Source organism: Protopterus annectens, chromosome 3.part1 (assembly GCF_019279795.1).
Source record: "Protopterus annectens isolate FY-2018-M chromosome 3.part1, PAN1.0, whole genome shotgun sequence".
Lineage (NCBI taxonomy): Eukaryota > Metazoa > Chordata > Ceratodontiformes > Protopteridae > Protopterus > Protopterus annectens.
Window position 1 is genome coordinate 1826520638 of NC_056732.1, and position 288358 is coordinate 1826808995.

At 41.1% G+C, this 288358-nt stretch overlaps 1 protein-coding gene across 1 annotated transcript; it reads left to right on the forward strand.

Moving 5' to 3' along the window:
* Window positions 1-84923: 84923 nt before the first annotated feature.
* Window positions 84924-222986, forward strand: LOC122798714 (zinc finger protein OZF-like). Its single transcript, XM_044067810.1, has 4 exons — window positions 84924-85097; window positions 121485-121611; window positions 165743-165865; window positions 218139-222986. Exons 1-4 carry the CDS (start codon window positions 85065-85067, stop codon window positions 219518-219520), a joined length of 1665 nt encoding a protein of 554 aa, XP_043923745.1. The 5' UTR covers window positions 84924-85064; the 3' UTR covers window positions 219521-222986.
* The last annotated feature ends 65372 nt before the right edge of the window (window positions 222987-288358 follow it).

A 288358-nucleotide genomic window follows, 5' to 3' on the forward strand; every position in this document is an offset into this window, starting at 1 on the left:
TTTTTGCAGGATGCAGGGAATCTAGGCTGTGCAGCCTTGGATGGGTCAGTTTACAGATATATCAGGAATACCTGTGACCAAGGCTACCGTTGACTGTAATGCCTTTTCCTGTTTAGAAGTAATGCAGGTCTGCTGTTGGTATGAGAATACATCTGAAAGTGTTACATGATTCTAATGGGAGACAGCTCTGCTGTTATTGGTACACCTAGTCAGGTCCTGCCTAGCGTATGTAATGAGGAGTTCCTTCTGGCTTCCTTTGTAGGTAGTCATTGGTGGACAACAGAACTGCAGAAGAGTATAAGGTGGACGTTTCTGCACTAGTGCCTGTAAATCTATCTGACATGGCTATAAGGTGGACATTTCTGCACTAGTGCCTGTAAATCTATTTCCCATGGTTTACAAAGATATATGTGAATAGTCATAATCTGCACTTGTGGGTATATTTATTTCTGCATGTCCTCCCTGCATTCATGTGGGTTTCCTCTGGGTGCTCTGGTTTCTTCCCACATTCGAAATACATGCATCTGGAACATTTCTCCCCAGGCATCCGCTGAAAATTGGCTTTGTTCCAAGTTGGATTTTCCCTGTTAACAAATATTAAATAAATAAATAAATAAAATGTCCACATTGTAGGATCTATTTCTGACATTACATAAGGTCCCACTCAACCGAAAGGACAGGGCCTTGCACCATTATTTATAGGCAGAAGTTACCCAGCTGTGTGTTCAACACCCACGATGTAAATCAGTTGAACACAGCTCAAATGGTACTCAACATAGGTAACTAAGGGGGCATCCCAATAAAGTGGCCAGTCGAAGTTCAAAAGTGTCTCCCCACATTGCCTATAGAAGCACAGTGTTCATGGTGAGGCACTCAGTGCCAGATGGTGAGCCATGTATTTGCTACCTGTACAATTGCAGTGATTTCTTAATCCACAGGTACATGTCCTGTAGTGTGACATATAGAAAATGTCTGAGTCATCAAAGCTTGTTTTGTCAAAGAAAATTTGTTTGGGACTCACTTGATAAATCAGTATATTTATTCAGAGTCACTATATTTCTGCCTTTAAAATGCAACAACCAAAGAGATGGTTATACTAGTGATGGTTATACTAAAACAGGTGGGTGGTGTAGAGGTCTCCTCTGTGTGAGAAGTATGCGCCATTTGTTATTCATTAAAATGCTTTTTTTAATTTTAGTTTTACTAAGTCTGAATTTTGACAAAATGCTATTTTTGGTCAACTGGTCTTGACAAAATGGTCATTGCAGAAACAATCTTCACTTGAGCTACATCTGTAACATATGTACCATCTGTTAACAACTCTATACGTGCATCCTGTTTACTGTGTCAAATGTAGTATGAGTACAGCTCAGCTGCAGCATGGCTGATACTGAGACACTACAAAGGTCTCTAACACATCTCTAGGCAGGCAAATTTGCCTTTGAAGAGTTGTTGGACACATTACCTGTGATGGGACTGGCAGATGGCAGTGATGATTTGCACCTGGTACTTGAAGAGGTTTGCAGCAATGATAATAGCACCACTGCCTTACATGATATTTGTCCTCAATCTGACATGGGCAGCAAGAATCATATAGATATGTGACACAGGCTGGCCATGCCACCTTACCATGATGGAGAATGGACACACAAGGTGAGAGCATCGCAAGAGTAGTCTTAGACAGTGTTTGCTATGTTGACAGTAGAACGGCTTTCATTTGCTGCATAATAGTAAGAGGGCATATTTTCACAATTACCATTGACAGCTGGGGTGTGACATTCCAGGATGTCTGCTACTGCATGCCATATGGGTCAAATGTATGCATAGAGCTGTGCCATGGTGGAGGAATGACCCAAATGATGTTACGTGCAGCATGGTGCTACACCAGAACATTAACCATCAATGTCACCTGGTAAAAGCCCTATTTGGATTCAGCAGAACTATAGGCCTGGTGCACAGTGCCGAGAGATATGATGTGACACAGATAAACACTGGACTAGTGGATCTCATGGAGTGTGTTTGAAGATGCTAGCTTTCAACTTTCGGATAGACATTGTGTAAGACACAGATGATGTGCAGACACAGTACAGCTCTGTGGAGCTGGTTTTAGGTCACCATGAATGTTATGCATTAGGCCACTGTCTGGTAGACAGCAGTAATAGCTATGCCCTGGGTACAATGACCTCTGTCCCATTCAATGTTGTACATAATTCTTGGGCTGATGTTACCCATAGTGACCACAATGAAGTATATTCACTTCTAAAGTGGTGGGGCTGCCAGACAGCTCTTTTCCCATGTGAGTGCCTTCTTACCTGTTCTCTGCCGCCATGGAAACACATGCACAAGTATGACAGGGATGTCTGATATGTGGTTCCTGTCTACAATCTGCAGTGTTTTTATGATTCTTACTGGCTTTTCTTCTGTGTATGTTAATATTAATGAGTATCTGACAGTTATTATACTAAATGCCCTGTGTGATACACTGTATTCATAACATTTGTGCTACACAGACTATATAATGTTGCAACTTAATTGTGATAGCTGTACATGCTTGTATCTCACTTCCCATTAGCACACTCCTGCTAGGTCGTTGAAGGTCACTACTGTGAGGTATGGTACATTAACATGTGCCACATGGCATGCTGCAGACAAACCTTCCAGATGCTGTAAGTGGTGATGCTTCTGTGGCATCCTATTTAATATATTCTGCTCTGCACTGCATGTAAGACTCTTCTATGTGGTGCATACTGAACATCCAAGGATGTTAAGTATAGTGTTCTAGTAGTATACTTGGAGGGGTATATACTAGCTTTTAAATTGTGGATCTTGGAGTAACCCCATTCTCCGAGGTGTACTAGGTGAAGAGTTATTATGTATGAATAATGGGAAGCTGGGGGGGGGGCACAGCCCCCCAAATCAGGAATACTGAGATGAGATACAGTTTAATTTGGATATAAGGATATGCTTAGTGTTCCACCTGACTTTACAACAGGGCCTTGAAAAACCTCTGGAGGACCACAAGCAAAGTGCTAAGGGAAAATTTAACTAGCAAAACATTTTGGTCTATAACCATTGCTATGCAGCAGTGCACGATGGTTTGCTACATGCACACAATGAAGCACCGCCCGAGATGAGAAAGCACTCACCTGTCCATACATCAAGTTCACTGGCATTTTGTTTTCCAGTGTCTGTGCTCCTGGTGTCAGTCCGCCCTTCCTCCTGCTTTGGACTGTATTGTGTTTCTCCAGCAAGGTCAAACTTTGATGCAAATGGTGAAAGCCTGTTTGTCTTATCAAGAGCTATCACAAATTTTGTGTGTTCATTGTCAGATTTCACAGTTGCTGTGCATGTTACTCATTTTACTAGGCATATGTGAGACACAACATCAGCCTATCAAGCATTAGCTGGGTCAGTGCCTAGACAGCCAAGGTTGGTTGACAGCTCTACAGTACTCACTGTACCTGTATCAGCTCTTCTGCCTTTGAGGGGTCCAGAATGGATCAGGAACAATACAAATGGAAATAGGTTCATAGGTTCATAGGTTCATACTAGGCTATCTGCCCTAGGGCATTTATAAGCCTAGCCAGAGTGTGTGTGGCTTTCACCACTCCTTAGGATGAGAATACTATACCCATTAGTTTGCTGTGCCTCTGTCCAGCAGTGACACAGAGATGATTCCCGGGGTAAACCTACGATCTCCCATCCACTCGTCAAGATTTCTCTTGAACAGAGTCAGTGAGGGGCTCTGCCTCACATGGACTGGGATTCTGTTCCATAGTGTAGGAGTCTCTGGGTGATGAATCTGTCCCTCCAGCACGTCCTATTTATATCCGTGTTGAGGTTTAAGTCTCCTGCTCTCGTGGCTCTGGTGGATTTGGATTTTTTGAGGTGGAGCATGTCCATTAATTCCGGGTTGGACATGGCCTTGTATGTCAGGCACAGATCACCTCTGAGCAGATGGTATGCGACTGAATAGAGCTGGAGTTTCTTCAGTCGGGCATCGTATGACATATGTTTGAGCCTTTATCCTTTTGGTGAGGAACTTTTGGGGTCTTTCCAACTGCTGCAGGTGTCGGGTAAGGTACATTCCGAATGGGGCGTTGTACTCAATCATTGGTCTGATAAGTGAAGAGTACAGGGGTACAATGACCTCTCCTGATCTAGATGTGAATCCCTTCATGATCAGGTGGGCAATGTAGAAGGTCTTTCTAACCACTTTGGCAATGTGAGTGTCAAAAGAGAGGTTACTGTCAACTTGGGTCCCCAGGTCCCTGATAACTTCTTCCGTGTTTAATAGATTACCACCTATGTGGTAATTAGGGGTTTCCTTGTTTTTCCCAAAGGGTATGACTATACATTTTTTGGCATTTAGCTTAAGGCCATAGCTCTGGCACCAGTTATTCATTTCTATGAGACCTCTCTGGAGGATATCTGTGTCTGATGGAGTGTCAATTATGGTGCCCAGTTTGCAGTCATCTGCAAATTTTGTCAGCCACAATCCCCCTATGTTTGCCTGCACTTCAGAAAAATAAATGCCGAACAAGAGGGGGCCCAGGACTGAGCCCTGTGGGACACCGCTCGTGACCGGCTTAGAGTCTGACATGGCACCAGCAACTCTAACCCTGTGTGTTCTGTCCTTGAGCCAGTTTGCAACCCATCTTGTGACATATGGGTTTACATCTAAGCTGGTGAGCTTTTCTATGATGCCCGAGTGGGGTATTGTGTCGAACACTTTTGCTAGGTTAAGGTAGGTTGTGTGAACTGCCTTACCCTCATCAATGGCCTTAGTGACTGTTTCAAAAAAGTCAACCAAGTTCAAGAGGCAGGATCTGCCCTTGACAAAGCCAAATTGGGTAGGATCCAGTGTCTGTAGGTCCCCAATGTCTTTATTTATGAGTTCCATTATGATCCTCTCCATAGCTTTGCAGACAAGGCTCATCAAGCTTATGGGGCGGTAATTTCCAGGGTCCGTAGAAGCACCGCCTTTGTGGAGTGGGACCACAGTTGCCGTCGCCATTCTTTGGAGTGCATATCCTGTAGTAAGGCTAAGATTAAACAGCAGCCTTATGTGGATTTAGTTCCTCATTGAGTTATGTAGCACACAGCCGGGGACACTGTCGGTCCCATTGATGCTGTGTTTTTGCTTTAGAGAGCAGCTCTCACCTGGGCATCTGAGATGTTTGGGAGGCTAGACTCTGGTGGGTTAGATATTTCTCCTTTTGGGGGAGGGAGGGAGAAATTTGCACTGAAACTGTCTGCCAGTATGTTGGCAATGTCTGTGGGTTCAGTGATTTTTTTATCATTTTGGACTAATTCTGAGCATATCTGGGAGTTTCCACTCAGGTTTCTAACATAGCTAAAGAAGGCCTTATGATTGTCTTTTGTGTCATTAGCGATTTTTCTCTCAAAGTTGGCTTTGGATGATTTTATGAGTGATCGTAGTTTTTTGCTAGTATTGATCAGAGATGCCTTCCCTTTTAGGGATTTTGCTCTGTCATGTAGTAGCTTTCTCCTCTTGTTGTAGAGTTTGTTTATGGCTGGGGTCCACCAGACCGGGCGCCTGCCTTTGGTGGAAAGGGTCTTGATTTTATTAGGGATTGCTTGATCCATACATTCCTGGAGGTGCTCGTAGAAGGCATTTGTAAGGGTTTCAGCAGTGTGGGTTGTGGTTTCCACTGGCTCGGGGGCCTTGAAGGATACCACTCCAGTCTTAAGAAGTGTGAAGTTTGCTTTTGAGAAGTTCTTCACTTTAGTCTTTTATGCTGGGGGTGGGGGCGGGATGTGGATCTCCAATGAGATTAATTTATGGTCCGATCTCACCAATGAGGGATATACTTCCGGTGTGGAGCATTTTGTCCCCATGTTTGTGATGATCAGGTCTAGTATATTTTCTCCTCTTGTGGGGATGGTGACTAGTTGTTCCATAGCATTTGAGTTTAGGAACTCCAGGAACCTTTGGGCTAGGGTGTTGGGGCTTGAGTAATGTTCCCAGTCTAAGGTTATAGGTAGTTGAGGCTCAATTACTAACAATTAGGATAGGAGGAGATGAGATAGCAATTGTGCAGTATAACCAATTTACAGGAAAGTACCCAGGAATAGATGGCATTCCTGTGGAAGTTTGGAAGCTAGGAGAAAAAAACTGATAAAGATTTGGAAGGTTTGGTTTAACAGTATTTTAAGAGAAGTACCACCGTTCTGGAATAAACCAGTAGCAGCTGTAATACCTAAAGAGGGTAAGATCCATCAGCTCCAATTTCATACAGGCCCATTTCAGTACTGAACCATGATTATAAAGTGTGCATGTTTATAATTGCTAAAAGAATGGCAAAAGTAATGCCAAAACTGATAGATATGGATCAATGTGGTTGTGTGGAAGGGAGGCAAACACTTAACAGCATTAATAGACCATTGATCTAGAGAGAAGCATAATATAAGAAAATGCCATTGTTGTTGGTGGGTCTTGATGCAAAGAAAGCACTTGACAGAGTAAGCTGGGACTTTCTGAGCAGGGCAATGGAAGCATTTGCATTTCCTGAAAAAAATTATAAAGCTGATTAGGAGAATATGTGAAGGATCAGAGGTAAAAATTAAAGTGAGTGGGGTCTTTCCTTGATAATTTCTGCTTGAGCAGAGGAACCAGGCAGGGGTGTCCTCTTTCCCTTGACTTAATTGTGGTATATTTAGAACCATTGACAAAGAAAATAAGGGACTCATCAACTCAAGGATATAATTGTTATGGTAGTCAACAAAAACTGTGTTTATTTGCAGAAGATATTATTTTGTAACTATCCAAACCCGAAAAAGACATTACAGTGCTGTGGAATATATTGAGACAGTTTCAGATCTTTTCTGGATACAAAATGAATGAAGCTAAAACAAAGGCCATAGAGGTAAATTATGTACCAACACATTAACTGGTTCAGGAATAGCCATATATATGGGGACAGGGTAAAACAAAATATGAGTATGGATTAAAAATTATTCTAGTGAGGCAGCAATGGAATTGTGAGAAGAGAGTAAACGAAAAATAATAAAAAAAATGATAAAATGGATGCTTCTTTACATGGACATGGATAGTAAGATACAAGTAGTTAAAATGTTTTTGGTCTCTTTAGTCTTATGCACAGGTCCTGGATCCTTGGTAATCTGTCAGGGTCGGTAGAAGGATTTTATAACAGCCATAAAGATTTTTCATGGTGTTTGCAGGAGAATTAATTGCATACAAAAATGTGCAAGTCTCTATTAACTGCACTGACAGTGAGGGGTTACCTTCTGTGTGGCAGGTATGAGGGTGCTTTATTTTCCAAATGACACATTACTGTTACCCCATAGTCCTGGCATGATGTGTTTATACATAACATACCGTCTTGAATGATCCTTGGGTCCACTAGAGAGCTTATGATAACTTTAAGTTTGCAGTCATCTGTGAAGCTAATAAGCCAAACACCCATGACATCAGCTTGGACATCAGATAAACAGAAGCCGTCAGAGCAGGCTAAGCACAAAGTCCTGTGGGACTCCAGAAGTAATCAGTCTTTTGGTGGAGACAGTGCCCCTGGACTTGAGTCAGTGGATTTTGTCTGGGCACTAGTTAGATCTATAGCAATTTTTACTTTCAGTTTGATTAGTTTGTCAATATGACTTAGTCTGGAATAGTATCAAAGGCCTTGCCCAGATCAACGTCTGCTGTATGTAGGGTTTTGTCAGGTTGTCAGTGTCTTTGTTTATGAAGTCTATAGTGATATGTTTCACAATCTTTCAGAGAGTTCTAGTCAAGCTTATTAATCTATACTTGCTAGCATTAGTAGTAATTGTTTGTCTTTCCGGATTTTCCCGGTTAGGGGTTGCCACAGCAGAACTCCAGTCCGCTAATGATTGGCAGTCGATTTTTATGGTGTTGAGTTGCCAGCCCGATGCCCAACCTTTAGAGAAGGTGCGCCCATTCACACATGTCTTTCGGAGGCCACTCAATCATGGGGAGGGCATGCAGACTCCACACAGAAGGCATTCCAGCCGAGAATCGAACAGGAGAACCTCTTGCTGTGAGGTAACAACACTACTGCTGTACCACCGAAGATATGCCACCTTTATGAAGGACAACCAGTGCTCTTCATACCACTCAACTCCTTAACGCAAGAAATCTGGACAAAGCCTAAAATAATGGGGGCACAAAGGCCCAAAAGTAGGCACAGATTTTAAATATTGCTCTTGTTCATTTAGAAAGCATTATGAATAACAGGATTTGTGTTAGCATGTATTTTCTGGGGGATATGAAGTCTTAAACTCAAATATATATCATTATTTAGTGACTTCATTCCTCTGTAATTTACCAGTAAACCACAGATTTTATGAGGAACAGACCAAATATTTGAGTTTAAGGGTATGCACACCTATGCAACCAGCTTATTGTACGTTTTTTATTGTTTATATTTTTCCCCTAAGATTTATTTTTCAATAAAATTGTAGAGGTTATAGGTCATATTAAAGATGGGAAAAGTTTAGAAATGATTTATTGTGGTCTTATTTTATAATATCACAAAAACCTGTCATTTTAACAGGGGTGTGTACAATTTTTATATCCACTGTGTATACACACAGACACACACATACACACACACACACACACACACACACACACACACACACACACACACACACACACACACACACACGTGTATTTGTGAATGTGTGACTTTGTATATTTGTGTGTATATACTAGTGTGCTTTTATGCATTATACAAATCATCATAACCCCATATCATCAAAGATGAGATTGTTGGGACAAAACTATTGAAATCCCATTTCCGCGAGCCAGCTGAACAACAAAGATCTTCTCAGAGTAGCTACCCTGTTTTCATGACAGTGAACTTTGTCCTTTTCCCAACTGTAGTGTGATCTTGGAGTTGTTTTACTGGATGGGTTAGGGATGGTGTGGTTTAGGTTTTGTTTCTTTTTGAGTAATTGGTTACTTACCCCGGGAAGATCTTTTTCTGCTGGTTCGTTTAAATGGGATTTCGAAATTCTCATCTCAATGATCTCGTCTTCAATGGTGAGTGTGTGTGTGTGTGTGTGTGTGTGTGTGTGTGTGTGTGTGTGTGTGTGTGTGTGTGTGTGTGTCTATAATGACACTATTCTGCATGAGTAAGGACACCCTACACCCAGCCATCAGCTATACATTCGAGGATCCTGTATCCATTAATTACAGATGTAATGATAGTATTCTACATGTATAATGGACACCCTATACCCATCCGTCAGTTCTACATACAGGGGCCCTGTATCCATTAATTACAAGTGTAATGATACTATTCTACATGTATAAGGACACCGTACACCCAGCTCTCAGCTCTACACAGGGGGACCCTGTACCCATTAATTACAGGTGTAATGACATCATTCAACATGTATTAAGACACATTGCATCAGTTCTACATACTGGGACCCAGTATCTATTAATTGCATGTGTAATGCTAATGGTTCTACATAGATAAGGACTTGCTACACCCAGCTATCAGTTCTACATACAGGGACCCTGTATCCATTAATTACAGGTGTAATGGCACTGTTTTACATGTATAAGGACACCCTACACCCACCGATAAGTTATGCATACAGGGACCCAGTATCCATTAATTACAGATGTAATGAGACTTTTCTACATGTATAAGGACACCGTACACCCAGCCATCAGTTCACCATACAGGGACCTTGTATCCATTAATTACAGGTGTAATCATACTATTCTGCATGTATAAGGAGACCCTACACCCACTATGTTCTGCATATACAGGGACCTAGTATCCATTAATTACAGGTGCAATGAGACGTTTCTACATGTATAAGGACACTGTACACCCAGCCATCAGTTCTCCATACAGGGACCTTGTATCCATTAATTACAGGTGTAATGATACTATTCTGCATGTATAAGGACACACTACACCCACCGATAAGTTCTGCATACAGAGACCCAGTATCCATTAATTACAGGTGTAATGAGACTTTTCTACATGTATAAGGACACCGTACACCCAACCATCAGTTCTGCATACAGGGACCCTGTGTCCATTAATTACAGGAATAATGCCACTATTCTGCATGTATAACCACATACTACACCCACCCATCCATTTTACATACAGGGACCCTTTATCCATTAATTACATGCATAATGACACTACTCTACATGCATAAGGGCACCCTACACCCAGCCATCAGCTCTACATTCATGGACCATGTATCCACTCATTGCACTTGTAATGACACTGTTCTACTGTTCTAAATACATAAGGACATCCTATGCCCATCCGTAAATTCTGGATTACAATACCCTGCATCCAATAAGTTAGAGGAGTGAAGGCCATATTCTTCATGTGTAAGGGCACCCTACACCTAGCCATCAGTTCTACATACAGGTACACTGTGTCCATTAATTACAGGTGCAATGACTATATTCTGCATGTGTAAGGACAGTCTACACCCTGTCATTACAAGTGTAATGAGGCTATTCTACGCGTATAAGGGCACTCTACACCCAGCCATGCCAACCTCTCTTTCTTAACTCTTCTCTTGGGCAGGTGATATTTGTGGTTCCCCCGACTTTCACTGAATTTATTTTTTCACATCTGTTCCAAGTGTGTTGCAAGCCTATAAATAGAGCTCTTACAACTGTATACATAGCTTTATTATGATTTTCTACAGATATCAATCTCCACTGAAAATTCAGTTTCTTGAAGTTTGTTACATTAACCAAAAACTGACTAAATATATAAAAATAGTTGCATAATTTTCAGTTTGTGGTAAGAGAAGACCAAGTCAAATGGTTTGCATGTTAATTACTCTACAATTACTACAGTCATCCTTGGCTTTCTGTTAAGTGTTTTTGATCTTGGATATACTGGGTTAAGCAATGGGTGCCAGAAGAGGTGAAAATGGTCATATTCAACTTGATGAGGTGCTAAGTGCATTGGTTTCTGGCTTAATAATGACTTTCATTTCAGTGACTGAGACATTTAAATGCTGAACTCTAAACCATTTTGTTGATGTTGGAGGAGAGGTCTAGATCCCTAGACAGAGTATTTCTGATGCCATTTAACTTGTTGATGTGCTGTAAATCCATCAGTCATGTGCTGGAATATACCTTGTATGGCAGACCTGGGTCACCTTTTTGTGGTCTGTGGGATGCCAGGTATAGTGATGGGGCTTTGAGTGACTCAATGTAGGACTTGTTGTTTAGGTCTTGTATCCATTTAATAAGGCTTCTCTTTGTATTCTAGGCCTTGAATTCTTCTGGTGAGGTGTCTCTGTGCATTCCAGTTATTGAATGTGTCCAGACAGATGCCAAAGGGGGCATTATACTCCAAAAATGATGTTAGCATACTGCAAGATGGTCTCATAGCAACAAATGACTGGTGTCAAAGTCATGACCTTAAGTTAAACGCCAAAAAAATGTATTATCACACCATTCAGCTAAAACATGGCCCCTACCGATTACCACATCAACGGTAATCCCCTAAGCACACAGCCTGTGTTGAGAGACCTGGGAACTCAGGTTGACAACAATCTCACATTTGACTATCATGTGGTGGCAGTGGTCAGAATAGCCTTTACTTGGTTCATTTCATAAGTAAAGGAATTGCATCCAGAAAAAAAAGGAGATTATTACCTTTCTGTACTCCTCCTTCATTAGGCCAATAATTGAGTATAATGCCCCATTTGGTATGTACCTCTTCAAACACCTGCATCAACTGGAAAGGCCACTGAGGTGTGTCAGGAGACTCCATGGCCTCCAACACCTGTCCTGTGTGGACAGGCTAAATCCCTGTTGCTCTGCTCGGTATCATGTAGTTTGCTCAAAGGTAATTTGTGTCTCACCTATAAGGCAATCTCAGACCCTGCCTTACTAGTGATGCTCCATAAGTGTAACTACTCACGCATTACTGACTTGAAAGGCCTAAATCTAATATGCGCCATCAACAAAACCTGCTGGAGAGACAGGTTGATCTCCCAGAGGCTGCCCTGTCTCTGGAATGACCTTCCCATGCACATCAAATGGAGTACCTCGGTGACTCTTTTCAAGCGCAAGCTTGATGAGTGGATGGGAAACCACAAATTTTTTCCAGAGGTTCCACCTGTGTCCTTCACTGACAGGGGTGACAGGTGCTGACTATGTTTTTTTTTGTGTGGATAAACTCTTGGCTAGGTTTGTAAGGGCCTCAGGGCCATTAGCCTAGTAACCTCCTATGACCCTATGGTGTGTGTGTGTGTGTGTGTGTGTATATATATATATATATATATATATATATATACATTTATATATCTATATATGGGTCTTTGTCAAATAAACGAACGCTTGAAATGTCAACCATCATATGGTCGAGACCATATGATCGACATTTCAAGTGTTCAAAGGTTGACTTTAACAGTGCCGTATGGTGTAGAATGGGAGAATTTCCCTTTTCTGCACTGAAGTGCAGTCTCGGAGTTGGTATATTTAAGTAGGGGGGTGTGGGGGCGCAGGGCTGCTTGCCCCCCTGCTAGCATTGTTAAGGTATGTTTTTCTTTTTTTTTTTTTTTTTTTTATTATATATTCAAACTTTCAAATATCGACCATATGGTCTCAAACATATGGTATTCAACATTTTGACACACACACATGCGCGCACACACTTGTGTGTGTTTTCATATGTATATATATATATATATATATATATATATATATATATATATATATATATATATATATATATATATAGCTCCCACCCCATTGTCCTCTCTAAACTTTCTCAACTAAACCTCTCAACTGCAACTAGCTCCTGGTTCTCCAACTACCTCACTAGCTGACAAAAGTCCGTCAAATGGCTGTCTGCTCTGTTCTCCTTTTTCTCCATAAAATGGGTGTCCCACAAGGCTCAATTTTTGGCCCCTTTCATTGTAACATTTTTACTAACCAACTCAACACATCCTGTCCTCAGTCATCCCTCACACAGTACGTGGATGACCCCACTATCAGCATTATTGCTGACAACCCGTCTGACTTACTCACCCAAAGTAAAACCTCTTTTAACCTCACTGAAACCTAGCTAGCTAACAACCAACTTATCTAGAGGCAAGGTTTACACCACCAGGTGGCTAGCCCTGGCACAGTAGTTCTTCCACATTAAACAGTTACACTTATTCACACCTGTGGCCAGTTTAGAGTGTCCACTTACTGCATGTCTTTGGAATGTAGGAGGAAATGGGAGTACCAGGATGAAATCCACATGAACACTGGGAGGACATGCAGAATGTGTGCAGAAGGCACCCGAGCCGAGAACTGACCTCTTCTTCTTGAGGTGCTAGGGGCCTAAGCAATTCCTAGAACTGTTGTACTTTCTTTCCAGTCATCTTCTAGGTCTTCAGCCTGGTCTCTTTTGACTTTGGAAGCCTTCTATGACCGCTGCTTGCAACTGATTGTGGCTATCAGTGTTTTTTACAGTGGGCTTACAGTTTCACTGGGGATGAATTTGCAATCACTGATTCTACCCCATTGTCCTTTCCTTACTATGAGGAAGTCTACCCGAGTTGCACATTAGCCGCTCTTGTATGTGATCCTGTGACTGTCTCTCTTTCTGAATCATGTGTTGGCTACTATCAAGCCATTTACCAGACAGAAGTCTAGAATGGCCTCTCCTTCTTTATTCTTGTTGCCCCACCCATGTGGACCCAGGCAGTCCTCATATTCTGTTCTATCTGTCCTTAAATGTGCATTCAGGTCAGCCATTATCAACACCAGCTCCTGTTGTGCTGCTTCATAAAGTAATAAATATTTCATATATGTCTATATCTGTCTACATCTGGTATATATGTTATATATGTATATGGTTTTGGCATCTTTTCAGGCTTGCTAGTTGTTGCTGAAGCATCTACCAAGGGGAGAAAACGCTGAGAGAAGAAAAGGAGCCACTTTTGTGATTTTAAGTATTTTTCTTCTGATTTTTTGTTAAGTTTTACTGCTTTGCCGCCTACTTTTTGGCATTTTCTGGCTTGCTAAAGTTTATATCTGTAACAGTAACAGTACTTGGAACACATCTAGAACCTGTTTACTGCATTTCCTGTATTGCACTTAATTTAAAATCAAATTTTTCTCTAAAAACTGCATTTTACCTGATTTTGGCCTAGCACTCAAGTGTGGGGTCATTTGTTGCACTGTTGTGAATATTTTGCTGCTTGTGTATCTCTACTACCTTTAAACTACAACAAAAAGAAAAAAAATATCTTGCTTTTTTTCCCACTTTCTGAAAGTTAAGAAAGTTCAGTTACAGATTTGCTGTTCTGAACTGTTTGGAAGTTTCTAGAAGGCCAGTGCTTGCTTGGGCTAAAGGGAAGTCTCTGTGTTCACCAGTGGGAGTGGTAAACACTGAACAGCCTGCCTGTCCCTGGAGGAGTGGTTACTACCTAGAAGCTGTAGTTTTATTGGCCATTTTGGGTCACTTCTAAACTCCTTGATCTCTCTCTCTTAAAACCCAGCTGCCTCGTGGTTTTAGTGTCTTTTCAGGCTTGCTAGTTGTTGCTGAAGCACCTACCAAGGGGAAAAAACACTGAGAGAAGAAAAGGAGCCACTTTTGTGATTTTAAGTATTTTCTTCTGATTTTTTGTTAAGTTTTACTGCTTTGCTGCCTACTTTCTGGCATTTTCCGGCTTGCTAAAGTTTATATCTGTAACAGTAACAGTACTTGGAACACATCTAGAGCCTGTTTACTGCATTTCCTGTGTTGCACTTAATTTAAAATCGTTTTTTTCTCTAAAAACTGCATTTTACCTGATTTTGGCCTAGCACTCAAGTGTGGGGTCATTTATTGCACTGTTGTGATTATTTTGCTGCTTGTGTATCTCTGCTACCTTTAAACTACAACAAAATTTGAACTGTTAATAGCAGCAGTCTGCATTTAAAGTGGAACAGCCTTACAAGATTTCTGCAAATATATAGAGCTGAGTATATTTTTCTGTATTTTCTGTATTATAGAGCTAAATTGTTGCTTATATATCTGTTGTCTTAGTGTTCTGCAAATATAAAGAGATCAGTATATATTTTTGGGTTTTATAATTTGCACTCTGATTCCTCACATCTCTGTTGAAACTCCTCCCCCCCTCATTGTGGTTTCTGTTGCTTCTGTGTTGTTAACTCAAGGTTCCCTTAATTTGAACTGTTAATAGCAGCAGTCTGCATTTAAAGTGGAACAGCCTTACAAGATTTTTGCAAATATATAGAGCTGAGTATATTTTTCTGTATTATAGAGCTAAATTGTTGCTTATATATCTATTGTCTTAGTGTTCTGCAAATATACAGAGATCAGTATAGTTTTTTGGGTTTTGTAATTTGCACTCTGATTCCTCACATCTCTGTTGAAAGCCCCCCCCCCCCAGTTGTGGTTTCTGTTGCTTCTGTGTTGTTCCCTTAATATGAACTGTTAATAGCAGCAGTCTGCATTTAAAGTGGAACAGCCTTACAAGATTTCTGCAAATATATAGAGCTGAGTATATGTTTTTGTATTATAGAGCTAAATTGTTGCTTATATATCTGTTGTCTTAGTGTTCTGCAAATATACAGAGATCAGTATATATTTTTTGGGTTTTATAATTTGCACTCTGATTCCTCACATCTCTGTTGAAACTTTTTCCCAACCCCCCTCCCTGTTCTGGTAGTAGTTTAAATTTGGTGGTTTTTGCAGTTCCCGCCCCACTGCAGATTTGATCTAGGACACTCTCCCAGTCCCATCTCTTTACCGCATTCTACCAAATAAACCCTTTCTGCACTTGCTTTTAGTCCTTTTTAATTTAATTACATTTTTTCAAACTGTGTGTGGACTAATATTGCTACATACTCAAGTGTGCCAGCTTGCACTGCATGTGAATTGTTTTTAATACTGTTTTTGCTACTTTTCTGAAAAAAAATTGTAAGCCTGTGTCCTACCTTTCCTGTAATTAGTGTTCCAGATACAGATTTGCTGTATCCAGGACTATTTGTAAGCTTCTGAGCCCCCAAACCTTTCTGTGTTGGAGGGAAGCCTTCTAGCTTATCAGTGGGAGTGGTAAGCACTAGGTAACCTGTCTACCACATAAGGAGTGGTTCTGGCCCAGAATTTGTAGTTATTGGCCTTTTGGGTGGTCTTCCATCTCTCTCAACTTTCTGATTTGAAGGCCTGCATTTGCACTTGTTTCTGTCCTGTAACTCCTGGGCCCATCTCATTTGCTCACTCAAAAAAAAAAAAAAAAAAAAAAAATCTGCTTTTACTGTATTTGTGTTTCTTCCTACTTTATTTTGCGTCATCTTAAAAGTACTCAATTGTATTTATTACTGCTTGGTGTAACTCATTCTAAGCCTTTTAGTTTAAGCACTTGGGCTTCAGACCAGTTGTTTTACATTAGGAAGGTTTGTGGTCTGCACTGTGGTGGCAGGACAGGTAACTTACATCCTTCTAAGTTGGGAACTGCTGATTGATGGCTCAGTGTCTGTTATTCTAAAAGTGTATTAATTCTATTTTAAGCACTTGGGCCTCAGGCCAGTTATTTTACATTAAAAGGGTTCATGGTCTGCACTCTTGTGGGAGGAGAGGCTGGACTCTGCCCTTCTAGCTGGGAATTTCTGGTTAAAGGCCTATAGTGCCTGCATATCTAAACTGCTTCTTACTGAAATTGGTACACCTTATTTGCTGTAGCATAGACTAGATCCAGGCCTGCTGAATCTAGCTTTGTTTGCATAACCTGAGCACTAATCCAGGCATTCTTTAAAGTATTCAGTTGTATTTATTACTGCTTGGTAGTAACTTGATTAAAGTGTAGCTATCATTCTAAATCTTTTGGATTAAGCACCTGGGCTTCAGACCAGTTGTTTTACATTAGGAAGGTTTGTGGCCTGCACTGTGGTGGCAGGACAGGTAGCTTACATTGTTCTAAGTTGGGAACTGATGATTAAGGGCTCAGTGTCTGTTATTCTAAAAGTGTATTAATTCTGGTTTAAGCACTTGGGCTTCACGCCAGTTGTTTTACATTAAGAAGGTTTGTGGTCTGCACTGTAGTGGAAGAACAGGTAGATTACATCCTTCTAAGTTGGGAACTGCTGATTGAGGGCTCAGTGTCTGTTATTCTAAAAGTGTATTAATTCTGGTTAAAGCACTTGGGCTTCAGGCCAGTTGTTTTACATTAAGAGGGTTCGTGGTCTGCACTCTTGTGGGAGGAGAGGCTGGACTCTGCCCTTCTGAGCTGGGAATTTCTGGTTAAAGGCTTATAGTGCCTGCATATTTGAACTGTTTCTTACTGAAATTGGTACACCTTGTTTGCTGTAGCATAGACTAGATCCAGGCCTGCTGAATCTAGCTTTATTTGTATGTTGCTTGTTTGTTTGCTTGTTATTTCCCTGAAAAGCTAATTCCACCTAAAACACGTCTTTTCAGTGCTTCTGTGGATCCCTAGTAATATCTGCATTGCTTAATGTACTTATTTCCTTGTTTCACTTGAAAGAAAGTTACTGTTTGTCGTTTTTGCATTTAAGTTACCTGAAACACATTGCATTTAAGTTACCTGGCACTTGCTCACTAAAGCAATTATATGTCAGCACTAAAATATTAAAAGCACTACACCCTCACAAACTCCCCTTGAGTACCTCATTCCCCATTGGCCCTTTTTTTTCAATTATAAAGGAATTCCCAATACTATACTAGCATGTCCAAAGGTCAGTTGTCAATCTCCTCTCTGGTCCAGCTGGTGAATCTGGGAATCTTGAGGCAATGTTACAACTGACTCATGTACACAGACAACCCTCTCCTCCTCTCCAAAAAATTCCAACACATGTGAGAGATGCAACCATATAGCCATACTGGAGGCTAAGCTCTCTCAACTCAGTACTGGCGAAACCAGTCAGGAGGAGAAGGAAACCACACTCACTACAATTCCAGTCTCACATAGACCTACCACGACAGCAAACCAAACACATAAACACACAAAAACATACTCAGAGGCTCTAAATAAAAATCTGCCTAAGCAGCAGAGACCTCCAAAGCAGACACCCAAGCAACCGCTACCCCAAAACAAAACACGTGCAACACATAGCTCACAAAGCCAGTGTGCCGAACAGTCACAGCCCTTAAGGCTAAACAACACACCTGATACACTTGTAATAGGCGACTCTATCGTCAGGCACACTGACGTCCCGCTCACCAGGCTGAACAAGGAGAAGGTCATGGCGAGCTGCCTTTCGGGTGCTAGGATCCGCCACATAACACAAGCACTCAGGTCACTCCAAGGCAAGTACAAATATGACTCAGTCATTGTCTATGCTGGTGTGAATGACCTGAGACATACCTCCCTGGACTACATGAAAAGAGACATAAAGGAGCTCTCTGAGCATGTAGCCCAGGCTGGTATGACCCTGATCTTGAGTAGCATCTTGCCCTCACCAAGAATGATGCCACAGTATAAAGACAAAATGATCAGTTTCAACAATTGGCTAAAGTATTGGTGTCATTTAAAGGGGATCCAATGCCTGTCAGCCTGGGATGACATGCTCGACAAGCCACGATGCTTCACTAGGGATGACTTGCACCTGTCACCCCTGGGCTTTCGGATATTGGCAAAGGCTCTTGCTAACCCCATAGTGCCTTTTTTAGGCAAGGCTCAAAAGACAAATCCACCTCTATAGGTATCACAAGGGATAAGAAACTAAGAGTAATGCTACTCTATGCCAGAAGTCTAAACCTCAAGATGCACACACTCAAAACTCTCCTTAGCATGGAGAAAATCGATCTCTGTGCAGTAACAGAAACCTGGTTCAAGGCTCCAGAGAGCACCCCAGCACTACCAGGTTATACCTCATACCATGCTTTTCGGCCCCAAAACTTGGACCGTACTACAAAAGGAGGGAGAGTATCAATATTCGTCAAAGATACCCACACCTCCAGGTTGGTGGCACAGCATGAAGCATCAGAGACTATCCATGTGCAACTAACAGTGGGTAAAACTTCCTTCCAGTTCATAGTCTGCTACAGACCACCCTCCCAAACCCAGGAACCCCACTCGGCCTTCCTGAGAACACTGAAAAATATGAAGGTCTCTCCAAACACCATTATTTTGGGCGACTTCAACTACCCAAACATAGACTGGGAGCATTACTCTAGCTCCAACACCCTAGCCCAAAGGTTCCTAGAACTTATAAACTCAAATGCTATGGAACAACTTGTTACCACTCCCACAAGAGGGGAAAACATACTGGACCTGATCATCACCAACACGGGGATTCTATGCTTCAGACCAGAAGTGTATCCCTCACTGGTGAGATCAGACCATAAACTAATCTCACTGGATATTCACATCCCAGCTCCACCCCCTGCCCTGAAAACCACAGTGAAAAATTTCTCTAAAGCAAATTTCACACTCCTCAAAACCGAGGTGGAATCCTTCAAAGCCCCCAGGCCTGTGGAAAATACGGCCCAGACCGCAGAATCCTTTATAAACGCATTCTATGAACACCTTCTGGAATGCATGGATCATGCAATCCCAAATAAAACCAAGACCCAATCCTCCAAAGGCAGACGTCCTGTATGGTGGACCCCAGCCATAAACAAACTATGCAATAGAAGGAGGAAGCTACTACATGATAGAGCAAAATCCCAAAAAGGGAAGGCAACTCTGATTAGTATTAGCAAAATAAAATTGTCTAAGGCCAGCTTCGAGAGAAAAATTGCACAGGACACTAAGGATAATCACAAGGCTTTCTTTAGTTATGTTAGGAACCTGGGTGGGAATTCCCAGATATGCTCAGAATTAGTCCAAAATGACAAAAAATATACCAAACCCACAGACATTGCCAACATCCTAGCTGACAGGTTCAGCGCAATCTCCCCCCCCCCCATCAAAAGAGCAAATATTTATCCCAGCAGAGTGCTGCCCCCTGACATCTCAGATGCTCAGGTAAGAGCTGCCCTCTCCAAAGCAAAAAACACAGCATCAGTGGGATCAGACGGTGTCCCGGGCTGCATCCTACATGAACTCCACAAAGAGCTAAACCCAAACATAAAACTACTGTTCAATCTTAGTCTTACTACAGGATATGTACCAAAAGAGTGGTGTGCAGCAACAGTGGTCCCTCTCCACAAAGGTGGTGCCTCAACAGATCCTGGAAACTATCGTCCCATAAGCCTGACTAGCTTAGTCTGCAAAGCTATGGAAAGGATCATCATGGACCTCATAAATAAAGATATTGGGGACCTACAGACACTGGATCCTACCCAGGTCGGCTTTAAGGGCAGATCCTGCCTCTTAAACCTGGTTGATTTCTTTGAAACAGTCACCAAGGCCATTGATGAGGGGAAGGTGGTCCACATGCCTACATGGACCTCGCAAAAGCCTTCGATACAATACCCCATGCTGGTATGACCCTGGGATGACATGCTCGACAAGCCACGTTGCTTCACTAGGGACGGCTTGCACCTGTTGCCCTTAGGCTTTCTTATACTGGCCAAGGCTCTTGCCACCCCCATAGTGCCTTTTTTAGGCAAGGCTCAAAGGACAAACCCACCTCCATAGACAACCCAAGGATAAAAAAACTAAAGGTAATAGGTTCATAGGTTCATAGGTTCATACTAAGCTAACTGCCCTTGCGAGCCATTTTAAGCTTAGCAAATTATCCCTTATGAGACTCAAACCCTGCACCTTGTGTTTGTAAGGCAAACACCTTGACCATTAGGCCACCCTCCCAATGCTACTCAATGCCAGAAGTCTAAACCTCAAGATGCACGCACTCAAGGCTCTCCTCAGTATGGAGAAAATCAATGTCTGTGCAGTAACAGAAACCTGGTTCAAGGCTCCTGAGAGCACCCCAGCACTACCAGGTTATAACTCATACCATGCGTTTCGGACCCAAAACTCGGACTGAAGCACAAAAGGAGGGGGAGTATCTATATTCATCAAAGATACCTACACCTCCAGGTTAGTGGCATTGAACGAAGTATCAGAAACCATCCATGTGCAACTAACAGCGGGCAAAACTGCCTTTCAGTTTGTAGCCTGCTACAGAACACCCTCCCTATTACAGGAACCACACTGGCATTCCTGAGAATACTGGAGAATATGAAGGTCTCTCCAAACACTATTCATTGGGTGACTTCATCTACCCAAACACCCTCGCCCAACGGTTCCTTGAATTTATAAAGTCAAACGCAATGGAACAACTGGTCACCACTCCCACAAGAGGAAACAACATATTGGACCTGGTCATCACCAACATGGGGACTCTATGTTCCACACCAGAGGTAAACCCCTCATTGGTAAGATCAGACCACAAACAAATTTCCCTGGACATCCATATCCCGTCCCCACCCTCAGCCAAGGAAATCACTGTAAAGAATTTCTCAAAAGCCAACTTTGCACTTCTCAAGACTGAGATGGAATCCTTCAAAGCCCCTGGGCCAGAGGATAATACAGCCCAATCCGCAGAATCCTTTACAAATGCATTCTAGGAACACCTGCAGGAATGTATGGATCATGCTATCCCAAATAAAACCAAGACTCACTCCTCCAAAAACAGGAGGACCCCGGCCATAAATAAACTATACAACAGAAGGAGGAATCTACTACATGACAGAGCAAAATCCCAAAAAGGGAAGACATCTCTGATCAGTATTAGCAAGAAACTTCAATCCCTCATAAAATCATCCAAGGCCAGTTTCGAAAGAAAAATTGCCCTATACACTAAAGATAATCACAAGGCCTTCTTTAGTTATGTCAGGAACATGGGTGGAAACTCCCAGATATGCTCTGAATTGTTGCATAACGATACAAAATATACCGAACCTACAGACATAGCCAACATCCTGGCAGACAGATTCAGTGCAAACTTCTACCCCCCTTCCCCCCCAAAGGAGCAAATGCCTATCCCGACTGAATGTAACCTCCCTGACAGCACAGATGCACAGGTGAAAGCTGCCCTCTCCAAAGCAAAAAACACAGCATCTATGGGACCGGACGGTGTCCCAGGCTGTGTCTTACATGAGCTCCAAGAAGAACTGAACCCTCTCATTAAGTCACTATTCAAACTTAGCCTTACTACAGGATATGTACCCAAAGAATGGCGTACAGCTACAGTGGTCCCACTCCACAAAGGTGGTGCCACAATGGACCCCGGAAACTATCGCCCCACAAGCCTGACTAGTCTGGTCTGTAAAGCTATGGAGCATATTATCATGGAACTCAAGACATTGGGAGCCTCCAGACATTGGACCCTACCCAATTCGGCTTTGTTAAGCCTTTGTTAACCTATTAAACCTAGTTGATTTCTTTGAAACGGTTACCAAAGCCATAGATTAGGGCAAGGTACTCCACACAGCCTTCCTGGACCTCACAAAAGCCTTCGACACAATACCCCTCTCGGGCATCATAAATAAGCTTACCTGCTTAAATATCAACCCCTATATCACAAGATGGGTTGCAAACTGGCTCAGAGATAGGACCCACATGGTCAGAATCACAGGTGCCATGTCCGAATCCAAACCAGTTACAAGTGGCGTCCCACAGGGTTCAGTTCTGGGACCTCTGTTGTTCGGTATATACTTCTCTGAGGTTCAGGCTAACACGGGGGGGTTATGGCTGACAAAGTTCACAGATGACTGCAAAATGGGGGCCATAATCGAATCTCCAGCTGACACAAGCATCCTCCAAAAGGGTCTCACAGAGACGGATGCTTGGTGCCAGAGCCACGGCCTCAAGCTAAATGCCAAAAAGTGCATAGTCATCCCCTTTGGGAAAAACAAGGTGCCCACAAATTACCACATAGGTGGTAATCCATTAAGTACAGAAGAAGTAATTAGAGATTTGGGGACCAACGTAGATAGTAATCTCTCCTTTGATAATCACATTGCCAAAGTGGTTAGAAAGACCTTCTATATAGCCCACCTTATCACGAAAGGGTTTGCATCTAGATCAAGAGAGGTCGTTGTGCCCCTCTACTCGTCACTCATCAGGCCCATAATTGAATACAATGCCCCTTTTGGGATGTACCTTACTTGCAGCAACTGGAGAGACCTCAAAAGTACCTCACCAAGAGGATCATGGGCTACAAACAGATGTCCTATGCAGCTCGACTAAAGAAACTCCAACTCTACTCAGTTGCTTACCGCCTACTCAGAGGCGATCTATGCCTGACGTACAAAGCCATGTCAAACCCAGAATTAATGGACATGCTCCACCTCAAAAAATCCAAGTCCCTTAGAGCCACATACTCCAGGGACCTAAACCTCAGCACAAAAATAAATAGGACATGCTGGAGGGGCAGATTCATTTCCCAGAGGCTTCCCTCACTCTGGAATAGAATCTCAATTCATGTTAGACATAGCCCCTTGCTGACCCTCTTCAAGCGAAATCTGGACGCGTGGATGGGAAATCGCAAATTCACCCCTGGGATATCTTCTGTGTCCCTGCTAGACAGAGGCACAGTAAACTAATCTTGTATGTCGAGGGATCAGTTGCTAGTGTCCTCTCCAGATCAACTGGTGAACCTGGGAATATTGAGGCAATGTTACAATTGCCTCATGTACACAGACAATCCTCTCCTTCTCCCACAAAACACAAATACATGCGAGAGATGCAACTATACGGCCAAACTGGAGGCTGAGCTCTCTCAACATAGGACTGGCAAGACCAGACAGGAGGAGAAGGTAACCACACACAATACATACCCAGTCACACATGGTACCATCACAACTTCAAATCATACACATACTCACACAAAGACATACTCGGAGGCTCTGATCAAATATTTACCAAAACAGCAGAGGCCACCAAAGCAGACACCCAAACAACTACCACCTCACGACCCAACACATGCAACACATAGACCACACAGTCAGAGTGTCAAACAGTCACAGCCCTTAAGGCCAAACAAAATGCCAGACACACTTGTCATTGGTGATTCCATAGTCAGACACACTGGCGTCCCGCTCACCAGACTGAGTAAGGAGAAGGTCACAGTAAGCTGCCTGTCGGGCTAGAATCCGCCACATAACGCAAGCACTCAGGTCTCTCAACAGCAGGTACAAGTCGACTCAGTCATTGTCCACGCTGGTGTCAACGACCTGAGGCGTACCTCCTTGGACTACATGAAAGGGACATCGAGGAGCTCACTGATTATGTAGCCCAGACAGGTATGACCCTGACCTTGAGCAGTATCCTACCTTCACCTAGAATGATGCCACAATACAGTGATAAGATGATCAGCTTTAATAATTGGCTTAAATTCTGGTGTCATTCAAAGGGGATCCAATGTCTGCCTGCCTGGGATGACATGCTGGACAAGCCACGCTGCATAAGGGACGGTTTGCACCTGTCACCCCTGGGCTTCGGATATTGGCAAAGGCTCTTGCCACCCCATAGTGCCTTTTTTAGGCAAGGCTCAAATTCTAAACCTACCACCCTAGAACACCAAAAAGGAAAAAACTAAGGGTAATGCTGCTCAATGCCAGAAGTCTCAATCTCAAGATGCACGACTCGAGGCCCTTCTCAATATGGAGAACATCGATGTCTGTGCTGTGACAGAAACCTGGTTCAAGGCTCCTGAGAGCACCCCAGCACTAACAGGTTTCACCTCATATCATGCGTTCCGGCCCCAAAATCCGGACAACACCAAGAAAGGAGGGTGTCCATATTCATAAAGGACACCCACACCTCAAGGTTGGTGGCAACGCACAAAGCATCGGAGACCATCCAGGTGCAATTAACCATAGGCAAGACTGCTCTGCAATTTGTAGCATGTTACAGGCCACCCTCTCAAACTCAGGAACCTCACATGGCCTTCCTGAAAACATTGGAGGGGATAAATGTATCTCCAAACACCATCATACTAGGTGACTTCAACTACCCTAATATAGACTGGGAACACTACTCAAGCCCGAACACTCTAACCCAAAGATTCCTGGAGTTCATAAACTCAAATGCCATGGAACAACTAGTCACCATCCCCACAAGAGGTGAAAACATACTTGATCTCATCATCACGAACATGGGATCAAAATGTTCAACACCGAAGTATACCCCTCACTGGTGAGATCAGATCATAAACTAATCTCGCTGGAGGTCCTCATCCGCCCCCACCTGAAACAAAAAGACCACAGTGAAAAACTTCTCAAAAGCCGATTTCACACTTCTAAAACTAGTGTGGTCTCCTTTAAGGCCCCTGAGCCAGTGGTAAACATTACTCAAACCGCTGAATCACTTACAAATGCCTTCTACCAGCACCTACAGGACTGCATGGATCAGGCAATCCCAAACAAAACTAAGACTCTCTGTACCAAAGGCAAGCGTCCAGTCTGGTGGACCCCAGCCATAAACAAGCTCTACAACAAAGGAGGAAGCTACTACAAGATAGAGCAAAATCCTTGAAAGGTAAGACACCTTTGATCATTATAAGTAAAAAACTAAGAGCTCTCATAAAATCATCCAAGGCAAATTTTGAGAGAAAAATCGCCAAGGACTCTAAAGACAATCATAAGGCCTTCTTTAGCTATGTTAGAAACCTAGGAGGAAACTCCCAGATATGCTCAGAATTAGTTCAAAATGATGTGAAAATTACTGAACCTACACACATTGCTAACATACTGGCTGACAGGTTCAGTGCAAACTTCTCCCCTCCCCCAAAGGAGAGATATCTATTCCAGAGGATTGTAGCCCCAAACATCTCCAACGCCCAGGTGAGAACTGCCCTCACTAAGGCAAAAACACAGCATCCATGGGACGGATGGTGTCCCCGGCTGTGTGCTTCATGAACTCAATGAGGAATTAAACCCACAGTTAGGACAGCTGTTTAATCTTAGCCTCACCTCAGGATACGTACCCAAGGAGTGGCGCGGCAACTGTGGTCCCACTTCATAAGGCGGTGCCTCCACAGACCCTGGAAATTACCGCCCCATTAGCTTGACAAGCCTTATCTGCAAAGCCATGGAGAGGATCATAATGGAACTCATAAATAAAGACATAGGGAACTTGCAGACTTTGGATCCAACCCAGTTTGGCTTTGTCAAAGGCAGATCCTGCCTCTTAAACTTGGTTGACTTTTTCGCGACAGTCACCAAGGCCATTGATGAGGGAAAGGCAGTCCATACAGCCTACCTCGACCTGGCAAAGGCCTTCGACACAATACCCCACTCAGGTATCATCGAAAAACTCATCAGCTTGAATGTAAACCCATACATCACAAGATGGGTTGCAAACTGGCTAAGCGACAGAACCCACAGGGTCAAAGTTGCTGGAGCCATGTCAGACTCAAAGCCTGTCACAAGTGGTGTCCCACAGGGCTCAGTCCTGGGTTCACTCTTGTTCGGCATCTACTTTTCTGAAGTACAAGCAAACACAGGAGGGTTATGGCTGACAAAGTTTGCAGATGACTGCAAACTGGGCGCCATAGTCGAAAACACATTTGACACAGATATCCTCCAGAAGGGCCTCACAGAAATGGATAACTGGTGCCAGAGCCATGGCCTGAAGTTAAATGCCAAAAAATGCATAGTCATACCCTTCGGGAAAAACAAGGTTACCCCTAGCTACCATATAGGTGGCAATCCACTGAGCACAGAAAAAGTCATCAGGGATCTGGGGACCCAAGTTGACAGTAGCCTTTCGTTTGACACTCATGTTGCTAAAGTAGTTAGGAAAACCTTCTATATCACCCACCTGATCATGAAGGGATTCACATCTAGATCAAGGGAGGTCATCGTGCCCCTGTACTCATCACTCATTAGACCTATGATTGAGTACAATGCCCCGTTCAGAATGTATCTGACCAAACACCTGATGCAGCTTGAAAGGCCCCAAAAGTTCCTCACCAAAAGGATAAAGGGTCTCAAAAATATGTCTTATGCTGCCCGACTGAAAGAACTCCAGCTCTATTCAGTCTCATACCGCTTGCTCAGAGGTGAGCTGTGCCTGACATATAAGGCCATGTCAAACCCAGATTTGATGAATATGCTTCACCTCAAAAAATCTAGATCCCTCAGAACCACAAAGGCGGGAGACTTAAACCTTGACACGGTTATAAATAGAACGTGCTGGAGGGACAGATTCATCACCCAGAGACTCCCTATGCTGTGGAACAAAATCCCGGTACATGTGAGGCAGAGCACCTCGCTGGCCTTGTTCAAGAGGAATCTTGACCAATGGATGGGAGATCGCAGATATACCCCAGGGATTACTTCAGTGTCACTGCTTGACAGAGGCACAGAAAAATGATAGGCATAGTTTTTATTCAAACTAAAGGGGCGGCGAAAGCCACATAACTATGGGCTAGGCTTATAAATGCCCTTGGGCAGATAGCCTAGTATGAACCTATAAAAGGGTACCTTCTGTGACCTACTTTACAGAGGCACAGTAGGCTAATCTAATAGGGAGGCGGAAGCCAAATACACTCTGGCTAGGCTTATAAATGCCCTAGGGCAGATAGCTTAGTATCTACCTATGAAGCTATATAACTTTATTAATACATAATGTGTGTGTGTGAGCGACAGAGTGTGTGTGCATGTAAGTGTATCTTTCTCTCTCTCTCTCTCTTGATAGATATATATATATATATATATATATATATATATATATATATATATATATATATATATATATATATATAGATATACTGATACATTCACACACATATAAGTGAGTGTGTATTATAGGGTTAGGGGATAGATTGGGTAAGAGGATAGATTAAGGTGTGTGATTGTGACTGTTTAGGGTTAGGTTAGGAGACAAATTTACTGTGCGTGTGTGTGCACATGCAAATGTGTGATGAAAGTCACGACTATCTTCTGTAGTGGTAGTGTTATGGCAACAGCTTTTTTTTGTTTAAGACACAGGCTAGCATTATGGACAGGGTTATCATGTGTTATTACTGTGGCGCAAGGAGGCTTTGCTGGTTACAGTGGATCCAATAATCTAAAAACTCTTATACATCCATAAACCAAATAGCTCAGATAATATTAGGACCACAGATGTACATCCACTCCCACAAATAAATGCACATGATGGAAGCATAGATTTACAACACAGTGCTTACCCACCTCTGTAGAACAAATTAACTCTCCCAGTTTAACAGTGTGACACACTTTCTGCCTTTAAAAAGGATAACTATTTGGGTATTCATGAATTCATCATGCCTGGCCATTCTTGAAAAGGGAGGACTGGGAAAGCTGAAATGTCCTTGCAGCTCAATTGATTTGTATCTCCTGTGAACCTTTGACATATGACTAAGTCACAGCCTTCTATGGAAGCAGAGTTACTGGGGATAACATGCTTGGTCCTGCTTTCCTGGTGAATGTTGGGTAATAGGAATGGAGCTGCATTATGTGGAAGTGGAGAAGGAGTCTTGTCTGCACTGAAGGCTGAAATATTTTACAATGTGCCAAGAAGACTTGTACTAAAGGTATTTGCATGATATTTTTACAGACAGTGTGTGCACTGGTGAGTGCATTGCAAGACCATAGCATGTTTATATGACTACAACAAAAAAGGTATACAAGTCCAAATAGTGTCATGTACTTTTTCGTTTTCAGGCCATCTTCAGACTTAACCCAGCTGATACATTTAGAGGTTTTGCTTCCTCCAGGGAAAGCAGCTCTTTAAAATAAATGTTTCCTCTCATGCCAACCTTTGTTTCTCAACTATTCTCATAAATAAGTTCAATGAAAGTCAGGGGAACCACAAAGATCAGCTGCCCAAGAGATTTGTGGTTCCCCTGACTTTCACTGAACTTATTTTTTCACATCTGTTCCAACTGTGTTACAAGCCTATAAATAGGGCTCTTATAAATGTATGCATAACTTTATTATCATTTTCTGCAGATGTCAATCTCCACTGAAAATTCAGCTTCTTGAACTTTGTTAAATTAACTAAAACATTGAATAAATATATAAAAATAGTCGCACAATTTTCAGTTTGTGGTAAGAGAAGCCCAAGTCAATTGGTTTGCATGTTAATTATTCTAAAATTGCTACAGTCATCCTTGGCTTTCTGTTAAATGTTTTTGATCTTGTACATACTGGATTAAACAATGGGTGCCAGCAGAGGTGAAAATGGTCATATTCAACTTGATGAGGTGCTAAGTACATTGGTTTCTGGATTGGCATTGACTTTCGTTTCACTGAATGAGAAATTGAAATGCTAACCTGTTAAAATGTCTTTTGCATTTGAATGTATGTATTTATCTGAATGTGTTAACCAGTGTTATCTATTTATGCATTCATTAAAAGTAGTAAAGTCAGATATTGTCTAGGTTCGTCATGTGGACAGACAAGACTTGGCTTAATTGTTTGGGGGGAGGTATGCTGTTTTATGAAATAATGTGTGTCACTTTCTACAGAATTCTGCTTAGTTTTGGGAGTCACAGTCATAAGGGAAGTTGGACAAGAGATTATTGCCCCCTTTTTTATTAAATTAATACTGTTTTTTTTAACAATTGTACTTTTTGTGGTTGGTGACACTGGGATTATAAATGACTGTCACGATTTGCTATCGGTGACTTGAATTTTGAAGTAAGTTTTACAGATAATTGCAATATTCTGCTGGTTAAGCTGTTCTGTAGAGTGTGCAAGCCATCACATTGTAGATGTTTGCTCGAAGAATGAATGGGACTTGTTTAGACTAGACACTTGGACATTCTAGGTAAGTGAACATTTTTATGTTTAGGAGATTATAATTTAGACTGTATGTTATGGATCTCATCTTGCTTTCATTACTGGAGAAATTTAAGTGGCTAGTATGCATTTGATGTACTTGTTTCCATCTTGCATGGTTTATATAGTGTAAAGCTTTGTATTATAGGTTTAATTCTACACAGGTTCCTAGTTTTCCTGCACTCTGAGTGTGCAGTAATTTAGGTGTGTGTTATCTCCATTGCTGGCTATTTTTTTCACTGATGGCGTAGGAGTATTTTTTTCATTGATGGCGTAGGAGTATTTTTTTCACTGATGGCATGGGAGTATTATTTTCACTGATGGCGTGGGAGTATTATTTTCACTGATGGCGTGGGAGTATTATTTTCACTGATGGCGTGGGAGTATTATTGTCCATGCACAAGCCAGCATAAGTGGAATGCCCCACGTATATCTGTGTGTCAGCTGCAAGTAGCTTCCATAGTACACATGTACCCAGCTCACCCCACTGTCAGCCACAGGTACCTCACAGGTCTTATCCCTGCTGTTGGGAATGAGTGCAATATGACCCCCACCTCTGTATGGGAATAGCCACAGAATGCAGCATGCTGAAGAGGTGTCCCATGCAGGTGTGTCCCTAACTGTAAGCAGCATCCTGCCAGCATCCACACCAATTGATTAATAAGGACAGAAACTATTGACATTAACACCTTGCACACCTACCCTATCACCCCTGGGGAATATAGTGGCTTGCAGCCTGGGACTATAGGAGTGACATAATGCACCGGCCTGCTACAGATGGCCTGCGTCACTACCAAATGCTCTACAGTCCTCTGTCAAAGGCCTGTGTCTCACGGGTGGTACTGCGTTTTTTTATTTCTCCAAGTCTTTTGGGTTTCTAATACCATGACAGGAATGGACCCCATTCATAAGTCAGAGTATGATTAAAGTTCATGAAATTAGTGTTGTTTCACTCTTTGATGTTAGCCATAACTGCTCTTCGCAGCACACACAATGTGCCCAGTAATGACTCCTTCTGAAATCCGTACGGTGTTATATAAATGTATGTTATCTCATGGACTCCCAAATAACAACATAACACAGTTCACAGAATACAAATGCAAGGCCATGTTGACAAATCCCAGTAGCATGTCCACCATGCATGAACTGTGGACCAGACCCTAAATACTGCTGGGATGAAGTGATAACTATAGGAATACTTACATAACGTGTGCATAATGTTCAGAAGAGGATAGAATAACAGAGGGGGGGTGTAGAAGCATGGACACCATGGGATGTGTGAAGTCTGAAACTCAGATGTGTGCACATACTATCCCTGCCTGCAAAACACAGAAATGGGTGGCTACAAACCTGCTCATAAACCACAATGTAGAGGAGTAATGACCAAAAATATGAGCCCTGCCTCTGAGTAACCTGTGTGAATCTGTACAGCTGTCAGGTATGGCCAGAGCAGGGTACGGCTATACTGTCACATCGATGGATGTACAAGCATGGGATCCTCAGCCACCACAGTACCAAGGTGCAGAATCATTTACACAGACCCATCAGCAAGTGTCTGCAGCTTCCCCTACATAGTGGCATGATTGTGCAAGAACATGTAGGCTGCAGACCACAATACTGGACACAGCTTCATTCATCTTGTGTTCCCCAGGAAATTACTGCAATCAAATATGTATACCTGTCAGTAGCTGATGACATAAAACATCACAGTGTAAAACAGTACATATGTCTGAATATCTCTGCTAACACCAAAACTATGTAGCAAAAGCAGCACAGACACCGGGAAAAGCTGAAAAGACAAACAACTAGCTGATTGCATGTGGAACAGCTGTGGTAACATTCCCATGGCCAATTGCATAGAAACACACATCTATAACTAGGAACATCATGCGGGTGTTGGCCCTTTTCATTCACTGTGAGTAGGAATTCATGTCAGCATTTGGCAAACAGCATCACAGAGGGTAGTGGGATATACCTCTTACAACATACACTGTGGAGACAGGCCAACAAATAGGATGGGGATGTTCCATACATGAGGACAGAATGTAAGTCTTGCTCTTCTACATTTGAATTAATTTTAGTTGAACAGGGTTTGTGGGAATATGGCTGGTCTACATGATTTAATACCTGTCATGACAGTGTTATGTGGTTGAGGAAACTCTCACCTGTAAGATTATCTACTGACTGGCTAGTGTTTGGAGTCTTACATGTGTTGTGTTACTCACAGATGACATATCTTTAGAAATTCAGTAGCATAGTCTGAGGATTGCAGTCAGTACATGGTGACAGCCATGAGAGTTGCTGACTTCATATCCCTCAGAAGACATATGTCACAACAAACCCTGTTAAACCAGTAAATTTATGAGTCTATCAAAGCAACATGTCAATATTGGCCCTGTGTTTGTGTCTCCACCCACATCTCTGTCAACCTTTATACATATGTCATGCAGTAAGAGGTGCATATGTTCAGTACACCATTATTTATTGACATCATACCTGATAACAAGCCAGTGAGATATCAAACTGCTAGACATGTTATGTATAGTAGGGCTTATATTTGAGGACAAAACCTGGACATTCTGTTGTACTGTGTACAGTAGTGAGGTCTGTGTACTTATGGTGATTGTTGTCAGAGTGTGTATTGCAAATATGTACCTTGGCCTGTGTACAGACTGTGATAGATGTTATTGTTCTTGGTCCTGTTCTATCTGATGTTGCATGCTGCGCCAGTGTATGGTACCCTATTGGCGTATGTTTGTAGGGCCAAAACCACACATGTCCCATACCACAATCAGGCATCGGAATACACTGTGTATTGGCCCAGTATATGTAGAGTTAGTGTGTGAGTGGCACATATGAGGATGGTGTTGATCACACAGTCCATATACTGTAATATTAAGCACGCTTACCATATGTGGCTGTGGCTGTGTTCAGCAATGCAGATTTTTTTAATAGTAAACCTATATATATATATATATATATATATATATATATATATATATATACATATATTTATAGATATCTACATATATATATATATATATATATATCTTTATAGATATCTACATATATATATATATATATATATATATATATGATCTATATTATATACAACGCAATATACATATGTATATAAATACATATATATGAATATATATTATGTACATGCACACCTATATCTACATATGTCTGTGTGTGTGTGTATCTATATATATATATATATATATATATATATATATATATATATATATATGTATGTATATATATATATATATATATATATATATATATATATATATATATATATATAGATATATATATATATATATGTGTGTGTGTATATATATATCCATATCCTTGTTATGTGTAAACATGACTGTTGTATATACCTTCCTAGATGTATCACACCATATTTATCTGATATGTGTATATTTAGATATAACAACATATGGGATTCAACGGTAATATCACTAACAAGTACTACACAATTGTATAAGTCATAGCAGTTGTTCAATGCTATTCAGTATGTGTACTGACAGATATATTGAAAAAAAAAACAACTGTCATCACCACTGTGATGGCTTAGTGGTTAACTGCTGTGGCTATAGTGTACAGGGTCCTGGGTTCAAGACCTGCAAGGGTTGTTAATTTTGTGCTGGGCAGAACAAGGGCTGTTGGATACAGAGTAGTTAAGGCAGTTTTGAGCAGCTTTAATGTACGGTTAAATGTACAGGCACTTACACCGTGTAGGCTTCGCTTACCAGTGCGCAAATGTGCTTAGCATTTATATTGCAGACACCACCATGCCCTCGGACCACCAACATGCATCCATACATGTTTTAGGACATATAAGAGTACACCACCATGTGACCCTTGACCTGTGGACTGTACCAAGCTCTACATCAACTGTAGAGAGTACCCATGTACTGACACAGTTGCATCATGTGTTATGCAATGCAATGATAAAACTGTCTGTAACCAGGTCAGCTGTATGCATACCGGGGGCCCTAGATACTTTCCACTATTAGCAGATGACTGTTGCTGTGCACCAGTGCACACCCTCATGTATGGATATGACATACATGTACCTGAACTGGGTATGTACATGCCCCCCCCACACACACACACAACATACATGTAAATAGCATAGCTGTTGTTGTCCTTTGTGCAAACAGGTGGCTACAGCCATTGCACACATGCACATGGAATGTAGGTCCATGGCTGCTCAATGCTAATAGTACATAAGGTGTGATATCAATGTTGACAGAGGTAACATTCCCTCTGTACCAGTCGCCCATTACACCCATCATATCAAACATCAGTCTATGTGTCATGCATGTCATTACACATGTCAACCAATTGCAATGCCTACAAGCATGCCCAAATGTCAGGATTGTAGGATCTACACACCTGTACATGTAGTGTTGTGCATTCAGATAACATGCGTGTACAGTTGTTGATGTATGCAGGTGATGTGTATCCTAGTACATCATGCAGTTGCAATGCAGCCTCAACATTGCCAACTGCATATGGTGATATGCTGAATGTACAGAAAGATGTACCTCAGGAATGGACAGATGTGTGGAAATAACTAAGTGGTGGGGCATCTTTACAGATGGATGTTTGCTGTGGACAGCTCACAGGTGTGTCACAAGCGGTCCTACAATAATGTGTGCAACCGGTAAGCAATGGTTTTGTTAATTGAAGGACATAACACACAACTTAGATAGCGGTCAGGGTGACAGCAAAGGTAAATCACTTGACACCTGTTAATAGTTAAGATGTCCCCTATGCATATATCAGCCCTGTTGCCACAAGAAGCATCAGTACAGTTTGTAATGTGTGCAATACTGCTGTATGTCTGTCATACATACCATAAGCTAGGCAGGTCTGAGATTCACAGTACTGGCATGTGTGGTTGCGTGTGTCCATATATGTCATGTATGGTGGGGAATACATCTCAATTGTTACTCATTCTCCTGTACGCTAGTGTACACATCTGTACAGACTGCAATGTAGAAAGCAGGACATAGGCAGAGGCGTGTATCTCACACATGTGAGGTATCTGTATGTGCGTGACATAGGTGTATTCAATACTGAATGCCACAGTGTGTGTATGTAGGGCTGTCTGGTCCCTGGGGTGAGGATGTATGTTACCATACTGAACTGATAAGATCCCTCCCCCCCATCCAGGTGATGCATTCTACTATCTGTATTGATGTCCCCTATCTTAGGCCATACTGACTACCAGTACATGTGTATTCACTGTGGTGTGTCATGTAGATGCACAGTACTGTAATGATGATTTTCACATAGGCAGGGGTCCTCACCTCACCAGTAGCAACTGTGTGCGAGTGTGTGTTACTGTGTCAGTGAATCTGTGAGTGTGTGGGTGTGTTACTGTGCCACTGAATACATGTGTGTCAGTACCTGAGTGTGTGGATGCAGTTGTGTGTTGGCATCCTGTCATGGGAACATGTATTACTGATTCCCAATGAAACACTACACTTCCCACTGGCCTCTGCCCTTGTAATCAGCTAGACCACTCTCTTACCTCACCACTCCATGTAACTGTACCTGTGATGTCACCCTTTATGGATGCCACGCCTGTAGCCACAGTAGCTTAATACACAGCTATCATGCTCTTGGATCAGTAGACGTGTTTGGAACGTGGGACATTCTCACTGGTATGTGTCAGCTACATGGTGCATGCTGGTATATTCATGCATTCCTGTGAGTAGTCCACATTGACATATGAGACACTAACTGCAAACACTGACATCCACCGGCACATGCAATTAGACCTGAAGGAGTACAGCAGAACATCATGACCAACATGCAGTTACTGTTGTTACACAAGGCACATACTGTTAACAGTACGAAATGCATTGTACACCTGTAGTACATGGTATTTCTGCTGCCTGTCAACAGTACTCAACAATTGTAAACTACACTTATTTTCCTAGTCTGTTCTCCCTGTGCATCAGACCATATGAGCATGTCCCTGCACCGATGGTGTGGATGTCAGGGATGCGGCACAGGCATCAATATCACAGGGTGATAATGTTTGCCAGTGGCCTAGGCTACACCATTGGATGACATCATGTGTGTGGGTTAGGGCCTTTGATCTAATTGGGCATGTGCGGATGTTATGCATGTGTGTGTTGTGGTGCCCTACATATGTTTCCAGTGTGTGCGTGTATGTATGCACCCAGTTCTGCCATTTGTCTGGCCTACACAGGGGTATTATTGACAGCTACAGACTGTACAGGTGAGGTTTTACAGTTCACGGTGTCCGGCCATGGACATGTGACCTGTGCCTGCCAGGGGTTGCACGGGCACTACCAGGCGGAGGTGCAGATTGGGTACTGTCTGATATCACTTGTCCACTGGAACCGTGTACCTGTTGGGACCATCCCAGGCCATGTGCACATGGCCTGCTGTGTCGTGGTGTGGACAGCACCAGATGCACTGCTGCTGATACCGTCACTATGGGAGTGGACATGTGAGGTAGCTCATACACGTAGACCTGAAACAGGTGATGTAGCAAGCCTACGTCCACGTGCCCAATGCCTCACTCATACTAGATGTTCCAACACAGACAGCTCATGGTCGTGGTTTGTCATGCCATGGTCAAGGACTCTAACCATGTCACCCAACAGTCTATCCAAAGCTTCAGCAATCTGTTGTTGAGCATTTACCATTGCCTGGATGTTGTTGTTTAAAGAATGGACAGCAGTCCTCTGAAGCCTCTGATCTTCTCTGTTGTGCCATTCAGCACGTGCCTGTGCCTCCATTACAGCCTGAAACATGCATCTGGTGACACCAGCTGCTGCGCTCTGTCTTGCAGGAGCATGTTGGCCAGAGGTCCTCCTATGAGCAGCACTGGCCACGTGCCTATATGGGGCACCACCAGTCAGTTGGCTGACACCATGGTGTGCAGGCACACCTTCCATAGCCCCCACACTTTCCTGTTCCAAGCTACCACGCACTAACTGTCCTTCCTCTATGGCCACTGGTGATGGGGTATTTGCAGGCATGGGATCTGTGTGTGGTTATGAGGGGGATATAGCTGGAATGGCAACCAATGGCACAGTTTCAGCCCCTGACAACTCTGACTGTGACTCAATCATACATTCATTGTCACTGCTAGAGTCTGTGGGGACACTAACATCAGATGTACCGCAGGAGGGCAATGCACCTACATCACCTGTGAGGGCAGAGAAGAACTGTACATTACAATCTATACAATAGACACACACACACACACACACACGCGTGTGATATGACATAAGGCATTCAATATGCATGTGATACGTCAGATGGCATGCAGCGCAGACAATAATAGTGTTAGTTATCATACATCCTTAGGTTGCACACAACAGCATGCATGTGTCATAGCAGAAGGCATGCAAATTACACAATCATAGTAGTAGTTAGCATACATCCCTGTGTTACACCATGTAGACTAGCACAGGTTAACAGTACACCTGCCTGATGTGTGGCATGTGACCTTGACAATCACATGTAGTATGACATGTGATCTGCTGACGTGTGCAATGACATGCATACATGTTTAACACAATGGTGTCCTGTCAAATATACAGTGGGGTAATGGTGTTCCAATGCAGTGTTGTCTGTCCGCCCTACAGATATACTGCACATTTAACTGATGTGCATGGCCATTGCAGGGAATCATGAGGCATCTCTATTGCTATACAGTGTGAGTTACAGACACAGTTCATAGCCATGACTGTGTTCAGATACAATACATATATACTGTGGAATGTGACCCACGTCACTGAGGTATATACACACTAAACCATGATGTGGAAGTTGTGACACAGGTCACTGATGGGTATATGGATGACACCCCTGCACATCTGCAACCATATTGCTGCTGCCTGGCAACTATGGCTAGACATGGTGAGGGGTTGGGAGGGTGGCCTAATGGTTAAGGTGTTTGCCTTACAAACACAAGATGCAGGGTTTGAGTCTCACAAGGAATAACTGGCTAAGCTTAAAATGGCTCGCAAGGGCAGTTAGCTTAGTACTAATCTATGAACCTATGAACGTCGATACACCATGTCCCACATGACATCTGTGTACCACACACACGAGAAGCAAGTATGACATTGATGTCCAACACCAGCAAGGGGAATGTACTGTATCTGTGGGCTGATGTAGATACTGTACAGGTGACTGCTGTCATGTTGTGACACCCTCAAGATGTTCAACACATCTTATGTGGTGGATTGATGTTAAGCCTACACAAGATGTGCACAGGCCTGTAGGATGTCTAGTGTTCCACATCTACAATATAACCATTACACAAAGGCCATAGTTGGACCTTGTGTAGCCATTGTATGACAGGGTGTACACACAAGCACATCACGTCTACTGTGTGTGTTGATCCATGTCTCTGGCCATCCTCCATGGCCATGCGTGTACATGTGTTGGCCAAATTATTGTGACAGGCATCTATTTCACATGTCTGTGTTGTCCCATACGGCATACACGCATAGATGGCATATGCTCCACTGACAACAGGGTTTTGCAGACAAAGGGTGGTATGTGGGATATGTTTTCAAGTTAGGTAGGCAGTGCTGCAGCCAGGCCACCAGATGTCATGGACATGTCAAGATAGCACATCACATTGAGTGACATTCATAGCAGGGCTATGATCCACACCAGTGAATCCTGTGAGCTGGCTATACTCCAGCCCACTGTGTAGTACTGTTTGTATTCCCCACATGTGTAGTTCTGATCTGTAGTACATGTCCCTACAGTGAACAGTACCTCCACCATTGTATGCACAGCTGTCCACACATCTGGCAATGACAGTTTGTGAGGATTCATGTCGGTGAGATGATTCACATAGCTTGCAAGTGTTGCACATGGGTAGGCATTGTGATGCATTGCAGGTCCGACCTGTATATTGTGATAGGACCATACATTATGTGTACATGTTGTAAATGGCCACATGGCAGATAGATCTGTGCATTACGATTCCTGATAAATAATAACAGTCTCACCTGCAACGGGCTGTTGTCGCAGCGGAACGCCAGAGGTACCTAAATAGGAGTAACACAGCGTACATGTTGTAAATGGCCACATGGCAGATAGATCTGTGCATTACGATTCCTGATAAATAATAACAGTCTCACCTGCAACGGGCTGTTGTCGCAGCGGAACGCCAGAGGTACCTAAATAGGAGTAACACAGCAGTACGAGCATTATCCATGCCTGTATGATGGCTACATGGTGCAATGGGCATGTTAACACATACACCAGTACATTAGACTATACTATGGTGTATGCATATGTGTGCATACACAGTGTAGCATACTATAGTATGCAGCATGAGTGTATACATGCCTTGCATATGATGTTACATTACATATTGTACAGTGACACATGCAACTATATGGAATATAGTTGTTATAGGTGCAGTACTGACTTACCAGGCAACTCCAGGCTCAGTGGTTGAGAGGACACCCACCTCCACAATATTGCCTAAGGCTTGTGGATGTGGTTCTGCAGGTGTCCCCAGGTTGGCCAGTAGCTCCTCAGTACGTGTGAGTGGGGGCTGGGTTGGTGGTCCACTACCTGTTGCACCTTGTTCCCTGGCGATTGCATTTGCACTCTGTTTCACCCATCTAATGAGGTCTGTTCAGTGTCTGCACACCTGCTGGTATGAGCGGTTGTGGCCACCCACATCATTAACCCTCCTGTGAAGTTCCATCCACAGGGCATCCCGCTGCTGTGCATCCTGTGGCACATGACTGAACAGAATATCATGATTGTCAAGTAGGTATGGGATGAGGGCCTCATCCTCCAAGCGTGTAAAAGGGGATAGCCTTTCACGCGGCATACCTGAAAGACATAATGATGGAGACAGGTCACAGTAACTCACAGAGACATAGAGAGCTACAGCTGATCATACATGCGTATTACATTTATTACGTTTAAATAGTTGTATTTGCAAACCTACATGACACTTATGTGTTAGTGTCACACACATGTGACACTCAATGGTGAGTGGATATTATCACCATATATGTGTGTGTGTCACCTGATTACATTGCTCATACTCCATGTGGATGCTGTCTTGATGTGGGCATGTCTGTTTGCCTGTACTGGTGTTCCTACCTATCAGCACATGGCTGGATGTGTCCACATTAATGCAGTCAACCTTGATGCTGTGTATATGTCACATATAAAGACTTACACTGCCTTAACAGACATGACCTATGACCCTGCAGACTTCCTCACATAAGGTTTTACATGTATGTGTTCTGTCGTATACATCTACACGGCACTGTACAGCAATTCAACATCCTGCCATGTATCACCTGTGTTGCACATGTAATACACATGGGACACTGGCTAGCCAGATAGTATTTGCAGGAATGGATATCAGCTATAGCATGTACAGTCAAAGTCAACTAGTGGGATATATGCCATGGGCCATGTATGAATCTAGGATGAAAAGTTACCTGGCAGTAGCCGACAGGCGGGTCTCTGGGGCCAGGTGGAGCAGTGCCACATTACTGATCCACAGGGTTTATGATACATTTACCATGCGGTCATCACACCATGTCTGAGAGGGGAGCGATGTGCAGCTTTGACAGACAGGAATGCATAGTATGGCAGGACTATGTAAAGTGTATGGGACAAGGATCTGTCCAGCATGTGGAAGGTGGATGTCCATGAAGTATGTGTTTGAGATCAGGATGTGTACGTGTAGCATGTCCAACATCACTGGGTTGGACATGGATTTATTCAGGGTATGCATCATGCTACATAGTGGAGATGAGGAATGGGAAGGCTGGTGTAGGCCATCTGCACATGGCCAATACCCCTTAAAGGAAATATGTGATCTGATATGGGTCACTTGAGTGTTGTGTATGGTTGGACAATGATCTCTAAATTCATGGATGGCACCCTGTCATTAGGGTTGCCACATATGACTACCTGACAGGTGTGATGACATAGCTATCACAGGAAATACAACTGCCCAGCTGCATCCCTTTCACACAAGTGTCCATATGTTGACCGCTGCCTAGGTGGTAGTTCATGGGTACAGGGTTATTAACATAGGGGTGACAATGCAATATGTAGCTGTCAGATTGTGGTCATATGTCACGCACACCTCACCCACAAAACCCCTTCTGTATGTTGTTCACAACACTCCTGAGTCAGCTATTGCTCCTAGGTCATAGTCATTTGCATACTTCAATAGGCAGATGCCTTCTGTTTGTCTGTGAGGTATGGACTACAATGAGGGGGAATACAATTCATTAATCCTGACTTACTGTAGCTGCCACTGGTGTGATGAGCATGTATTATTCAGACACCTTCTGTAGTGTTGGTTCTGCCAGCAGTCCCATTGCAAAACACTCCTGTGACATAGGAATCTACATCTAGTATACCGAGTGTAGGTGTTACACAGTATGGGTGATGATGTCCTATGACGTGGCAAGGTTATGATATGCAGTGTGAAATCAACCATACTGTCATCTACATCTGTACTGCTGACATCAATTATTTGATCAAGGTTCATGGCCTTCCAGACCAGACTCAGCAGGGTAGTAGTGCAGTACTTCCCATTATCAGTGGTGTCTCCCCCTTTGTGGGTTGTGATACCTGTTGGTGTGCACCATTCTGTGTGTAAACAGCCTGACATGGAGCTATGTTTTACATGATGTGTACGTGGAGAGCATCTTGTTTTGCCATATGTGTATGATACAGCCTGTGATGTAGACAGTTCCATGCAGCCTGAGTGCAGCTTGTACCTGCATAGTTGTGGGTACAGGGGCCTTGTGGTGCACATGGATATATGATTGTGTACCTGTTGGGGGAGGGCAGTGTGTTTATGTTATCCAAGACCCTATCTGGATTGCTTATTCATGCTCAGCACTTGTTCAGAACTTGTAAGCACTACATAAGCTAATAATTACTATAGCACTCAATCTTCCTCATTACCTAGAGATAAACAAGTTTTGTACATACTTTTCTCACTTGCTTAGAGTAAAATAGCTCTTGTACTCACTTTCCTCACTTATCTAGGGGAAATTAGTTCTATATTCAGGCATGTCCAAGAGTCAACTGCCAGTGTTCTCACCTGTCTATCTGATGAATCTGGACATCTTGAGGCAATGTACACATTGCCTCATGTACACAGACAAGCCTCTCCACCTACCATCCAACACTACAACATGTGAGAGATGCAATTATCTAGCCAAACTGGAGGTAAAGCTCTCTCCAACCAAGCCTGACCCTGACAGTCATGTGGAGAAGGTAAACATTTGCACCACACCACACTCATCACATAGTCTCACTGAATCTACCCCATCATTAACTGAGAAAACTACTCGTATACCTACTCATTAGCTCAACACTTTCTGGAATTCATAAACACCAATGCCCTGGATCAACATATCCACACACCCACCAGGGGTAACAATATCCTATACCTAGGCATTACCAACATGAGTGACCGGTGCTCCACACATGAAGTCAACTCCACGTTGGTCCGATCCGACCATGAGCTGAACACCGTTGATATCCACACACTGCCCCCAACCCCCATTTAAGGGAACCACAGTATAATATGTCTATAAAGCCAACGTCATGCTTCTTAAGACAGACGTGGTGAATGTCATGACACCCATGCAGATGGACAATACTGTTACAACTGCTGAATCCTACACAAATGCACTCTATAAGCAGTTACACGAGTGCATAGATTGTGCTATCCCAAACAGAACCAAAACGCTATACTCCTAATTAAAGAAACCAATCTTGTGGTCCCCTGCCATATACAAACTGTACTACAGGAGGATGACACTGTTGCAAACGAGAGTACAATCCCATGCATGGAGGAGCTCCCTGGTCAGCCTCAGTAAGAAGGTGAGATCCCTTATAAGATCCTCCAAAGCTAGCTACAAAAGCAAAACCACCACTAATTCCAACAACAACCACAAAGCATTCTATAGCTATGTCACATATCTCAATGTCAACACCCAGATCTGCTCTGAGTTACAGCACAAAGGCACGAACATTACAGAACCAACTGATATTGGCAACATCCTGGCAGATAGGTTCAGTGCTACCTTTCCCCCCTCCCTCTCAAAGCTGCACACTCTAAAGCCAATATCACAGCATCCATGGGACCGGACAACATCCCAGCCTGCATTTTACATGAACTTCAGAATGTATTGGCTCCCCACCTACGCACCATGCTCAATAATGGCCTCACATCAGGCTTAGTGCCCCCTGAATGGTGCACAGCAGCCGTATCTCACTCCATAAAGGTGGCACCACAATAGATCATGGGACCTATTGCCCTATAGGCCTGACTATCCTGGTCTGCAAGGCTATGGAGCACATCATGGATCTCAGTCACAGAGACATTGGGTACCTCCAAACCATTGACCCCTCCCAGTTTGGCATTGTTAAGGGTAAACCATGCCTCCTAAACCTGGTGGACTTCTTAGAGACAGTTACCAAGGCATTAGATTAGGGTAAGGAGGTCCACACAGCCTACCTATATCTCTCAAAGGCTTTCAACACCATTCCTCATTCTGGTATTATCAACATACCCATCCACCTGAACATTAACCCCTACGTCATGTGATGGTTTGCAAAGTGGCTCACGGACAGAACCCACACAGTGGGAGTTGCATACCCTAGGTCCGTCTGTATACCAGTTACAAGTGGCGTCCCCAGGGCTCAGTCCTAGGACCCCTCATGTTCAGTATATTAATTCTCTGACGTACAGACAAGCACAGGAGGGCTTTGGCTGAAAAGGTTTGCAGACGACTGCAAACTAGGGGACATAATTGTTTCCCCAGCTGTTACAGATACCCTCTGAAAGGGTCGCACTGAGATGGATACCTGGTGTCAATATCATGGCCTCAAGCTGAATGCCTAAAAGTGCATAGTCATCCCCTTTGGATATAACTAATTACCCATGGACTACCACATAAGTGCTAGTCCCCTACATACAGAAAAGGTAATAAGGGATCCGGGAACTCCAGTAGATAGCAATCTCTCCTTCGATACCCATAATGACAAGGTGGTTAGAATATCCTTCTACATGGCCCCCCTAATCTCTAATGGGTTGGCATCTAGATCGAAGGAGGCCATTGTGCCTCTCTACTCATGACTTATTAGACCCATTAAAGGATACAACACCCCATTTGGGATATACCTTACAAGACAACTGCAACAGCTTGGAAGACCACAACAGTACCACATCAAGAGGCTTACTGACCTCAAAAAGATGACCAATGCAGCCCAAACTAAGAAACTCCAGCTGTACTCCTTTGCATACTGCATACTCACAGGTGATCTCTGCTGGACATACAAGGCCCATGCCCAACCCAGTATTGCTGAATATGCTCCACCTAAACAGAGGCACCTGAGAGCCACATGCTCTAGGGATATACACCTAACGACAACGATGAATAGGACGTGCTGGACAGATAGATTCAAAACCCGGACACTTCCCATGCTTTGGAACATGATTCCAATGTACATCAGGCAGGGCCCCTCACTAGCACTCTTCAAGGGAAACCTTGACGTGTGGATGGGAGACAAACATGCACCCCGGGGATCACTGCAGTGGCTCTGCTGGACAGAGGCACAGAGAACTAATGGCTCTGCCGTTCAGAGGCACAGGGAACTAACCTATGGGGGTGGCAAAAGCCAACGCACTCTAGCTAGGCTTATAAATACCCTTGGTAAGACAGCCTAGTACCTACCTTTGCACTTATTACATGTCTTATGTGCATGGATAGTTAACTAGCTCTTCCATTTTACTTTGCTATCATGCTGATAAACTGTCCGGTGACTAAAAGACATATGTATCCTGTTATTGTGTATTGTAAATGCCAATAGACATAACTAATGTTTGCCTAACATAACAGTAATGCTATGTAACTTGTAATACATATCTACCTAAGGAGTGGGAGGATGGCAGAATGGTTAAGGTGTTTACCTTGTTGACAGAAGGTGCATGGTTTGATTCTCCCATGGGGGACTTGGCCATGCTTAAAATGGCCCACAAGGGCAAATAGCCTAGTACTAATCTATGAACCTATATTTAGGGCTGGGAGGACGGCCTAAGGGTTGGGAGGATGGCCTAAGGGTTGGGAGGATGGCCTAATGGTTAAGGTGTTTGCCTTACAAACACAAGGTACAGTGTTTGAATCTCACATGGGATAATTGGCTAGGCTTAAAATGGCTCGCAAGAGCAGTTAGCCTAGTACTAATCTATAAACATATAAACCTATAAACTGTACTTGTTATTAATGCCCACCCCTCCAGGCATATCTAAAGGTCAGTTCCCTGTGCTTTATCCTGTTAACCTGGTGAGTTTGGGCATCTTGAGGCAATGTAGCAACTGCCTTATGTACACTGATAACCCTCTCCTCTTACCTCCCAACACTCATATTTGTAAGAGATGCACTTATATATCCAAATTGGAAATCATGCATTCTCCAGCCAAAGCTGGTCAAGAACAGAAGGTCAACACTTGCACCACACCACATGGAACACATAGCCCTCCAGAACACACATCAGCACTGCCTTCACATAAAAACACAAACCACACACCCACCTTTGCAGAGGCTCTCAATAAAACTCTACCCAAACAACAGAGGCCTCCAAGGGAGAAACACACTCAACCACTACAACAGAACACTAATCATGACACACATAACTCTCCTAAACAATGTGCCACTCAACCAAAGCCCCTAAGGAAAAACAGCATACCCAACACACTAGTCACAGGTGATTCGATAGTTAGGCATGCTGATGTCCCACTCACTAGGTTGAATAAGGAGAAAGTAACAGTCAGCTGCCTGTCAGATGGCAGGATCCATTACATAGCACACACACTCAGGTCCCTCAAGAACAGGTACAAATATGACTCTGTTATTGTACATGTGGGTGTGAATGACCTGAGACGTACTTCCCTAAACTACATGACTCTTTACACAAAGGGCAAACGTCCAGTCTGGTGGACCCCAGTCATTAACAAACTTTACAATAAGAGGAGAAAGCTATTACATGATAGAACAAAATCCATAAAAGGGAAGTCACCCCTGATCATTATTAGTAAAAAAATACGAGCACTCATAAAATCAACTAAGGCCAATTTTGAGAGAAAAATTGCCATGGATTCAAAGGACAATCATAAGGCCTTTTTCAGCTATGTTAGGAACCTGGGTGGAAACTCCCAGATATGCTCAGAATTAGTCCAAAATGATACAAAAATCACTGAACTCACAGACATTGCCAACATACTGGCAGACAGGTTCAGTGCAAACTTGACCCATTTCTCACCCCTAAAGGAGAGATAACTATCCCAGCCAGTGTAGCCTCCCGGACATCTCAAATGCAGGTGAAAGCTGCTCTCTCTAAAGCTAAAAACACAGCATCAATGGGACGGATGGTGTCCCGGCTGTGTGCTACATGAGCTAAATGAGGAATTAAACCCGCACATAAGGCAGCTGTTTAATCTCAGCCTTACCACAGGATACGTGCCCAAGGAGTGGCGTCGGCAACTGTGGTCCCACTCCACAAAGGTGGCCTCTACGGATCCTGCTATTTACAGCCCCATAAGCTTAACAAGTCTAGACTGCAAAGCTATGGAGAGGATCATAATGGAGCTCATAAACAAAGATATAGGGGACTTGCAGACATTGGACCCGACCCAGTTTGGCTTTGTCAAGGGAAGATCATGCCTTTTGAACTTGGTCGACTTCTTGAAACAGTCACCAAGGCCATTGATGAGGAAAGGCAGTCCATACAGCCTACCTTGACCTTGCAAAGGCTTTCGACACAATACCCCACTCGGGTATTGTAGAAAAACTTACCAGCTTAAATGTAAACCCATATGTCACAAGATGGGTTGCAAACTGGCTTAAGGACAGAACCCACAGGGTTAGAGTTGCTGGCTGTGTCAGACTCCAAGCCGGTCACAAGTGGTGTCCCACAGGGCTCGGTCCTTGGCCCCTATTGTTTGGCATCTACTTCTCAGAAGTACAGGCCAACATGGGAGGACTTTGGCTGACAAAGTTTGCAGGCGACTGCAAACTGAAGCCATAGTGGAAAGTGCATCGGACACGGATATCCTTCAGAAGGGACTCACGGAAACAGATAGCTGGTGCCAGAACCATGGCCTGAAGTTAAGCCAAAAATGTATAGTCATACCCTTCGGGAAAAACAAGGTAACCCCAAGCTACCATATAGGTGGCAATCCACTAAGCACAGAAGAGGTTATCAGGGACCTGGGGACCCAGGTTGACAGTGGCCTTTCTTTTGACACTCACATTGCTAAAGTGGTTAGAAAGACCTTCTACATTGCCCACCTGATCATGAAGGGATTCACATCCAGATCTAGTGAGGTCATTGTTCCCCTGTACTCTTCACTTATCAGACCAATGATCGAGTACAATGCCCCATTCGGGATGTATCTCACCCGACATCTGCAGCAATTGGAGAGACCCCAAAAGTTCCTCACCAAAAGGATAAAGGGACTCCAAAATCTGTCATATGCTGCCAGACTGAAGAAACTCCAGCTCTATTCAGTGCATACCGTCTGCTCAGAGGTGACATGTGCCTGACATACAAGGCCATGTCCAACCCGGAATTAATGGACATGCTCCACCTCAAAAATCCAAATCCACCAAAACCACTAGAGCAAGCGACTTAAACCTTAGCACGGATATAAATAGGACGTGCTGGAGGGATAGATTTATCACTCAGAGACTCCCTATGCTGTGGAATAAAATCCCGGTCCATGTGAGGCAGAGCACCTCGCTGACTCTGTTCAAGAGAAATCTAGACCTGTGGATGGGAGATCGTAGGTTTACCCCAGGAATCATCTCTGTGTCACTGCTGGACAGAGGCACAACAAACTAATGGGCACAGTATTTTTTCATATAAGGGGTGGCGTAAGCCACAAAAATTTGGGCTAGGCTTATAAATGCCTTAGGGCAGATAGCCTAGTATAAACCTATGAACCTATGAACCTAAGAGACATGGAGGAGCTCTCAGAATATGTAGCCCAGGTGGGTATGACTCTAGCCCTGAGCAGCCTCCTACCATCACCCAGAATTACACCACAGTACAAGCAGAAAATGACTGATTTCAAAAACTGGCTAAGTTTCTGGAGTCATTCTAAGGGGATCCAGTATCTGTCTGCTTGGGATGACATGATTGACATACCTCAATGCTTTGCCAGAGATGGCCTTCATCTGTCACCCCTGGGCTTCTGGATACTGGCCAAGGCTCTTGCCAACCCTATAGTACCTTTTTTAGGTGGTGTTCCAAAGACCAAATTACCACCATAACAGCTACAAATAAATGCAATTTGAGGGTCATGCTGCTCAGTGATAGAAGTCTAAATCTCAAAATGCACTCATTTGAAGCACTCCTTAAAATGGAGAACATTGACATTTGTGCTGTAACAGAGACCTGGTACAAGGCAGCAGAAAGCACCCCTGCACTACTAGGCTATAACTCATTCCATACCTTTCAGCCCCAGAACTTGGACAGAAGCTCCAAAGGGGGTAGTGTTTCCATATTCATAAATGATGTGCACTAACTCCAGACTGGTAGCCCATCGTAATGCATCAGAAATACTTCAGGTGTTGACTCAAAGATGGCCGCCATTCTATAAGCACAGCAGTTCTACATCTCTCCAGATACCAGGAATAAAAATCAACCCTGTGGATATACTATAAGATTTTATACACTAACTGGCAGCAATAACTAATGTACTAGAAGTAAACATTGCTTCTGAGGAAAAAGAATCGGAAAAAAAATATACAGTAACAGCAGGATTGGAACTGATTGTTGGCCTGACTCTGAACAGAGCATCAAACAAAGGATTTATCTAGCTCTCATCTGAAATCTCAGCCTTGGTATAATTCTGTTTTTCGGTGTCTTATAATGTCAAGAGAAGACAAAACTATGGAAATCACAACTACCAAAACCAAATTATCAGCATTGCAGTCTCCGGAAAAAGAAACTTTAATTAAAAGACAGAAAACTTTTAAACAGCAGGAACCTGCAAAAGCAGGAATAACAAACAAACCAGATCAATCGGCCAGCATGGAGGAAATTAAATCGGCACTGTTACCTATTCAAGAAGCCTTAAAAGATTTATCAACTCAAATGCTTACATTTGGTGCCACATGCAGTCAAATTCTGGAAAGGATGGACAAGACAGAAACCAGAATATCCGAAAATGAGGATAAAATAACAATGCTCACTAAAAAAACAGACTCTCATGGTGCAGACATTCAAGCTATGCAAAACAAAATCCTAGACTTGGAAGCAAGGTCCAGACGGAATAATATAATTATTAGAGGAATTCCAGAAACAATTCAATACAATGATCTAAATACTACCATTTTACAAATACTTGAAATACTGTTTCAGGACTCTGACAGTATAAAACAAATTGTTATAGAAAGAGCTCATAGAGCACTCAGAGAATCACAAACTTCAAATGCACCTAGACCAATCTATGCCAAAATATTGAATTACCAAGATGTAAGCAAAATACTTCTAACTATTAAAAAGAATGGTGGATTTATTATGTGGCAAAATAACAGAATATCCATGGCACAGGATTTACCAATACAAATAAGACAAGCCAGGCAAATGCTAGCTCCATACTGTAAGTTTTTAATTGAAAAAAGCATCAAATTCCAAATGAAATTTCCTAATACTTTAATCTTTACAGTTGATGGCACTAAATACTCAGTAAATACAAAAAAAAGAAGCAAGACCTACCTTTCTGAAACTTTTCAAGTCCCTGCCACCTTCGGAAGCTTGATCAGATCATCCAGGCTATTTTCAGCAACAGTCAGACTGGGACTTCACATTTACGATGATCCGAGGCTTTGTAATCCTTTGTTTGTTCTTTTTCTTCACCAGGCCCTTGGAAAATGCTTGTTTACCCTTTTTTTTCGAAGTTCCAGCTCGTCCACGAGGTTTTTCCGAGGTTTTATGGCTCCAACGATCTCAAGCAAGTCACGAAGTAGCAGGAAGTCCTTCAGGGGAGGCAGGGGGACCGACTTCAAGGTAGCACATCCAGAGGTCCGTTCGCGAATTGGTTCCCCCGTCACGAATTCGAAATGAAGAAACCAGGCTCACCAAACAGCAAGGACACTAGGGAATTAGAAGAAACTAGCTGGACTTAAAAACGAAGCTTCCTGGACTTACTTTAATGGTAAATGGCTACAGTTTTGTAAAGGGAAATATACAGCTATTCAGGTAGGAAAAATACTGATGTGAAATGTTCTGGTTAAAATAGAAGAGTATTACATTGTATAATAGTAAAATAGTGTATTTATGTTTCTTTTCTTTTTTTTTCTTGAGCAGGTTTTCCCATTCTCATTTAAAACAATGTATAACTATGCTCTGTTTAATATAGTAACATGGTGTTAATAACATAATAAAAGTTAGACAATAAGGGGTTTTAAGGTGGGGATACATAATAGAATGTGGTCCTGAAATGTTTAATGTGTGTCATTTATCTTTTTTCCTTTTCTTTCTTCTTGTTTTTTTCCTTTCCTTATTGAAAACTGAAGATTATCTTTCTATGTATTTTTGCATGGACATATTTCTTAAGCCAAATGTTTAGTGTATTTACAGTTTATAATGTTAGTTATATTATTTTTCAAGCTTTAGCAGAGTGTTGTTTTCATTTGCCTTTAGATAAAGACAAGTAACTAAATCAGTTAGAACAGTTAAGTAAAAACAGGCTTAATATTGATCTGCAATGTTAAATAAGTGTTTGCTTTCTATGTTAATTAATATTTTATATGACAAGTAAGTTAAAAGGTATTAATGTTACTACTGAATAACAATTTTGTCAGGTATCAGTTAGGCTGGATTCTAATAGAACAATTAGTATATTTGTTTGACTATATAAAATATGTTTAGAGCTGTAGTTAGTTAGCAGTGTTTATTAGGGAATGTTTGGATTAAGCTTTGTAGAATTAGATATAGTTGTTGTAGGTTTTTTGCATGAGGTTTTTGTGTTAATTGGTAGAGATAGAAGAAGTTTAGATATCCAGAAAAGTTCAAAGAATGTGAAAAACCTATGTACATCCTGGTCCAGAGGAATAGTGGATAGGCACTGGGTAGGGATGGGATGTCAGATTTGCTTCCAAACAATTTATATTGTTCTAATATACTTCAATCTAAGGCTGTCTTTTAATATCAGAAGTATAAATATACCTTTGAGAACCTTAATATGTGGATAATAGAATCTTGGAATGCCAAAGGACTCCAGAACATGTGAAAAAGGAAACTGTTTTTACATTTGTTTTTCCAATCAAAAGCAGATTTCATTTTATTGCAAGAAACTCATTTGACTAATGATCAGTGGGATATATTGAAAGATAAGAAATGGATTAGGGAGGTAGTCGCGGCGGAAGAGACGACGAACAGCGCAGGGGTGGCAATTATTGTTAAAAATCAATACCAAGAGAAAATTTTAGATTCCAAAATAGACAAAGAGGGACGGTGGTGTCTAGTGATTCTTATATCCAATTTTTATGGCAAACCGGTGTTACTTATTAATATATACGCCCCATGTACTAATCAACATCATTTTATAACTTCACTTTACTCCATCTTACACCAATATAATAACTGCTATATAATAATGGGAGGTGACTGGAATTCGTATCAAGACCCTAAGTTGGATAAGTCAAGTTCATATAAGATTTTTAATAAACAGGCAGTGATAGCATTACAGGAACTTAAAACCGACTTCAAATTATATGACCCATTTAAACATACAAATACCCAAATGAAGGCAGAGAATTTTACTTTTTACTCAAGCTGTCATAAAATGTGGTCTAGAATTGACTTTTTTCTAATTTCAGACGTATTAATGTCTGCTGACCCATGTGTTTCCATTCAGGCTCAACAGTTGTCGGATCACTCTAAGATTACATTAATGCTAAATAATAGTAACAAGAATAATAGGAGACTTCGAGGGTATAATTGGTCTCTAAACCCATATTTACTGAGCAAAGAAGACATACTAAAAGATGTTAAAGAGATGCTTCAACAATTACTTCATAATCTCCTCAAAAACAGACACCCCGCTGATATTGAATGGGCTACAACTAAAGCGCAAATAAGAGGAATTTTTCTTCAAAAAGCTACTTACCATAAAAAAATGCAAAATAGGGAAGTACAAAAATTGGAAACCAAAATTAGATTACTAGATCAGGAGTTAATGGGGAACTATAATAAACAAACGGAAACAGATTTATTAAAATGTCAAAAAGATCTGTTTTTATTACATAATAGTAAACTGTCATTTTACGAACAGAGAAATTTAGTAAAATATGCAAATCATATACAGACCCCCTCAAAAGCATTAGCACGCATTATTAATCAAACGAAAACAACATTGGTAATCTCTGAAATACATTATAATAATAGAACATATACTAATAAGGAAGACATCATGAATACCTTTGAAACAATATTTAATCAGATCTATGGTGAACAGCAGGTACCTGTACCAAATAAAGTTAGGAAGGATTTCTTACAGAAAATTACATTCCCGAATATAGATAATGAGTTCCATATGGACTTAACTAAACCAATTTCATCTGAGGAGATAACAGAGGTAATTAAGAACCTGAAACCCCATAAAGCTCCAGGCCCGGATGGTTTGACCTCTGAATTCTACAAAACTTTTACGGAGATCTTGAGTAGAATACTTCCACAGATATTCAATTATATAATTCAGAATAAAATTAATGATCCCCACTTCAATGCTTCAAAGACAATTTTGATACCGAAAGAGAATGGTGATTCTAAAAACCCAGACAACTACAGACCCATTTCACTCTTGAATATGGACATGAAAATTATGACATCCATCCTGGCAAATAGACTGAAGAGGGTCATAAATTTAATAATATCAGATGAACAGGCTGGGTTTATAAATGGGAGACAGACCACTGACAATACGTTAACACTGCACACATTAATCTCCTACGCCAAGTATAAAAATCTCAACATGTATGCACTTATAATTGATGCACAAAAGGCATTTGATAGAGTTAATTTGGAATATTTATTTGATATTTTAGTATACTTTAACATGCCTCAAGATTTCATTCTAACATTAAAGAAAATATACAACAACACTTATACAAATTTATTTATTAATAAAGACTGCTCTAAAAGAATACAAATTAAAAATGGTACCTGTCAAGGATGCTCATTGTCTCCTATTTTATTTAATCTATATTTGGAACCATTATTTTTACACATCAAACAAAATATTTATTATAATCCCCCGATAATATATTGTACGAAGATAAATATGGCTGCTTTCGCAGATGATTTAAATATATATTGTACCACACCTGTTTCAGATACTGAGAAAATATTAAAAGCAGTAGAAGACTTTGCGAAAATTTCTAATTATAAACTTAACTTTAAAAAAAAACAAAATATTTCCATTAAAGACGCCTACACCTTTCTCATTGTTACCACTGATAGGTCAGGTAAAGTCTGAGGAAAGAACAAAATATCTGGGCATTGTATTTTCAACTGACAATAGAGACCCTTTTGTGAACAATGTTAAAACAATTTGGGATCAGATAACATCCGACTTAAAAAGATGGAGTAATTTGAAATTACCAATAATGGCAAGAACCGCAATTATCAAAATGAATGTTCTTTCCAGAATATTATACATTTTTAGAGCTACACAACTTAGAATTACGAGGACATTTTTTAAACAACTTCATATAGGACTAGGGAGATTTCTATGGGAACCTAGGAAAACGAGAATAACGTATGAGAAACTGATGACTCCAAAAAGAAGGGGAGGTTTAGACCTACCGGATTTTGAAACCTATTATTTAATAATAAATGCTAACAGACTCTTAAGAGTGATTCACTTTGACAGATCCAGTCTGAACTGGTCACCCAAGTGGTTGGTCCTGACTCATAGACACGTAACTGGAGTGGGAATTAATTGTAAAACATTACCCTTTTTAAATAGAGGAACTCTCAGTAAGTACGATTTGATGGAACATATTAAAGTATATGTAACTTCAATTCAAAATCTCTTTACTTCTCTAAACCTATTACAGCATATGATGACGTTTCAACCATTCCACAAGAACCCAAACTTAATAATTGGTAATCAACTGATAGATTTAAAGAAATTCCCTCTAATAAATGATTTAACCATACTTGATTTATACCCCTTTCTTGGTGTGTCAGTACAAGATATTTTAAAAGAAAAGAATCTTCCTATTTCATATCTAATTATCATGAGGCAACTAAAAGATCTTGCTATAAGTTATTTCAACAACTTTAAAGTTAAAGAAGAAGACCTAAACATATGCCGCATTTTGTGGAAAACCCTGATACAGGACAACAAATATATAACTACCTCATACAAATTGATAAAAGAGATGAAATATAACAAACATATTCTCCTATCTAATTACTGGAAGGAAAAACTAATATTGGTTGATGACAGTAAGATTTTGAAAGCAATTAATTTAACATTAAAGTCAGTATCCCTCCAAAAATTATTATTCACGCAACTGATGATATTTAATAATGCCTATTATACCCGTCTTACTCTTCATAAATTTGACTCAAAGAATTCTCCTAAATGTCTGCACTGTATAGATCAGATGGCTGACCTTTTACACATGTTGTGGAGTTGTAAATGCATTTTTAAACTTTGGAATTCTTTAAAGCTTCAATTACAAAAAATAGGCTACCAACACTCAACACTCTCTTGGGAATTTATGATCCTTCATATTCCCCCAGATAATTTAGACAAATCAAAAAGGATCATACTTATAAATATTTGCTCATTAATGAAACTTTACATAGCATCAAACTGGTTGAACCCAGCCCAGACCTCTTGGGAAAATTTTAAAACGCTAGCAATAAGACATATTCTAGCGCACAAATTGTTAATTAATGACCATAAGAAAAGTATAAACAACACAAAAATATGGGAGCAAATCTTTAATATTGTGTTGGCCTAGAGGTTCCTATCCACTTCTTCTCAGGATACATATTCATAGTATAGATTCAATATTAGATTAGATATATGTTGTATTAATAATACAGATTGATGTCTTTCATGTGGTATTACCTTTTTAATAATTTATGTTAATATACAATGTTTGTGTAACTTTTGGAAGCATTCATGTATATATTGTACATATGTAGTGGTTTTGTATTAGTCTATTTGAAAACAACAAAAAACGGATTATTGAAAAAAAAAAAGAAATATTCCCTCCCCTATGACATTTTGCCTATTTGTTCTAACACTGGAGTAAAAACTAGAAATGGAAAAACAAGGACACTTGTAGCAGATGGAAGATCTTTGTTTCCCCCCTCTTCAAAGTATAAGTAATGAAGTATACAGAATGTATAAGTTTTAAAGTGAGATATGGTGCAAGTGTAAAGTGAGCAAAAGTGTAATTTAGTTGTATGGGACAACAAAAAATAACTTTGGTGCAGCTAACATTGGGTAAGACAGTGATTCAGGTCATACCCTGCTATAGGTCCCCATCCATGTCCCCAAGGATCACACTCCACATTCTTAAGCACCCTGAAGAATGTTAGGGTCCAGACTAACACTCTCACATTGGGCAACTTCAACTACCCCCTCAATTAACTGGGAAAACTACTCATGTACCAATATACTTGCCCAACGTCTCCTGGAATTCATTAATTCCAATGTCCAGGACCAGCTCATTCTTACCCCCACTAGAGGTAACCATAATCTTGACCTGGTCATTACTAACATGGGCGACCATTGCTCTACACCAATATTCAACTCCTCCCTGGTTAGATCTGACCACAAACTAATCACCTTGGAAATCCACATCCCTCCCAATCTCCTCCCACCCCCGCAAAGGTTATCACCATAAAAAACTTCTCCAAAGCTAACTTTGGTCTCCTAAAAACAGAGGTGGCTAACTTCACAGCACCCATGCAAATGGAGAACAGTTGCATGACTGCCGAATCATACACTAATGCCCTGTATGAACACATACACAAATGCATGGATCTCGCCATACCCAATAGAACCAAAACACTTTCCTCCAAAAAATGTAAGTCAATCTGGTGGTCCCCTGCCATAAACAAACTCTAAAAGGAGGAAACTGATGCTGACTAAGGTGAAGTCCCAAGACTGGAAAAAAACTCCCTTATCAGCCTCAACAAAAAGTTGAGATCTCTCATCAAATCCTCTAAAGCTAGCTATGAAGACAGAATTGCAGCAGATAGTAAAGACAACCACAAGGCCTTTTATAGTTATGTAAAAAATTTCCACGGCAATACCTAGATTTGCTCTGAGCTACTACACAATGGTACCAATATACTGGCCGACAGATTCAGTGCCAACTTTACCCCTCTCTCCCCCACCAAAGGAGCAATCACAATACCAGTAGACTGCCAGGCTCCCAGTATTACTGCTGCACAGGTTAAAACAGCACAGTCCAAGGCCAAGAATACAGCTTCTATGGGACCTGCCAATATCCCTAGCTGTGCTCTACATGAACTACAGTGTGAACTGGCACCTCACCTGTGTGCCCTGTTCAATCACAGCCTCACCTCAGGCTTTGTCCCTACCGAATGGCACACTGGTACAGTCATCCCTCCCTACAAGGGAGGAGTGACCACAGACCCTGGGAACTATCGCCCCATTAGCCTGATAAGTGTGATATGAAAAGATATAGAACGCATCATCATGGACCTAATAAACAAGGATATAAGGAATCTCCAAACTCTGGATCCAACACAGTTTGGTTTTGTGAAGGGTAGATCATGCCTGCTCAACTTGGTTAACTTCTTTGAGTCAGTCACCAGAGGTGTGGATGAAGGCAAGGTGGTTCATATAGCCTAAATTGATCTGGCCAAGGCCTTTGATACCATTTCCCACTCAGGAATCATAAAAAACTCACTAAGCTAGGCATCAAACCCCTATATCACTAGGTGGGTTGCAAACTTGCTCACAGATAGAACCACAGTGTGAAAGTAGTGGTTTCCAAGTCATATTGCCGACCAGTCACAAGGGAGTCCCATAGGGTTTGGTCCTGGGTCCTCTCCTATTTGGTATCTACTTCTCTGAAGTACAGGCCAAAATGAAGGGACTCTGGCTGACAGAATTCGCAGATGATTACAATTTGGGAGGTTTTATTAACTCCCCAAGTGATGTTGACATCCTACAGAAAGGCCTCACTGAAACCAACGACTGGTGTCAGAACTATGGCCTTAAGCTCAATGCCAAAAATTGTGTCATCATCCCCTTTGGGAAAAAACCCAGTTCCCATGAATTACCACATCGAGGGTAGTCTACTGAACATAGAAAGCATTATAAGAGATCTGGGAATACAGGTTGACAGCAACCTCTCTTTTGACTACCACATTTCCATTGTGGTCAGAATGTCCTTCTATGTGGTACATCTCATTACTAAGGGTTTTGCATCCAGGAAGAAAGAGGTCATTGTCTCCCTCTACTCTTTCCTCATTAGGCCAATCATTGAGTACAATGCCCCATTTGGCATGTTCCTCACTAGATACCTGCAACAACTGGAGAGACCACAAAAGTACCTCACAAAGAGGATCCTAGGCCTTGTCCTATATGGACAGACTCAAAAAACTCCAACTATTCTCTGTCTCATATCGCCTACTTAGAGGCGATCTCTGCTTATTGTACAAAGCTATGTCTGACCCAGCTCTGTTAGAAATGCTACATCTAAGGAAATCTCAATCCCTCCACACCACACTCTTCAGAGACCTCAACCTCATTACCACAATCAACAGAACAAGCTGGAGGGACAGGTTCATAACCCAGAGACTGCCCATACTATGGAATAGACTGCCCATACATGTCAAACAGAGCATCTCACAAGCCGTCTTCAAGAGAAAACTTGACGAGTGGATGGGAAATAGAAAATTCACCCCGGGGATCACTCCAGTGGCTCTACTCAACAGAGGCACTGGGAACTAAGGTCGGGTGGCACGTTGCCAGGGTAATCCTATGGGCTAGGCTTGTAAAGGCTCCAGGGCTATTAGTCTAGTACACACCTATGAATCTATGAACCTATTTGAATTTACCTTTGTTTACCAGGATAGTTTGACTGGGTTTAGCATGAGACACAGAGAGAAAAGCTTCATATATTGTACAAAAATTAAGACAATCGTGCAAGTTTAAATAAACATTGAAGAATTATATATCATATAAGTTTGTGCATTATATAGATTAAGCCAAAAGAAATCAGGCATTATATACATTACAAGAATTCACATCTAACATATGCATCACACACATACAAGGAGGGGTTCACTATGAAATCTCGAAATAGTGAAATCCCAAATTTCAGTAATTTGAAATTACATAGCCGAAACCTTCAAATCCCGAAAACCCATAATTGCGAAACTCAAAATCCCAAACCTACACTACACACAGAGCACACACATAAACATACACACAACTTCCCCCCACAAGCACACAGACAAACCTAAACCACATATAATCAGGGGGGCAAGCCCACCCTGCACCCCCCATGTGGGGGGCTTCACCCCCACACACCCCTACTTATGTATACTAACTCCGAGATCACACAATCAGACACACAAAGGTAACTCACACCCAGTCCCTCACACACACACATCACAGTCACAACACTGACATACAATAAAGCCCCTAACCAACACACTTACACATACATATACACCCAAACTAACACCTAACTATTCACACACCGGAACACCAGAAGCGCTAATTCAAAATCTCCATACTTTGGGATTTTGAATTTTGCGCTTCTGGTGTTTTGAGATTTCAAGGCTTCGGTGTTCTAATTTCAGGATTTCAGTATTTTGAAATTATGAACAGAACCCACAAGGAGATATATACACAGAGAAACATCTTATGAGAAACAATGAGATTGCCTTATGGGGGTACTTTAGTCTCAGTGTAGGTCTTCGGTGTAGTAAAATCATTTTTTGTGGAAAAAATACTTCTCAGAGGAGAGAAAAATTACATTAGGAAGGTCATAGCAATAACAAAGAAAACAGCTGAGTGAAAGTGGGAGAAAAATATTGTAATGAGAAATTAGAAGTGAGGAATGGAGTACAGCTAGGATTTGTTCTACAGATGAGAAGAAGTGAAATCTATTGGTATAATGGCAGGCAGCTTGGTGAGATGCTGCAGCAGATCCATTTTTCTCACAGGTGATCATTTTTTGAAGGAATTTCCATTTTGGTCTGTGTTTAGTAGTAGAGGGATGGAGTTCCACAGTTTTGAAATTTTATTTGAGTATAGTGGATACAGTTTTATGATATTTTTTTATGACTGGACAGTTGCTTGGCTTGTACTACATTTTGTGTACAGTAGCAAGTTATGATAAAGCTAAGTAGTGGGGTAGTTCTACCCAATTAAGCTCACCGAGTGGTGGATGGTGGTGTGGCCATTTGTGATGGTTTGTGGAAAATCTGACGGTTTTATTATAACACTGTTCTAGCTTTGCCAATGATGTGGCTTGCAGGTTACTGAATATAGGTGAAGCATATAGAGAGGATAGTATGTAAGCAGATATTTAGAAGCTTTGTAACAATTCTTGGAATACATTCATTTGAGTGACCAACCTTTCCTTGATCGGGTATAACACCGAGTTTAAATGTCGAATTTCTCAGCGGCGAATGGTCAGAATGTCGTACAAAGCACCAAATGCAACATTTTCGACTGCTCTACCACCTAAACAAGTGCTACCATGGGTAAAAAAAAGGGGGGTATTTTGCATTTCGCAACAATTGCATTCGCAGTTATGAGAATTTGCTGCACTGCTTTCGAACATTTTCAGATCGGCCATTCACCGGCCGATCAAATGAATGTATACCCAATTTTTTCTATACCTTGTGGCAGTCTAACTCCAGGTTTACAATTGCTACAACAGAAGGGCTATGCCAATATTTAGTTTGCTGAGCACTACTCCACATTTATAAAACTTTTGCACACAAATTCACCTCCACAATTCGCATTACATAGAACAACTCAAAGCACTATTTGATTCAGACTTTCACACAGCATGAGACCCACATGACACCACTTAACATGATTAATCTCAAACATACTGGGTCTGATGTCTTAACATTCAAAAGGATTCACATTTTGCAAATATTCTTCTATGATAAGCATTATTTGAAGTGCCTTTGACTTAGGGCTGTGGTCCTTACAAGCATTATCTGAAGTACCTTTAACTTTGGACTGTGGTCCTTACAAGCATTATTTGAAGTACCTTTGACTTAGGGCTGTGGTCCTTACAAGCATTATCTGAAGTACCTTTAACTTTGGACTGTGGTCCTTACAAGCATTATTTGAAATACCTTTGACTTAGGGCTGTGGTCCTTACAAGTATTATTTGAAGTACCTTAGACTTAGGGCTGTGGTCCTTACAAGCATTATTTGAAGTACCTTAGACTTAGGACTATTATCCTTAAAAGCATTATCTGAAGTACCATATTAAATACCAAACAGAACTTCCAAACTCAAAAGAAATGACAAGCAAAGTAAGATGATCCGTTTAATATAACACACTGAAGTGCTTTTTGTACGTTACATACACGAACTTCATCAGATGAGATCTGATGTTCGTGTATGTAACGTACACAAAGCGCTTCAGTGTATTATATTAAACGGATCATCTTACTTTGATTATCTGAAGTACCTTAGACTGTGGTCTTTACTTCCCAGTATCCTCCTTTAGCATTTAAAATCACCTCTTTTTCACTTACTCTTGTATACATTATTACATCCTTGTTTTCCCATTTACCCTCCTGTCATACATATCTTCTTGCCATTCAGATTCATGTTGGCATCCACTTTGATCATTTGAGAGAAGGTGGCAAGATTTTCCAAATGCACTTCAGTGTCCCCCTCCCCCCTCCTTGGCTAGTGGGAAACTTAAATATTTTTGACAGATACCAGAATTTTCTGAAGCATTTCTGTGTCCACCCTCTTTCGTGCTTAGTGAAGTAATTAAATATGCAGTTAACTCACTGACTGTTCATAGTTCATATGTAAGTACTAGGCTAGCTGCCCTTGCAGGCCATTTTAAGTCTAGCCAATTTTCCCTCAAGGATGAGAATCAAACCCTGTACCTTGTATCTGTGAGGTAAACATTACGCCAACATCCAAGCTGTAAACAGGCAAATTGTTATAAACCTTGCACCCTTGACACATAAATCATCAGCTTTAACCAACTACAGTAACTGCGCTGTTGGATTATATCACCCTAGACGGAACTCAAATCCACAATCCCTGACTTAGGAGGCCAGTGTCTTATCCATTCGGTTACTTTTTTGAGCAACAGTAATCATAGTAGGGTTTAGCCCTTTGATTATTTAAAATACTTTTAATAGTGGTAACATTTGTGCATTTACTGGTTCATTCTGTCCTCACATGTGCTGGTATCAAGGTGAATGTTCATAGGATCATAGGAAGTTACTAGGCTGTTGACCCTGAGGCCCTTATAAGCCCAGCCAAGAGTTTAGCCCATGCATAGACAAATCAGCACCCGATGCCCCTGTCCAACAGGGACATGGGTGGAATCTCAGGGATGTATTTTCTATTTCCCATCCAGTTATCCAGATTGCCCTTAAAAAAGGGTAAAGAGGTACTCTGCTTGACGTGGAGAGGGAGTCTGTTCATTAGATGGGTGAGTCTCTGGGACACAAATCTGTCCTGCCAGCAAGTTCTATTGATGTCACAGACCAGGTTGAGGCCGCGTGTGCGGGTTACTCAAGTGGAGTTTGACTTGCGGATATGCAGCAGTCCCATCAAGGTGGGGTCTGAGATCGCCTTGTATGCCAGACAGAGGTCACCTCTGAAGAGTCTGTATGAAACAGAGTAGAGGTATAGGGCTTTTAGCCTATCTGTGTATGGTAGATTTTTGATGCCCTGGATTCTCCTGGTGAGGAACCTCTGTAATCTGTCCAGCTGCTGCATGTGCTTTGCAAGGTACATGCTGAATGGGGCATCATACTCAGTAATGGGCCTTATAATACAGGGATGTTATAACCTCCTGGTCCCTGGATGAGATACCCTTACGTATGAGGTGGGCCATGTAGAAATCTTTCCATACAATGGAAGCAAAATGGTGGTCAAATGTCAGGCCACTATCAATCTGGGTGCCCAAATCCCTCACAACTGACTGTGAGCTTAGAACATTGTTATTAATGTGATAATTTGTGGGGACATCTCTTTCCCCAAAGGGGATGATGATGCCTTTTTTGTATTCAGCTTGAGGCCATGTTTCTGGTAACAGTCATTTGTTTGGGTGAGACCATCTTGGAGGATGTCCACGTCACTAAGAGAATTGATGACAGCTCCCAACTTGCAGTCATCTGCAAACTTGGTCAGCCATAGCCACTGGTTTTGGCCTGTGCCTCAGAAAAATATATCCCAAATAACAGAGGCCCGAAGACTGAACCCTGGGGTATGCCACTCAATATGGGTCTACTGATTGAGGTGGCTTCCCCTGTTTTGACTATGTGGGATCTATCAGTGAGCCAGTTGACTACCCATGTGATAACATATAGATTGATGCCTAGTTGAGAGAGTTTCTCTATTAAGCCCGAGTGGGGAATAGTATTGAAGGCTTAGGCCAGGTCAAGGTAGGTGGTGTGCACTGTCTTCTCCTCATCCATGGCTTTGGTGACTGTCTCAAAAAAGTCGACTAAATTTAACAGACATGACCTCCCCTTGATGAAGACAAGTTGTGTGGGATCAAGTGTTTGCAGGTTGCCAATGTCCTTGTTAATGAGGTCCATGATAATCCGTTCCATGGCCTTGCAGATCAGGCTAGTTAGACCTATTGGGTTCTATAATTTCCTGGATAAGTGGATGCTCCACCTTTGTGTAAAGGGATGACAGTGGCTGTGCTCCACTCAGCTGGGACAAAAGTGGTACTCAAGCTTTGGTTGACTAGGGTACCTAATGGTGCTCCAAGTTCCTACTTGAGTTCATGTAGAATGCAGCCTGGGAGGTTATGAGGTTCCATGGAGGCTGTATTTTTTGCCTTTGAGAGAGCAGTGATGACCTGATCCCTAGATATAAGGGGGAAGGGGGCAGGTACTGGGAATGTCCTGATTTACTGATGGGGGGACAGAGGGGTGAAATTTTTGCTGAATCTGTCAGCCAGCAAGTTTGCTATATCTACGGCATTTGTATATGTGGTGTCCTTGACCATCAGTTCTGAACAGATCTGGGTGCTACCTTTGAGATTACAGACATATTTGAAGAAGGCCTTATGATTGTCTCTAGTAGATGTGGCCAATTTGGACTTGAAGTTTGCTTTGGAGGTGGCCAACCATAAGACACATACCCATGCACCATACACAGATACCACATGAATACAGGACACAGGAACATCAACTGCCCCACATCCTTTTACTTTTAAAAACTACCTGTAAGGCTACAGCACAATGGAGTAGTGTATACAATGCTAAGTGGGGCATACAATTTACTCAAAAGATGCACTTCATGTGTAAAATGTCATAGTAAGTCAGAGGATCAGTCAAGTATACTTGGACAATTTGCCTACAGCAAAGTAAATAATTTTAAGTGAAAGACCTGATGCAAGACTGGGGACAGTCAGCTAATTTAGTCACTAGAGGAATAGGGAAAAATAGCAGCCAGACCCACATTTATGTATGTATGTATAAAAAGGTGCACACAATTCACTCCGGGGATAACTCCAGTGGCTCTTCTCAACAGAGGCACTAGGAACTAAGGTCGGGTGGCACGATTCCAGTGTAATCCAATGGCTAGGCTTGTAAAGGCCCCAGGGCAATTAGCCTAGTACACGTCTACAAGTGTATGTATGTCTTGTTGTGTGTCTGTACTAGTGACTTCTGGGTGGAGTAATTGTTTATGAACCTTTGCAGGTCTGTTTTGAGGTCAGACATCTAGAAAGCTATAGACCACTGAATAGGAGCACATGATTTAGGTCAGATGCTGTATTGTACACATATTGTAATATACTCTTAAAGGGGCCACAGTCCATACAGATTGCTAGCACAACATGCCATTTTAGTGAATAATGTCTGGGGAACAATTAATAGAATTTGCAATAGGGATTCCAGTAACTTAGTTTGCCTGACAGACTTGAAAATGAAATTTAGCAAAAGTAGTGCAGTTTTTATTCCCATACATCTCAATCCTCTTTCATTTTGCAGAATGTCTGTTTTCAGTCATATTTTTGGTCTGTTCCTTTTAAAATGTATGATTTTCTGGTAAATAACTGTCACCAAATAATGACTGACATTTGAGTTTCAGGCATCACATCCTTCAGAAAATGCAAGCTAATGCAAAACCTGCTTTTCTATCAAGTTATATAAGATCAGTATTTAGAATTTGCCTCTGATGTTGTGCCTTTGTTCCCTATATTTCTTTGCTTTTAAATGATTCCACGATTAAGAGTTTGTGAGTTTAGGGACTTCCAAGATGGCTGCATATTGAATAACAGCTTAACTCTAGCTCTCCCAGTATGATAACAGAAACTCAAGAGAGAAAGCCAGTAGACTTTTGTGTTTATGGATAAATTTAATTAACAGGCTAGTAAGTGTACTGCCTGGATGCCAATACAAAAGAACTACAGAGCACCTGGAAAAAATCAGCTACAAAAATGAGGAAGAAACACTGAATGGAGAAAGTTCTGCAGCTGTTGAACAAAAATCAATGCAACCTACAGACATGACTTCCAGTAACCTACAGGAAGATATAAGACAACTGCATACCGACCTGGTTAAAATAAATGAAACACAGATGGAGTATATCAACAAAAACAACAAAAGGCTGTAAAAATGGAAGAAGCTTTAAACAGATATTCAGATGTGGTGATACAGCTGCAAAAATCAGAGGATGAAATGAAGAAAAGGCTGGCTGAATATGAGACTGCTTGGAAAGAGACGTTTCAAAAATAATATAATTACAGGCAGAGAACACACAGAAAACCTGAGATTTGCAGCTATAACAGAGAAGCTGGAAGGAACAGACTGCATTAATTTTATGAAAGCATAAATAAGCAACTGGACTGGTATTCCACAGCAGGAGATGTTAGCTGAAAGGGCACAGTGTGTGTATGCTACAAACCTGGCTATGAGAAAACAACCTAGGCCTTTAATAATACAGATGCAATCATACAAACCGGAGGAGTTGATTCTGACAAAACCATGGCAGAAGGACAAGATGCTAAAAGTGGGAGACAGCAGAATATTTGTGGAGAATGATTACTTATTGTACAGGAGGCAGAAGAGGAATAAATTCATTCAACTCTTCAGGGAATGTCAAGACACAGGTGTGAGATTCAAACTGCTGTACCCATCTGCCTTCAAGGTATTCTTCCCTGGATGGACAAAATCATTTTTTGATTAAATACATGCTAAGGAGGACATACAAAAGTTTGTCCAACAAAAAGTGATCTGTGAAACAGAAGGAGATTTTGTTTCTTGTTCTTCTGGTAATAAAGACCACAGAGGGACTGAACCTGTGAAATCTTTTCCACTGTTTCAACAGAAAATGTTGGAGAGAAGGAAGGGACCACAAGAGCTGACTAGAAGAATTGAGACTACATTGCAAATGAAGCAAAGACAGGATTTGGGAGATGGAGAGGAAAAGTAATAAAACCAGTAACTTTATGTGGGATTACAGTGCAATAATTATATTTGTGAATATGACAGAACAAGAATATCTGGAAATATTGGGCTTTTTCAGAATTTGTTGGACTTGTAGGGGACTCTAAAGTGTATGCTGTACTTTATGTAATTAATGTTTGGAAAATGCTTTGGGGTGGGGAAGAGAGGGAGAAAGTTAACTGTAAGTAAAGAAAACATTCTTTGCTTAATAGTACTACTTTTGTGGAGTATGGTTTTCTTTGCGTGCTAGAAAGTAAAGTTTTCTCTCAGTTATTTTAAGTGTAACAGGGATTGTAAATAGGTGCTGCTGTTTTATTTATTTATTTTCCTTTTTTCTCCCTTCTCTCTTTCTTCTTGTTCAGTTTTAAGAAATGTAGGCATGGCAATGTAAAAAAAGCCTTGTTAAAAGATCATGGCAAAAGAAAACAATGTGCTTTTCTCATTCTTGCATGGGGGAATGACTGCTTTAAGCACCTTAGACTTATTTTGTAACAAGTTTAAAGAGAAAGCATGTAAATGACAAAGAATATTGAATATTATGAATCTTTTTTCTAGCAAATGAATGTATGCTTAGTAGCAATTCTGTATTTGGCCTTCATATCTCCATGGAGACAATCTGATAAAGTCAAAGTCAAAGTAAACTTTATTGTCATACAGATCAACACAGAGGAAAAAGTGCATGTCACTGCATGGAATTTCGATACTCGGGCTCGTACCACAAGAATTATAGTTTACAGAAGGAAGATTAATAATAATTTAAAAGTACTGAAATAGAAATCAAAACTAAGATACTAAAAATAAACACAATAAAGTATAAAGTGTAAAGTGAGCTATATAGATAACAATGACATATTGCACATAAATGTTTGTTTACCCTTTTAGCAGGTTAGGCTATGGGTTTGTTCTTCAGCAGTCTGATAGCACGTGGGAAAAAGTTGTTATGGAATCTGGATGTCCTGCATCTAATGCTTCTGTAGCGCTTCCTTGTTGGCAGGAGTTTGAACAGTCCATAGGCCGGATGATGTCTATCCCTCAATAGTTTTAGGACTCTGCCATAGCATCTGTTTGAATATATGTCCTGTAGGGACTGAAGGTTGGAGCCAATGGTTTTTGTGGCTTGTTTAATGATCTTATCCAGTGCCTTCCGATTGACATGAGAGCAATTTCCATATCAGAGAATGATGTTGTTTGTCAGTACGCTCTCAATTGTGGCTCTGTAGAAGGTAAGTAGGACCTGTGGGGGAAGGTTAGCTCTACGAAGTCTCCTAAGGAAGTGGAGACATTGTTGGGCTCTCTTTATAAGGTAGGAAGCATTTGTGGCCCAACTGAGGTCTTGCGAGATATGTATCCCTAGGAATTTGGTGCTATTAACTCTCTCCACTGTGGCACCATTTATGGCAATAGAGGTGTGTGGCTTATTTGCCTTCCAAAAATCAATGATGATTTACTTGGTTTTACCAACATTTAGTGCTAAGTTGTTGTCAGTGCACCAATGAACGAGTTGGGTCACCTCATCCCTGTAGGCTCCCTCATCTTCCTTCTTTATAAGGCAGATTACTGTGGTGTCATCTGCAAATTTGATGATTCTGTTTGAATGATGCTTAGCTGTGCAGTCATGTGTTAGAATTGTGAAAATAAGTGGAGTGATTACACAACCTTGTGGGACCCCAGTGTTTAGGGTGATGCTGTTTGACTGATGTTTTCAAGAGAAATTGGTTGCAGTCTGGCAGAGAGTGATTGGCTAGGGAAAAAAAGAATATAAACTGGCTAGGAGATAATGTTCTCTGAAAGCATTCAGGGGATTTCCCAGCTGGGAGAGCTATAAAGGTAAAACAAAAGGAGTTAGCACTTAGTAGAATCACAGGATGCACTATGTGTCTTAGCATGGCTAACCTTTCTTCTAAGTTAAGTCAAGTCTGTGAGTGTGGCTGTCGGTGTGGGACATTTGTTCCTATTAGGAGGATAAAACTTCAGTATTTGAAGATGGACATAGTTTTGTATGTTAGTATTAAATTAATAGATTTAAGGAGGTTTTTATTTTGAGAGCTTTCAATAAAACAAAAGTTTTGTAAGATGTGATATAGGCTTAAATGGATATGGCAACAAACAACTTTTTCCTTTTCATATCTTCAATTATTGTTTTGTAAGTTATTAATTGTATATGTATATATTTTATCATATTCCTGCTTTTCTTTTTTCCCATTTTTTATTTTTCCAGGATAAATAACCATCTTTTTATTTTCTGTTGAAAACAATTCACCATTCTGACAAGTTGACATAAAACTTTTTCATAGTGCTATGATCCTTCTATAAGTACTTAATATCTTTCTTTCATTTTTCATTTGATTCCTTTTCATTATTCTTTTTATACAGTACCTTTTCCTATATCTATATATTCTTCATTATTAGATATTTCCAACCGTATTGTGAAATGATCTGAAAAATCTATTACTGTAGTTTTTTCTTCCATTATACATATTCCCTCTGACATCAACAATTGTCCTGCTTTTGTTTTTATAATACCCCTTCTGTGCATCCATGTTTTTTATTCCATATAGTTTATTTTCCACATTGTATTACTTCCATCATGCTTTAGTATCCTTTCCTCTTTTCTTTTTATTTCCTCTTAATTCATAGTTAAAATCTTCTGTAATTATTATATCCATATTTTATAAACACATAATCCAGTATTTTTCTGAAATACATTCTCCGTTTCCTTACTAGTTGCATATGCATACTGTATATATCAATGATTCTCTACACTTTTTCTTGCCATCTAAAATCTATAATAGTTCTTCTTCCCATTTTATCCAGTATGATATCCAGAATTTTTACTACTCTTCCACAGAAAATTGCTACTCTTGAACACTCTTCTTTCTCTGTGTTCCATATTATTTCCTCAACCCATAATTTTTGCATTTGTAGTCTTTCTCTCTGCATCAAAATCATTGTGTCTTACAAAATAATATGAAATTCACATTTATTACACATTCTAAAATTGATATTCTTCTGGTAATATTTTCATGCTATTGACATTGACAGAAAGAATTCTTAAATTATCATTTTCTCTAATTTTTAGTTTAGGAGTTATCATCCTATACTAATTTCTTGTAAGAACAGCTCCATTCCTTTCCTTTCCTTCTTTCCTTTATAGTAATACTTTAAATTTTCTTTGTCTGTCTTTAACTTTTCTACTGATAGATTTATATCTTCCTCTTGCCATTTTACAACTTCCATCGTTTGAACCACTGACTTCTGGTTCTATCTTTGATTCTTCAGCTTCATTATCTTTTAAGCATCTCCCTAAGGTTTCATGTATTTCTTTCTCATGTTTAGTCTTTCCTTTCTCTTTAATCTGATTTGTAATATTTAACACATTCTCTTTTCCTTCACAATCCATCCATACATGCCCTGTTTGTTTGTTTTTTTAATTTATGACATTCCAATTCACATTTTTTCTTCATGTCGTGTTTTGCCACATATATATTTCTTATCATAACTATTAATTAAATGCTGCTCTTTTCCACAAAAATAATATGTTGTCGGTTGTCCCCAATATTTCACAACTCCCCTGTTGGCATCCACATTTATAACACTTGGAATATATACACATTTTCCATTGCTATTTTCAGAATAACATTACAATTCCATTCCCTTGTAAATAAATCCCTGTTGTCATAAACTTTTGAAATGGCTATTTTTTTACACATATGTTTTAAATAGTCTTTTAAAGTCTCTCTTTCCACTTCCATTCTAAATTGTGTGTATACTTTCTTTTTAGCCTCTCAAAAAATGCTTTTAGTATATATTTATTTCAAGCACTGTCATTCTTTTTTTATACTCACACAAAAACCTCTCAGTAGCTTGTATAGTTTCAAGAAATGTCACAGAATGTTTCTTTGTTAATTACAACAAATGTTCTTACCTCTTGTACTTTTGTCCCCAAAGGTAAAACATATCGTCCCATACCCCATATTTGTTTAATTCCTTTCCCAGTTTGCTCTGTATTCTTACACTAAATCTTCTTTCCATGCTACCTTTTTCCTATCCCTTGCTCTCTCTCATGTAGCTGCTACTGTCTGTGCATACATTTTCTTTTTTCTGCTGTTTCCTTCTGGCCTCTCTTCTTCATCTCTTTTGTTTATTTTCTCCATGACATCCCCTCACAAAAACTTGTGCTCCAGCTCACTCTGATTTATGAAATCTTGTAATATATCATCCTGCAACCTTCCCAATTGGAGGATTGTAACTATACATTTCTCCATGCCTGTCTCCTTGCTTCATTCAAACACCTTCATCTCAACACCTCTTCCAAATCTTTCATCTCCACAGTGCAAACTACAACCAACATTTGTCTCTGCACCTTCCTGCTGCTGCTGTTCCATCTTGTGCACCATCCTCCCACCGCTTCAGCACTAGGAGCGTGATGTGTGCATGTACTTGCATTTATAACAACAACACAAGTACCTATCTTATGAGTAGGGGAAGATCCCTGATGTCTGGCCAGATTTAGGTTCATAGGTAGGTACTGAGCTATCTGCCCGAAGGCATATATTAGCCCATCCATGTTGTGCGGTATTCACCACCCCTTTGGTAAGTTCCATAGGCCCTTGATCTAGCAGCTAGTACCCTTGGCACCTATCTAGTAGAGCTGTTAGTATGATCCCTGGTGTGAACTTTCTGTTACCCATCCACTCGTCAAGGTTCCTCTTGAAGAGTGATAGTGAGGGGCTCTGTCTTATGTAGATCGGGACCTTGTTCCATAGCAAGGGAAGTCTTTGTGAAGGGAATCTATCCCTCCAGCATGTTCTATTCATTGTTGTGCTGAAGTTTATATCCCTAGAGCGTGTAGCTCGAGTAGGTTTGGTTTTGATAAGATGGAGCATGTTCAACAGTTCTGGGTTGGACATGGCACTGTATGTTAGACCGAGATCGCCTCTGAGAAGGCGGTATGCAACAGAGAAAAGCCTTAGTTTTTTCAATCGTGCTGCATAGGGCAACTGTTTGAGGCCAGTAATCCCCTTAGTGAGGTACCTCTGTGGTCTCTCCAGCTGCTGGAGATGCCTAGCCAGGTACATTCCAATTGGTGCATTGTACTCAATAATGGGTCTGATGAGGGAAGAGTAGAGGGGCACCACTACATCCTTAGATCTTGATGCAAACCCATTCGTGATCAGATGGGTTACATAGAAGGATTTTCTAACCACTTTGGCAACATGGTTATGAAAGGAAAGCTGACTATCTACTTGGGTCTCTAGATCCCTTATTACTTCTTCAGATTTCAGGGGGTTACCTCCTATGTGGTAATTTGTGGGTACTCTGTTTTTTCCAAAGGGGATTAATACGGATTATTTAGCATTTAGCTTGAGACCATGGCTTTGACACCATGCATCAGTCTCATTAAGGCCCTTCTGGAGGATATCCATGTCGGCCGGAGACTTTATTATAGCACCCAGTTTGCAGTTGTCTGCAAACTTGGTCAGCCATAGCGCTTCAGTGCTTGCCTGTACTTCTGAGAAGTATATGCCAAACAGGAGGGGCCCCAGGACAGAGCCCTGAGGCACACCACTCATTACTGGTCTGGATTCGGACATAGATCCCGCTACTTTTACTTTGTGGGATCTGTCTGAGAGCCAGTTTGCGATCCATCTTGTGACGTAAGGGTTTATGCCCAGGTTGGTGAGTTTATCAATAATACCCGAATGGGGAATGGTGTCAAATGCTTTAGCAAGGTCAAGGTAAGCAGTGTGTACCTCCTATCCCTTATCTATAGCCTGAGTAACTGTCTCAAAGAAGTCCACCAGGTTCAGGAGGCATGATCTGCCCTTGACAAAGCTGAACTGTGTGGGGTCAAGTGTTTGGAGGTTCCCAATCTCTCCATTTATGAGTTCCATAATGATTCGCTCCATTGCCTTACAGATCAGACTGGTCAGGCTTATTGGTCGGTAGTTCCCAGGGTCGGTTGTGGGCCCACTCTTGTGCAGCAGAACCACTGTTGCTGTGTGCCATTCTATGGGCACATATCCTGTCGAGAGGCTGAGACTGAACAGGGTATTCAGATGTGGGGTTAATTCATTTTGGAGCTCGCTTATGACACAGCCTGGGACACCATCTGGTCCCATGGAGGCAGTGTTTTTATCTTTAGATAGAGCCTTATTAACCAACGTATCAGTAATAATTGGAGTTACACAATCCCCTGGAATAGTAATAGGCGCTGTAGGTGGTGAGGGGGGGGGGGGAATTTGCACTGAACCTGTCAGCCAAAATGTTGGCAATGTCAGTGGGGTCAGTGTATTTTGTTCCATTTTGTACTAGCTCAGAACAGACCTGAGCATTGCCATTGAGGTTTATAACGTAACCATAGAAAGCCTTATGGTTATCCTTGGCAACTTTCTTTTCGAAATTGGCTTTAGTTGACTTGATGAGGGCCCTCAATTTCTTACTAATGCTGATCAGGGAAGATTTTTCTACTTGAGATTTTGCCTTTTTTTGTATAAGCCTCCTCCTTTTATTGTAAAGTTTGCTTATGGCCGGGGTCCACCAGACTGGTTTCTTCTTGCTTGAGGAAGGAGTCTTGGTTTTATTTGGGATAGCACAGTCCATGCAATCCTGAAGATGCATATAGAGTGCCTTGGTGTAGGATTCCACATCCTGGATATCATTATCCTTCTGCAAGGGAATAGTGAAGCTTTCCACTTCTGATGCAAGTAGTTTGAAGTTTGCTTTGGAAAGTTTTTTTACGATGGTTTCTTTGACTGGGGGAGGTGGAGGGGTGAGGATGTCCAGGGTATCAGTTTGTGGTCTGATCTGACCAGAGAGGGAGTGATAATGGGTGTGGTACAATGGGCGCCCATATTTGTGATGACTAAATCCAATATATTGTCCCCTCTAGTGAGAGAACATACCAGTTGTTCAAGGGCATTTGAATTTATAAATTCTATGAACCGCTGGGCATAGGAGTTAGAACTTTGGTAGTTCGCCCAGTCTGTACCAGGGTAGTTGAAATCACCCAAAATTATGGTGTTGGGTAGGACCTTTATATTTTCCAATGCCTCAAGGAATGCTGAGTGAGCATCTTGGGACATGGTGGGCAATCTATAACAGGCTATGACTTGAAATGTGGTTTTTCTTGCTGATAGTTGCACATGGATGATCTCTGGGGCATCATGCTGCGCCACTAACCTGGAGATGTGGGTATCCTTGATGAATATGGATACACCTCCACCCTTTGTACTGCGATCCAGTAACTGAGGCCAGAAGGTATGATATGAATTGTAACCTGGTGGTGCTGGGTGCTCTCTGGAACCTTGAACCTGGTTTCCATCACTGCAGAAACATCGATTTTCTCCATACTGAGGAGTGCCTCGAGTGCGTGCATTTTGAGGTTGAGACTTCTGGCGTTGAGTAGCATTACCCTTAGTTTTTGGTTACCTGTGTTGGTTACGGTGGTTGGTTTGGCCTTTGAGCCTTGCCTAAAAAAGGCACTATGGGGACGACAAGAGCCTTGGCCAGGATTTGAAAGCCTAGGGGTGACAGGTATAAACCATCTCTGGCGAAACAGCGAGGCTTGTCTATCGTGTCATCCCAGGCAGACAGACACTGGATCCCCTTAGAATGGCACCAGAAGCTTAGCCAATTGTTGAAATTGATCATTTTGTCTTTGTATTGTGGTATCATTCTAGGTGAAGGTAGTATGCTACTCAAGGTCAGGGTCATACCAGCTTGGGCTACATGATCAGAAAGCTCCTCAATGTCTCTTTTCATGTAATCCAGGGAGGTACGTCTTAGATCATTCACACCAACATGTACAATGACAGCGTCATACTTGTACTTGTTCTGGAGTGACCTAAGTGCCTGTGTTATGTGGCGGATCCTAGCACCCGGCAGGCAGCTGACAGTAACCTTCTCCTTGTTCAGCCTGGTGAGTGGAACGTCTGTGTGCCTTACTATAGAGTCTCCTATTACTAGCGTGTTGGGTATGGTGTTTTGACTTAGGGGCTGTCGCAAGGAACACTGCTGAGGTGAATTATGTGTTTTCCGGCTTGTGTTTGGAGGTGCAGGTTGCTTGCTTATCTGCTTTGGAGGGCCCTATTTCTTTTTCAGATTGGTACCTAGTGCCTCCGAATATGTTTTTGTGTATTTATGTGTATGTTTTGCCGGTGCTTGTTTTGTAGATCCATGTGTGACTGGTGGTGTGATGTTAGTGTGTCTTTTCTTCTCTTGACTGTCTGTTACAGTCATGGGTTGAGAGCGCTTAGCCTCCAGTCTGGCTGTGTATTTGCATCTCTCACAAGTGTTTGTGTCTAGAGGTAAGAGGAGAGGGTTGTCTGTATACATGAGGCAGTTGTGACATTGCCTCAGGATGCCCAATTCCACAAGGTGAACTGGAGAGTACACCTGAAGCTAACCTCTGGACATGCTTGGAAAAGTAAATTTCACTTGTCTTGCGGACAATTGAGGGTCTTATGCTGTATTATAATAGTGCTGTCTAGGAGATGTGGAAAATAATAGTGCTGTCTAGGAGATTTGGACAAGTGCTGATTTGGGTTATGCAAGTGCTGCAGTTGATCTGAAGCACTTGAGTTGAGGCTTGCCTAGTTCTAAGGGAAAATTTGCAGCACAGACTTTGTGGAGCCAGGAATAGTATACCCCAGCCAACCGGCACTGCCCGACGCTGCTCTGTGCCCTAGACCACGCAAAAAGAGAGTTGCAGGGTTTTAAGAGAGAGAGATCAAGGTGTTTGAAATTGACCCAAAATGGCAGTAACCACTCCTACAGGGACAGGCAGGCTGCTCAGTGTTAACCACTGCCACTGGTGAACACAGAGACTTCCCTTTAGCCCAAGTAAGCACTGGCCTCCAAGAAACATACAAACAGTTCAGAACAGCAACTCTGCAACTGAACTTTTTTTTTAAATTATAGAAAGTGGGAAAATAGCAAGATTTTTTTGTTTTTTTGTTTTTGTTTAAGGATAGCAGAGACACACAAGTAGCAAACTAGTTCGAACAGTGCAATAAATGACCCCAACATGTGTGTGCTAGTTCAGAGGCAGGTAAAATGCAATTTTAAGAAAAAACGATTTTAAATTAAGTGCAACACAAAAAATGCAATAAACAGTCTCTAGGTATGTTCTAAATACTACACAAACAAAACCAAAAAAGCCGTTGAGCAGAATGCAGCACTAATTTCCAGTTCAACATGAAAGTGACACCATCCACGTACTTGAACGCTTTTATTAAACAAAAATCACATGCGTTTTCGTCCCTTACTATAGGACTTCATCAGATAAAATAACCTAAAAACTTTCAGCTTTTATATTATAATTACAATCAATTAACCTATAAAATGCCATCTCTTTATTTCAAATAAACCAGTCAATTTCCTTTCTTGTCTCATTAATATTAAACCCATTCCTAAAAAGGAATTCCAAAAAAGGAAACTCATGTATGTACCATACTATAAAACAAATATAGCAAATTAAATATTAGATTTTCATGTGAATAACTTAACATTATGTTTAAAGATCATTGGGAAAGTTCATTCATTCAAAATATAATCATAAAAATATATACTGAAGAGACTTATGTGCAAAATTCTACAAACACTAAAAAACATTAATAAAAGGCTCCCTCTAGTGTCCAAAACCTATATAACCTATTAGTTCAAACTTTTATTTTCCTTTTCTTAAATATGTTATTCCATATAACCATTATTAATATATAAAATCTAATCCATCAATTATATATATATCTAATAAATATGATTATAAATATTTTATAAATATATAATTTAATATTATTTATTATGCAATAAATATATATAAAAATATGTTTAAAATGAATGAAATTAATAAAATTATTTAAAATTAATGTTGTCATACAAGAAAATACAACCCAGCAAATGTAACTCAAACTTTGTTAGCTTTCACCTTTAAAATAGGTCCAATGAATAAATTCTCATTTAATCCAGGTCTTTTGCATGCATCCAAATAAACCTGCCACCACAATTCCCTGTTTTCTAATATCTCCTCCCACAAACCTCCCCTAACATCCTGTTTTACTTGTTCCAATATAAAAAATAAATATTTTTCTCCTGCACAATTTTTAAAGTGCCTATATAGTGCGTTAGTTTCTTTCCTTTTTCCAATGTCGTATATGTGCTCATATATACGTCTTTTAAATACCCTTTCTGTTTTTCCAATATAGAATGATTGGCAGTTTTGACAAACTGCCAAATAAACTACCCCTTGGGTATTACAATTAAATCTGTCCTTACTTTTTATTAATCTCTTCCTACTTTCAATAAAAATTTCTTCTTTATTCATAATGTAAGGACATTGTGCACATCTCCCACACTTAAAAGTTCCCACTTTCTTATTTTCCACAATTTTGCTATATTTTCCATTTCCTTCTATTTTCTTCCTGATGTTAGGAGAGTTTCTAAAAGTCACCTGGGGTGTATTATTTTTAATCTCTTCCAGATCTGTGATGGCAGCAAATCTCTCCCATTCCCTCTTGAAAATCTGTTTGACATCTTTGTTTAACGTATTAAATTCTATAATTAGTCTTTTTTCATTCTTATTCTCATTTGAATTTTCATTTTTATTAACCGAAACATCATTCTTTACCTCTTTTATTCCTTTTATTGGTTGAAATTTATTCTTTCTACCTAGTTCAACTTCATTTCTTATTGCACTCACAAACTCTACCGGGTAACCTCTCTCTAAAAACATTGTTTCTAATTTATTACATTCTTGTTAAAAATCATTTTCATCACTTGTCATCCTGGAACCTCTCACAAATTGGCCTTTTACAATATTTTTCTTACAATGATTTGGATGAAAACTGTTATAATGCAAATAAGAATTACAGAATGTGTCTTTTCTAAATACTTTAGTTTCAAATTTTCCATTTTTCTTATAAATTTCCACATCCAAATAATTTATAACTTTTGCATTCATTACATAAGTAAACTTTAAATAATTAGTAGTTAAATTTATGTAAGAAAAAAAATTCTTTGAATTTTTCTTCACTTCCTATCCAAAATATCACTATATCATCCAGGAATCTGTGATAAAGTGACCAATATTGTCCAAAGTTGGAATTAATTATATATTTCTCTTCCCACTTACCAAGCACTATATTAGCAAAGGTGGGGGCACAAGCTGCCCCCATTGAGAGCACTGAAATCTGTTTATAATATTCTCCATTGAACATTAAATAATTGTATTTCAAAATGGTGTCCATTAGGGTCACTACAGTTACTTTTTCTTCATGAGACAACTTCCCATCTGCATATACACTTTCTTCAAATAATTCCATACCTTCATCATGCGGTATACTAGAAAAGAGGTCTATAATGTCTATTGTAACAAAGATTATTTCTTCTTTATATATGTTTGTAGTAAGTTCTCTTAAAAAATCCCATGAATCTCTTAAAATAATTTCATTATTCATCCATAGGTGTTTAACTTTGTTGTCTACATATTTAGCTAATGGGGTCATTTTTGCTCCTTCTGCTGAAACTATTGGTCTTAAGGGGGGATTGGTCTGATTCTTATGAATCTTGGGTATGCCAAACATGGTTGCTACCCTTGGCTTCTTTACCTCTAAGTATTTATGAGTTTTAATGTCTATTGCTTTATCCATTAATAAATTTTCTAATACCATATCAATTTTCTTATATGCTACTGCCAACTCATTTTTTGAAGCTATCGAGTATTTTCTTTCGTCTAAAAGTATAGAATACATTTTAGTTTCATACATGGTATTTTCCATAATAACAATCCCTCCCCCTTTATCTGGTTTCATTACTCTTACTTTAGAATTTTCCATTATTTCATTCAAAACCTCCCACTCATCTTTCTTCATATTAGTTCTGTATTTATTCTTACACTTGTCTTTCATTTCTAGTTTCCTAATTTCTTTTTCTAGAACATTCTCAAAATTTTTTATTTGAGGTGCTAAAGGTGGATTGAATGTTGAACTCCTAGTTAATTCACTAGTTTCAATGTTATTTCTTTCCAGACCCATTTTAGAAGCTAAAACAGTTAAGTTTATTTTTCTAATAAATAACTTAATATCTAAAATTGTACCAGTTACATTTCCTTTTTTCACTGGGTTGTATTTCAAACCTTTACTAAAAAGACCAAAATGTTCATTCTTTAAAACAATATTACTAAAATTATAGATTGTGAAACCTTCAAAGATACTCTTGAATTCGTTCTCAAACTTGATAGTCTCTTCAGCATTTGAAATATTAATGGGAACCGGGGTACCACCTAATAATGTCTCCCCCTCCCCCTTCTCCCCCCTCTCATCTGAAAATTTCTTTCTCTATTATAAGGTCCTAAATGTTCTTGATTACTTGCTTCCAGGGGTGGAAATTCTATATCATAATCCTGCTCTACATTTCTTATTTCTCCATTCCCATAATTATTAACCTTTTTATTATTGTTATTATTATTCCTAAAATTTCCTTTCATATTAAAAATTGTAGGTTTTGGGTAACTATTGTTACTTGCATATTCCTTTATGTCCCTATTTAACTTTCCCATTTTACGTTTTATAATGTCTTCACATTTCAAATCTATTTCATTTCTCATTTTAAAATATCTCTCTCTTTCTTGTTTGATACCAAAAATAAGATCTTGTTTAATAATCATGTCCAGCTCATTAATTTCTTGTTCAATTAAACTTAATTTCTTTTCATTTTCCTCAATAATAAGCTGGACAATCTCTAGCCCACATCTATTGAAAGCTTTAACCAAATTTTCATGAAACACAGACCCTACTTGCACATTATTTGGGTATTTATAAACCCTGAGTCCCTTAGGGACTATTTCTTTAATTAAACATTCATTCAGGTATGCATTTTCTATCCTAGGCGTTCTAAATTTCAACATCAATTCATATAATTTGTCAAGCTTTTCAATATATGTATTACCATTGCAATTTAATACATTTTCAGTGTCATTTTCAATGTTGAACAAATAGTCCTTCTTTAACCACTCATTAGTGGTTTTAGGGTTCGAAATAACAGTACCTTTAGTTTCTTGCCGTATTTTGGGTCTAGCCCCTTTCTCCATTATAACATTATGATTATATTCCTGTGCTTCTCCATCGACATCAAAAGCTCTCGGTGTTCTCATGGGGTTAAAATTAGTTGTCTCCATCTCTCCAGGGTCGCCGGCTTCAATGATGTCGCCTATAAGCTCCCTCTTCCGCTTAACGGCTTGCCCGTTAGTCCCTTCATGAAATAAAACATCCGAGTGCACTGTTCCCCGTCCTGGAAGCAAACTCTGGCAAAGGGGCGTAAGCAAGTCGATCAGTTTGGTTAACTGACCTATAAGCTTACGAGCTTGCCCCATCTCTTCCTGTCCTTCCGAACCCATATCAGCGAAGTTACGTAAAGCACACCTGCTCTCCACAAAGTCACTAATAAACGAAAATAGTGTGGCTTTTCAATATAAACCAAACAAACAAAACCAAAAAAGCCGTTGAGCAGAATGCAGCACTAATTTCCAGTTCAACACGAAAGTGACACCATCCACGTACTTGAACGCTTTGGCAGTAACCACTCCTACAGGGACAGGCAGGCTGCTCAGTGTTAACCACTGCCACTGGTGAACACAGAGACTTCCCTTTAGCCCAAGTAAGCACTGGCCTCCAAGAAACAAACAGTTCAGAACAGCAACTCTGCAACTGAACTTTTTTTAAATTATAGAAAGTGGGAAAATAGCAAGATTTTTTATTTTTGTTTAAGGATAGCAGAGACACACAAGTAGCAAACTAGTTCGAACAGTGCAATAAATGACCCCAACATGTGTGTGCTAGGTCAGAGGCAGGTAAAATGCAATTTTAAGAAAAATGATTTTAAATTAAGTGCAACACAAAAAATGCAATAAACAGTCTCTAGGTATGTTCTAAATACTGTTTCTAACACAGATATCAACTTCTGCAAGCAAGAAAATTCCGAAAAGTAGGCGGCAATGCAGTTTTTCTAAGAAATAAATCCGAAGAAAATACTTAAAATCTCAAAAGTGGCTCTTTTCTTCTCTCAGCATTTTCTCCTCTTGGTAGGTGCTTCAGCAACAACTATCAAGCCTGGAAAGATGAAGCCTGGAAAGATGCCAGAACCACGTGGCTGCAGGGTTTTAAGAGAGAGAGATCAAGGAGTTCGGAATTGACCCAAAATGACCAATAAAACTACAGTTTCTAGGCAGTAACCACTCCTACAGGGACAGGCAGGCTGCTCAGTGTTAACCACTGCCACTGGCGAACACAGAGACTTCCCTTTAGCCCAAGCCAGCACTGGCCTCCAAGAAACTTACAAACAGTTCAGAACAGCAACTCTGTAACTGAACTTTTTTTTAAATTATAGAAAGTGGGAATACTTCAAGTTTCCACTGAAAAGAGGCTACTAGCTTAGTTTGACTAATGCAGTCAACAAAGGATAAATAAAATAAATAAAAATAAATATTTCTAATGAGTGTGTATCATCTTACAGCTAGACACACATTGTATTGATGTCTTACTGCTGTGGGAGATATCAGGCTGCTGTACCTGTTAGTTGTACCTACCTTATATTGTACCTCTCACAGGGTACCTTATCATACAGCTGTACCTGCCTTTTACTGTATCCTTCACAGGAGTACCTGATCATACAGCTGTACCTGCCTTTTATTGTATTCTTCACAGGGGTACCTTATCATACAGCTGTACCTGCCATTTATTGTGTCCTCACAGGGTGTCATACAGCTTTACCTGCCTCTTACTATATTCATCACAGAGCTACCTTATCATACAGCTGTACCTGCCTTTTATTGTATCCCTCACAGGAATACCTTATCATACAGCTGTACTTGCCTTTTACTGTATCCTTCACAGGAGTACCTGATCATACAGCTGTACCTGTCTTTTATTGTATCTCTCACAGGGGATTGATTTTTTTACTGCTGTGGGAGATATCAGGCTGCTGTATCTGTCAGTTGTACCTGCCATTTATTGTATCTCTCACAGGGGTACCTTATCACACAGTTGTACCTGCCTTTTATTGTATCCCTCACAGGAATACCTTATCATACAGCTGTACTTGCCTTTTACTGTATCCTTCACAGGAGTACCTGATCATACAGCTGTACCTGTCTTTTATTGTATCCCTCACAGGGGATTGATTTTTTACTGCTGTGGGAGATATCAGGCTGCTGTATCTGTCAGTTGTACCTGCAATTTATTGTATCTCTCACAGGGGTACCTTATCACACAGTTGTACCTGCCTTTTATTGTATCCCTCACAGGAGTATCTGATCATACAGCTGTACCTGCCTTTTATTGTACCTCTCACAGGATACCGCATTATACAGCTGTACATGCCTTTTATTGTATTCCTCACAGGGTACCTTATCATACAGCTGTACCTGCCTTTTACTGTATCGTTCACAGGAGTATCTGATCATACAGCTGTACCTGCCTTTTATTGTATTCCTCACAGGGTCCCTTATCATACACCTGTACCTGCCTTTTATTGTACCTCTCACAGGATACCGCATTATACAGCAGTACATGCCTTTTATTGTATTCTTCACAGGGGTCCCTTATCATACACCTGTACCTGCCTTTTATTGTACCTCTCACAGGATACCGCATTATACAGCAGTACATGCCTTTTATTGTATTCTTCACAGGGTACCTTATCATACACCTGTACCTGCCTTTTATTGTACCTCTCACAGGATACCGCATTATACAGCAGTACATGCCTTTTATTGTATTCTTCACAGGGTACCTTATCATACACCTGTACCTGCCTTTTACTGTAACTCTCATACAGGGAGTATATTTTACAGCTGCATCTGTTTATTATTCTAGCCCTCACACAGTTCCATTATCATAGACTTGCACCTGCCTTTTTTGTAACCCTTACTGGAAGAGTGTATGATGTTCATAGGTAGGTACTAGGCTATTGGCCCAAGGGCCTAAGTAAGCCTAGCCAACAAGGTTCCCTGGCTTACGCCATCCAAGAAAGTTATTTTCGTGTGCCCCTGTCGAGCAGAGCCACAGAAGTGATCCCCAGGGTGTATTTCCTATTTCCCATCCACTCATCAAGATTTTTCTTGAAGAGTGCTAATGAGGAACTTTGCTTGACATAGATGGTTAGCTCGTTCCAGAATATGGGAAGTCTCTGGGACAGGAATCTATCCCTCCAGCATGTTCTGTTTATTGTGGTGACAAGGTTTAGGTCCCTAGAGCGTGTAGCTCAGAGGGATTGGGATTTCTTTAGGTGTAGCATGTCCAACAGCTCTGGGTTTGACATAGCTTTATATGTTAGGCAGAGATCATCCCGGAGTAGGCAATATGCTATGGAGTAAATCTGAAGTTTTTTGAGTCGGTCAGTGTAAGGCATCTGTTTGAGGCCAGTAATCCTCTTTGTGAGGTACTTCTGTGGCCTTTCCAGCTGCTGCAGATGTCTTGTGAGATACATTCCAAAAGGGGCATTGTACTCTATAATGGGTCTAATGAGTGTCGAATAGAGGGGAACAATGACCTCTTTTTTCCTGGATGAGAACCCTTTTGTGATGAGGTGTGCCATGTAGAAGGATTTCCTGACTACTGTGGCGATGTGATTATCAAAGGAGAGACTACTGTCCAGCTGGGTCCCAACGTCTCTTATCAATCACACATTCGGCGTAAAGTAGACTGCCACCTATGTGGTAGTTTATGGGTACAGAGTTTTTACCAAAGGGGATAACAATGCATTTTTTGGCATTGAGCTTGAGGCCATGGCTCTGATACCAGGCATCTGTCTCAGTGAGGCCCTTCTGTAGGATGTCCACATCATTTGGGGACTCGACTATGGCTCCTAGTTTGCAGTCATCTGTGAACTTTGTTAGCCAAAGACCTTCTGTGTTAGCCTGTACTTCAGAAAAGTAGATACCAAACAGGAGAGGTCCCAGGACTGAACCCTGTGGTACTCCACTTGTCACTGTTCTGAAGTCAGATTTGGAGTCTGCAACTTTTACAGTGTGGGTTCTGTCAGTGAGCCAGTTGGCACCCATCTTGTGACATAGGGATTTATACCTAGTTTAGTGAGTTTAGCTATAATTCCAAAATGGGGGATGGTGTCGAAAGCCTGCATCTGCTTTCTTGTTGTATTTTTCACAATGAGAGGTTATATATAGATTTATAGGCAGTTACTATCTATGCAGTCCTGTAGACCATTAAATAGCCTAGCCCAAATTCCCACTTTCCCTAAAACACTGTCTGGTTAAGTGACTTGTTCAAGTCACACAGTAAACAAATTAAGGTAAATTAATCAAACCCTCTATCCAGGAAGCAGCACCTTAACAGCTTAAAGTCTTAATCTTCTGCCTTAAATGCAAGGGGGAATCTGTCATAAAGTTGTTAATATTTTATTGTACCCATTGCAGGGTTAGCTTATTATATAGTTACAACTGCACCTGCCTTTTATAGTATTCCTTACGGTATGAGTACGTGTGTTGGTAGGGTGCATCATATGCCTGTACCTGCCTTTTACTGTAGCCCTCATACGGGGAGTATATTTTACAGCTGCTTCTCTCTATTATTGTTTCCCTTACAGTGTTCCATTAGCATATACCTTGCACCTTCTTTTATTGCATTCCTTACAGTATGAGTACATGTGGAAGTAGGGTGCATCATACGGCTGTATTTGCCTTTTTTTGTAGTCCTCATTTGGGAACTGGTCATACAGCTTTACCTCATTTTTATTATGTTCTCTTGTGGAAGTGTTTTAGGCTTGTACCTACCTTTCATTATGCTCACAGCACAGAGGGTTATGATCAGGTCTTCAGTCGTAACCAGGATGCTACGTGTTATTAACATGAATATCAATGGATTCACCTCCAGAGTGTAGCTCAAGAGGTGAATGTTTGACATTCATGTTGAGAACATGTAACTTCATGGGTAACAATCATAAATACCTGATCATAATTCTTAGCAGTGCATGGAGCTTTAACTGCTCCAATGTAGTAGAAAAGTTAGAAAAAAAAACAGTGTAGTTATAGTAAGTGTTTTACATCTTAGAAAGCATAACACATTAACTGCTGCCACACAGAGAGTGACCACCCAAGAAAAGTGACAATAAGACAGCCAGCACTTCTTTTGTCCATTAAAAAAATGTCTGAACAAAGTGTTTTAAGTTCATTTAATAGATTCCTGGTGCTCAACTGTGGTGGTGGTGCTGTGGTAGCGTTGTTGCCTCACAGTAAGACGTTGTCCTGTTCGATTCTCAGCTAGAGTGTCTTGTGTGTGGAGACATGTGTGAATGGGAGTACCTTCGTTGAAGGTTGTGCGTCAGGGCTGGCAACTCGGTATGTAAAAGTCTACTGCCAATCTATATCAGACCGGAGTTCCGCTGTGGCGACCCCTAACCGGGAAAAGCCGAAAGACACAACAACAACAATAAATTCCTGGTGCTCTTCTGCCGTTACCACTGAACACTGTTGAGAGCAGGACAAGTGTGTGTAGCAATGTGCAGCAATTGTTAAACATATTTTTGACATGAGGAAGTTGCTTAACAAACCTGTCTTTCCCTGATTTTGAAGTGTAATCACAGAGTTCTGTGCACTACAAAAATTCATTACACAGGTATTCATTGCAGGAGAACCATACCTCTCAAAGAGCAAGAAATCTGGATAAAGCTATAAATAAAAGTGGGACAAAGGCCCCAAAATTGGGACAAAGGCCCCAAAATAGGGACAATTTTTAAATATTGCTCTTACAAACATAGAAAGTTGATAGAATAACAGGTTTTGCATTAGCATGAATTTCCTGAAGGATATAAGTCTAAAACTCAAATGTCTGTCATTATTTTCTAACTTCAATCTGTAATGATTTACCACTAATTTGGCAGAAAACCAAACGAATATGAAAAATGGATCAAAAATATGAGGCCAAAATCTTGAGATTCTGTGAAAATCTGTACAGTTGAGAGGTATTAGGGAACCTAGCATACCATTGTGCTTCCCTGTTTTGTACTCCTCTCATTTTATACATGGGGTCAGTCTGTCATACACCTCTGCCTCATCTGTCCCTAAAACAATGACTTCTGTATTTTTTCATGCAGTATGCATATTGGATGAATGACTCCTCGCATTTTAAACTGCATTTAAATTATGCAATACCAAGTCAGACTGAATCTTATATGGCAGCACACATAAAGGGGATTAGAGAACAATAAAAGGAAAGCAGTGCTTGCCTTCCATGTAAGCTACACATACAAAATACGATACTGAATGAAACTGGAAATGTTTGAAACCTGCTTTGGTCTTCACTATATGCAGCAGGAGTTCAGCTGGTAAAATTGTCCCTTGTACAGTGTGGATGCACCAGCCTATCTCATTGAATATTTAAATAAGTTCTCTCCTACTGTACTTTCCTTCTGCTGCATATTATAAATATTAATCACCTCACCAGAGTGCTGTGGGGACACAGTTCAACAAAGGACAGGAAGTGAAGAATATTAAAAGTGCTAAGGAAGTGCTGTTTTTTAATAAGAATGTTATAGAAATGCTGTGATTTGTGTGGCTGTTCATTTTTTCTTGTCTCTCGGTCATTTCATATAGCAGTAACTGGAGCTTCTAAACAGTGCGATCTGTGGTACATGGCACTGAAACAGGCAATCATGAAGCTGGAGGTAAGCACTTCTGAGCCGATGATAAAAACTTTTATTCCTTTGGGCAAATGCCCTGTGTTACTCTAACCCAAATCTGTGAACATCCCCAGAGTTTTTGAGTTGTGTTTATAATCGGTGCAGTTTGGTTGGTAGCTGGGGCAAAAAGAAACTGACATAATGAATTCTTGTGTACAGGGAGCTGCAGACAGAACTGTTTTATGTGAAGTAATTTTTTTCCTAACCACTCAATGTCCTGTTTCTGAGGGCAGATTCTGGATCATGAAAGTAGATGTTACAAAATTACTTCTCTGTGAACGGGTATCTTTCTGATTTGAAGTACATGTCTGTGCTAAGGCAACATTTAAAACTACAGAGTCCTGCCAGCAGTGTTAATAGAAGCTAAGATATGATTTAGTAATCCCTGTTTAATGCATACTAATATTTACTTGTAAGAATGTCCATTTATTTGTACTGTTAACAAAAGCTGTAGGAATGTTCTAGATTTGCTTGCTCAAAGTCATGTACTGAACTTTGAACTTACAGCTTTGTTGTGTGTAGATTTTGTGCTGTAAACAATCTGATAATGAAAATAAGCAGACGCATCCACTGGACTCTGAGATCTATAAAGAATGTTTTCATGATGCCTACATGCATGTTTTTCGCATTTCTGCATTTTTACTTTTTTAATTCTTCCTTAGCAGAATTAAAAAAATATCATTTACATAACTGTGTGTGTGTGTGTGTGTGGGGGGGGGGGGGCATGAAAACAGTATGTTTCTTATGAAGAAAGCAGACTTTCAGTCATCAGTTTATGAAACTGCAACATTATGGATAATGGCCATTGCATTTATTTTGCAGAGGAAAGTGTAATACTAAGCAAGTGAAATATCCATACATTCATTTTCTAAATTTCTATTTATGTTGTAGCAAGCTGAGCTGAACAATCCAAAATTTCTTGCTCCCAATAACAGTGCCCTACTCATCCTGTCGTTCATGTTTCCACTGCTTCTCAGATACTTCAATATTGTAATGTTTGCATAATCCGCTCTGCTGCATTAAAACAGACAAGATGATGTTATAATTTACATGAGAAGTAATGACAGTTGTAGTAATTATGTTGGTTGCCATAGTGAAGATGATGGGTAAGATGAAGCTTGGAACTGATAGCCATGAAGTTTTATCTTCTTATGCTAACTTATTTTCATAAATGCAAGTTATTTTTCATTATCGATGTCAAATTAATGTTATCTGGTTTTAAATATATTGAATATTGGGATATTTTGCAATAAAAATCATTTGATTTAAAGCACACACACACACACACACACACACACACACACACACACACACACACACACACACACACACACACACACACTAACTGTCTGAAATGCCAAGACTTGTCAGCGTGACTCCTGAAATGCTGAGACTGAATGACCAAACATACAGATTTGCATATACTAAATTTAAAATTGCTATTCCTTGGAATATTCCCTTTTTTCTGGGGATTGGTGATTTTGGAGTTGGTATATAAGTTTGAGGTGAATGGGGGGCTTGCCACCACATCAATGGGTGAAAGCAGGCTTGCTTCTTTGCAAATAAAACAACTTTAAATAAGAAAAGCAATGTTCCAACAGTTGCTGTTTCATGTGTTTTTGGTCCTTTTTTGTCATTTCAGGGCTTGGTAATTTGAGTCTTAACAATTCAATAGGGTGCACACACACACACACACACACACACACACACACACACACACACACACACACTACAGATTATGCACAGAAAATAATGCTGAATTTCCATCTGTCAGCAATTTCAGTATTTGTTCGCTACTATTCTTCCCTCATTTCCTAAATCCTGCAGGACATTCATATTTATGTCTTATTTTTTTAAGTTTCTTGATGTTTAATTGCTAGTTGTTTTCTGGCCTGAATTGGTCTGCATTTAAACTTATGGTAGATTACCTTAAATGAATATTGATTGTAATGGATGCTACTTGTTTTTTGCTTTCTTGCTTGAATTGGTCTGAGTTTAAGAAGATTACCTTAAATGAATATTGATTTTAATGGATGGCTACAGTGTGTGCATGTACAGCTGTTGATACCTTCTCTGCATCCATTGCTCTTGCGTATGAATTCTTGTACATTATATACTTTTTGTTCCCTATTAATTTTTTTTTATTTTTAGTGTATTTTGGAACTTCCCTTTCTCCAATAATCCACTGGAAAGGAACTTTACAGCTTGGAGCCTTCCTATCAACTGATATAAGGCATGAATGAGTGAATGAATCAGTTAATCAATATCTCTGAATCATTGGCCTTGTTCATTACTGTTTAAGTATTAAGTATATGACATCTATGTGTCTAAATATTCAATTGTTTGTAAAATGTTTGCTGTTGATGCTTCATTATTTACAACAAATGTTTTCTTGCAATATGAAATGGGGTAAAATTAGGCTTGTCATTCCCAGGTCTCATGTATGACTCTTGTTATTAGTGAGTCTCCTGCTGGAACACAGATAACAGCCATCACATTTTCAGAACCCCCCTCCCTGACAGCTTTAAAAGCTGCTAGTCAGCCAAGAAAAAGTAATTGTGTCAATATGTCCTTGTTCTGCTTGCCTTTGAGTTATTCATACGTAAAATATAAGGGCTTAAAACTACCGTGGGAATGTAAGGTTAGGCTTCTTAAGGTCCTGACAGATCAATAGCCTAGTAAGTACCTATAAATCTATGAACCTAAAGTGTGTAACAGAACAAAGTGTATAGCAGCTTTTATAGCTGTTGGTTGATTAGATGTCCACTATCCTTCTGGCTAATGTTTGTATGGCAGTACAAAGAGTGTGACAGTATTTAAAATGTTCAGACACTTTGTGTTCCTGCACTTTTTTAACTTGTAATACATAGGGACAGCTGAAAATCCACATGTATTACAAATAATTATGACTTGGTCAGATCATAACTGTTTGTTAATGTGTTCTGGAAATACATTCAAGAGGTTTACCTCTTAAGTTTTAATCAAGGTGAAATTCTTGAATCCATTTATCTAACACATTCACAGGTTAGTTATGACCGCTCTCACAGTCATAGTCGTCACATCTGTGGGCTGTTTATGACTTCACATTTTGTATGTTGAACACATCTGGATGAATCTTGTAATTTTATAGACCCTAAAAACAGCCCAAGTTTGCAACTGTTACTATTAAGTTTTTTGATTGATAAATGACTTTAAGTATGTTAAATTCAAAATTTTAATCCCTTAATGGAATAACTTTGCTGATTTTCTCTGTCTTTACTTCAGTATCTTGGATATACAAAAAAGGGGGGTTGACATAATGCTTACGGTGTTTACCTGACATGTTTAAGGTAGTTGGTTACCTGATAGACTCAAGATACAAGGTTTGATTCTCAACTTTGAAAGCAAAATTGGCTGTATGTAAAATGGCCCACGAGGACATTTAGTCTAGTACTTATCCATGAACCAATAAAAAGCTTCAGAAGCTAACAAAACACTACAGGGACAGTGTAAAGGAAATTGAGACTCTGATTCATTTTGTACAAATGAGTGCTTGTGGTATTCTAAATTAGTACATGCTGTTTACACACTCCAAATTAAAATCTGCTGTTCTCTTGCAAAGGGTCTGAAGAAGAGCAACAGAGATGGCCTGTGGTTTTTGGGAGTAGTTTGATGAGTGAACTTTGTGATACTATTTGTGTACTCCCAGGAGGTTATGGGTAGTAAGATATGATACCTTGCTTTCCTCAGTTACTCCAGCAAGAGAGGAGCAGAGGAACAGTGAGTTGCAAGCACTAGGGGAGATAATTAGAGGAACTAAAACTGTAACATCACTACATTGGGAGACGTCACACTTTTTGAATGCTGTGCACTTTTTGAAAACATTAGCGAAACACTGGGTAGATCGAAGAAGGAATGTGAAAGTACAGATGTTTGTTGCAAGTAGTAGTGAAGGACTGTGGAGTAGTACAGGGACTTAGAGAGGTGATAGGAGTTAGTCTGTATGGTGGAAGATCTGTGTGTAACCATGTAGGCTGTTGATAAAAGTGCTGTGGAGGCAGTGCACTGGGGCTTGTATAACAGTAAAGGTTAGTGGCATATGTGGTAAGTGGTAATGTGGTTAGGGGCTTTTAACAGCTTAGCATCGCTACACAGGCAAGGCAGTGTGGCAGACAGTCTATGTAACAGTGCAAATTAAGAATATGAGTGTCAGGGATGTAGTGCCCAGATATTGATACTGTAGGTACAAGTGGTGGGGAGGTAATGGGTCAGATGGTCTGTGTCCCTGTATAAGATCATGGTCCAAAAGGTAGACAGGTAGTGTGATAGTTCCTATGTAATGGTACAAGGTTGTGGTGTAGGGACAGGTAGTTCCTGCATAATGGTACAAGGTTATGATGCAGGGACAGAAATTATGGTAGTTCTGTGTAATGATACAAGATCATGGTGCAGGGAAGGGTAGTGTGGTAGTTCCTGTGTAATGGTACAAGATAGTGGTAAAGGGGCAGGTAGTGTGGTAATTCCTGTGTAATGGAACAAGGTTATGGTGCAGGGGCAGGTAGTGTGATAGTTCCTGTGTAGTGGTTCAAGATTGTAGTGCAGGGACAGGTAGTGTGGCAGTTCCTATGTAATGGTACAAGACTGTGGTACAGGGACAGGTAATGTGGCAGTTCCTGTGTAGTGGTACAAGATTGTGATGCAGGGACAGGTAGTTGCTCTGTAATAATACAATATTGTGTTGCAGGGACAAGTAGTGTGGTAGTTCCTCTGTAATGGTACAATATTGTGGTGCAGGGACAGGTAATATGGTAGTTCCAGTGAAATAGTGCAAGATTGTGGTGCAGGAACAGGTAGTGTGGTAGTTTCTTTGTAATGGTACAAGATTGTGGTGCAGGGACAGGTAGTGTGGTAGTTCCTGTGTAATGGTACAAGATCATGGTGCAGGGAAAGATACTGTGGTAGTTCCTGTGTAATGGTACAAGATCTTGGTGCAGGGAAGGGTAGTGTGGTAGTTCCTGCGTAATGATACAAGATTGTGGTGCAGGGACAAGTAATATGGTAGTTCTTGTGCAATGGTACAAGATTGTGGTGCAGGGACACCTAGTGTGATACTTCCTGTGGAGTGGTACAAGGTTATGGTACAGGGACAGGTAGTGCGGTACTTCTTGTGTAATGGTATAAGATAGTGGTGCAGGGACAGATAGTGTGGTAGTTCCTGTGTAATTTTTACAAGACTGTGGTGCAGGGACAAGTAGTGTGGTAGTTCTTGTGTAATGATACAAGATAGTGGTGCAGGGATGGATAGTGTGGTAGTTCCTATATGATGGCACAAGATAGTGGTGTAGGGATAGACAATGAGGTAGTTCCTGTGTAATTGTACAAGATCATGGTGCATGGACAGGTAGTGTGGTACTACCTGACTAATGGTATAATATAGTGGTGCAGGGACAGATAGTGTGGTAGTTCTTGTGTAATTGTACAAGGTAGTGGTGCAGAGACTGTGTGGCAGTTCATGTATAATGGTACAAGACTGTTGTACAGAGAGAGGTAGTATTGTATTTCCTTTGTAATGGTACAAGGTTGTAGTGCAGGGACAGTCAGTGTGTGCAGATGGTGTGAATGTAGTGAAGAGAATCTGTAAAACAGCACAAGTTAATAGAGCAAGCAGGTGGAGTATAGTAGTGTAAAGCCTCTGTAACAGTACAAGCGACCAGAGCATTTGGTAGAGAGGTAATGTGGTAACAGTTTATGTAACAGTGTACATAGAACTGGTATGGAGTTAATGTAATATGAAAAGCTACATTTTCAGGGTACAGAGAGATGTAGTGTTACAGGGCGTATGGGTACAGAGAAACAGTACAGCATCAGGGTGCAGGTGGTAGTTTATGTAAAGCCAAAACTTGCACTTCAAGTTGATAGTAAAAATGGTTAGTAGTGAATAGTTTGTATAATGGTACATGATCATAATGCAGGTTGTAAGGATGAGCATTGTAGTGTCTGTGTATGTGGTAGTGTAAAGTAGTATGATAGAGGTGGAAGAGATGTAGTAGAATAAGGACCTGTGTACTTGTACAGGTTGTACACTGTAATGTCATACATACATAGTCTATCAGTTCAGGTTAACAATATAGTAGAGGTGTAGTGTTCTAGCACACAGGTAACAGTACAAGGTAATGGTACAGTTGGAAGAGAAATTACATGGTTGAAGGCTGGGGGTAGTGATCTGTGTTTTGGTTGTTAATGTACAGAATCATAAAACAGGTGATAGTAATGTAGTGATGTAGTATAATACCACAGTTTTATGTCTTTATTATTATTTTACATGTGTTGGTAGGGTTGTAACAGTGTAAGATAGTACATGATTGTGATACAGGTGGTAGTGTGGTAGAGACTGTATAACTTTACAGGGGGTAGAAGTGCTGTGTTATACAGTCTGTGTATACGTAGTGGATACTGATACATTTGGCAGCTGTTGCTTTGCAATGAAGGTTGAATATTGTAGTACAGCTGATAAGGAGGTGATATACAGGATGTTTTATATAATGGTACAAGGTCATAGTAATGATGGTACAGACATATTATAGTAGGCCTTTTGTAAAGTTAAAGGTGGTATGAATATACTGAGATGGGACGTGTGTGCTAGTCCAGGATCATGGTACTTGTAGGAAGGCTTTAGTATGGTATGGTACATGATCATAATATGGATGCAGTGGGATGGGGTTCTTTGTAGTGGCACAGGTGGTACATATGTAGTAGGACTGGTTTACTACTACAGAATGTGGCACAGAACCTGTGAAGCAGTACAACTAAGGTAACTACAGGTGTGGTTAGGAGGCAGTGAGTTAGGATAGGAATTAAAATAATAAACATGACTATATTACAGGTGGAAGCAGTATAGTTACAGCCCTGTATAAGAGTACAAGGTAATACTGCAGTTGAAGAAGCAGCATGGTGTAACACTATAGGTACAGTTGTAGAAGAAGTAGCATGGTGTAATACTGTAGGTACAGTTGTAGAAGTAGCATGGTGTAACACTATAGGTACAGTTATAGAAGAAGTATCATGGTGTAACACTGTAGGTACAGTTGTAGAAGAAGCAGCATGGTGTAACACTGTAGTTACAATTGTAGAAGAAGCAGCATAGTGTAACACTGTAGGTGCATCTTGGTGTAACACTGTAGGTACAGTTGTAGAAGAAGCAGCATGGTGTAACACTGTAGGTACAGTTGTAGAAGAAGCAGCATGGTGTAACACTGTAGGTACAGTTGTAGAAGAAGCAGCATAGTGTAACACTGTAGGTACCATTGTAGAAGAAGCAGCATGGTGTAACACGGTAGTTACTGTTGTAGAAGAAGCAGCATGGTGTAACACTGTAGGTACCGTTATAGAAGAATTAGCATGGTGTAACATATAGGTACAGTTATAGAAGAAGTAGCATGGTGTAACACTAGGTACAGTTGAAGAAGCAGCATGGTGCAACACTGTAGGTACAGTTGTAGAAGAAGCAGCATGGTGTAACACTAGGTACAATTGCAGAAGAAGCAGCATGGTGTAGAGAGAGGTAGTATTGTATTTCCTTTGTAATGGTACAAGGTTGTAGTGCAGGGACATTCAGTGTGTGCAGATGGTGTGAATGTAGTGAAGAGAACCTGTAAAACTGCACAAGTTAATAGAGCAAGCAGGTGGAGTATAGTAGTGTAAAGCCTCTGTAACAGTACAAGCGACCAGAGCAGTTGGTAGAGAGGTAATGTGGTAACAGTTTATGTAACAGTGTACATAGAACTGGTATGGAGTTAATGTAATATGAAAAGCTACATTTTCAGGGTACAGAGAGATGTAGTGTTACAGGGCGTATGGGTACAGAGAAACAGTACAGCATCATGGTGCAGGTGGTAGTTTATGTAGTAGGATGTTGCCCTGTGTATGGCTACAGGGAAGTGGTACAGCACCATGGTGCAGGTGGTACTTCATGTAGTAGGATGTTGCCCTGTTTATGGTTACAGGTAGTACACGGATAATGGGGCTTGAAGCCAACACTTGCACTTCAAGTTGATAGTAAAAATGGTTAGTAGTGAATAGTTTGTATAATGGTACATGATCATAATGCAGGTTGTAAAGATGAGCATTGTAGTGTCTGTGTATGTGGTAGTGTAAAGTAGTATGATATAGGTGGAAGAGATGTAGTAGAATAAGGACCTGTGTACTTGTACAGGTTGTACACTGTAATGTCATACATACATAGTCTATCAGTTCAGGTTAACAATATAGTAGAGGTGTAGTGTTCTAGCACACAGGTAACAGTACAAGGTAATGTTACAGTTGGAAGAAATTACATGGTTGAAGGCTGGGGGTAGTGATCTGTGTTTTGGTTGTTAATGTACAGAATCATAAAACAGGTGATAGTAATGTAGTGATGTAGTATAATACCACAGTTTTATGTCTTTATTATTATTTTACATGTGTTGGTAGGGTTGTAACAGTGTAAGAGAGTACATGATTGTGATACAGGTGGTAGTGTGGTAGAGACTGTATAACTTTACAGGGGGTAGAAGTGCTGTGTTATACAGTCTGTGTATACGTAGTGGATAATGATACATTTGGCAGCTGTTGCTTTGCAATGAAGGTTGAATATTGTAGTACAGCTGATAAGGAGGTGATATACAGGATGTTTTATATAATGGTACAAGGTCATAGTAATGATGGTACAGACATATTATAGTAGGCCTTTTGTAAAGTTAAAGGTGGTAGGAATATACTGAGATGGGACTTGTGTGCTAGTCCAGGATCATGGTACTTGTAGGAAGGCTTTAGTATGGTATGGTATATGATCATAATACGGATGCAGTGGGATGGGGTTCTTTGTAGTGGCACAGGTGGTACATATGTAGTAGGACTGGTTTACTACTACAGAATGCGGCACAGAACCTGTGTAGCAGTACAACTAAGGTAACTACAGGTGTGGTGAGGAGGCAGTGAGTTAGGATAGGCATTAAAATAATAAACATGACTATATTACAGGTGGAAGCAGTATAGTTACAGCCCTGTATAAGAGTACAAGGTAATAGTGCAGTTGAAGAAGCAGCATGGTGTAACACTATAGGTACAGTTGTAGAAGAAGTAGCATGGTGTAATACTGTAGGTACAGTTGTAGAAGTAGCATGGTGTAACACTATAGGTACAGTTATAGAAGAAGTATCATGGTGTAACACTGTAGGTACAGTTGTAGAAGAAGCAGCATGGTGTAACACTGTATTTATAATTGTAGAAGAAGCAGGATAGTGTAACACTGTAGGTGCAGCTTGGTGTAACACTTTAGGTACAGTTGTAGAAGAAGCAGCATGGTGTAACACTGTAGGTACAGTTGTAGAAGAAGCAGCATGATGTAACACTGTAGGTACAGTTGTAGAAGAAGCAGCATGGTGTAACACTGTAGGTACCATTGTAGAAGAAGCAGCATGGTGTAACACGGTAGTTACCGTTGTAGAAGAAGCAGCATGGTGTAACACTGTAGGTACCATTATAGAAGAATTAGCATGGTGTAACATATAGGTACAGTTATAGAAGAAGCAGCATGGTGTAACACTAGGTACAGTTATAGAAGAAGCAGCATGGTGCAACACTGTAGGTACAGTTGTAGAAGAAGCAGCATGGTGTAACACTAGGTACAGTTGCAGAAGAAGCAGCATGGTGTAACACTGTAGGTACAGTTGCAGAAGAAGCAGAATGGTGTAACACTGTAGGTACAGTTGTAGAAGAAGTAGCATGGTGTAACACTGTAGGTACAGTTGTAGAAGAAGCAGCATGGTGTAACACTATAGGTACAGTTATAGAAGAAGTAGCATGGTGTAACACTCTAATTACCGTTGTAGAAGAAGCAACATGGTGTAACACTGTAGGTACAGCTGTAGAAGAAGCTGCATGGTGTAACACTGTAGGTACAGTTGTAGAAGAAGCAGCATGGTGTAACACTGTAGGTACAGTTGTAGAAGAAGCAGCATGCTGTAACACTGTAGGTACAGTTGTAGAAGAAGCAGCATGCTATAACACTGTAGGTACAGTTGTAGAAGAAGCAGCATGCTGTAACAGTGTAGGTACAGTTGTAGAAGAAGCAGCATGCTGTAACAGTGTAGGTACAGTTGTAGAAGAAGCAGCATGGTGTAACAGTTTAGCTACAGTTGTAGAAGAAGCAGCATGGTGTAACACTGTAGGTACAGTTGTAGAAGAAGCAGCATGGTGTAACACTGTAGGTACAGTTGTAGAAGAAGTTGCATGATTCATGTGCTATTTGTTGATTTCATGTTCTGCCTTCAACACTGTCATTCCTCAGAATCTGATATCGAAGTTACTTCAACTGGGCATAGACTGTCATTTATGCAATTGGATTCTGAGCTTCCTTACTGAAAGGCCTCAAAAGGTTTGTGTGGGAGACAACAGCTCTGGAAGTGTCATCCTGAACACAGGAGTACCACAAGCCCTCTACTTTTTCACTCTGCTGACACATGACTGCATGGCCACACGTGAAACGAATAGAATCATCAGATTCGCGGATGACACCACTGTTATAGGCCTGGTCAAAGACTGAAAGGAGGAGGCCTACAGGAAAGTGATTGATCAACAATTGTTTTGGTGTGACAGCAACAATCTAACACTGAATGTCAGCAAGACAAAGGAGCTGATTGTTGATTTCAGAAGATCTCGGGTACCACACAAACCTCTAGTGATGAAAGTGATGACTGTGGAAAGGGTCAAGAGTACAAAGCTCTTGAGTGTTCATATCACAGAGAACTTATCCTGGTCAGTCGATGTATCCAGCACAGTCAAAAAAGCTCAGCAATGCTTGCACTTTATAAGGAAACAAGAAGGGAAAATTACCAAGCTCCATACTTCATAGGTTCATAGCTGGGTACTAGGCTATTGGCCCAAGGGCCTACGTAAGCCTAGCCAACAAGGTTCCCTGGCTTACGCCACCCAAGAAAGTTATTTTCCTGTGCCACTGTCGAGCAGAGACACAGAAGTGATCCTCGGGGTGTATTTCCTATTCCCCATCCACTCATCAAGATTTTTCTTGAAGAGTGCTAATGAAGAACTTTGCTTGACATAGATGGGTAGCCTGTTCCAGAGTATGAGAAGTCTCTGGGATAGGAATCTATCCCTCCAGCATGTCCTGTTTATTTTGGTGACAAGGTTTAGGTCCCTAGAGCGTCTAGCTCGGAGGGATTGGGATTTCTTTAGTTGTCAAATGTCCAACAGCTCTGGGTTTGACACAGCTTTATATGATAGGCAGAGATCACCTCAAAGTAGGCGATATGCTATGTAGTAAAGCTGGAGTTTTTTGAGGCGGTCAGTGTAGGGTATTTGTTTGAGTCCAGTAATCCTCTTTGTGAGGTACTTCTGTGGCCTTTCCAGCTGCTGCAGATGTCCTGTGAGGTACATTCCAAAAGGGGCATTGTACTCTATAATGGGTCTAATGAGTGTCAAGTAGAGGGGAACGATGACCTCTTTTTTTCCTGGATGAGAACGCTTTTATGATGAGGTGTGCCATGTAGAAGGACTTCCTGATTACTGTGGCGATGTGACTATCAAAGGAGAGACTACTGTCCATCTGGGTCCCAAGGTCTCTTTTATAGGGGCACCATTGAAAGTGTCCTGATCAACAGCATTGCAGTCTGGTATGGGAGCTGTAACAATCAGCATCGGAAGGGTCTCAAGAGAATTGTAAGTTCAGCAGAAAGAATCATTGGCACCTCCCTTACCCCTCTGGAGGATCTACACAAATGCCGGTGCATTGACAAGGCCATAAAGATTTCCAGTGATCCAACGCATCCTTCCAATGGTCTGTACACTTTCCTGTCCTCAGGCAGGGGATACAGAAGCCTGCATTGTAAGACCACCAGACTAAAAAACAGTTTCTTTCCGCTCTTCATTAGACTGTTGAACTCTTGGGAAAAACAAACTATGACATCTGTTACATAACTAGCCTATCAAGGGGCTTATTTTATGGATGTGCAATTACGAAGTGCAATACTAAGGTAGCTCACCTACACACTGAAGGACTGTAAAGTGCAATATACAAACTGTGCAATATTTCAGTCTATTCATAGATATGCTGCTGTTGTTTCAATTTTACTTTGACAATATTACCGTCATAGTGTTGCTTGTCTTTCTTGTCTCCTGTTCTGGGATGGGTGTGGGTCACTGCTGTCCTACTTTACTTACAGATTGCTACTTATTAAAATTCTACTGTGATATTTTATTAAGTTTTCTCTGTCTATATGTGCAAATGTTTCCTGCATTGAGAATGAAGCATTGTAATTTCGTTCAGCTGCACTGCTGTGTAGTTCTGAATGACAATAAAGTTTTCTTTGACTTGACATGATGTAATACTGTAGGTACAGTTGTAGAAGAAGCAGCATGGTGTAACACTGTAGGTACAGTTGTAGAAGAAGCAGCATGGTGTAACACTGTAGGTACAGTTGTAGAAGAAGTTGCATGATTCATCTGCTATTCGTTGATTTCAGTTCTGCCTTCAACACTGTCATCCCTCAGAATCTGATATCAAAGCTATTTCAACTGGGCATAGACTGCCATTTATGCAATTTGATTCTGAGCTTCCTTACTGAAAGGCCTTAAAAGGTTTGTGTGGGAGACAACAGCTCTGGAAGTGTCATCCTGAACACAGGAGTACCACAAGCCCTCTATTTTTTCACTCTGCTGACACATGACTGCATGGCCACACGTGAAATGAATAGAATCATCAGATTCGCGGATGACACCACTGTTATAGGCCTGGTCAAAGACTGAGAGGAGGAGGCCTACAGGAAAGAGATTGATCAACTACTGGTTTGGTGTGACAGCAACAATCTAGCACTGAATGTCAGCAAGACAAAGGAGCTGATTGTTGATTTCAGAAGATCTCAGGTACCACACAAACCTCTAGTGATGAAAGTGATGACTGCGGAAAGGGTCAAGAGTACAAAGCTCGAGTGTTCATATCACAGAGAACTTATCCTGGTTAGTCAATGTATCCAGCACAGTCAAAAAAGCTCAGCAATACTTGCACTTTATAAGAAAACTTAGGAAGGGAAAATTACCAAGCTCCATACTTCATAGATTCATTGGTAGGTACTAGGCTATCGGCCCAAGGGCCTACGTAAGCCTAGCCAACAAGGTTCCCTGGCTTACACCACCGAAGAAAGTTATTTTCCTGTGCCACTGTCGAGCAGGGACACAGAAGTGATCCCCGGGGTGTATTTCCTATTTCCCATCCACTCATCAAGATTTTTCTTGAAGAGTGCTAATGAAGAACTTTGCTTGACATACATGGGTAGCCTGTTCCAGAGTATGGGAAGTCTCTGGGATAGGAATCTATCCCTCCAGCATGTCCTGTTTATTTTGGTGACAAGGTTTAGGTCCCTAGAGTGTGTAGGTCGGAGGGATTGGGATTTCTTTAGGTGTAGAATGTCCAACAGCTCTGGGTTTGACACAGCTTTATATGTTAGGCAGAGATCACCTCGGAGTAGGTGATATGCTGTGGAGTAAAGCTGGAGTTTTTTGAGGCGGTCAGTGTAGGGCATTTGTTTGAGTCCAGTAATCCTCTTTGTGAGGTACTTCTGTGGCCTTTCCAGCTGCTGCAGATGTCTTGTGAGGTACATTCCCAAAGGGGCGTTATACTCTATAATGGGTCTAATGAGTGTCGAGTAGAGGGAATGATGACCTCTTTTTTCCTGAATGAGAACCCTTTTATGATGAGGTGTGCCACGTAGAAGGACTTTCTGATTACTGTGGCGATGTGACTATCAAAGGAGAGACTACTGTCCACCTGGGTCCCAAGGTCTCTTTTACAGGGGCACCATTGAAAGTGTCCTGATCAACAGCATTGCAGTCTGGTATGGGAGCTGTAACAGTCAGCATCGGAAGGCTCTCAAGAGAATTGTAAGTTCAGCAGAAAGAATCATTGGCACCTCCCTTTCCCTTCTGGAGGATCTACACAAATGCCTGTGCATTGACAAGGCCAAAAAGATTTCCAGCGATCCAATGCATCCTTCCAATGATCTGTACACTCTCCTGTCCTCAGGCAGGAGATGCAGAAGCCTGCATTGTAAGACCACCAGACTAAAAAACAGTTTCTTTCCGCTCTTCATTAGACTGTTGAACTCTTGGGAAAAACAAACTATGACTGGGGTCTGTTACATAACTAGCCTATCAAGGGGCTTATTTTATGGATGTGCAATTACTAAGTGCAATACTAAGGTAGCTCACCTACACACTGAAGGACTGTAAAGTGCAATATACAAGCTGTGCAATAATTCAGTCTATTCATAGATATGCTGCTATTGTTTCAATTTTACTTTGACAATATTACCGTCATAGTGTTGCTTGTCTGCCTTGTCTCCTGTTCTGGGATGGGTGTGGGTCACTGCTGTCCTACTTTACTTACAAATTGCTACTTATTAAAATTCTACTGTGATATTTTATTAAGTTTTCTCTGTCTATATGTTCAAATGTTTCCTGCATTGAGAATGAAGCATTGTAATTTCGCTCAGCTGCACTGCTTGTAGTTCTGAATGACAATGAAGTTTTCTTTGACTTGACTTGACATGATGTAATACTGTAGGTACAATTATAAAAGAAGCAGCATGGTGTAACGCTGTAGTTACAGTTGTAGAAGAAGTAGCATGGTGTAACACTAGGTACAGTTGTAGAAGAAGCAGCATGCTCTAACACTGTAGGTACAGTTGTAGAAGAAGCAGCATGCTCTAACACTGTAGGTACAGTTGTAGAAGAAGCAGCATGCTCTAACACTGTAGGTACAGTTGTAGAAGAAGCAGCATGCTGTAACACTGTAGGTACAGTTGTAGAAGAAGCAGCATGCTGTAACACTGTAGGTACAGTTGTAGAAGAAGCAGCATGGTGTAACACTGTAGGTACAGTTATAGAAGAAGCAGCATGGATTTGGCATCTTTTCAGGCTTGCTAGTTGTTGCTGAAGCACCTACCAAGGGGAGAAAACGCTGAGAGAAGAAAAGGAGCCTCTTTTGTGATTTTAAGTATTTTCTTCTGATTTTTTGTTAAGTTTTGCTGCTTTGCCGCCTACTTTTTGGCATTTTCCGGCTTGCTAAAGTTTATATCTGTAACAGTAACAGTACTTGGAACACCTCTAGAGACTGTTTACTGCATTTCCTGTGTTGCACTTAATTTAAAATCTTTTTTTCTCTAAAAACTGCATTTTACCTGATTTTGGCCTAGCACTCAAGTGTGGGGTCATTTATTGCACTGTTGTGATTATTTTGCTGCCTGTGTATCTCTGCTACCTTTAAACTACAACAAAAAGAAAAAAAAACTCAAAAAATCTTGCTTTTTTCCCACTTTCTGAAAGTTAAGAAAGTTCAGTTACAGATTTGCTGTTCTGAACTGTTTGGAAGTTTCTAGAAGGCCAGTGCTTGCTTGGGCTAAAGGGACGTCTCTGTGTTCACCAGTGGGAGTGGTTAACACTGAACAGCCTGCTTGTCCCTGGAGGAGTGGTTACTACCTAGAAGCTGTAGTTTTATTGGCCATTTTGGGTCAATTCTAAACTCCTTGATCTCTCTCTATTAAAACCCTACAACTCTCTTTTTGCACGGTTTTGCGCACTGAGCAGCATCGGGCAGTGCTGCCTAAACAGGTTTAAACTATTCCAGGCTCCATAAAGTCTGCTCTTCACTTTTTCCCTTAGAATTGTTCAAACTCTCAAAGTAATCACTCTATTCTCTTTCTAAAGCCCTGCACTTGGTCAGCTCTTATAAGGAAACACTAACTAACTAAAGCACTACACCCTCCTTGACTTCTCATAAGTATTAGACTCCTGATTGGTCCTTCCTGATCAAGTGAAAAATCAGTTCCCTTCCCTAATCTGATTAGTAAAAAAACAGTTCCCTATACTAATCTGGTATGTCCAAGGGTCAGTTTTAGGGTTACTCTCCAGTCCAGCTGGTGAATCTGGGAATTTTGAGGCAATGTTACAATTGCCTTATGTACACAGACAACCCTCTCCTCCTTCCAACAAACTCTAATACATGTGAGAGATGGAGTTACACAGCCAAACTGGAGGCAGAGCTCTCTCAACCCAAGACTGGCACAGTCAGTCAGGAGGAAAAGGTAACCACCCACACCACATATCCAGTCTCACACAGACCTATTGCATCTGCATACCCAACACATAAACACACAAAGACATACTCGGAGGCACTAAATAAAAACCTGCCTAAACAGCAAAGACCTCCTAAGCAGATATCCAAGCAACAGCCACTCCTCAACAATACCCACAAATCACATATCTCACAAAATCAGTGTGCCTCACAGTCACGGCCCTTAAGGCCAAACAACACACCAAATACACTTGTTATAGGGGACTCTATTGTCCGGCACACTGACGTCCCGCTCACCAGACTGAACAAGGAGAAGGTCACTGTAAGCTACCTGTTGGGTGCCAGGATCCGCCACATAACACAAGCACTCAGACCACTCCAAAGCATGTACAGGTATGACACCATCATTGTCCATGCTGGTGTGAATGACCTGAGATGTACCTCCCTGGACTACATGAAACAAGACATAGAGGAGCTCTCTGACCATGTAGCCCAGGCTGGTATGACCCTGACCTTGAGTAGCATCTTGCCCTCACCAAGAATGATGCCGCAGTATAAAGACAAAATGTTCAGTTTCAACAATTGGCTAAAGTATTGGTGTCATTCATAGGGGATCCAGTGTCTGTCAGCCTGGGATGACATGCTCGACAAGCCACGTTGCTTCGCTAGGGACGGCTTGCACCTGTCACCCTTAGGCTTTTGTATACTGGCCAAGGCTCTTGCCACCCCCATAGTGCCTTTTTTAGGCAAGTCTCAAAGGACAAACCCACCTCCATAGACAACCCAAAGATAAAAAAACTAAAGGTAATGCTACTCAATGCCAGAAGTCCAAACCACAGGATGCACGCACTCGAGACTTTCCCCAGTATGGAGAAAATTGATGTCTGTGCAGTAACAGAAACCTGGTTCAAGGCTGCTGAGAGCACCCCAGCACTACCAGGTTATAACTCATACCATGCGTTTCGGCCTCAAAACCCGGACCAAAGCACAAATGGAGGGGGAGTATCTACATTCATCAAAGATACCTGCACCTCCAGGTTAGTGGCACTGGACGAAGCATCGGAAACCATCCATGTGCAACTAACAGCAGGCAAAACTGCCTTTCAGATTGTAGCCTGCTACAGAACACCCTCCCTATTACAGGAACACCACTTGGCATTCCTGAGAACACTGGAGAATATGAAGGTCTCTCCAAACACAGTTATTGGGTGACTTCAACTACCCAAACATTGACTGGGAAAACTACTCAAGCCCAAACACCCTCACCCAACGGTTCCTTGAATTTATAAACTCTAACGCAATGGAACAACTGGTCACCACTCCCACAAGAGGGAACAACATATTGGACGTGGTCATCACCAACATGGGGACTCTATGTTCCACACCAGAGGTAAAACCCTCATTGGTAAGATAAGACCACAAACAAATTTCCCTGGACATTCATATCCTGTCCCCACCCCCAGCCAAGGAAATCACTGTAAAGAATTTCTCAAAAGCCAACTTTGCACTTCTCAAGACTGAGGTGGAATCCTTCAAAGCCCCTGGACCAGAGGATAATACAGCCCAATCCGCAGAATGCTTTACAAATGCATTCTATGAGCACCTGCAGATATGCATGGATCATGCTATCCCAAATAAAACCAAGACTCCTCCAAAAACAGGAGACCGGTCTTGTAGACCCCGGCCATAAATAAGCTATACAACAGAAGGAGGAAGCTACTACATGACAGAGCAAAATCCCAAAAAGGGAAGGCATCTCTGATCAGTATTAGCAAGAAACTTCGATCCCTCATAAAATCATCAAAGGCCAGTTTCGAAAGAAAAATTGCCCTAGACACTAAAGATAATCACAAGGCCTTCTTTAGTTATGTCAGGAACATGGGCGGAAACTCCCAGATATGCTCTGAATTGTTGCATAACAGTACAAAATATACCGAACATACAGACATAACCAACATCCTGGCAGACAGATTCAGCGCAAACTTCTCCCCCCCCTTCCCCCCAAAGGAGCAAATGCCTATCCCAACTGAATGTAACCTCCCTGACATCACAGATGCACAGGTGAAAGCTGCCCTCTCCAAAGCAAAAAACACAGCATCTATGGGACCGGACGGTGTCCCAGGCTGTGTCTTACATGAGCTTCAAGAAGAACTGAACCCTCACATTAAGTCACTGTTCAAACTTAGCCTTACTACAGGATATGTACCCAAAGAATGGCGTACAGCTACAGTGGTCCCACTCCACAAAAGTGGTGCCACAACGGACCCCGGAAACTATCGCCCCATAAGCCTGACTAGTCTGGTCTGTAAAGCTATGGAGCGTATTATCATGGAACTCATAAACAAAGACATTGGGAGCCTCCAGACACTGGACCCTACCCAATTTGGCTTTGTTAAGGGCAGATCTTGCCTCTTAAACCTAGTTGATTTCTTTGAAACAGTTACCAAAGCCATAGATGAGGGCAAGGTAGTCCACACAGCCTACGTGGACCTCGCAAAATCCTTCGACACAATACCCCACTTGGGCATTGTAAATAAGCTTACCAGCTTAAATAGCAACCCCTATATCACAAGATGGGTTGCAAACTGGCTCAGAGATAGAACCCACATGGTCAGAATCACAGGTGCCATGTTCGAATCCAAACCAGTTACAAGTGGCGTCCCACAGGGCTCAGTTCTGGGACCTCTCTTGTTCGGTATATACTTCTCTGAGGTTCGGGCTAACACGGGGGGATTATGGCTGACAAAGTTCGCAGATGACTGAAAATTGGGGGCCATAATCGAATCTCCAGCTGACACAAGCATCCTCCAAAAGGGTCTCACAGAGACGGATGCTTGGTGCCAGAGCCACGGACTCAAGCTAAATGCTAAAAAGTGCATAGTCGTCCCCTTTGGGAAAAACAAGGTGCCCACAAATTACCACATAGGTGGTAATCCATTAAGTACGTAAGATGTAATTAGTGATTTGGGGACCAACGTAGATAGTAATCTCTCCTTTGATAGTCACGTTGCCAAAGTGGTTAGAAAGACCTTCTATATAGCCCACCTTATCACGAAAGGGTTCGCATCTAGATCAAGAGATGTCATTGTGCCCATCTACTCATCACTCATCAGGCCCATAATTGAATACAGTGCCCCTGTTGGGATGTACCTTATGTGACACCCGCAGCAAATGGAGAGACTCCAAAAGTACCTTACCAAGAGGATCATGGGCTACAAACAGATGTCCTATGCAGCTCGACTAAAGAAACTCCAGCTCTACTCAGTTGCTTACCGCCTACTCAGAGGTGATCTATGCCTGACGTACAAAGCCATGTCAAACCCAGAATTAATGGACATGCTCCACCTCAAAAAATCCAAGTCTCTTAGAGCTACACGCTCCAGGGACCTAAACCTCAGCACAAAAATAAATAGGACATGCTGGAGGGACAGATTCATTTCCCAGAGGCTCCCCTCACTCTGAAATAGAATCCCAATTCATGTTAGACATAGCCCCTCGATGACCCTCTTTCAAGCGAAATATGGACGCGGGGATGGGAAATCGCAAATTCACCCCTGGGATCTCTCCTGTGTCCCTGCTAGACAGAGGCACAGTTAACTAATCTTAAAAGGGTACCTTCTGTGACCTACTTTACAGAGGCACAGCAGGCTAATCTAATAGGGAGGCGGAAGTCAAATACACTCTGGCTAGGCTTATAAATGCCCTAGGGCAGATAGCCTAGTATCTACCTATGAACCTATGGTGTAACACTGTAGGCACAGTTGTAGAAGAAGTAACATGGTGTAACACTGTAGGTACAGTTGTAGAAGAAGCAGCATGCTGTAACACTGTAGGTACAGTTGTAGAAGAAGCAGCATGCTGTAACACTGTAGGTACAGTTGTAGAAGAAACAGCATGGTGTAACACTGTAGGTACAGTTATAGAAGTAGCAGCATGCTGTAACAATGTAGGTACAGTTGTAGAAGAAGCAGCATGCTCTAACACTGTAGGTACAGTTGTAGAAGAAGCAGCATGCTGTAACACTGTAGGTACAGTTGTAGAAGAAGTAGCATGCTGTAACACTGTAGGTACAGTTGTAGAAGTAGCAGCATGGTGTAACATTGTAGGTACAGTTGTAGAAGAAGTAGCATGCTGTAACACTGTAGGTACAGTTGTAGAAGAAGTAGCATGCTGTAATACTGTAGGCACAGTTGTAGACGTAGCAGCATGAAACACTGTAGGTACAGTTGTAGAAGAAGCAGCATGCTGTAACACTGTAGGTACAGTTGTAGAAGAAGCAGCATGGTGTAACACTGTAGGTACAGTTGTAGAAGTAGCAGCATGCTGTAACACTGTAGGTACAGTTGTAGAAGAAGCAGCATGGTGTAACACTGTAGGTACAGTTGTAGAAGAAGTAGCATGCAGTAACACTGTAGGTTTATTTATTTTATTTATTTATTTTTATTTATTTAACATTTGTTGACCGGGAATGTCCGACTAGGTTCCACAGAGCCTGTTTTCAGCGGAGGCCCGGGGAGAAATGCTCCAGATGCATGTCTTTGGAATGTGGGAGAAACCGAGTACCCAGAAACCCATGAACACAGGGAGAACATGCAAACTCCACACAGAAGGCACCCCAGCCGAGAATCGAACCGGAGAACCTCTTGCTGTGAGGTGACAATGTTAACCACTGTACCACTGTGCCGCCCTACAGTGTACAGTTGTAGAAGAAGTAGCATGCAGTAACACTGTAGGTACAGTTGTAGAAGACGTAGCATGCTGTAACACTGTAGGTACAGTTGTAGAAGAAGCAGCATGGTGTAACACTGTAGGTACAGTTGTAGAAGAAGTAGCATGGTATAACACTGCAGTTACCGTTGTAGAAGCAGCAGCATGCTGTAACACTGTAGGTACAGTTGTAGAAGAAGTAGCATGGTGTAACACTAGGTACAGTTGAAGCAGCATGCTGTAACACTGTAGGTACAGTCGTAGAAGAAGTAGCATTCTGTAACACTGTAGGTACAGTTGTAGAAGAAGCAGCATTGTGTAACACTGTAGGTACAGTTGTAGAAGAATTAGCATGGTGTAACACTGTAGGCACAGTTGTAGAAGAAGCAGCATTGTAGGTACTGATGATAACGAATAATCGATAAGATGGCAGGTGTACTGGTACAGCATAATCGTACTGTTGTTAAGGATTTAGTGTGGTAGGAGCTTTGTAATGGCACAAGGACATTGTGCTGCTGGTAGTCAAATAGTGGGATAGGACTGTGTACCATGGTACAGGAACGTGGAATTTATTATGGTAGAACGTTTTATAATGCTACAGGAACATGGTACAGGTAAATAGGTGTATAGTGAGACGGAGCCCTGTGTACTGGTACAGGATCATCATACTGGTGGTAGGAATATAGTGGGTGGCACCCTGTATACTGGTACAACATCATAGTGATGGTAGGAATCGTAGGAGAATACCTGGCTAACAACCCTAAAGGGACTTTTTAAGCCTAGCCATGCTTCTCAGAATATTGGACATGTTTTGTTACCTTAGGTTTGTATGGAGGGTATATATAATTTGGGCAGCATCTACAAGTTTCATCTCTCTAATACAGACATGGGTGCTGGACTGGGGGTAAATTTATGATTTCCCATCCACTGAACCAAGTTGCACTTAAATAAGTGCAGGGAAGGACTGTCTTTTACATGGACGGGAAGCCTGTTCCAGAGTAAGGCTGCTCTCCGAGGCTCCAGAGACATGGACAAGGGTAAGGTGGTCCACACAGCCTATCTAGACCTTGCCAAGGCCTTTGACACCATCCCCCACCCTGGAATCATAGATAAACTTACTAAGCTGGGCATTAATCCCTACGTCACCCAATGGGTTGCTAATTGGCTTACTGATAGAACCCACACTGTAAAAGTAGCCAACTCCAAATCCAGCTCCATACAAGTGACAAGTGGAGTACCTCAGGGTTCAGTCCTGGGACTGCTCTTGTTTGGCATCTACTTCTCTGAAGTACAGGCCAACACTAAGAGACTCTGGCTAACAAAGTTCGCAGATGATTGCAAACTGGGAGCCATTATTGAATCCCCAAATGATGTGGATACTCTACAAAAGGGCCTTACAGAAACAGATGCTTGGTGCCAGAGCCATGGGCTCAAGCTCAATGCCAAGAAATGTATAGTTATCCCCTTTGGGAAAAAAACATGTATCTGTGAATTACCATATAGGTGGCAGTACACTAAACACCAAAAGTGTGATAAGAGACTTAGGGACACAGGTGGACAATGGTCTCACCTTCGATAACCACATTGCCACAACAGTCAGGAAATCCTTCTGTGTGGCACACCTCATCACTAAGGGCTTTTCATCCAGACAAAAGGAGGTCATTGTCCCACTGTACTCATCCCTCACTAGACCCATTATAGAACACAACGCCCCGTTTGGTATGTACCTCTCAAGACATCTGCAACAACTGAAAAGGCCGCAGAAATACCTCACTAAAAGAATCACAGGCCTAAAGCAGATGCCGTACGCTGACCGCCTTAAAATACTCCAGCTATACTCTGTCGCATATCGTCTACACAGAGGTGATCTCTGCTTAACATACAAGGCCCTGTCAAACCCAGAGCTGTTGGACATGCTACACTTAAAGAAATCCCAATCCCTCAGAGCCACACGCTCCAGGGATCTAAACCTTGTCATCACAATAAACAAAACATGCTGGAGGGATAGGTTCCTGACCCAGAGACTCTGGAATAAATTGCCCATACATGTCAAGCAGAGTGCCTCTTTGGCCCTCTTCAAAAGAAACCTTGACGATTGGATGGGAGAAAGGAAATTCACCCCAGGGATCACATCATTCGCACTGCTAGACAGGGGTCCAGGGAGGTAAATAGTGTGGGAAGAAATAGCCAGGAAATTGTTATGGCTAGGCTTGTATAGGCCCTAGGGCTGATAGCCTACTACCAGCATATGAACCTATGAACCTATGAACATGCCTGTCCCTCTAGCAGGTCTTATTTATGTGGCAGACAGGGTTTAGGTCCCTGGATTGCATGTTTCTGATAACATTTGTTTTGCACATGTGCAACAGGTCTGTTAAGGCTTGATAGTAGGAGGGGCTCATGTACCAGTAAAGGATCATGGTGCGGGTGGATGGGATGTAATGGGATGGGGCCCTATATACTGGTGGAGGATCATGGTACTGATGGTGGGGGTTCATAGGTTGGTACTAGGCTATCAGCCCTAGGGCCTATACAGGCCTAGCCATAACAATTTCCTGGATATTTCTTCCCACAATATTTACTTCTGTGGACCCCTGTCTAGCAGGGAGACTGACATGATCCCCGGGGTGAATTTCCTATCTCCCATCCAATCATCAAGGTTCCTTTTGAAGAGGGCCAATGAGGCACTCTGCTTGACATGTATGGGCAGTCTATTCCAGAGTATGGGGAGTCTCTGGGTCAGGAACCCATCCTCCAGCATGTTTTGTTCATTGTGATGACAAGGTTTTGATCCCTGGCGCGTGTGGCTCTGAGAGATTGGGATTTCTTTAAGTGGAGCATGCCCAACAGCTCAGGGTTTGACATGGCCTCTGAGTAGACGATATGCCACGGAGTATAGCTGGAGTTTTTTTAGACAGTCAGCATATGGCATCTGCTTTAGGCGTGTGATTCTTTTAGTGAAGTATTTCTGTGGCCTTTCCAGCTGTTGTAGATGTCTTGTGAGGTACATACCAAACGGGGCATCATACTTATTTATTTTTATTTATTTTATTTATTTAACATTTGTTAACCGGGAAAGTCCGACTTGGAACAATGCCAATTTTCAGTGGAGGCCCGGGGAGAAAGGCTCCAGATGCATGTCTTTGTAATGTGGGAGGAAACCGGAGCACCCGGAGGAAACCCACACGAATGCAGGGAGGACATGCAGACTCCGCACAGAAGGCACCCCAACCGCGAATCGAACCGGAGAACCTCTTGCTGTGAGGCGACAATGCTACCACTGCACCACTGTGCCCTACTCTATAATGGGTCTAATGAGGGATGAGTACAGTGGGGCAATGACTTCCTTTTTTCTGGATGAAAAGCCCTTACTTTTGAGGTGTGCCATATAGAAGGATTTCCTGACTGTTGTGGCGATGTGGTTATCAGAAGTGAGACCACTGTCCACCTGAGTCCCAAAATCTCTCAACACACTACTTTTGAAGTTTAGTGTACTGCCACCTATGTGGTAATTCATGGGTACATGTTTTTTTCCAAAGGGGATAACTATACATTTCTTGGCATTAAGCTTGAGCCCATGGCTCTGGCACCAGGTATCTGTTTCTGTAAGGCCCTTTTGTAGAATATCCACATCATTTGGGGATTCAATAATGGCTCCCAGTTTACAGTCATCTGTGAACTTTATTAGCCAGAGTCCCTTAGTATTGGCCTGTACTTCAGAGAAGTAGATGCCAAAAAGAATGGTCCTAAGACTGAACCCTGAGGTACTCCACTTGTCACTTGTCTGGAGCTGGATTTGGAGTCTGCTACTTTTACAGTCTGGGTTCTGTCAGTAAGCCAGTTGGCAACCCATCAAGTGATGTAGAGATTTATGCCCAGCTTAGTAAGTTTATCTATGATTCCAGAGTGGGGGATGGTGTCGAAGGCCTTGGCGAGGTCCAGATAGGCTGTGTGGACCGCCTTACCCTTGTCCACAGCTCTGAAGACTGATTCAAAGAAGTCAAAATCAGATTCCGGAGACAAGATCAGCCCTTCACAAACCCAAACTGGGTGGGGTCCAGTGTTTGAAGGTTGTCAGTGCCTTTGTTTATGAGTTTCATGATAATGCATTCCATGCCCTTGCAGATCAGGCTTGTCAGACTGATGGGACAGTAGTTCCCGGGATCCAAGGCAGATTCCCCCTTGTGGAGTGGGATAACTGTAGCTGTGCGCCACTCAGTGGGCACGAAGCCTGAGACGAGGCTATGATTAAACATGACACATAGGTGAGGTGCCAGTTCATTTTGTAGTTCATGTAGTACACAGCCTGGGATGTCATCTGGTCCCATGGATACTGTATTCTTAGCTTTGGAGAGTGTGGTTTCTACCTGTGTGGCCATGATTACCAGAATTTGGCAATCTTTTGGTATTGAGATGGGCCCTTTAGGGGGTGAGAGGGGGATGAAGTTTGCACTAAATCGATCTGCCAGGATATTGGCAATATCCTTGGGATCAGTATATTTAATGCCATTCTGTTGTAGCTCAGAGCAGATCTGAGCATTGCTATTTAGATTCTTGACATAACTATAGAATGCCTTGTGGTTGTCTTTGGAATCTTTGGCAATTTTATTTTCGTAACTTGCTTTTGAGGATTTTATGAGGGATCTCAGCTTCTTACTGAGGCTCCTGGGATTTTGCTCTTTTCTGCAACAATTTCTTCCTTCTGTTGTATAGTTTGTTTATAGCAGGGGACCACCAGATTGGCTTCCTTTTTTTGGGGAAGAGCATCTTGGTTCTATTTGGGATGGCACAATTCATGCACAAGTGGATGTGCTCGTACAGTGCCTTAGTGTAGGATTCTGCAGTCGAACTTTCAGATCCCGTCTGCATGGGTGTCATGAAGTTTGTCACTTCTGACTTCAGTAGCATGAAGTTGGCTTTGGAAAAGTTTTTTAAGGAGGTTTCCTTACTGGGGGGTGGGGGTGGGATGTGGATGTCAAAGGTGATTTGCTTATGGTCAGACCTGACCAATGAGGGGGTGACCACTGGTGTGGAGCATCTATCTCCCATGTTGGTAATGACCATGTCTAGGATATTGGAGCCCCTGGTGGGACAATGGATTAGTTGATCCAGGACATTGGAATTTATGAATTCCAAGAACCGTTGGGAAAAGGAGTTGGTATCCAAGTAGTTTTCCCAGTTAATGGCAGGGTAGTTGATATCACCCAGTATTAGGGTGTTTGGTTGTATCTTAATATTTTCCAGTATGTTTAGAAAGGTATAGTGAGAATCTTGGGGCATGGTGGGGGATCTGTAGCAAGCTACAATTTGGATTGCAGTCTTACTTAGTGTTAGTTGCACCTGGAGAATTTCAGATGCATTGTGTTGGGCAACTAGCCTGGTGGTGTGAATATCCTTGGTGAATATGGACACTCCTCCACCTTTAATGTTTCGGTCTTGGTTTTGTGGCCAAAATGTGTGGTAAGAGCTGTAACCTGGTATTGCAAGGGTGCTCTCTGGAGCCTTGAACCAGGTCTCAGTTACTACACAGATATCAATGTTCTCCATTTTTAGGAGTGCCTTGAAAGAGTGCATTTTGAGGTTTAGACTTCTAGCATTGAGTAGCATTACCTTCAGAGTTTGCATGCTTGTATCTGTTACTGTGGTGGTTTTATCCTTTGAACCTTGCCTAAAAAAGGTACTATTGGGTGGTAAGAGCTTTAGCCAGTAACCTGAATCCCAGGGGTGACAGGTGCAGACCATCTCTGGCAAAGCATCGTGGTTTGTCGATCATGTCTCCACAGGCAGATAGATACTGGATCTCCTTTGAATGACACCAGAAGCTTAGCCAATTGTTGAAGTCAATCTTTTTGTCCTTATACTGTGGTATCATTCTGGGCAAAGGCAGGATGCTACTCAGGGCTAGGGTCATACCTGCCTGGGCCACATGATCCAAGAGCTCTTCCATGTCTCTTTTCATGTAGTCCAGGTAGGTACGTCTCAAGTCTTTCACTCCAGCATGGACAATAACAGAGTCATGTTTGTACTTGTTGTGGAGTGACTTGAGTGCATGCGTTATGTGGCGGATCCTGGCACCTGACAGGCAGCTGACTGTAATTTTCTCTTTGTTCAGCCTGTTGAGTGGGACATCAGTGTGCCTGACTGTAGAGTCACCTATGACTAAAGTGTTGGGCACATTATCTTGCCTTATGGGCTGCTGTTGGGTGGCACACTGGTTTGTGAGCTATGTGTCACTTTGGTTGTGACTGGTGTTTGTTTGCGTTTCAGCTTCGGAGGTCCTTGTTGCTTGGGCAGGTTAATGTTAAGGGCCTCCGCATATGTGGGTTTAGTATTGCTATGTGTGGGTGTTGATGGTGTGGGTTTTGAAGGGCTATGAGTTGCTTGAGGTGTAGTGCAGGTGTTAACCTTCTCCTCTTGACTGTCTAGCACAATCTTGGCCGGAGAGAGCTTTGCTTCCAATTTGGCTATGTAAGTGCATCTCTCGCAGATAGAAGCTTTGTAATGGCTCAGAAACATGGTGCAGGTGGTATACATGCATATATACAAATATTTCAAGCAGAGGCATTATTGCCCTTCTAGCTTGCCAATATACCAAAACACTTGTTCCCATAATAAGAGTCCAGGTGGTTCTTAAAAATATCTAAACTAGTACTTGCTTTAATGTAATTTAGTAGTCTGTTCTATGCATCAGCTACTCTGTCAGAGAACCAATTTGTACATTTCTCATTCCTATAGAATCTTCTACACAGGTTCTCTGATGATTCTCTAGTACTTTTTGATAACCCCAAACATTCCCAGAGGTAGTTGTCCCTAAATGCCTCATATACCTTAATAAAATCTCCTCTTAAATATCTGTGAGACACTGTACAAGTTCAGATATTTTAGTCTTTCGCAATAACTTAAATTTTCACATCCATGAATGCCCTTAGTATATTTCCACTGTACTCTTTCTAGTTTACTCATGATTTTTTTCTTTTAGGGTTTTCATATTGTTATTCCATACTCAAGTTTGGGTCTAAAGTAACTAACAAACAATGACTTAATTATTTTTGATTTGCTAGACTTTATAAATCTTCTTCTACAGCCTATAGCTCTATAGCTATCATTAACCAATTGGTTGACATGATTAGAAAAACTCATAGCTGAATCTACCCATATACCCAGGTCCTTAAATGAGTCTACAGTTTCAAAGCAAACACAAGAATCCAAAACCAGGAATAAGGCAGCAAAAAAGGAACCTCAAAAGAAATAGCGTATACAAAATTTATTAACCGCTTTCGTCAGCAAGACTTCATCAGAATACAGAATAAACTAAAAACAGAATTATATAGCTAAAATCTAATTACAAGCGTCACATGTTCAACAGAGCAATTAGTAAAAACATTCAAAAATTTAAAGAAATAGTATCATTATTACTCTAAATAGAGTGCTGTGTTAAAATTACTTTTGTTAATTTTAAGTTTGCGATATTTTAAGAAACATTTGATGTTAATAGAATCGTTGATCCCAGGATGACAGTCAGATCTTAATTTAATCTGCCAATATGTCTCACGTTGCATGAGATAATTTTAAAATCCCACCTCTCAGGTCCCTATTGCAGACTTCAAGAATGGAAAATAAAACTTCTTGAAGGAGGGCATTTGTCGAATGTTTATACAAAGCATTAGTATTGTCACATTTCTTAATGCCATACAAATGTTCCCTTATCCGAATTTTTAACTGTCTGGTTGTCATACCAATATAAAAAGCGTTGCAGGTGGAACACAATGCAATGTATATCACCTTAGGTGCTACAGTTAACAAAACCAGGAACAATAAGAGTCCTAGCATAAGAAGTAACATTCACATATGGTCCTGTAGAAATAAATCTACACACTCTGTAGATTTATTTCTACAGGACCATATGTGAATGTTACTAGAGACTCTTATTGTTCTGTTTGTTAACTGTAGCACCTAAGGGTGATATACATTGCATTGTGTTCCACCTGCAACGCTTATATTGGTATGACAACAGACAGTTAAAACCGGATAAACATTTGTATGTTAAGAAATGTGACAATACTAATGCTTTGTATAAACATTCGACATGCCCCTCCTTCAAGAAGTTTTTTCCATTCTTGAAGTCTGCAATAGGGACCTGAGATTTAAAATTATCTCATGCAACGTGACATATTGCAGATAAATTAAGATCTGACTGTCATCCTGGATCTATTAACATCAAATGTTTAAAATATCGCAACTTAAAATTAACAAAAGTATTAACACAGCACTCTTTTAGTAATAATGATACTATTTCTTTAAATTTTGAATTTTACTAATTGCTGAACATGTGACGCTTGTAATTAGATTTTAGCTATAATTCTGTTTTAGTTTATTCTGTATTCTGATAGTCTTGCTGACGAAAGCGGTTAATAAATTTTGTATACGCTATTTCTTTTGAGGTTCCTTTTTTGCTGCCTTATCCTGGTTTTGGATTCTTGAGTCTACAGTTTCAGTCACTGTGTGCTGTATTAGATAGTCACCTTTCAGTTTGTCTCCCAAATCTCATATGCTTAGTTTTTGATGTATTTATCAACATATTATTCTCCTGTGTCCAAATGGTCAGTTTAGTCAAGTTATTTTGCAGACATGCATTATCTGCAACACATGTAATCATTTTACCAAGTTTCAGGTCATCTGCATATAGACTGTAGAACACCTCAGATGAAAAGGTAAGGTCTGAAAGGCACAATCTAAACAAGTAAGGGCCTAGGACAGAGCCCTGTGGGACACCCTGACTGTAGCCAGGGATTTCACCTGTCCAGTTGCTGCATGATATCTGCCATGTCTTATTTCTAAGCCATGCAGCTATCCATGTTATCAACAATACATTGATACCTAGTTGTTCTAATTTATTGATCAGTGTTTTGTGTATGACCCTGTCAAAAGCTGAAGTTAAATCTGTACATATACACTCGTACAGGATTATGGAATGGGTGGTAAGAATATAGTATGGTAGGTCCTTTGCAATGACATGTGATCATGGTACTGGTAGAAGGGATTTAGTGTGATGGAGGCATATGTACCAGTACAGGACCATAGTGCACATAGTAGGGAAGCTATACTCTGTTGCATATCGTCTACTCAGAGCTGATCTCTGCTTAACATACAAGGCCATGTCAAACCCAGAGCTGTTGGACATGCTACACTTAAATAAATCCCAGTCTCTCAGAGCTACACGCTCCAGGGATCTAAACCTTGTCATCCAAAACATGCTGGAGGGATAGGTTCCTGACCCAGAGACTCCCCAGACTCTGGAATAGATTGACCATACATGTCAAGTAGAGTGCCTCTTTGGACCTCTTCAAGAGGAACCTTGACGATTGGATGGGAGAAAGGAAATTCACCCCAGGGATCATGTCAGTCGCCCTGCTAGACAGGGGTCCAGGAAAGTAAATAATGTGATTAGAAATAGCCAGGGAATTGTTATGGCTAGGCTTGTATAGGCCCTAGGGCTGATAGCCTAGTACCAACCTATGAACCTATGTAATGGGATGGGGTCCTCTGTACTGGTAATGTCTAAGATATAATGTGGTAGGTCCTTTGTAATGCTATAAGAGCATGGTGCCAGTTGGGATGGGGTTCTGTCTACTGGAACAGGACTGTGTTCCTGATGGTAGAAATGTAGTGGGATAGAGCTGTGTGGACTGGTACAGGACTGTGTTACTGGTAGTACGAATGTAATGGGATATAGAGGTGTGTACTCATACAGGACTGTGTTACTGGTGGTAAGAATGTAGTTGGATAGAGCCATGTGTACTGGTAAAGGACTTTCTTACTGGTGGCATGGATTTAGTGAGATACAGACGTGTATTGGTACAGTACCGTGTTACTGGTAGTATGAATGTAATGGCATAGAGCCGTGTGTACTTGTACAATAATGTGCTATTGGTGGTAGGAATGTAGTGGGATAGAGCCTTGTGTACTGGTACAGTACTATGTTACTGGTAGTACAAATGTGGTGGGATAGAACAGTGAGTACTGGTAAAGGACTGTGTTACTGGTGGTACAGATGTGGTGAGAAAGAGCCATGTGTACTGGTACAGGACTGTGTTACTGGAGGTAAGAATGTGGTGGGATAGAGCCATGCATACTTGTACAGGATCATGCTACTGGAGGTAACGATGTAGTACGGCAGGTCCTTTTGTAATGGTGATGGTGGTAGGACTGTGCTCATATAGGGCTGCTTATTCTGGTACACTGATAGTACTAGTAGTAAGGATTTGTCATTGAAGGGCTTTTAGAATGGTACAGGAACAGAGTGATGGTGGTAGGAATGTAATGGGATGCGTATCTATATACTGATACAAGATCATGGTACCTGGTATGGATTTAGAATGATAGGTTATTAGTAATTCTACCAGATCTTGATGTCGGTGGCTTGGATGTATTGTTGTAGGACCTGTCCCTGTACAGGGCAATGCCACAGGATCATGGTACAGGTGGAAGTGATGATGTGAGATAAGGCCATATGTACTGTTAGTGGATCATGGTGCTAACAGTAGCGATTTAGATTAGTAAGTCCTTTATTATGCTACATGATCATTAGTGCATTGGGGCCCTGGGTACAGGAGGTGGATCAGGGTACAGGTGGTAGGGATGCAGTGGTATGCGGCTATGTGTACTGATACAGGATTTTGTTACTGGAGGTATGCATTTAGTTTGGTAAGACCTTTGTATTGGTTCATTATCATGGTACAGGTGGTTGGGATGTAATGGGATGGGACATGGTGTACTAGTTCAAGACCGTAGTACTTGTGATATGGACGTAGAATGGAAGAAGGCCATGGTACAGGTATTAGGAATGTAGTAGGATAGGGGCCCATTCTGTAATGGTTTAGGATCAAGGTACTGGTGACATGGCATTCATGTTAAAAATCCTTTTTTAATGGTACAGGATCATGGTGCTGGTGGTAGGGATGTATTCAGAAGGAGATGTGTACTGTCAGTGAATCATGGTACAAGTGGTAGGGATATGTAGTGTTGCAAGGCTTGTCTGTGTAACCAGTACAGGTTAACAGCACAAATAGAAGGGATGTATTGGAATGGAATCCTGTATAATTATACGGATTTGTTGTACTGGCAGAATGGATGGAATATGGCATGACCTGTGTAATAGTACAAGATCATGTTACAAGTGGTAGAGATGTAGGAGATGGGCCTATATATGGTACAGGATTATGTTACAAGTGGTATGGATGTATGGGATGGGCCTGTGTACTGGTACAGGATCATGTTACAAGTGGTATGGATGTATGGGATGGGCCTGTGGAATGGTACAAGATCATGTTACATGTGGTAAGAATGTATGGAGTGGGCCTGTGTACTGGTACAGGATCATGTTACAAGTGGTATGGATGTATGCGATGAGCCTGTGTAATGGTACAGGATCATGTTACAAGTGGTATGGATGTATGGGATGGGCCTGTGTAATGGTACAGGATCATGTTACAAGTGGTATGAATGTATGGGATGGGCCTGTGTAATGGTACAGGATCATGTTACAAGTGGTATGGATGTATGGGATGGGCCTGTGTACTGGTACAGGATCATGTTACAAGTGGTATGGATGTATGGGATGGGTCTGTGTAATGCTACAGGTTCATCTCAATACCAAAAGATTGCCAAATTCCGGTAATAATGGCCACACAGGTAAAAAACACACTCTCCAAAGCTAAGAATACAGCACCCATGGGACCAGATGACATCCCAGGCTGTGTACTGCATGAAATACAAAATGAATTGGCACCTCCCCTAAGTGTCATGTTTAGTCATAGCCTCACCTCAGGCTTCGTGCCCACTGAGTGGCACACAGCTACAGTTATCCCACTCCACAAGGGGGGAATCCACCTTGGATCCCAGAAGCTACTGCCCCATCAGTCTGACAAGCCTGATCTGCAAGGCCATGGAATGTATTATCATGGAACTTATAAACAAAGGCATTGGCAACTTTCAAGCACTGGACTCCATGCAGTTTAGGTTCATGAAGGGCCGATTTTGTCTCCTGAACCTGATTGACTTGTTTGAATCAGTCTCCAGAGCTGTGGACAAGAGTAAGGTGGTCCACACAGCCTTTTGGGCTAAATGAGGAGCTCAATTGGAAGGCATTATCTTATTAATGTGTGAGTTAAATTGATTAATTGTATAATTATTTTAAAGTGAGCTGTATATATTGCTTTGATGCTGAAAGTATTTTATTCTCCTTGAAGGCTTTGGCCGAGACGTCAGAGAGTTATTTCAGTTTTAAATAAATTTGCTGGTGGATACTGTGCTCGTTGTTTTTGCTTCTGGTTGCTTCTTGTTGTTCTTTTTTGTGGTCCACACAGCCTATCTGGACCTCACCATGGCCTTCAACACCATCCCCCACTCTGGAATCATGGATAAACTTACTAAGCTGGGCATTAATCCCTACGTCACTCGATGGGTTGCCAACTGACTTTTGACAGAATCCAGACTGTAAAAGTAGCCGACTCCAAATCCATCTCCAGACAAGTGACAAGTGGAGTACCTCAGGGTTCAGTCCTGGGACCGCTCTTGTTTGGCATCTACTTCTCTGAAGTACAGGCCAACACTAAGGGACTCTGAGTAACAAAGTTCGCAGATGACTGCAAACTGGGAGCCATTATTGAATCCCCAAATGATGTGGATATTCTACAAAAGGGCCTTACAGAAACAGATGCTTGGTGCCAGAGCTATGGGCAAAAGCTCAATGCCAAGAAATGTATAAAGAATTGTATAGGTATCCTCTTTGGGAAAAAACATGTACCCATGAATTACCACATAGGTGGCAGTACACTAAACACCGAATGTGTGATAAGAGAATTAGGGACACAGGTGGACAGTGGTCTCACCTTCGATAACCACATCACCACAGCAGTCAGGAAATCCTTCTATGTGGCACACCTCATCACTAAGGACTTTTATCCAGAAAAAAGGAGGTAATTGTCCCACTGTACTCATCCCTCATTAGACCCAGTATAGAATACAACACCCCGTTTGGTATGTACCTCTCAAGACATCTGCAACAACTAGAAAGGCCGCAGAAATACTTTGTATAAAGAATCACAGGCCTAAAGCAGATGCCCTAAGCTGACCGTCTAAAAAAAACTCCACCTATACTCTGTCACATATCGTCTACTCAGAGGCAATCTCAGCTTAACATACAAGGCCATGTCAAACCCAGAGCTGTTGAACATGCTACACTTAAAGAAATCCCAATCTCTCAGAGACACACGCTCCAGAGATCTAAACCTTGTCATCACAATGAACAAAACATGCTGAAGGGATAGGTTCCTGACCCAGAGACTCCCCAGACTCTGGAAAAGACTGCCCATACATGTCAAGCAGAGTGCCTCTTTGGCCCTCTTCAAAAGGAACCTTGATGATTGGATGGGAGATAGGAAATTCACCCCAGGGATCACAGTTGCCCTGCTAGACAGGAGTCCAGGGAAGTAAATACTGTTGGAAGAAATAGCCAGGGAATTGTTATGGCTAGGCTTGTATAGGCCCTAGGTCTGATAGCTTAGTACCAACCTATGAACCTATGTTGCAAGTGGTATGGATGTATGGGATGAGCCTGTGTAATGGTACAGGATCATGTTGCAAGTGGTATGGATGTATGGGATGGGCCTGTGTACTGGTACAGGATTATGTTACAAGTGGTATGGATGTGTGGGATGGGCCTGTATAATGGTACGGGATCATGTTACAAGAGGTATGGATGTATGTGATGAGCCTGTGTAATGGTACAGGATCATGTTACAAGTGGTAGGGATGTATAGGATGGGCCTGTGTAAGCAGTGCAGATTAGTGACAAAGGTGGTAGAAATATGGTGGAATGGTTCTATGTGTACCAGTATAGGATTTAGTTTGGTAGGACATTTTTACTGGTACAGGAACATGGTGCAGGTGGTAGGAGTGTAGTGGGATGATGCCATATATACACTGGCACAGGTGGTATAAGTATACCGTGGTACAGCACCTTTCTAACAGTCCAAATTTATAAAAGTTGGTACAAATGTAGTATCGTAGGGCCTGTGTAACAGTGCAGATTAATAGTAAAGATTGTACTGAAATATTATTGCAGTTGGTTGACATGGTGTGATGGCAGGCTGTATAACACCGCAGGTACAGGTGACAAGGAAGTAATGGTAGGATGGCCTGGTATAATGGTATATAATCATGCTGCAGGTGATAGAGATATTATTACTATCCTATTTGTATATGTTTTCTTGACCAGGTTAATCCTACTAATCTTTTGGCCTGTTTTCAGGGAAGACTTATGGTGACATTAATTCTGACTACAGAAAATTTGGTGAAGACTCCAGAACAATTCCTCTATCTGTCTGTCTATTACCTAGCTAGCTATGTATTAATAATTATTTTGATTAGGATTCGTATTTTTGTTTATTTGGTATTGAAATTGTTCTGGCTTTAAGATACATTGTTTGTATATTTAATGATAATGTGCCTCTGTCTTTTTTTCTTTAAGTACCATGATATCTTATACCTCCACCTGAGTTACCACCAGTTTGGGCAGATGGGACCACAGTATAACATCTCATCAGAAAGACAGCACCTCAGGAGTGCAGTGTCTAGTAATGCTGCACTGCCATAGCAGTATTAGAGATTGAATCCAAGCATATGTGGAAAAGGAACCCTCTGTCTTTTGATATTATTATTAATATTATTGTTATTATTGCAGTTCTTGTTAGTATACAGGTTACTGCTAAAGTTTATTGTGATTAAAATGCCATTGACTGACTAATTCTGTCATAAAATATGTAAATGAACAGAAATATTCACAGTGGCTGCCAACCCACTCCTGAAATTACTAAGTCTTCATTAATCAGTCACTGATAGGAAAAATATAATTATAATTAATTTATGCTGGCATGTAGTGTACCCACTCTAGGTTTTATCATATCCTTTTACATTTGTGCTGAAACACAGTCAGCTCTATTGGCCCAGAGGGATAAAACCCTGACTGTGACATAGGTTCAGTTAACCTGCTGGATCTGGCATAGGGGAGAAGAGGCTGATACGGGGAGATGCTGAGGAGGCAGGCTCTTCCCCATAATTGCTGGTGGTGAGACGAGACAGCAACAGTGATTGGCTGCTGAGTGCATGGGTAATGGTGTGGATGTATCACAACAGAGGTGGGAAGTCCCTTAGCAACATTCCATTACATTGCATTCCATGCCCCCACATAGGTCATGGAAGTCAGCACATCTGAGAGATGATTGGATAAACCACTCCTCCCAATTTGAAGCTGTTGTTGGAAGAGGAATGAATGAGCCAATAAAGTTAACTTAGGAAGAATGATTATAGGACAGTTTTAAAACTCTTGTGTAGCTGTGGGTTACCTCACTGTTACCTCTTGTGGAACATCTGGGTCAAATGGGTGAAATTAGAGGAGCCATTGGGCAGGTCCAATAGGAGTAAAAAATGTGCTGAAACATTTCACATTTATCTATTTGTACAGTGGTATAAAGATTAAACAAAGAAATGTCATGTGTTTCCAGGTGCCAGAAACCTTTGAAGATGTTGCTGTCAAGTTTTCAAGAGAAGAGTGGAAGTTACTGTGTAAAGAGGAGAAAGAACTCCACAGAGATGTGATGGTGCAAAACTATGAGAACATGATATCTGTAGGTAAGGGTCTGTCCAAAGTACTGCCATTATTTTGGGCACTTTTAATACCACAAGATCCTAATCCTTACAATGGCAAATTAGGAGATTTTATTGTAACCTTGTTGTAATTTTTCTGAAAAAAACTAAAGTGCTGTGAAGTTCATTGATGTTGAATTTGGTTAACCAGGTTAGACATACTCTTCTCACGTGCCCTATTCAGGGTTACTTTGATGTTTTTTCAGGTTAACGGTCACACTCACAATCTCAGTTTGCAAGTGTTGCTTTTAAGAATCAAACTCTTGTTCTCCCCTCTGCATGATGCAGAGGGTGAAGCCCTGACTGTGCTCCAAATGACTGCTGTTGAAGAGTACAGGACATGGAAGATGGGAGTTAGTGACCACTGCTGGTTTGCTCATCTTTGGGGTTAGGGGAGTAGTGGGGGGGTGGCTTTGGCTTACCACTTGGGTAGCACCTAGTGTGAGTCCTGGAACCACAAACCTGTAGTTTACACACTGAATGGCCTGGAAAGGTGTGTGTGTGTGTGTGTGTGTGTGTGTGTGTGTGTGTGTGTGTGTGTGTGTGTGTGTGTGTGTGTGTGTGTGTGTGTGTGTGTGTGGCTGTAGTTTTAAAATTAGGGGAAGGTTTAGCTGTGATTCTACGTCATGTGTCTACTTGGCAGCCTGCCAAGTGTGCCCCACATTTCATATGGGGAAAACCGACAGGAAGCTTAAACAATGAATATATGAACGCATTTATAACATTAGGAGGAAAAATAATGTGAATGCTTTGGCTAAACATTGTGACGAGAACCCTACCCATAGCTTTTTATTTAGAGTTATTGATCAAGTCACTGTAGAGTTAAAAGTGGGCCCCCCCACCAACTTTTATTACAGAAATGTGAATTAATTTAACAATTGAGATTGAACTCCTACAACCCTCCTGGTTTGAATGACACTACCTCTTTGGCATGTATTTTAAAATTAAGAAAGTTTGTTATAGTGAGGCAATGGCTGTTTTTCATAGAGATGTTCTTTTTATGATGTATGCTCAGTAACTGTTACAAGAATTTTTTAAGAAACTAACTAGAGTGCTATGTAATTTTAGAAATTGTTTGATCAGCAGCCTGTGGTTATTGAGTCTTTGTTTCGCTGGAGCTCGATTAGTTAATTACTTGTGTACCTGTTGTTTTAAAAGTGAGTAAATGGATTCATTTTATGTTACTGCATTTGTCTGAGGAAGTCTACCGATTGTGTAAGGTAGACAAAAAGCGCTTTACAATGGTTATTAAATTCTGTGGTGTTTTACAGTTTCCAGGAGCCTTCTTTTGTTTTACTTTCCTGAGGCTGAGCAGTATTTGTGAAGTTTTGTGAAGTTCAAGATAGCTTGCAAAGAGAGACGGCTCCAGGGGTAGACTGCTCCATATTACTTGCTAGCTGGTCCACTCCACACCACTCAATACTCACCACTGGAGGAATGAGTGGACCAATTGGGTACTGCTAATACAGCCAGTGGGCAAGGTCCTGCTGAGAAAAAGGGGAGAAATTCAGTATTGTTAGCCATACTATACTGCTTAAAGAGGTAAGAAATCTCACTCTGTGATATTAGATCCAATGTATTTTTACAACTGTGCTTTGGTAAAAAGTTGCCACATCACTTCATTACCAACCTCCATAAGAAACATTAACTTCTACACCAGAAATTAATGATTTACCTTTAGAAGATAAACTGTGAGTATCCATTTGAACAGTCTGGCTTTTCCTGTGTAAGTGATAAGTTTTAAGTTATTTCGGTGGAGCACATGCCTCCCATAGGATACCAGTCTGTGTAAAACATTTTCCTTTTGTGTCTTCCTCATAGATATGAAGCCATTCATTGACACTTGATGTGTGTCTGATTTTTTTTTGCTAAATTTTTGACCTGACCTAGGTCATGTGACCTTCAGATACTGTTCAGTCTTCTTTCAGGAATATTTTTTTTATTTAACATTTGTTTACAGGGAAAGTCCTACTGGGACACTGCCCATTTTCAGTTGAGGCCCAGGCAGAAACGATCCAGACCTTACCTTATCTTTAAGCCCATTGCAGTGCTGATTCTGGGTTGATTTACTTCTTGTTCCTTCCCTGTAGTGTGGCCTACATTGATATGATGAAAGGGTGCATGATCACCCTGCTAGCTGTCCTATCAGCTATCTTCCACAAACAGGTACATGGGGTCTCACTGTTTCCCATGCTATGAAGAACTAGCCACTTGCTACTGTTCTTTTAAACACCAGCCCACCCTCTTTCACTGAAAGTTAATCCCCAAACTTTGGTCATCATCAGCAATAATGTGTTTTATCAGAAAGCACATTCCTAGTTTTTAGTCAGTAACAACACCACCAGGTGACCATAAACTATATTTATTCCAAAATTTAGCCACTTGTCATACATTATTTGCAACTTAAAACATCTTCCCAAATCTGGGTGACTGGTGGGGGCAGATGGATACCCATTCTTTGTTTTGTAAGTTCCTCCCTAAACTATGATCATCTGTGGAGCAGGTGATTACTGACTGTCTATCTTCCTAAGCTTATCTCAAGCCTCCCTAATTTCAGCCCAAATGTGGGTCACCTTCTTTCACCCTAAGATCATATCCATACCTAGATTAACCACGTATAAAGACCCATGCCCTGGTATCCTAATGCCATCACTGAACCTGAGTTGTCAGTCATCTGAGCTTGATATTCCCCATATGTCATCCCAAGTTTATGAATAGTCTCAATCTGTTACTGACGCTGTAGAATACACAGCCATGTCACCTGAGTTCACTTCTGTCACAGGTACGATAAAAGCACCCAGAACCTTTGTCATCTTAAAAAAAATAAGGATGAATAATAATGTGAATGTAAATAAAAGCTCTCTACACTTCTGTCTTCCCCACCACCTACTTTCAGATTATTCATACGTGAAAGACTAGAGTGGAAAATGTAGGTAGTAAAAGGTTACAGAGGATACCTACAGCCATTACCTGACTTCTCTACACAAGGTCATGCTGATATCAATTTAAACAGCAAATTGTATTCCCAATTAAAAAAGGTCATAACTGCTATCAGTCTAAAGCATTGAACTGTCTTAGATTCATTCAGTAAATTCAGTAAATATGAACCCTTCCCTGTTCACCCATAAATATGACATGTTATGTGATGTCATCACAAAATTCTGCAGTACAGAACCTAGAGACCCAGGCCGAGCCAGCAGGTGGTCATGCTATGAGCAGTGCTGTACCCCAGTAAATAAATAAATAACTAGAACTCAGCATTTAGTACCATCAGCCCGGCGTAAGAACATCTTTTGATTGCCAGTTACATTTTTAAGCCAAAATTCTCTACTTTTTGAAATGTATTTGGGTCGTAATATACCATTGAAAAGGCTAATTCTCTGTAGTTACCAATTTGTTAAATAACAGTAAGTAAATCACCATTGTTGTACATCAGTGATATAACCCTTTTCATTGAGGGGAAACCTGTTTGGAGCAGTAACTAAAAGCTGAATATGGGCAGTAACCTTATCAGACAAACTGCCATCATGACTGTATAACCACACATATCTCAGAAGAGTCCCGAAAGGATTGTGCTGTGCATGACCTAACTGTAATCTACTGCTGGTTATTGTTTAACATATAATCACCTATTTGTTTATTATCTGTCATTATCCTGTTAAACTACTACTAAGTATCAAAACTAATTATATATATTATATTGTTTACAATATCATTTTTAGAGTAAAGACAGGTATCGAGCATTTGTTAGCCTCAAATCACCATTAATTATGTTTGGCAGTCAGCAGAGAAGATTAACTATCTGTTTTATGTAGCTGATAGTAATGGGTTTTGTTACTCGTCTGGTCAGGATAAAACAGATGAACTTCTGTGGGCTCTGTTCAAGCAGATTTTTATATACAAACACATCAGGATTGATGCTTAATAACTTTAACTTTGATAAACTTATAAACACACTGACTATCGCATTCATACATGTTCACACTCTGGCTGCACTCTCAAAATGGCACTGAAGTTTGCACGTGCCTCCTGTTGATATGCACGTGCTGTCCGTGGAAATGCTTCTTAAAGGTACAATACACACACTATTCTGCAGGTTTGATTCCTTCCAGCTTCATCTGCCTCATGTGTCACGTGGAGCAATTCACTTAGCCAGACAGTGTTCCTGGTTTACACCTGAAAGGGGACAATTGTGTTCAGTGGCCTTACATGGTTAACAAATGTATAAAATGGTGCATCAATGCTATGTTTTAACTTGTTATGAAAGTTAAATTAACATTTTTGCAACATGAATTACTATAATGAATAAAAAAACATTTATATAAAGTGTTTCAATACTGACCTCATGTAATTCTGAGCCAGAAATCATCCATACTGAAAGTCAATAACTTAAAATGTTTGGAAGGTTATAGATCTGCCATGTTGAGAATAGTTAAAACGCCATATATCCTATAATAACCCCCCTTAAGCAATGCTTTGGCAAACAAACAAACTAACATAAGTAATGCTTCTTTAAATGGCTAAGCATGCATTCATTTCCTGTATACTTGACCATATTACATCACACATACTTAAAGGCAGCCTGAACAAGTAAACATTATAGTCCAACAGGTAAATATTCCATTTCAAGACACCCCATATCAGTTTCTGGTCATGATTATTCAGCTGTTCTCACTCATCCTCCACTTCCACTGAGCTTGAGGGTGCACCAACATAGAAGAAGTAAACTCCATTTGGTTCATCTTACTGACAGTTCCTTAGCCATCACTGACTTTGTATTCATAAGTCCATGCTTAGCCTCCAGTAAAAAGCACAACACTGCCAGCAATGTCAGTCTGTATTTAATTGTCCATCTTCTACACTCCTTGATTGCCTCAAATTGTACTTACTGTTGCATTGTAGGTTCTGAGAAATTGTGATCAAAAAGGATTAGTCATCCTGCTACAGTACAGTGCTTTCCCAGTTACCCAATTTGCCAGAAGTCTTGTACCTTATTATATTCCTGGCTTATCATAATTTGATTTAAGCACTAAGGCAGCCAGTAACCTGTAACCTTTCTTTGTTCTCAATGACTTATTTGTAAAGCCTATTTGGAGCCTCATCTTTCCTTTACCAAAATCCAAGCATTTTACTACTTCCTTGTCTCCAAGCACTGCAATCAGCCTCAAATTCTTTCATCTAGCTTTATCTTCCAGAGAAATGAGCTGCTTGTATCACTAAATATATCTGCCTGTATGACTCAAATACTTTATCGCTTACTTTTTTTTCTTAACCAATAACATGCTATCATATTGGCTATGCAAACAAGCAGCCATCACCTTCACATACTTCCAGACATCTGACATACCCATCTAGCGATCCCTGGTAAGTGTTTTGGATCAGGTAAAATCCATTTCAGTGTAGATCCATGCTATTTTAAATTAAGCCTTAACAACATTTTGGTGCCTAATTGCCACTGTTTTTCAATCAATCTTCAACAGTTTCTTCCTCCAAAATCACATGTTCTTCACTTCTCACCATTTGTTCTACCATGATGGTATGTGGGCATTTTTACTACAAGTCTGCTGTTATATTTGTACTGAATGAACAGCTTCTGAAAAACACATATTTAATCATACAAACTGGGGTAGATAGAAGAGACATCCAATCATGAGAACCATTGCAAGTCTTTTAATTTATATAGCATCTTTAAAGGTAAAGCAATTATTTTTGGTCAGCCAGGAACACCCGTAAGGCAGCTGTACCTGCTTTCAAAGGCAACCTAGATGTGCTACATGACTAGAGTCAAGCTCAAAGTTACATAATATGCAAGAGGGGATTCTGATTCAAACTCAGATCTGCAAGATAGACCATATTAGCTTTCCTACTAAAGCACATCATTCACTATGAACTACTATAAGTGATGTGATGAAAATACAACATTCTAGGAATCATTATTCTTATCATCAACCGCCTTATTCTCATTGTAGAAAGAAATGGATTAAATTCTGAGCACAGCTTCAGCAAAGATGGAAAATCACAGCATAGGCATGTAAAATACTGCAGCACCTTTCAGTAATACTACATGGAGTATCATTAAAGCTGCATTTATGATTGAACTCATGGCAGTAATGCTTAAAGTATTATTACTTACCCAAGGGCTCCCATTCATAGATGCTACCCTCACAGTGAGTTAATGCAAACAATCAGAAACTGGAACTGGCCAACCATGCTAGATAAAAAGGAACAAGAAGATAGTCATTCGGCAACAAAGTCGCCACGGAGAAGAGAGTTATATACATCCAAGTCCGGAGTCACTTTATAAGCTTCAAATTCTGAAATCTCGAATTGCAGAATTTCGAGCCCATAAAGTGGAAAATTCAAATACCCGAAACCACAAAACCGCGAAACCCTAAATCCCGAAACCACAAAACCGTGAAATTCAAACTCCCAATACTTTCAAACACCAGTAAAACACACACACACACACAACTGAACAAGCACACACACCTACCCTTATTATATGCAGGGGGAAAGTCCCCTGCACCCCCCCACACCCCCCTACTTAAATATTCTACCTCCAAGGTCACACTACATACACACAAACACATACACACACATGAAACACCACCACACAAACTACATTCCTCTCGCGCACACACATCACAGGAACAACATACACTAACACACACTACAGCCCCAACCCAACACCCTTAAACATAAACACTTACCTGAATCCGTGAACACAGCGCAACACCAGAACCGCTAATTCAAAATCTCCCGCATTCGAGATTTTGAATTTTGCGCTTCTGAGGTTGCGCTCTTCCGATCCTTCCACTTTATGACCTTGAGATTCTGAAATTCGAGATTTCAGTATTTCAAGCTTATAAAGTGTTCCCCCAAATCCGTATGTACCAGTTTTAGTAATCGTTTATTCCAAAATAACAGTTATAGCAGGCTTTAATTGCAGCTTCATCAGGTTTACAAATGTTCATCAATAATCACAGTTAAATGCATACAAATACCATGTGCTATTCAGTGGTTGGATCCTATTAGTTAGACTCCATTAAGATTCAATAAATAACATAATAGAAAAATCAATATGTAGTACATAGAGTATGTAAAACCTATACTAATTATCAATCAAATCAATCATCTAAAATTATTATTATTATAACAATAGCCTGTTCTGTTCTTTAAAAAACGGTTTCAAACTCAATGCATCTTTCAATCCTGGATGCAGATTAGCTCTTATAATCCACTCATATTCCACACATTTTCTTCTAGTACATATATCGCCATCCCTTCTGCTTGTCAGAATTGACTGAAGTGCCATAAATTTAAAAACACGTTCAAGACTTGTGTCAGATATGTTTGTATAACGCATTAGTATTCATCTGATGTTTTATGCCAGAACGATGTTAGCATATGCACTCTAAACTTTCTGTTTTTCTTCCTAACATAAAATGCTGTGCATACTTGGCATAAAGTTTATATAAATCATGTTAGTAGAATCGCAATCTACTTAACTATTATAGCTATATGACCTGGTGGTAATCAGGTGACTACAATTATTAGTACACAATAGATATCTACAAAACTTGCATTTACCATGGGCACAAGTCCCTTTCCTCTGGCTAGGTCTGTTGTTAAAAACATCCTGTTTCTTGTAGCATAGGACCTGTTTCAAGCTGTGCCCTTTTATTACCAAAAAAACATGGTCATTTTCAGTAATTCCTTTTGGTAGAGATAATAAATGCAAAATATGCAAATGATTTGAAATAATATCTGTTTATATTATGTGTATATCTGTTATGTAATAGTAAAACTTAATTTAGAATCATTATGTTGTCTAGATTGATTATTCACTAGAGAGGAGACGGGCTTAGCTTTTGATGTACATGCGTCTTTGGTCAGTATGCGTTCGTTGTCTAGTAGAGTGTGTTCATATCACCTCTCGGTGAAATCATGCCCTAATCGATCTGGTTGTTCAAACACATAACAATCATTAGTAGTTATGTGCAGTTAAGCAACATCTGTCCCTTGTCAGTATTTTTAAAATGTATGGAGGGTGCATATTTGTTTGATGTAAAAACATATATTTTGCTGGTATCCTTTCTAAATGTACTCATTCAAGTTTACCATTATTTTTAACTTTTTCCCTGATATCTAAAAGCTGATGTTATTTGGGGAACAAGATATTTAAACTTTAAATATTGTATGGAATTGATTAGTCTGCATATCATATAAATCTTGACTATTAGGATCACATAAAATAAAAATGTCATCTGTAAATTTTTTAGTAAAGAAGACATTTTTGAAAAATATTAACACTGTTAAAGATGTAGGTACCTTCCATTGCAGCAAATAACCATATTTGCGTAAGTATTGACTACCAAAGTATGCACTGCACACATTTCCTTTGGAGAACAGATTTGTCTTGAAAAAGAAATACGTTATTGCACAAAACCATCATTAGCAACTCACAAATGGTATTTATATCACCATTAGACAAATGGAAATACCTAGAAAAGAATCCACTAATAAATTCTATACCCATCTCATTAGGTATTACTGTGAAAAGACAGTCCACATTAAGGTCATCAATAGGAAGGAGCTGTAACTACAGTCAGAATGCCACATATATACAGTTGTCTTAGAAAGTCTTGGCTGACTTTTATATAGCTCTTTGAATGGCCTAAACTTGGTGTAAGACATTTTCTAAATGATGTGAAACTGGTTATGTAATTTGCCTTTTAGATGATGCAGTAGGAGTCATGGGGGCAGTTTTTCTTTATGAATTTTAGGAAGACCATCAAAAATTGTTATTACAGGACGAGGCATGTGAAAATTGTCAGTAAAGCCAGTGAAAATTGCCCATAAAGATGTAAACTATACATTTCCTTATCAGTTTTTCTTATGATATTCTGAATAGGTGTATCCATCTCAACATCAGAATGCATATCAAATATGGTATTTAAATACAACTGGGTGGTCTTGGTTTTTATTATTTTATATTATTTTATTGAGTCTTAATTGAGTTTAACCAGTAGTGACCAGCCACTGAATAGCAAGTGGTATTTGTATGTATTTAACTCTGATTATTGATGAATTTTTGTAAAGCTGATGAAGCTTTGATGAAAGCCTACTGTGCTTCTTACTTTGGAATCAATGATTACTACACTGGTATATATGGACTTGGGTATACATGACTTTTCTGTCTGTGGTAATTTGAGCTCTTTTTTGCTTGATTGTGTGTTCCTTTTTGTTTTCTGCTCATCCATCCTTGTCAGCAGTTGAGTGGTCTTTGGTTGTGATGACTGGCACGATGCCAGGGTAATCCTATGGGTTAGGCTTATAAAGGCACCAGGGCCCTTAGCTTAGTACACACCTATGAACCTATGACAGTAGAACTGTACATAGCCATTTTATGACTCAAATAAAAAAAAAAAACATTTTTGCTGACAATCTCTACTCGGTGTTATGTATGTGCTGTTATTAAAATGCACATGTTTAGGTATTTTAATGTTGTTGTTGTTGTGTCTTTCGGCTTTTCCCGGTTAGGGGTCGCCACAGCGGAACTCCGGTCTGCTAATGATTGGCAGTAGATTTGTATGTGCCGAGTTGCCGGCCCTGATGCACAACCTTCAACGAAGGTACACCCATTCACGTATGTCTACACACAGAAGACACTCTAGCTGAGAATCGAACAGGACAACGTCTTACTGTGAGGAGACAACTCTACTGCAGCACCACCACCGCAGTATGTTTAGGTATTTTAATATTGTTAATATTTTTATCTTAATCAGAAGAGAGCTTATTTTTAAGCACTTTAAGTAAATGAAATTTGCCTGAAGGATGTTAAACGTTTGAACCATTGCTTCTTGTGTTTTATCAAACCCAAATGCAAAGTGCTGTAGGATACAAACTGACATCAGGAAGTGTTAGCAACTCAACTGTAAGATATGTCCATATCCTAAGCAGTAGCTCTGTACCATGTGTTTTAACAAGACATAACATAATCAAATAAAAAACTAGGACCAGAGGCTTCCAGGGATTTAAGAAAATACTGTTGCAAACTATGATGAAGCAGCCAGTTAGAATATGGAAGAATGTAAACATTCAATTGACTGTATAGATGGACAGGCATTAGTTTTCCCATGTCTTTCTTAGCACTAAACGAAGGAGATGGTCATCAAAGCCACATGGCCTTTGGCATTAGGGTATTGCAGTCATGAGTGGACTGATAACTCTGAGTGAATAGCGTGGAGCACAGAAGAATTTTAGCAATACATTTTACCCAGCTGCAATTGTGGCGATGTTATGCCTCATCTGCCAGGCAGGCGTCTAATCGCTACTCTTTCCTTCAAGAATGCAAAAAAAAATGTTAATGGTGCATCTCAGCATGAAGAGGGGAGAAATATAAATAAAGAAGAAAATTATCCAGCCTGCCTAGATTCAAAGAAACGTTATTGTCATTTAGGATCACACAAGTGCAGCCTAAACGAAATAACAAAGTCAGCTCACTAGAGAAATTCAGTGCAAATAACGTAGATACAGCGGTATGAAATAACGTAGATACAGCGGTATCAAATAACGTAGATACAGCGGTATCAGAGAATAACATAAGAAAGAAAACAACACGTATGACATGAAAGAGGTGGTTCACATTACATAAACACATTCAATACCCATTATCCATTGATAAATAATAGATACCTACCACCAACCCCCTATACTGTTAAGACAGAGAATAAATAGAGACTAGTGAATAGCAGCTGTTTAGTTACCATATTGCACTTGTTAACTGTAAACGTGACTCAGTATAGCCATCATATTGCATAATAGTAATGCTTAGCTGACATAGGGTAGACCTAACAAGGTTATCTGATGTCCTTTTATTAGACACCTCCTGGACGTACTAACCACGCATTTAACCATTAACCATTGTGCTATCTGTGATGAGATAATCTTGGCACCTGATGACAGCCAGAAAATCAATCTTTGTCTCACTTTACGTTTCAAAATGTTTATTTATTTATTGATGTTTGTCTACCAGGAAAGTCCAACTGGGCACAGGTGCCAATTTTCAGGGGATGCCCAAAGAGAAAAGCTCCAAGGTGACAAATTTAATGCAATCAATATTTACAGTAACACATTTTATTTTGCACTTTCATTGAATACATAGCATCTGGATAATAAAATTTGTATTGATAGTCACAAACATTAATATACAAGCACTTTAATGATAATTTACAGATAGAAGAGTTGTGTATAAAATATGAGTACTTTACGAAACACAATAGAGTGAGATTTTAGAAGGAATAAAGAAGCTGAAGTGTTAATAGAGAAATAGTAATGTAATGGTAATGTGGGTGTACTGATTAGAAGCAGGATACAATAGTTTAAGTACTGCAGTAAAGTGAAGTATTAGAAGGGGATAAGCAGGTTAAATGATTTAGTGCTTTAAAAGGAGGGATAAGAAGGTGGTGAAGGATGGTAGGAGTGTGTGTGTGTGTGTGTGTGTGTGTGTGTGTGTGTGTGTGTGTGTGTGTGTGTGTGTGTGTGTGTGTGTGTATAATATATATATATGTGTATATATATATATATATATATATATATATATATATATATATATATATATATATATACATATATTGAAATGTATGTTTTTAAAATAAAAAATGCACCCTTAGAAAAGTTTAAGGTTAAATAAGTAGTAGTAATACCACAGTATGCACATTTATTAAAAAGAAGACATTCAACTTCCCAAGTGTTGAAACAGTTTCTCAAGACGGTAACCCAACCATCACTGCTATGTTTTAAAAAGTAGCGTGAAGGCAAACTCGAATAAGGCTAAAAGAATTTTCTTCGGTAATAAATAATTTAATAAAAACTCGTAGCACCACAATATAACAATAATTCCAGTGTGTTAAGAAGAAAATTCTTTTAGCCTTATTCGAGTTTGCCTTCACGCTACTTTTTAAAACATAGCAGTGACGGTTGGGTTACCGTCTTGAGAAACTGTTTCAGGAGTTGTCTTCAACTCCTCAAGTGTGCTTGAATAGAAGACAAAGTAAGATCTGACAAATATGCTGTACATTTACCAAAATTACTATTATAACCTCTACAAGTCATTACTCCTGCAGATATTAATACTTTTAGAATAATATTTGTGAAGGTGTCACATTAGTCTTTAAACTAGCTTAAATATTTATGATTTTTTTATACATTTGTTAAACAGGTCATCCCACTAGACACAAGTATCTCTTATCAGGGTGACTGAGGAACACTATCTGGTCAGGTGACTTGCTCAGCTGCATAGATGAGAAATGGAGGTGGAAGGATTAGTACCTTGTATCCTTGATTACAGGAAGTGGCTCGCTAACTGGCGAGAGCCTTAATCCTCTGCAATAACTGTCAGTCAAGTTAAACCTTAGTGATTTAAGTAATAACTGAGAACAAGAGAATTTATCTCTAGCAGTCCATTTCTTAGCAACTTGATAGTTTTCTTTCTTTTTTTTTAATTCTTTTTAATGTAACCAGCCTGACCCCAGTACCCACATCCACAGTGGGTATACCAGCTTTATCTAGTATTCCACCCATACTTACATAGATACTGCTGGGGCCAGTTGTAGATTCTAATGGTATTCTGGTCCTGGTTTAATTTATTTCTGTGCCCTGCCCATTTCCCAGTCCTTCCTTGGGCAACTCCCCTCTTTGAACCATGCCTGACCTAATGGAGAGACCTCAACAAGTGCCCTCCCTTTTGCTCTGTCAGTTGCCTAAGGTGCTAACTGAACCCGGGTTGACTGAGCCATCAGAATAGGTTAGCAACTCAGTACTTAATCAGTATTTAACTAGTGAAGATATCGTAACAGTTATGATAAATGTGGGATACGGGAATGCCACCCATTTTAATGTCCGAATGCAAGTGACCCATGAGAGTTGTACCATAAGTTCTTAAACATGCATTAATGTCTTAAATAATTTATTCCATAGTAGTGTATTAACACTGTAACAGGTCCTCGGTATATAAATTAATATCAGCAGATTCATTTTTGCAAACTAACAAAGTGAAGATGTATGTAAGCTATAACAAATCTGTTAAAGTGGCTGCTGTAAATGCCTTGATTAGTTGTGAATTGAACATAACCAAATTTTGAGCAGGAAATGTGTTTGTGGTTTCCCAAAATCTGTACAGGCTAAAATTTACATTATCCTAACAGAATGTTGTGTCTCGAGGGTATGGCATCTGTAAAGAAAAATGTTCTTTATGTTTCACTGTTTCAGTCATTACATTTGGGTAATCTGCTAGCAGGTTGCCCTCAGTCGGCCTAATTAACAAAGTCTTGGGTCCTGCGTCAGTTGCTGTCCCTTCTTCCATGATGTCAGGTCGTCAGGGGTATAAAACATGCATCCGATGCCATTACGTCAGTCTTTCTTGCCGTCTGGTGTCCGAAGCAGAAGCAGTTCACAAGTGCCGGTCGGCCGACTCCTGAAATTTTTGTTTTCGAGTTTCAGAACCGAAGTCTTCAACTTAAAGCTAAGTACCCTGTTAGGGAAACTTTTTCTTGCTCCTTACCGATGTCAATAAAAGTTAATAATTGCATTACTTGTGGAAAGCAAATACCTCACAAAGATTTTCATTCGTGCTGTATTCCTTGCCTAGGCCCTGACCACGACGTACTTTGCTGTCGGTTTTGTGCTTTATTTAATCAGCGCACTATCCATCATTGGTACATTTTTGCCTCTAAATATTTCGGTTCTCAGTTTAATTATCCAGAAATGTCATTGGTTAGCCATCCGACTACCGGGATTCCGAAAAAACACAAAGATAAAGACAGAGACAGGCTGCCGAGGTCCAAAACTGTCAACGACGCTTCTCCTAAGCCAGTCGCCAGTTCGCCGATACTCAGTGAGACGCTTTTGCAGCCCATGATACCCGCTTCTTCTGATTCGCAGGCCTCTAGTGAGACCCATTCAGAGTCCGGTATGCCGCGAGAGGCTTCACCTTTGGAAACCGTGGATGTCTCTACCTTGGATGGGTCCGGAGCCGCTGTGCAGGCACCGGCTTCTGAAGGTGTATTCAGGCCTACAGACTTGCATATTAAATCGACTCCACCTTCATTACTAAGGCCTAAATCTCAATCTATGTCTAAAACACCAATGCCTAGGCCACATGTTCAGGCCCCTATGCCTAAAAAACAAATGATCAAAATGGCTGAAGATCTAATTACTCTAATTAGGGGTAGTCAACCACCCCCTTCTAAGAGGCCTAGGGCTGAGCTTGTTATGAATCTTCTGATCAGGTTTCTGTTTCTTCTGACTCTTCTAATGACCTTGAATTGTCCATACCTACTTATGAGGATTCTGATGCAGAGGATTCGATTCTCTCTGCTTCCCCTCCTGAGGATTTTTCTTTTGGGGAAATTTTACATACCTTAAGGGAGCATTTCCGCTGGGAAAGTCAGGAATTTTCTGATTCAAAAAATAGGCTTAGGGATTTCCTTCTTCTACCTCAGCATAGGTCCTTGGCTATACCTCCTGTACTAGACATTGTTGATGTTGTGTTTTTGGAATCCAGTATGGCCCCTGATTCCCTTCCTCCGGCTCCTAGTAAACCTTACAGATACTACAGGGTTCCTGAGTCCCACAACTTTCTTTTCAAAAATCCTGTTGCAGATCCAGAAACCATTTCTCAGGGGCCCAAGGGCATTAAGGCTTCTACTGCTAAAAATCCTACCCCTTCTGATAGAGACTCCAGGGCACTGGATAGATGGGTAAGATGGTTTATACTTCTGCAACCTTGGCAATCAGGGCTTTAAACTGTCAGTTTCATATGTTAAAATATCAACAGCATATCATGGGACTGCTTAAACAGAAAATGATGTTGATTCCTGACTGTGTGGAAAATAAAGATTTACAGGATTTATTGCATTCTGCTGAACAAGTTGGAAAACATACTTCACAATGTGGTTTTGATTCTTTAGAGGCCTCCTGCAGGGCTGCTGTTACTGGGTCTGTGCTTAGAAGAAACACAAAAAATGCCAGCAAGATAGTTTCACCGTTTAATATGAGGCGAAAAAAACGGACATGAATGTCCTGCTTCAAATAATGATACTCATACTAGTTTCGGCACCAGCCTTCATCAGTGAGTAAAAAAATGTGTTCAAAATCCAAAAACAGCGTCAGTATACATACTATTGTGAACCAATAGAAAAACAGACATTCTCATCAGGCTCCTGAAACAGATTTAAAGTAACACAGCAGAATATATATGGACACATATTAGTATAAAAATATGCTTAAACCAAATAATCATACCTAATGCCAAATAACCAAGACAAATCAATAAATAATGTTTGCCTGTATAATAGAAAATATTGGTTGATAATGGTATTATATTAGGTATGAAAATAAATGGCATGAATACAATGTATATGGCTACATGGTCAAAAATTGACTGTCATGATAACATGATTTATAAATGGTCATTGAGACCAGGAGGAAATAGGGCTCCAAGATGTGTAATCCAATATCTTTCTTTGTGGCTTAAGATACCTTGCCATCCAGTCTGATTTTGCCTGTTACCCGTAATTTTGTCTATAATAGTAAACATAAACCTAGCACTGGGATGTTTAACCGTATGTAAATATAATGCATTAGATGTTTTGTGATTACGAATATCACTGCGATGTTCCCCGATTCTGATTCGTAATGAGCGTGATGTTTTACCAACGTAAAATGACTTGCATTGGCATGTAGCCAGATAAATAACCCAGCTAGTTGAACAATTGCCAAAAACCCTAATGTCATATACTTTACTTGTATTGGAACTTGTAAATTGTTTTAGCTGATTGACTTGAACACAAGATATACAATGTCCACATCTGAATGTTCCCAATAGCTCATCCCCCATGATGGTAAGTTGTTTATATTTAGCTGCACCACTTTCTCTATGCTTATAGTGGGAAAACAAAGTACCCAACGTTTTGCCACGTCTAAATGAAAATGAGCACTGATTATCCAGGATACCCCTCAGAAAATCATTCGCTAATAAGATGTTCCAATTGTTGTTAACAGCTTGCCTAACTATTTGATGGTTTTTACCTAGGGTGGTAATTAGTCTGATATTTGGGCTATTAAGATTTTCACTCTTGTCCCTGTATTCCAACAATGTATTTCTTTCCTGCTTGTCTGACCAAATCCTAGCAGATTCAATGTCAGAAATACAATAACCCCTGTCCAAAAATCTGGATTTTAAATCAGCTTTGGCAGCTGTATAATCCTCTTGACAAGAATTAATTCTCCGAATTCTCAGATATTGAGATTTAGGGATGTTCCGGATGGTGTGACGTGGATGCATACTCTTGGCATGTAACAAGGTATTAAACTGGGGATATTTTCGATGGATTTTGGTATTGAGTGTATGGTCACTGTTACGATACACAGTGACATCCAAAAACGTTATCATCTCCCTGTGAAATGTAACAGAAAATTCAATCCCCCAAATGTTATTATTGAGATGTTCCAAGAATTCCTGAAGATAGTCAGCATCCGCACGCCACACCATCCAACAATCATCTAAATATCTCCTCCATATGTCTATTTCTACAAGATATATGTTGTGTAGGGGATTGTAAATCAGGCATTCCTCAAGGTAGGCCATAAAAAGATCTCCATAAATGGGGGCAAAAGAAGCCCCCATGGCCGTACCTTGTAGTTGCCAATAGCAATCACCTTGGAAATAGAACACATTTTTGGTCAAGACATGTTCCGTTAAGCAGATAAGCAAAGTGTTAAAACCCGGAGGATAAAGTTCTGCTTTGACCAGCCAATATTCTACAGCGTGAAGCCCAGCCCAATGTGGAATACTGGTATAGAGGGATTTTACATCCAAAGTGCACATTATCCAGTGGGGCTCTAGCTGACTGTCCTGAATAATTTGCAAAAATTGTGTGGTATCCTGGATTCTTGCTCTAACTTGTGGCAACAAGGGTTTTAGAAATTGGGTTAGAAATGCGGACAATGGTTCAGTAAGGGAACCATGGCCAGAGACAATAGGCATACCTGGTGGATGTGTGATAGATTTATGTATTTTCGGAAGTAAATACAAAATTTGTCTATCCGGATCTTTGACCTGTAAATGTTGAACAGTTTTTGACGTGATGATACCCTCCTCCAATGCAGATTGTAAAAATAGATCAATCTCTTTCTTAAATTGCATGGTGGGATCAATCCCCATTTTCATATAGCAATGTCTATCAGATAGTTGCCGTAAACCCTCATTCACATAATAGTCCATATTCAAAATCACTACTGCACCCCCCTTATCTGCTTGGAGAATTGCTATATTCTTGTTACCTCTAAGTTCCGATAGAGCCACCCTTTCTGAAGAGGTGACATTATCCCTACTAGTAGCAGCTTCAAAAAGGGGAAAATGTAAATCTTTTAACACCGCTTGTTGAAAAATGGCTACATTTTTATTCATGGGCGGCTGAAAGGTGGATTTATGGAATGTGAAATCAGTAGATCTTTGAATGTTGGAACTGTCCTGTTCAGAAAAAAACAGTTTAAGATTAAGTCTACGACAAAAATCAATGACATCTAATGAAGTTTGGTATTCATCAGAAAAAAAGCTGGGAACAAAGTTTAACCCTTTATTTAGAACTTGTTCCTGTTCATATGTAAGTACATGGTCTGATAGATTCAAAACATTTTTAAAAACTTGTGTGGTTACTTCAGTAATGCCTGTATAAGTTCCGTCATGGAGTCCGTAGATATGTTTGTTTCTATGTTTCCTCCCCCCTCTGGATTTCCTGGCATGTCTAAAGGGTATTGAGTGTTGGTTTTCTTTTTGAGTGGAGAATTGACAGTATTGGCATATTCACTGTCAGTGTTAGATGACTCCTCCCCTGAGGTACTGGTGTGAAATTGGTCCCTGTTTTTAATATAGATCTGGGCCTTTTTCTGGTCCTGCCCCTATTAACATTAGGGACATTATCCTAAAACCTCACAGTTCTTTGTGCCTGGAAAGGATGTCCCTTTTCATAATCATTGATATCTCGATTAAATTTCTTTATTTTTCTATCTCTAATAGTTTTATCATAAGAAGTCAACTCCTTGGATAACCTATCTAAAAATTCCAAATACTTGGGACTGGGTTCATGCTTCTTGCATTCTTTTGCTAGATCCTTAACTTCTGAAAGACACAAATCAATTGTTCTTTCATAATATGAAGCTAGGATTTTTACAAAAACCATGGAACCCTCTCTAAGTGCTGCATCCCATTCATCAGTAAGCCTCTGTTCAGATCTGCCTACAAGTGGATGCAATTTTATCCGTAGACCTCTTGGTGCCATGTTTTTGTGAAGATAGGCTTTAAATAGCCTTAAATGCCAAATATTGGCTCTCAATCCCTTGAGGCCCTTTTCCAAATTCCGAAAAGATACTTCACAATTATCTATTGGATTAATAACAGGTTGGGTGGGGTTGCTGCTTGGGACTTGATTAAGACCAAAAATGGCCAAATCTTCCCTATCAGCACACAACCCCTCCAAGATTTTATCCAAATCCATCATATCAAAAAAAGTTATTCAAGGAGCCGACTATGAAAATGTCCAATGAGTAATACAAAAAAGGGAAACAGGGGCAGGACCAGAAAGGCCCAAAAATATTATACCAAAAACCCACCAATATTGAGATACTATCAGGGCCAGTTTCAAATCAATAGTCACCCAGTACACAGTATGAGGGTTCAAAAATTATTTGGTTCCTAATGTCTAATATGCAAAGTGTATGTCCAAAGACATAAAAATAAACACAGATATAATATTGATAATATCCACATCTATGCAGAAACATGGTAATATACCTGAATCATATACCGTCATAAGCACATCAGTATAGAGCCAAGAATGGTCCATGCAACCAACATAAATAGTATTGTTAATATAAAATGTGACAATTGGCTAACCTAAACAAATCAATCATCTAACTGGGATATGCACATCAATAATGTCAATAAACTTTTATACAAAGAAGGGATACAAAGAATTGGAACCCTATAAATGAATAGACTTATGAAATATTTATGAGGCAGGAACAATTATTATACGCCCAAGTGTAGATAAACAAAATATAAAGACTAGTCTTCAAGTATAATAAAATATATATGCCCCTAATCAGCCTCCAGCAACAAAAAATAATGTGGATATATATAGTTGCTCAAAATGTATAAAAGACCAACTGAAGAGAGTATTACAAGCCCATCAAGTATATGTGAACAGTGGTGCCCCAAATAGTTATATCACAAGCAAAATAATGCTAGCATACATCATGTTCAAAATCTAAACCAAAAAGAGGTAAATCATGTGGAGACAGCAACTTCTGTTAACATATATTCGCAATTTTCACATATAACAGATTCCAATAAACCTGAAATAGTGTATAAGAACTTCAGAACCTAGAAGCAGCTGTCATAAAATGTACATTAAGACTATAATGATAGTCTTCATCAAATAATCCTAGTACAGATTTAGTTTTTGTACCAAATAGCAGGATAGATAGGTGTATATCATTCCTAGGACATCTGCAAAATGCATATCACGGCTGGATACAAAAATCCAAACTACATGGCAAATCAAATGATGATAAAAAATGCCAATGCCTTTATCAAAAGTATTTCAAGCAAAATGTAGTTCAAAAAGAAATGATTGTATGTAACACTAATCACAATGTAGAAAAATTCTTGAATCAAATCAAATCATAAATCCCGCATTTTTAAGAACCAGGCAACCAAGCAATATGACCCTAACCTAAAGGTAAAATGAGCAAAACATAATGTCAACATATAAAGTATACTTAACATATGTAAAGGGTCCTCATAGCGACAAATAACTGTTGTCGCTTAGTATTCCAAAAGGTTAATAAACAAAGAAAAATGTCCCAAATCCACAAAAAGGAATAAAAAGTTTTTTAACACTTCAAGGTAGTCCTATATGTAAAAAGTCATCCAAATGACAAACTGTGTTAGGTAAGTCCAAGACCATCCGCAGAATAAGTTCAATATACAAAACGATGCCTTCTCAACCTGTCCTCGTGTGAACACATCCACCGAGTACAACAAAGGCCTTGAAGTTAAACCCAAAATGTTATTTCAAAATGGCGAGGCATAAAGTTCACAACTACGATGCACATAGCCCAATCCCAAAATAGGACCGAGAAATAACCAACATATAGTTACAGTTGCCAATTCGTCTTGAAAGTGGACTTGATGCCTATAACCACTTAAAAATGACAGTACCTTGTAAGCGGTTGGGTCAGACCCTTAAATCAGAGAAGCGATATGTCCAAGATGTAATCCAATGCACCATATACCCAAAAGGTGCAATATGGGAATGTCCAAATAGTTTTAAACAAACAAATAGCCTCAATGGATAACTGCACTGCCGTATGCAAACTGGCGTTGATAGGATCCAAAAAAACACAGCCTCAGGGAAGGAGCCCTCTCCCACCGACGGTGAAACGAAACGCCAACAGTGAAGAAAATTAAATTTAATCGAGATATCAATGATTATGAAAAGGGACATCCTTTCCAGGCACAAAGAACTGTGAGGTTTCAGGATAATGTCCCTAATGTTAATAGGGGCAGGACCAGAAAAAGGCCCAGATCTATATTAAAAAACAGGGACCAATTTCACACCAGTACCTCAGGGGAGGAGTCATCTAACACTGACAGTGAATATGCCAATACTGTCAATTCTCCACTCAAAAAGAAAACCAACACTCAATACCCTTTAGACATGGCAGGAAATCCAGAGGGGGGAGGAAACATAGAAACAAACATATCTACGGACTCCATGACGGGACTTATACAGGCATTACTGAAGTAACCACACAAGTTTTTAAAAATGTTTTGAATCTATCAGACCATGTACTTACATATGAACAGGAACAAGTTCTAAATAAAGGGTTAAACTTTGTTCCCAGCTTTTTTTCTGATGAATACCAAACTTCATTAGATGTCATTGATTTTTGTCGTAGACTTAATCTTAAACTGTTTTTTTCTGAACAGGACAGTTCCAACATTCAAAGATCTACTGATTTCACATTCCATAAATCCACCTTTCAGCCGCCCATGAATAAAAATTTAGCCATTTTTCAACAAGCGGTGTTAAAAGATTTACATTTTCCCCTTTTTGAAACTGCTACTAGTAGGGATAATGTCACCTCTTCAGAAAGGGTGGCTCTATCGGAACTTAGAGGTAACAAGAATATAGCAATTCTCCAAGCAGATAAGGGGGGTGCAGTAGTGATTTTGAATATGGACTATTATGTGAATGAGGGTTTACGGCAACTATCTGATAAACATTGCTATATGAAAATGGGGATTGATCCCACCATGCAATTTAAGAAAGAGATTGATCTATTTTTACAATCTGCATTGGAGGAGGGTATCATCGCGTCAAAAACTGTTCAACATTTACAGGTCAAAGATCCGGATAGACAAATTTTGTATTTACTTCCAAAAATACATAAATCTATCACACATCCACCAGGTAGGCCTATTGTCTCTGGCCATGGTTCCCTTACTGAACCATTGTCCGCATTTCTAACCCAATTTCTAAAACCCTTGTTGCCACAAGTTAGAGCAAGAATCCAGGATACCACACAATTTTTGCAAATTATTCAGGACAGTCAGCTAGAGCCCCACTGGATAATGTGCACTTTGGATGTAAAATCCCTCTATACCAGTATTCCACATTGGGCTGGGCTTCAAGCTGTAGAATATTGGCTGGTCAAAGCAGAACTTTATCCTCCGGGTTTTAACACTTTGCTTATCTGCTTAACGGAACATGTCTTGACCAAAAATGTGTTCTATTTCCAAGGTGATTGCTATTGGCAACTACAAGGTACGGCCATGGGGGCTTCTTTTGCCCCCATTTATGCAGATCTTTTTATGGCCTACCTTGAGGAATGCCTGATTTACAATCCCCTACACAACATATATCTTGTAGAAATAGACATATGGAGGAGATATTTAGATGATTGCTGGATGGTGTGGCGTGCGGATGCTGACTATCTTCAGGAATTCTTGGAACATCTCAATAATAACATTTGGGGGATTGAATTTTCTGTTACATTTCACAGGGAGATGATAACGTTTTTGGATGTCACTGTGTATCGTAATAGTGACCATACTCTCAATACCAAAATCCATCGAAAATATCCCCAGTTTAATACCTTGTTACATGCCAAGAGTATGCATCCACGTCACACCATCCGGAACATCCCTAAATCTCAATATCTGAGAATTCGGAGAATTAATTCTTGTCAAGAGGATTATACAGCTGCCAAAGCTGATTTAAAATCCAGATTTTTGGACAGGGGTTATTGTATTTCTGACATTGAATCTGCTAGGATTTGGTCAGACAAGCAGGAAAGAAATACATTGTTGGAATACAGGGACAAGAGTGAAAATCTTAATAGCCCAAATATCAGACTAATTACCACCCTAGGTAAAAACCATCAAATAGTTAGGCAAGCTGTTAACAACAATTGGAACATCTTATTAGCGAATGATTTTCTGAGGGGTATCCTGGATAATCAGTGCTCATTTTCATTTAGACGTGGCAAAACGTTGGGTACTTTGTTTTCCCACTATAAGCATAGAGAAAGTGGTGCAGCTAAATATAAACAACTTACCATCATGGGGATGAGCTATTGGGAACATTCAGATGTGGACATTGTATATCTTGTGTTCAAGTCAATCAGCTAAAACAATTTACAAGTTCCAATACAAGTAAAGTATATGACATTAGGGTTTTTGGCAATTGTTCAACTAGCTGGGTTATTTATCTGGCTACATGCCAATGCAAGTCATTTTACGTTGGTAAAACATCACGCTCATTACGAATCAGAATCGGGGAACATCGCAGTGATATTCGTAATCACAAAACATCTAATGCATTATATTTACATACGGTTAAACATCCCAGTGCTAGGTTTATGTTTACTATTATAGACAAAATTACGGGTAACAGGCAAAATCAGACTGGATGGCAAGGTATCTTAAGCCACAAAGAAAGATATTGGATTACACATCTTGGAGCCCTATTTCCTCCTGGTCTCAATGACCATTTATAAATCATGTTATCATGACAGTCAATTTTTGACCATGTAGCCATATACATTGTATTCATGCCATTTATTTTCATACCTAATATAATACCATTATCAACCAATATTTTCTATTATACAGGCAAACATTATTTATTGATTTGTCTTGGTTATTTGGCATTAGGTATGATTATTTGGTTTAAGCATATTTTTATACTAATATGTGTCCATATATATTCTGCTGTGTTACTTTAAATCTGTTTCAGGAGCCTGATGAGAATGTCTGTTTTTCTATTGGTTCACAATAGTATGTATACTGACGCTGTTTTTGGATTTTGAACACATTTTTTTACTCACTGATGAAGGCTGGTGCCGAAACTAGTATGAGTATCATTATTTGAAGCAGGACATTCATGTCCGTTTTTTTCGCCTCATATTAAACGGTGAAACTATCTTGCTGGCTTTTTTTGTGTTTGTTCCAAGGTTGGTTGGCCGAGCAGTCGTACGAGCGAGGGCTAGTGTTTGATTGATTTGTCTGTGCTTAGAAGGCATGCTTGGCTTAAGGAGCAATCATTGCCTGATCATGTTAAAGCGAAATTGTTGGATGCTCCTTTAAATCAGGACCATCTGTTTGGCAATAAGGCTGAAGAAGTTCTAAAAAAAAATGGAAGATAAAGCTAAATCAATGCAAACTGTTAAAGAGTTTTTACAAGTGCAACCTCCAAGATTTAGTAGGCACTGGCCTACTAAGAATTGGTCTTTTCCAGCTCCTTCCAGATCCTGTCAAGCCAAACCCAGACACACCAAAAGCACCAGGTTTCAGTCCCAGGGGACTCTCAGAACTAAGCAATGGGGGGCCTCCACTTCCAAATCTGGAAATAACAAGACACCCCCCTATGGTAAACAGTCTCAATGACTTCCTTTTAAAATTACCAAGCACTTACCTTTTAGCCGCCCCTTTGGGGGGAAAGATTGCTCTTCATGCAAAAAACTTGGAACTCATAACCCAGGACAAATGGGTTTTAAATATAGTGTCCCAGGGATACAGATTTCATTTCCACATGTTGCCAACACCAAACGGGTGGCCAGACCTGCCCCCAAATCAGTAGGCAGAGGCTGAAAAACAAGTACTTTCCCTATTAAACATGGGGGCTGTTCAACCAGTACCAGAAGAGGAAAAGGGACAATGTTTCTATTCCATGCTTTTTCTGGTACCCAAAAAAGACAAATCATGGCATCCAATTCTGGACCTGTCTACTCTAAACACCTTTCTGGACATTCCAAAATTCAAGATGCTGACTGTTCACCAGTTACTTCCTATGCTAGGCAAAGATGCCTGGTTGGCAACTCTAGATTTAAAAGAAGCATACCTGCACATCCCAATCAGGGAATCTTGCAGAAGATACCTACGCTTCAAAGCAGGCTACTTGCATTATCAGTTCTCTGCACTGCCCTTTGGCTTGTCTACAGCACCCAGGGTATTCACAAAGTGCCTGGCTCCAGATACTGCATTTTGCAGGCAAAGAAATATTCAAATATATCCATACCTGGTCGATTGTCTAATTCAGGATGAAAACCAGGGCATACTTCTAAATCATCTGGCATTTGTAAAAAGAGTTCTAACTTGTCTAGGGTACACCATAAACGAAAAGAAAACACAACTGGTACCCTCTCAACAGATAACATTCCTGGGTGCAAGCTTGAATACAACTGCCCAGATAGCTTTCCACACGCCAGAAAAGCAAATTCATTTGGTAACTTACTTCAAACTAGTGGCCACAAAAACCCTGCTATCTACAAGACAAATACTGCAAGCCTTGGGGTCCATGGCCTCCTGCATTCTTCTAATTCCATTTGCAAGACTGCATATGAGGAAACTACAGTGGTACTTAAAAAGTCTATGGAACCAACATTGTCACAGCCTGGAAACAATAATTCCTATCATACCTTGTCTACGCCTGGAATTCCTATGGTGGGCAGAGGCCTGCCACCAAAACAAGGGACTGCCATTCACACTAACCCCTGCTGCCCAAACCCTAACTACAGATGCATCAGACTATGCATGGGGGGTTCACCTGGCAGGGAAGTGCATTCAGGGCAAATGGAACCCCAAATCAAATGCACCTACATATCAATCAAAAAGAAATGTTAGCTGTACAGAATGCTCTGACAGCCTTCAAGGACTACATTCTTCCAGGACAACTAATGGTAAAGGCGGACAACACCACAGTTATGTGGTTCATAAACATGCAGGGGGGTACACTTTCTTACCCCCTCTGCAGACTAGCCATGGCATTGTGGAACACAGCCTTGAGCATTCAAGTGCACCTACAAGCTCAATTCCTGCCAGGAAAATTGAATACACTGGCAGACGGACTAAGCAGAAATCTCATGAACCCACACAAGTGGAAACTGGGACCATGAATTTTCAACATCTTGACAAGCAAATGGGGGAGCCCAGACATAGATCTATTTGCCCTCCCCCCCAGAACCATCAGTTGGACACGTTTTGCACAAGGACTCCCCACAAAGAACCCTGGAAAGTGGATGCTCTGTCCTTCAGCTGGAAAAATCAGTCTACGCCTTTCCCCCTCTGCCTCTGCTCTCCAAAGTTCTGCTAAAAGTCAAACAGGACAAACCAAGAATTATTTTGATTGCTCCAGACTGGTCACGCCAACACTGGTACCCACTCCTGTGCAGTGTGTCACAAATATCTCCATGGCACCTGCCTCAGACCCCTTCCTTGCTGTCTCAACAGGAGAAACAAATACTGCACCCTCAGCTTCCAACATTGAACCTTGCAGCCTGGCTCATCACTTAAATTCACCCTTATCATCCCTCAGCAAACCTGTGATGGATGTTATCTTGGAGGCGAGAAGGCCTATTACTAGAAAATCTTATGCTGACAAATGGAAAAGATTCTGTGCCTGGAACCAATCTTTAGAGATGAGCACAGCAGCGCCCACTTTACCTCAGATTTTGCAATACTTAACTGAGATGCTCCACAAGGGCCTGTCGTTTTCCTCTATTAAAATCCACGCTTCAGCTATTTCAGCTCACTATAACACAGAACCACCCCTCTTCTCTCATCCCCTGCTCAAGCAGTATCTCAGAGGGGCAAATAACTTGAGACCAGCCAGGAGAGCTCCTACCCCTGCCTGGGACCTTAACTTTGTTTTGGAGAAGCTCACTCTGCCTCCTTTCGAGCCAGCTGCTACTGCAGACTTAAAATTTCTTTCTTGGAAAACAGCCTTCCTTTTAGCAATCACTTCAGCTAGAAGGATATCTGAATTACAGGCCCTTATGGCAGTGGAACCTTTCATCACCTTTCATGCGGACAGGTTATCTCTGAGGACCAATCCATCCTTCATGCCCAAGGTGGTTTCCAGTGTGGTTCTTAATCAGTCCATTCATTTGCCAACCTTCTTTCCCAATCCACAGAATAAAGGGGAATGGATTCTGCATTCCTTGGATGTGCACAGACAACTTAGATTCTACTTGGACAGGACTAAATCTCAAGGAAAATCTGAACAATTGCTGGTAGCTTTTGCTGCAGGGGCAGAGGGGACGGCTATTTCAAAACAAACCATTTCTAAATGGATAGGCCATTGCATTAATTTCTGCTATAAGCACCATGGAAAACCTATCCCCCAGGGGATCAGATCTCACTCCACCAGGGCTGCATCTACTTTTACAGCCTTTCTCAGAGGTGTTCCTACCATGGATATTCTAGAAGCTGCTACTTGGAGTTCTGTACATACTTTCACCAAGCATTATCATTTACCAATTTTCTCTAAATCCAGAGCTGCCTTTGCCACTGCTGTCTTGCAGGCCTTATAGCTGGTCCTAATGCTGTATAAACTCCTCCTCCCAACTATAGCTTTGGGAATCTACCCAAATGTAATGACTGCAACAGTGAAACACGAAGAACCTAGTACAGTTGTGTACACTTACCATCAATGTAGATGTTCAAGTGTATTCACTGTTGCAGTCCTGGTTACACTCCCTCCAGCCCCCTAATTTTCTATGGCTATACCTCTACTTTCTTTTACTATGCTTAAAAGCCCTTTTGATGTATTTGCTTTTGGTTGGAGGTATATTTTTGTGTTTTTAATTTTATTTGCTTCCCATTATAGGTTCATAGGTTCATACTAGGCTATCTGCCCTAGGGCATTTATAAGCCTAGCCAGAGTGTGTTTGGCTTTCGCCACCCATTTTAAATTAATTTTGCTATGCCCTTTTTCAAGGTTAGTATACTGTGCCTCTGTCTAACAGTGACACAGAAGTAATACCCGGGGTAAACCTACGATCTCCCATCCACTCATCAAGATTCCTCTTGAAGAGAGTCAATGAGGGACTCTGCCTAACCTGGACTGGGATTTTATTCCAGAGTGAAGGGATCCTCTGGGTTATGAATCTGTCCCTCCAGCATGTCCTATTTATTTCAGTGCTGAGGTTCAAGTCTCTCGAGCGCATAGCTCGATGGGATTTGGATTTTCTGAGGTGCAGCATGTCCATTAATTCCGGGTTGGACATGGCTTTATACGTCAGGCATAGATCGCCTCTGAGCAGGCGGTATGCCACTGAGTAGAGCTGGAGTTTCTTTAACCGGGCAGCATATGGCATCTGTTTGAGCCCTATGATCCTCTTGGTGAGGTACTTTTGGGGTCTTTCCAGTTGCTGCAGGTGTCTGGTAGGTACATCCCGAAAGGGGCATTGTACTCAATTATGGGCCTGATAAGGGATGAGTAAAGAGGCACGATGACCTCCCCTGATCTAGATGTGAATCCCTTCATGATTAGGTGGGCTATATAAAATGTTTTTCTAACCACTTTGGCCACGTGGTTGTCAAATGAGAGATTGCTATCAACTTGGGTCCCCAGGTCCCTAATTACTTCTTCTGTACTTAATGGATTACCACCTATGTGGTAATTTGTGGGCACTTTGTTTTTGCCAAAGGGGATGACTATACACTTTTGGAGTTTAGCTTGAGGCCATGGCTCTGGCACCAGTTGTCTGTTTCTATGAGGCCCTTTTGGAGGATGCTTGTGTCGGCTGGAGAGTCGATTATGGCGCCCAGTTTGCAGTCATCTGCGAACTTAGTCAGCCACAGTCCTTCCGTGTTGGCCTGTACCTCCGAGAAATATATACCGAACAAGAGAGGTCCCAGGACTGAGCCTTGTGGGACGCCACTTGTAACTGGTTTGGAGTCTGACATGGCTCCAGCAATTCTAACCATGTGGGTTCTGTCCTTGAGCCAGTTTGCAACCCATCTAGTGGCATAGGGGTTTATATTTAAGCTGATGAGCTTATCTATAATGCCCGAGTGGGGTATTGTATCGGAGGCTTTTGCGAGGTCCAGGTAGGCTGTGTGGATCACCTTCCCCTCGTCAATGGCCTTGGTGACTGTTTCAAAGAAATCAACCAGGTTTAAGAGGCAGGATCTGCCCTTAACAAAGCAGAACTGGGTAGGATCCAGTGTCTGTAGGTCCCCAATATCTTTATTTATGAGGTCCATGATGATTCTTTCCATAGCTTTGCAGACTAAGCTAGTCAGGCTTATGGGGCGATAGTTTCCAGGATCCATTGAGGCACCTCCTTTGTGGAGAGGGACCACTGTTGCTGTGTGCCACTATTTGGGTATATATCCTGTAGTAAGGCTAAGATTGAACAGTAGTTTTATGTTTGGGTTTAGCTCTTCTTGGAGTTCATGTAGGACGCAGCCCGGGACACCGTCTGGTCCCATTGATGCTGTGTTTTTTGCTTTGGAGAGGGTGGCTCTTACCTGAGCATCTGAGATGTCAGGGGGGCAGCACTCTGCTGGGATAAATATTTGCCCTTTTGGTGGGAGGGGAGTTTGCTGAACCTGTCAGCTAGGATGTTGGCAATGTCTGTGGGTTCGTGTATTTTTGTCATTTTGGACTAATTCTGAGCATATCTCGAATTCCCACCCAGGTTCCTAACATAACTAAAGAAAGCCTTGTGATTATCCTTAGTGTCCTGTGCAATTTTCTCTCTAAGCTGGCCTTAGACGATTTTATTTTATGAGTGCCCGTAGTTTTTGTTAATACTGATCAGAGATGCCTTCCCTTTTGGGATTTTGCTCTATCATGTAGTAGCTTCCTCCTTCTATTGTATAGTTTGTTTATGGCTGGGGTCCACCAGACAGGACGTCTGCCTTTGGAGGATTGGGTCTTGGTTTTAGTTGGGATTGCATGATCCATGCATTCCTGAAGGTGTTCATAGAATGCGTTTATAAAGGATTCTGCGGTCTGGGCGTATTTTCCACAGGCCGGGGCTTTGAAGGATTCCACCTCGGTTTTGAGGAGTGTAAAATTTGCTTTAGAGAAGTTTTTCACTGTGGTTTTCAGGGCAGGGGGTGGAGTCGGGATGTGAATATCCAGTGAGATTAGTTTATGGTCTGATCTTACCAGTGAGGGATACACTTCTGGTCTGGAGCATAGAGTCCCCATGTTGGTGATGATCAGGTCCAATATGTTTTCCCCTCTTGTGGGAGTGGTAACAAGTTGTTCCATAGTATTTGAGTTTATAAATTCTAGGAACCTTTGGGCTAGGGTGTTGGAGCTAGAGTAATGCTCCCAGTCTATGTTTGGGTAGTTGATGTCGCCCAATATAATGGTGTTTGGAGAGAACCTCATATTTTCCAGTGTGCTCAGGAAGGCCGAGTGGGGTTCCTGGGTTTGGGAGGGTGGTCTGTAGCAGGCTATAAACTGGAAGGCAGTTTTACCCACTGCACATGGATAGTCTCTGATGCTTCGTGCTGTGCCACCAACCTGGAGGTGTGGGTATCTTTGACGAATATTGATAATCCCCCTCCTTTTGTGGTACGGTCCAAGTTTTGGGGCCAAAAAGCATGGTATGGGGTATAACCTGGTAGTGCTGGGGTGCTCTCTGGAGCCTTGAACCAGGTTTCTGTTACTGCACAGATATCGATGTTCTCCATGTTAAGGAGAGTTTTGAGTGCGTGCATCTTGAGGTTTAGACTTCTGGCATTGAGTAGCATTACTCTTAGTTTCTTATCCCTTGTGACACCTATGGAGGTGGGTTTGTCTTTTGAGCCTTGCCTAAAAAAGGCACTATGGGGGTAGCAAGAGCCTTTGCCAATATCCGAAAGCCCAGGGGTGACAGGTGCAAGCCGTCCCTAGCGAAGCATCGTGGCTTGTCGAGCATGTTATTCCAGGCTGACAGGCATTGGATCCCCTTTGAATGACACCAATACTTAAGCCAATTGTTGAAATTGATCATCTTGTCTTCATATTGTGGCATCATTCTTGATGAGGGTAAGATGCTACTCAAGGTCTGGGTCATACCGGCCTGGGCTACATGCTCAGAGAGCTCCTCTATGTCTCTTTTCATGTAGTCCAGGGAGGTACGTCTCAGGTCATTCACACCAGCATGGACAATGACTGAGTCATATTTGTACTTGCCTTGGAGTGACCTGAGTGCTTGTGTTATGTGGCGGATCCTAGCGCCCGACAGGCAGCTCACCGTGACCTTCTCCTTGTTCAGCCTGGTGAGCGGGACGTCAGTGTGCCTGATGATAGAGTCACCTATTACAAGTGTATCAGGTGTGTTGTTTAGCCTTAAAGGCTGTGACTGTTCGGCACACTGGCTTTGTGAGCTATGTGTTGCACGTGTTTTGTTTTGGGGTAGCGGTTGCTTGGGTGTCTACTTTGGAGGTCTCTGCTGCTTAGGCAGATTTTTATTTAGATCCTCCGAGTATGTTTTTGTGTGTTTATGTGTTTGGTTTGCTGTCGTGGTAGGTCTGTGTGAGACTGGAATTGTAGTGAGTGTGGTTTCCTTCTCCTCCTGACTGGTTTCGCCAGTACTGAGTTGAGAGAGCTTAGCCTCCATTATGGCTATATGGTTGCATCTCTCACATGTGTTGGAATTTGTTAGGAGGAGGAGGAGAGGGTTGTCTGTGTACATGAGGCAGTTGTAACATTGCCTCAAGATTCCCAGATTCACCAGCTGGACCAGAGAGGAGATTGACAACTGACCTTTGGACATGCTAGAATAGTACTGGGAATTCCTTTATAATTGAAAAAAGAGGGCCAAGGGGAGTTTGTGAGGGTGTAGTTCTTTTAATATTTTAGTGCTGACTTATATAATTGCTTTAGCGAGCAAGTGCCAGGTAACTTAAATGCAATGTGTTTCAGGTAACTTAAATGCAAAAACGACAAACAGTAACTTTCTTTCAAGTGAAACAAGGAAATAAGTACAGTAAGCAATGCAGATATCACTAGGGATCCACAGAAGCACTGAAAATCCGCGTTTTAGGTGGAATTAGCATTTCAGGGAAATAACAAGCAAACAAACAAGCAGCATACAAATAAAGCTAGATTCAGCAGGCCTAGATCTAGTCTATGCTACAGCAAACAAGGTGTACCAATTTCAGTAAGAAGCAGTTCAGATATGCAGGCACTATAAGCCTTTAACCAGAAATTCCCAGCTCAGAAGGGCAGAGTCCAGCCTCTCCTCCCACAAGAGTGCAGACCATGAACCTTCTTAATGTAAAATAACTGGCCTGAAACCCAAGTGCTTAAACCAGAACTAATACACTTTTAGAATAACAGACACTGAGCCCTCAATCAGCAGTTCACAACTTAGAAGGATGTAAGCTACCCGTCCTGCCACCACAGTGCAGGCCACAAACCTTCCTAATGTAAAACAACTGGTCTGAAGCCCAAGTGCTTAATCCAAAAGACTTAGAATGATAGCTACACTTTAATCAAGTTACTACCAAGCAGTAATAAATACAATTGAATACTTTAAAGAATGCCTGGATTAGTGCTCAAGTTATACAAACAAAGCTAGATTCAGCAGGCCTGGATCTAGTCTATGCTACAGCAAACAAGGTGTACCAATTTCAATAAGAAGCAGTTCAAATATGCAGGCACTATAAGCATTTAACCAGAAATTCCCAGCTCAGAAGGGCAGATTCCAGCCTCTCCTCCCACAAGAGTGCAGACCACCAACCCTTTTAATGTAAAATAACTGGCCTGAAGCCCAAGTGCTTAAACCAGAATTAATACACTTTTAGAATAACAGACACTGAGCCCTCAATCAGCAGTTCCCAACTTAGAAGGATGTAAGCTACCTCTTCTGCCACTACAGTGCAGACCACAAACCTTCTTAATGTAAAACAACTGGCATGAAGCCCAAGTGCTTAAACCAGAATTAATACACTTTTAGAATAACAGACACTGAGCCCTCAATCAGCAGTACCCAACTTAGAAGAATGTAAGCTACCTGTCCTGCCACCACAGTGCAGGCCACAAACCTTCATAATGTAAAACAACTGGTCTAAAGCCCAAGTGCTTAATCCAAAAGACTTAGAATGATAGCTACACTTTAATCAAGTTACTACCAAGCAGTAATAAATACAATTGAATACTTTAAAGAATGCCTGGATTAGTGTTCAGGTTATACAAACAAAGCTAGATTCAGCAGGCCTGGATCTAGTCTATGCTACAGCAAATAGGGTGTACCAATTTCAGTAAAAAGCAGTTTAGATATGCAGGCACTATAAGCCTTTAACCAGAAATTCCCAGCTAGAAGGGCAGAGTCCAGCCTCTCCTCCCACAAGAGTGCAGACCACGAACCCTTTTAATGTAAAATAACTGGCCTGAGGCCCAAGTGCTTAAAATAGAATTAATACACTTTTAGAATAACAGACCCTGAGCCCTCAATCATCAGTTCCCAACTTAGAAGGATGTAAGCTACCTGTCCTGCCACCACAGTGCAGACCACAAACCTTCCTAATGTAAAACAACTGGCGTGAAGCCCAAGTGCTTAAACTAAAAGGCTTAGAATGAGTTACACCAAGCAGTAATAAATACAATTGAGTACTTTTAAGATGACGCAAAAGCAAAATAAAGTAGGAAGAAACACAAATACAGTAAAAGCAGATTTTTTTTTTTTTTGAGTGAGCAAATGAGATGGGCCCAGGAGTTACAGGACAGAAACAAGTGCAAATGCAGGCCTTCAAATCAGAAAGTTGAGAGAGATGGAAGACCGCCCAAAAGGCCAATAACTACAAATTCTGGGCCAGAACCACTCCTTATGCGGTAGACAGATTACCTAGTGCTTACCACACCCACGGATAAGCTAGAAAGCTTCCCTCCAACACAGAAAGGCTTGGGGGCTCAGAAGCTTACAAATAGTCCTGGATACAGCAAATCTGTATCTGGAACACTAATTACAGGAAAGGTATGAAACAGGCTTACAATTTTTTTTTTCAGAAAAGTAGCAAAAACATTAGTAAAAACAATTCACATGCAGTGCAAGCTGGCACACTTGAGTATGTAGCAATATTAGTCCACACACAGTTTGAAAAAATGTAATTAAATTAAAAAGGACTAAAAGCAAGTGCAGAAAGGGTTTATTAGGTAGAATGCGGTAAAGAGATGGGACTGGGGGAGTGTCCTAGATCAAATCTACAGTGGGACGGGCACTGCAAAAGCTACCAAATTTAAACTACTACCAGAACAGGGAGGGGGTGGGGTGGGGAAAAGTTTCAACAGAGATGTGAGGAATCAGAGTGCAAATTCTAAAACCCAAAAAATATATACTGGGGGGCACCTGACATCTGGGGCAAGAAAAACTGACGTAATGGTGTCAGATACATGTTTTATACCCCTGACGACCTGACGTCATGGAAGAAGGGAAAGCAACCGATGCAGGACCCAAGACTTTGTTAATCAGGCCGACTGAGGGCAACCTGCCAGCAGATTACCCAAATGTAATGACTGCAACAGTGAATACACTCGAACATCTACATTTATGGTAAGTGTACACAACTGTACTATGTCTGCCTGAATTGCTGATGCTATAATTCGGGTCTATATTAGAACACCGAACATTTGAAATGTCGAGTGTTCTAATATCGACCCGTTTTCAGCAAACGCTGAAAATATTGAAGAAACGGAAAACCAAATTCTTTCCTAGGGAAAGAATTCGGTTGCCCGTTTCTGTTGCTTCGGTATTTTCAGCGCTCTGGTGGAAAGTTACTGGTCGGGTTCAGGTAAGTGTGTGATTGTGTGGACATGTGAGTTAGGGCGGGTTAGGTGTGTTAGGGTTAGGGCTCGTGTCGGGTAAATGTGCGATTGTGTGGACGTGAGGGTTAGGGCGGGGTAGGTGAGTTAGGGTTAGGGCGCGGGTGAGGTGACTGTGTGATAGTGATGGACCTTAGGGTTAGGGTTTGGGTTAAGGTAAGTGGATAGTTAGTGGTGTATGTATAGTTTAGTGTAGGGTTAGGTGTACGAGTTTAGGTGTATATGTGTGGATTGCTGTTTGTTTGGTGTGCTTGTGTTATGTGTATGTGTTTTGGAACAGCAAATTTCTCCCCTAGGAAAAAAATTCGCTGTTCTGAATGTTCGATGTTTTGTATTTTCGATTGCTAGGGTTCGATATTAGAACACTCGACATTTCAAATGTCTAATATAGACCCTATCATTCAGTATGCATGACATAAATGTGTCTGACCAGGGCCTATTTTTAGGGAGATTAAGTGCTTTGGGAAATGAAGTTAGACTAGCTTAAATACCATGGTCCTTAAATGTTAAAATTATGTCAGTGGAGTGTTACTTGCATTTAATGCTCTTTTTGGTATTTTGTATTTATCATCTTCCTAAACACAACCAAGTAGATGTGGGTATTTTCTTAGAATTTATTTCTACCCGTTATCAGACAAGTTATTTAATCCTGTTAAGAGAACAGTTAACCACATTAGAGTTGCAGATATTGGCCACTTTCAAAATCCATGTTTAGAAATTCTGTGCCTGACCTGTAACCACAAAAAATTGTACAGCTTTCCACTGATGTTAAGAACATCCTTGATATTTATATTAATATCTCTCCTGAATTATGGGGAATGGGGGTTGAAGTTTTACAATACTGAGAAGAGTGATTATTTTTATCTACTATTTGCCTTTCCTGTCGAATTGCCCCTGCTCCATCAGTGGAAAACGACAGATGCACATAAGTATAGTTATGTTATGGCTCGGACCTTTCATGATTTCTTAACTAGGTGGGTGGATCTCTAGTCCAGGATCCTTTTTCAGCCAATCACTAGTCTTCCCCAGAATCACCTAGTTGAACTGTTCAACTGTGTGTTCTCCACAAAATGATGTTCCACTCACTAGGCTAAACAAGGAGAAAGTTACTGTCAGCTGTCTGTCAGGTGCCAGGATCTGCCACATAACGTATGCACTCAGGTCACTCCACAGCAAGTACAAATATGACTCTGTCATTGTCCATGTTGGTGTGAATGACCTGAGACGTACCTCCCTGGACTACATGAAAAGAGACATGGAGGAGCTTTCTGATCTTGTAGCCCAGGCAGGTATGGCCCTAGCCCTGAGTAGCATCCTGCCATCACCCAGAATGATACCACAGTACAAGGACAAAATGATTGACTTCAACAATTGGCTAAGCTTCTGGTGTCATTGTAAGGGGATCCAGTATCTTTCTGCCTGGGATGACATGATCGACAAACCACGATGCTTTGCCAGAGATGGCCTGCACCTGTCGCCCTTGTGATTCCGGATACTGGCTAAGGCTCTTGCCACCCCCATAGTGCCTTTTTTAGGCAAGATTCAAATGACAAATTCACCACCGTAACAGGTACAAGCAAGCAAAATCTGAGGGCAATGCTACTTAATGCTAGAAGTCTAAACCTCAAAATGCACTCACTCAAGGCACTCCTTAAAATGGAGAACATCGACATCTGTGCAGTGACAGAGACCTGGTTCAAGGCTGCAGAGAGCACCCCTGCATTACCAGGCTATAATTCATACCACACCTTTCGGCCACGTAACCTGGACCGAAGCACTAAAGGCGGAGGCGTGTCCATATTCATTAAGGATATCCACAACTCCAGGCTAGTTGCTCAGCATAATGCGTCTGAGATTATCCTAGTGCAACTAACTCTGGGCAAGACAGCAATGCAAATTGTAGCTTGCTACAGATCCCCACCATGCCCCAGGATTCCCACTCCTCATTTCTTGATACACTGGAAAATATTAGAGTACAACATAACACCATAATAATGGGCGATTTCAACTACCCCACCATTAACTGGGAAAACTACCAACGGATATTGCCAACATCCTGGCAGATAGGTTCAGTGCTAACTTTACCCCTCTCTCATCCCCTAAAGGGCCCATCTGTATACTGGAAGAATGCAAAGTTCCTGTAATCACGGCTACACAGGTAAAAAACACACTCTCCAAAGCCAAGAACACAGCGTCCATGGGACCTGACAACATCCCAAGCTGCATTCTACATGAACTACAGAATGAACTGGCACCCCACCTAAGTACCATGTTCAATCATAGCCTCACCTCAGGCTTTGTGCCCACTGAATGGTGCACAGCAACGGTTATCCCACTCCACAAAGGGGGAGCCACCATGGACCCCGGGAACTACCACCCCATTAGCCTGATGAGCCTGGTCTGCAAGGCTATGGAGCGTATCATCATGGAACTTATAAACAATGACATTGGTAACCTCCAAACTCTGGACCCTACCCAATTCGGGTTTGTAAAAGGCAGATCATGTCTCCTAAAACTGATAGACTTCTTTGAAGCGGTCACCAAAGCAGTAGATGAGGGTAAGATGTTTCACACAGCCTATCTAGATTTTGCCAAGGCTTTCGACAACATCCCCCACTCTGGAATTATAGATAAGCTCACTAAACTAGGTATAAATCTGTATTTCAGAAAATGGGTTGCCAGCTGGCTCACTGACAGCACCCACACTGTGAAGGTAGCAGACTCTAAATCTAACTTCAGACCAGTGAAAGTGGAGTACCACAGGGTTCAGTCCTAGGTCCTCTCCTGTTTGGTATCTACTTCTCTGAAGTACAGGGTAACACAGAAGGTCTTTGGCTAACAAAGTTCGCAGATGACTGCAAACTAGGAGCCATAATCAAAACTCCTAACGATGTGGACATCCTACAAAAGGGCCTCACTGATATAGATGCCTGGTGTCAAAGCCATGGCCTCAAGCTTAATGCCAAAAAGTGCATTGTCATCCCTTTTGGTAAAAACTCTGCCCCCATGAACTACCACATAGGCGGTAGTCTACTTAACACCGAAAGTGTGATGAGACCTTGGGACACAGGTGGACAGTAGTCTCTTCTTTGATAATCACATCGTCACAGTAGTCAGGAAATCCTACGTGGCACACCTCATCACAAAAGGTTTCTCATCCAGGAAAAAAGAGGTCATTGTTCCCCTCTATTCATCACTTATTAGACCCATTAAAGAGTACAATGCCCCTTTTGGTATGTACCTCACAAGACATCTGCAGCAACTGGAAAGGCTGCATAAATACCTCACAAAGAGGATTACTGGCCTCAAACAGATGCCCTACTCAGACCATCTCAAAAAACTCCAGCTTTACTCTGTCGCATATCGCCTACTCAGAGGTGATCTCTGCCTAACATATAAAGCTATGTCAAACCCAGAGCTGTTGGACATGCTCCACGTAAAGAAATCCCAATCCCTCTGAGCTACACGCTCTAGGGACCTAAACCTTGTCACCACAATAAATAGAACATGCTGGAGGAATAGATTTCTGTCCCAGAGACTTCCCATACTCTGGAACAAACTACCTATCTATATCAAACAAAGCTCCTCATTAGCACACTTCAAGAAAAAATTGATTATTGGATGGGAGCTCGGAAATTCACCCCGGGGATCACTTCTGTAGCTCTGCTTGACAGGGGCACAGGAAAATAGTTTTCTTGGGTGGCAAAGCCAGGGTACCATTTGGCTAGGCTTATGTAGGCCCTAGGGCCAATAGCCTAGTTACCTACCTATGAACCTATAATTCCATTAAAGAAGAGTGCCTATCACATAATTTTTTTTTTATATAAAAAAACACAACCCCACTTTTTCTTTAATCAAGCCAAAACTTAACTGTGCCCAGCTCAGTGGCTTATTGGTTAGGATCCTCTGGCTTACAGCATCATGGTTCAGGATTCAGTCCTAACCTTCAGTAATTCTCTGTGTGAAGTTTGGCTGTTCTTTCTGTGTCTCTGTGATAACTCTTTAGATAGTCCATTTTTCTCAGCCCTCTCCAAAATATGCTGAGTTACTGGCTACTCTAAACTGTTCACATGTACTGCATTTTTTTCCTGCTGTTGCAGCCTGAGTTATAGTTAAAACGGTCCAGTATTGATCTCTTCTCTTACCTGTTTAACAGATGAGTAAATAATTTGACAAAGGCATTAAAGACCTAAAGTAAACCAAGACTGTTTATTTCACATGATGTTCAGAATGACCAGTCACTATTATTTAACTACTTGCTGCAGACCAAAACTTGTGCCATCTAAGCAATTTCTGAATTAAACATGGTCCTCCTATGTTGTTCTTTTGTCCAAGTATTTTAAAGGTCTGGTGAACTATTTAGGTTCTCTTGAATTTTTTAGAACCTTTTTTTTTTCTTGAAAGCATAATACTTCTGATATTGGGTGTGTGAGCACATGCGTATGCATTTGCATCTGTGCATGCAAACATTTGTAATGTATGCTTCCATGTGTGTGTGTGTGTGTGTGTGTGTGTGTGTGTGTGTGTGTGTGTGTGTGTGTGTGTGTGTGTCTGCATGTGTGTGTGTATGCTTGTATGTGCATTTTTGTTTGTGTTTCTGTATGTGTGCATACATGTACACACTTATTAAACAAGTTGAAAGAAATTACTGAAGCTGGAAGTTCTTTCATTTTATCAGTTAAATGTCAGATATACTTAGTTAAAAAGTGGTTACTTTGCGGAAAGTATGAAGGCAGTCTGTACATAACAGCTATCATGAAACTGACTTGTCATGGGAAATGTCTCCTCATGTGTCTCCATGAAATAAATTTGGGCCAGTGTACTATATTCAGCTTAATTCAGTCTATCACAGTCGGATGTGAAAGGCATTATCTGAAAGTGATATTTTGGTGGGGGGGGGGGGGTGTCGAAATGCTGTTTATCTAATTGAAGGACCACCATTATTAAACACTCATTGATCTTTCAGTTTGAATAGGTGTATGAATGGGGATTCTGGGCATAAAAACTCTTTACAATTTTTATTTGTTGACAGTTAATGTAATGTCTTGCACCCAAGACTGGACTAGACAGTCAAGAGGAGAAGGTAAACACTTGCACCACACCACACTCAGCACATAGTCCCTCAAAACCTACACCACCAAAACACACACATAGAAACACAAATCACACACCTACATTCGCAGAGGCTCTGAGTAAAAACCTGCCCAAGCAACAGGGACCTCCAAAGCAGAGACACAAGCAACCTCCACCCCCCAACACAACCCAAATGACACATAGCCCACAAACTCAGTGTGCCACTCAACCACAGCCCATAAGGCATAACAACGTACCCAACACTCTAGTCATAGGTGACTCTATAGTCAAGCACACTGATGTTCCACTCACCAGGCTAAACAAGGAGAAAGTTACTGTCAGCTGCCTGTCGGGTGCCAGGATCCGCCACATAACGCATGCACTCAGGTCACTCCATAACAAGTACAAATATGACTCTGTCATTGTCCACATTGGTGTGAATGACTTGAGATGTACCTCCTTGGACTACATGAAAAGGGACAATGGAGGAGCTGTCCGATCTTGTAGCCCAGGCAGGTATGACCCTAGCCCTGAGTAGCATCCTGCCATCACCCAGAATGATACCACAGTACAAGGACAAAATGATTGACTTCAACAATTGGCTAAGCTTCTGGTGTCATTCTAGAGGGATCCAGTATCTGTCTGCCTGGGATGACATGATCAACAAGCCATGATGCTTTGCCAGAGATGGTCTGCACCTGCCGCCCCTGGGATTCTGGATACTGGCTAAGGCTCTAGCCACCCCTATAGTGCCTTTTTTAGGCAAGGTTCAAATGACAAATTCACCACCCTAAGAATCTGAGGGTATTGCTACTCGATGCTAGAAGTCTAAACCTCAAAATGCACTCACTCGAGGCACCCCTCAAAATGGAGAACATCGACATCTGTGCAGTGACAGAGACCTGGTTCAAGGCTGTGGAGAGTACCCCTGCATTACCAGGCTATAATTCATACCACACCTTTCAGCCACCTAACCTGGACCGAAACACTAAAGGCGGAGGCGTGTCCATATTCATTAAGAATATCCACACCTCCAGGCTAGTTGCTCAGCATAATGCATCCGTGATTATCCAAGTGCAACTAACTCTGGGCAAGACCGCAATCCAAATTGTAGCTTGCTACAGATCCCCCAGCATGTCCCAGGATTCCCACTCCTCATTTCTTAATACACTGAAAAATATTAGGGTACAACCTAACACCCTAATAATGGGCGATTTCAACTACCCTACCATTAACTGGGAAAACTACTCATGTACCAACTCTTGTGCTCAACGTTTTCTGGAATTCATAAATTTCAATGCCATGGATCAACTTATCCACACCCCCACCAGGGGCAGCAATATCCTAGACCTGGTTATTACCAACATGGGCAACCGGTGCTCCACACCAGAGGTCAATTCCTCGTTGGTCAGATCCGACCATAAGCTAATCACCCTAGACATCGACATCCCTCCCCCACCCCCCATTAGGGAAACCACAGTAAAAAAATTCTCCGAAGCCAACTTCACACTCCTTAAGACAGAAGTGGCAAACTTCACGACACCCATGATGACGGACAATAGAGGTATGACTGCTGAATCCTACACAAATGCACTTTATAAGCACTTACATGAGTGCATGGATCGTGCAATGCCTAACAGAACCAAGATGCTATCCTCCAAAAAAAGGAAGTCAATCTGGTGGTCCCCTGCCATAAACAAACCCTACAACAGAAGAAAGAAACTGTTGCAAAAAAAGAGTAAAATCCTATGATTGGAGAAACTCCCTGGTCAGCTTCAGTAAGAAGCTGAGATCCCTCATAAAATCCTCCAAAGCTAGTTATAAAAACAAAATCGCCACTGACTCTAAAGACAACCACAAAGCATTCTATAGCTATGTCAAGAATCTCAATGGCAACACTCAGATCTGCTCTGAGTTACAGCACAATGGCACTAAATATACAGAACCAACGGATATTGCCAACATCCTGGCAGATAGGTTCAGTGCTAACTTTACCCCTCTGTCATCCCCTAAAGGGACCATCTCTATACCAGAAGAATGCAAAGTTCCTGTAATCACGGCTGCATAGGTAAAAAACACACTATCCAAAGCCAAGAACACAGCATCCATGGGAACTGACGACATCCCAGGCTGTGTTCTACATGAAGGTGGTTCACACATCCTATCTAGATCTCGCCAAGGCTTTTGACACCATCCCCCACTCTGGAATTATAGATAAACTCACTAAACTAGGTATAAATCCCTATGTCACAAGATGGGTTGCCAACTGGCTCACTGACAGAACCCACACTGTGAAAGTAGCAGACTCCAAACCCAGCTTCAGACCAGTGACAAGTGGAGTACCACAGGGTTCAGTCCTGGGTCCTCTCCTGTTTGGTATCTACTTCTCTGAAGTACAGGCCAACACAGAAGGTCTTTAGCTAATGAAGTTCGCAAATGACTGCAAACTAGGAGCCATAATCAAAACTCCAAAAGATGTGGACATCCTACAAAAGGGACTTGCTGAGACAGATGCCTGGCGTCCAAGCCATGGCCTCAAGCTCAATGCCAAAAAGTGCATTGTCATTCCTTTTGGTAAAAACTCAGTACCCATGAACTACCACATAGGTGGTAGTCTACTTAACACCGAAAGTGTGACAAGAGACCTTGGGACACAGGTGGACAGTAGTCTCTCCTTTGATAATCACATCGCCACAGTAGTCAGGAAATCCTTCTATGTGGCACACCTCATCACAAAAGGTTTCTCATCCAGGAAAAAAGAGGTCATTGTTCCCCTCTACTCGTCACTCATTAGATTCATTATAGAGTACAATGCCCATTTTGGTATGTACCTCACAAGACATCTACAACAACTGGAAAGGCCACAGAAATACCTCACAAAGAGGATTACCGGCCTCAAAGAGATGTCCTATGCAGACAGTCTCAAAAAACTGCAGCTTTACTCCATTGCATATCGCCTACTCAGTGGCGATCTCTGCCTAACACACAAAGCTATGTTAAACCCAGAGCTTTTAGACATGCTCCACTTAAAGAAATCCCAATCCCTATGAGCTACACGCTCTAGGGACCTAAACCTCGTCACCACAATAAACAGAACATGCTGGAGGGATAGATTCCTGTCCCAGAGACTTCCCATACTCTGGAACAAACTACCTATCTATATCAAACAAAGCTCCTCATTAGCACTCTTCAAGAAAAATCTTGATGATTGGATGGGAGATAGGAAATTCACCCCGGGGATCACTTCTGCGGCTCTGCTCAACAGTGGCACAGGAAAATAATTTTCTTGGCTAGGCTTATATAGGCCCTAGGGCCAATAGCCTAGTACCTACCTATGATCCTATTTTTCAGTCTGGCTAGAAGCTGCGTATTGTAGTTACAGACCTTAGGTTGTCAGATAGCTGAAGGTGCATACATTTGTGGGATAAGATGGGTGTGGAAAGAGATGAAACTATAATATTTTATTAAAACATAAATACAAACCCATGTTTTGGCTTTTAAAATTGCTCCTGTTATAATTTTCCAGTACTACTGAATGCGCCTTAATATTCCAATCACAGCAAACATATGCATTATCCTTTTTTTCACTGAGAATTTTATATGTAAAATTATAAATACAGCATGCTACTATATCTTCAGAACTTCAACCTCTGCTTATCCATAAGGAAAGAAAAAAAGAAAACAGTCCCAGGTTTTGTGAATTGGAATTCAGAACTTCAGCATGCAGATACCCCGTTAATTTTGCACTTAATCCTACATGTGGTTCATTAGGAATTCCCAGAATTGTGATCCAAAAATGTATTATAAAGTCAAGCTGGATGCCTTTTGAGCATGTGTGATATGGGAAGAAGGTAAATACCCACTAAGAGGAAAAAAAAAAAAACAAGCGAACAAAACAACATAACTTTTATTTGTAGGAAACGGATTACGTCTGTGCTGTTTAAACTGAAGTTGCTTATTTGATGTCGGGTAGTATATAAGCTGGCAAAAGTTGGTTTGGTGAAGATTTTTGCCTCTGTGTGAAGGTCTCCTCCAACTTGCAGAGACCCCTTTTCTGTTTGGGGAAGGGTCTGCAGTGGGGTGGAAGATTCTTATGAAAATGAGCCGTACCTTTTGGATTTATACGGTTTAGAAGCTGCGTATTTTAGTTACAGCCCGTCTTCGTTTGTCAGAGTACCAGTGTTTGGGTTTGATAGAGGCAGTTGGGAAGCTACAGATTGTAATTACAACACTTCTAAATTTTTCAGGGCAACAGTCTTTGCATTGTAAGGTGACCATGAAAGATGTACCAAAAATAAAAAAAAATAGAAGTGGTAGTGATGGCTGTCTGGCTAAGTGCATGTGGCAAAAGGGCGGGCGGAAATTTTCTTCAGACAAGTCACTTTAACTGTAAGCCATGCATTGATAGTCAAGAGAATTATATGCTATAAAGTAATGCTTGATTATATCGACTACCAGAACAAACTGAAGGTAGCGGTATGTTAGTCTTCTTAAGCTCATGGTTACCAGAGGGGGATGGAGGAACCCCCTGTGAATGACTGATGCACAGTTACAGCTGATCTAGGACATGAAGCCACACAACCCACCCTCAAAGGTTAAAATAAGCATTTTTGCAGTTGAGCAAACTCACTAGTTAAGCCCATGTGATTAACAAGCCTCTTAACACTGTCAAATATGTAATATAAAGTAATTTACCACTAGAGGTAGTCTGGTTTCAAAGTTTGTGATAAAATTTGATTCATTCTTGTGTGTTTTTATATTTTTATAACTGTCTGCCTGATGTTACTGAATTCAATGTAAACATTCTATACTCTTTTTTTTTTTTTTTTAACTACACGATTTCTCCTGATTTTCTTTCCTAGGGTACAAGATCCCATTGGAGCGACTTTTGTTACTAATTGAAAAAGATCAGACGATGCCACGGGAAGGTAATGGAGGAGGACAGTTGGCACAAAAGAAGGAGTTTCCTGATGACACTCTTGGTAGTAAGTAGCTGCTCAAATAAAGTTTGCTTGTGTATCCCCAACTTCTAACAGAAAATAAGTTAGATGTTTGGAAGTGATAAACATAGGTTCATAGATTAGTACTAGGCTATCTGCCCGTGTGGGCCATTTTAAGCCTAGCCAGGTATCTCTTGTGAGAATCAAACCCTGCACTTTGTGTCTGTAAGGCAAACACCTTAACCATTAGGCCAACCTCCCACCCCAGCATGCTTTTACAAGGGATTGTGTATCAGTTCACCAAGGCACAGATCCTACCAGAATTAGTCTGTTGAATCCAGGAAAGCAACATTTTTCTCCTAGAAGAACCAAATTCAGCAACCACATTGTCTGCTGGTTACAATTTTGGCTAGTTTAGAAATGCGTTTCCTTTTAAACAAGAATGAAACATGATAGAAATAGTAGTTACTAAAATATTGCTTAAACCTGCAGAAGTGTGAACAGCAGCAGGAAAAATAGGGTCTATATTACCAGATCGAAACTTAGATGAATAACTAAAGATTGATCTGGTAATATCGAAATCCAAAAACCACGAACGGCCAATTTAACACAGGGTAAGAATTCCCTTGGCCATTATGTGGATTATGCCCTTTCCTCCAAAGTAGAGCAATCTTGGAGTTGGTATATTTGGTTGGGGGGGTGGGGGAGGCACAGGTCCCCACATTTGGGGTGGAAGCCCCACATGATTTGGATTTAAAAGATTTATTTTATGTGGCCAAAGGAATTCTTATTGGCTAGAATTCCCACAACAACTAACCTATACCCAACTTGTCTTTACTCACCAACAAATATACCAGCCAAACAGAACCCCATCCCTACAATAATTACTCCAGCCATATACCAACATTTGGTAACTCCAATCCTCACACAAAACAGTCCTCCAAGTATCCAAAAACAACAACAAAGCCAGGGACGCCCTCTACTCCCACCACATTTCTAAACTTTGGAACTCAGTCCCTCAACACATACTAAATGCTACCAACCTACACCAATTCAAAACTCTGCTCAAGGACCACCTCACTAGCAATTGGCTAACAACCTATACCAAGCCAGGCTAATACCACATAAGCCCACATCAAATTTCATCCCCTAAATTTTATAGTCTCCATGTATACCCCACTCCCACTTGTTAACACCACCTATCAACCTAGCTACCTACAAGAGTATAATTTCTTTTTTTTTTGTAAGGGTATACATATGTACACGTATTAAAGTATACTCAAATGATCAACTAAAGATGGACCCATGCCCTCAAAAAAAATGACTTTACTATATTGTAATAACTTTCTCATTTTCACTAAAGTGCCTATTGTATACTGTACTTCCTTTATTGTCTCTAGATATTTCTGTTAAATTCTATGTACAACCAACACTGTACCTGTCAATGTTGTTCTTGTTTTACTGGAGCTTTTCTCCCCGGGCCTCTGCTGAAAATGGGGTCATACCCAGACAGACTATCCCAGTCAACAAATGTAAAATAAATAAATAAAACTAAAGTTCCGATCTGATAATATTGACCCAGAAAAACATGCTGTAAATAAAGCAAAAATCACAAAAGAATTCTCTGAAAACTGGAGGGGGGAATATTCACTGCAGAACAAGGCCTGATACTAAAGGCTGGTCTAAATAGCACTGCATGAGATGGTGTTCTTTTGAAGGTTTCTGTGTGGATGGTACTGTAGAGCATGCTGTGTTAGTGAAAGCTTGGGGATAAAAAGTACTGCAAAACATGGTGTGGTGCTGAAGGCTGGATCTGATCAGTGTGACAGAACTTGGTGTGGTACTGAAGGCTATGAGTGAGCAGTACTATAAAACATGGTGTGGTACTGAAGGCTGAGGGTGAGCAGTACCACAGAACATGGTGTGGTACTGAAGGCTGTGGGTGAGCAGTACTGCAGAACACGGGTGGTACTGAAGGCTGGGGTGAGCAGTACTGCAGAATTTGGTGTGGTACTGAAAGATAGGGTGAACAGTACTACAAAACATGGTGTGGTACTGAAGGCTGGGAGTGAACAGTACTGCAGAACATGGTATGGTATTGAATGCTGGGGTGAGCAGTAGCAGTACTATAGAATCTGGTGCATTACTGAAGGCTGGGGGTGAGCAGTACTACAGAACATGGTGTGGTACTGAAGGCTGAGGGTGAGAAGTACCACAGAACATGGTATAGTACTGAAGGCTGGGAGTGAGCAGTGTTACAGAACATGGTGTGGTACTGAAGGCTGAGGGTGTGCAGTACTACAGAACATGGTGAGGTACTAAAGGCTGAGGTGAGCAGTACTGCAGGACATGGTCTGGTACTGAAGGCTGGGGGTGAGCAGTACTGCAGAACATAGTGTGGTATTGAAGGCTGGGGGTGAACAGTGCTACAGAACATGAAGTGGTACTGAAGGGTAGGGGTGAGCAGTACTACAGAACATGATGTGCTACTGAAGGATGGGGGTGAGCAGTACCTCCGAACATGGTGTGGTACAGAAGGCTGGGGATGAGTAGTGCTATAGAACATGGTGTGGTACTGAAGGCTGGGGGTGAGCAGTACTGCAGAACATGGTGTGGTACTGAAGGCTGGGGGTGAGCAGTACTGCAGAACATGGTGTGGTACTGAAGGCTGGGGTGAGCAGTACTACAGAACATGGCATGGTACTGAAGGCTTGGGGTGAGCAGTACTACAGAATGTGGTGTCATACTAAAAGCTGGGGTGAGAAGTACTAAAGAACGTGGTATGGCACTGAAGGCTTGGGATGAGCAGTACTGCAAAACATGGTGGAGTACTGAAGGCTGGGGGTGCGTAGTACAACATAACATGGTGTGGTACTGAAGGCATGGGGTGAGCAGTACTACAGAAAGTGGTATGGTACTGAAAGCTGGGGCTGAGCAATACTACAGGATGTGGTGTGGTACTGAAGGCTGGGGGTGAGTAGTACTACAGAACATGGTTTGGTACTGAAGGCTGGGGGTGAGCAGTACTACAGAACACGGTGTGGTACTGAAGGCTGGGGATGAGCAGTACCACAGAACACGGTGTGGTACTGAAGGCTGGGGGTGAGCAGTACCACAGAACATGGTAGGGTACTGAAGGCTGGGGGTGATCAGTACTGCAGAACATGGTGTGTTACTGAAGGCTGGGGGTGAGCAGTACTGCAGAACATGATGTGGTACTGAAGGCTGGAGGTGAGCAGTACTGCAGAACATTGTATGGTACTGAAGGCTGGGGGTGAGCAGTACTGCAGAACATTATATGGTACTGAAGGCTGGGAGTGAGAAGTACAATAGAACGTAGTGTGTTACTTAAAGCTCCAGGTGAGCAGTACTGCAGAACATGGTATGTTACTGAAGGTTGGGGGGGTGAGCTCTACTGCAGAACATGATGTGGTACTGAAGGCTGGGGTGAGCAGTACTGCAGAACATGGTGTGGTATTGAAGAAAGGGGTGAGCAGTACTACAGAACATGGTGTGGTACTGAAGGCTGGGGTGAGCAGTACTGCAGAACATGGTGTGGTACTGAAGGCTGGGGTTGAGCTGTACTGCAGAACATGGTGTGGTACTGAAGGCTGGGGTGAGCAGTACTACTAAACATGGCATGGTACTGAAGGCTGGGGCTGAGCAGTACCACAGAATGTGGTGTCATACTAAAGGCTGGGGTGAGCAGTACTAAAGAACGTGGTATGGTACTGAAGGATGGGGGGCTGAGCAGTACTGCAGAATATGGTGTAGTACTAAAGGTTTGGGATGAGCAGTACTGCAAATTATGGTGGGGTACTGAAGGCTGGGGGTGTGTTGTACTACATAACATGGATTGGTTGTGAAGGCTGGGGTGAGCAGTGCTACAGAACATGGTGTGGTACTGAAGGCTGGCGGGTGAGCACTACTGCAAAACATGGTGTGGTATTGAAGGCTGAGGATAAGCAGTACTGCAGAACATGGTGTGGCACTGAAGGCTGGGGGTGAGTAGTACTAAAGAACATGGTTTAGTACTGAAGGCTGGAGGTGAGCAGTACTACAGAACATGGTGTGGTACTGAAGGCTGGGGGTGAGCAGTACTGCAGAACATGGTGGGTTACTGAAGGCTGGGGATAAGTAGTACTGCAGAACATGATGTGGTACTGAAGGCTGGGGGTGACCAGTACTGCAGAACATTGTATGGTGCTGAAGACCGGGAGTGAGCAGTACTTTAGAACATGGTGTGTTACTGAAAACTCCAGGTGAGCAGTACTGCAAAACATGGTATGTTACTGAAGGTTGGGGGTGAGCTGTACTACAGAACATGATGCGGTACTGAAGCCTGGGGGTGAGCAGTACTAGAGGTCATGGTGTGCTACTGAAGGATGTGTGTGAACATTACTGCAAAACGTGATATGGTACTGAAGGTTGGGGGGTGTGCAGTCCTATACAACATGGTGTGGTAATGAAGGCTGGGGGTGTGCAGTACTACACAACATGGTGTGGTACTGAAGGCTGGGGGTGTGCAGTATTACAGAACATGGTGAGGTACTGAAGGCTGATGTGAGCAGTACTGAAGGCTGGGAGTGAGCATTATGCAGAACATGGTGAGGTACTGAAAAGGTAGGGGTGAGCAGTACTGCAGAACATAGTATGGTACTGAGGGGTACGGGTGAAAAGTACCTCAGAACATGCTGTGGTACTGAAGGCTGGGGGTGTGCAGTACTACAGAAAATGGTGTGGTACTGAAGGCTGATGTGAGCAGTACTGCAGGACATGGTCTGGTACTGAAAGCTGGGAGTGAGCATTATGCAGAACATGGTGAGGTACTGAAAAGGTAGGGGTGAGCAGTACTGCAGAACATAGTGTGGTACTGAAGGTTACGGCTGAACAGTACCTCAGAACATGCTGTGGTACTGAAGGCTGGGGGTGTGCAGTACTACAGAAAATGGTGTGGTACTGAAGGCAGGTAGTGAGCAGTACTACAATACATGGTGTGGTTCTGAATACTGGGGTGTGCAGTACTACAGAACATGGTATGGTACTGAAGGCTGGGGCTGAACAGTACTACAGAACATGGAGTTGTACTGAAGGCTAGGGGTGAACAGTACCTCAACATGGTGTGGTACTGAAGGCTGGGGGTGTGCAGTACTACAGAACATGATGTGATATTGAAGGCAGGGGGTGAGCAGTATTGCAGAACATGGTGTGTTACTGAAAGCTGGGGATGAGCAGTACTCCAGAACATGCTGTGGTACTGAAGGCTTAGGTTGAGCAGTACTGCAGAACACGGTATTGTACTGAAGGCTGGTGGTGAGCGGTACTACAGGTCATGGTGGGCTACTGAAGGCTGGGAGTGAGCAGTACTACAGAACGTAGTGTGGTAATGCAGGCTGGTGGTGAGCAGTACTGCACAACGTGGTGTGGTACTGAAGGTTGAGGGAAGCAGTACTGCAAAACATGATGTGGTACTGAAGCCAGGGGGTGAGCAGTACTGCAGGAGATGGTGTGGTACTGAAGGCTAAGGGTGAGCAGTACTACAGAACATGGTGTGGTACTAAAGGCTGGGAGTGAGCAGTACTACAGAACATGGTGTGGTACTGAAGGCTGGGGGTGTGCAGTACTACAGAACATGGTGTGATACTGAAGGCTGAGGTGAGCAGTATTGCAGGACATGGTCTGGTACTGAAGGCTGAGGTTGAGCAGTAATGCAGAACATGGTGCGGTACTTAGGGAAGAGGTGAGCAGTACTGCAGATCATGGTGTGGTACTGAAGGGTATGGGTGAACAGTACTGTAGAACATGGTGTGGTACTGAAAGATGGGGGTGAGGAGTACCTCAGGACGTGGTGTGGTACTGAAGGCTGGGATGAGCAGTACTACAGAACATGGTGTGTTACTTAAGGCTGGGGGTGAGCAGTACTACAGAACATGGTGTGGTACTTATGGCTGGGAGTAAGCGGTACTGCAGAACAGGTTGTGGTACTGAAGGCTGGGGGGTGTAGTACCTCAGAACATGGTGTGGTACTGAAGGTTGGTGTGAGCAGTACTAGAGAACATGGTGTGATACTGAAAGCTGGAGGTGAGCAGTACTACAGAAGATGGTGTGGTACTGAAGGCTAGCAGTGAACAGTACCTCAGAAAATGGTGTGGTACTGAATGCTGGGGGAGAGCAGTACTAAAGAACATGGTGAGTTACTGAAGCCTGGGGGATGAGCAGTACTAACGAATATCATGTGGTACTGAAGGCTGGGGGTGAACAGTGCCTCAGAACATGGTGTGATAATGAAGGCTGGGGGTGTGCAATACTACAGAACATGGTGTGGTACTGAAGGCAGGGGGTGAGCAGTACTACAGGTCATGGTCTGCTACTGAATGCTGAGAGTGAGTAGTTCTACAGAATGTGGTGTGTTACTGAAGGCTGCGGGTGACCAGTACTACAGAACGTGGTATGGTACTGAAGTTTGGGTGGTGAGCAGTATTGAAAAACATGGTGTGGTACTGAATGCTGGGGGTGAGCAGTACTGCAGGACATTGTATAGTGTTGAAGTGTGGGGTTGAGCAGTACTACAGAACATGGTGTGGTACTGAATGCTGGGGGTGAGCAGTACTGCAGAACATTGTGTGGTACTGAATGCTGGGGGTGAGCAGTACTGCAGGACATTGTATAGTGCTGAAGTGTGGGGTTGAGCAGTACTACAGGTCATGGTGTGCTACTGAAGGCTGTGATTGAGCAGTACTACAGAACATGGTGTGGTACTGAATGCTACGGGTGAGTAGTACTACAGAAAATTGTATTGGACTGAAGGCTGGGGGTGAGCAGTACTGGAGAATATGGTGTGGTACTGAAGGTTGAGGGTGAGCAGTACTGCAGAATATGGGGTGATACTGAAGGCTGAGGGTGGGTAGTACTGCAAAACATGATGTGGTACTGAAGGATGGGGTTCAGCGGTACTTCAGAACATGGTGTGGTACTAAAGGCTGGAGGGTGAGCAGTACTACAGAGCATGGTGTGCTACTGAAGGCTGGGAGTGAGCAATACTACCGAACATGGTATGTAAATGAATGCTGGGGGTATGCAGTACTGCACAACTTGGTGTGGTACTGATGACAGGGGGTTAGCAGTACTACAGAACATGGTATGGTACTGAAACCTGTGGGTGAGCAGTACTACAGGTCATGGTGTGCTATTGAAGGCAGGGAGTGAGCAGTACTACAGAACATGGTATGGTACTGAAGGCTTGGGGTGTGCAGTACTACAGAACATGGTAAGGTAAACAGCAACAAAACAAACTAAAACTGGAAAAGTTGATTCAGCACGACACAGAAACACCAACCAGGATCCAATAGGTTTATTGTCTTCAAACTCTAGCGCCTCGGCCACTGTAAGCCTTCAAGGAGTAAAGTTTCAGTAACATAGCACAATATATATAGTCACACCAATCAATCAATAAAACTATTATACAATTAAATAATAAAATTACTCAATTAAATCACATTTTTCCAACAGCATTCTGTGTTTAAGCCTCTAGGTAATAAAGTGCCAAACTTTAAAATAAAAACAGTTTCATACTTTAAAAGTAGTTTTGACACAACTGCAACATCAGACTCTAACTTTGCTATCTGTTGTAAAATAGTTGCTTTTAAAGTGTCAGTGCTACCATTATGAAATTCATAAAAATGTTGAGCCAAAGGGCTATCCATTTTTTTATTTTTCATGTCCCTAAGATGTTCTAACAGCCTGACTTTAAACATTCTTTTAGTTTGCCCTATATAGAACTTATGGCATCCACATGTGATTGCATAAACCACCCTATTAGTTCTACAAGTGTATGAACCACTTGAATAAAATGGTAAATTATTAATATTAGAAAAAGTTCTATATACAAATGGGCAAGCCTGACATTTCCTACATGGGAAAGTACTTATACTAGATGGTTGAAGTGGTATTTTATTCCCTGGATTAAAAAAAAATTGTTCTTACCACCATATCCTTAATATTCTTACCTCTTTTATAGGAAAAAATTACTTTTTTCATTTTTAAATTACTTAATTCATCATAATTCTCTAAAAACTCCCAAAAATGCAATATTTTATGTTTTATCATTTCACTACATACATTGTATGTGGACACTACAAATAAATTATTATCCACCTGACTTTCTCTATTGATTGTATAACTATTAATAATCTTTTTCTTATTGTACCCATCATATCTCATATTTATGATTTTTTCTATATCAGCATCCACTAATTTACTATCATAATTTCTGTTCAAAACATCCTTTTAGTTGTTTGAATTTCCTTATAAAACACTTCATCATTACGACATAACCTAGAAAAATTCACCATATGGCAATGCTCTAATAATGTGTGCAGGATGACAGCTAGTTGCTTGTAAAAAATCATGTGGGTCCCCAAATTTCCTGTATAAACTTGTAATTATAGGCAAACCAACAGTACCTTGTAAGTTAATATCTAGAAAGTTTACTGACTGCCCATATTGTAACCCATCAAAATTAATTTTAAATCTATTGATTTGGATTTCTTGTACAAAATTCTGTATGTCATCATATTCCCCCTCACACAAAAATATCAAATCATCTATGTATCTATAATACAAATTCACATGTTTCTTTACAAAATCATTCTTATAGATACATTCATTCTCTACCAAACCCATAAATATATTCGCATACATTGGGGCAAATGGTGCACCCATTGCTGTTCCTTGTTTTTGATAGAAAATTAGATTATCAAAATAAAAATAGTTATTTTCTAAGCAAAATTGTACAAGATCTAATATATAATGTGTGTGGGGTGAGTCTCCCATGCTGTTGAACACAGCTTCTAAGCCAAATTTATGTTGGATGTTCGTATAAAGACTCTTCACATCTAAAGTAATCCAAAACATGTTCTCATTCCAAATAACTGATTTAATTTTTTCCAAAAAATCAAAAGAATCTTTGATGTAAGAGGAAGACAGGCAGCTTCTTTCAATAATACTTTATGTAACACAACACCTAAATTATGTAAAAAGTACTTCCTAGCAGACACAATGGGTCTACCTGGTGGTTTATTAATATTTTTGTGTAGTTTGGGGAGACAATAAAAATAAGCACTACTGGTATCACTTAGGCAAAGTTTCTTCTTTACATCATTCTCAGTCCAGAAACCCAACCGTAAACCTCTTTGAATTAAATTCTCATATTTAATTTTTGCCTGTTCAATACTATCCTGATGAGCTATACAATACACTGTTTCATCTCCTAATAAATCCCAACACATTTCCAAATATTGTGTGTAATGCATAATCACAATCTTATTGCCTTTGTCCGAGGGCTTTATGACCAATTCTGTTTGTTTAGAAAAATTTCTCAATTCTTGCCATTCTATTTTAGACAAGTTATATGTGACTGAATTCCTATCAAAATGTTTTAATTCAAACTCTAATTCAAAATCTAGCATTGCGTAATTTTTAACGCCATCATTGCAGCATGGAGGAATAAACGTACTTTCTGTTTTAATGCCCGAGGTATCTCTACACCTCTGTTCAACAAATTCACTGTCACAAGAAATAAAAGATTCTTCTGTCTCTGAATCACTCTGTTCTAACACATTTCCATTAGAATTACTATCCATAACAAAGTTTTTAGATGTTAAAACATTGAAATAATACCATAAATGTAACTTCCTGATGAAACTATATAATTCTATTTTACATTCATATATTTTAGGAAGTACTGTAGGTACAAATTTCAATCCGTGATTTAAAACAGAAAGAAAGTGTTCAGAAATATTACAGCCTGACAAATTAATCACATTTTTGCTAAGTAGTTCAAATTAGTACCATCTTGTTCTTTTATTGTCTCTCCACGGTCTTTGTGGACCATTCCTGTAATGCTCCTGCTCGCCAAAACCTCTTTTCCGTTGTTGACCAAAGTTTCCCGCATTCGAAACTGTTCGGGAAAAAAAATGGCGATTAGCTGGAGAAGATAATTCCGGATACTCGCTAGCCTCCCTTGCGTGCATGAAATTGTCCATGTTCTGATTGGGTGTCATCACGCTCGAAGTTCTATCACGTCTCTGGCCATTCTCAATGGGTTGATTCGTTGTCTGAGCCGATGTATGAGACCGCTGATTGGCTCGAAATAGGTACACATTGCCCTTTTCAAAATCTCTTAAGTCTCTCTGAATTTTGTACATTTTCTGATCAATAATTTTCTTTTCCAAGCCATTAACTTTTTCTTGAATGTCTCTAAGACAGGAATCAAGTCTGTTCCTGTCTAATACAGTAACTAGACTATTACATACTACATTAATGTCTTTCTTTAGGTTCACCAACTTAATATTATCTCGTTCTATTTGAATTTTAATCCATTCTCTTGAGCATTGATGGGCTGCACATTCCCATCTCGTCTGAAAAGATTTATCCAGCTGACATGTTGAATCAAAAGGCTCAGACGGGAATTTCAGTGCCCTGAGCCCTCTAGGTATAATGTCTAGTTCGAGATATCTGGATAAACTGTTAATATTATAGTATGTAGCTGTTTCTTTACTCATTAAATTAGTCAGTTTAGAGATGGTAGATTTAACTTCAATAGGAACATCCATGGAACGCTTACCAATGTTCGCAAAGGGTTGTTAGAACGTTTACTTCTTGTTTCAGCGAGGAAGCGCTCCCATGCTGGAATATCCCCAGTATTCTCAGTACCTGTTGTTCTCTCTACCCGGTCATAATTCCGGTCTGAATTAGTATTGAAGAACCCATCTAGTGTTCGCTGGGAACCACCTCCATTGTCTTCTCTGAAAATTCTTGGTACATTTATGGCTGGATCACTGGCCATGGATAGTAAACAGCAACAAAACAAACTAAAACTGGAAAAGTTGATTCAGCACGACACAGAAACACCAACCAGGATCCAATAGGTTTATTGTCTTCAAACTCTAGCGCCTCGGCCACTGTAAGCCTTCAAGGAGTAAAGTTTCAGTGACATAGCACAATATATATAGTCACACCAATCAATCAATAAAACTATTATACAATTAAATAATAAAATTACTCAATTAAATCACATTTTTCCAACAGCATTCTGTGTTTAAGCCTCTAGGTAATAAAGTGCCAAACTTTAAAATAAAACAGTTTCATACTTTAAAAGTAGTTTTGACACAACTGCAACATCAGACTCTAACTTTGCTATCTGTTGTAAAATAGTTGCTTTTAAAGTGTCAGTGCTACCATTATGAAATTCATAAAATGTTGAGCCAAAGGGCTATCCATTTTTTATTTTTATGTCCCTAAGATGTTCTAACAGCCTGACTTTAAACATTCTTTTAGTTTGCCCTATATAGAACTTATGGCATCCACATGTGATTGCATAAACCACCCTATTATTTCTACAAGTGTATGAACCACTTGAATAAAATGGTAAATTATTAATATTAGAAAAAGTTCTATATACAAATGGGCAAGCCTGACATTTCCTACATGGGAAAGTACCTATACTAGATGGTTGAAGTGGTATTTTATTCCCTGGATTAAAAAATTTTGTTCTTACCACCATGTCCTTAATATTCTTGCCTCTTTTATAGGAAAAAAAATAATTTTATCATTTTTAAATTACTTAATTCATCATAATTCTCTAAAAACTCCCAAAATGCAATATTTTATGTTTTATCATTTCACTACATACATTGTATGTGGACACTACAAATAAATTATTATCCACCTGACTTTCTCTATTGATTGTATAACTATTAATAATCTTTTTCTTATTGTACCCATCATATCTCATATTTATGATTTTTTCTATATCAGCATCCACTAATTTACTATCATAATTTCTGTTCAAAAACATCCTTTTAGTTGTTTGAATTTCCTTATAAAACACTTCATCATTACGACATAACCTAGAAATTCTTAAAAATTCACCATATGGCAATGCTCTAATAATGTGTGCAGGATGACAGCTAGTTGCTTGTAAAAAATCATGTGGGTCCCCAAATTTCCTGTATAAACTTGTAATTATAGGCAAACCAACAGTACCTTGTAAGTTAATATCTAGAAAGTTTACTGACTGCCCATATTGTAACCCATCAAAATTAATTTTAAATCTATTGATTTGGATTTCTTGTTGAGGGTGGGTAGTACTGCAAAACATGATGTGGTACTGAAGGATGGGGTTCAGCAGTACTTCAGAACATGGTGTGGTACTAAAGGCTGGAGGGTGAGCAGTACTACAGAGCATGGTGTGCTACTGAAGGCTGGGAGTGAGCGATACTACAGAAGATGGTATGTAAATGAATGCTGGGGGTATGCAGTACTGCACAACTTGGTGTGGTACTGATGACAGGGGGTTAGCAGTACTACAGAACATGGTATGGTACTGAAACCTGTGGGTGAGCAGTACTACAGGTCATGGTGTGCTATTGAAGGCAGGGAGTGAGCAGTACTACAGAACATGGTATGGTACTGAAGGCTTGGGGTGTGCAGTACTACAGAACATGGTAAGGTACTGAAGGCTGAAGTGAGCAGTACTGCAGGACATGGTCTGGTACTGAAGGCTGGGGTTGAGCAGTACTGCAGAACATAGTGCAGTACTGAAGGCTGGTGGTGAACAGTACTACAGAACATGATGTGTTACTGAAAGGTAGGGGTGAGCAGTACTGCAGAATATGGTTCAATAGTACAGAACATGATGTAATGCTGAAGGCAGGGGGAGAGCAGTACCTCAGAACATGGTGTGGTACTGAAGGCTAAGGTGAGCAGTACTACAGAACATGGTGAGGTACTTATGGCTGGGGGTGAGCGGTACTGCAGAACAGGGTGTGATACTGAAGGCTGGGGGTGCAGTACTTCAGAACATGGTTTGGTAGTGAAGAATGGGGTGAGCAGTACTGCAGAACAGGGTGTGTTACACAAGGCTGGGGGTGAGCAGTACTACAGAACATAGTGTATTGAAGGTTGGGGTTGAGCAGTACTATAGGTCATTGTGTCCTGTTGAAGGCTGGGAGTGAACAATTCTATAGAACATGGTGTATTACTGAAGGCTGGGGGTGAGCAGTACTATGGAACGTGTTATGGTACTGAAGGTTGTGGGGTGAGCAGTATTGCAGAACATGGTGTGGTATTGAAAGCTGGGGATGAGCAGTATTCCAGAACATGGTTTTGTACTGAAAGCTCGGAGTGAGTAGTACTACCGAAAACTGTGTGGTACTGAAGGCTGGGGGGCAGTATTACAGAACATGGTGTGATACTGTATTGGAGAACATGGTGTGGTACTGAAGGCTGGGGTGAGTAGTACTACAGAACATGGTGTGATACTGAAGGCTGGGGTGAGCAGTACTACAGAAGATGCTGTGGTACTGAAGGCTGGGTTTGAGCAGTACTGCAGAACATGGTGTACTGAAGGCTGGAGGGTGAGCAGTACTACAGAGCATGGTTTGTTACTGAGGGCTGGGGGTGAGCAGTACTGCAGAACATGGTGTGGTACTGAAGGCTGGGTTGAGCTGTACTGCAGAACATGGTGTGGTACTGAAGATTGAGGTGAGCAGTACTACAGTACTACAGAACATGGTGTGGTACTGAAGGCTGGGAGTGAGCAGTACTGCAGAATGTGTTGTGATACTGAAGGCTGGGGGTGAGCAGTACTGCAGAACATGATGTGGTTCTCAAGGCTGAGGGTGAGCACTGCAGAACATGGTGTGGTTCTGAAGGCAGGGGGTGAGCAGTAGTAGTGAACATGGTGCAGTACTGAAGGTTGGGGGTGAGCAGTACTGCAGACAATAATGTGAACAGTACTGCAGAGCATGGTGTGTTACTGAAGCCAGGGGGTTGAGCAGTACTACAGAACATGGTGTGGTACTGAAGGCTGGTGGTGAGCAGTACTGCAGAACATGGTGTGGTATTGAAGGCTGGGGTGAGTAGTACTACAGAGCATGGTGTGGTACTACAGGCTGGGGTTGAGCGGTACTGCAGAACATGGTGTGGTACTGAAGGCTGGGGATGATCTGTACTACAGAACATGGTGTGGGACTGAAGGCTGGGGGTGTACAGTACTACAGAACATGGTGTGGTACTAAATGCTGGTGTGGGACTGAAGGTTAGGGTTGTACAGTACTACATTACATGGTGTGGTACTGAAGGCTGGGGGTGAGCTGTACTGCAGAATATGGTGTGGCACTATGTGCTGGGGATGACATTATGGTATGGTGCCACAGGTTGCGGTTAAATATTATTACAGAATATTGTGCAAAACTACAGGCTGGGAGTAAGCAGTTCTGCACAACATGGTGTAATACTGAAAGCCATGTATAGTCTAGCTTGATGTTGTTAAATGAAGAAAACTGAAGGGAAAGAAAGAATTAATGTGAGTCTAGGGTGCAACTGATGGAACTTCCACCCCTTTCAGTGTGGAAGAGCGTAGCTGAAGGTCATTACTATTTATGCATTAAACCAGACACAGCAAATCTGACTGTGCATCATTTCTACTTTAGTGTGGACAAGAAATATTTGTTTTGCTAATATAAACAAGACACTGTTAAGTAAAGGAATATTTTTCATTTGTGGTGGCTTTGCTGTAGTAAGTGTAGATTGCATATCCACTATACATTTCACTTGCATAATCTGTTACACATATTTTTGCTATTACATAAACAGGTCCTGCTGTGAACAAAACAATAGCAGGGAAAAGCAAAATCTGATTTTGAAGGCCTTCTGCAGGTGCTAACTGTGGATTTTCTCTTCTGGTATTGTTTGATCAACATAGTTCTAAAATATGTCTTTTTGCATCACTAGAGGTCAGTGGATCATCATACTGCCATCTACCAAACTAGTAGTGCATGTCCAGACCTTGTGATACACAGATGTTCATCGTGTTCCACTGCTGCAGTCATTACACTTGGGTTATCCTGCCATCAGGCGGTCCCGCAGTCGGCCAGAGTTCCAAAGTTTTGGTCCGACGTCGGTTGCTGTCGCTTCTTCCCTGACGTCAGTGCGCCAGTGGTATATAAGATGCATCCGACGCCATTTTCTTCAGTCTTTTTTGCTGTGCGGTGCCCGAAGCAAAAGCAGTTCGCAAGTGCCGGTCAGCCGACTCCTGAGATTTTCAAAGTCGAATTTCAGATCCGAAGTCTTCAATAAAGCTAAGTACCCCGTTGGGGAAACTTTTTCTTGCCTCAGACCGATGTCAGAAAAAGTTAATAATTGTATTTCTTGTGGGAAGCAAATGCCTCATAAGGACTTCCTCTGTTACTGTATTCCATGCCTAGGCCCTGATCACGATGTCACTATTTGTCGGTTTTTTGCCAGATTTAGCAAAACGCACTATAAAACGATGTTTTGATTTTGCTTTGCACTACTTTGGCCGAAGGTTCAATTATACTATGCCGTCGGATCAACCGACTACCGCAATTCTGAAGAAACGCAAAGACAAGGATAAAGACAGGCATCCGAGGTCCAAAACCAACGACAAAGCCTCTTCTAGGCCAGTCGCCGGTTCTCAGTGAGGCGCTTTCGCAGCCCCTGACACCCACTACCTCAGAGCCACAGGCCGCCTCCGACTCCCACGTGGAGACAACTAGGCCTCTGGAAACTCAAGGTATTGGGCCTACGGAAACTAATCCCTCAGATGGGTCCGGAGCCGCTGAGCAGGCATCGGCTTCTGAGGGTGTTTTCAGATCTTCACAACTTACCATTAAAGCAACAGCCAAGACAAAAACACCATTAAAGACAAAGAAGCAAGTACAGCATTCTCCTGGACAGTTCTCCATGCCTAAGAAACAGATGCTTAAAATGGCCGAAGACCTCATTACTCTAATTAGGGGTTCCCAACCCCCTCCTGAGAAAAGGCCTAGGCAGGATACAGACTATGATTCCTCTGATCAGGTCTCCATTTCCTCTGATTCCTCTTCAGACCAGGGATACTTTCTACCCCCCTATGAGGACTTTGATGCTGAAGAATCTATCCCTTCAGCCTCCCCTCCTGAGGATTATTCTTTTGGGGAAACTTTACATACCATGAGGGAGCATTTCCATTGGGAAAGTCAGGATTATTCAGAATCCAAGAAAAGGCTCAGGGACTTCCTTTTATTGCCTCAGCACATGCCCCTGGCTATTCCGCCTGTGTTAGATATTGTGGATGATGTGTTCTCTGAATCCAGCTTATCTCCTGATTCTTTGCCCCCTGCACCAGCCCAGCCAGACAGGTATTATAGAGTCCCTGACTCTCACAAGTTTCTTTATAAGAACCCTTCTGCTGATCCAGAAACTATTTCTCAGGGTCCCAAAGGGGTTAAGGCTTCCATTGCAAAAAATCCAGTCCCCTCTGACAGAGATTCTAGAGCACTGGATAGATGGGGGAAGAAAGTGTACACTTCTGCAACTTTAGCAGTGAGGGCTTTAAATTGCCAGTTTCACATGCTTAAGTACCAACAATATTTAATGGCTCACTTAAAACAGAAAATGCTTGCAAGCTCAGAAGCTCCTGACTATAAAGAAATGCAGGATTTATTGCATGCAGTTGAACAGGTGGGAAAACATACTGTGCAATGTGGTTTTGATTCTTTAGAGGCCTCTTGTACAGCCGCATTTACAGGCTCTGTGATTCGAAGACATGCTTGGTTAAAAGAACAGAGTTTACCTGATCATGTTAAGGCAAAATTATTGGATGCTCCTTTACAGCATGATACCTTGTTTAGTGTTAAGGCAGAAGAGGTGTTAAAGAAAATGGAGGATAAAGCTAAATCTATGCAAACAGTCAAAGATGATTTACAGGTACAACCACCTCGATTTAGCAGAAATTGGCCTACAAAGAATTGGTCCTTTCCAGTGTCAGACAGGCCACAGAGAGGCAGATGCAGATGCCCAAGAGGCAGATCTCAACCCCAAGGCTCTATCAGACAACGACAGTGGGGTACCTCAACCCGAAAAGGAGGTGAGGACAAGTCTCAACCTTACAGGAAACAGTCCCAATGACTTCCCTTCAGATGCCAAACACTTCCTTTGGCAGCCCCTTAAGGGGAAAACTAGCACTTTTTTCTCAAAATTGGCAAACAATCACCCAAGACAAATGGGTTCTGAATATTGTGTCTCAAGGTTACAGGTTCCACTTTCACACTTTACCAAGGCTAAAAGGAATGCCAAACCTGCCACAAAATCAATGGGCAGAGGCTCAAAAACAAATTTCAGCCCTCATGGACATGAGAGCTATTCAAAAAGTACCACAGCAGGAACAAGGACAAGGATTTTACTCAAGACTCTTCCTGGTCCCCAGAAAGGACAAAACCTGGAGACCCATACTAGACCTTTCAACACTAAATACTTACCTGGATGTTCCGAAATTCAAAATGTTGACACTACAGCAGCTTCTTCACATGCTGGGCAAGAAGGCTTGGCTTGTTACTTTGGACCTCAAAGAGGCATACCTGCATGTCCCTATCAGACAAAACTGCAGAAGATACCTCAGATTCAAAGCTGATACAATGCGCTACCAATTCTCTGCACTGCTCTTTGGCTTATCTACTGCATCCAGGGTATTCACAAAGTGCCTGGCACCAGTAATTGCATTTTGCAGACAAAAAGGAATTCAGATATATCTATACCTGGACGACTGCTTCATTCAAGCAGAGACAAAGGACATTCTTCTAAAGCATCTGGAGTTTGTAAAAAGGTTATTAATTTCTCTAGGGTACTCAGTAAATGAAAAGAAGTCAAAACTAGTGCCCTCACAACAGATAATATTCCTGGGTGCCAGCTTAAATACAATGGCCCAGATGGCTTATCTCAGGCCAAACAAACAAGGACAACTGACTCAATATTTTCAATTACTGGCAAAAAAGTCCCTTCTCCCTGCAAGAAAAATTCTGCAGGCCCTGGGATTCATGGCATCCTGCATACTACTAATTCCATATGCCAGACTGCATATGAGGAAATTACAATGGTACCTAAAAAGTGTTTGGACTCAACACTCTCACAGTTTAGAAGCAGTAATACCAATAATTCCCTGCCTACAACAGGAGTTTCGATGGTGGGCACAGGCATGTCACCTCAACAAGGGTCAGCCTTTCACTCTATCCACAGCCAGGCAGATTCTAACAACAGATGCTTCGGATTACGCCTGGGGAGCAGACATGGCAGGAAAATGTATTCAGGGCAAGTGGACCACAGACCAAATGCATCTTCACATCAATCAAAAAGAGATGTTGGCTGTTCAAAATACCCTAACAGCTTTCAAGGACCTTCTGCATCCAGGACAATTATTATTAAAGACAGACAACACCACAGAAATGTGGTACATAAACAAGCAAGGGGGCACTCATTCTTACTCCCTATGCAGGCAAGCCATGACCTTGTGGAACACAGCTCTAACTTATCAAGTTCATCTGCAAGCACAATTCCTGCCAGGAAAGAAAAATACTCTGGCAGACGATCTAAGCAGAAATATCATGGATCCTCACGAATGGAAATTGAATCCACAAACCTCAGCATGGTAACAGAAAAATAGGGATGCCCAGGCATAGATCTTTTTTCCTCCCCACTGAATTGCCAACTACAAAAATTCTGTGCAAGGACTTACCACACACAAGCATGGAAAGTGGATGCTCTCTCGTTCAGCTGGAAAAGCCTAAAAGTTTATGCCTTCCCACCACTGCCTCTCTTTTCAAAGGTACTCCTAAAAGCCAGACAAGAAAAACCACAGATGATCCTGATTGCTCCAGACTGGCCATGCCAGCACTGGTACCCAATCTTAAAGAACTTAGCTCAAGGCCCACCATGGATTTTGCCTCAAATTTCATACCTACTGACTCAACAAAACGGTCAGCTCAAAACCCTAAACCTGGCTGCATGGCAGATTCATTAGTCAAACAGGCAACACCTCTCTCTAAAGCTGTTATGGATGTCATTTTGGAGGCCAGGAGGCCTAGCACCAGGAAATCTTACTCAGAAAAATGGGAGAGATTCTGCGCCTGGAACCAGGCTCAAAGCCTTGACCCTCTTGTTCCAAACATTCCTCAGATTTTACAATACTTAACTGAGATGCTGGACAAAGGCCTATCCTTCTCATCAATTAAGATCCACGCCTCAGCCATTTCAGCACATTACAACATGGATCCTCCATTATTCTCTCATCCCTTGCTAAAGCAGTACCTCAGAGGGACTAAAAACATAAGACCACCCCGGAGAGTACCAACACCAACTTGGGACCTCAATTTTGTTTTGGAAAAACTGACCCTGCCACCTTTTGAGCCAGCCAATACAGCTGATCTAAAATTTTTATCCTGGAAAACAGCTCTGCTCCTGGCAGTAACTTCAGCACGAAGAGTCTCAGAGCTACAGGCATTAATGGCAGTGGAACCTTTTATAGTTTTTCATCCGGACAGGGTTTCTTTAAGGACAAACCCTACCTTTATGCCAAAGGGGGTATCTAGTGTGGCTCTTAACCAAACCATCCATTTGCCATTTTTTTATCCAAACCCCCAGAATAAAGGGGAGAAACTTCTGCACTCTTTGGACATTCACAGGCAGCTTTGCTTCTACTTGGACAAAACAAAAGCTTTCAGGAAAACTGAGCAACTGTTTGTAGCATATGCTGCAGGATCACAGGGCAAGGCTATCTCAAAGCAGACTAGCTCCAAATGGATAGGACCCTGTATTCGTTACTGCTATGCACAGCATGGAAAATCAGTCCCTTATAACATTAGACCACATTCTACCAGAGCAACAGCCACTTCAACAGCCTTTATCAGAGGAGTACCAACCAAGGAAATTTTGGAGGCTGCAACTTGGAGTTCAGTGCACACCTTCACCAAGCATTACCACTTACCTCTTTACTCTAAATCCAGAGCAGGATTTGCCACTGCAGTTCTGCAGGGCCACATAGCCAATCCTAACTCTTTATAGACCAGCCACCCAACCTTGGCTTTGGGATTCTACGCAAGTGTAATGACTGCAGCAGTGTAACACGATGAACATAGTACAGTGTACCTACCATAAATGTAGATGTTCGAGTGTTCACACTGCTGCAGTCCAGGTTATCCTCCCTCCATCCCCTCTGTCCTAGCTGGACTTATCTATACCTTTCTATCCTATACAACCTTTGTGCTGTATTTACATGTAACTGAAGGTATTGTTTTATTTTATATATATGTTTTATTAGCAATATGTATTGCCTACCTACTTGGGGGCACCTGACATCTGGGGCAAGAAAAACTGAAGAAAATGGCGTCGGATGCATCTTATATACCCCTGGCGCACTGACGTCAGGGAAGAAGCGACATCAACCGACGCCGGACCAAGACTTTGGAACTCTGGCCGACTGCGGGACCACCTGACAGCAGGATAACCCAAGTGTAATGACTGCAGCAGTGTGAACACTCGAACATCTACATTTATGGTAGGTACAAAACTGTACTTTCCTTCTGCCCCTTGCATAGTTTAATCCTTAATCTTAATTTTTGCCGTAGGACACAATTCCTTCTGCCCCTTGCATAGTTTAATCCTTAATGTTAATTTTTGTCATAGTAAAGTTCTCATGTTCAGTGCGAGAAACACCAGAACCTTCTAAATGTCCCTGTGGTTGTCAGACCACTTTATAGTGCCCCCAGTGGCTCTGTCTGTAGTGGTTGAAGTAGGAGGACAGCATGAAACTTTGTCACACCTGTACTTACTTCAACCCTGCTACCAGCTGAGGTTCAGGCATGTGATGCCATGTTGAGGAGGGATGGTAAGGGAATTAAAAACACATATTGTCAAAGCTGCCTTCTTCAGATTTTAATTCAAAGCAGCCTAGTGTTCCATTCTAGTCTCTCATGTGAGAGGTTGAGCTTGCACTCATCAGCAGCTGATGAGTAGAGATTGCGATCTAATGCCGGAGTGACTGTCGAAAAGACTTGATGATCTCACTCAAGACTGAGGAAACTTTTCTTTGTGTCTCCACTGGGTCATGCATAACTGTCACCAGAATTAAGGAGACTGTTCTGCATTATCCTGCACTGCTGGGGGTGACATGGGGTTGTCAGATGTTGGATGTATGTGCATTATAGCAGTTTAGATGAGAATTCTCCTAACTGATGTCAGAGTGTATCCTTATGAAATGTAGTGCAGCATGATTGACAGATGCTATGCAACCCTTTCATAGCCATATGCCGTCTCTGCCAGTGCGGATGTAGCACAGGTGCCCCATCATCTAACTGCTTGTGCTCACATGCAACACTGTTCTCATCTCACATAATCTGTTTGCTAACACTACCTCCTTCTGGGACACAGGAGTGGAGAGGGCCTCCCTCTATCTCTGTCTTTTGGCATGAGAACTTGGAGTAGCTTATGGGCCTTTTCTCTGAAGCTGATAAGCATGGTGAGCCTCCGGAAATGGTTTAAACAACAACTGGGTGTAAAGGATGAAAAACATTGGTTTATTCCCTGCTAAGAAGCCTTAACTGGGAGTTGCCATTTTTACAGCCTGGAAGTATCTGGAAGGTAGACTTCCTTTTAAACAAGTCCCCCAAAGAGTAGACAGAAAGGCTTATCAGACACCCTGAGTCAGACTTATGTAATCTTGTGTAGAGCAGTTGAAACCACAACACCTTTTTATCTTACTTCTAGGTAAGGAGTCTTAAGATTTAAACGTGGTGGGTGAAAATGTTTTCTCATTTTGTCACTGTGAGACTTTTATGTCTTTAATTATTTGCCTTGGTTGGCCAGATTCATTTCTCCATACTCAGTCAGGCTATGCAGATGCCCACACTGCCATTGGCAAAAAAATTTCTCCTTCCAAAACTTGAGTATGGTGTGCTTTTTCTGGCACTGCATTTTTCTTGCAATACTCGGTGATTACCAATGAAACAAATAAATCTTAAGATAATTTATTTTAGCAGATCCTCTTCTATATACAGTAACCTACTTAATAACCCCAAATTTGTATCAGTAATGGATAGGTCCACCTTTATTCTCGATACTCAGTTTCTCAATATTTAGGCACCGAAACTAGACTCTGAAAAATCTGAAAATGATGACATTTCCCTTACCGGCTATGCTTTAAAACTGTTATCAGGGAAAGAATATACTCTAAGTAGGTCCTGCCATTTTGAATCACCTTCTCATAAAAGCAAAACCCAAGAAGCACTTGATTCTTTTAAACATGTTCTCAAAGACTGCTGCATGTACTTGATAACCATGACAATGGTTAAAACCAGGCAACAATTCAAGCTATCAGTGCTGGACATACTAAAGTCTTTGTACCTAAACCCTTTTGTGTTACTGTGAATCTGATGTGTTTCCCAATGTATGTGACTTTTGTTCCTGTGTTTTCCAATGTATTTCTACTTGTTGCAACTCTTGTTTATTGCCAGTGTTCTTTGACTTTGTATGCTATGACCTGCTTGTTCCAAATTATGTTTTTCTTTCTGTACATATTCAGTTTTATAGTACATGTACACTGAACTCAAATCATGGCTGAAAGGGTCAGTGGACCATCCCACCTACCTGGTAATGAAATAGTTAAAAAAATACTTAGCGCTGTGCCTATGCTATATGGGACATCATAACGTATCATTCAAGGCTGAGCTCATGCAAGTCATTCTGTGTACTTCTTTCTGGGTAATTTTTGGAGAGTATCTCATGAATTGGTTGAGGACACATAACGGTGAAAATAGACATAGACTACTTTCAAGTTTGTCTGTTATACCTCATAGGGTTTCTGTTGTTTTATTTATTTATTTATTTTTTTTTCTAGTCCAGCCCAGTTCTCTGAGAAGAAAGTGGTCCACCTGTAGAATGAAGAACACCTGCTATTAGAAAGTTTTTCCACCGTCATCGCTGCAGGTGAGATATCCAAAGATGGATATCTACTCTGCTGGTACAATTGTCATATTCCTGACCACCCTACAGGACTACTTATGTCATGCCAGTTCTTTGATTTTGCCCAGTTTTGGAGGATCATCACCATAGGCCATTTAGTTATAGAAGTGACCACAGCCATATCTTAAAATTAAAAGCCCCTTCCCAAAGGGGCTCTATTCACTGACCAGTGGACTGCAGCACCCAAGGAACACACCCAGGCATCTACTCCACATTAGGGCAGTAGAGGCTGTTCTTCCCCTGGGGGAAAAAGCATAAGGCTCTACTCCCACCTTTTACTTATTCTGAAGGGTATGGGAGACTTCATTGCATGTTGGACCTTAGAGAACTCAGCAACCACATCTGATGTATGAAGTTGTGGGTGGAAACTTTTCAAGTGGTCATGCCAGTCTTGCAACATGGTGAGTGGATGGTGTCACTGGAAAATTCTGAGGTTGTTTAGTGCATGACTGTCTGTTTTCCACACATGAGATTCCTTTGCTTCACTCAAGGGCTGCTTCAGTTTTTGTACTGACCATCCTCATCTGCAGCCAACATGTTTATGAAAACACTTGCTATAGTGGTGGAGGCCATAAAAATGAAAGAATTTCATATGCCACTACTTTGATGGCTGGATGTTGGTGGCCGAATTGAGGGACTCACTGAGGCTTGAGGGTCTTCACTAATTACAGGCTTTGGGTGTCTTTTAACTGAGAGAGGTCCTCTGCTGCCCTGACTCAGCGGACTGCTTTTATTGTAATAGAATTGGACATTGTTCAGTACTAATGTACTAATGTTTTTCTTATTTTTTAACTGAATTGCCACTGTAAACTGTACGGTTTCATACTATGTAATACCTTCATTCTTCACCAGTATCACAAAATGTGAATGCATTGTCTTTATTGTATACTGTTGTCATGGAGCTTATCTCCCCGGGACTCCATTGAAAACGGGCTGTTCTTGGCCCAATGGACTTTCCCGGTAAACAAACTGTAAATAAATAACTAACTAAATAAATTCTGATCATGGCTACTTGTATAGACGGCCCAAGAAGTCATAATATTGGCATTCTGGGTGAAGATGCAGTAGAGTCCATTCTTGGACCCCTCCCAAGAAGGCTTTAGGGCAAGCACACTCTTCTCGGTTGTATTTGAATACCTGTAGATGTGGGTACAACAGTCAATAGTGAGATTTTAGTGGCCACAATACCTTTACACCTTCATGAATCTTCACTTAGCATCAGACACTTATCATGTGACTCTAGAGCTGTAGACCATCCTTATTTATCCAAGTGCCATCCTGCCATTTTAGAAGCAGAATTCCTCACAGGTCATGATGGCAGATGCTTCATTAGTGGTGTGGGGAGCTGCTGTGGAATTGGTAACTTGGTTTAGAAGCCGAGTTGTATTTGTTGAATTTCTGCTGTGCTAAATTAATTTTATTATTGTATTGCACTTGTTTCACCTTGCTTTGGACTTGCTGTGCTAGTAGGATTTTGTTTTTATCTGCCTTGTTGTTCTACCTGAATTTGAACCAAGCCAGAGTGGGGTTAACTGTTGGTTTTGAACCCGATGGTTGCATTTGCCAGGTGAGCAGTTATATCCTTACCTGGCTGAACTGGCTACTGTTTTCCTATGTTTCCATACTAATTGACTCTGTATTGTACCATTGTAGTTGACTGGCACTTTTTTGCATTTAAGTGGAAGTTTCCCTAGTACATAAAGAGCTTAGGTGCAGGCCTGGGAATTATAGTTCTGAACTGTGGTATGATACATTTCTTAAAGTCCTACTACATAAATTAATTTTATTTGTATGTTGTCTTCATTTCATCATGATTTGAAAAATTTGGACTGACTGGATTTTGTTGTTATTTGGACTTATTTCATCTGGGTTTAGACCAGACAGAAGGTGAATGGTTAACTGTTGCTGATTATGAGTCTGGTGGTCTGTGGTTATTGGGTATGGTGACATGGGAGAACAGTTCTACCGGTATCTGCCTGAACTGGCTGCTGTTTGAGTTTTTCTCAGTAATTGTTTGTTTTGTGGCTAATCGTTGGTTGTCCGTGTAGGCAGGAGTTAGCCTAGTGTATAAGCTTTGCTGTGCCGGCTTGCACTTTATAGTGCTGGGCTGTGATTTAGTGAGCGTGTAGAAGTCCTTCCGGATCTACGTATTTTGTTTCTATAGTGCCTTTGTTTCACCTGAGGTTTGCACCCTTTGCACTTGTACTGAATTATATTTTATTTATCGCACCACAACACGTTACTTCATGCTCTTGGTTTGAGTTAATGAAAATGATGGTGGCTTAACTGCATTTCTTGCGATTTTTCTGAGGTTTTTCAAGTTACAACTGAATCTCAGTTGTGATCTGGTTCAGTTGCTTAATTATGAGATAATGGAGGAGTTGTACTTCATGGTAGTGCAGCAGCCGATATCATCATTATTAACCCCTTTCCCATTTTCTATATGCAGTCAGGGTGTCCTGTCAACTGTCGCCATCTATCTTGGTTCAGCGCTAATCTCCAACCTTCAACACTTATGACTGTCACAGGTCTTCTCTTACACAGTCCATCCATCCATCCATCTCTTTGCTGGACACCCTCCTTTTCCTCTTGCCTTCTTCCTCCCTGCCCCAAATCTTCTTCACAGAATTATCTTCTCTCCTGCACGTGCCTGAATTACTCTAATCTGTTTGCTTTAACCTTTTTTACAGTTGGAGTTACTTGGGCTTCTGCTCTGATGTCCTACTATCTTCATTTGTTCCACAGTGTGCATCCTACCACCCACCTCAGCCACTTCATCAGCACCACCTCTAACTTCATCAGCTGCTGTGCCTTTACTGTTCAGGTTTAGTTACCTTACAGTAGTACTGGTTGTAGAACTGTTTTGTATACCTTACTTTTCAGCTTTTTTGGCATTCATATGTTATACACTACCTGTAACACTCTGTGCCACTTAGCTGCAGCCCCTCTGATTCTAGTTTTGACCTACTTATTCAAACTTCCCTTCTCCTCAACCACCCCTCTCAGACACTTGAAGCTGTTAACCTGTTCCACTATTTCCCTTTGTAGCTCCTTTCACAACTTCATTTGATTTCCCCATTTGCTGCCATTGCAACAATTTTTTTTACTCATTTTTATCTCATTTACCTTCAGGTTTGCATTCCATTCCCTTATCATTTGCTGAAGTTGATAGGTTGTTACTAGGCTAACAACCTTTAGGTCCTTACAAGCCTAGCCGTGCACCGCAAAACCAATTAGGTACAGAGTATTATGGACATCTATACTGGGGGGGCATGTTTGTAGGAAGGTAATTAAGAGATTTGTGGGGGAGTTCGTTAGGGTGATACTTTTCTTATTGATGGCCTCTGTCCATAAGGGACATGGGTGCCAGACCCGGCCTCTGACTATAAGGGACATGGATGCCAGACCTAGGTTAAATTTACAATTTCCCATCCAATTGTCAAGGCTTCATTTGAATCGGGTCAGGGATGAACTCTGTTTTATATGGCTAGGGAGCCATTACCATAGCTCAGGGATCCTTTAGGACACATCTGTCTCTCCAGCATGTTCTTTTTATGTCATAAGTGAAGTTCAGATCCCTGGATTTGGTGTTTCTGGTGCTGTTTGCTTTGAGGATGTACAACAGATCACTCAGGGCTGTATATACGGAAGCCCTGTAAGCCAAGCAGAGATCACCAATCTGCAGCCTGTAGTAGACTGAATACAGAGCCTTTAGGCGATGAGTGTAGGACAGAGTAGTCATGCCTTAAACTCTCCTGGTGTGAAACCTTTGTGGGCATTCCAGCTCTTGCAGACATCTGGTTAGGTACCTGCCAAAGGGCACATTGTACTCAAAGATAAGCCTGATTAGGGCCAAGTAGAGTAGTACTATAACTTTCTTGGACCTGGATGCCACACAGCCTATCTAGATCTTGCCAAGGCTTTTGACACCACCCCCCACTCTGGAATTATAGATAAACTCACTAAACTAGGTATAAATCCCTATGTCACAAGATGGGTTGCCAACTGGCTCACTGACAGAACCCACACTGTGAAAGTAGCAGACTCCAAATCTGACTTCAGACCAGTGACAAGTGGAGTACCCCAGGGTTTAGTCCTGGGTCCTCTCCTGTATGGTATCTACTTCTCTGAAGTATAGGCTAACACAGAAGGTCTTTGGCTAACGAAGTTCACAGATGACTGCAAACTAGAGCCATAATCAAAACTCCTAACGATGTGGACATCCTACAAAAGGGCCTCACTGAGACAGATGCCTGGTGTCAAAGCCATGGCCTCAGGCTCAATGCCAAAAAGTGTATTGTCATCCCCTTTGGTAAAAACTCTGTACCCATGAACTACAACATAGGCGGTAGTATACTTAACACCGAAAGTGTGATAGGAGACCTTGGGACACAGGTGAACAGTAGTCTCTCCTTTGATAATCACATCACCACAGTAGTCAGGAAATCCTTCTACATGGCACACCTCATCACAAAAGGTTTCTCATCCAGAAAAAAAAGAGGTCATTATTGCCCTCTACTCATCACCCATTATACCCATTATAGAGTACAACACCCCTTTTGGTATGTACCTCACAAGAAATCTTCAACAACTGGAAAGGCCACAGAAATACCTCACAAAGAGGATTACCGGCCTCAAACAGATGCCCTATGCAGGCTGTCTCAAAAAACTCCAGCTTTACTCCGTTGCATATCGCCTACTCAGAGGTGATCTCTGCCTAACATACAAAGCTATGTCAAACCCAGAGCTGTTGGACATGCTCCACTTAAAGAAATCCCAATCCCTCCAAGCTACACGCTCTAGGGACCTAAACCTTGTCACCACAATAAACAGAACATGCCGGAGGGATAGATTCCTGTCCCAGAGACTTCCCATACTCTGGAATAAACCTACCTATCTATATCAAACAAAGGTCCTCATTAGCACTCTTTAAGAAAAATCTTGATGATTGGATGGGAAATAGAAAATTCACCCCAGGGATTACTTCTGTGGCTCTGCTCGACAGTGGCACAGGAAAATAATTTTCTTGGGTGTCAAAAGCCAGGGTACCTTTTTGGCTGGGCTTGTATAGGCCCCAGGGCCGATAGCCTAGTACCTACGTATGAACCTATACCCTTGGCATGAGTTCCTGTTTGGAAGGCACTGTATGCTTGCACTACTGGAGTACTTTCTATGGCTTTAAACCAAGTGTCAGTCACGACACAGATGTCTACATTCTCCCAACTGAGGAGGGCTTGACCGGTGTGGAGTTTTTTGTTTAGGCTCCTAGCATTGAACAGTAACACCTTAATGTTGTTTGAAGACTTTTTCACTCTGTCAGTAGTTTTGTTTTTCTGGCATTGCCTAAAAAAAGCTCAAAGGGGTTGGATAACATTTTAGCCAATATCTGAAAGCCTGGGAGGGGGTACAGGTGGAGCCCATCCTTAGTAAAACAATGTGATCTGTTGAACATGTCTTAACATGCTTACGATCCCCATGGAGTGACACAAGAAACTAAGCCAATTATTAAAATCAGTCATTTCATGTTCATTCTGTGGCGTCATCTTTGGTGAAAGTAGAATGCTGCTCAATGCAAGGCTCATACCTGTCTGTGAAACATATTCCAAGAAATACATTATGTCTCTTATCATATAGTCCATTGAGGTACATCACAGGTCGTTTGCCCACATGGACTTTAATAGAATCATATTGTCACATAGGGTGCAATAACTTGAGTGCTTACGTGATATCGCAGATCCTGGCACCAGGTAATCAACTAACTGTTAACTTCTCCTTGTCTAACCTGGTGAGTGGGGGACATCTGTATGTCACGCAATGGAGTCCCAAATGAGTATTAGGTAAAGTATATGCTTGCCTTATGGGCTTTGCTCTTGGGGGGCAATAGGTTCATAGGTGTATAGTAGGATAAAGACCACTACAGCCCTTATAAGTCTAGTCATGCATCCAAAATGTGTCCCACAAATTTGATGGTGGTGACTTACTGACTGCTTCTGTCCATCAGAGTTCTCTGAGAAAGATATCTGTCTCTTCAACATGTCCTATATCTGTTGTAAGAAGAATTTAGGTATTTTAATCTAGTTGTTCTGATGCTGTTTATTTTGCAGATATGCAAAAGGTTCATCAAAACAGGGTCCAGGGATCTCTTGTATACCAGGCAAAGATCACCTCTCAGAAGTCTGTACGATACTGAGTAAAAAGACAGGGCTTTGAGGGAATCAGTTTAGGGCTTTGTGTTTACTCCCTGTATTATTTTAGAAAGGAACCTTTGTGGACATTCCATTTCCTGCATGTGTCTGGTCAGGTACATACTAAAGGGGATATTAGACTGTATGATGGGTCTGATGAGGGCCAAGTCCAGTGGTATGGTGACCTCTCTAGACCTAGATACCAAGCCATTGCTTATAAGTTATGTAGCATAGAAGGATTTTCTTAATACTTTGAAAACATGTTGCTTGAAGGCTAGGTTACTATCTACATGAGTTCCTAAATCCCTGACCAGTGAATCAACTTTTAAAGATGCGTTATTGATGATGTTGTTATCTGGGGTGACAGACTTCCTAAAAGGTACTATAATGCATTTCTTGGTATTGAGTTTTAAGCCATTACTTTGGCACCAATCATTTGTCTGTATTAGACCTTCATGAAGGGTGTTCTCATCTTGGGCGGATTCAATGATTTCTCCCAGTTTGCAGTCATCTGTGAACCTGGTTAGCCGTAGGCCTTTGACATCCTAGAAGTAGATGTCAAAGAGGAGTGAGCCTACAACAGATCCCTGGAGAAATCCCCTGGTGACCAGCCTTTTTGTGGAGGTGACCTCACCGATTCTAACCTCCTGGGTCCAGTCAGCCAGCTAGCTATCCAGTGTGTTATAAAGGGGTTTATACTTAGTTCTGTAAGTTTTATACCTGAGTGGAGTATTGTATCAAATGCTTTAGTTAGACCTAGGTGGGCAGTGTGCACCATTTTCCCCTCATCCATTGCCTTAGTGACCTTTTCAAAGAAGTCCACCAGATTCAGTAAGCATGACCTTCCTTTGACAGAGCCAAACTGGGATGGATCCAGCGTCTACAGGTCTCCTATGCCCTTGTTGCTAATTTCCATGATAATTCTCTCCATGGCTTTGCAAATAAGACTAGTTTGACTAATGGGTCTGTAGTTTCCAGGATCTGCTGAGGGTCCTCTATTATATAAGAGGATGACTGTCACAGTCTTCTGTTTACATGGCACAAAGCCTATTTTAAAACTGTAGCTAAATAATGACTCTAGAGGTCCTGATAAATCAAATTTTAGACTACTCAGGAGATATCCTGGGATGTTATCAGGCCCATTGAGGCCATACTCTTGAATTTAGTGAGTGCAGACAGTGCATGCTCCCTAGTTATAGTAGGAGGGTTTATGGTTGAGGGTATTTTTGGAGGGATGGTTGAGTGTGAAGAGGAATAAAGCTGGAACTGAATTTGTCCTCAAAAACTTTGCTTTATTACCAGACTTGGTGAACGTGGTGCCATTAACTGCATTCAACACATTGCTGTGTGCTGCCCTTGAGATTTCTGACATAGCTGTAGAAAGCTTTATGGTTATCTTTCACCTGGAAGGCTACCTTAACCTCAAAGCTGGCTTTGCTTGACCTAATTACTCCTCTTAGTTGCCTATTTACTTTAATGAGAGAATTTTGTGTCTTTATGGAATTACCCTTCCTGATTTTTGCCATATTTTTTTTCCTTTTATTGTATATCCTGTTTAATTTGGGATGCCAATAGAGCGGTTTGTTACTGGGGCTAACCCTGGTCTTACTTCTGGTAGGAACAGCAGCCATTATGCAGCCATTGACATAGTTGGACAGAGTTTCTGAGAGCAATTCAACATAGGCTGCTATGGTCTCTGGGTTTGGCGGGGCATTGAACGTTGACAAACCATCACTTAATAAAATGTAGTTTGTCTTGGAATAGTTCCTAAATGTTACCGGTTTTAATGGGATTATGGAGTTGATTTTGATTTCAAGGGAGACAGCTTTATGGTCTGACCTTACAAGGGAGTATGAGACACTTGGGGGATGTGCAGCATTCTGCCATATTTCTAAGCCCAAGTTCCGGTAGGTATGTTGTAGCCTCTAGTTGGCGTATTCACTATTTGGTCAAAGGTGTTTGTATTGATGAAGTCCAGGAATCTCTGTGCTTGTGGATTTCAGTCCATGTAGGATTCCCAGTCTGTACCAGGGAAATTAACGTCTCCCATAAGTAGCTTGTTCGGTCAGATGGTAAGTGACTCCAAGATGTCCAAGTATGCATTGTGAGCTTCTTGGGACATGGAGAATGTCATGTAGCTGGCTAGGATATGGTATGAGATTTTGTCTGTGATGATCTGCAGATGGAGGAACTCCAGTATATCATCCTGTTTGACCACTCTACTGGTATGGCAATTACTGATGTATACTGATATGCCTCTTCCTTTAGCCCTTGCCTGTGCAGCTACTGGTCTAAAAGTGTGGAAACCATTGATACCTTGCACTGACAGGGTACTGTCTGCCCCTTTAAATTATGTCTCAGTAACAACACAGATGTCTATATTCTTAACTGTATGTAGGGTTTGTAGGGAGTGTAGTTTTTTTTATTTATGGTCCTGGCATTGAGCAGTAACACCCTGAGGTTGAGTTGAGTTGAGTAGGCTTGTCAGTTTGGCACTGCCTAAAAAAGACACTGTGGTGGTGGGTAAAGTTTTTGACAGTATTCAAAAGCCTAGCGGGAAGAGCTGCAGACCATCCATGGCAAAGCAACATGGTCTGTTAACTATAGCCTCCCAAACTGACAAATATTGGATCCCCTTAGAATGACACCATAAAGACAGCCAGATGTTGACATCAATCATTTTTTGCTGATATGATGGCATCATCCTTGGTGATGGTAATATGCTGCTCAGTGCTAGACTCGTACCTGCTGGTACTGTAGCATCATCCTTGAGATGGTAGGATGCTGCTCAGTGCTAGGCTGGTACCTGCTAGTATTGTGCATCATCATTGAAATGTTAGGATGCTGTTCAGTGCTAGGCTTGTACCTGCTGGTATTGTGGCATCCTCCTTGGAGATGGTAGGATGCTGCTCATTTCCAGGCTCGTACCTGCTGGTATTGTGGCATCATCCTTGGAGATGGTAGGATGCTGCTCATTGCCAGGCTCATACCTGCTGGTATTGTGACATCATCCTTGGAGATGGTAGGATGCTGCTCATTGCCAGGCTTGTATCTGCTGGTATTGTGGCATCATCCTTGGAGATGGTAGGATGCTGCTCAGTACCAGGCTCGTATCTGCTGGTATTGTGGCATCATCCTTGGAGATGGTAGGATGCTGCTCAGTGCCAGGCTCATACCTGCTGGTATTGTGGCATCATCCTTGGAGATGGTAGAATGCTGCTCATTGCCAGGCTCGTACCTGCTGGTATTGTGGCATCATCCTTGGAGATGGTAGGATGCTGCTCAGTGCCAGGCTTGTATCTGCTGGTATTGTGGCATCATCCTTGGAGATGGTAATATGCTGCTCAGTGCTAGGCTCATTTCAGCCTGAGACACATAGTCTCAAAACTCCATAATGTCTCTTTAAATATAGTCCAGGGAGGTACATCTCAAGTCACTGATACTACATGGACTATGATGGAGTCATACTGGTACCTGTGGTGTTATGACCTGACTGTACACGTGGTTTGGTGGATTGTGGCTCCAGATAAGACTAACAGTTGTCTTCTCCTTGTTCAGCCTGGTTTGAGGGGCATGAGTATATCTTACAATTAAGTCCCCTATGATGAGAGTCCTGGGAAGTGTATTTGCTTGTCTTTGGATCTTAGTGTTTTGGACTCCACTGATGGTGACTGTATGTGCGGTATTAGCTCTTGTTTTTATAAGTGCCTTTGGACTTGTTGTGCCATTGCTTTAACAATGGATGGTTTAGCAATCTTTGTTGTTTACGAAGACTGCTTTTAAGTGCCTCAGCATACGTCAGTCTATGTGTGTGTTGCGTGCTATGTGAGGTGGGTGTTGTGTGCATGACTTCGACAACCTGATGTGCACTTGTATGCGAGAGTTTAGCCTCCATTGCCATTGTGTAAGTACACCTCTTGCATACTGTGGTTGTCAGTAAACATGAGACAATTGCTGTTTTGTTTCAAGATGCCCATCCACCAAGATGACTACAGAAAAGTTAGAATATTATGTAGCTATACTGTCCATTCCTTTGATTTTGTGAGCTACAAGGGGGTGGTGTACTGGGGTTAGAAGGCTATTAAGGGTGCTTGGTTGTTGCAGACTAATAAAGATGTTTTACTGGGGCAGATTATGCTAAACAGCAGTAAATTCTACTAAATTTAATATTTACACAGTACTGAATTCTACTAAATCTGTAGGTATTGCCACTTAAGTTCATAGGTTCATAGAGTGTTACTAGACTACTGACTCAAAGCTCTTTACAAGCCTAGCCATTAAGTCTGAATTTAATATTACAGGAGACATATTGCCTATGCCCAAGATTTTTCTAGCAAGGACTGCCTATGTCCAAGATAGAAGCAGGGGCAATCCCTGGCATAATTGTACAGTTTTCCATCCAGTCATCTAGGTTGCACTTAAACAAAGTCATGGAGGTGCACTGACATGGATTGGAAGCCCATTCCAGAGGAGTGGCAACCTTTGAGAGATGTATCTGTCTCTCCAGCAGGTCCTATTTAGACTTGACTGCCAACTAGCTGCTCTAAGCTTGTCAGCACACAAGGTATTTGTGCTATATTGCTGCCTTACAGGTACAATTTTATGGACCATTCTACATTGAAAATTTGCTTACTGGCTGTTTGCTACTGTACAGGTCACTGGTAACCCATGCAAATGCATAACTTTTATAGTAGAACAGAAAAAAGAGATAACTAATTGATGAGCCCCCCTTGCTCATTAAATGGCTACTTTGAGTCCTTTTGTGCATTTCCCAACTTGGATAGACCAGGCAAACACCTCCTGCCACAAGATGGATAAACCTAGTCAGCCTAATGTAAAATCATTGTAGAAGAGATCCACACATGCAATGCTACCACTATTCACTTAAAAACTAGCTAGAAATTCCTTGCTGAAGGCAATTTCAACACAGATTTACAGCAGTAAAAGTGAGAGGAAGAGCATTTTTTTTACAAAAAAATAAATGAAATGCACACATAAAAGCAGAAAACAGTAGATAGCACTCAAAGTAACGGGTGCAACTTACCAGGTAAAGATGCTAAACTTTGCCTGGATGGTACTGGATACAAGCGAAACACTTCTGGAATGCAGGCTTGGACTCCAAGCTTTGCTGTGCTCCTGAAACATGAATAGGAGAAAGTATGTAGTTAAGAAGGTTCACACAAGAACAATACCGGTTTGTACTTTGGGTGTAGGCTTATATGTGGGATATTTGGTGTTGCTTTTGGTGTGTGTTGTAGTGAGTGTTGAGAGGCAGTGTTGTTGTTTGGTGGCTTTGGAGGTTTTTGAGATTTGGGAAGGTTTACTTTTAAGTGCTTCAGAATAAGATTTTGTGTGTGTGTGTGTGTGTGTGTGTGTGTGTGTGTGTGTGTGTGTGTGTGTGTGTGTGTGTGTGTGTGTGTGTGTGTGTGTGTGGGTGATATAGTGTGGACATTCTTGACAACCTCTCTGTATGCGAGAGTTTTTGCCGACAAAGAAGTTATGATTTACAGCTCTCACAAACTGTATTATTTTCTTTAATAATAACTGGTTGCCTGAGAACATGAGACAATTCCTACATTGCCTTAGGATACCTAAATCTACCAAGCCGGCCACTGAAATTGCATATCCATGTTGTCTAGTCCTGTAATAGAGTGGGCTGTTTAGGATTAAGGAGAGGGTTTTAACAGGGCTCTCTTAAGGTAGATTCTGGGGTTAAGGGCAAGATATTGTATAGTATTAGGATATGGTAGTGCTATTTGATGCACAAGCTAGCTGCTATAAAATTAATTCCGCATAATGCCACGTTTTCTTTTTACAGGTGTCAGACCTAATCCTAACTTCATAGGGAAATGTTACTGTCTATGCACTTGTTACTATAGAGGGCACTGCTATGTGCTACTGCATGATGGGCAGCTGCATGCAAATTTGCCTGATTTATAGCAGAGAAAAAACTTAAAATTTCCAACTCAGATGGAGCAGGTAAACAACTTTTGCCACAAGATGAACGATCCTGGAATTCATGGAATTTCTTCATATAAAAGCACAGTAAAAGCAGCTCTCATGTGCAGATTAAACAACAAACCGTTACCAAACAGCTAAGTCCCTAGCTAATTTGCCTTTTTGCAAGACAATTTGGAAGCAAGCAGAACTAGAAAAGCCAGCAAACAGAGAAATTACATTTTTGCTGTGACATCCCCACACTGGGCCAGTAATAAGGGAGTCTGACTCCTCACCACTGACACTGGAGAGGGATGTTCACATGGAATACAAATGAGTACACTCAGTATTTCCAGACGCAGACCTTTCTGCATCAAGTACCATTTCTCTTAAGAGTACACAGGGCACACACACACAGCCCAAGGGCTGGGTGTCTCTATCTGTCTCTTCCCTAGGTCCCCAGTAAGGCTCCCCAATGGCACTGTGCAACCAGTGCTCTGTATCCCTGCCCCAAGTTACTGACACACACATTCTTTGAGATTTAATTTTCACACACACACACACACACACACACACACACACACAAGCTGCCACAGATTACCCTCTCTACCAACTTTGCCCAAACTATAAGGTAGATTCACTGCCACCAGTCAGTTATTATAAGGCTCTTTAAAGGGTATCTAATGATACTGAGTGAAGTTAATATCAATAGGAATGGTAATGGAACCCGCGGTGGTGGTGCTACGGTAGCATCGTCGCCTCACAGTAAGACGCTGTCCGGTTCGATTCTCAGCTAGAGCATCTTCTGCGTGGAGACCTGCGTGAATGGACGCACCTTCGTTGAAGGTTGTGCGTCAGGTCTGGCAAGCCGGTACATAAAAATCAACTGCCAACCATTAGCTGACCGGAGTTCCACTGTGGCGACCCCTAACCGGGAAAAGCCGAAAGACACAAACAAATGTTGACCAAACAGCAAGGCTTTCAGGAGTGGCCAAAGTTATCACCAAATAGATATAAGAAATATATGCAAATGCTCTCAAAGCTGAAATATTTTCAAAAAACGACCAACCACAATGAAAAGTTTAAATGTATTTAATAAAAGAGCAAGAAAATACTAAATATCTATTTACAGTAAACAAAGTTTCAGTCACAGGGAATATTAAAAATAACACAGATGGAAAGTTTCACAGAGTTGTAGAAAAACAGTACTTCTAATCTCATTATATTTTCCTGAGTAATTTAAAAGCATTATTGTTCCTAGTTAAGTTACTTACTACTGCAGGGCAAGATAATGTGGGTGAGGGTCTTTCTAGTCAGGTTTCCAAGAACTGACTGACCAGTCTGTTTGAAAGACTTCTCAATATAATATCTAAATATTATTTCAGAGTTGATTACACAATGACATCACATCTGGTCCTCTGACTTCTGGTTCCCATGATATCACCAACACTAAAGACTGACAGGATTTTAGCACCTATGTGTTACAATACACATAGCTAGTGCTTTTTCATATCTCCTTGTAGTCATAAAACTATTTCACTCTTCTACAGGAGCTACCAACCATTCTCTAGCACAGAAAGTGTGTCTCTAGCTCTATTCAAAACTGTGGGATGATGTCTTTATGACTTAACCCATAAAGTAATTTAATTTCAGGTGTATTTTAAAGTTTGGTGCAGCTGGATTGTGATTAACGTCTGCTCTGCCAGTATTCTCTGTTGAAACATATACATTTAATTCAGTTGCAATAATGCATATACATTTCTTTTCTTTTGAGCAAGGCACACTGTTGATGCATTTTAACACAAGCAACTTTACAAATACTTTTTTAAGCATAAGCATCTGTACAAATCAGTTTGATACACAAATGACATATAATTCTTTACAAAATTGCAGCTAGCTGTGCTGACATATGTTACAAATCCACAGCCTTATTTCTCCTGGCATGGCTGGCCATACCTCCTGTCATCACATTTGTCACAAAATGTATTTATTTATTTATTGACATTTGTTGACAGGGAAAGTCCACTGGGTCAGCAACCCATTTTCAATGCAGGCCCAGGGAGAAAATCTCAATTGCTAAAAGTTGTGCATAGTTAAAGGCATTAAGCAATTTTAACAAAGCAAATTATATAGGTTAAGTAGTACAACAGGTGATTAATGAAACTGACAGAATTATATACATATGTGTGTGTGTATGTGTAAAATATATATATATATATATATATATATATATATATATATATATATATATATATATATATATATATATATATATGTATGTATGTATATATATATATATATGTGTGTATATATATATATATATATATATATGTGTGTGTGTGTGTGTGTGTGTCAACAATTGACAGAGTTGATATAAAAGTAAATAAATGCTTTAAAAATTATCAAAAAACAGTCGGTATCACTATGTAGAGCAAGTACAAGTGCAGTAAATGTAAAAGTATTCTTATCTTAACCTGGGTGGGTGTTGGTACAGTTGAAACACCTGAAAAGCATTGCTGAACTCTGAAAGTTCTGCTTGTAATGCCACATCAACCTTTGTACTGCAGCTTTATTGATCTGTTAACTCTGACCTTTTTGCTAATGTAGCCCTTCACAGTGTGAACAGCAACGGGCCCAGCGCTAAACCCTGATGCACACCCTCTCCCAATGGGAACCCCTCTGTGAGACTGAACACTTCTAGTACTGGAGTCATTGTGTCCTGTAGCCTACACTAATTCTACTAATGTTTCTTGGACGTCATATCATCGTAGGACTGCCCAAAGCAGCTTTTTTGGCACCTTGTCATATGCTTTCTTCAAGTCTAGGAATGCCATGTTTGACTCATTCCTCATCTCTAGCTTCTTCTCAGCTTTCTTTATCATTTCAAATACCAGGTCACTTTTGATGCATACTTGTCTGAATCTGAACTGCTTCTGTCCTACCTTGCTTTCTACTATTCTACATATTTGTGTATGAATCACCCTCTCCAGCACTTTCATGCATTGTGATTGGAGTTTGATACCTCTGTGCTGCCAACAGTTGTGGATGTCCCCTTTGTTCTTGTACCCTGGTACTATTGTGCTTAATATCCTGTCAATAAGAATACACCTTTTTCTCCATACCGCTTTAAGTACCCTTTGGAACCATTTCTCCCCAATTCACCCAACATGCAGTCACTGATATCTAGTCACATTTTGCTCTCTGTTGACATGGATTTGCAATTTGCTCTGCCCTGTTCTGTTGCCAGCTTGTTTGCTTTAGGAGTTCTGAGGTGCATTGTAGTAACTGCTTTATGCTTATTGACAATCACGTTTAGCATTTATTGATCTTACTTGTCAGAGGTGTTAATATTTGTTATATTTTGAGGATAGCCTCTCACATACTTGTCAAAGGTGTTCAACATTTGTTAAATTATGAGTATAACCTGTCACACACCTCTCACACACTGTACATCAGTAAGCAGTTGATGACTGCATCACAGCCCCCTAACAACAGAGTTATTCTTCTGATGTAAAGAAATCACGTTATGAGCTACTAAGACTTTACTTCAGCAAACCTCGCCCACGTAATACCAACCACGCTGGCACATCTTCATTTGTGCCTTCACCCACGATTATAGTGAGTCATGCAGTCTGGGTGGTATGATCCAGAGTTTGCTACCCTCAGCCTATGTTTGCTTACTGTGCAACCATAAGCAAGTCATTTACTCAGAAAATGATGTACGGCAGTTGGGAAATTGGGCTGAGCTCCTAAGTCATCCTCCAGACCAAATGCTTGAACCTATAACCCTAGGCTCCATTCCTATTCATAGGATCACAGGAGGTTACTAGGCTATTGGCCCTGAGGCCCGTTTAGCCCATGTTTAGACAAATCAGCACCCAAAGCCCCTGTCCAGCAGGGGCACAGGTGAAGTCCCAGGGATGTATTATTTGTTTCCCATCCAGTTATCCAGATTGTGCTTAAAAGGGATAATGAGGTACTCCACTTGATGTGGAGAGGGAGTCTGTTCCACAGATGGGGGAATCTCTGGGACACAAATCTGTCCCGCCGACAAGTCCTGTTAATATCACAGACCAGGTTGAGTTTGCGTATACCGGTTGGTTGAGTGGAGCTTGACTTGCGGATATGCAGCAGTCCAATCAAAGCGGGGTCTGAGATTGCTTTATATGCCAAACAGAGGTCACCCCTGAGGAGTCTGTATGAAATTGAGTAGAGGAATAAGGCTTTTAGCCTATCTGTGTAGGGTAGACGTTTGAGGCCCTGGATTCTCTTGGTGAGGAACCTCTGTGGTCTTTCCAGCTGCTGCATGTGCTTTGCATGGTACATGCCGAAGGGGGCGTTGTACTTAATAATTGGCCTTATAAGGGAAGAATACGGGGATGTTATGGCCTCTTTGTCTCTGGATGAGATACCCTTACTTATAAGGTGGGTCATGTAGACAGCTTTCCGTAAACGGAAGCAACATGGTGGTCAAAAGTCAGATTGTTATCAACCTGGGTGCCCAAATCCCTCACTATTGATTGTGTACTTGGGACATTGTTATTAATGTGATAATATGTGAGAATGTCATTCTCTTCAAAGGGGATGATGCTGCATTTTTTGGCATTCAGCTTGAGGCCATGTTTCTGGCACCAGTCATTTGTTTGGGTGAGACCCTCTTGGAGGACATCCACATCACTTGGGGAATAGTCCATTGGTTTTGGTCTGCACCTCAGAGAAGTATATCCTGAATAACAGAGGTCCGAAGACCGATCCTTGGGGTACATCGCTCGTTATGGGTCGACTGCTTGAGATGGCTTCCCCTATTTTGATTAGGTGGTTTCTATCAATCAGCCAGTTTGCTACCTACCTTGTTACAAATGGATTGATGCCTAGTTGAGAGAGTTTATTTACTATGCCTGAGTGGGGAATAGTGTCAAAGGCTTTGGCCAGGTCAAAGTAGGCAGTGTGCACCATCTTCCCCTCGTTCATGGCTTTGGTGACTGTCTCAAAGAAGTCGACCGGATTTAACAGACATGACCTCAAATGACAAAGCCAAACTGTGTGGGGTCGAGTGTTTGAGGTTGCCAATGTCCCTGTTAATGCTGTCCATGATAATCCATTCCATGGCCTTGCAGATCAGGCTAGTTAGGCTGATGGGTCTATAAATTCCCAGATCAGTGGGCGCTCCACCTTTGTGTAAAGGGATGACAGTGGCTGTCCTCCACTCGGCTGGGACAAAGCCAGTACTCAGGCTTTGGTTGAATAGGGTGCCTAATAGTGCTACTAGTACATGCCTGAGTTCATGTAGGATGCAGCCAGGGATGTTATCGGGTCCCATGGAGGCTGTGTTTTTTGCCTTTGAGAGGGCAGTGATGAGATAAGGGGTGGGAGGCAGGTACTGGGGATGTCCTGATTAACTGATGGGGGGGACAGATGGGGAGAAGTTTTCTCTGAATCTGTCAGTCAGTAGAGTGGCTATATCTACAGCATTTGTGTATGTGGTGTTCTTGACCACCAGTTCTGAACAGATCTGGACATATGTGAAGAAGACCTGTAAGGAATCCTAAGATTGTAGCTAGACATGGCAATATGATAATGCATTAGACCATTAGGCATGGTGATGTTTCACTCTGTAGACTGTGAAAAGATAGGATCATGGTCAGTTATTTCAGTCTCTGTTTAGTACGGGGATTACAGAAATGACCAGAGCCCCTCGGTAATGCCCTCAGATGCTCTACCTTGGGGAGAGTTTTTATATGTATGTATCATAGGCAGGTAAGATGCTTGCCTTCAGCAGTATAGTGCCTTCTTCAAGAATAATGTCACAATTTAAAAAAAAAAAATATTTCAACAGTTGCCTTATTAACTGGCCTCATTTCAAGGTATGTGAAGGAGGTGATAATTGACAGGTTTGACCGTTTACTAGGGATGGGTTTCATCTGTCCTCAGAGCTTCTGCTTATTGGCTTAGACCCTTTTTGTCCCCTTAGTGCCATTTTGGGCAAAGTTGACTTGCTAGACATTCCAACCTAACAAATTCTTATCCAGCCTTCATTAAGTTGGCTCTGCTCAGTGCTAGGAGTCTGAACAGTGAGCTGCTTGATTTTGAGGTATTACTGACACTCCTGTACATTCATATATGTCTTTTGGGAGGTTGGTTTGCCTGTTCCAGTAATACTTCCGTTATAACAGGGTATGATGTCTGTCTATAGCTCTCTCTCTCTCGTTTGGATTTTCGGGTGGGGGCAGTGGGAGAGCATCTGTTTCTATTTGGTCAAATAAGCATTACCTTGTGCCAAATACTTTACGATTCTGAATTTGAATTCCTTGACATCTTGGTTATATTTGATAAAGTTATTTACCACATCAATGCCACCTATAAATTCCATTGTGTCACCCAAGGACCACATTTGTTACCACAGTAGGTTGTGTTCCACATATATTAATGTTAGTACTATAATTGTTCATAGGTAGATACTAGGCTATCTGCCCTAGGGCATTTATAAGCCTAGCCAGGGTGTATTTGGCTTCCACCTCCCTATTAGATTAGCCTACTGTGCCTCTGTAAAGTAGGTCACAGAAATTACCCTTTAAGATTAGTTTACTGTGCCTCTGTCTAGCAGGGACACAGAAGAGATCCCAGGGGTGAATTTGCGATTTCTCATCCACGCGTCCAGATTTTCTTGAAGAGGGTCAGCAGGGACTATGTTTAACATGAATTGGGATTCTATTCCAGAGTGAGGGGAGCCTCTGGGAAATGAATCTGTCCCTCCAGCATGTCCTATTTATTTTTGTGCTGAGGTTTAAGTCCCTGGAGCTTGAAGTTCTAAGGGACTTGGATTTTTTGATGTGGAGCATGTCCATTAATTTTGGGTTTGACATGGCTTTGTACGTCAGGCATAGATCGCCTCTGAGTAGGCGGTAAGCAACTGAGTAGAGCTGGAGTTTCTTTAGTCGAGCTGCATAGCACATCTGTTTGTAGCCCATGATCCTCTTAGTGAGGTATTTTTGGGGTCTCTCCAGTTGCTGCAGGTGTCGGGTAAGGTACATCCCAAAAGGGGCATTGTATTCAATGATGGGCCTGATGAGTGACGAGTAGAGGGGTACAATGACCTCTCTTGATCTAGATGCGAACCCTTTCTTGATAAGGTGGGCTATATAGAAGGTCTTTCTAACCACTTTGGCAACGTGATTATCAAAGGAGAGATTACTATCTACGTTGGTCCCCAAATCTCTAATTACTTCTTCTGTACTTAATGGATTACCACCTATGTGGTAATTTGTGGGCACCTTGTTTTTCCCAAAGGGGATGACTATGCACTTTTTAGCATTTAGCTTGAGGCCGTGGCTCTGGCACCAAGCATCCATCTCTGTGAGACCCTTTTGGAGGATGCTTGTGTCAGCTGGAGAGTCGATTATGGCCCCCAGTTTGTAGTCATCTTTGAACTTTATCAGCCATAATCCCCCCTTGTTAGCCTGAACCTCAGAGAAGTATATACCAAAAAAGAGAGGTCCCAGAACTGAGCCCTGTGGGATGCCACTTGTAACTGGTTTGGATTCGGACATGGCACCTGCCATTCTGACCATGTGGGTTCTATCTTGTGATATAGGGGTTGATATTTAAGCTGGTAAGCTTATTTATGATGCCCGAGTGGGGTATTGTGTCAAAGGCTTTTGCGAGGTCCAGGTAGGCTGTGTGGGCTACCTTGCCCTCATCTATGGCTTTGGTAACTGTTTCAAAGAAATAAACTAGGTTTAAGAGGCAAGATCTGCCCTTAACAAAGCTGAATTGGGAGGGTCCAGTGTCTGGAGGCTCCCAATGTCTTTGTTTATGTGTTCCATGATAATACGCTCCATAGCTTTACAGACCAGACTAGTTAGGCTTATGGGGCGATAGTTCCCGGGGTCCGTTGTAGCACCACCTTTGTGGAGTGGGACCATTGTAGCTGTATGCCATTCTTTGGGTACGTATCCTGTAGTAAGGCTAAGTTTGAACAGTGACTTAATATGAGGGTTCAGTTCTTCTTGGAGCTCGTGTAAGACACAGCCTGGGACTGCTTTTGAGAGGGTAGCTTTCACCTGTGCATCTGTGATGTCAGGGAGGTTACATTCAGTTGGGATAGGCATTTGCTCCTTTGTGGGGGGAGAAGTTTGCACTGAATCTGTCTGCCAGGATGTTGGCTATGTCTGTAGGTTTGGTATATTTTGTACCGTTATGCAACAATTCAGAGAATATCTGGGAGTTTCCACCCATGTTCCTGACATAACTAAAGAAGGACTTGTGATTATCTTTAGTGTCTAGGGCAGTTTTTCTTTCGAAACTGGCCTTTGATGAATTTATGAGGGCTCAAAGTTTCTTGCTAATACTGATTAGAGATGCCTTCCCTTTTTGGGATTTTGCTCTGTCATGTAGTAGCTTCCTCCTTCTGTTGTATAGCTTATTTATGGCCGGGGTCCACCAGACAGGTCTCCTGTTTTTGGAGGAGTGAGTCTTGGTTTTATTTGGGATACCCATGATCCATGCATTCCTGCAGGTGCTCATAGAATGCATTTGTAAAGGATTCTGCAGATTGGGCTGTATTATCCTCTGGCCCGGGGGCTTTGAAGGATTCCACCTCAGTCTTGAGAAGTGCAAAGTTGGCTTTTGAGAAATTCTTTACAGTGATTTCCTTGGCTGGGAGTGGGGACGGGATATGGATGTCCAGGGAAATTTGTTTATAGTCTAATCTTACCAATGAGGGGTTTACCTCTGGTGTGGAACATAGAGTCCCCATGTTGGTGATGACCAGGTCCAATATGTTCCCTCTTGTGGGAGTGGTGACCAGTTGTTCCATCGCGTTAAAGTTTATAAATTCAAGGAACCATTGGGTGAGGGTGTTTGGGCTTGAGTAGTTTTCCCAGTCAATGTTTGGGTAGTTGAAGTCACCCAATAACATATTCTCCAGTGTTCTCAGGAATGCCAAGTGGGGTTCCTGTAATAGGGAGGGTGTTCTGTAGCAGGCTACAAACTGAAAGGCAGTTTTCCCCACTGTTAGTTGCACATGGATGGTTTCCAGTGCTTCGTGCAGTGCCACTAACCTGGAGGTGTAGGTATATTTGATGAATATAGATACTCCCCCTCCTTTTGTGCTTTGGTCCGAGTTTTGGGGCCGAAACGCATGGTATGAGTTATAATCTGGTAGTGCTGGGGTGCTCTCAGGAGCCTTGAACCAGGTTTCTGTTACTGCACAGACATCGATTTTCTCCATACTGAGGAGAGCCTCGAGTGCGTGCATCTTGAAGTTTAGACTTCTGGCATTGAGTAGCATTACCTTTAGTTTTTTTTATCCTCGGGTTGTCTATGGAGGTGGGTTTGTCCTTTGAGCCTTGCCTAAAAAAGGCACTATGGGAGTGGCAAGAGCCTTGGCCAGTATACAAAAGCCTAAGGGTGACAGGTGCAAGCCGTCCCTAGCGAAGCAACATGGCTTGTCGAGCATGTCATCCCAGGCTGACAGACACTGGATCCCCTTTGAATGACACCAATACTTTAGCCAATTGTTGAAACTGATCATTTTGTCTTTATACTGTGGCATCATTCTTGGTGAGGGCAAGATGCTCCTCAAGGTCAGGGTCATACCAGCTTGGGCTACATGATCAGAGAGCTCCTCTGTCTCTTTTCATGTAGTGTAGTCCAGGGAGGTATGTCTCAGGTCATTCACACCAGCATGGACAATAATGGAGTCATACTTGTACTTGCTTTGGAGTGACCTGAGTGCTTGCATTATGTGGCGGATCCTGGCACCCGACAGGCAGCTTACAGTGACCTTCTCCTTGTTCAGTCTGGTGAGCGGGATGTCAGTGTGCCGGACAATAGAGTCCCCTATAACAAGTGTATTTGGTGTGTTGTTTGGCCTTAAGGACTGTGACTGTGAGGCACACTGATTTTGTGAGATATGTGATTTGTGGGTATTGTTGAGGGGTGGCTGTTGCTTGGATATCTGCTTAGGAGGTCTTTGCTGTTTAGGCAGATTTATATTTAGAGCCTCCAAGTATGTTTTTGTGTGTTTATGTGTTGGGTATGCAGATGCACTAGGTCTGTGTGAGACTGGATTTGTGGTGCGGGTGCTTACCTTTTCCTCCTGATTAACTGTGCCAGTCTTGGGTTAGAGAACTCTGCCTCCAGTTTGGCTGTGTAACTGCATCTCTCACATGTATTAGACTTTGTTGGAAGGAGGAGAGGGTTGTCTGTGTACATAAGGCAATTGTAACATTGCCTCAAAATTCCCAGATTCACCAGCTGGACTGGAGAGTAACCCTGAAACTGACCCTTGGGCATACCAGATTAGTATAGGGAACTGGTTTTTTACTGATCAGATTAGGGAAGGGAACTGATTTTTCACTTGATCAGGCAGGACCAATCGGGAGCCTAATACTTAAGTCAAGGAGGGTGTAGTGCTTTAGTTAGTTAGTGTTTCCTTATAAGAGCTGAGCAAGTGCAGGGTTTTAGAAAGAGAATAGAGTGATTTTTGAACAGTTCTACAGGAAAAAGTGAAGAGCAGACTTTGTGGAGCCTGGAATAGTTTAAACCTGTTTAGGCGGCGATGCCCGACACTGCTCAGTGCGCAAAACCGCACAAAAAGAGAGTTGTAGGGTTTTAAGAGAGAGAGAGAGATCAAGGAGTTTAGAATTGACCCAAAATGGCAAATAAAACTACAGCTTCTAGGCAGTAACCACTCCTACAGGGACAGGCAGGCTGTTCAGTGTTAACAACTGCCACTGGTGAACACAGAGACTTCCCTTTAGCCCAAGCAAGCACTGGCCTTCTAGAAACTTCCAAACAGTTCAGAACAGCAAATCTGTAACTGAACTTTCTTAACTTTCAGAAAGTGGGAAAAAAGCAAGATATTTTTTTTTCTTTTTTGTTGTAGTTTAAAGGTAGCAGTGATACACAAGCAGCAAAATATTCACAACAGTGCAATAAATGACCCCACACTTGAGTGCTAGGCCAAAATCAGATAAAATGCAGTTTTTAGAGAAAAAATGATTTTAAATTAAGTGCAACACAGGAAATGCAGTAAACAGGCTCTAGATGTGTTCCAAGTACTGTTACTGTTACAGATATAAACTTAGCAAGCCAGAAAATGCCAAAAAGTAGGCAGCAAAGCAGTAAAACTTAACAAAAAAATCAGAAGAAATACTTAAAATCACAAAAGTGGCCCCTTTTCTTCTCTCAGCATTTTCTCCCCTTGGTAGGTGCTTCAGCAACAACTAGCAAGCCTGGAAAGACGCCAAAACCACGAGGCAGCCGGGTTTTAAGAGAGAGAGATCAAGGAGTTTAGAATTGACCCAAAATGGCCAATAAAACTATAGCTTCTAGGCAGTAACCACTCCTACAGGGACAGGCAGGCTGTTCAGTGTTAACCACTGCCACTGGTGAACACAGAGACTTCCCTTTAGCCCAAGCAAGCACTGGCCTTCTAGAAACTTCCAAACAGTTCAGAACAGCAAATCCGTAACTGAACGAAAGTGGGAAAAAAGCAAGATTTCTTTTTTTTTCTTTTTTGTTGTAGTTTAAAGGTAGCAGAGATACACAAGCAGCAAAATATTCACAACAGTGCAATAAATGACCCCACACTTGAGTGCTAGGCCAAAATCAGGTAAAATGCCATTTTTAGAGAAAAAAACAATTTTAAATTAAGTGCAACACAGGAAATGCAGTAAACAGGCTCTAGATGTGTTCCAAGTACTGTTACTGTTACAGATATAAACTTTAGTATTGCTCTGAAATCCTGACAACCCGGCATACACTAAATCCAGGGACATCCTTTATGTTTTTTTTTAAGACTTCATTGTTAGCACAAAGTTCATTATTACTGAACTCCTGCTCAGGATTTTTAATGTCATCCTTCCCTTAAGGGATGGGCCTGAACTCTTGCAGACAGTGTTTGTGGTGCCTTACCTAACAAAGTTTTTGTAACCGACACTGGTAATTATTGTCCAATTAGCCTCACTGCTTGTATTTTCAGTAATGTCATGGAGGACAAATTAGTATCTTTAATAGTAAAGTCCTGACTTACAGACAATTAATCCTACTCAGAATGGTTTTGTGAAGGGTAATGTGGTTGATTTTTCTGAGTGAGTGTATGTGTGTTTTGGGGGGCATTCTGTCCTTGCCACTCATCTTGGCCTTGTTCAGGCATTCAGTATAATTTCCCATGCATACATTGTTAGTACACTTACCAGGTTAGATGTAACATTACTCAGTGGATTCCTAACTGGTAATCTGTACAGACACAGTGAAAGTTGGAAGAACCTTCTCACATAATGGATTAGTCACAAGTGGAGTCTCTCAGGCCTGTATGCTGAGTCCCTTTCTCTTTGGTAATATACTTCTCTGATATAAAGACATCTGTCCAAGATTTGTGCATGACCAATTATGTCGGTGTCATTATTGACATATTTTCCACGAAGGGCAAAATAGAGTCAGCACCTGGTGTTTTGACCACAAACGTACACACACTGCAAAAACTGTAGTGTAGTCCAATGGAGAAACAAATCTTTCCTAATGATCATTACATAAATCCTGCTTGAGGTTGATGCAGTCTTTAGTGATCTAAGCATTTTCTTTGACCGTGAGCTGTCCTTTGATCACTAAGTATCAGTTACATTAAGAAATTTTTTTTTTTCATGGCTCATCAAATTATCTAAGATTTATCATCAAGATCAAAAGAGGTCTCAGTATACCTCAGTTCCTCCCTTATTAGGCTGATCATTAAATGTAATGCTCCATTTTGTATGTATGTCATCAAAGGCATATACCAGTTTCAAAGATCTTAAAGTTTCCCCACCAACGGAAGTATAGAATTATGGGGGGTAGGCTCCCTTATTTGTCTGGACAGATTAAAATGTATGTGCATTTTTTTCATGTTGTACAGACTCCTACAAGGAAATCCCTGTGTTGCCTTTTTGGCTATGAAAGACCTTGTTTTACTAGATATTCTGTACCTCAGAAACACTGGTAATGTTAGAAACAATTGTTCCGAAACTCTTAACTTCCATCTCAATATAAATAGGATGACTTGGAGGACTAACGTGATTATCCAAAGGATTCTCTACCTATAGTTCAGACTTCCCTTGCATGTTAAAACTGTGTAATACCTTAGCCTTCTTCAGGTTAAGTTTTGATGACTGGATGTGCTCACACATATTCACTCATGAGAATTAGTAGTTTAGCCCTTTTTGTGAAGGAAGACAAATTTCCTGGCTGTACTTTGCATGGTGCATGGTTAGGCTACATGTGTATGTTTACACTTACTGCTTTTTACTAACGTAAAACAAATGATAAGAACTGACTTGCTAGCAACAGCATAAAATCCCAGGAAGCAGAACTGAAGAGACTCAGGACAAGACTGACATGTTAGGCAGTCTACAGCATGGCTTATAAAGTTTGAAGTTCAGTCCTTTTGTTTGACAGAGGTTTGCAAGCACGTGATGAGCACGGTAGTCTGTCTCAAAGTCACTGCATTGTCTGACTTTTCTCTTAAATATTTTCTTTTTGTTTTATGACAAAGAAAATTCAGGAATGTGCAGTCCAATAGAAACATAGACTGTATATGACAACTGTGTCACGTGACCATTTACTGCTTATTAGTACCCACCCGTCAACCAAACATCCTTTTTCAAGACCACTCATACCAAGGATGAATTTATGGATATACATTGAGTTGCCCAGTTTCTTCTCAACAGTATGTCACATTACTTGAAATGGAGAGGAAGTCTGTTCTAGAAATGAAAGTTTGTTTTAGAAATGGGGTAGTTGCATGGCAAATTTGTTTCTTTGATGTGATTTGTTTGTTTGTTTATTTATCTGTTTTCATGTACCAGGAAAGTATGTATGGCAAAATAAATGCAATTTTTCAGCAGAGGCCTTACGTGGTAAGCTCCAAAATAAGATAGAAATCCATTTTGGCAATTCAATAGAAAAACATTCAACAAACCTTATTTACAAAGAGTATCAGATTAAGGAAATGCATGTTTTCAAGATATTGTGAGTAAAATCAAAATACTTTATTAATACACCTGCATAGAATCCATAGTAGACAGAGTTAGGATTGCATACTTCAAACTGTAGGTGTGGAACTGTTGCATAGTTAATTAGCTGCCAGGTGATATTTTAGGGCAGATTTGAAAAAGGATACATTTTATTTATAAATACAGTTGTGGATATCTGCAGGGCTGTTGTATGCAGTATGGAGCAGTGTCTGTGGCAAACACAAATCAGGATGTGCCATAACACAGAACTAAGGAGGTCTTATGGCAGCATATAATAATATGTCTTCATCAGGGACATGTGTGAATTCAGCCTCAGACATTCATATTAATACATTTGTACTTTATTTGCAACAATGTTACTGTGCTGTATGTTAATCATCGTCTTCCGTGTTAAGGATTTCAAAAAAATGTTTTTATTTTTGCAGTACAATATATTCTTTCTGTAGTTTGTTGGAATTTCATATGTATAACCCACTGTGAGTTAAGCATCATTAATTCTGAAATTCATATGGTTAACAATTTTTGACTGTTGAGAACTTGACAGTGTAATGCCTATTCTGACGGGAATTTGTTGTTAAGAGAGACCATGACCGTTTTAATTGAATGTGGGTCTGGATATATGGATTTTCTGTATTTGCTAAAATAAGTAATTTAAGATCTGTTTACTGAAAAGCAAACAGGATCAAACATGTAAACTGCAACCTCAACTATAAACAAATTTCAATAAAAAAGAATAGAGCAAAACCACATGTATTAAATCTAACCTGAAAAGGATTAACAAACAACTCTGGAGCAAGATCAATTTTCGCTGAGAAAATTATAAGTAAAATTGCCAACTCAGTCAAAGAAAACCACAAGACATTATTTATGCAAAGACCCTCAGAAATAATTACCAGGATTGCAGTGAGCCTATCACTAAAAGCATCACCCATTCAAACTCTGAGGATTTAGCTAACGTCCTTACAGGTAAATTTAGCTCCAAATTCTTCCCTCTGACTTCTCCAAATTTCCCATACTACCATAATTACATTTGAAAAGAGGCAAAAGTGCTCTTTGTGACCAAAAACATCAGCTCTGTGGGACCACATAACATAGTAGGCTATTTCCTGGTCAGTATGAAGTACCCACTATGAAATATCTCCTTAAACTGTTCAGTCACAGCATCTCTGTTGGATATGTACCAGGAGCTTGGAGATCAGCTGTAATTGGTCCACTATACAATGGAGCCCTGACAAAGAACCTCGGTTACTATAGATCTAATTGTCTCACCAGAAAAATTGACAACATGATGAGATACATTACCATGGACCTCACATATATGGACACAGGGAACTTACAGTCCCTAGACCCAAACAAGTTTGGCTTTATAAAAGTTAGATCATGCCTATTAAATCTTGCTGATTTCTTTGAAAGAGCTGCATGAACGCTAAATGAGGGTAACTGCATGCACACACTTACCTTGATTTAGCCAAGGCTTTTGAAACTATAATTTAATCTGGTATCATTAGCAAATTGATCAAACTGGGTATGAAACATTAATGTAACCCAGTGAATTACCAAGTTGCTTCACTGATCAACTCCACTGTATTACAATTAATTGCACACTGTTCTCCAAGAAACTTCTCAGCAGTGGTTTAAACCAGGGCAATAAGTCAAATCTGACATTAGAGGCCTCTGGATACAAGCTGCCAGATGACTGCAATCTTAAAGCCATCATCAACCCAACTGAAAATACCTGGATCCATCAAGAGGGCATAACTAACAAAAATTCATGATCATGGTCTAAAACTGAACACCAAAACATATAACATTCTATAGGAATTCCTGCTTACCTACCATACAAACAGTACCCCTTACACAAAACACTGTCATTAGAAATATAGATACCTTTGTGGACAATAAACTCTGCTCTGACCACCAAACGTATTACTAAGGCCCTCTCCCCTTAGTCAGAAATGGTTAACATTCCCCGTTCTGGAATACCATGTGCCCTTCTGTATGTACTTATCCAAACAACTTGAAATAAGTACAAGTGAATGTTTTATACTTACAGATGCAATGATATCAGTATTGTATTAACATAAAGCTGTTTCCACAAATATTCAGTTATTAGTTGTTATAGGAAGCAGTATAAAGAATACTCATACATTCATAGATGATTAGAATAGTAATGACCCCAGGGAGCCTTTTTAAGCCTAGACATGCTTCTTAAGACAATTAATGGCAACTAAAAGCAGGAAAGTAAAGCATTATACATTATAAATTGGCACAGCCTACTAATGACATAATTAAATTAGTATATTAAGCTCCTTTTTAATAAGGATTCCTCAACTCCTTGTTATGTGCTCTGTGTGTGTTCGTCTGTCTGACTCCCTCTGTCTCTTTGTGTTGTCAGGTGGATGGAAGTTTCATGTCTTCTGTTATTACTTCCTCTTGTCACATACATTCAGTTACATTTTTAAGGATGCTTGACATCGACAGTAGTAGCCTGCTTGCAGCATATAGAAGTACATATAAAAATCCATTTTAAAGTAACAGATCCATATTGCATAGCTATATGTAACAACCTGTTCATCAATATTTAACACACCTAATCCATCTTGTAAAAAGTTTCTGTTATCAGCTGCTTAAGTTACCTAAAGATTCTAAAATCCCTGTCTCTTTTCTCTGTCTTCTAAATAGTTTTACATGGTTGTTTGTATCTAGCCTAGAAAGTTGTAAATAACCTGATCCTGATTTTTGTACTACATATATCTGTAAAACTAGTAGTAACACAAATGCAAGATCACACAAATGCAAGATCAAGAGTCCTAAATTCATGTTGCAACATAAAAAGGACTTGTTGGTGTGATAGGTATTTCTCCCAAGGAATGCCCATCCAGTGGAACAAACCTCTACTTTCTGTAAAAGAAAGCATGTCCACACTGTCTTCAGCTCTTACTTAGATGAATGAATGAGAAATCTAGATTTTACCCCATGCCTGACCCATATCCCTTTATGGACAAGGGCAGTAACTAGTTGTATGCACCAGTGGGATTGCAGTGGGTGGGATTAAAAACGTTTAACTGGTCTATGTCTTAGTAACAACCTAGAAACCAATTAACACTGCTAAATGCAATTGCTGAAGGAATGTTATAAAATGCTGAGCAGACAGCATGTGTTTTGTGTAATTTCTAACTGAAATGTAAGCATCAAGAAGTCACTGATAATCCAATTGAAAAGATAAAAAGTGTTTCAAGACTGTTTCCTGATTTACAGGTCATATTGTGACAGTACGAAAGTAAATATTTATGCTTCATCGTTTCATTCTAACTCATTTTTGTTTTTAAGTTCACAGGAATGCCAGTTTCAGTGAGATTCCAAGTCAACTTTCATTGCTTGAGAAGTACCGTAATTCTGAATGTAACAGAGCTTTGCCAGGTACGCTGTCTGTAACAATGCAACGTGGCCTGGTACAGCCTGAAAACAGATTCAGTACCCATGTCAAAAGTAATCTACTTCACCGAAAATATAAGCTAGAAATGCATCTAAGAACTAACGGAGGGGAAAAGCCATGGAAGAGACTTAAACAGAGCAATGCGTTCAGACTTCATAGGGTTCTTTTTGTCCGTGGAAGGAATAGACAAAAGAATAATGTGGCAACACGTGACCAAATCAGTAGAACAAAAATATGTAAATACTCCATTTATAAGATGCGTATTCCAGGTAAAAAGCATTTAAAAGTACATCAGACAACTCAGAACACATGTGAAAAAGGAAAATCACTTGCATGTAGTACATGTGGCAAACCTTTTATGAATCACAATCGTCTGGTAGCACATCAGGCAGTTCACACTGAATGGAAACCATATAAATGCACAAAATGTGGCAAGGGGTTTTCACGAAAGGCAAACATGGTAAAGCATCAGTATATCCACACTAAGCTAAAACCATATACATGTCCTGTATGTGGTAAGGGGTTTACACAAAAGAGTAACATGTTACTGCATCAACGTGTTCACACTGGACAGAAACCATATAAATGCACCAGATGTGGCAAGGATTTTTCACGTAAAGGAAACTTGGAAAAGCATCAGTATATCCACACAGAGCTAAAACCATATAAATGTCCCATATGTGCAAAGGGATTTATCAATAAGGGTAACATGTTACTGCATCAACATGTCCACACTGGACAAAAGCCATATAAATGTGTCATGTGTGATAAAAGCTTTGTACAGAAAACCAGTTTGGTTACACATTATTTAGCCCACAATGGTCACCAGCCATATAAATGTGTCATTTGTGACAAGGGTTTTAAATATGAGAGAAGTCTGGCATATCACCAGGTTAGCCACAGTGGACAAAAGCCCTATAAATGTGACACATGTAACAAGGAATTTGCATGCAAGACAAATTTGATAGCTCACCAGAGTATCCACAGTGGACAGAAACCATATAAATGTGCCACATGTGGCAAGGGCTTTAGACAGAAGTCTGGAATGGTAAGACATCACTATGTCCACACAAGAGATAAGCCCTATAAATGTAATACGTGTGATAAGAGTTTTGCAGATAAAGTAAATCTGACAGCACATCAGAGTGTTCATAGTGGGCAAAAACCATATAAATGTGCCATTTGTGGTAAGGGGTATACAAGGAAGGTTAGCATGACAAAACACCAAAATGGTCACACAGGGCAGACACAGGACATTACTGCAAAGCAAAACTAGTAACAGACAAGGTATAGCCAAGAAAGCATAAATTAGTAAAGGAAAATAAAGGAGCAAATAGATCACCAACATGGAGGCACCAGTTTAAAACAATTGTGAAGCACTTTAGAAAAAAAGTGTCATTACTGGGAGAATGCATTAAAAGAAACTGATGTTACAAAAATGAACGAGGTAAAACAAAATACAGCATCAAAACAGATCAGGATTTGAGCTACACCATATCAAACAATAAATTTAAATTCCCTGTGCAGGACAAAAATTCAGGAGATGCAGTGAGAAATATAAAGAAAGGATATAGAACAGGCAGTTTAGGGATGACCCAAAGAAAGGAGATAGGCAAGAAGATAACAACAATCGAGACATGATCAAGACAGTGGAAATTAATGCTTTATAGAGAAATATCTATTAGGACCCAGTTGAATACAACAAGGAGAACTAATAGATAAAAGAAATAAAAGAACATCCAATAAATTCTATTATAGAAGATATGCATTGGAATGATTTAACTGCTACTGAGAATGAGATAAAGTTAAGTAAGGCACCAAATGTAAAACATCGGCTCCTGCTGCTGTACCTAACTTTTGGGTAAAGGTATTAACATATTTGCACCGTGATTTAGCCTTGAGCAAAAACTACTTATATGTATACACTGAAATGACATCAGACTGGCTAACAATAGGGAAGCCATATTCGTATTTAAAAGTGAACCTGCAAACTATCCTAAAAATCATCAGTCAGTAACCTACCTCCCAACAATGTACAAGTTAAATACAGCAGATTGAAGCACTCATTTAGGTGAAAATTCACTTGAGGTGTTAGTGCAGAAGAGAAATAAAACTGATCCCTTTGGAACAAAGTATCGTATTTTGCTAAACAAAACATTAATGGAGGCCTGTAAAAAGAATGGGAATCTTAATATGCCATGGAAAGACTGCAAAATAACATTGGCTAGTATTCCTCACTTCTGGATTGTAGAATGCTTACAAATGTGCAAGGTCCTTTAGACATTGGAACACTGTATGTAGTTAATATGAAGAAGAGGCAAACCACTTTGCAGCTGAATTACAAACAGGACAAATTGTTATCCAGGGTGTGAAAATCCAGAGTAGACTATTTCATTGTGATTGTCATCATTATTGCTTTGTCTTTCTGTTAATCTGCTAAACTGTTTGCTTAATAGCCTAGGTCATGGATTCAGTCTGACTCCAAGAAAAATCATCCTGTCAAAGGATATATCATCTAATTTTTGTGGATGATCTACAATTGTATAGTTCTTCAGATAAACACCTGTAAAACAGTTACAAGTAATTAACACTTTCTCAGATGATACAAGAATATGATTTGGTCTCGACAAACGTGCAAAAACAGCATTTGAAAGAGGAAAACTGAAGCATCAAAAATGCATCACATTCGTCCTGAAGTTATATTAATGATTTGGAACAATATGGAGTGTACAGATACCCTGGAACAGACAAAGGGGCAGCGATATAACATGAAGAAATGAGACCAAAACTTGAATGTTTTGGAAGAGTAAAATTAACACTGAAAACAGCTTTAACATTCAGAAATAAAGTTCAAGCTATAAATAAATTTGTCAGTCCTGTTTTAACAGATTAGGGGGTGATTGAGTGGCCACAAAAAGAGATACAGAAGCTTGGTAGGAAAATAAGAAAGTTGCTTCATGGCCATCAATGTACAAGAGCCAGTGTTTACCAAGATTATATGTCTTTTGATCTGTCTACACATATAAGCTGGTGATTGTAGAATTGCTTATATATTTATTGACCATCAAATCCAAACATAGTAAAAGTTTTAAAACATGAACAAATGATGTCTGAGATGACCTCTTTGATCAGGAAACTAGAAGCCTCTAGGAAACAAGCAGGCATAGAAATCCAGCCAAACGTGGATAAAAAAACAGGTTGCAGCAGAAAGCGCAAAATGCAAAAGAAAGACTACAAAGAAGATGACCAACAAAAAAAGAAATATATAGTTGGAAAGACCACAGTTATAGAAAGAAGTACAGAGATCTACAGGAACAATGGTACATTGATGAAGAGTTGACTAAAAGATGTTTCAGGCAAGGTGAATTTAAACCAAAAAATGAAAGGTTAATATTGGCAGCACAAGATCCTAGAATGTGTGCTAGATGGTTCACAAATTCCATAGAAAAGGTTGCAGATGGAGATAAATGTTGGATCTTCAGTTCATAACTAGAAGCAGTTACACATCTTATTGCAGGCTGCAGTACACTTATTGCTGAAGGTTTTTATACTGAAAGAAATACTGTGACAAGGTTGCATTGGCGACTAGGTAAATATTACAACACAGCACTTGCAGAGAGACACTGGAAACATGAAAAGCAAAGGATTATTGAAACTGAAGTAATGATCAATTGTAGTTCAGGAGAAAAAACAGATATAGCATTGGTTACTGAAATTCCTGCACTCAGCGACTACAGCATCTTGTGAACTGACAGACATAAATTTGTAAAATATCAATACTTGCAAGCAGAAATTAGAGTACTGTGGAATAATGATGCATAAATAGTTCTAGTTGCAGTAGGAGCAACTGGACTAATAACGAATCTTCAAACATATTTAGATATGCTACTGATAAAACGTAACCCCTCATGAACTAAAAAAACCCAGATAATTCTGGGTATATTGTGGGTGCTGAGAATGACACTCTTATCAAATGTTAAAGACCAAAATAAACCTGATTTCATTAACTTTAATTATACTCTGACTTGGATCCCTTCCCCTCAATTTATGCAGAAATCTAAGCATTTGGAGAAGTAAACAAAGACAGAACCCTTTGAAATGCACCATGAGTGACAAGATTTTTACATTTGACTTCACATCAAAGTATCAACACCGGATAGGTCTAATGAAAAAGAATTTGCAGTTGTACTTACATATGCTGTAAGTACATGTAACATCTTATAATTTTTACAGGAGGAGGTGATTCCGGGCACATTGTGGATGCTGAGCAGAGCACTCTTGGATAACATCAAACACTGAAGCTATACTAATTTCATGAACTGTAAATGTACCTTGACTTAGGAAAGGGGTCCGTTCCCATCATGGTTTTAAAAACCCAAAACAATTGGATCAATTAAAGCAACAGAATGCTTCATGTTTATGAAATGTTGTATAAAAAACAGTGCATAGCAAGATTATGTATCCCTTGCTCTGAAGGAGGTATAGGCCTCCTCAAAGATGACCACATGTATAGATCTGCACTTGTGGGACTATATACATATTTGCTGACCTCACATATCCAAACATGGTGAAAATTGTTAAGCATGAAGAGAAGATGTCTAAGATGGCCTCTTTACGTAGTTTAGCAGAAGCATTTTGGAAGAAAGTGAGAATGGAAATCAAACCAGAAATATCCAAAAATAGCTGAAAAAGGCAACACCAAAGCAGATAATCCTTTGAAAATGAACTTTTAATCCAACATAATAAGACAGTGAGCGCTTTCACATTATCACAACGTTTCATCAGACTTTAAGTAAAAACCATTAACTGCCAACCATAAATAGTAAATTCAAACCCTTCTGGCCTATGGTTCAACAGAAACAATTATGACATCATGTTGAAATTTAAAATTTTAAAAAGACATGCTTTATAAACAACATTCTTCAAAATATATACATAAATAAAGCATGCGTCATAAGAAACACTTATAAAGCACATGTGCATTCGATATATAAATATTAATATAATACATATGCTTATAAATATCACAAAAAATATACACATTTTTATATTTAAATAAATTTAAAATTAAAAAATGTATGTAGTGTGGTTCATTCTAACAACTAACTAAAAACAATATATATGCATGCTTGTGTCTAAAAATCATCCACATGAAACTGTGAAAATTAAAATTCTATTTAAAGGGACTAATGTGCATGTGGTCTGGTTGATAAAAAAAGGTTTTAACGTCATCCTATCATTCAGTCCACTCATTTTATGTGCTTGCAAGCATATTATCCATCTACTTTCTCTACCGTCCGTGTAAGTCTTAACATTCCCTAATCTGCCTGATTTCTTGATCAATTCTAATGCTCTAAACTTAAACTTATGTGTCATACCATAGGTTAGCACATGTTTAGCTAATGCGTTCTTATCATCTTCTTTGTTTATAGCATAAATATGCTCTCTTACTCTTTCTCTGAGGGTCCTATTGGTTTTACCTACATAGAAGGACTTGCATACCTTGCACTGTGCCAGGTACACCAAGTCCCTCATTTTACAATCCGCGTATTGTTTAAACACATAATCCTGTCTAGTATCAGGGTGAACAAATGTATTATCACCTGCCATGTATGGGCACTGGTTGCAGCCCCTACAAGCAAATGTCCCCTGTCTGTCTGAATATCTTATAGTATGAATCTTTTCTTGCTCATAACAAAGTAATCGCTTAAGTGATTTTGTGTTCCTATACATGTATCTCGGCCTATTACCTACTATCGTAGTGATATCATCATCTACATTCAGTAATCTCCAATTTCTCTCTGTTACTTCTGTTACCTTATTATTCCTATTAGTAAACGGAATAATCACTTTAAGCCCCTCATTTCCTCTTGCATTCAAACCTTCATCAACCCTGTCAATATTTGTATTACTTTGGAAGTATGATCTTCCTTTTCTATTTCTATGTGACGTACTATTATACACAGATCTCTCTATCTCACCGTCTTTATAGCCTCGTTGTTTAGACTTATCTGCCAATGTCTTACATGCTTCTCTGTAAGATTCATCATGACTAGTAAGTCATGACACCCTTAGTATTTGACTCTTCATTATATTAGGATAAATGTGAGTTCGATGCATGCTGCTCCGATGTAACAAGCTGTTTTTCCAACATTGTTTCCTAAACATATTAGTGTGTAATCCATCTTCCTCCTTGCTCAGTTGCACATCTTAAAATTGTAATCTCTTCTGGGAACTAACACATTCAAAAGACAGAAAATCTGTTGTCCCATTCAGATATTCCACAAATTCTTCCAGTCATTCACTAGTGCCCTTCCATGCAAGAAAAACATCATCTACAAAACGTTTGTAGTAACCAATGTACTCCCCATAATCTCCACTGTTCAATACATATGTCTTCTCCCAATATGCCAACAATAGGTTGGCATATGAGTTCGCACACGGGGTGCCCATTGCCACCTCCTTAGTTTCTAGAAAATATTCCTCTTCATATATAAAGACGTTATTATTCAATACAATGTCAAAATAACACAGGAATGGAGTATGTTAGGCTCTTATTAATTGAAGAAGGAGTGCCAAGGGATCTCATTATGAGGTACATGTCATTGTTGGACATTGTATTGAATAATAATGTGTTGGCATGCAAGTCCTTCTATGTAGGTAAAACCAATAGGACCCTCAGAGAAAGAGTAAGAGAGCATATTTATGCTATAAACAAAGAAGATAAGAACGCATTAGCTAAACATCTGCTAACCTATGGTATGACACGTAAGTTTAAGTTTAGAGCATTAGAATTGATTAAGATTAGTGAATGTTAAAACTTACAAGGAGGGTAGAGAAAGTAGATGGATAATACACTTGCAAGCACATAAAATGAGTGGACTGAAAGGTAGGATGACGTTAAAACCTTTTTTATCAGCCAGACCACATGCACATTAGTCACTTTAAATAGAATTTTAATTTTCACAGTTTCATGTGGATGATTTTTAGACACAAGCATATGTATATACTGTTTTTAGTTAGTTAGAATGAACTACACTACATACATTTTTTAATTTTAAATTTACTTAAATATAAAAATGTGTATGTTATTTGTGATATTTATAAGCATATGTATTATATTAATATTTATATATCGAATGCACATGTGCTTTATAAGTGTTTCTTATGATGCATGCTTTATTTATGTATATATATATATATTGAAGAATGTTGTTTATAAAGCATGTCTTTTTAAAATTTAAAATTTCAATATGGTGTCATAATTTTCTGTTGAACCATAGGTCATAAGGGTTTGAATTTATTATTTATGGTTAGCAGTTAATTTTTTTACTTAAAGTCTGATGAAACGTTGTGATAACGTGAAAGCGCTCACTGTCTTTATAATCTGTTGGATTAAAAGTTTGTTTTAAAAGGATTATCTGCTTTGGTGTTGCCTTTTTCAGCTATTTTTGGATTTTTCTATGTTTATTCTGAAAGGCACTTTATCCAGGACTGATTGAGTGTTTTTCTTTTCAAACCAGAAATAGGCAAAAATCAGACAGTAAATGAAAGTACCAAAAATAAAAGAATATGAAAAAAAGGAGAAAGAAAAAAATAAAGAAAAGGAAAGAAAACTGGAAAATCTACAAATATTCTGGCAAGTAAAAACTTCTAGAACAATCTCATGTAAATCAGATTTGATGCAGGAATGGCTAAGAAGAGATTGATGTAAACCAAATTATGAAGAGGGATATGAAATAGAATGAGTAACAGCCAGAGAAATTGAGACAAAATTAAAAAAAGTGACAAAATGGAAAACCTTGGACTCAGATGCAGTACCTAAGTTCTGGTTAATGGTATTAACATCTTTACAGAAATATTCAGCCCTAAGTAGGAATTGCCTGTATGCATATCCCAAACAGACACCAACCTGGTTAACAACAGGAAATGTGATACTTCCTTAAAGTGAACCTACAAACCAGCATAAGAGCTATAGATCAATAACATGCCTTCTGACATATAAATTATATAGTGGAATTGATGTAGGCCTAGTTTACAGTCATCTTGAAAAAGATTTTATCATGGCAGTAGAATAAACAGGTAATTAAAGAAAGTCATGTGAGACAAAGGCTTATCTAGTATTAAACAGTGTCAACAGAGATGTTCATCGTGCATACAGCTGCAGTCATTACAGATGGGTTCTCTTGCCGTCGGGTGGGTCCTCGGTGGTTGTTGTCGCCTTCTTTCCTGACGTCAGTGACAGGGTATATAAGACACAGCCGCCAGCAGAAGCAGTTACAATTACAGCTCCTACAAAAATTTGGAAACGAAGTCTTCTTTAAAGCTAAAAACTTTTCTTGCCTCAGACCGATGTCAGACAAAGTTAACAATTGTATTTCTTGTGGGAAGCAAATACCGCATAAGGATTTCCATTCCCTTTGTATACCTTGCTTAGGCCCAGACCACAATACTTTCAATAAACGCACTATTAAGCATCGGGTGGAGTTCGCCCAGCACTTTTTTGGTAAAACTTTTAATTATAAAATGTCGTTGGAGACTCCGACTACCATTTTGTCCAAAAAACGCAAAGACAAAGACCGACACTCGAGGTCCACTGTCTCCACCGACACCACGCCAAAACCGTGGTCCGGTTCTCAGTGAGGCGCCCTCGCAGCCTGACTACCGGCAGCCGCTTCTTTGGCGGTGTTCTTCTGTAGACTGCAGGTTCCTCGGCCCATACCCGACTACAGCTACCGAGCCGCGAGTGTTGAGCCTCTTAATGTGGACAGGTCCACTTCCACCCATGGTGTCTTCAGACCTTCTTCTTCCTTTTCCATAAAGGCCTTTACTAAGTCTAAATCAGCCATGCATTCCAAGAGGCCTGTTGCACAGGTCCCATCTCCAGGCCCCATGCCTAAAAAGCAGATGCTCAAAATGGCTGAGGATTTAATTACTCTTATCAGGGGTTCCCAGCCCCCTCCGGACAAGAGACCCAGAGTGGAGGAAGATTCTCCCTCTTCTGACCAGGGCTCCATTTTTTCAGAACATTCTGATGTGGAGGAGCATTTTTGAAGATTCTGATGCAGAACAGTCTATTCCTTCTGTTTTTTTCATTGAAACTTTGCATACCTTGAGGGTACACTTCCACTGGGAAGGCCAAGATTTCTCAGATTCCAAGAAAAGGCTTAGGGAATTTCTTTTGCTACCTCAGCACAGACCTCTTACCTCCTGTCTTGGACATACTTGATGATGTCGCTTGTCTTAACCCGATTCCCCCTCCCCCCCCCAGTCAAGCCTGATAGGTACTACAGAGTTCCTAACTCACACCAATTCCTTTACAAAAGCCACAATGCAGACCCTGAAACCATTTTTCAAGGCCCCAAGGGAATGAAGGCCTCTACTGCTAAGAATCCATTACCTTCCGAGAGAGAGTCTAGATCCTTAGAAAGGTGGGGAAAAAAGGTATATACCTCAGCCACCCTAGCCATGAGGGCCTTAAATTGTCAGTTCCATATGCTTAAATATCAGCAATTTCTGTTATCACAATTAAAGAATAAAATGTCACAACCTGAACAACCAGATTTAAAGGAGTTGCAGGATATGATGCATAGTGCAGAACAAGTGGGTAAACACACCTTGCAATGTGGCTATTATGCTCTAGAAGCCTCAAGTAGAGCTGCTGTTACAGGATCAGTCATTCGTAGACATGCCTGGCTTAGGGAACAAACCTTGCCTGACCATATTAAAGCTAAACTATTAGATGCTCCTTTACAAAAGGATGTATTATTTGGTACTAATGCTGAGGAGATTCTACGAAAAATGGAAGAAAAAGCTAAATCAATGCAAACAGTCAAGGCTTTTCTACAGGTTCAACCACCATGTTTTAGCAGAAATTGGCCTTCAAAAAACTGGTCCTTTCCAGCCACGGACAAGCCCCAAAGAGGTAGATACAGGCTACAAGGGCAGAGGACAATCTCAAGGATCATATAGAGGCAGACAATGGCAATCTCCAGCACCAAGAGGTGGCGAAGACAGTGCACAACAATACAGGAAACAAACCCAATGACTTTCCCCTTTGCATGCCAAGCAAGGCTCAAGTGGCAGCACCCTTGGGAGGAAAGCTGGCATTATTTTCTAAAAATTGGCATATTGTCACAAAAGACAAATGGATCCTGGACATTATAAACAGAGGCTACAGATTTCATTTTCACACTCTTCCAAAAATGAAAGGCATGCCGAACCTGCCACACAATCAAAGGGCAGAGGCTCAAATACAAATTTCAAAGCTCATGGACATGAAAGCTATTCAAGAGGTACCTACTTACGAACAAGGTCAAGGTTTTTATTCCAGACTATTCCTGGTACCAAGGAAGGGAACCGATTGGAGACCCATTTTGGACTTATCCATCCTAAACACATTTCTACTGCATCAAAATTCAAGATGCTCACCTTACAGCAGCTTCTTCCCATGCTGGGCAAGGAGTCTTGGCTGGTAACATTGGACCTCAAGGAGGCATACCTGCATGTTCCAATCAGACAAAGCTGCAGAAGATACCTCAGATTTCTTGCAGGTTCAATCCACTATCAATTCTCTGCATTGCCCTTTGGTTTATCTACTAGAGTATTCACGAAATGCCTGGCATCAGTAATTGCCTACTGCAGACTTCAAGGGATACAAATATACCCTTATTTGGACGATTGCCTGATCCAAGCAGGCAGCAAACACATATTTCTGGAACATCTGGCTTATGTAACACGGTTATTGAATTCTCTGGGATACACAGTCAACAAAGAGAAATCCAGGCTAACACCATCTCAGAAAATAATTTTCCTGGGTGTCAACTTGGACACAAACACCCAGATGGCCTATCTTAAAACAGGGGCAACTAACTCAGTACTTCAAGATACTAGCAAATTGTACCAGGCTAACTGCAAGGAAAATCCTGCAGGCTCTGGGATTCATGGCATCTTGCATTCTTCTAATCCCATGTGCAAAGTTGCATATGAGAAAACTTCAATGGTACCTAAAAAACCTATGGTCTCAACACAGCCACAGTTTGGAAACAATAATACCACTAATTTCATGCTTGCAAAAGGAATTTCTATGGTGGGCCCAAGCATGCCAAACCAACACAGGTCTACCATTCTGCAAGCCTCAAGCAAACCAAGTCATCACAACAGATGCCTCAGACTATGCCTGGGGGGCACACATGACAGACAGGTGCATTCAGGGCAAATGGTCCCAAAAGGAAAAGCACCTTCACATCAATCAAAAGGAAATGCTAGCAGTGATAAATGCAATTACAGCTTTCAAGGACCTCCTGCATCCAGGGCAATTATTGATAAGAACAGACAACACCACAGTAATGTGGTACATAAACAAACAAGGAGGAACACATTCATACCCCCTGTGCAGGCTGGCCATGTCACTTTGGAACATGGCTCTGGAATGGCAAATCGAGCTTCAAGCACAGTACGTGCCAGGTATGGAAAACACGCTGGCAGACAATCTAAGCAGAGATATGACAGACCCGCACAAATGGAAGTTGCATCCTCAAGTGTTTACCAAGATAATCCAAGCGTGGGGAAGGCCAGACATAGATCTCTTTGCCTCCCACAAAAATCATCAATTGACAAAATTCTGCTCAAGGACATTTCATCCAAAGGCCTGGAGAGTGGACACCCTTTCTTTCAGTTGGGCAGCACGGACAGTTTACGCCTTCCCACCTTTTCCTCTACTGCCCAAGGTGCTCTTGAAAGCAAGAGCAGACAGACCAAAGATGATACTGATTGCTCCAGACTGGCCAAGACAACACTGGTACCCACTCCTGAGGAGCCTAACACATTCTCCTCCCTGGACCCTACCTCTAATGCCTCTTCTTCTGACTCAGCACAGCTACAAAACTCTTCACAGTCAGCTGAAAACACTCAATCTGGCTGCATGGAAAATTCCTTAACACCACAACAGACCCTACTTTCCAAGGAGGTGCAGGATGTCATTTTGGAGGCCAGAAGGCCATCTACTAGAAAAGCTTACTCCGCAAAATGGAAACAGTTTTGCGCTTGGAATGAGAAAAAGGACCAGGATCCTAGAAAACTGAATTTGCCTCAGATATTACAGTATCTAGCTGAGCTGCTGAACAGTGGACTTTCATTTTCCTCCATTAAAATCCATGCCTCAGCCATTTCTGCAGAATACAACACTGATCCGCCCTTATTCTCTCACCCACTCTTAAGACAGTTCCTCAGAGGGGCTAAGAATATAAGACCTCCAAGGAAACAACCAGTACCAGCCTGGGATCTTAATTACATTCTAGAAAAATTAACATTGCCTCCCTTTGAACCAGCTGCCTTAACAGATTTGCAATATTTGTCCTGGAAAACAGCTTTCCTTCTGGCTATTACCTCAGCTCGTAGGGTCTCGGAACTACAAGCCCTCATGGCTGTGCAGCCCTTTCTCATCTTCCATCAGGACAGGGTTTCCCTACAAACTAACCCGTCATTTATGCCTAAGGTAGTATCCAGGGTAGCTTTAAATCAGGCCATACACTTACCTACCTTTTACCTCAATCCTCAAAACAAAGGGGAAAGGCTGCTACATTCCTTAGACATCCATAGACAGCTGCGTTACTATTTGGACAGAACAAAGCCTTTCAGGAAATCAGAACAGCTCTTTGTGTCCTGTGCTGTAGGAGCTCAAGGGAAGCCAATTTCCAAACAGACAATTTCAAAATGGATAGGCCACTGCATACGGTTTTGTTACTCCTTTCATGGTAAATCTGTACCTGCAGGCATCAGATCCCACTCCACAAGGGCCACAGCTACCTCTGCAGCCTTCCTCAGAGGAGTCCCTACCAAAGATATTTTGGAGGCAGCCACTTGGAGTTCTGTGCATACCTTCTCTAAACACTACCACCTACCTTTATACTCCAAAACTAGAGCAGGCTTTGCCACTGCTGTATTGCAGGGCATTCTGGCTGCTCCCAGTTCCACCTAGTGCCTACCACCCTGTGCGTAGCTTTGGGATTCTACCCATCTGTAATGACTGCAGCTGTATGCACGATGAACATGTACCTACCATAAATGTAGATGTTCCTCCTTCCCCTCTTGGTACAGGCCTAGTGGCTAACTCCTCCTCTTACAACCTGATTGGGTTATCCTTCTATGGTATATTTGCTTGCAACTACTGATTTTTGATTATATTGCATTGCATTGCATGATTATATATAAATTATGTATTGCCGTCCTTCTGGGAGCACCTGACATCTGGGGCAAGAAAGGCTGAAGAAAATGGCGTCGGCTGTGTCTTATATACCCCTGTCGCACTGACGTCAGGAAAGAAGGCGACAACAACCGACCTAGACTTTGGAATTTGGCCGGCAGGAGAACCCATCTGTAATGACTGCAGCTGTATTAGCACTCGAACATCTACATTTATGGTAGGTACAAAACTGTACTATCTGTAAAAATGGAAATAATCTTATTATGGCAGGGAAAGATTAGGAAAAAAAAATATTCAACAGCATACTGCATAATGGAAATAGAAGGCTTACAGATGTATAAGATACACCACATACTGATCAATTACATTGCAGTGACTTTGAAACAGTGGCAAGCCACTTTGCAGCTAAACCATGGCTGAGGCCAAATTATTATCCCAGGGATAAACATTGAAAAATTAATGTTCCAGGGTGACTTTGTTACTGCTGTTGTTTTATCTTGCCCTTAACCTATTAAACTGCTTACCTAACAAATTTGACAATGGATTTGGTTTAACTCCCAGAAACTAACCTGGCTTAAAGACATCTCATCTAATTTTTGCAGATGATTTAAAATTGCATAGTTCATCAGATGCAGATCTGAAAACACAACTGTAAATGATTAACATTCTCAGATGATATAAGAATGAAATTTTTTCTTGATAAATGTGCAAAAGCAACCTTTATAACAGGAAAACTGCAGCACCAGGAAAATACCAACTCAGGACAGGAATGTTATATAAAGAACCTTGAGCAGGATGAGGTGTATAAATATTTGGGAATAGATGAAGGTCAACAATAAAATATTAATTAACGAGAACAAAGCTTAGTAAGGAATTCTTCAGAGGACTAAAGCTAATATTGAAAATATCCTTGACATCTAGGAGTAAAGTTCAAGAAAGGAATCAACTTTTTATTTATTTGAAATTTGTTTACTGAGAAAGTCTGACTGGGATAATATCCCATTTTCAGCAGAAGCCCTGGGATGAAAGCTCCACATTGATGCAATATGGTTGTAGTTAAGTAAAGTTATTACAAAGCCTAATTTTTCTCTTCCTGTTCTTACAACTTTGGTTTTATTGAGTAGCCTAAAAAATATTGAATTACTTGGACAAGAAAACTAGAAAAACTGTTCATGCTTATCAAATGATACAAATACAACCACTACATAGCAAGATTATATTCTCTAGACTGAAGGAGGTATAGGCCTCATCAAAATTAATTACATGTATATATCTGCAATTGTGGGACTGCATACATACATACATATACATACTTATTTCTTGACCTCATCATATCCAAACGTAGTGAAAATTCTAAACCATGAAAAGAAGTCTAAGATGACATCTTTGCTTAGTTTAGCTAAAGCATTTTGGATCAAAACTGGGAATGAAAACCAAAGCAGAAGTTAACAAGAATCAAACAGCAGGTGAACGTGACTTGTATATATAATTTGACAAATAAATATTTAAGGAGAGATGAAATGAAACCAAAAGATGAAAGGCTAATAATGGCTGCCCAAAATAGTGTTCTGTGTACACACTGGAAATACTACAATTGTAGTAAAAATAGTAGATGAAAAGCATCGGAAACATGAATGCTACAATAAAATGGCCAAATTTGTCAACATCTCAAAAACCAGAACCCATCACTGTCTGTCACTAAAAAAAATAAACTGGATAGAATTCCCCAACTACCTACTTTATACCCAACTAATAACACTCCATAACATGGTCTACAAACCCCTGGCCTGCCCATCTCTAAACAACATCATCAAACCTTACAACCCAAACAGATCAGTTAGGTCCACTATGTTGCAAAAGCCTGGAATTCTCTTATACTTACTGTGAAAACTACTTCTAACCTACTTGCCTTTAAATCTGTACTGAAACAACACATGATTAACTCCTGGCTGTGCCATTGCTCTGATCCAGGCTAACATCTTCACCAGAACAAACCACACTGAATCTCTCTCTCCATCTGTACTTCATGAGCCCCTATCATTTACTTGTATATGTAAAAGTATAAATGACTAGTTACCAGATACCTCATTGCAATGTAGTTATGCCTTGGAACTTTTGTAATTACTCTTGTAAATACCATGTTTCTGTATAATTTCTATGTTATTTGTAGCAATGCACTTGTAATTACCATGTTTCTGCATAATTATTTAGTATTTGTACAGTTCTGAACTGGAACTTTTCTTCCTGGATCTGCTGAAAATGGGTTCTTTCTGATCCAGTCAGACCATCCCAGTAAATAAATGTGAAATAAATAAATAAACAAACAAGACATTATTAATAATGGTGAATTTTATGTCACATTGTATCAGCAAACACTAACAGTTCAAGACACTGAGGCAAGAAAGCCAGATGCAGTAGTTCTAAAAAAATGAGACAAACATCGTATTCATCATTGGCATTCCAACACTCTGCAATTAGTGTATTATGTATGCAGAAGACACAAAGTCTTGCACTACCAAGAACTGCAAGCACATGAGAGAAATGTGGGGAAAAAAAGATACATACATAGTTCTAATATTAGTAGGAGCAACAAGACTAAGAAAAAAGAATTGTACTTTGATACGCTAGCACTACATAACTCCTTGTGCTGAGAAGAGCACTTGTGGCAAATATTAGAGCTTGAAGCAAAGATTCTAAGCACTTGGAGAAATTAAAGAATGCAGAAACCATATAAATGCATCACATATGACAAGAATTTTACAGATAAGAAATGTCTTGGGAGTACACCAATACAGGCAGTCCTGCAACTTGATGGAACAGTGGGTCTCCAGATGAAGGAGCAGTAGGTGGAGTGGGAGATATCTGAAGAGGATTTGCCACAGGGCAATGTTCTAGAATGTTATATATGAGACCCATACAAAAGTCCAGTTGAATTTGTGCAGTGAGAGAAGGAGCAGGAAACAGTGGCAAATTCTAACACAGGTAATGTTGGGTGAGTTGGTCAAGATATGAGGAGCAACAGATGAGGCAAGGGGCATTTCAAGAGTTTATGTCACAGGATGATGTTCTGGAATTTTTTTTAGAACATTGAGAGAAACCATAAGAAAGACATTGCTTTCAGTCCAGAAGAAACTGATCTAAGTGAAGACCTTCTTGACTTAAGTGGGAGAGATATACATACTGAGAGAGAGATGAAGGAAACAGATTACAGAAAGTAAAACAAAAATGTTAGAAAACTAGTAAAATAAAGGAACATAGTAATGAAGACCATTACGAGAAATCCATATGATATAAATAAATTGAATATACTATTGCACAACTAAATTAACAATGGATAAAGTGCTACCACAAACTTGTAGAGTAACAAGAGAAAGGAAGGGATTAAGCAGAATGCCACCATGGGAGCATCAAATAGAGAAAACTATAAAGCAACTCAGACAAGAAGTACTACTGCTGGAAGAATACAGAAGGGGGGATAATCATGAAGAATCCTTAGAAAGATAGACATGTTAAAAGCAACAGAAAATAGCAAAACAGACTAGGATTTAGCATACATTGTTTTCAATAATAAACTAGATATCTCAGCACAAGCAGTAACACTTAGAAGATATACAGATAAATATAAAGGAAAAGTACAAAGTAAGTACTTCAATAATGATCCAAAATGGTTTTATAGAGAATTGGGAAATAAACCAAAAGGAATGGAAGCATCACCAAAAAAAGAAGAAATGGGTACAATTTGGAGAAGCATTTATGAAGAAATTGTTGAAGATAATAAATATGCTAAATGCTTAAAAGAATTAAAAGAAACATCACAGAGCTATAATGTAGAGAATATGAAATGGGATGAAGTAAAGGCGAGAGAAACTGAGGCAGAATTAAGAACAACTACTAAATGGAAAATCCAAGCCCCAGATGCACTACAGATATAGCCCTGTGTAAGAGTTAAATGTGCATCCTGAGCAGACACCAACCTGGTTAACAACAAGAAAAATTATAGTCCTCCTCAAGAGTGAATCTGCAAGCCATCTTCTAGAGACCAATAACTTGCCTTCTGCCAATATACAAATCATATACTGGAACTGATGAAGAGTTTAAGAGTCATTTAAAAAAACAACTAGGGCAACAGAAGAAAACAGTAACAAACGAAAGTCATGTGGAACAAAGAATCAATTGTTGCTACACAAAGCCATACTAGAGAGTTGCAAAAAGAGGAACAATCTAAGTATGGCATGTATTGACTGTTGAAAGCATATGACAGCATCCCACATTCATGAATAATAGAATGCTTACAGGTACAGGTATGTAAGATGTACTCTATACTGATTGATTACATTACAATGACTATAGAACAGTGGCAAACCACTTTGTAGCTAAGCCATGACAAAGAACAAATTACTATCAACATAGATAATTCAAAGCAGTATATTCCTGGGAGATTTTTTTGTCACTACTGCTGTTTTGTCTTGCCCTTATCACAGTATGCTGTTTACTTTAGGCTGTGGTTATAGTTTAACTCCTATAAACCAACCTTATCTAAGGACATCTCATCTACATTTTGTGGATGGTTTAAAATTGTATAGTTCACCAGACAAGGATCTTACTACAAATGGTTAAAACTTTCTCAGCCGATATAAGAATGGCATTTGGTCTTGATAAATGGGTTCACAAGTAAGTACTAAGCTAGGTGTCCTTGTGAGATATTTTAAATGTAGCCAGTTCCCCTTTTTATGCTCATATTAACCTATCCCATTTGGTTACCTACCCCCCACCTCATGGTTGATAATTACATATTACCCCTAATGATTATAATTGGGATCATACCATAGATAATTTGAGGGGACCCATGCATGACATAAAGCATTTAGGAGCTGCCTTTGTCCATTAGTAGCACATGGGGCAGTTCTACAGTAAATTTTCTGTTTCTCTTCCATAGATCCAAGTTGCATTTGAATATGGACATGGATGAGCTGTGTATTATATGGACAGGGAGTCTGTTCCAGATCTACAAAAGCAACATTTATCAAAGAAAAACTGTAGCACCAAGAAAATATCAACCTGGGACAGGAATGCTATACAGAGGAACTTGATCAGGAGGGGGTGTATACATACTTGAAAATAGATGAAGGGTCAAAATAAAACATGACAAAAATGAAAATAAAGCTCATTATGGAATATTTAAGAAAATTAAAGCTAATATTGAAAATTGCTTAGACATCAGGAATAAAGTACTTTCTGTTATAAGTTACAACTTTGGTATGATTGACTGGCAATAAAAAACATACTGAACCAGATAGAAAAGAAAAATGCTCCATGCTTTTCAAATGATACATAAAAAAATACATATCAAGGTTATACATCACTTGTTCTGAAGGAGGCATGGGCCTCCTTGAAGTTTAATACATGCATGAATCTGCAGTTGTGGGACTGAATACATATTTACTTACCTCATCAGATCCAAACATAGTAAAAGTTCTAAAGTGAGAAGAGAAGTCTAAGATTACATATTTTATTAGTTTAGCAGAAGTATTTCAGAGCAAAATGGGGATGGAACTTAAACCAAAAGTAGACAACAATCAGGTGGCAATGAAGAATAACAAAAATAAAGTAAAGAATGTAAAGAAATGGAGTAGCTGACATGGAAAGAAAACTGATCCACAGATATAGTGGCAAGTGTAGAGGTCTTCTGTAACAAACTCATATTGACCAAGACTTGATGCAGAAATGTCTAATAAAAGGTGCATTGAAACCAAAAGATGAAAGGCTAATAATGGCTGCCCAGAGCAGTGGACTGTGGACATGCTGGTTTATAAAGTCTGTAGAACAAGTGGGGAAAACAGAGAAATGTAGACTCTGTAAAATAAAACTGGAAACAGTTGTGCATCTCATTACCAGGTGTGAAACACTCACAACTAAGCATCTGTACACTGAAAGACACAATACGGCAAGACTGTTCCATTGAGGATTGTGCGAACATTACTATATTGAACCTTGATTATGAATTATCTATATGCACACCCAAATTAATACCAGACTGCTTAATAATATGGAGAACTATACATCTCTTAAAAAGTGAACCCGCAAGTCGTCATAAGAATTGCTGGCCAGTGACATGCCTAATAACAACATATAAACTGTCGACAGGAACTGATGTAGATAGTCTACAGTAATTTAAAACAAAACTTAACCATGATTGTAGACTAGTAAAAGGCCATAACAGAGGGCTTTCTTTTACACTCTAAGGACCAAAATTGTTATCTCTCCTATCTGTACAGTAACTCATTCTGTTACCCCCTTTTGTTATACTCACTCACCCTCAACTACCTTGTCTTCTTTTTCTCAACTATCTCTCATCACTATACCTCTAATAAGATGCATTGCTTTCTGTTGTAAATAACAACAGTATGACTGTCTGTATAATTTATCAAATTTGAAATGCAGTTCTCCCTCTTTTGAAAAAATGCTGAAAAGCCTGTATCACATTATTGCCTTTCAAATGTTAATGCCACTCTATTACTGTTATTTGTACATTGGAGGCTTTCTCTCCAGGCCTTCACTGAAAACAGGTCTTGTGCCAGTCTGACATTCCTGGTATAAACAAAAGCAAATAAATATATTAATAAATAAATGGATAAAATCCTTGGAAGAGCACAATTTAAATGCAAAGCAATACAAAGGTATACCAAGTCAAACATTGCAGTATACGAGTATTCCCCTTAGTCTGAGGTGCAATGACCTTGAAGTTAGTATAGTAGTGTAGATGTGAGAGGTTAAGGGTCAAAGCAAAGAAGAAAGCTTTAAAGGTGTAACGAGTTTCAGAAGTTGCTGTTTTTTTTCTGACTGTGTCAGGATTCACAGTATCATGTATCACATGATAGGGGGCCAGAAAAAGAGATCTATTAAATGGATTGGAACCTTGGTATGGCATGACTAGGTTGTAGAAAGCATTTAACAATGAAAGAACAACAGTTTCCAGGGAGAAAGCAAGTAATTCCAAAAGATTCCATGAATTTATTAAAACACAAACGAAAAACCACATTAACGCTCTTAGCAGAATTGCGTTTTCGTCCTTTCCAAAGCCAGGACTTCATCAGATAACAATAAATTAAATCAATTAACACTTTAAATATAAATTGATATTCAAATTGAGCCAATCAAAGGAAATGCATCATTTTTAATCAAATCATTTAACAATGTTACAAACTGGGTGATTATAGAATCTTTTCAGATTTGTTAAGTAAACCACACATTGATACGTAACATTGTAATTACTATGAAAAAGTGGTATAACATTTTACAGCTGAGCCATCAAAAACAGTAAATTACTATCCCAGGTGTAAGAATCCAGTGAAACATTTTATAGGGTTATTCTTGGCTCTAGATGATTGTCACTGCTGAAGTGACACACCAACTCCATATGCAAAAATGAGGAAAGGGGATGTGGGTGGATGGATGGATTCTTAATCATAACTGTTGTTTTGTTGTGCCCTCAACGTTCTGTGCTATATAGTTAACAGATTACACTGTTGAGACAGGTCACTTTTAGAAAACATTTTTGTCAGATAGCATTCCACTTTCTTTTAGTGGATGATCTAAAACATACAGCAGATATCATAAAGTATATCTAGAAATGGTGAAAACTTCTTCAAACAATATGAAAATGACTTCTGGCTTTGACAGATGTACAAACACAACATTTACAGCTGGAAAACTGAAATATCAAGAAAATATCAACACAGGAAAAAAATGTGATAAAAAGAATTGGAACACAAGACTTGTATAAATATAGTTGACAAGATGAAGGATCAGATATACAGTGTAAAAAAGAGATCAAAACTTAGTAAGGTATCTTTCAAGTGGTAGAAGTGAATGCCATAAAAATGTGATTATTTCTGGGAGTAAAGTCCAAAGTATAACTCAGGTTACCTCCCCATTTCTAACTTACATGCCCTAAAAATGTTGAATCAGAAAGAAAATAAAGAAAAGTGATTCATGCCTATTAAAAGAGGTATAAAATCAATGTATGACGACACAATATCTCCTTCATTCTGAAGTAAGCACGTGCCTCCTTCAAACCAACTCTATCTATGTATGTATATTGATGGGTCTACTTCACTATACCAAAAGTTCACTTACCCATCTTTTAGTTAGCCAAGATGAAAAGGCCAACATCCCGGAACACCGACATTCCACTCCAGGTAAGTAACTGCTTTGCACCTTACCCCTGCAGTAGCGCAATCTTGGAGCTGGTATATTTAGTTGGGGGGGGGGGGTTACTTTCCTTTGGTTTTACTATTTTTTTAGGATGGCCAAGTGGTTACTTACCTGGAGTGGGAAGTCTGTGTTCTGGACGTTGGTGTTCTACAGTTGTCAGCCTTTTCATTTCGACTGTCTGAAAGTCAGGTAAGTGAACTTTTGGTCTACTGAAGTAGACCAATATATATATATATATATATATATATATATATATATATATATATATATATATATGGGTTTACTTCTGTTTGTCAAAAACAGTTTGCCGACAAACAGAAGATCAAAAAGACCCAATATTGACTGTATAAATGTTGCTGTTAAAAGGTTGAAAGCAAAAGTCAATATGCAGATATGCATGTGCCCAGAAACAGCAGCCTCTGGGCATGAAAAAGTCTCCTTTTTTAAAAACTCAACAAAATATTTTTCAGGGGGCAAGCTCCCCTGTTTCCCTTATATCCTCTGCTAATTATGTATACTAATTCCAGGATTGCAAAAAAATGCGTAAGGGTGTATTCCCCCACTCAGGGAATTTTGTGATGAAGGATACCTGTCGATCATGTGCTTAGCTGTTCTTATGCAGTCAGCTAAACAGCTGAGTGCACACACACTTGACAAAAGCAAGGAATCTCATATCTGTCCAGATATCTGGATTTTTTTAATGGAGATCGCAGTACATTATGGATTGGGAAATTTACCCTTTTCATCACTTTAGTGTGATCTTGGAGTTGGTATCTTCCATTTGCAGTGGGGGTGGGGACATGGGGGGGGGCTTGCCCCCTGCAGCAATGTAAATAACAAATGTTTTTTTTTTTTTTTATGCTTGATGTTTCAAAACTTCGGTCGTATGGTGTCAATCATATGAATTTTTAAGTTATGAAACTTCAAACATGTGATGGGGGTCCGTGTGTGTGTGTGTGTGTGTGTGTGTGTGTGTGTGTGTGTGTGTGTGTATGCAGCTGCAAGCAAATTTATTATAATATTCAGATATGCTGAAAGTCCATGCATGTATCCAAAGCATTTCAGAAAGGAACAGATATGAAAATAACCAGAAGTGGACAACAAATGTGATGATAGAAAGTGTTAGAAATCCAAAGAAAGACCACAGAGACTATGACCAGAAAACAATAAATGGAAATTAGGAAGCCTACAACTATCAAGGCAAGTAGAACTCCTGGAATAGTTGCACTTTGATTAAGATATGATGTAAGAACAATTAAAGAGGGATGATCTTAAACATAGCAGATATCAAAATGTTAGGTGACTGCCATGACCTCATCTGCGCCTGCTGCTATCACCGACTTCGTTTTTCTTAGTGCTGTTCCTACTTCTACGGTGGGCTCTTCTTCCTCTTTCATCATAGGCTATATAATTTTCTTCAATTAGAAGCTGTGGAAAGTGCTGTCTCCATCTGCCTTTGATGTCCTGTGGACTGGTGATCAGGTTATTGCTGGTATCCCTTATAAAGGGTGTCTGATGACAATTTTCTTTAGCGTTCTCTGTTTGGTCCCTGAGGGTATTTATAGCAATATGGGAGGAAAAGTGTATCCCAGGTGAGTAGAGAATAAGCATCCTAGTGCCAGTAAGAGCAAATGGGATATTCACAACTGTGAGCAGTATAGAGGCATCAAACTCCTGTCACACTGCATGAAAGTGCTGGAAAGGGTGATTGATAAATACCCAGAATAATAGAAAATAAGATATGAAATGTGCATTTCTGATTCAGATCAGGATAGAGCACAACTGGACCTGGACAGGTACTGGAGAAGAAGTTAGAGATGATGAAAGAGCCCAACTGAGCATTTATAGACATGACGAAAACATACGAGGTTCCAAGGAAGCTGATTTCTGAAACAGTCCTACAGTTATTAAAAGTCCTGAAAGGATTGGTAGAATTAGTACAAGCTATGTACATGGACCCAGTGAAGCAAGTATGAACAGTTTGTGAGCTCACAAAATGCTTCCCAGCGGGAGTGGGTGTGTATCATGGTTCAGTTGTGAGCCCACTGCTGTACTTACTGATAATGGATTGTATTGGTAAACAGGTCAGAGGGGACAGATTAAAATAGTTGCTGCATGCAAATGATGGTGCATTGCAAACAGACTCTGAACAGGATCTTCAGCAAACAATGGAGGAATGAAATGCAAAACCCAAGTCACATGGGATGAAACTGAGTAGAGATAAGATAGTTGTCCTTGCAGTAAATAGAGAAAGTCAAAAGAAGCTGAAATCTGAGATAGAAGGGAAATAGTGGAACAGTTTAACAGCTTTGAATATCTGGGAGGGATGGCTGAGGAGAATGGAAGTCTGAATGAGGAGGCCAAAGCTAGAATTAGAGGGGCTGCAGCCAAGTGACACAGAGTGTCAGCGACAGTGTGTAAGAGAAGAATGCTAAAGAAGATAAAAAAATAGGGTGTACAAAACAGTGGTTTGACCAGTACTTCCTTATGATACAGAAACCTCAGCAATGAAGGCAGAGCAGTTGAGAAAACTAGTAGAGATGAACATGATGTGCCTGTGGTGGGTATTGCAATAAACACTGTGCATCAGGTGAAAAAATGGTGACATCAAAGTGGAAAACAGTAGCTTTAATTGCAGACAAGGTTAAAAAGAACAGATTGTGGTGGATCAGGCACATGTGCAAGAAGGCAGAAAATGATTTGATGAAGAGGATTTCAGAGAAACAGGAAGAAGGCAAGAGGAAATGAGGACATCCATCAAAGAGTTGGATAGAGTACAGGAGAGAACACCCGTGATAGACAAGTATGACTCTTGAAGAAGATAGGACAATGGCACTGAAATCAGAGTGGTCATAGGATCATAGAAAGTTACTAGGCTAATGGCCCCAGGGCCCTTACAAGCCTAACCAAGTTCAAATTGTGTTCCCAAGGGTGTCTGGTTCAAGCACACACTAAAATCAGTACCTATTACCCCCTGTCCAAGATGGACGCAGGTGGAATTCCCGGTGTGAATTTCCTGTTACCCATCCAATCTTCCAAATTACACTTAAATAGGGCCAATGAGGGCTTTGTTTAACATGACTAGGAAGGTTGTTCCAGTGGTGGGGCAACCTCTGTGAGACCAATCTGTCTCTCCAGCAAGTCCTGTTGATGTCACATACCAGGTTAAGGTCCTTTGCGTGAGTGACCCATGTGCCATTTGACTTGCAAATGTGCAGCATTTTCATTAAACTAAGATTGTTCTATATGGAAGGCACAGGTCACCTCTGAGCAGTCTGTACAACACAGAGTAACATGACAATGATTTCAGTCTGTCTGCATAAGACAGTTGTTGGAAGACCCTGAATTTTCTTTGTAAGGAACCTTTGTGGTCTCTCCAATTGCTTAGAATTGTTTAGAAAGGAACATACCAAAGAGAGCATTGTAACTTGTTATTGGCCTGATGAGGGAAGAGTATTGGGGGTTCTAACATCTTTTTTTCTGGAGGTAATGCCCTTACTTAAGAAATGAGAAATATAAAATGCCCTTCTTACCACTGTGTAGACATGGTGATCAAAGTTAAGGTTGCTGTCAACCTGTGTGCCCAGATCTCTCACCACTGATTGTGGGCTTAGGGTATTGCTGTTGATGTGGTAGTTTGCAGGAACATCACCTTTACAGAAGGGGATGATAATGCATTTTTTTTGCATTAAATTGAAGACTGTTTCATGTGTTACCCTGATCCCATATAGAAAAAAATTGAAAAAAGAGAGTTGATGATGATGGTGATGAGGAAGAAGAACACACGCATGTTGATTAGTGAATAAAAGCAAAAGAGGGAAAGGAAGACTGAGGATAGGGTAATGCAAAATAAATAAAAGGAGTTGTACGGGCAAACAGTTTTCAGCCCATGCAAAATGAAGGTGAAGAAGAAGAAGCTACTGAAGGTCAAATTTCAAAAGGTGACCATGTCAGACATAGGAAACGGAAAAAGAAATTTACAGGTTAACAGGATTCAAGGAAAAAGAAGTTTAACACAGCAGCATAATTAACAAAAGGGGAAGCAATAATCTTTCAGTAACTTCTTCTTTCGGCTTTTCCCAGTTAGGGATTGGCACAGTGGATCACCTGTCTGCTCACGATTGGCAGTGGAGTTTTACAGTGTCGAGTTTCCAGCCCAGCACCCAACCTTCCACAGAAGGCACACACATGCATGCACTCACACCTAGGGCCAATTTAGAGAGCCCAATCCACCTACAGCACGTCTTTGGGATGTGGAAGGAAACCAGAGCACTCTGAGAAAACCCAAGCGACCACAGGGAGGACATGCAGACTCTGCACAGAAGGCACCCCAGCTGAGGATTGAACCGGAGAACCTCTTGCTGTGAGGCGACAATGCTAACTGCTGCACCACCATGGCCACCCAATAATCTTTCAGTAACATTAATTGTTAATAGTATGGTGAATGAAAACATATTTAATGTGCCAGAGTTGTGTAAAAAATTAAGCATAGATATCATATGTTTGTTATACATCAAAAATGATAAAAACAAAAGGAATGGTTTCAATATATATGAGGAAGGAAGGTTGTATGGACAATGGGGATGGGCAAGTGTTCAGGAACAGTAGTCTTACTAAACAGTACAGATATTTACATTTTAGTTGTTATAGTGTCTGAACCAGGCATATCACTGATAGTGGACTAAATGTGAAAGTAGTAAGAATAATATGTTATATGCTTATACAGCTGCCAAGGAAAGGGAGAAGATGTATGAAAATATATATTTTGGGAGGAGATAATGCAAAGAAAGTAATTTAGGTGACATTTTAATATAGAGCATTAAAAATGAACCAGTGTCAATGATAAATGGTTAATCCTCCAAAATTACTGTCCTAATGGTTTCCGTACATAAATACAAAACACTTTTTTCGATCACTGTTCAAATCATATAGCAAAACAGTAAGCCAAAAAATAATAAATAAAATGCAAAAAAAAAAAAAAAAATTTTTTTGCAGGGGAGCAAGTCTCCGAACTCCTGAAATTATATATACCAACTCCACGGTGGCACCATGTGATGACCCGCCACTGGACCAGTAATCAAGGAGCCTCAATCCTCATCACTGGCAACAGTGGGGGATGTACACTGGGAGGATAACAGTTTCATACACAGTATTTCCAGATGCAGTTCTCTGCATCAAGTGCAATTTCCCTTAAGATCACACAGAGACCACAGTCAGTCCAGGGATGGTTTCTCCCTCTTTCTCCAGATCTCCAGTAAGACTCCCCACTGGCACAGCTATAAAGTTGAGTCCTTAGCAGGGTTCCAAGCCAAGTCCTCCAACACTCTTTCTGTCCAACCAGTGCTTTCTGTCCCTGCTCAAGTAGCTGACACACACACACTCAAAGATTTGATCTGAAGTAGTTACTTCATTTGATCTGCAACCTGTGGGTAGTCAGATTCGACCTCGGATCCGAACCGGCAGCTTTCCAAGCTCCAAGATCCGAGCTCCTAGCTCCTCCCCCTACCCATAATCCCTTGCTACCAACCACATTACCTCAGATCGTTTTTTGCCGCGGCTAAAGACAGTTACTTCATAGTGAAGAGCTCCTGGCCTGGTGAGATTGTTCTAATTATAGACTTTTTTTTTCTTGTTTAAACTTGTGTGTGTGTGTTTTAAAAATCAAACCTAAAAAACCTTTAAAAAAAAAAAAAAACTAATTTCCCTTTAGTTTAACTTTATCTCTCCCCCTCCCCCCCTAGTGTTTGGGTGTGTGTGTCAGAGGTTTTTATGGCTGAATCTAAGGCCATATTTTCAAAATGTACTGAGTGTGGCCACAAGCTTTCCCCAGCTGATGGCCACACTCAGTGCGTTTTGTGCCTGAGGGCAGCCCATCTATCGGAGGCCTGCCAGATATGTGTGGCCTTCAACCCTCGGGCACTCAGGGACAGGAATAACAAGCTGATCCTGGTGGGAAAACTTCCCCAGGAATCAGCTTCTTCTTCCTCTCCCAGCCGGGTTCAAGCTACTACTGTAGCTTTGGCGCCGGCTACTCCATTAGCTGTACCTGGGACTCAACCTCCCTTATCAGGTACCAGCTCTGTGGAATCTAGTGCTTCTTCCCACAGGGAGAAGAAGCACAAGGACAGAGAGGGTCACAAATCAAAAAGGCGGGCCGAGTCTCATCCCTCGGCTCCGCCTGAGAAAATCCTGAAGTCCCCTGTGAGGGTCTCCGGATCCTCGTCCTCTCGGCTCCGTTCACCTTCCTTTTCTCCAGAGCTGGAGGAAGAGGATAGGTCTCCCTCGAGGTCTTCGAGGCGGCCTTCCCGTCTCGCCTCAACTGCCTCTTCGCGATCTACACGAAGCATCTCCGAAGCAGACATGGATCGGATGATGCGAAGATTTCTGCAGACCCAGATGCAGATGGGGATGCTCTTGCCTCCCTCCCTTTGGGAGGGAGTACAGCCCCCATTTTTGCCCCGATCGCTCCTTCTCCGACCCGTTTTCGGGTCTCGGAGTTGTCGGATCCAGGCCTTTTCGGACCCGGGGATACATCGGCACCGATAGCGGTTGTGTCTTTGACGCCGACTATACCTTCGAGCTTGTCGGATCCGAGCTCTCGGGGCCAAGGGTTGAGCATCGGATCCGAGGGGGTGGTTGTGTCTTCGGCGCCGATTGGGTCGGAGCGCACCACTACCTCGGGTCCAATTGCTTCGGCTCCGACCCCGATCCTATCCTCGGAGCCAGGGAGGTTACTTTCTCAGGCTGGGAACAGTGAATCTCCCTCGGCTTTTGAGGTAGTGGAGAGGGTACTGTCGAGGTCATCCAGGTCCCCGACCAGGCCTTCGGATCTGCCCGTACCCCCACTGTATCAGGGTCTGTCTTTGATCATCCGTCCATCTGGACAACCTGCCCAAGCCCTCCAGTTGGTTCCTATGGAGGAACACTACCCTGCGGACGAGCCCTCTTCGGACAGTCCCGCCAAAGAGGCGCCTCGGAAGCATCTGTGCAAAAGGAGGCACCTGGACTCCCCCGAGTCCATTACCACGGATACGGATTTGGATGATATGGAGGGGTCCCCAAGGTCACCCCCTGAAGATGTCTCCTTCGGAGACATCATGGAAATGTTGCGTATAAGAGGGGGTTGGTCTGCCCAAAAGCCCTCCCTGGATGAGTCTGTATTTCTGGAGGCCTTTGAGGCAGGCCCATCTACCTCCTGGGTGTCCCCCCCAGCCGACCCCTTGGTGGATCTAATTACCACCAGGGCTTGGAAAGAGCCCGACACCATGGAGCCTATCCCTAGACACCCTGACATGGTCCTCAGCCCTCCCTCTGATAGACCTTCTTGGTCCAAAGGTGCGTCGGTTGATGCTATGTTGGTGGCGGCGGCCACTAGGAAAGAACTTGCCCAGGAAAGTTCTTCGGTCCATCTGCCAGACAAGGAGTCCCGGGCATTGGACCGTATTGGGAAGCGGATGTTTGCTTCAGCGACCTTTGCCATAAGGTCGCTGAACTACATGGCACACACCATTAGGCTACATCGTGACTTAATTAAGGAATACGCTGCAGTCCCTCCGGAGTCCATGTCGGTCCCAGACAAAAGGTTTTTGAGACTCGAATGGCCACTCTAAAGTCCATATCAAATACATCTATGCGGCTTCTTTCCCATGCCACAGAAGGAGCCGCTAGAGCTAGCGGAGCTGGAGTGGTCTTGCGACGTCACTCTTGGCTCCGCCTTTGCGACTTCACGGAACCCTTTAAGGCGTCCTTCGCGAATGCCCCTTATGACGGTTCGGCCTTATTTGGCTCAACAGTTCGCGACACGCTGGTCCAAAGCAAAAAGGATGGGAAGACGCTGTCGGCCATCGGAGTCCGCTTCTCTAGCTCCCAAAGATCCTTCTCCAGGAATCAGAGGGGGCAAAAGAAGCTGTGGTTCCGTAAATCTCAGCAATCCCGTCCTGCTGCGGACAACTCGTCCTCTAGAGGCAGAGGAGGACAAGGTGGACGCCGGCCCAGAGGCAGAGGGGGGCCGCGTAACTTCAGGTCTAGAGAACCTTTCTCGGACAGACCTGCGCAACAGCCCTGAGGGCTTGCCCGACTGTCCCTCTCTGGAGGCAGTCGGGGGGCGATTATCAGAGCACCTGTCAAACTGGGAGTCCATTACAAAGGATCGATGGGTGCTCCGGATTATATCCAGAGGTTACACTATACCGTTCACACACCCCCCCCAAACCCAAACGTCTCCCCGATGTTCCACCCCATCAGAGGGAGTCCGCAGCTCTGGAAATTTCAGAGTTGCTAAGAAAAAGAGCCATCCAGCCCGTCCCCCCAGATAAGTCCGGATTGGGTTATTACTCCAGGTTCTTCTTGGTGCCAAAGAAAACGGGGGACCTCAGACCCATCCTAGACCTCTCGTCCCTGAACCTGTTCATACTCAAGGAAAAGTTCCGGATGGTCACCCTCCAATCTATTCTCCCCCTTCTGCGGGAGAATGACTGGATGTGCTCGTTAGACCTCAAAGATGCGTACTACCATATACTAATGGACAGGCGATCCAGGAGGTTCCTCCGCTTCCAACTAGGAGCCAGTCATTATCAGTTCAGGGTTCTTCCATTTGGCCTAACCTCAGCCCCCAGAGTGTTTACCAAAGTCATGGCAGTGGTTGCAGCCCACCTGAGACTCCAGGGCATTCAGGTGTTCCCTTACCTAGACGACTGGCTCCTCACCGCCCCAACAGGCATCTACTGGTTGTGGCGAGAGATTACGCTCTCTCTCTGGCCCGTTGTTTGGGCATTTCAGTGAATCTAAAGAAATCCTGCCTGTTCCCCACTCAAGCCCTAGAATTCATAGGGGCCAGGTTAGATACTCGGATCTCCAAAGTGGTTCTTACACCTGTCAGGCTGAACAGTTTGTCTCTCCAAATCTTAGACATTCTTCGAAGCCCCGCTCCTCCATCAGAATTAGTCCTGAGGGCACTAGGGTCTATGTCAGCAGCGATCGGCCTTTCTCTTCATGCCCGTCTGCGAATGCGAGTGTTACAGTGGACTCTCCAGGTCCAATGGTCACTATCGGTCCATCCCTTAGACATGCCGATTCCCCTGAGCAGGGCGTGCAGACACTCCCTTCTTTGGTGGTTACAGGCTCAGGAACTCAAAGAAGGGAGACCCTTTGTGATTCCCCCAGTCAAAGCCACGTTGACCACGGATGCTTCTTGCCTCGGGTGGGGCGGGCATTATGCAGGCAAGTCCGTCCAAGGCACGTCGACTCCTCTAGAGACTGCATTGCATATCAACATCCTAGAGATGAGGGCAGTGCTTTTGGCATTGCAAGCTCTTTATCACCTTCTTCCTCTGGGGACTATTGCAATCCAGACGGACAACATGTCCGTTGTCTGGTATATAAACAAACAGGGAGGGACCAGATCTTACCCCCTGTGTCGAGAAGCCATGAGAGTGTGGGAATGGGTGATTTCCACCAACCGCTTTCTGATAGCAATGCACATTCCGGGACGGTCCAACATATTAGCGGACAAGTTAAGTCGGGTATTCCTCAGCCCTTACGAGTGGTCTCTGAATCCTTCTGTCGCGAAGCAGATATTCCTCAAGTGGGGTCAACCTCGCTGCGACCTTTTCGCTTCTCCCCTAAACACAAAATGCAGCGATTACTTCACGATAGTTCTCTCCCCCAGGGACGCTCTGGTTCATGCTTGGCCGCCCGGTCTCCTTTATGCATATCCTCCTCTTCCTCTGATGATGAAATTCATCCAGAAAGCCTGTTGGTTGGGGAGCAGAGTGATTCTCATAGCCCCATTCTGGCCTCGACAAATCTGGTTCCCCTTTCTGCAGTCTCACAGTGTGGCTCCCCCATGGATTCTGGACCCCAGACCAGACCTAATCTCGCATCTGACGAGATGCCACACTCCGAACCTGGTCAATCTCAGGCTTACGGCATGGTTGATCCAGTTCCATTAATGGCTAGGACTCCCGGTATCTCGTCCCCTGTTAAGGCCATTCTGGTGGCAGCTCATAAGCCATCCACCAGAAAGCTCTACAACAGTAAATGGAAACGCTTTTCCATCTGGGCAAAGGAGAAGGAATTGGATCCCTTTACGGTTCCTATTCCCACTATCCTGGACTTCCTGTCCTTTCTTTTTAGACAAGGAGCTAGTGCGTCCACCGTTAAGGTCCAGCTAGCAGCCATCTCTCATTATCACGTGGGGGATGGCGTAAATTCCTTGGCGTCAGCAAAAATATGCAAGACCTTCTTAAAAGGCGTGTTTCTCTTAAAGCCCCCTATTAAGCCGGCAGTTCCTCCATGGGATCTTACCTTGATCTTACAAGCATTAACAAGACCACCTTTCGAGCCGGCGGCCTCAGTGCCATTGAAATTCTTATCTTGGAAAATGGCCTTTTTGGTCGCTATTACTTCAGCCAAATGAGTCTCAGAATTACAAGCTCTGTGCATTAAGCATCCATACCTTATTTTTCACAAGGATAGAGTGGCCCTCAGGACTAATCCTTCCTTTCTGCCTAAGGTAGCCACAGAGGCTAACATTAATCAGTCTTTTAATCTTCCTGTTTTCTTCCCGAATTTCCAAAACAAGGGTGAATACACATTGCACAAATTGGATGTACACAGACAACTACATTTTTACTTGCATAGGACTAAAGATTTTCGCAAGTCAGACCAGTTGTTTGTTTCTTATGCTAAGTCAGCCATGGGCAAACCAATTTCTAAGGTGACAGTGGCAAATTGGATCTCTCAGTGTATTAGACAGGGATACACTTCATCTGGGAAGCCAGCTCCGGTTGACGTGCGTGCGCATTCTACTAGATCTGTGGCTACCTTGACAGCTTTTTGGTCTAGAGTTCCGGTAGACGATATTTGTTCAGCAGCTACCTGGTCCTCTTCCCACACGTTCATTTCTCATTACAAAGTGGACATGATTTCCAGAAGTAGGGCTTCCTTTGGCTCCGCGGTGCTTCGGAATATCCTTCCGTAGGGACCACCCAGGGTCTTATGTAAGCTGGGGACTTTGTCCCACAGGTTGCAGATCAAATGAAGTAACTACTTCAGATAAAGAAGTTATGTACTCACCATAACGTTCCATCTGAGTAGATACTTCATTTGTCTGCAACCGACCCCCCCTGCCATCCCCCGAACCTTGGTAAGGTATTGCTCCTTTGGAGATTTTTCTCCGTCTTTAGCCTATAGGCACAGCCGGCCTTAGGCATAGGCCAACTAGGCGACCGCCTAGGGCGTCGCTGCAGCAGGGGCAATTTTCCAGTATTTATTTGGTGTAGGTAGACCAGGATGGGGGCACCAGATGGTGTGGTGGGGGTGCCGTGGAGCCCTTTTGCCTAGGGCGCCAGTTGACCTAAAGCCGCTCCTGCCTATAGGGAAAAATAACCGATCTGAGGTAATGTGGTTGGTAGCAAGGGATTATGGGTAGGGGGAGGAGCTAGGAGCTTGGATCTTGGAGCTTGGAGCTTGGAAAGCTGCCGGTTCGGATCCGAGGTCAGATCCGACTACCCACAGGTTGCAGACAAATGAAGTATCTACTCAGATGGAACATTATGGTGAGTACATAACTTCTTTTTTTACACACATACACACACACACACACACACACACACGTGGGAAAGGCCAGCACAGGTTTAGCGGCTATGCCCCCTTCTGCCCATACTATAAGGTAGTTATCACTCCCACCAAAACCCCTTATCAACTACGTTAAGGCCCTTAACCAAGGGTCTCCAATTTTACTGTGAAATGTTAATACAAATGGTAGGTTGACCAAGAGCTAGACTGCCGGAGTGACCCACACAGTGTCTCCAAAAAAAATGCAAGTACTCTCAAAACTTAAATATCTCTAGAAAGATCAGCCACAATGAAATGTTTAAATATATTTAATAATAAATAATAAAAGAACAAGAAAATAGTATATATTCACAGTGATATCAGAGTTCAAAACCACATGAAATATTTAAAACAACATTGATGGACAGTCTGAAATAAAGAAATATATTTAACTAAGCTTCAGTATATTCCTGACTGTGTTTAAGAGAATTTCTGTACCCTAGAAACTTGCTTAGAACAAGGCATATGTGGTGAATGGTTCTTGTTGTCAGATCAAAGACAGAATACAGAATGCCCTGTCTCTGTAAGAGACTTCTCAAATTAATGCCTCAAATATTACTGCTAGGATAGCTTGCAGAATGACATCATTTCTTGTCATCCAACTCTATCCCAGGTGAAACCCCCACTGCTGGAAGCTGACAGTATCTAAATATGTGAAAATACATAGACCCCAGATCTTTAGCAAATGCTGGAAGTCATAAAACAATTATGTTTCTTCACATTTCAAGACTAGTAATTATTTTGCCCTAGAGACAATACACAAAGCGCCTTAGTTTTAGATATTGTGTCTCCTTGCTGCATTGAAACTGAAATATACCATCTTTTCTAGCATAGCCATAAAGTAATTTAATTTCAGTTATTTTTCTGAAGTTATCCTCATGTATTCCAGTTTCCACTGTTAAAATATATACATTTAAATAATTACAAAAGTGCATGTACATATTTTCCCGTAGGTCACACTGTGGTTACATTTTAACCACAAGCACTTTATAAAATACCTTTTTAACACACATCTGTACAAACCAGTTTGATATACACATGACATACAGTTCTAATACATTTGTAACACAAGCATCTTATACAAATCATTTTAATAGTCACCAATGACATATAATTATTTACAAAATTCCGGCTAGCTGTGCTGACAGTATCCCCTTTGTCACACATTACACAGAAGAAAATGGGGAAAATCCTGAAAAATGAACTGCCAGCTTACATAATACAATACAGTAAGGTGAAATTCACCACAACATTAAGTTTGTCAACCTTCATACACTCAGAGAATAACAGTGCAAACACATAGATAAGCCATTTCCTAATTGTGGATGCATTCATAAAAACATTTAATTAGCAAGTGTACTATGTTAGAAAGGTACGATGTTAGTTTAGGTGGTAGTCTCATAAGTTTATTCTAATTAGAATAGGATCCAATGGATCTTAAGGAATTTAGATTTTTACTTGTCCATGTATTAAGGTTTGGTATTTTATTTCTAGTAAATGTGCCCAGCATAACATATCATAAACTAGGTTTATATCTCAATGTGTTTGAAAAATTGATAATTATTAGAAGAAAGTCAATCCCTGGGATTAAATAAACTCCGTGTAGGCTCTGCATGAAGGCTACACAGAGTTTACATGTTTGCATGGTGGTGTGCAGTGACCGGCAGAGTGCAGTGCATAATAATGCCACTCAGCACGTCTAATGAGATTTCATGGCTGGCAACAGTATTGCTGGCCAGGAAATTGTATAAGTGAACATGAATACAATTCTGTTTAAAGCAGAACACCTATGGCCAGCAGATTTGTGTGAAATGCAACAGTGATCACCAGGGCTTCACAGATAGCTGTTAGTCTGTTAGTATACCACTCTGAGTGGTGCATTTTGGATTATTTTCTGCTTAAACTCTAAGCTTTGGCCGGCTAAGACCTACCTGCAATCAACTGGACGTATAAGTGAATTTAAGTAAATCTTTATTTGTACTTTTTTCAAATAATACAGCATTTAAATTGATTTTATTTGTGTTGCATTGAATACTATCTAGCTGGAAGTTGTGGCTCTGTTTTTTCAGTTAATGCTTGTTAGAATTTAGTGCTTGTTAGAATTCCTGCATAGCCAGTGATAAGTGGGGGTAGTTTCACTTCATTGATATTTGGTTTCTGGCTTATATAAGTGGTACAGTTTGGATTATTTTCTGCTAAAAATCTGAGCTTTGGCCAGCTAAGACCTACCTGCAATCAACTGGACATATCAGTGAATTTAAGTAAATCTTTATCTGCACTTTTTTCAAATAATACAGCATTTAAATTGATTTATTTATGTTGCATTGAATACTATCTAGCTGGAAGTTGTGGCTCTGTTTTTTCAGTTAGTTCCCCACCCACCCTCACTACTTTTGTTTTGGTGTTAATCTTGGTGGCTTTGAAACTGCCTGACCCTCTTGTAAATTTGCATTTGGATACTCCTCCTGGGCCCATCTCATTTGCTCACTCAAAAAAAAAAAAAAAAAAGAATTTGCACTTTATTCATCTGCTTTTACTGTATTTGTGTTTCTTCCTACTTTATTACTTTATTTTGCTTTTGCGTCATCTTAAAAGTACTTAATTTTATTTATTACTGCTTGGTGTAACTATCATTCTAAGTGTTTGGTTTAAGCACTTGGGCTTCAGACCAGTAGTGTTACATTAAGAAGGTTTGTGGTCTGCACTGTTGTGGCAGGTCAGGTAGCTTACACCCTTCTAAGTTGGGATCTGCTGATTGAAGGCTCATTGTCTGTTATTCTAAAAGTGTATTAGTTCTGGTTTAAGCACTTGGGCTTCAGGCCAGTTATTTTATATTAAGAAGGCTCATGGTCTGCACTCTTGTGGAAGGAGAGGCTGGACTCTGCCCTTCTGAGCTGGGAATGTCTGGATAAAGGCTTATAGTGCCTGCATATTTGAACTGTTTCTTACTGAAATTGGTGCACCTTGTTTGCTGTAGCATAGACTAGATCCAGGCCTGCTGAATCTAGCTTTGTTTGTATAACTTGAGCACTAATCCAGGCCTTCTTAAAAGTATTCAATTGTATTTATTACTACTTGGTAGTAACCTGGTTAAAGTGTATCTATCATTATAAGCCTTTTGGTTTAAGCACTTGGGCTTTAGACCAGTTGTTTTACATTAAGAAAGTTTGTGGTCTGCACTGTTGTGGCAAGATAAGTAGCTTACATCCTTCTAAGTTTGGAACTGCTGATTGAGGGCTCAGTGTCTGTTATTCTGAAAGTGTATTAGTTCTGGTTTACGTACTTGGGCTTCAGGCCAGTCATTTTACATTAAGAAGGTTTGTGGTCTGTACTCTTGTGGGAGGAGAGGCTGGACTCTGCCCTTCTGAGCTGGGAATTTCTGGTTAAAGGCTTATAGTGCCTGCATATTTGAACTGTTTCTTACTGAAATTGGTGTGCCTTGTTTGCTGTCGCATAAACTAGATTCAGGCCTGCTGAATCTAGCTTTGTTTCTATAACTTGAGCACTAATCCAAGCCTTCTTTTCTGGAAAAGTTTCCCCTGCACCCCAGTGGCAGGAGTGTGCAGTTAGAAATTGTCTGATTGAAGACTACAGGAACAGGGCTCAGTTTTGAGATTTTTTTTTTTTTACTAGTTAATTGGGTAATTTATTTAAAAGCTTTTTCTGATTGTGTGTAGTCATCTAAAGCTGTTTTAAGTGTATTTGTTACTGTTTGTAGTCATTTAAAGATGTTTTAAGTGTATTCTTTACTGGTTTTGCCTTATCTTTTCAAAATAAAATTGTCCTTGTTTCCCACCTTTCTAAGCTAGTATAGTCCAGATTTCAGGCTAGTGCTGAATTCAGGGCTGTGTTACAAGTTTCTGAGTTACCCATACCTTACTTGGATAGAAGGAGGCTTCTGTGTTCACCTGTGAGAGAAGGAGCTTTGAGCAGCCATCTGTCCCTGGAGGAGTGGTTCCAGCCCAGAAGTTAATAGTTTATAGGCCATTTTGGGCTAATTTCTATCTCTTTCATTTCCCTGCTGTAAAAACCGCATTTGCACAGTTTTGCATGTCCGGGCAGCGCCGGTTAGCTAGGGCTAAATTATTCCCGGCTCCACCAAGTCTCCTCTTCACTTTTTTCCTTGAAAGTAGTCTAACTCTCAACCTAAGCTTTTAAAAAAGCATCCTATAGTCCAGCACTTGCTTTGAACTAATAGCAAGCGCTAATATACCCTGACACTTGATTGCGCAGCAGGGAAGGATCATTATTCACCCCTCACCAACCAAGGGACTAAGCAGTTCACCCTACTATTCATGCATGACCAAAGGGCAATTTCAGGTATACTCTCCAGTCCAGCTGGTGAACCTGGGTATCCTGAGGCAATGTTACAACTGCCTCATGTACACAGACAATCCTCTCCTCCTGCCACAAATCATTAACATATGCGAGAGATGCAATTATATAGCTATATTGTAGGCTAAGCTTTCTCCACCCAAGACTGGAACAGGCAGTCATGAGGAGAAGGTTAACACTTGCACCACATCTCCAGCCTCACACTGACATACTAAACCAGCACTGGCAAACAATGCACATAAATACACTAAGTCATACTCAGAGGCTCTATATAAAAAACTGCAAAACCATCAGAGACCTCCAAAGCAGACACCCAAAAACCCTGCACCTCCTGTCACAAACCAAACAACACATAAAACACAAAATCAGTGTGCCACACAATCACAGCCCTTAAGGCGAAATAACATACCTAACACACTAGTGATAGGTGACTCTATAGTCAGGCACACTGATGTCCCACTCACTAGGCTGGACAAGTAGAAGGTTACTGTGAGCTGCCTGTCGGGAGCCAGAATCCGCCACATAACACAAGCACTGAGGTCACTCCAGAACAAGTACAAATATGACTCTGTCACTGTTCATGTTGGTGTGAATGACCTGAGACATACCTCCCTAGTCTACATGAAAAGAGACATGGAAGAGCTCTCTGATCATGTAGCCCAGGTGGGTATGACCCTGACCCTGAGTAGCATCCTGCCCTCACCAAGAATGATACCGCAGTATAAAGAAAAAAATATCAATTTCAACAATTGCTAAGCTTCTGGTGTTATTCAAAGGAGATCCAGTGTCTGTCAGCCTGGGAAGACATGCTCGACAAGCCTCATTGCTTCACAAGAGATGGCTTGCACCTGTCACCCCTAGGCTTTCGAATACTGGCCAAGGCTCTTGATGCTCCCATAGTGCCTTTTTTAGGCAAGGTTCAAAAGTCAAACCCCCATCCATAAACAGCACAAATAAAAAAAATGAGGGTTATGCTACTCAATATCAGGAGTTTAAATCTCAAAATGCATGTGCTCGAAGCACTCCTCAGTATGGAGAACGTCGACATCTGTGCAGTAACTGAAACCTGGTTCAAGGCACCACAGAGCACCCCAGCCTACCAGGCTACAACTCATACCACACATTTCAGCCACAGAACATGGACCAAAACACAAAAGGAGGGGGTGTATCCATATTCATCAAAGATACCTACACCTCCAGGTTAGTGACACAGGATGATACTTCTGAGATCATCCATGTGCAACTAACATTGGTCACATCTGCAATGCAAATTGTGGCCTGCTACAGATCACCATCCTTGACCCAGGACCACCACTCCACCTTTCTGGAGACACTGGAAAACAGGAAAGTCCTACCGAACACCTTGATATTGGGTGATTTTAATTACCCTACTGTTAACTGGGAAAAGTACTCAAGTAAAAACTCCAAGGTCCAGCACTTCCTGGAATTTATCAACTCAAATGCCCTGGATCAGCTGGTAAACTCCCCTACCGGAGGTGAAAACATATTGGACCTGGTCATCACCAACATGGGTGACAGGTGTTCCGCACCAGAAGTCAACCCGTCACTGGTTAGATCAGACCATAAACTAATCACTCTGGATGTCCACACCACATCACCACCCCCAACCAAGGAAACCACAGTGAAAAACTTTTTTATAGCAAACTTCACGTTACTTAAGACAGAGGTGGTAAGTTTCACAGCCCCCATGCTAAAGGATAACAGTGTCCAAGATGCAGGAACCTTTACAAATGCACTCTATGAGCACCTACAAAGATGCATGGATCGTGCCATCCCTAGCAAAACCACTCCCCTAAGAGAAGGAAACCAGTCTGGTGGACCACTGCCATAAACAGGCTATACAATAGAAGGAGGAAACTAGTTCAGAAAAAAAGCAAATCCCAAGAAGGTAAGACATCCCTGATCAGTATCAGTAAGAAACTAAGGTCCCTCATAAAATCATCCAAGGCTAACTTCGAAAAAAAATAGCCAAGGATTTGAAAGATAACCACAAAGCCTTCTTTAGCTATGTCAAGAATCTAAGTGGCAACTCACAGATATCCTCTGAGCTAGTGCAAAATAGCATAAAATATACTGAACCTACTGATATTGCCAACATCCTGGCAGATAGATTCAGTGCAAACTTCAACCCCCTCTCACCCCCAAAAGGGCCCACAACAATACCGGAAAAGTGCAGTGTCCCAGAAATCACAGACGCATAGGTGAAAACGGCCCTTTCAAAAGCCAAAAGCACAGCGTCAATGGGGCCAGATGGTGTCTCAGGCTGCGTCTTGCACGAACTACAGAATGAACTAACCCCCACCTAAACACACTGTTCAACCTCAGCCTCTCCACTGGCTACGTGCCCATAGAATGGTTATTCCGCTCCACAAAGGAGGGGCCACAATTGACCCTGGTAACTATCGCCCCATAAGCCTGACTAGCCTGGTTTGCAAGGCTATGGAGTGCATCATCATGGAACTTATTAACAAAGACAATGGGAACCAGCAAACACTTGACCTGACCCAGTTCAGCTTTGTTAAGGGCAGATCATGCCTACTAAACCTGGCTGACTTCTTTGAGACAGTCACCAAGACCATAGATGAGGGGAAGGTGGTTCACACAGCCTACCCTGACCTCACCAAGGTTTTTGACACCATTCCCCACTCGGGAATTATAGAAAAACTCACCAGCCTGAACATAAACCCCTAAGTCAGGAGATGGGTTGCCAACTGGCGTACAGACAAAACTCACACGGTAAGAATAGTGGGCTCCAGGTCCTACTCTAAACCAGTCACAAGTGGTGTCCCACAAGGCTCAGTCCTGGGACCCCTACTGTTCGGCATATACTTCTCAGAAGTACAGGCAAACACAGAAGGACTATGGCTAACCAAGTTCGCTGATGACTGCAAACTGGGAGCCATAACTGGCACTCTGGCTGGCACAGACATTCTCCAAAAGGGCCTTACTGAGACGGACACCAGGTTTCAAAGTCATGGTCTCAAGCTAAATGCCAAAAAAATGCATGGTCATCCCATTTGGGAAAAACAAAGCACCCATGGATTACCACATAGGTGGCAGCCCCCTTAATACAGAAGAGGTAATAAGAGATTTGGGAGCCCAGGTAGATAGTAATCTCTCCTTTGACAATCATATTGCCAAAGCAGTTAGGAAGTCCTTCTATGTAGCCCATCCAATTACTAAAGGGTTCACATCTAGAAATAAATAGGTTATAGTGCCCCTCTACTCTTCACTCATCAGACCCATCATAGAGTACAATGCCCCATTTGGGATGTACCTCACAAGACACTTCCAACAGCTGGAAAGACCACAAAAGTACCTTACCAAGAGGATTACTGGCCTCAAACATATGTCCTATGCAGCCTGACTGGAAAAACTTTGGCTGTACCCATGTCCAACTCAGAATTGATGGACATGCTCCACAAAAAAAAATCCAAGTCACTGCGAGCCATTCGCTCTAGTGAGCTAAACCTCGCCACAGCAATAAATATAACATGCTGGAGGGATAGATTCCTGTCACTGAGACTCCCCATGCTTTGGAACAAAATTCCTAACTACATTAGGCAGAGCCCCTCACTAACACTCTTCAAGAGAAACCTTGACGAGTGGATGGGTAACAGAAAATACACCCCTGGGATCACTTCATTGGCTCTTCTTGACAGAGGCTCAGTTAATTAATCAATGGTGTGGCGAAAGCTGACACACTCTGGCTAGGCTTTAAATGCCCTCAGGCAGATAGCCTAGTACCTACCTATGAACCTATGAACATCTGCGCAGAGGCCAACATAATGCGGGGACATTTAACCATAAATAGAGACATATTTGCCATAGATTCACATAGCAATGTGTTAGAATGAAACTTAAGCATGCCTATCAACCTCTTTGATTGAGAAATCTGGACAAAGCCATAAATAATGGGGGACAAAGGTCCAAAAATAGAGACAGTTTTTTAATATTGCTCTTCCAAATGTAGAAAGTTGCTAGAATAATAGGTTGTGTGGTAGCATGAACTTTCTGAAAAGCATTATGTTTGAAACTGAAATGTTTGTCATCAGTTTCTGACTTCACTCTGCAAGGATATGTGAATAATTTGCCAGAAAAACAAAATGTTATGTGGAAAAGATCACAAATATGAGACAAAAACTGGTCATTCTGCACAAATCAGGACGGTTGAGAGATATGCACTCAAATGTATGTAATATTGAGTCACATCAGTCCAGAGATTATCCCAGTGATATGGCAGAAAGCCACAAATTTGATAAGAAAAACATCTGGAAATCCTGGGAATATCTGCTCAGTTGAGAGGTATGAATGTGAAGTATATGGACAGAACACAGTACAGGACAGTGTACCTACAGTGCATAGTACTGAGATATCCCATTCATAGCATTATGTACTGAAGCTGTGTTAATTATCTGTAACAAGACATGGGCTGCTATGTAAAATGATTACTCAGGGGAAGTGTGTATATTGAATAGAGATACACAGATGAATTGTAGGAATGAACACATGGAAAGAGGACAGTTGAAACTCATGTACAGCAGAGGGAAGCATTTCAATAGAAGATAGTTGTAGCAGCAACACCAATCACATATCTATATGGTACAGTAGGGACTGTACAGTGAAAATTTGTTTTATGTCACTGTCACACAAGTTATAATTATAATGTACCATACAAAAAATGTATAACTATATTGGGAGCAAATAACTAGAGGGAAATAAAACAGAATGGAAAGATGGCAAAAATGTATTTGGACTGCAGGTTAGAATTTGCCTTCCCTATCAAGGACTGATATCAGAGTATAGGCAAAGAGAAAGAAAAAGTGAGGTTCTGAATGAAAGACCATTACTGGCAGAGTTTTTAGTAGAATCTAGAACAGAAGCTGCTGCAATTAAAAAGAAATAATTAGTAGGGCATATAAAATATTATATGATAACTTTAAGAATCAGCCAGAGGTTAGAAAGGAAGAGAGACTGGATAAGCAATTCACAAAGAAACAGTGGGGAATATATGTACGTCTCCAAAACAGGCTACAAAATCTACATAGTACAGGAGGAGCTAACACAGATAACTGAATGGTGACAAAGGCACACCATCTACAAATAAAGAAATGTGTGTTTGTTATGTTGTCTGCCTGAAAAGTAGAATGCTGTGTTAATCACAATATTGACAACAGTGCTGCTATGCAGAAACCCAGTGATGCAAACACTGGGAGCACAGGTAGATAGAAATCTAAACTTTGACCACCACATGTCCACACCGGTATTGAAAACCTATGTTGTGCACACTATAAGTCACTCCATCATATTGAGGTCTTAAGATTGCAAGGCAACACTGTAGTCAAACCTCATCAGAACACTAATAGAGTACAATGCTCTGTTTTGCATGTACCTCACCAGACACATGCAACAGCTAGAGAGATGACAGGGCTTTCTCAGCAAGATAACACAGGGCCTACAAACCATGACATGATTTATGTGGATAGATTCTAAGCCATGCCATTGCAATTTTATTGTATAGGATGAGGTGACTCTGCCCTGGTGGGAGTACTGCATATCCAGAAATCTGATATAGCTGATGGTATCAGCAGTGTCTGCTGAGGAGAATTTGGTAATTACAGTGTCCGACATGGTGGTGTAAAATGCTCTCTGTAATGTCAAGCAACATCTAACACACACACACACACACACACACACACACACACACACACACACACACACACACACACACACACACACACACAGTTGACTGCAGTGAAAATAGAACCCCTACCTAAGTACACAGATTACAGAACCCAGTACTTTACACAAATGCCACAGCTCAAGTCTGACTTAGAGTGTCTCAGACGACACTTTATAGCTGATGACATCAGAAGTATCTGTTGAGGAGAATATAACAGTCTCACATGGTGGTGTAAAATGCTATCGGCAATATCAAGCAACAGCTGATACACACACACACACACACACACACACACACACACAGTTGATCGAACTGAAAACAGAACCCCTACCTAAGTACAAAGATTACAGAGCACAGTACTTTACGCAAGTGCCATGGCACAACTTTGACTTTTACAAGAGTGCAGGTGAACTTATAGTAGATGCTATCAGCAGGCCATGTGGGAGACACGATGTTGGGAGGCCTGCATAGGCCCTAGGGTATTTAGAAGCCTAGCCATGTAAAAACACAAGTACTGTTATTGAGCATACTTAGATCTTCATTGCTAGCAGAGCAATTTTGTAAGCAGCACCATATGGCCTAGTCCAATAGGGACATAGGTGCCACCTCAGAGGTGACTTTATAATTACCCAACCAGTGGTCAAGTTTGAGCTTGAACAGGGTCATTGAGCATTGCTTTACATGCAGTGGGAGCCTGTTACAGAGGACTGTAAATTGCTGGGGGATATATCTGTCTCCCCAGCATGTTCTGTTTATGTCTTAGGCTAGGTTGACAACCTTAGGGCAAGTTATTCTTGTCCCATTTGATTTGCAGATGTCCAGCATTTCCAGTAGGGCAGGGTCTGAGACTGTTCTATAGACCAGACAAAGGTCAACTCTCAGCAACCTGCATGATACTGAGTACAGCAACAGGTCTGTCAGTCTTTCCATGTATGTCATGTTTGGAGGCCCTGGATTCTCTCAGACACAAACATGTGTCTTCTCCAATTGCTGCAGGTGTCTTGTGAGGTACAGACAGATGGGAGCATTGTACTCCATTAGTGTTCTGATAAGGTTAACGTACAGCTGAGGTATGACCACCCTAGTCTTGGATGTGATGTACATATATGTGATGTGCAGAATGCAGAATGTGCATGTCACCACTATGGACACATAGTGATGAAAGTGTAGATTACTATCAACATGTGTTCCCCAAGTCTGACAACACTGTGTTTGCATTTAGAGGGGTGCTATGTATATCATAATTATTAGTAGTACTTCATTGGCAAAGGGGTTCGGTGTGTGAGTTTGCCACCAGTCATTTGTGTGTGTGTCAGCCCCTTCTGTAATATGTTACTATCAATGGGGGACTCTATATGAGTGCAGCCAGTTACCACTCATCTGCAATCTTGGTAAACCACAGGCCAGCTACCATTTCCTGAACTTCCTGCACTTCATGGAAGTAGTTTGCAAACAGTTGAGGGCCCTGCACAGATCCTTGTAGTATTCTAATGGTAAGTGGCTAGGGGTGGAGGTGCAGTCCTCAACTTTGAGAGTGTGTTCCATCAGTGAACCAGTTGGCTATCCATCTACTACTGTATAGCGTAATTCCTACATGGGAAATCTTTACTATGAGACATGAATGGGGAATAGTGTCAAAGGCCTTGGATAATTCAACATAGGCAGTATGTCCAATTATCCATCATCCAGGTCCTTTGGGTTAGTATCAAAGATGTCCACAAGGTTCAATAAGCAAGATCTACCCTTGACATAAACAAAATGGGTCAGGTCAAGTGTGTTGAAGGTTCCCTATGTCCCTGTGGATATGGTCCATGCTGAATCCTTCCCTAGGTTTGCAGATAGGTTCATAGGTTCATAGGTAGGTACTAAACTATTGGCCCTAGGGCCTATATAAACCTAGCCAAAAAGGTACCCTGTCTTTCGCCACCCAAGAAAATTATTTTCCTGTGCCCCTGTCGAGCAGAGCCCCAGAGGTGATCCCTGGGGTGAATTTCCTATTTCCCATCCAATCATCAAGATTTTTCTTGAAGAGTGCTAAGAGGAGTTTTGTTTGATATAGATAGTTTGTTCGAGAGTATGGGAAGTCTTTGGGACCGGAATCTCTCCCTCCAGCATGTTCTGTTTATTGTGGTGACAAGGTTTAGGTCCCTAGAGCATGTAGCTCGGAGGGATTGAGATTTCTTTAAGTGGAGCATGTCCAACAGCCCTGGGATTGACATAGCTTTGTATGTTAGGCAGAGATTGCCTCTGAGTAGGTGATATGCGGCGGAGTAAAGCTGGAGTTTTTTGAGATGGTCTGCATAGGGCATCTGTTTGAGGCCAGTAATCCTCTTTGTGAGGTATTTCTGTGGCCTTTCCAGTTGTTGGAGATGTCTTGTGAGGTACATACCAAAAGGGGCGTTGTACTCTATAATGGGTCTAATGAGTGACGAGTAGAGGGGAGCAATGACCTCTGTTTCCTGGATGAGAAACCTTTTGTGATGAGGTGTGCCACATAGAAGGATTTCCTGACTACTGTGGCGATGTGATTATCAAAGGAGAGACTACTGTCCACCTGTGTCCCAAGGTCTCTTATCACATTTTCAGTGTTAAGTAGACTACCACCTATGTGGTAGCTCATGGGTACAGAGGTTTTACCAAAGGGGATGACAATGCACTTTTTGGCATTGAGCTTGAGGCCATGGCTTTGACACCAGACATCTGTCTCAGTGAGGACCTTTTGTAGGATGTCCACATCATTAGGAGTTTTGATTATGGTTCCTAGTTTGCAGTCATCTACAAACTTCATTAGCCAAAGACCTTCTGTGTTAGCCTGTACTTCAGAAAAGTAGAAACCAAACAGGAGAGGACCCAGGACTGAACCCTGTGGTACTCCACTTTTCACAGGTCTGAAGTTGGATTTGGAGTCTGCTACTTTCACAGTGTGGGTTCTGTCAGTGAGCCAGTTGGAAACCCATCTTGTGACATAGGGATTTATACCTAGTTTAGTGAGTTTATCTATTAATTCCAGAGTGGGGGATGGTGTAAAAAGCCTTGGTGAGATCTAGATTGGCTGTGTGAACCACCTTACCCTCATCTACGGCTTTGGTGACTGCTTCAAAGAAGTCTATCAGGTTTAGGAGACATGATCTGCCTTTTACAAACCTGAACTGGGTGGGGTCCAGAGTTTGGAGATTACCATTGTCTTTGTATGATAAGGCTTTTTAGGTGCATGGTCAGTAACTGTAGTTCTGCATGTCACAAGATTGATGTGCATTGCATATCACACAACATTTGATATTACATTTTGCCATGTGGTTGATATATATGTGGAAAAAATACTGAGACATCAGGGATGCAGTGCTTGGTGGGGGTGGCAACACATGGCTATATTGCAAATATGTGACATACTGTGAGGCAGGGCCTTCAGTTTGTAATGTTTCCACATGTAATGTTATGTCATAGACAATAAATGAACAGTAAACAGCATAATAATATTTAGTTTTCCATAGACATGATGGTTAGCAAAGTGTATATGCATCCATGATACACATATTTGTGCGTAGATAAGCAGTGTGTAATTGTGAGATGCATTGCTAAAGTCTGACAGTTAGTACTGAGTCTATGAAACACACCTACTACTTGACAGACTCATTGGTAGCACACATTAATGCATTGATACATTCTTTTTCGAGGCTAGATGGTACTGGGTTCGAATGTAGGTGTATCTAATACTTTGAAATACTTTTAATTACTGAGTGATATTGCAGTGACATGAATTGTTTATAGTAAATTTGTTGGTGTGTGTGTTGGTATTAAGCAGCATTGTGTGGGGTAACTGCAGCTGTTTTCTACCATTCACTGTTGCTGCACGTTGGTGCACAATGTACACCTCCGCACAAACAAGGAGCCCAAAAAGTGAAGTGATCCATTGCTTTTGCAGCAAGTTATGTGTGTTGTGGGTGATTCTATTTTTTGACCAGATTAAAGTGGTGAAATGGTGTACATAGGAAAGTGGTGAAATGGGGAGCAAGCAGGGGGAAGAACAAAGGGAAACAGGACAGGAGGGAGGTAGGAAAGAACCATAGCTATCCATTTCAACAGTGTAAACTGCACATATGTGTAAAATATTAACTGAATTTGGGCAGTCACATTAAGAGAGAGGGGTGACCAGTATATAATCATGTTGTATAGCCAATTGGACTGAATAAAGTGAGTCAAGAAGATGTGTGTGAAATGGGGACTTATTTATGGGATGATTTTTTTTTCTTTGTGGGACAGGTGCCAATTTATTTTTTTTTTATTTCAGAGAGACAAAAAAGTTGGGTAAGGGATGTAGGTATGTCTGGGTCAGGTAAGTTGGGTAGGTGAGGTAGCATCATGATTGGCCTGAGGGTGGGGACATCCACTGCCCATGGTCATCAAGCTGGGAGACAGTGAGAATTGAGTCCTCACCCACTGGACTGTCATCACTGTTATCCACTGGTGGCTGGAGTGGTTGACATCTCCTCCTCCTAGTAATATGCAAAATGAGGGAGAGCCATCTGTCCAGCAGGTGTGAGCATGCACCAAAGGTGCAGCTCACCACCCTACACACCATCCCTGGCAACTTGGTGTGGGTGATGAAATCACACATTTTCCACTGTTTCCGGAGGGTACCACTGGACCAGCCTCCATGGCAGGACTACCCGAGGGTGCAAGTACTGCAGGGGCAGCAGAGGCAATGCTGTAGGTTGGCTTCCAGATGTGCTGGGCATTAGTGCTGGAGCCTGTGCAGGGGTGCAGGCAAATCCAGTAGGGCTAGCCTACCCCTCTGTGCTGCGGAGCATGTGGTGATGTGATACATATGGATGACATGGACACATTTTGATGACACATAATAAAAATAAACAAGAAAATAAAATAAAATTACAATAAAATAGTATTATTTTTATAATAAAGTAAAATAAAAAATACAATAAAGCAAATAAAATAAAATTAAAATTAAACAAAATTTATTTTAATAAACATTATAAAATAAAATAAAAAAGAGAGATAAGTGATGGGTAAGAGAAAGAAAGAGATACGATTAGCACCTTCATATGTGATCCAATGCCTTAATACAATTATTTAACTCTGTCTCCTAGCCTGTCTCTTCTTTGATATTACTTCACTGGTATCTACTATTGCCTCCTCACTGCTCTCTGCATTACTCTCAATAATTCACTTATATACAATATTTTACAACTATTCTCTTAACATCTAAAATGAATTTGCACATTGCTGTTTCTCATCCTAACTGCCATGACAAAATATAACTACCTCCAACTTCTTCTCATATTTTTATACCCAATAACTTACTTGACTGTGAGCAAATAAACCTAATTTGTATTCCTGTTTTTATATGCTTGTGATTATTAGTGAATTTAATCTAATTGTATTTTTCTCTATTTGTGTGAGTAAATTTCCCTTTTCTTTAGGTTTAAGTTGTATTGTATACCTATCATGAGACACACTGCATATTTTTCTCTGAATATTATGAAATGTAACTATGCAATTTTGTTTCTTCTGTGGATCTTTTTTCCCCGGGGCTCCTCTGAAAAAGAGCACTAGCTCAGTCGCACTTTCCCAGTCGACAAATGTCAAATAAATAAATTATCTTAATTTTTACATTTAATGTACACCTCCTAAAAGATGCACACTATACTACAGATTGCAGCAAGTAATCCTTGAAATGTGCATATATTGCACATATGCATGTACCAATTATACAGATTACAGTTTACAGCAAGGCATTTCTGCCACTGGTATAGAGGTTTCAATTTAATGAAAATATTATTGAATAAATAACAATATTGTGAAGTGTAGTATTTGAACCCACAACCTCTATCTAAAGTCCAATATTGGACTCTTACAATTGGTTTGTGCTACAGATTAATGCATACATACTTGCTTTTACAGTTGTGATATGCACACTCAATTTGATACATCTGTATAAAATACCAAAAAAGCTATCTTTAACTTTTAATGCTACAGTAACAGTACACTTCTGCTGCATACATACTACATGCTTCCCTCAGTCTCACCAATCTAGCCCTATGGGCTCTGACATGGCACTCCTGATACCGGCAGCTGTGGAAAAAAACAGTAAAGAATAGAACACTATTATGCATACCCGTCTTGCCTATATTCAACTTTCTAAGTCTTACAAGTAATCTCTGGAGATAATACTTGCACAGGTGTAAGATGTCCTCAGTCCTACATTCCTCAATCCAGTGGTTGAGTGCATCCCTCTTCCTCCTGTGTAGGTAATTGAAATGATGCCAACATTGCAGTCCAGTATGTGGGATGCCTGTGGCATTGGATACAGCCTGGGCTAAACTATCCCAAGCCTCAGACTTCTACTGAGAGCCAAAATAGTCCCCCTGCAGAAGCCTTTGGCTGTTGTTCTTAACTAGGAATCTAATGAATATCCTGGACTCCTGGACACCCCACTTCTGTACCTTAAACCTGGCACCTTCCTCACAAATGCCTACCATGTCTACCATGGATGTACAGTAATGGAGATGGATGCTTAATCACCAGTTCCAGTTATCGCATGTACCGGAGTGTGCACACTGGCGCTGCTGTGCTGTGCTTACCATCATCCAAACACATTTCTTGGGAGTGTACACACCTGAGCAATGCATTTGTATGATGGTAAGTGGAGAGCAGTAGTGCCAAGCAGTAAGGAATTAAATAATTGTAATTGTATTTGCAAGGTTAATGTATGTACGGGCAGTTGTATATGTCTTAGGCAAATGTGAAGACCATGCAAGTCCACATAGCAGCATTATACTTAGAGGAATTTAGTACATATTATACCCACATCTGATAATAAATGTGATAATACATAGCTAGATAAATAAATAAATAACCGACTCAATAATAGTGTCTTGTCCCTCATACATATAATGAATATCAGGTCCACTATCTAAAGTGTTATAAGTAAGAGTGACTATAATGGAAAGTGGAACAACAGTAAAAGTGTATGGAATATCCTGTTTTAGAATCCAGGACCATGTGTATTGTATGGCAGTCCTACACTTATACCTGTTACCACAAGAAGGTTGAAATAATTGTCTATGTTGCAGTTCATTGCTATAAACTGGAACATCACAACAGTAAAACAAAGATTTCACACTATGTACTAGAACCCAGGACCTGTACTCCAGCCCTACACTTACACCTGCTGCCACATGACTAGTTACATGACATTCCCTATTTTACTAATCATTCTTAAGATCTCACTTTTAATCACACTGCAATGCCACTTAGTGGGTTTGCACGATGCCCAGTAGTATTCATTGAATGCACCTGGTTTCTATTATTGGCTGTCTGGGTCTTATCTGCTTCCTGGGTGGTCCAGTTGTCCAGTTTGTGCACTGCTGTGCTTTGTGCAAACAAAATAAGCACAACTAAACCTGCCATTCATTTCCTCCATTCCTGTGATAACACTATGTGCCACATCATTCAAATACTGCCCCACCCAAAAAAATTAAACAAACAAAGACAGAAAAGGAAAAAAAGAAAAAAGGGGCAAGTAGCTGAAATGAGGAAAACCAATGTATGACATAAACATAAGAAAATGATGGCTCACATGAGATATGTTTACACAGATCTGGATTTGAACTCTCACTCCAATGCGCTTTCAAAACACAGGATGTGTGCTTTATCCGTCTTTGCCACACAAACAGCTTTGCAGCAAAGAACTGAACTCAATCTGCACAAAACCATCTGCAACAGTATCTATAGTGATATCAAACCATACAATTGTTATTTGTGCATTTATTATTTTTGGATGTAGTGCACCTAGTGATCACACAGCCTGTTATGATTATTCCTTGCAAATATACAGCTCTGTTTTACATTTCTGTTAGTAGATTAGATTAGTACTAAGCTAACTGCCCTTCTGGGTTATTTTCAGCCTGGTCAGTTACCCCATGTGAGAATCAAACCCTGTACCTTGTATTTGAAAGGTAAACACTTTAACCATTATACCAACCTTCCTCCTACATTATTATTCATTTTTCAGTTATCTGAGACATGCAGTGTGGAAGCCATTCTATATCATTGGCCTTAAAATGTGTGAGGATATTAAGTGGAAATAATATCATTGCAGTTGCCAACAAATGAAGGGAATGTTGGATGTTAAGGAACACAACCTGTGAATTGTGTGCTGCTTAATTTCTAACCTTACATCTAACATTTTGTAGATATAACAGACATAGACATGCCTAGTGGAAGTAAGGCAGCCTGCAGTGCTGTTGTGTCCTTCTCCCAACCAGTAATCATTCAGAGTTGCAATCCATTAAAAACAAACACTGAGGGAGTACCTGCACTATGTTTACATCTCCTACATGGCTCCAAGTATTTGGGATTCAGCAGTTCTAATAAGTTCACATTTCATTTGCATCTTCACCGTGCTAACATTCCTGAATATAAACCATATAAAAAGGCAACCATGTAGCTAGGCAAACTGTTGGTAAGGAGATAGGTTTATGGTGGGAAGACTGCACATAAGCTATTTCCTCAGGATATGTCTGTACAGAGGGGTACTGAACTTCAGAAGGTATGTTTCCATTTTGTCAGCTACATACTGCATATGCTGGAATGTATTTAAGAAAAATCTGAAGCAAAGACTTTTATAATTTTATTTGTATGCATTAATTAGGAGTGTACTGATGGCATGGGCATGTTTATCAAGCCATTTCAGATGTATACATGATTGCCAATACATGAAAATGGAATGCCGTGTGATAAATATGTACAACTGTTTCAGGGCCAGTACCTTTGATAGCACTATTAGCATTTCAAAGATAGTTTGTTAGCAAACTGTGTCACTTTCCTGTTCTTTTTGGGGGGCAAAGGTGAGTTACTGTTATTGCACAAACAAGGATAGACTGTTCTTTTGGGGGGACAAAGGTGAGTTACTCTTATGGCACTAGCAAGGCTAGACTGTTCTTTTGGGGAGAGCAAAGTTGAATTACTGTTATTGCATAAACAAGGATAGACTGTTCTTTTGGGGGGACAAAGGTGAGTTACTGTTATGGCACAGACAGGGATAGACTGTTCTTTTGGGGGGACAAAGGTGAGTTACTGTTATGGCACAGACAAGGATAGACTGTTCGTTTGGGGGGGCAAAGGTGAGTTACTGTTATGGCACAGACAGGGATAGACTGTTCTTTTGGGGGGACAAAGGTGAGTTACTGTTATGGCACAGACAAGGATAGACTGTTCTTTTGGGGGAACAAAGGTGAGTTACTGTTATGGCACAGACAAGGATAGACTGTTCTTTTGGGGGGACAAAGGTGAGTTACTGTTATGGCACAGACAGGGATAGACTGTTATTTTGGGAGGACAAAGGTGAGTTACTGTTATGGCACAGACAAGGATAGACTGTTCTTTTGGGGGGACAAAGGTGAGTTACTGTTATGGCACAGACAAGGATAGACTGTTCTTTTGGGGGGACAAAGGTGAGTTACTGTTATGGCACAGACAAGGATAGACTGTTCGTTTGGGGGGACAAAGGTGAGTTACTGTTATGGCACAGACAACGATAGACTGTTCTTTTGGGGGGACAAAGGTGAGTTACTGTTATGGCACAGACGGATAGACTGTTCTTTTGGGGGGACAAAGGTGAGTTACTGTTATGGCACAGACAAGGATAGACTGTTCGTTTGGGGGGACAAAGGTGAGTTACTGTTATGGCACAGACAAGGATAAACTGTTCTTTTGGGGGGACAAAGGTGAGTTACTGTTATGGCACAGACAAGGATAGACTGTTGTTTTGGGGGGACAAAGGTGAGTTACTATTATGGCATAATTAAGGATAGACTGTTCTTTTGGGGGGACAAAGGTGAGTTACTACTATGGCACAAACAAGGATAGACTGTTCTTTTGGGGGGGGAAGGTGAGTTACTGTTATGGCACAGACAGGGATATATTTCTCTTGTTACTCTCCTTGTTTTGCATCCTGCCCGTTGTTCATATTTCACGTCTCTAGACTGCTGTATGTTTCTCCAGTGGTAATACTGAGTGGTTAACTCTTCTGTTTTATCTGGAAACAATTATTTTGTAGTTATGTGATACTTATGTGTATTATCCTTCTGTTGTCTTTTAGAACACCTAGAATTATGCCACCCAGGCATGTCAATACTCAGAGACCTCCCTTCACAGATGCTGAGAACCAGGTGATAGTAGATGACTTTAGGCAACATGGTGCTTTTCTGCTGGAAAGATGACAGGGAGATATGACACATAGGATGCAAATTTGGCACCAGATAGTTGATGATGTGAATTCCGTGGGTGGCCACATCAGGACATATGAGCAGATGCACCACAAGATCACTGACATGATCACATCTACACAGAGGAGACTAACTGCAGTGGACCATGACCAGATGGTTACCAGGGGAGAGCCTGCTATGGAACTACCACTAACACCCAATGAAGAGTTCCTGGCCAATATCAGGTATCCAGACAGCTCCCAGGAGACTGCAGTACAGCATGTCCTGGATGTCAGAGCAACATTTTTAGAGACAGTAAGCATGTCCCAGGTGGAGCTCCCAGGTAGGCTTTGATATCTCAACAGTTGAATACTGTTGTATAGTAAAACAATTAAAATCAATAAGTTACTTCTGTGTCACATGTATTTTGGGGGAGGATTAAAGATTGCTACAGTTATTAGCTTAGGCTGTAGTTGACAGCCACATTCTTGTTGAAAGTAAAGTTAATGGACATATAAAAGTGTAAAAGTTTTGCCTCTGTATTTTTGTTAATTGTGATTATGTTGCCCTTACCTCTTGCTTAACATCTTCCAGGACCATCTGGATTGCAGAGGAGAATCTCATCTACAGATGGTAAGCCAAATATTTTTTATGTCACTACTGCTGAGTGTGCTGTTGATGCCAGGCCTGTTGCGTGTATTGCTGTACTGTCTGTAATAGTGACAGCACTGTTACTTTGTTAGCACATACTGGAAAATAGTAGTGCAGGTACTCATTTTTTCCTCTGTCTGTTGCTTTTTATCAAAGGTGATCATCACAGTGGGAGTGTGGGCCTTCTGCCACCTGATGTCAGTGTATCAGCAGACTCTGATGATAATGGTGGCCAAACTGAGGCACAGTTGAGGGGAGCAGAGATTGAATTTGGCACTGAGGTTAACATACAGCCATCCCCTGCAATCCCATCAGAAACAGCCAGTAGGCCTTTGCCTACCTGTTTCAGAAACCATCAGATATTGGACAGGTGGAGGGTGAGGCCACTGATCAGAAAAGTGTGGCTACTGTGGCTACAGTGCCTGTTGACTCTGGCCATAGCAAAAGTGTGGGTGAGGTGCCATGCAGCAGGGTTGATAGGGGTGCTCGGAGGGGGACAAAGATTACAGTGAAAAACTTTTCAAAAGCTGACTTTGCGCTCCTCAAGTCGTCAGATGATATATCCTTTAAGCTGGGCTGTTAATGGAAAAATCATCAAAAATGCATGCTCTCCAAAAAAAGCCTAGCTTTGACATCTCACAGAATGCATGGAGCAATCCCAACTAAAAAAAACTACCCTCTCTAAAGGAAAGGGCCGGAAGGGAAAGCGCCGGTTTGACCGGACTATAAACAAAGAAGGAAGCTACTGCAGGACAAAAGGAAATCCCACCAGGAAAGGCTTCCCTGGGTTCCCAAGGAAACTATGTTCAACTATAGTCTCCTCTACAAAAAAACATAAGAAAAAGAAAGCAAAAGAAAGAGAAAACCAAGGCAATAATCACAAAGGCCTTCTTCAATTATGTCTTCAATTCAATCAGAACCTTGGGAGGGAATTCTCAGACTATATACACTGACCTAGTAAAAAATGACAAAACATTCACTGACCCTATATTCTGGCAGATAGGTTCAGTCAGATCCTCTCCCTCCCTCACCCCCCCTGATGAATTATCCTTATCATGATGTGTTATCCTGCTGTCAGCTTACACACACTGTCATCAGCAGAAATACACAAGACAAAAAAAACTCGCATCTATGGGACCCACAGGATCCCCCGGGTTAGATGGGTATAAAACTTTACCCAAAGACGACTACACCAACTTAAGAACTCTATTCAATCTTAGCCTCACTACAGGATATGTACAGACCCTGACACTACCTAGCACAGCAAGCACCTTCCCCACAAAGGGGAAATTCTAAATTCTGTGGACCCTACGCACTTCTGCATTGACTTGACCAGCCTAAGGCTATGGAAAGATCATCATGGGAAACACATTGGAACTCATTGGGAATCTGCAGACCCCCTTGATCCCACACAGTTCGGTTTTGTAAAGTTTTGTCCTGCTCTTAAACCTAGTTGACTTCTTGGGACAGTCACTAGTGCCATCAATGAGGGGCAAGGCTGTCCCACACTACCAACTGGGACTGGCTAAGGCCTTTGACCACTTAGCTAAGACCTTCATCCATGATACACACAGCCAAATAAATGTAAATCCATATGTCACAAGATGGGTAGCAAACTGGCTAAAAACAGAACCCATAAGTAAAAATAATTGCCATAAGGTTGTCAGTCTTGGAGCCAACCACAGCTCAAAACCAGTGTCCCACTGGATCTTGAGTTAGTCTCAGTACATTTAAGCACTCCCTATGAAAGCAAAGTGGGAAAAATGTAGAAAAACAAATGACAAGATTATGGCATGAAAAGTTTGGGGTGACACACAACTGGTGCACATTGCATCACCTCAAAGAAAGACCTCACTGCAACGGAATCTCGGCCAAAGCGGAGTAAGCTGAAAATTAGCAATGGCCTCCAAAATTAGCAGCCAAAAAAAAAAACAAAGAATCCCTTTGGGAAATCACGCGTACCGTAAAATTATCAAGTAGAAGATAACCCAGAGTGGTCGGAACTCACAATCCATAGTGCCCATGTTCCCATTAGATAGTGACCTCTCCTTTGAAGACCAGACATTCTCATGCCCATCTCATCATCAAGGATTCTCATCAGATTCAAAGGGAAGGGATTTGTACCTCTATATTTCCTTATCATTGGGCCCATGATTGAATATAATGCTCCATTTGGATTGAATATAATGCTCCATTGCAACAACTGGAAAAAAGAAGCACAGTACCTCACTGGAAAGACCCCAAATTACCTCCTCAAGAGGATAGATTATCTCAAAAGCCTTAAGTAGCTATTAGCATACAACTCCAGCTCTCAGGAGCTGCATGCCGCCTGCATAGAGGGCCATTTCCAGGAACATGTCCAACCACTCCATCCCCAAAAAAAAAAACATCAAATATCTCCACGAGCCAAATCCACCTGGAGACCACACACAGGCTATAGAACATGCTGGAGGCACAAATAGATTCATGACATGCTGGAGTACTTCATTCATAATGTAGAATTTATAGTCATGTGAGAACAAAAGAATTTCAACTGTGAGACAGAAAACTTCATTGCATGGGTTCAAGAGATATCTGAGGTTTACAGGGGGGATGCACTAGTTTACCCACTAGGTCACCTCAAGTGTCACTATATTGTGTGGGTATATAAGACTACTAAATGCATGGGTATATGTGTCACTAGAATAGCCATCACATCGCACTAGGGGGCCACTTTAAAGCCATGGACCTGCTGTCCCTCCTCCGCCTGATCCAGGTGTGTCTTCCTGTGCCACTCATTGTATGTTTAGGGCCATCATGGAGGTACAGGCATGTTCCCATAGGTGTTCCACACAAATGCTCAGGGTTGTAGATGTGGCACAAGCTGACATGCATGACTGCCTCCACCATGTTGCCAATTGAATGGATCAGGTGAATGGCACATTGGAATGAGGGGAATAGATCAGATGACTGACATGTTGGAATGAGGGGTGTCTGTGATGAAACGAGGGGTGTCTGTCATGGAATGAGCATTGTCAGTGATGCAACATCTGCTGGGAGGGGAACAGCATCCTCATGGGTGTAGGTCAGCCACATCATCTGCTGTCAGCAAACATGTCCATGCCCGATCACACAAACATATTGGCAGTACTTCCACTGCTCCATCAGTGAGTGTGCTGTCCACACCCAGACATGGCATGCTTTGGGGTCATGGTCCTGGGCATCCCCATGAAGGGAGCTCATCCAACAGACATCAGTCTCATTCAGGTAGCAGCTGTGCAACTGACCAGGGTGTGGACATGCCAGTGCAACTCCTGGCAAAGCCAGTTCTCATGGTTGGGGAACAATGAACTGTCACCTCTTCCATGCATGGCTTACACCTGTCCCACATACCAAGATGTAGAGTCAGCACAGAGCTTGGCTGTGCTCATGCAGACACTCACACACCAACTTCACCTGGAGGACCCCTACAGATACATACACAACAGTTACTCATTTTGTCTCACTGGCCATTTGATGGTTTATCCAAATGTCTGCTTGCTTCTCTGTCTTACTCACACACACACTCACTGACCTTTTGTGTCAGCCTAGGCTTCCTGCACCCCCACACAACACCCTGTGCAATTGATGATAACTGTGCCATATTCCTGTTTTTTATTTTTTGGATTCAGGGATACATACGATTTTTGTCTGATGCTCAGGGTGGATAGCTAACTTAGTGCTTAGTATATCTGCATTTGTGCTGTTGAACTGGTAATCGTACCTTTGACTTATATTGGCCTTGGAAAGTTAGACAGTTGACAGCATCAATATTTCCCACCTTTATAGTAAATGATCTTGTGAGGGCTGTGAAGTCTGAAACTGAAATGTGTATCATTACTTTCTAACTTCTCTCTTTAATGACTTTCCAGTACAAATGTATGGTGCTAAACTGAGGGCATGCAGTGATACTCAGTACTTTTGGGAGGTATCAATGTGTGAATCTTTGATGCCTGAGGCCTACTACTTAGTAATCGACACATATAAGTCAAATAAGTCTCTGGTGTCACATGTTAAGGTAGTTTGTGTACAAATCTCTCACCTTTTACTTGCTTATCGTACCAAGTAATAAAATACAAGGATATACCACACAATCATATTATTAAAAAATTCACTGCAGGTTCAGGACTTAAATTGTAAATGCAGCAGTTGCCACAGTTTTAATTCAGAGCTGACTCTGAAAAGATGTAAGGAGTGCACAGCCAATACATGGGAAGATAATGGTTGTGTCAGTTGCCTAGCATCAATGTTACTATATGTATGTCAGTAGGAGGAAGATTTTAAGCCCCTAGGTGAGTGAGTTTGCTTTGCGTTATCTCTTAACAAATGCAAGGACATACTGAGCATGTCTACACCTGCCTACACCCACAGCAGCTGGTGGCTCCCCCTCTGACTCCTCATCTGCCTGTGGCTGTGGTGACCTTGGCATTGGTGGTGGGGTGTGTGCCCCTCCCCTGCTGATCCTGCTGAAGCTGTTTCAAGATTATGTTGTGTAGCATGGTACATACTGTGAATATGTCTGTACATAATAAGCAAGAAAGAATGACCACCATGGCTAAAATAAAAAACAAAATATTTTAATATCAATGTCAAAGTCAAAGTAAATTTTATTGTCATTTAGAACACTACACACACATGTAGACTAAATGAAATGTTGTGCATCAGCCCAATTCTTGAGATTGCAAAGGAAAGTGAAAAAACGCATACAAGTAGAGGAATAAACATAAGTAACAAATATAATACTACTCCCAATACACGCAAGAAAGAGACTCCCAATACACACAAGAAAGAGCAGAAGCATTTACCATCACTCATATATGAAAAGAATACCCTCCCCTGAGTTAAATTAACTACCCTATTTAAAGTAATACAAAACACACTACAGATTGAAATTCTCAAGTTACTTGTCTAATATTGCACTTGAGTGAGTTAAATTATACTGACTATGGATATAATAAATAAATATTGCACTTAAATGGAATATGTGTAAGCATATATTGCACAAATCAATAAAAATTGACTTATTATGTGTCCAGACCCCTGAGACTAGTGTCCGAATTCAGAGTCTAATCACTGTGGGGTAGAAACTGTTACTGCATCGTGCTATAATATATAATGTAATTCTTCTTCTTCTTCTTTCATCTTTTCCCGGTTAGGGGTTGCCACAGCAGATCTTCTGTCCGCTCATGATTGGCAGTGGAGTTTTACAGTGTCGAGTTGCCAGCCCAGTGCCCAACCTTCCACAGAAGGCACACACATGCACACACTCACACCTAGGGCCAATTTAGAGTGTCCAATCCACCTACTGCATGTCTTTGGGATGTGGGAGGAAACCAGAGCACCCGGAGGAAACCCACGTGACCACAGGGAGGACATGCAGACTCTGCACAGAAGGCACCCCAGCTGAGAATCGAACCAGAGAACCTCTTGCTGTGAGGCAGCAACGCTAACCGCTGCACCACCGTGGCTGCCGCTATAATATATAATGTAATATAGACCAAATATATACAAAACTACAGAGGGTAAGTGCTTTCACAGTCCTCAGACTGCTTCTTCAGACCTAATAACTAGTGCTTAACCTACCACAATTTAAAAACCTAAACAACCAATCAGCTATCTTCAAACATGATTGCCTTAAAAAGTGCATAAAATACATCATATACACTAACAGAGCAAATACATAAATACTAATCATAAAACATGAAAAATACATATAAGCAAACAAAACATTTATATATAAAACAAATCAATGAAATTCAATGTGGGAGTGATCATGCCTTCAGAACTGGTTTTAGAGAAACACACTCATTAATGCCAGGATATCAGTCTGCATTTAGATAAATAATCCAATTCTGTTCGATCATTTCGGTGAAATTCTTAAAATCATTACCTCTTATATTTGGACTGAATAACTCTAAAGCCATGAATTTAAAAATATGTTTCTGACCCAAATCAGAAACGTGCTAATGCATTACTCAATTTCTTATTTTAATATCATTTACATGTTCTAAAATTCTAGCTTTAAAAAATCTATTTGTTTTACCAACATAGAGCACAAAACACTGTACACAAAAAGCAAAATAAATTAAATTCTGCATAGTACAATCAGCATAGAACGATGTGTCTATTATAAAACCTTGTGTAGGATGCGTAAAAGTGTACCCTGTATGGATAAACTTACAAACTTTACATCTCCTGCATGCAAAAGTCCCTACACACTGGGATGGTGGTATATAGCTTTTCCTTGTAATTTTATAGCAAAGTTGTCTCTTCAAAGACATGCTATTCCTAAAACTAATTTTCATTCTATCGCTTACCAGCTGTTTTAACTTATCATCAACACATACAATCACCCAATTTTCTTAACAATGTCACAAATTGTGTTCACATTACTTTTAATAGGTTAAAGTCAGTCTAACATCAGTCCTATTAGTTTGCCTAGATGTCACATTATCTGAACTTCTAGGGGCATCAGAAAAATATATTCTCCGTACAGTTGTCTTTCAGATCTAAAATTACTAATATAATCATTTAATTCTTTCTTATCATAATCCCTGTCAAAAAAATCTTTAAATCTAGTAATGCTTGCTCAAGGGCCAAATCATCACTATGTAATCTCATAATCCTCAGCACTTGTCCCTTTACCACATTCTTAGGTATATGATGGGGGTACATGCTTGCTTATGTAACAATGAATTATTTTTGCATTTCTTTTTATACACCCCATCCTAAAATTCCCAATAAAATCCTTCATAATAGTTATGTCCAAAAAATCAATAGACTCACTAGAGTGGACATAGCAAAATTCCAGAAAATATGTTGTGCAATGAAAATACTCAATAAACTCCTACAACAAATCAGATGAACCATTCCACAGCATAAAGACATCACCCACAAAATCCTTGTAACAGACTATATGTTCACAAAAAACATTATTCTGTAATATGCAATCAAATTCCACTGTGCTAGGTTGGCATAGCTATTGGCACAAGCTGTGCCCATTGATACACCAACCTTTTACAAAAACAACTCTTCATTAAATGTGAAAACATTATTTTCCAAAATCAACTGCAAAAGTGAGCAAATTAAATCAGTCTTATCACTAAGGAAAGCATTACCTCTCAGTAAAATAGATCTGACATTAGCTATACCCCTTTCATTGAGAATCACTGTAAACAATGAGGCAACATCAAGAGTTACAAAAAATTAAATTCTCCTCTTTCATAATGGTATGGGTCACACAAAACAACTAATTTAAAGAACCCTTAGTATCTTTAAGCACCATTTCTACTGTGTCTACAAATGGTCATAGACTTTTGTACACAAAGCAAGATAAAGGTTCCATCACTCATTCATGACTCGAAACAATTTGGTGCATGGGAAGGCATCGGCTGTCTTTGTGCACTTTAGGTAACCCATATAGGCTAGGTGTCACATTATCTGAACGTGTGTTCATCTTAGTCATAAACAAGATATAGATACAACGTCAATCTCTCTACAATACCAGAAATGTGTACTCTGGACAAGGAGACAAAAATGTTTGAGTCACTCAACACTGCATGCATCTGTTCTAAGTAGAATGTCTTATCTAAAATAATGATACCGCCCCTTTATGGCAGGGTGGATTTCAATTGACATTTCTTTTAATTCTTGCACTACTTGTTGTTCACATAGGGTTAAGTTATAAAAAACTTGACTGTGTTTCCCATTTAATACACATTGAATCTCCTTCTCATATACTGCAACAAACATTTCTAGAGCAGACTGAATATTCGGGACAAATGTGCTAGGTTTCTGAAAAATAAGGACATCATTACTATGTTCCAACAATTGTAATATTAAAGAAATATTCCTGGCAAACAACTTTAAATCTATGCCAACATTAGCTAAATCAGATTTCTGTGCAGAGATTAAGGATAAACCTTTTTTTAACACCTTACATTATTAAAGGTTTATCCTTTATCCCCACAGAGAAATCTAACTTTGCCAGGAATATTTATCAATTTGGCATTGCCTAATAAAATGCAGTAGGGGGTGGATAATATCTTTGCCAACAATCAAAATTGTAGTAGGGACAGATGAAGGTCATCTCTGGTGAAGCAACATGGTCTGTTGATTCTCCCAGGTTGACAAATATTGGACCCCCTTTGACTGACACCAAAATATATGCCAATTATTGAAGTCAATTATTTTTTACTCATATCATGGGATCATTCTTGGTGAAGGTAGAATGCTGCTCTTCACTAGGCTCATACCTTGCTTTGAACACATAGTCTGAGAGCTCCATCTTGTCTCTTTTCATATAGTCCATGGAGGTACATCTCAGGTCGTTGACACTGGCACGAACTATGACAAAGTCATACTGGTACTTGTTGTTCAAGGACTTGGGTGCATGCATGATCTGACAGATCCTGGTGCCAGACAAACAACTAATCATCACTCTTCCTTGCTTAGCCTGGTAAGAGGCATGTCTGTGTGTCTTACAGTGGAGTCACCTATAACAAGAATGTTTGGTTAGGTCAATAACTACGTTATGGACTCAACATCTGGGACTCTGAGATTCCTTGTGCTAGCTGAGAAAGTAGGCTTAACATGTTGAGTGTGCTTTGTACCTGTGTTGTGTTTTGGAGATCTTTGTAATATAGGCAAGTTAATATTTAGAATCTCAGCATATGATAGATTATGTGTATTGTGATAGCCTTGGAGAGGTGTGATGTGTGGTGTACTGCTGACAATTTTGGAGTCTGAGGCTACTATGTGTGAGATTTTTGCCTCCAGTGATATTACATATGTACATCTCTCACACACTGTTATACTGTGAGTAAGAGATGATCACCAGAGAGCATGAGACAATTCTTACTCTTTCTCAAGATACCCATCTCAATTAGGCTGGGTAGAGAATTTGTAAGGAAGTACTCTTCCATGATACTGACAGGAATGACTCTTGGGACAAGGGTAACTATAACTGTTTGGAGTACGGTGTTAGAATAATGTTTGGGTAGACTTGCTACTGAGTATTTAAATTTTAGTACAAAACAACTAGCCTGGAAACCTTCTTGTCACCAGTAAGAACAAGTTAACCAATTATAGTAAAAAAAAATCACTACTAATTTGATACTAAAATCTTTGCGAGCAGAATCACCGCACTCAGTACTAAGTAATTTCATTAAAGGTCTTTTAGACTGGTGAGCAGTTTAAAGGGGCAGGCTTTGCAAAATGATACTTATGTACTTATCAAAAGTCAGTAAACTGTGAGGGGGGAATTATATTGTCATATTATCGTAAGGACAGACATAAACAAATACAATGTGTTTAAGAACACAACACCAGTCATTTCACACAGAACTAATCGGAGGAGGGGCACTGAGCAAACTCTGATCTGTGATATATAACATTAAGTATCCTGTTTTTTGCTTATTTTTACATGTTATTGCATATTCTAAGATATTTATAGTATTTTTATTGTCTGCTGCATACTTTTTACTGTATTTTATAGCTATAAATTAATCTGCATGGTTGTACTAAAATTGTCTGCCTCACAGGGCCTAATAAATAAGGTTTCTACTGTCACACTGTTTGTAAATCTTTTCTAGCTAGTTTCACTGTGTGTAAGGTATTAACTGGAATTTTTCTCCATTTGGTAAACATCTGTTTGTTCTGATTTCCTGCCAAAGAGTGTATCATATAACTGATTTGTTTGCAGTTAAAAGTATTCTCTAGAGTTTCCTTGCTCCTTTATCTGTTTAAAACCTTCATTTAAAGGCTCACTGCTGTTTTTCTGCTGTGATAAACATTTCTGTAGTGTTTTCTGCCTAAGTAATGTAGGTAGTAGCTGTAGCATTGTCCTTATTCAGGATTGTGTTTCTGGGCCTACTTGTTTGTTTGCAGAGGTTGTGTGTCTGAGCACATTTTCCAGGCCATCTTAGTTTAGCAAAAGCTATTTTACATTTCAGTGAGAGTGTAGTGTTTATGGTCATTGGCTGATTGGGGTTACCTGGACTACGGCTTGAAGTAAGCACCTCATTCATTCTTTCGAGCTTTTTTTTTTTTAAAGTTGTTTCAGGTTTCAACCTTCTGTTACTTAAGAAGTTGCCTTGTGAGAATTTCTGCCATTTCACACAGAGCTAATCCGAGGAGGGTCACTGAGCAAAACTCTGATCTGTGAAATATTTAAGTATCCTGTTTTTTTGCTTGCTTTTACTAGTTATTGCATATTCTAAGATATTTATAGCACTTTTATTGTCTGCTGCATACTTTTTACTGGATTTTATAGCTGTAAACTAATCTGCACAGTTGTACTAAAATTGTCTGCCTCACGAGGCCTGATAAATAAATACATTTTCTAGCTAGTTTCACTGTGTGTAAGGTATTAACTGGAAATTTTCTCCATTTGTTAAACATCTGTTTGTTCTGATTTCCTGCCAAGGAGTATATCATATAACTGATTTTAGTTTCCCACCCTCCATCCTTATTGGTGTCTTGTTCTTATACTTGGTGGCTTTGCAGTTGCTGTAAATTTGATCTGGGACACTCCTTTGAGTCTAGTCTAATTAGGTCATTCTACCTAATACAGAGAGAACATTTGAGAAGGCCAACCCATTTAGTTTCTTAAGCTTGAATTATCTTCTGCTCTTCCTTTCTCCCTTTCCACTTTACTAAAAAAAAATTCTAAGCTTGTTTCCTGCCTTTCCTGTAACTAGTCTAGTCCAGATTTTCTGAATCCAGGACTGTATGTAAGCTTCTGAGCCCCCCCCAAGCCTTTCTGTGTTGGTGGGAAGCCTTCTAGCTTATCAGTGGGAGTGGTAAGCAGTAGGTAGCCTATCTACCATAAGAGGAGTGGTTTCTGGCCCATAAATTGTAGTTTATTGGCAGTTTGGGCAGTTTTTCCATCTCTTTCAACTTTCTGGTTTAAAAGCCCATGTTTGCACTTGTTTCCCACCTTTCTTGTAACTAGTCTAGTGCAGATACAGATTTGTTGTATCCAAGAGTGTTTGTAAGCTTCTGAGTGATCCCAACGTCTGCTCTTCAATTTTTCCCTTAGATGTGCTAGTTCTCTCCTTTCATGCACTTTTACTAGCTTATTAGTCTAGCACTTTACCAGACTTCTTGTAGCAATTATTGTAGCACACAAAAGTGCTACCAGCACTAAACATTCTACAAGGAAACAACTCCAGTACTTATTATTAATGCCCATCACTCCAGGCATGTCTAAAGGTCAGTTCTCTGTGCTTTCTAATATTAACCTGGTGAACTTGGGCATCCTGAGGCAATGTAACAACTGTGTCATGTACACTGACAACCCTCTCCTCTTACCTCCCAAAATTCAGACTTGCAAGAGATGCACTTATATATCCAAATTGGAAGCCATGCACTCTCCAGCCAAGACTGGAATAGCTGGTCAAGAGGAGAAGGTCAACACTTGCACCACACCACATGGAACACATAGCCATCCAGAACACACACCAGCACTGCCTTCACATAAAAACACAAACCACACACCCACCTTCACAAAGGCTCTCAATACAAATCTACCCAAACAGCAGACACCTCCAAGGCAGAAACACACTCAACCACCACAACACAATACTAATCACAGGACACATAACTCTCCTAAACAGTGTGCCACTGAACCAAAGCCCCTAATGCAAAACAGCATGCCCAACACACTAGTCATAGGTGACTTGATAATGAAGCACACTGATGTCCCACTCGCTAGGTTAAATAAGGAGAAAGTAACAGTCAGCTGCCTGTCAGGCACCAGGATCTGCCACATAACGCACACACTCAGGTCCCTCAACAACAGGTACAAATATGACTCTGTCATTGTACCACAGACATTGCCAACATCCTAGCTGACAGGTTCAGTGCAAACTTCTCCCCCCCTTCCCCAGCAAAAGGGCAAATATCTATCCCAGCAGAGTGTTGCCCCCCCCCGACATCCCAGATGCTCAGGTAAGAGCCGCCCTCTCCAAAGCAAAAAACACAGCATCAATGGGACTAGATGGTGTCCCAGGCTGCATCCTACATGAACTCCAAGAAGAACTAAACCCAAACATAAAACTACTGTTCAATCTCAGCCTTACTACAGGATATGTACCCAAAGAGTGGCGTACAACAACAGTGGTCCCTCTCCACAAAGGTGGTGCCTCAACGGATCCTGGAAACTATTGCCCCATAAGCCTGACTAGCTTGGTCTGCAAAGCTATGGAAAGGATAATCATGGACCTCATAAATAAAGATATTGGGGACCTACAGACACTGGATCCTACCCAGTTCAGCTTTGTTAAGGGCAGATCCTGCCTCTTAAACCTGGTCGATTTCTTTGAAACAGTCACCAAGGCCACTGACGAGGGGAAGGTGGTCCACACAGCCTACCTGGACCTCGCAAAAGCCTTCGATACAATACCCCACTTGGGCATTATAGATAAGCTCACCAGCTTAAATATAAACCCCTATGTCACTAGATGGATTGCAAACTGGCTCAAGGACAGAGCCCACATGGTTAGAATTGCTGGAGCCATGTCAGACTCCAAACCAGTTACAAGTGGCGTCGCACAAGGCTCAGTCCTGGGACCTCTCTTGTTCGATATATATTTCCCGGAGGTACAGGCCAACACGGAAGGACTGTGGCTGACCAAGTTCGCAGATGACTGCAAACTGGGCACCATAATCGACTCTCCAGCCGACACAAGCATCCTACAAAAGGGCCTCATAGAAACAGACAACTGGTGCCAGAGCCATGGCCTCAAGCTAAACGCCAAAAAGTGTTTAGTCATTCCCTTCGGCAAAAACAAAGTGCCCACAAATTACCACATAGATGGTAATCCATTAAGTACGGAAGAAGTAATTAGGGACCTGGGGACCCAAGTTGATAGTAATCTCTCATTCGACAACCACGTGGCCAAAGTGGTTAGAAAATCATTTTATATAGCCCACCTAATCATGAAGGGATTCACATCTAGATCAGGGGAGGTCATCGTGCCTCTTTACTCATCCCTCATCAGGCCAATAATTGAGTACAATGCCCCTTTTGGGATGTACCTTACCAGACACCTGCAGCAACTGGAAAGACCCCAAAAGTACCTCACCAAGAGGATCAAAGGGCTCAAACAGATACCATATGCTGCCCGGTTAAAGAAACTCCAGCTCTACTCAATGGCATACCGCCTGCTCAGAGGCAATCTGTGCCTGACGTATAAAGCTATGTCCAACCCGGAATTAATGGACATGCTGCCCCTCAGAAAATCCAAATCCCATTGAGCTACGTGCTCGAGAGACTTGAACCTCAGCACTGAAATAAATAGGACATGCTGGAGGGACAGATTCATAACCCAGAGGCTCCCTTCACTCTGGAATAAAATCCCAGTCCAGGTTAGGCAGAGTCCCTCATTGACTCTCTTCAAGAGGAATCTTGATGAGTGGATGGGAGATCATAGATTTACTCCGGGTATCACTTCTGTGTCACTGTTAGACAGATGCACAGTATACTAACCTCGAAAAAGGGCATAGCAAAATTAATTTTAAAATGGGTGGCGAAAGCCAAACACACTCTGGCTAGGCTTGTAAATGCTCTAGGGCAGATAGCCTAGTATGAACCTATGAACCTATGAACATGTGGGTGTGAATGACCTGAGACATACCACCCTGGACTACATGAAAAGAGACATGGAGGAACTCTCTGATTATGTAGCCCAGGCAGGTATGACCCTAGCCCTGAGCAGCATCCTACCATCACCCAGAATGATACCACAGTACAAGCAGAAAATGATTGATTTCAACAATTGGCTAAGTTTCTGGTGTCATTCTAAGGGGGATCTAGTGTCTGTCTGCCTAGGATGATGTGATTGACAGACTTCGATGCTTTGCCAGAGATGGCCTGCATCTGTCACCCTTGGGCCTCTAGATACTGGTTAAGGATCTTGCCACCCCAATAGTTCCTTTTTTAGGTGGTGTTCCAAAGACCAAGTTACCACTGTAAGCTACAAACAAATGCAATCTGAGCGTCATGCTGCTCAATGCTAGAAGTCTAAATCTCAAAATGCACTCCCTCAAAACACTCCTTAAAATGGAGAACATTGACATTTGTGCCATAACAGAGACCTGGTTCAAGGCAGCAGAAGGCACCCCTGCACTACCAGGCTATAACTCATTCCACATGTTTCGGCCTCAGAACTTGGACCGAAGCTCCAAAGGCAGTGGTGTTTCAATATTCATAAAGGATGTGCACACCTCCAGACTCGTAGCCTAACATAACGCATCCGAGATACTTCAGTTGCAATTAATATTGGGTAAGACAGTGATTCAGGCTGTAGCCTGCTATAGGTCCCCAACCATGTCTCAAGACTCACACTCCATGTTCCTAAGCACCCTGGAGAATATTAGGGTCCAACCTAACACTCTCATACTGGGTGACTTCAACTACCCCTCCATTAACTGGGAAAACTACTTATGTGCCAATACACTTGCCCAATGTTTCCTGGAATTCATTAATTCCAGTGCCCTGGACCAGCTTATTATTACCCCCACTAGAGGTAGCAACATCCTTGATCCGGTCATTACTAACATGGGTGACCGCTGCTCTACACCAGTAGTCAACTCCTCCCTGGTTAGATCTGACCACAAACTAATCACCTTGGAAATCCACATCCCTCCCACCCCCACCCCCACGCAAAGTTAACCACCATAAGAACTTCTCCAAAGCTAACTTTGGGCTCCTAAAAGCAGAGGTGGCTAACGTCATGGCACCCATGCAAATGGAGAATAGTTGCATGACCACCGAATCATACACCAATGCACTGCACAAACACATACACATACACATACACAAATGCATAGAGCTTGCCATATCCAAAAGAACCAAGACACTCTCCTCTAAAAAAAGGAAGCCAATCTGGTGGTCCCCTGCCATAAACAAACTCTACAACAGAAGAAGGAAACTAATGCTGAATAAGGTGAAGTCCCAAGACTGGAAAAACTCCCTTATCAGCCTCAACAAAAAGTTGAGATCCCTCATCAAATCCTCTGACCAAGTTCGCAGATGACTGCAAACTGGGCGCCATAATCGACTCTCCAGCCGACACAAGCATCCTCCAAAAGGGCCTCATAGAAACAGACAACTGGTGCCAGAGCCATGGTCTCAAGCTAAATGCCAAAAAGTGTATACTCATCCCTTTGGCAAAACAAAAGGCCCACAAATTACCACATAGGTGGTAATCCATTAAATACAGAAGAAAGATTAGGGACCTGGGGGACCAAGTTGATATAATCTCTCATTTGACAACCACGTGGCAAAGTGGTTAGAAAAACATTTTATATAGCCCACCTAATCATGAAGGGATTCACATCTAGATTAGGAGAGGTCATCGTGCCTTACTCATCCCTCATCAGGCCCATAATGTACAATGCCCTTTTGGGATGTACCTTACCAAACACCTGCAGCAACTGGAAGAAAAGTACCTCACCAAGAGGATCAAAGGGCTCAAACAGATGCCATATGCTACCCGGTAAAGAAACTCCAGCTCTACTCAGTGGCATACCGCCTGCTCAGAGGTGACCTGTGCCTGACGTATAAGGCCATGTCCAACCCGAATTAAGGGACATGCTGCACCTCAAAAATCCAATGCTCCCTTCACTATGGAATAAAATCCCAGTCCAGGTTAGGCAGAGTCCCTCATTGACTCTTTTCAAGAGGAATCTTGATGAGTGGATGGGAGATCATAGGTTTACCCCGGGTATCACTTCTGTGTCACTGTTAGACAGAGGCACAGTATACTAACCTCGAAAAAGGGCATAGCAAAATTAATTTAAAATGGGTGGCGAAAGCCAGAACTGGTGGCTAGGCTTATAAATGCCCTAGGGCAGATAGCCTAGTATGAACCTATGAACCTATGAACCTATAAAGAGAACTATGAAAACAGAATTGCAGCAGATAGTAAAAACAACCATAAGGCCTTCTATAGTTATGTAAAGAATCTCCACGGCAATACCCAGGATTTGCTCTGAGCTACTGCACAATGGTACCTCCTATACCGAGCCAACAGATATTGCCAATATACTGACTGACAGATTTAGTGCCAACTTTACTCCTCTCTCCCCCACAAAGGCTCAGTCACAATATCAGTAGATTGCCAGGCACCCAGTACACTG

Bases quoted from the DNA above. Each gene is read 5' to 3' on its own strand.
- LOC122798714 (XM_044067810.1), top strand. From the start codon at position 85,065: ATGGCACTGAAACAGGCAATCATGAAGCTGGAG. The intron at 85,098-121,484 runs GTAAGCACTTCT...ATGTGTTTCCAG, and splicing joins AGGCAATCATGAAGCTGGAG to GTGCCAGAAACCTTTGAAGA. The intron at 121,612-165,742 runs GTAAGGGTCTGT...TTTCTTTCCTAG, and splicing joins TGAGAACATGATATCTGTAG to GGTACAAGATCCCATTGGAG.